We start from the raw sequence: 279,991 nt of genomic DNA, 5'->3' as shown, positions 1-279,991 counted from the left end.
GCTCGTCAAACTCACTGGATGATAATTGGACACAGCTTCTCTACTGCCCTTCTTAAATATCGGAACAACATTAGCAAGTTTCCAATCCCTTGGGACGATACCCTCAGTAACACTACTCTTGGGTATCTGTACGACTGGCCCCACAAATTCATTAGCCTGAGGACCCTGGGATGCATATCATCTGGTCCTGGTGCTTTGCATGCACATACATTTTTTAGAAGATTTAGGACATCCACGTCTTCCACTTGAATATCGTTGAGGATTTTATTACCCCATGCAACACTCGTACATTGAATATCATTATCTCCGTTAAAAACTGACGCGAAAAAGTCATTGAATGCACTACACATGCCTAAATTGCTCTCTACCCTAGACTCTCCTATCGAGAGGGGGGCCAACTGTCCCCCTACATCCATTATTGACGTATCTAAAAAATGACTTTGGGTCAGAGCCAATGTTATCTGCCAACCTAGATTCAACTTCCATTATGGTTTCACCATTCATCCACAAGTCCTGGCATCGATGCTGTTTCCATTGATGTTGATAGTGTGTGTTTCGAGTCCTGTTGTCACTACTAGGGTGAGACCGGTACGGTATATGTAATGAATATAATTATTTATTAAACATATTTACAAATAACGTGAAATGCGTCGACGGCACATATTGTTGCGAACTCAACGTTTGAAAACGCGAACTACACATCAACGGTTGTCGATGAAGGTTGTGTCGACAGATATAGGGTGTCCTGACAGCATAGGCGGATCCAGCATAGATTCGAAAGTCTGGGGGGGGGGCGCGATGATGATTGCTGGTGGGGGCATGATGATGATAATTGTCAATTCATATATACGCATATACATTAGGTCAGTCGGCGCCAGGGGCGTAGCCAGAAATTTCGTTCGGGTAGGGGGACCAAAGTGACAGAACAATGGATTTATCCATCTTTTTCCCTTTTTTCGGTCATTTTCTCACATTTCGTGGGGGGGGGGCAGACCCTCAAGTCCCCCCTCCCCCCACTATGCCCTTGGTCGGCGCCACCGTTGACGCTGGTTGGGGAGCAGGTGCCCATGCCTGACAGGGAGAAAAAACATTTTCTTTTTTCTCTTGTTATCATCGGCCAGCACCCGTTCTGCCATCTGTCGAGTTTTTACTTGACTGCAGAATCCACAATGTCTATGGAGCCGTTCCGAGATAATCTGGCGCGAATAGATGCTATCCCCAGAATAGAGGTAGCCGCCCATTCAAGTTTCACTGTATATACATAAAAAAAAACTTTTGCTGTAAATAAAAACAGGCACACAAATTTTTCACTGATTTATTCAGGGATATTTATTCACTTTAATAATATAACAATAATATTCAGGTGTTTTCAGAATAATCATAACAATTGTTTTCAATCGTCTTGGCTGCAGAAGGGATACGATGTGTTTTTATCGCACTCGGCTCGCTGGCCAGTAACCGTAGTCGTAATCGGCGTCTAGCTGCGACCGTTATCAAGGGTGGTTTGTGGCGTCCGTGCGCTATTTTGTGATTTTCTTCGCTCTAGTGAGATTTCTTTAGTGTGTTTATTTTATTTATGTTTTATTAAAACGGTGTTTTCTTTATTATTCTCTTTAGTTTGATTTCACCACCGGATTTTTAGCAGGATGGCCATATTTGGATTTGCGAGATAAGTGCTTTGCATCACCCTCCCTTTTTTTAATTTTAATTGCGTATTTTCGATCAATTTAAATTTTTTTCTCCCGCTTTCATTTTATTTTCATTGTACTTTCGTCAAGTTTTTTTCTGTTGTTTCTTTGTTGATAATCGAATTTTTTGCCCACGTGCTCGTATAGGAGAGAATATTTGGTTATTTGTTTTCCACCATTTTTGTGTTTTTCCCGCTTCTTTGATATACTTTCCGTGGGGGGGGGGGGTTTGGGCGTTAGTGTTAGCAAATAGTCTAAAACTTTTTCCGGATATTCTCAGTGTTTTTTTTATTTTGCTTTGGGCCTAATTGTTCTAGTGTTAGTAAATTAGATAGCTAATACTAATAAGTATAAATGGTATTTTGTATCTTAATAGTTTTAGGGGTGTGTTGTATTCTTTATATATATTTCCTCTTCGTGATTAAGTGTTGAGCATTCATTTCACTTTATTTTTTTTTGTAAAATCTTTTACGTATATTTTTCATTGTAATGTCTTTTAGGTTATTTTAATTTCCTGTTAACGCTTCTCATTCTTCTATTTTCTAAGTACAGTTATATTGCTTCGTATCTAGATTTAGCATTATATGACTCGACCTCGATAAGTTTTGTGTAGAGGTTGCGACGGAAGGTTTCCCTGATCTAGAGAGATAGTAGCTGACAGTTTGGAGTGTGAATTAGGTTGTTGAGAGAAGGGCTAGGTTGGAGCTCGAGGTCGAAGCATTACGGGAGAGAGAATTTTGGAGACCCCAGAATAACGGAGGCACCTGCCGACGAAGAAGTAATCTCCATGAACAACAGCAATTCAGAGGAGGAATGGGTGGTGGTTGTAGATGAAGTAGAGGGTGATAGCAATGTAATTATTGGGGATTCTATGGTTGGAGGACTGGGGGAACAGGTGTGTAAGGACTTCCGGAGTTTCGAGGGTTGCTTGCTTCAGGAGGTGGGAAAGATAAGCGTCGTTCGAAACTTTCTAATAGGCGAAAGGTCTCTGGGAGGAAAATCTTGTGGGTGGGAACAAATCAGAAGGGGCGAATATTAGTGAGTCTCTGTCAAAGTACTGGGACTTACTATTATCAGCTCGGAAGAGGAGTTCAGATGTGGCAGTTATTCCAGTACTGCCAAGGGGTAGTAGGGCATTTAGGAGTAGCATCTCCAGTATTTCAACTTAGAACTGAAGGGCATTTGCTTCTCTCTTAGGATCACATTTTTGGAACATACTGGTTTCACTAATAGGTGGCTTCGTTGGGATGGGATTCAACTGAATAGGAGGGGTCTAGGAGGTTTGCAATAGTCTTAGGTCAGCTTTTTCTACTCCCAGACTAGGTAGACGGGAATGTGGGCGAGTTAACCGACTGACGGTTTGAGGGTGTTGAGAAAATCGACTTGAAAAAGGTTCAGGTAATTGTCACAAAACCTCTTCGAAAAAAATCCAACAATTTTTCCTTCCCCCCGTACAAACAGCGGGATATCGGATTTAGTGTTGTATGGTTTAAAATTTTTGTTCCGCCCACTGTTGAATGCTTCTTTGTAGGAGAGGAAAAGAAAAGGTGTGTTCTCTCGTAAAAGGGTTCAAACTAAGTACAATACTTGGCTTGTCTTTTTTCCCATTCCTCTGCCAAAGTATTTTTTACTTTTCAAGTAAAGATCTGTTACCAAATTATTTTACTCAAAAATTTGAATAAATTCACCGTATTCCCACGCACTGGCCGGCATGCCGCAAAACACGAGGGGCACCAGCTTTTTGTATGTTGTGGTCTTGGCCGCTTTCGGCATGCCGGAAAAAGTGAGGTTATAATAGGACCACAGCATGCATTCAGCTGAATCAGTGGATTTTCCGAATAAAGTTTATATATATATGTATATATTTTTCTAAATCACACTTCCTCATTTTCAAAAAAATCAGTTTTCTTTAGATATTAATTTGTCTCGTTCTTCCTCAGGAATAAATTGAATCTATGCATTATCTTGTGTTCATAAAACTTTGAAAATAAAGTATTTTACTTACATAGTTCCTGAATTTTATAACTCTATGCCATCTGATATGAATTCAACTGTCAGCCTTCATTCATACACAGGGCCGCAACTGGGAGAGCAGATGGGTCTCGTACCCCGGGCGCTGAACCCGAGGGGGTGCAAATTTCATTCTGAAACCTCTCCTTTACCATTACAAGGGGGCGTAAAAATGCGCGCTTCCCCCGGGTGACCAAGCATCTAGTTGCGGCCCTGTTCATACACATGTATAGAAGACTAATCAAATTTTACCTTTCTTCAATTCCAGTACCGACATTGAACAATATTTCTGATATTCCAGGAGATGAACTGTTTTTGATCGTTAAATTTCTTCCTAAAAACATTATTGCGCAAATAAATGTTATGTTAGGTTGTTTGACCTCAAGACCTGTCAGACCTTTCTATTATGTGGACAATGGTGCTATTGGAAGAGCCGTAGCCAGAAATTTCTTGTGGGTCGGGGGAAGGGAACTGACAGTGCAGTACTTAGTCAAGATTTCACAATATATAAATAAAATTCTGGCATTTAGGGGGATGACTGGCAGTGGGGGTGGAGCCAGAGGGTGCAGTGAGTGCTCGAGTACCTACAGTATTCTGTACCACTGATCTGAGCACCCCCAAAATTCATTCAGGGATCAATAGTTTCCATGTAAAGCTCAAGTCAAACACCCACGGTTTAGTAACTCTTCCGACGTATCTAATGGCTGGGCCACCAGATCACTATCTTAGATGGAAAAAAAAGGTCAGTCAACCATTTGGATGTTTCGTTTGTACAATGAGCACACTTTTTATAAGTGTGATAAATGACCAAAAGATACAATAAAAAAAATTTATTTTATTTTTAAATTTAAATGTACTTTTTTTTTCGTTCAATGTTGAGGCATTGTGCTTGATGAGCACGTACAAGCTTATTCATGTCCTGTCACATAAGTGTGAGGAATTTATAGATGAGCTGAACATTTTTTTTTTGTATGGAATGCTTAATCATAAGCCGTGGCTCAGCTTTTACAGCACAATACTTTTTTACTGGATTTTCACCCGTGGCCGTGTATATTCTAGAGCTACTGTGTCGTCGCGTGGACATCACTCTGGGATCTCATCACGAGCATCCATGTTTGTACCTCACTGGCGGCAGAGTGCTGGGCTACCGAAGTTCGTTTTCTGTGGTTTTTCAACTTAATGAATGGCTACAGCAGCGGTTCTCATCCTTTTTGGACTCGCGGAGCCCTTTTCAGTATATAATTTCTTTGGCGGAGCCCTGTTTCACTCGAGGAGCACTTTTTGCATCTAATTTTTATGGTAGAATCTTGTAGGCCTCTTATTTTTTATTTATCTATCAAAGTTACTGATTTGTTTTATTTTCCTCGAGTCACCGCGGAGCCCCTGGGAAGTGTACACGGAGCACCGGTTGAGAATCGTTGGGTTACAGGTTTATCCTGCTTGAAAGTTCGAATTTACTCATGACCGGTCAACAATGTGATAACATACTTATATTTATTTCCACTTCCAACTGTTTTTTTTTTTTAAATTCTTACTATAACCGATAAAGTTTAAAAAAAAAAAGCCACATGGTGCCCTTGCCTTATTTATTTTTTAGAGCATTGCTCAACGAAGCGATGAACAATGATATAAAAATGTATATATTTGTATAAGTACCTGTACTAGCTGAAAATGATCAACTAAGCAATAAAATGTTGCAGAGATTGAATACATGCGTGGATTTAGGTATTGCAAATGAGCCGCATTCTCGATTTCACTGAACATTAGCACGGCATAGTTTGCAAAGCTAATAGAATTTCATACATGTTATGTACGCCTTACCACAAATGTGATGCGCATACGTTCCCATATGCTTTCTCTGTGTACGTTCGCCCAACTCTGGTTCACAAGTATGGGATGATCCAGGCATAGTCCGGGGGGTATAATGTCTTCATGGGGGCCTACATGATAAAATTCTGGCACACAATAATTTTCGAAAGTATGTAAATATGTAAGCTGTTACTTCCATCGAAATACTGAACCCCCCTTCCCGAATATCACTTTGCACGCGGGAGGGGGGTGGGTTGGCGCGATCTTTGCATCACTGCCCAGCGTATAACCTTCCCAAGTGGGAAGCTCGCTGGACTCTAGAGACAGGACAGTCTTGACAGACACTATGACCATGGCCCCCACATCCTGAAGCAGGGCCCCTAGGCTGGAATCTTTTACGGGCCCCCCGACCAGACTTTCACGGGGTCCCTTTATGATGAATTTATAGTGTGAAAAAACAAAAAAAAAGATTAAAATCACACCGGGCCCCAGGGCTGGAGCCTTGTCAGCCCACCCCTTGGGGGGGGGGCATGACTATGACAGTCTTTGTTTATAAAATTTTCGCTTTCACTATATAATTTTTCAAAAAGAAAATAGTTTGTATACTTAGAAATGGTTTAGTCTGCTGGGTGAGGTTAGGGCCCAGGCAAAGGCGGGGGCCAAGAAAGCAAGAAGTGAGAAGAAAACATGGTCCAAAGAGGGTTACAGGGGGTAGGGTAAAGGAGTTGAGAAACACTGGTATCAATTATGCTCTGCGTAAATAAACATGATCATGTATTTTTTTGGTTTTCTGATATAGGGCTTTCCAATCACATCGGATAATTGAGGTTCTGCCGTATCGTACTTGAGTAGTGATAAAGAGTTAAAGACAAACAAATGAAAAATAAAATTAAAAAATTTCGCCTATACTGTAAAAAATTAAAATCACTGGAAAGCCAGGATGTCACAATTCGGGGGGGGGGGGGGGAATCCTGTTTATCTCTATCTTGCATTCAGTGTTTCGCAGTCAATGAGTTTTAATACAATGTAATTTTCATGCCAAAATAAAAGTGAATGCCAGTACATATCCTACAATCAAGCGATAAGAATTTCTATAATAAGATAAAGACGTGCCTTTTAGGTGGGGCATTTCTTGCTGAAGAGCAGCCTTTTTTATACTTTCTGAAAATTCCTCTTCGTTTACAAAAGGATTAAGGCTTCTTTGAACCGACCATTCAAAAGAGGCTTGTCAAACCTCTGTATCTGCTAAGTTAATTGAAAACTGTCCCCTCCCGCCGAAGAGGCAGAAGCCATTTTGTCGTTTTCAACGCCCAGCGCTGTTGCGAGTACAATGGTCATTTTGTGGAGAAAGGAGAGGGGCGTATGCTAAGCCAGCTTAGTGATTTTTTATGGGGGGAAAGCAAGGCAGTATATTTACGGCCAGGACCATTTGGAAGTCGAAAAGTACACACGTGAAAATACGGCCTAGACCGTTTGGAAGGCATCAACTTCACACGTACATATACGTGCAGGACCGTCAGTCGGTTAATGATGCTAATAAGAATATTGACAAGGAAGTTGCCAGAGGGAACTACCCACCTCTGACTTGGATGGGTTCTCGATTGACACTAAATCACAAGGTAAATTAAAATGTGTGCTAATAAACGCCAGGAACTTGGTTAATAAGACAGATTTTTATTAGAAACTATGATAGCTTAGACCTTGTGACCATTACAGAATCTTGGGCAAACCATGGGGATGAATCATTCTTACACATCTCTGGAGACAATGATCTGTTTCAGAAACAGACCTGGAAGAAAGGGGGGATGGAGTCTTGTTTTACGTGAAATCATGTTTGCAGGCTCGAGAATGTCACATACAAATTAGTGATATTGAAACTACATGGAGTAAGATTGAAAATAAATAACGTCATAAACTTATGGTAGGATTTCATCATTTAATCCACCAAATAAGAATCCAAACTACATCGAAAACGTCATGAGGATTTTTCCTACATGTGTAATCATAAGAGGGTTGTCATATTAGGGGATTTCAATTGCTCGGGTATCGATTGGGAGAACCTATTGGCTAGAGATCAATATGAGAAAGGCTGTATTAAGTTCGTGCTCAATAATTTTTTCCATCAGCAGATATCAGAAGCCACTAGGGGTACTTGTATTTTAGATTTAGTTCTCACTACTTCCAAGGATCTTGTTGAAAATGTTCGGTGGAGGATGAGATTTATTCTAGTGATCATCGTGTTGTTAGTTGACTCTGCAACTTTTCTTCGGATAAAGCTGATAACAGAAGAATGGTTCCTTGTTTTCAAAGAACCAACTTAAATCCTTAAAGAGAAAGGTTAGTGGAAATTATCAGTGTGTGTGTGTGTCCGGTTTGTCAGTTGGTGTGGGAAGAATTTTTGGTAAAACTTTCCCCCGTCTTGCATGATGTCATACTCTTCGTTTCTAAAAATCGCGTTTGTTTGTCGTATCCCCTCTAATTCATGGAAAAAGTGTGTAATGTTTATCTTGAAAAGAAAAAGTCATTTTTACGAAGAATATTAGGGAAAGTAAAAAGGAGAAGGTGAATCTAGATTGGCAGATAACATTCTCGCTGACCCAAAATCATTTTCAAGTATGTCAACAATGGATGTAAGGGAACAGTTGCCCCCCACCCCCTCTCTATAGAACGATCTAGGGTAGGCAGCAATGTAGCAGATAGAGAGCAATGTAAGCATGTGTAGTGATTTCAATGACTTTTTCACGTTATTTTTTAATACAAAGGTGATAACCAAAGCCCGGGTGTGTCATGGGGCGATATGAACGATATCCCTCAACGATATTTAAGTGGAGGATGTGGAAGTTCTAAAATTGAAAAAATATATATATGTGCAAGCGAAGCACCTGGACCAGATGATATTTATCCTAAGGTGCTGAGGGAATGTGCTAATGAACTGTTGGAACCAGTTGCACAGGTTTTCAGTTGTAGTGTTACTGAGGGTATCTCCTTAGGGGATTGGAAGCTTGCTAATGTGGTTCTGATATTGAAAAAGGGTAGTAGAGAAACCGTGTGAAATTATTGTCCAGTGTTTCAGGAGCTCCCTCTCGAAAATTTTAATACAAATACAATGCCGCAACAGGCAAAATGCCCAACAAGGTGGCTGAGAACAGAAAAATATGAAGCCCTTAAAACAGATAAACAAAGCTGAAAATGTTTTGTTAATTGTTCAAGAGCACATCCGAATCCCAATGAATTTTGCTAGTTTTTTGGCAATATTCAAACATCAATATTCAAACTGTATTCCTGAGTTAATCATTTAAAAACCAGTGTCAAACACGTGAGTAACCAAAACAGTGTGCAAGCATGTGAATGACTAAAAGAGTTACTTTAACACAGGTGTACTTGCAGGTGTGGGGGGGGGGGGAAGCGCACTATATATGGGTGGAGGAAAGATTAGTCAAGAAAATTAGACTAGATCGGAAGAAAGGCGGCAAAATTCGTGTAGCCTACAGGTGGCAAAACCGTAAATGCACTTCTGAATGCACGTCAAAATTATTCTCAATCTTCAAACCTAAATTTCTCGTTCGGTTTCAAAAAAAAAAAAAAAACAACTCATGAAAGGATGAAAAACTTTAATTTGGAACCACCTTAGTACGAGTTTCGGAGAATTACTAATCAGAAAATATAAAATCTTGGAAACACAAATACGCAAAATGCTGAATGGTAAATCTTGCTTATTCGAGTAGGAAGTCAAGACAAAATATGTCTGTGTGTGTGTGTGAAAAAATGTTTTTTAAATATTAAAATATACAACATTGAAAAGTTATACTACCGCTGGCAGAAAGTGTTCGTTCATCTACGAAAACACTAGCAATGCTATGTTTGAAACGCAAAAAACAACATTAAAAAATAAAATTGTTTTTCGAGTGAAAATTTTTGTTAAAATCAATCATTCTGAATAAATGAAAAAAAAAACATAAATTTATTACAATTTGACCATGATAATCAATTTATAAAGTGGTAACACTCGAGAAAAAAATGTTCGATCACCTCAGTTTTAAGGAAAAAAGTGATCGCGATCACTGTTTCAAACAAATGTGTTGACTCGAATTATGCAAATTAAACTGTGCGCAAGCGCAAAGTAGCCAGACAGTGTATAAAAAGTACGTGAACCCAACGGGTTTTTATCATTAATTTTTTATGAAGTGTAAGAAATGGTTTCCAGAAGATGTTACTAATGATTTTAAAAAACGGATAGTTTCCATGTTCAAAAATGACGTTTCTTCAATGAGAGGTTGCAAGAATCTTCAGCTGTGCTGCCTTTGGATGAAACATCGTAGGACTGACGATGTAGATTTTGCCTCAATCTGGTCGCCCTCGTAGCATCACAAAGAGAGATGATAGAAAACTGATCGCAATTGCCAAGGAAAATCACCGTGCCACCTCGAAACAGCTGATTGCAGAGTAGGTGAAGTGCAACGTTCGTGTCTGCAACCGTACCGTACGCAATCGTTTGCGAGGAAATGGATTCAGGTACTGCAAATCAACACCTAAACCTCATTTAACTTGGCAGCAGGTCTCTGTTGCTATGGAGTAGAAACTACGTCCACTGCGGCATGAATGATTGGAATAAAGTCATTTTCAGTGATGAGTCAAGAATCAGCTTGGCACTGAGGATAGCTACAATGCAGAGATACGGGGGTGCCCCCCAGCATCAAAGGTAAAGCCGACTAATCTAATGTATTTGCGTATATATAAATTGACATCATGCCCCCAACCAGCAATCATCGTGCCCCCCCCCCCCCCTTCCAGACATTTAAAGTCTATCTCCGCCTATGAGAAGAACAGGAGAAAAGATTAAAGATGAGCGCATTGATAAAGAACTAAGTTTCGTCGTTCGTTTACCGTGTGGAGTTGTATGACAGTTGACGGATTAGGGGAACAGAGCATCGTGAAACGTACAATCAACTCAGAAGTCTACATGGACATTCTTAAACTTTTTGATTCTCAGTGTTGACAATTGGTTTGGGGATTCGACTGACTTTACATTTCAAGACGACAATGCCTCTTGCCACCGCAGTAAAAAAGTTTAGAGGTATCTAAGAAGTGCTAACATTTCAACGACGGACTGGCCTGCCAACGGATGCAACCCAATCGAGAATGTTTGGTACCAGTTGAAGAAGAGGGTAGACTCCAAGACCTAATAACGCCATGGAACTGAAACAAGCAATTAGACTGCTAAGAAGAAATTTCTCCGTCGTACAGCGAACAACTTATTGCTTCTATGCCCCAAAGGAAAGCTGTCATCCGGGCCAAAGATGGAATTACGAAGTATTAAATGTTATTTTAGATCCCATAATCGATCCCTTTTTCCCACAAAACTGAGGTGATCGAACATTTTTTTTTTTTTCTCGGGTGTTACAAGTTTATAAATTATTATAACGATTATCATGGTCAAATTGTAATAAATTTATAATTTTTGTCATTCATTCCGAATGATTGATTTTAACAAAAATTTTCACTCTGAAAAAAAAAATTGCTTTTTTTATTTTGTTTTTAGCATTGCTAGTGTTTTCGTGGGTGAACGAACACTTTCTGCCAGGGGTAGTAGAAACAAGTATAGACTGTTTTCGATAATAAGAAATAATTGACGCATAATTTTGATAAAATATGTGGATACTAACTTAAGAAACATTTATGTGTGAGTAAAGAACTTCTAATAAAAAGTCTAATTGCACGATTTAAAATAATAAATTTCAATTTTGCGCAGACTATGGTTGTCAAAAACATGTTTTTCCTCCACAGATACGTTAAATAACAAAAGATTACTTTCATGCAAAATGGAGTGATTTTCACTAATAATTTATTATGATTATCAAGTGCACAATATTAATTTTCAAATTTTTTGTCTGAAAAGATTCTTCTCGTGGTAAAATTTAATTCCCGCAGAACATCCGATACTACAAAATCAATTTTATATAGTGGATTCCGCTTGTTTCTCAGAGCCGAAACTGAGGAGGAGGTGGGTTTGGTGCCCCGTGCGCTGGACCGGGGGGGGGGGGAACGTGAATTTCAGAATTTCAACCTTTACCTGCCCTTTAACATTACAAGGGGCACCGGCACTGCTCTTAAAACCTTTTCCCGCTTAGTAAGATTCATTTTCGTGGTCCCATCTTTCGCTAATACTCGTTATTTCCCGTTTAAAGCGTTTTTCCACTTACAGCAACTTCATTCTCTGGGTGTGTTGTGCTACAAAAGTAATTAATACAAAATAATTAATTTTCTCTTAACACCCACCTATTTTAAAACTTTAAAATTTTCACTTACTGAAAATAGTTTTTTTTTTCGAAGATCCGGCCATTTTTTGGTACACCACAAGCTGGAATGTTTCAGGACTGAAGCAAAGGCTTGCGCTTTATTGTGCGTTACCAAGAAAACTGAAGGGTGTACAGTTTTTTTTTTTTTTGCTCTTCTCTCGCAAAAAATGACACATATGCCCTTAGGGGGGTATGTATGGGCAAGTACGAAACGGCCGAATCGCATGGAGTCCCTATAGAACCTTGGCGGGAATACAATTGACCCTCCTCCAGCTATGGCTTCTTTATTCTTTCGACCTTACCAGCAGAAGAAAGCTCAAGGTCGAACTTCTTCGAGTGCACAAATTTTAGAAAGGAAATTTAAGAAAAAAAAAAGACATTAATTAAAAAAATTAAAAAGATTAATTAAGAAAAAAGTGAGGTAACTGGAGTTTTCTTGAAGGCTCTTGTCCCTGGATCCACCATTGGCTTGAGCCTACCTGCCACCCGAGTGCTAAGCCTCATGTGCCGCCCCAAAAGAAGACTCTTGTGGAAGGCTGACAGGGCTTTACTATATGGGACCCTGGAAAGCACCCCAAAATTTTATTTACCAAGCAGAATGTGAGTGACCAAAAGTCCTGTTTTTAAAATATTGTATCTTTTTTTTCTTAGAATAATTTTACTGTTCTTAAATTATGCCAGGTAACTCAATTCACATAACAGCTCTTGTTCAGGTGTCATTATTACTGGCACTTATCCTGTAAAGAAAAAGTATAACGAGTCAACTTTTATTAATTATTTTTAAAGCCGTTTCTCGTGCGCCTGGCGTTGGACTGGGATGATTGTCATCATTTTTTTGTTTTTTCACGCTATAAATCAACTATAGAGGGGCCCCGTGAAAAAGATGGCATGAAGGCCCGCCAAAGGTCACAGCTTAGGGGCCATGTCGGCGAGTGACCTAGAGTTTGCAAGCATGTGAGCGGCGAAAAAAAGTGACCTACATACAGGGCCGGTTTCTTCAACCTAGTTACGGGCCTGCCTAAAGAACCAAAAGTAAAGCCTAAGCTGTCACTCCTTACAATCTACTGCACATCTTGCACCTTCGCTTAAGCAGCCCTTGGGTTTCATTCTTAAAAGGGTCTTTTCACGTTCTCCTTAAGTCATTGTTCTGCTTTTCCATAGCTTGTTTCATCCTTGACTGGAGCATGCCGTAAGGATTTTATGACCATACCTACAGAGAGACATAGACTTGGTTGAGGATGTGCAGACAAGAGCTATGTGCACTCTTGCTGCACATAAGGCCTAAGCTTCGAACAAAGACTACATTTCTTTAATAATTTTACATTGGAGAAGCACAGGTGTTGGGGGGGGGGGATATGATCAAAGTATTTAAATTTTTCAATGGGATGGATAGGATGGAGCATGAGTTATTAATACTGTCAAATAACTGCTTCGACAAGAGAACATCAGTATTGTTTAGTTGTTTAGTAAGGGACAATTCCAGGTTGTCGTGTTGCAGGGAGTTTTTCTCTAATAATTTACAAATAATAAGCATTGTTAATAAATGTAATAGCTTACCAAGGATCATGAATTGTAACACAATTGACATGCTTGAAAAGAAGTATGATAAACGTATTGGGATAAAACGAGAAGCTATCCATACATAGGTGAGACAACCATAATCTTTTTTATGTGCAGTGCATTATATTGTACTAATTATTAGTTAGTTTTTTTTTGTGATGTATGTTTTTATATTGGGTTGCTGTGTTTTGGTTTTATTTGACATTCATATTTTTTATAGGCATAATTATTTCAGCCACCTTTTTGGGCAATTTGCCTGTTGTGGATTTTGTATTTATAATAATAAGCAAAATATGACTGTATGGAAAAGTTTCTCATGTCTGAAATTTTTTATAAAGGCTTTGCCACATTCAATGCAGTAAGAACAACAGAAATTTCAGTTTTTATATTCACACAAGAGCTTAGAGCATTATCATCCACTAGTAATCCAATGTAGAAATAGAGATAGCAATTGGGATGGGGGGTTTAAAAAGTAGCTTTGTTTCTTTATAAAAATAACACTGTTCTAAAAGTTTTAATATTGCAACAGTAATGTTTCACTCACAAGGAAAGGGTCCAAATGTGTTATCCTCAAAAAGTTTTGGAAAAACTACCACTAATTCTACTCGTTAAAATATGCACAAAAATATCTAAATATCTGTCAAAATTATTATGGGTCACTCAGAAAAGAAAATTTAAATATTAATATTTTGCACCCCAATAGAGGCCAAGAATGAATTTTAAAATCCCCCAAACCCCTACAGTCTTAGAGTGATATCATTCAAACAACACATGATTAGGCAGAGCACAGACAGTAAAAGAAAGAAAAAAAAAAAGAGAACTAGAGAATATACTCAAAAAATCACCAACGACAAGGAAATATGAAAACTCCTAATGCATTTCGATATACAATGAGTGTTGTCTTCAGAGGATAAAAATATCATGCTGACCGAGAGTTTCCCACTTGGATTGATTACCAAATTTTCAATCTCGGTTGCTCAATGCAACAAAAAATATATACAGCTGTCCAAATCAAAAGTTCGTGACCAGATTGAACTGGAGTGCCTGCGTGTAAGTCTTTTGCAACACCTTGGTTGGCTGCTTGCGAAATGGAGCTACCCGATTGGTGTATTCAAATTTTCTTACAATTCCTCCTCATAATGGCTTAAATTGATTAAGAGCGGGAATTGTCCGAAAATTTGAATAGACCAATCGGATAGCTCCATTTCGCAAGCAGCCAATCAAGGTGTTTGTAAGCAAATGTGATATCTAGTTTTAATTGTGTTAAGGCAGTATGGCCTGGTATGTCACATGTTTTGAAAGACTTACACGCAGGCGTGCCGCTTCATTCTGGTCATGTCATGACGTTTGACTTGGACAGACTTATGCATTTTTTGTTCTGTTGAGTAACCGAGATTGAAGATTTCATAATTAATCCAAATGGGATACTACTCAGCGTGATATTTTTATCCTCTGAAAACGACACCTATAGCAGTCGAAATGCATTAGGAGTTTTTGTATTTGCCTTACTTGTTGGTGTTTTTTGAGTATTATTTGGCAAAGTTATTTACTCTTCCATAAAGAGAGAGAGAGTTTCTAGGGGAAAAAAGCTGGAGGAAAGAACAAGAGGATAGTCTTTAAGCGACTTTTTTGCAGTTTGTTGCGCATGTGTACTCTATATGGGTTATTATGACGAAATTGTACAGAACTGTATTTGAGGGTTTCCTGATATGGCAGCAATGCGATTTCACTTTTACTTTGTCATTTATCACTATTTTTCTATCGCGCAAAGGGGTGACGATGCTGTAATAATTTTTTTCTATGTAGAGCATAGGACGTGACCCTTTACACCACGTCCTATGCCCCCATCTTGTGGTTGGGGGATGATCCAATAACTGGGTAATAGCCAAGAAAAATAAATCAGAGATCATAAAAAAGAAAAAAAAATAGATGCAACCTTCGGAATGCCAATCTAACACTTTACAGACTGCACCAGAATGGGTTACCAGTTAGTGTTATTAGATATATCAACAGTGCAGATGGCTGATATGTGGGGAAATTTGTAGTGCACATGCACAACTCACTGCAAAAACGTAGCTTATTAAAGACTATCTGCTTTTGAGGAAAGAAGGAAAAGAAGTTTTTTTTATAGATATCACCAAGAAAAGCAAGAGGTGATGAGTATTTGCTTGTTGTCATCTTTGATAATTTTTTTGACTTTAATAATTACATTCTGCTGCTAAGTTTTTGATTTTATGTTTTTCCAGGTGAAATGAATGTACTTGAATTTTTTCATAATTTGTTGAGGGATGACACCTTCGAACACTTTCCTTGTCTGTTGAGATGAGGCTGACAAACAAAAATTTATAAAGAAACTTCAATTTTATTACTTCAAAATATTTCATCCTCGCACACACACAACATCTGATGACATTAATTCATATCACAATTCATAAATATATATATATATATATATATATATATATACACACACACACACACACACATATGTATAAATAAGTTGTCTTGAAGTAGAAGGAGGACACACATTCAACCTTCAATATTATTGAAAAAAAGAGACATATTCTTTGAGAGGAAATTTCTTTAAAGTTGCAGGACATTAATATCACAGTAATTGCATGAAAAATTTTATAATTAGGCAGAACTTCTTGATGAAGTTTGTGAGATCACATTACTAGTTTTTGGTCAGATTTTTTTCAGTTGACCATTTTTATGGTTTACAGCCAAAAGACTCTCTCAAGGGATCTATGGAATGTATTGTACATTAAAAAAGTACTAATATCAACATTGAACAAATCTAGTCTAACTCCTCACAATGACTAAGTTAAAAAAAAAGTGGGATTTCTGAGTTTGTGACTAGTAGATTTTTTTTATTTTTCTGATAATGCATAAGATTATAAAAATAACTGAACTGACTTTTAAAATGTATATTTATGCAAAAGATATATGAAAAAGCTTGAATATAAAATACATGGATACAATAATAAGGCTTAAAAAATATATTATTATTAATCTCAGCACTCACACACATTAAAAGTAAAAAAAAGCAAAAAACAAATTTGCATTAAAAAAAGTTTCACTAACGAAAAAACAAACATACCTTTTGGTAGATTGGTGATCTTAAAATATGAAAAAAAAAATTGTATAAAAATATTATACACACAATAAAATGTTAATTTTCCAAAGAATAAAGAAGCATCATATTTGAGCAGGAAGAGACATATACACAGAGTGTAATGTGAAAAAAAGGTCTTATGCATCCTTTTTAATTTTTTGACCACTGATCATAGAAACATTCATTCCATTAAAAAAAAGGATTTAATTAAAAGGTCCCCATTAAAAATAGGATTACAAACACAAAGACCACAGCAAGTAAACTGCCCAGCAAGGCGGCTGAAAAAAAAGATAAAAAGATGCCCATAAAAAAATATGCATGTCAAATATAACCAAAATACAGCAACCTAATGTAAAAGCATATCACAGAAAAAAAACTAATAATATGTATTAGTACTATATAAAATGCACTGCATGTAAAAAAGATTATGGTTGTCTTATCTAAGTATGGATAGCTTCTCGATTTATCCCTCTATGTTTATCATACCTCTTTTTAAATATGTCATTTGTGCTACAATTCACGACCCCTGGAGGTAAGCTATTTCATTTATTAACAACCCTATTAGAGAAAAACTCCCTGCGACACCCCAACCTAGAATTGTCCATTATTAAATGGTACTGGTGTCCCCTTGTTGAAGCAGTTGATTGACAATGCATTGATAACTCATGCTCCATCCTATCCATCCCGTTGAAAAATTTAAACACTTTGATCATATCCCTGCTTAACACCTGTGTTCCTCAAATGTAAACATATTAATGTAATAGAGTCTTTCTCCATAACTAAGGCCTTGCCTGCCAACAAGAGCATGCTTAGCTCTTCTCTACACACCGTCAACCAAGTGTATGTTTCTATGTAGGTATGGTCTCCAAAAGCAGAAGAACGACTTTAGGAGAAAACAAAGAGAGCTTTTTTTTTAAGAATGAAACCCCGAGCATTCTATTCAATTTTCTGACCATAGCAGAACAATGTTCAGAAAACCTACATCACTTATAAATGAGAATCAAATGCCCAAATCAGTGACCCTAGTTGCATTGGGGATAGTAATGCCATTCAACTCGTAAGTGAAAGGTGGGTTGTTTGAACCGAAATAAGCGACTATGCACTCATCAACACTCAAGGTCATGCTCTATTCATTAGCCCATGCTGCAGTCATATTCAAGTTTGTCTGGCATCTCTCCCCTATCGCTTGGATTCCCGGCTAACCCCATTAGCTTTATGTCATCAGTAAATTTGCTAACAATCCCATCCATAACCTGATTGAGTTTATTGTTAAAAAGTGAAAAAATACGGGCACAAGGACACTTCCTTGAGGGACTCCACTTCTCACACCTGTCCAATTGGAAGATTCCCCATTCACCATAACCCGTTGTGACCCATCTTCCAACCACAATTCTATCCAATTCAACAAGTTGTCCCCAATCTCATGTAAACGCTTCAAGAGTTTACCATGTTGGACCTGATCGAATGCCTTCTGGAAATAAATATAAACGACATCAACTGTTTTCCCTTTTCCAAAGCTTTATTCACATTATCATAGAAGCAAATGAGATTGGTTACATATGACTTCCCTTTCCCAAACCCACACTGGTTTTCTGACAGTACATTATTCTCGTCTATCAGGGTTGTTTGGTTTAAACCAAGTGGTTTTTTTCAAAAAATCAAATAAAAGTTGCCTAAATATCATTTTTTTCCATGAAAAATATCATATTGGTTCATTATTAGCCAAAATGCTTCATTTATACCACATTTTATATCCTTGGGGTACATTCTGATGGTATATCTTTAAATGACATAAGATTTTATAAGTGGTTTTTTTCAAAAAATCAAATAAAAGTTGCCTAAATATCATTTTTTTCCTTGAAAAATATCATATTGGTTCATTATTAGCCAAAATGCTTCATTTATACCACATTTTATATCCTTGGGGTACATTCTGATGGTATATCTTTAAATGACATAAGATTTTATAAGTGGTTTTTTTCAAAAAGTCTCATAAAAGAGGCCAGAATATATATATATATTTCATTTAAAGTATCTTAGTTATTTAAAGTTATATATAAAAGCCAAAATTTCTCATTCTTACAACATTTTCTAACCTTTGGCTACATTCTGATGCTCTATCTTTAGCAAATTCATCACACATCTAAATGTAGTGGTGTATTATCTCACAGGGTTTCTTTTTCCCTTCACAAAGAAGCAGCAACAGTAGTGACACCATCATGCTAGGGGCAGGTGGTCCTATAATCCAATAAAGACACCAGCTGTCCTTCAAGGACAAAGACTAGTGTACTAGTTGTTACATTACTTCTCATACATTTTCATTTTCTTTCCCATAAGAAGTAGCACATCTCCTACTGTATATCTCCCAGTCTTAATATTCAATAGTTGTTTTTTTTATACTTTCACACACACACACACTGTAAAGCCCAGTTAATCAAGGTTCTATTGTATAGTAGTAACAGATTTAAGAAAAATAATCAGCTATATACAGGGTGATTATAATTTAAGTTTTGATTCCAAAACTATACAATAAGTACTGATCAGAATGACTTGAAAATTTGCATGGATACTCCTGAAGCAATGGACGTTTCTTTCACAAAAGAAAAAAGTGCAAAATGTGCAAGTAAATGATGCTGTACTTGGCCAACAGTATAATCTATTTTGTGCAACCACATCATTTCGACACTTCCACAGCATCAGTGTGTGGATAGAACTTCTATCAAGATGCACATTGCAATACCAGCAAAGCAGCTGCTGAAGACCCATTTTGAAAGGATGCACCTTAACCCTTGCAATTTCTGGCTGTGGGGGTACCTCGAAATGTTATAAACAGTGGCTAGATTGCAAACTTTGGTGAATTGCAATCTCCAGCACATTCCCTATATGTTAGAAGTTCCTCAGGAATATTAACGGGGGGGGGGGGCGTACATTTGGTTTAATAAAGCTGAATTGCAAGCACATCCACATTATGACCATGGCATACTCCGATTCTGTTGTTGAACAAGAATTTTTGTGCTTTCAACCTCTCATAGCAAGAACACGCAGTGGACAACATATTTAACATTTCTTAAGTAAGTTGTAGTTATTTGTTCAATTACTTCGTTTTTTGTGATGTTTCCATGAATTATGAAATCGTGAAATGCTATAATTAAGGTATCATTCTGCCATGACTGGCTATCGTTTCCATTCTGCGAGCGAATTTCCCACATGTTGGATGATGTCATTAATTTTTAAGTATTTTTTCCCCTTTACCAAATAAAATTGCATTTTTTCAGGAATATTCATGTCAACTTTCAAGTCATTCTGACAATTGTTCTTTTTTTACAGTGTTTTGAAATCAGAACCTTAGTTATAATCACTCCGTATATCATAAATTATTGTTAATTAAAATGCATTATTTATGCTTCATTAAATACATTATATTCACCTAATTTTTATTACTTTTTGCAAAATAGCTTCCTAATTAAGTATACTGAAAGTAACTGGAGAAAAACCTTTATATATTATATGATTAATAATAACATTAAAAGAATTTTCAAACACACAAAGTAATCCATTGAGTTAAGCAAAAAATAATTAAATTGCAAAAGTTGGTTTTTGTTAAAATGTAATAAATATTTATTGATTAATTAGCATGGGAATAGTGTTACTTACATTAATAAACATTTTATTTTAGTTAATTATTGGAAGTTTGAATGATTTTTCAGAATTTTCATCGTTTTTAATGTTAATACTATTTAAAACAAAAAACCGGTGTAAACCAAAAAAACCTGGTTTAAACCAAAAAAACCGGTTTTTTTACCAACCCTGTCGTCTATCCACTTCACCAATTTTCTTTTGATAATAGTTTCCAAAATTTTCGGGAGGGAGCTCCTCAAACACTGGACAATAATTTGACATGGTTTCTCTCTACTACCCTTTTTAAATATCCGAACCACATTAGCAAGCTTCCAATCCCCTGAGGAGATACCCTCAGTAATACTACAGTCAGCCTCCCATATTTGTGGTTCCGGTGTTTGCAGTTTCCTTATTCGCTGTTTTTTTTTCCTTTATTGGACATTTTTTTAAACACTTAGCAAGTCATTCACCTGTTTTGTTTACATACTTTGAGTTGTGTGTGTTTAGGATGGCTCATTTGTCTAGTGCTACTGATAATGCTTCGAAAAGACAAAAAAAAAGTGAAAAATTTACAAGAAAAAATGGATATATTGACTATGCTTGGTGAAAGTAAGTCAATTACTGCTGTGGCCCGCCATTACGGAATCAACGAATCTACGGTAAGATTCATCAAGGAAAAAGGAATCTGATATTGGATCAGCCGTGGCTGTAGCTGCAACTTTGCATCGCCTACGGAATCCATGTGTTTCTTGTACAGAAAATGCTGTTATTTTGTGGGTACACGACTGCTACAAAAAAGGTATTTCAATTGATTGTAATATTATAACGAAAAAGGCGGAAAAATTCTATTCTTCTATAAAAGAAACGGCTGGTGAAACTTCTATTTCATCTGAATTTTATGCAAGTAAATGTTATTTTCATAGGTTTAAGAAACGATTTGTATTAGGCAATGTAAAACTCACTGGCAATCAAACCACTGCCGACCAGGAGGCAGCTAGAGAATTTAAAAAGACTGCTGAAAATTATTAAAGACAAAGGTTATGCACCTCAGCAGGTGTTTAAGGCTGACGAAACTGCACTATTTTGAAGAAAATGCCACAAAGAACATTTATCACCCAAGAAGAAAAGCGAGCCTCCGGTTTTAAGGCAAGTTAAAGTAGACTTACTGTGTTGTTTTGTGCAAATGCATATGGATACATGATAAAGCCCACCATCATTGTCAAATCTGCGAATCCAAGAGCATTGAAGGAAAAACACTAAGTCAAAGCTCCCACAGTATTTTGGATGAACAATAAAAAAAGCTTTGATTATGAAAACACTTTTTCTTTATTGGTTTAAATGGTGTTTTGTTCCAAAAGTCAGGAGATACCTTGAGAGTGAAGACATACCATTCAAAGTTCTTTTGATACTGTATAAAACTCCTGGGCACCCATATGTCAATGAGTTCAACACTGATGGTGTGGAGGTCCTTTATATGCCTCCTAATACAATATCTATCATTCAGCCCCTTAATCAGGGGGTAATGCGAGTATTCAAGGCTCATTATACACGTCACTCAATGAAGATAATTGTGCATGAAATAAAAGAAGATGCAAATGCAGAAAATGTCTTAAAGGTATAGAAGAATTACACTATCGCTAATGACATTACTGTCGCACAATGTGCACTCCAGGACACAACCATTTCCACAAAGCCAACTGAAGAGATTATAAAAGACATTGTCATGTTAGCGAAACAGGTAGGTAGAGAATGATATGGATGTAAAGGAAGCCGAACAGCTAATTAATAGCAATTCAGAGGCATTGGCTGTGAAGGAAATAATGAAACTGACTGCTCCTGAAACTGAAGCGGTACCAGATGAAGAAGATCAAGATAAAGAAGTGGAAGACAAGTTCACCATGTGTAACATAGCAGAAGGGCTTCGCAAGATCAGCAATAGATTATTTTCATGACATAGATCTCTTCATGTTACGTTCTTCACATGTTGAAAAATTGGTAGAGGAAGTCTTGTCAACACACTTCAACATACTTGATGATATGAAGAAGAGAAGAAATGGCAAACAGAAATCACAATGTTCTTGCAGAAAACATCAGCAACAATCGCTGCACCCTCTTACATTCCCTTATACTTCTGTGTCACCCTGCTCTTCTCATGATGTTCAATAAACAAGATAAACGAAAAACCTATGGTTTTGGTTATTCGCGGATTTCCTGTATTTGTGGCCACACCTGGAATGTAACCCCCGAGAATACGGGGGCAGACTGTATATGTTATTCTCTTCATATCCTTGGCATTACTATGTTACACCCTGTAGCATGTTTGCATTTAATTTTAGACCATGCATTCTTTGATAAAAATTGTTTGTTTTTGTGTGTACTACCACCTCTTTTTCCCATCTTTTCTGAATCACCCTGTATATATACAGTGAGACCTATCCAAGACAGACATTGGATGAGATGGTCACCTACCTTAAATGGAATCAAAAGATAGTCTCATTAATGGTTAACGCTTTAATGTGCATCTTTATAAAATAGAAACCTGCCCAAAAAATGGAATATTATTTCAGTCTATTGACGCTCCGCTTCATACAGGTTCCACTGTATTTTACAAATTAATTTCTCAAATATTTATTTCTATTTCGACTTCTCAGGGGGGAAAACAAGCTGCAGTTAATCTGCAGAGGCATGAAGTGCCCACAAAAAATTCTGATGTTGTTAATGCATAATCTGCAGATTAAACATAGGAAAATACTGTATTATTATTCTGGATAATGAGACCGAATTATTTTCATTTTACAAATAACGAACAGAAGATTTTCATATCAGTTGGTGTATATTGTAAGATCACTACATGTTAAACTGAAATTAAAGTTATCATTCACTACCATTACATTTATTGACAATGTATGTATTGCAGAAAGAAGAATGCAAAACACTTAACACAATAGTACAAGTCAGTGGTCTTCTACCTGTGTGGCATAAGTTCAGGAAGTGTGCCTCGTGAAAACAAAAATAAATAGCATATATATAATTGTATATATGTAACTGTATTGTAAATGCATAACACCCTGTGAAATGTTCCATATGTTCTTTGCAATTTAGTTTCACCATTGAAGACATAACTTCATGAATCATTCCCTTTAAATTGAAGCAGGTTCACTGCTGTGATATTATCTATTTTTCCTAGGCCCATCTTAATCAAGCACGCATGTCACAAATTTTTGAATAATAGCTGCATGGAAATTGAGAAAATCAATGGTGTTTCAGTATTAAGGGGAACTGGAAAATTTAGAAACAATCTCTGTAAATTGTTTTAATGAACAAATAAAAGGAACAACAATAAACCTACCCAATATACTCCTGAAAAAAATCTGGTCTCCCCATTTGTGAGGAACACCTCCTATATTTTCTAATTACCTCCTTCCCATTTATTAGCCAACACTTTATGAGACATTTATAATGAATTTGTAGCAAATCAGTGACTACAGTGTGGGTCAAGAAGACAAGGGAGCACAACCTTTTCAGTCTGTGGGCCAGATGACTATGGTTTGTAAGCTACAAACGGGTGTACTTATCATGTTGTGTGGATTGATAGTTTCAATCAAGAAATTTTTTTTAGCAGGACTGGTGGTGTCTATTTGCAGCTAGCAGGTTGCGCAATCCTGCTATAGTTCTATAGGAGGTGTTAGTAAAACTTGTGTAAAATTTTTTCACCTTAAAACCAACCCATATATAAGTCAACCTCCTCGATATAGAAATTAATTTTTAAATGAAGTCCCTTGCTTTTTACACCAGTATTTATGGTATAGACCAGTGATTCCCCCCAAACGGGGGCGTTAACACCCCCTGGGAGGGGCGATAGAATGTTCCAGGGGTGTAGAAGATAAGGGTATAACATAGGATCCTATGGGTTAGAATGCGTGGGGGCGATGGAAGAAAAAAATTTCTGAAGGGTGGGGGGGGCGATGGGACAAAAAAGGTTGGGAAACTATGGTATAGACATAACATTATGTACATTGTATAAATAACACATGGATGAATTTTACATTTATTTCTTGAACATATGCAGCAATGCAATTGCCATATTGCATTAAAAGCATTATCACATACCATGTATTGCAGTCACATGCATCGAGATATGATTTTAAAAGAATTGTGCTGTTCTTTATTCTGTCATTTCACTAAATATTGCCAAGGTCAATCTAAAATATGGCAATATTTCTGTTGGTAACTCGAAAGTTGGTTAGACAGATATTTTTAAATGGGAAAATGGTGGGGTGTATAAACACTTGTCTCCAAGAAACTAGAACATTCCAGAAACTTGCAAACTCAGTCCATGAAAAGGTGGAATGCCTCCAATTTTACAGTATGCCTGATAATTACATTTTAATTTATAATAATTAATTTTTTTAATTGAAGTTGTTTTTGTCAGTGATGAAAAATTTGCATAAAGTGGATTTGATGCTCCCATAATGTCAAAACATATTTCCTCTTTTGCTTCATGAAACATATAAAAACATATATATTGTTACATAAAATATTTTCATACAAAAGACAGCAACGTATTCAAAGAAGTCTTGCATTTTATCCCTTAGAAATATAATTCAAAATCAACCTTTCCAAGTTTGGAATTTTTGTTTTGTGAGTTTCAGTTTTTCCCTCTTCACAGAACTTTTCCCTGACTTTTCCCAAATACTTTACATTTTCTCTGCTCATTTTTCATTTCATTGACTTTCCAGCTGGGACCGCTGACTAGTTGCTGGGAACCCTGATAAAACACAATCCTCATAACAATTTTATGAGAAAATATTTAAATTGCACTAGCCCATGTTTGATAAATTAAGTTCTCATTGAAAATTAGAATTGAAATTTTAAGGGCTCCTAATAGGCAGCTGTAAAAATTAATTTAAAAACCATACAACAACATATAAACATGTAAAGCCAATGATAAATTAGTTAGACACTGAAAATACTTTTATATGCTTATATATATTCTCATTACTGTAACTAATTTTTTCAAAATAGACCTTATAATTTTTCATTTTTTAATCATGAAAACACATCCATCAAAGTCAAACCATAATAAAAACAAACTTTGAATTGTGAGAATATAATTATTTCAGAATCACAAAATTTCATTTTCAGTGACTATATAAACACATAAAGAGGATGAATAAACAATAAATCATCACAGCATAAAAGTGATTGCACAGTTTAAGTAAACCTATTTTAAAATTTATGTGGTCAGTGACATTCATGATAAATTTTTTAAATAAGAAATATATATATATATATATATATATATATATATATATATATATATATATATATATATATATGCTTTTATTTAGTCAAAAAAGAACATCTATTGACTGTTTTATTTCTTAAGCCTTATTGAAATATAATAAAAGAAAAATGAAATTTCAGTCATATATCAATTAGAAAATGAAAAGGCACTTGACTATACAATTCAATTCAAAGTCATTGGATTCATGAAGTCTTAAAATACATACATTCATGAAGTCTTAAAATACATACAATAATGGGATGCAAGTTGTCATTTCTCATTAAGGCACTAATTACAATTTCAGAGAATGATGTAAAGTAATTTTAATCAGTTCAATAATTTTAGTGATATAATACATGTATAATATATATATATTTTTTTTACTCATAAGCAAATTATGGAAATGAAGGAAAAATTTTATAAGATAATTTAGTTAGTAAGATTTTTTGAGTAATTGAAATACATACTGAGGAAGATAATGTATGAAATGGCATTAATGCAGCTACTATAATCACCATTAGCAGAGCAGTTGAACAACTTACCATATAAAAGGAAAATGAAGTTAAAAGTATTCATATACATTATTTTTCAACTTTAAGGCTTCACATAATGTTTTTTTACAATTATGTATAGTGAAATACAGAAACACTTCTGACAGATCTTTGACGAGTAAAAACTACTAGCACTTATGATGTGCTATTTATTAAAGTTTTTTACTTCATATATATTTCATATGTATCATTTTATAGCTTCAAATCAAAAAATTTGGTTTATTATTTTAAACATCCGAAAAATACTGTAATTAAAGATGAGAGTAATAATAGTTACAAAAAACATTTTACAAGCACACCAAAGTGCATAAGTATATTAACTATTAACAAATAAACATTGTAGTCCTAAATAAACTTGAGGGACAAATGAAAAATAATAGTTTTGAAGTTAATGTTAAAAACTCATGTCATTATTATTTTTAAGTTTTTTCTAGTAGCAGTCATTGAAGTTGAGGGGTTATAAGCCAACAAAAAAATTACCTACATATTACATCATGTATGTCGTACATATTCCATATAGATTCCATTTTTGTATCAGTACAATAGAATTTGCTTAATACAAGATCACATGGCTGGTACATAAATTTTTAATACCATCTTAGTTAATTTTCAAGCCTTCATATAGGTAAATGCTTTTATATGTCATTTCCTAAAAAATGGATAAACGCCACAGAACTTGACAGTCTCTTTCCAAAGTGAAGTCAAAAGTGCTGATGAAAGAATTACTATCCTGTTGAATAAACCCCTTTACCTACAGATTTTTTGACAACAAATTTAGATGATGTCCCAGTGAAAAGTCTTTAAAACTACTATTTTTGTTTACATGTAGGAAAAAAGGAAAATGGCTGAATGAATTCTTTTGTAATCAAAATCTTCTCTCTTCAAGAATCCACCATTGTTTCTTGATCTCTTTTTTTGTTATGAATTTCACAAACAACATTTTCTTATTTTCAATTAAGAAAAAGGAAAAACAATTACCCCCCCCCCCGGAGGTTAATGAAAAATTATTTATTGCCAACTTAACAAAAGCTAAACAAAGAAAGTTTATATGTGATTCTTCTTAATAGATAAGAATGAATTGAAGAAACAGTAAAGCATAATTTATGCACCATGTCTTGATTTTGGCCATCTCTCTTGTGAGGCAAATAAGAGTGCACTTCCTCTGACTGTTGGTCATTACTCATTCTCTATCACATTTAAACTTTAAAAGTATATGTTAGTAGTACAATAGGATTTTTTTCACATATTTCATGAATGATGTCTAATTTAAGTGAATGCCAGATTTTTTTGGCTTCTTTTATTGAGCTTCTTTAACTGAGTTCAATCGTATTTGTATCAAAAAAGCATTAGTCATAAAGCTTAGTCCCTTTGAAGTTTCCTAACCATGTTTCTGTGAACATGCACATCATATGCAACACGCCCTTTCGAATAGTATAACAGTCTCTGTAATTTTTCTTGCCTCAAACCAACCTTTTGTGAGTAAAATGGGTATTAAGTTAGCTTACACAATGGATCAAAATGGCATCTGACTCAGAAAAAGAAAGTACCCTCACTTTAAATGATACTGTGAAGCACTGTGATTAGCATACTCATTCCACACACCAGAGAGAAAGTTTGATTCCAGCAACCACAAAGCATTATCTTATCAGTGTGTTAAAACTGAGACATAAGTAGATCATAAACTAAAATCAGTCACACTGAACAATAAGACACCCTAAATTGTATTATAGTTAGAAACTTTCCTTCGATGAACTTGGAGGTGATCTGTCTGCTCATAACAAAGACAGCTTTAAAAAATAAAAAAAAAAAGTAAGTAAGTAATCTTTCTTTCAAACAAATACAGTCAAACCTCATTAACATAAAAACTACACAACATAAAATATGTTGTGTAGTTTTATGTTGTGTAGTGTCACACAAAACACGTGTTTGGTAAAAAAAGCAAAATGAACAATTTTGAAATTTTATTGAATAACATAAAATTTGCTTAATGTAGAATAATTGCTTTGGATCATTTGTCTTTATCTTCAGGTTCAACTGCATAATAATACAGTCGAATCCTGTTATAACGAACACCAAGAAACCGGAGGAATCACTTCGTTAAAATGAAATTTCATTATAAAGGGATTCCAGGTTATCTAGCATTGTTCCTATGTAAACTTATTTGGGGGATTAGAAAAGTGTTCGTTAAAATGAGATTTTCGCTATAAATTAAAAAAAATTTATAGCTATTCGTTAAAATGGGATTTGACTGTAATTAAAAACGAATTCTGTGCTAGAGCTTTTCCGCTATGAACCATATAAGATTAAAATAATACCAAAGTGAAAACTAAATATTGACTGAGAATTTTTACCTTTCGCAGCAAAAACATAACACATAACAACTGAATGTTCTTCTTTTATAAAGTACTTCATTGAATTTGCATGTCACATTCAGTTCTACGAAATTTTGATCAAATCTACATACCATATTTTTACATCAGTCAAAATTTTTACATTCACACATTATCTGTAATAAAACTGTTTCATAACAAATGATGTAAACAACTATATATAGGAAAACTGACAGTTATTACAATGATGTCGAAATGTACGTTTCAAATGCTTTAATTCTTTCACAATGATATGAGAAGTGTGTGAATTCTTAAAGCTCAGTAGTGTTTTGAGACAGGTTTTTCATAAACCGGTTTAAAAAAAAAATGTAACATTAAATGTAGAGATAATGTAAGAAAAACTGAATTGGAAAGAAAGTTTCTCTTAAATGTGATGAAACAAAACAATTCACATAATCATTTTTTTTCACTGATTAAGTTTTGCACAACACAGTGATCAAATGTCTATTTGATGTTTGGTAACTAAATATAGTGCATCTTATACATATAATGTTTACTTAATACAGCGGTAACTGAATATAGTGTATCTCTAGTTCAAATATATTATTTTTAAACTACAAAAGTGTATCAAAGTTGCATATTTTAGTACACTAAATTATCTATATTAATTTCACAAATCTGAAATTCATATACACTACTTATTATTAGTCACTTTTGCTTTGGAATTATTTTAATGCATTATGATGTTACACTGTCTGATCACTCACACAGCTGTTTATCTTTCATATCGCATTCTAACTTTTCTTCAAAATAAGCATTATTTCAACTGATGGACGAAGTATTTAGAGAGTGGAAAAGGAAGCTCCATATCACATATATTCGAAAACACTTAGGAGGAAAATAAAATTAAAAATCTAATGAGAGCTAAACTGTCTCATACATTATAAAAACAACATGAAAGAAAACAAAAGTTTCCTATCAGGAAACAATATATCATAAATACTATCAGAGAAAAAAAAAGACATACATAGATCACAAAAATTTAAAAATGTCAAAATGAACAAAAAATATACATAGTTGCCCTGATCTTCACTCAAGAACTATTGCTTTAGTCATCATCAATTTTTAATGTCTGAAAAAAAAATATATATATATTTTGTTAAAATATATATGTTACTAGACAAATAATATTCATTGTCATTCAGGGTTTTTTTGTAATGTACTCAGGTTTTGATATACAGGGTGATTATTAAAAAAACTGTCCCGACATATGGGCCCCTAACTATCATACCATTCACAGAAACTGAATGAAATTTTGGCATAAGGTATTTTGATGTATGCGCTCAAGAATGATATGGAAAACAACAGTGTCACTCTAACAGTTACGGTTTCAGTGAGAAAATTTCGAAAATATCAAATGGCAACACCAAGTTTTTTTGTATTGGAATGCGATCTCCATTGTGAAAAACCCTAAATAGCGTTCGAACGGCAACTGTAGCATGAAAATCACCGGCGGTAGATAGGCTAAAAGTGAGGACAACCAATAAGGACAGAGAAGCAGCATAAAATAAAGCATTTTATTGTGTTTCACAAATTTTCCACATGACCTTGTGCATGACTAATCAGGCTGGGATCTCAGCCGAAGAAACGGTGTGACGAATGAAACGAACATTAATGCTCTGGTGCACGGCAAAGTCCTTTTTACTTTTTCCTTGCCTAGCTCCTGGGATTTTCGTGCTACAGGTGCCATTCTAACGCTATTTAGTGTTTTTCAGTATGGAGATCGCATTCCAATACAAAAAAACTTGGTGTTGCCATTTGATATTTTCGAAATTTTCTCACTGTAACCGTAACTGTTAGAGTGACACTGTTGTTTTCCATATCATTCTTGAGCGCATACCTCAAAATACCTTATGCCAAAATTTCATTTAGTTTCTGTGAATGGTATGATAGTTAGGGGCCCATATGTCGGGATAGTTTTTTTATAATCACCCCATATTTTTGATTATGTACACAGTAGAATGTCTCTTAACTATCCCTCCTTTAACCATATCTTTCCTTACACTTGCTCTTTTTTACCCCATTCATTATTTCATGTCATAAAACTCTCATTCAATAGTTGATGTTGGAAGTAATCTTATCAAGTTACAAAAGTACATATGTATGTACAGCAATTCTTAGTATGCATGTTCTTATTGGCTCAATAAAATATGAATTTTTAATTGGAATTTATTACTCTAATCTTTGAATAGCAATAGTGTGATGCAATATTTCTCTATGAATTATCTAACAGATTCGATAACAACATATATGTAACTTGCAATGGTTTCAATTAACTTTAACCAGATTGTTTTTAAACTTATTAATCCCTCAATCTCAGTTACCCCAGTCATGAGAGGTTCTACTGTACTATTTTTCTACATTAAGAGTTATTAATCAAAGGTACATTAGAATGCTGCTTAATGGCCTTTATGTTCACCAAAGATCAATTCTGATGCATATAACACAAGCCCCAGTACATCATCACTAAATTCATCCACAAATTGCATTATTGAGTTTGTCTCAGATAAAATAAGCTTATGCAGCACATTGTTGAATTTTATATAGAATTGAATATAGTTTTTTTGGTTGATATCATCTGAGAAGTTTTGAAAATTTATTGAAGTACAGTACATAAGCTGCAGGATATATAGACCTAGCATAGGGATGGGACGAATAGTGATTTGGCAGAATAGCCTGATATCAATTTTCTTAAAATTCATCACAATTATAAATAAAATTGTTGTTTTTTAAAAAAATAAAATTATTGCTAATTTCCAATGATTGAAATCAAATTTTAATTATGCATTTTATTATTTAAATAAAAATTAAAAACTGGTAATTGAAAGATTTTTATTGCACAGATACTGACAATCAGGGACGCTGGAAGTCAAAAATGATTGGTGTTGCTCAAAGTATGTGAGTCATTTCTCTGTACAGGCCATGATCTTTACATATATTTTCCACTGACCATACGTCCTTTTTTGAAGTAGAGTGTCAAGTTTTTTTGTTCCGAATCTATTTGATTTCAGCGATGACCCGTTGTTCAACCTACTTTTGCAGTAGTGGTAAGATTTTTACCACAGTAAAATGTAACAAACCTATGTAGGAGGGGTATAGGGGTACCATGTCTCTGCCCCAAGACCATTGCCGTCTTAACGCATGGGCCCTCCTGAGAACGGCCAGGGGCCTCACAAAAATGAGAACCAGTCAAAATTTTCGAGAATTTGCCAGGTGGGATCTCAGAAAAATTACTTGGCCTGGAGGCTCATGATGCTCTAAAGACGGCCCTGCACAAGACAACAAAAAAATTAAAATTATTTTTTTCAATAAATTAAAATATTGAAAGAAAATACCTTTAGGGGTGCTATATTTTTCAATTTCTGTTAATTTGAAATGTCTCTGGGACAGATGCCCTCTGCCTAGAGCCGTCTTAAGAACATCGTGAGCCCCCCGAACCAAGTGATTTTCCTGAGGCCCTACCAAACAAATTTTTGAAAATTTCAATCATATCTCATTTTTGTGAGGCTCTTTTTCTCCTGAGGCGCCTGGGTGGGCCCATGCCTTAAGACTGCACTGCCTGTGCCCCCTCATAATATTCACATAAAACTGTGAAATTCTATTATAAACCGATAAAGTGGTGGAGAATGGGTTTAATCATCAATCAATGATGGTTTTGATCATCAATTCTTTAAAACCATGCTAATGCGTATTCTGAAATCGAATAGTTCTATCATATGTATTTTATAGTTTTTAATCAATGATTGGATTGGACTGTTTTGATAATTTAGTTGGATTCGTGTTTCAAGTTCTTCGATAATTTAAATTGACAACTATCACCACAGAGTAAAGTCGCGGAACATTTGAGTATAGTGTTTCAGAATATTGGGGAAGCTTACATTGAAAATAGAAAGTGATACAAATACATAATGCAGGGGTTCTTGAACTATGTGGTGCGGCTACCTGCAAAGGTTCTTCAAAGAGACTCTTTGTTACACTGCTATGGGGAGCTGCAGATAAGCGTTGATTAGAGAAAGAGGTGTCGGAGTGGGAAAAGTTTGAAAACCCCTGACATAATATATAAGTGTATATGATGCCCCACACATTCTCCAACGCTGCCTGTGCTTGGATCTTTGACGGGCCCTCAGGCCAAGTGATTTTTATTAGGCAAATATTATTAGGCCCTATTAGGCAAATTAATTGAAAGTTTCAACCAGATCTAATTTTTGTGAGACTCCTCTTCTCTTGGACCCCTGAGCCGTACCTGGGTGGGCCCATTATTTTTTACGACACTCCCACCATTACCTAAGGGGCTGATGCGTCTCAACAGTTTCAGACACGAAAAATATTTGCCCAATTTTATATATTTGGGGGCAGGGAGCAGGCAGGTCTTGTGCCCCGGGCGCTGGACCAGAGAAGGGCGCAAATTTTACTCTCAAACCTCTCCTTCAACATTACAAAGGGGGGGGGGGCAAAATGCACAGGAAGATTTCCATGCATCAAATGGGTGGCTGGAAAGATTTTGAAAACAACATTCGATAAAATTCAAGGAAGTTTGTGGTGAAGCTGCTGAAGTTGACCCTGAGACTGTGTGAATAACTGGAGGGAAAGACTTTTCAATTTAATTGAAAGCTATGATGTTAAAGACATAGAAAATGGAGATTAAACAGGCTGAGGGCCTTACCAAATAAAACTTTTCACAATGGGAGAAAGTTGTGCTGGAGACACACAAACAGTTGAAAAAGCAGCTTACTGTGTTTTTGTGTGCTTTTACGACTGGAGAAAAGGGAAACCTCTTGTTTATTCTCAAAATGTAAGTTTTTCATAACGATAGAAATAAACTACTAAATATATTTTGATGTGCACCTTTATAAAACCGAAACCTGTTTGGAACGGAAAATAATTTCAGTTTCTTGACATTCCGTTTTATACAGGTTTCACTGTTTATAGGGGTGGGAAGGGATGAAGTCCCTTTTGGAGCAATTTTCGTAGCAGCAAAATATAGGATTTAGAGCAGTTTTAGAGCAAGGATGTATAAATTGGAGCAACAAAATTATTGTTACAAGTAGGGATGAGAGGATTAGTGATTTGAACAAATAACTGAATATTTGGCTAATGCTTTGGAAAAATACCAAATATCAATTTTCTTAAAACCAAATTTTACTCTCAACTAGTAAGGCATTAAATTATGACTTAGTTTTTTATTTTTCTCTCTTTAGATGTTCTTTGCCTTTTTCAGTAGCTCAATACATATCTTGTCTAGGTCAGGCCCGTCATTTGGGGGGGTCAGGGGGGCCCCCCTGGCTTTTGAAAATACACTAAAAATGGTATATATATATATATATACAAATATATTGAGTACATGTTCTTTGTCCCCCCCCCCCCCCCGCAAAAAGTTGAAATGACGGCCCTGGTCTAGGTACATCCTTCGTGTAGTGAACTTGTGTGATTCATGCTCACTTTCACCTTTTATTGCAATAGGATTCTATTTTCAGTTTCACGTTTTCGCTGTCTTAGAAATTGCCCCTGACATAACCTTTTTCACAGGAAAGCATATACACCATACAAAATAAAATATAATCAGTAAATTTTAAATTTATGGGAAAAATTACAATTAACATATTTTTTTAAAATTAGTTTGATGCATACTTAGATTTACACAGATATTCGGCAAAAGGTCACAATACCGAATAGCAACTGAATATTCGTCCCATCTCTAGTTACAAGAAAAAAGCAGTGAATTAAAGCAGTGTTTCCCATGGTGGGCGATAGAAGCTACAAGTATAACATAGGATTCTATGGGTTCACTTGAGTTAAAGTGTTATGAGAGAAAAAAAAAAATTCTGAAGAAGGGGTGACAGAACAAAAAGTTTGGGAAACTATGAATTAAGTCAACAATATTTTGGATTGATAAAAAAAAGAGAGAAAAAAACCACAAAAATTTATTTTGAAAAAAAGCAACCATATTTTCTCGACAAATTTTTCACACCAGTCTATTTAATATGACACACTTTTGAGGACACTATTTGCTGCCTGGAACAGCAGCATTTTTTTTATGTTTTCAATTTTTTTATACTCAGAAGGAAATTGTTGCAAAATGGGAGGAAATTTTGGAAAAATCAACACAATTGGCGATTAAACACTCGTTATTTAGCGACATTGGCAATTTAACACTCGCTATTCTGCAAAGTTGCTAAATTAGCATTCGTAATTTGACAGACTTGCTCTTTTACTCCCGGAATGAAAAAAATTTTTAGACCAGATTAATTATTTAAATTCCGAGGATACTGAGGCAAAATTCACTATTTTGGCAATTTGGTGCAGAAAAATATGAAAATACACAATTGGAGCAGGATGGCACGCGATGTTAATTTTGGTGCAATTGGCACAGTGCGGCACAATTCGCACAGAGTTCCCACCCCCTGTGTATATCTAGTATTGTTGTAACATAGTTTCACTGTATATTGAACCATACAAATTTTCACTGACTATTTTTATCAAATTTTTCTGAACTATACTTTGGGTCTGCTAAGTTACAAGTGATCAATTTAGGTCAACAAATTAGGGATGGGATGAACAGGGCCGGCGCCAGGCATAAGGCGATGAGGTGGCATGATTACAGGGGCAGCATTTTTTGACAGATTTATTATGACGATGTTTTCACTCTTGGAAATTTTTACACATTGAAATAGTTTTGATGGGAAAGTGCAAGTGGATAAATAAGCGCAAATAAATACAATACCTTTCAGTGTTGAAATGCTCAATTCAACTCTTTGCTATTTAATGCTTAATTCATCTCAACACATATCCTTTCTTGCACTTCCAAAAAGTATCACCTATCTCTAGAGAAGCTGGTTTGTGAGAAAAAATCAGGTTCTTTCTCTTTTTTGTTAAAGATCTTTTCACTCTTTATCAACATATTTCCAAATGACTTTCCTTTCGTTAGTCGATTTCCCCAGCACAAATTTGGATTCCTTGTTCATCTCCCGACAAATGCCTTTTTCAGCCAACACCATAATAGAAGAACCTTTATTGTTGTGCTGTTTGGCTCTGAAATGTTCTGACTGCCCATTTCTGTACACCTATATCTGTTCTCTATACCAGGGTAAAGTTCCTCGCGGAACCCTTGATAGTTATAAGGCTGGTCCGTGAAACCCTTGATGATAATGAGGCTGTTTTACAGAACAAATTTTTATATATTTAATCCAAAAAAAAAAAAAAAAAAGCGTGTCCCTACTGCTGCCCCAACAAAATCAAAGCCCTGGGCAAAATTAAAGAGGGCCTAGGCAGCACCTCTTAATTTAAATATTTATTGCCATAAATCACTATGCAGGTCTTATTGTGGAATCTCCTATTCCATGCAGGACTGAGGTCCTTACATGGCCCTAAAGATACAACGTTTGGTTCAACGGAATGTCAAAAATCATACAAGAAGGTGAAATTAAGATTAAAGGACTCAAGAATGTGCTATAAATGTGGAGTCATCGCACATATAGCAAGAAACTGTAAAGAATGGAAATAGGTGATCAGCAAAACAAAATGAAGAAAACCGATCTTCAGTGTGTGGGCAATGGTGAAAATAGTACATTATACTCATCCACGATGATATCAACATCAAAGAGTGCGCAGTGGCTAATTGATACAGCTGCAACCGAACATTTTTGGAAAGACTGAACTTTTTCTTCAACCTTTCGAGAAATCTCGCACAGCGAAGCCATCATTTCAGAAGGGAGTACAAAGGTTTTTTGGGATCTGGTGACGTTAAAATTTTGATATGTGGGACAAAAAGTAATGTAGAACTTTTATAGCAAAATGTTTTGTATGCTCCCGGTATGTGTCGAAATTTGTTAGCAGGAAACTAATAGACATTGCGGGTTACAACGCTCACTTAGGTGACCGAAAAATTGATGTTTTCACAAATCAAATGGTAAATTATTTTTTAGTGCCCCTTTACCTGGAAAGTTTTAGGTCGTCAATGTAGAGGTATTTAGCATGAATACTAGGTATGAAGCTAATTTGCTTGATAGAAATTACATGATGTTATGGCACACCAGAGAGAGAGAGAGAGAGAGATTGGGACATTTAATAAAGTCAATTTTCAAAAAGTGGCTTAGTGTACAGGCTTAATAAGCTATACCCAAAAGTTGAAAACTGTGATGCATGTATGATGTCTAAAGCAAAAAAATCTAAGATTACAATCTCAATATTTGAATATTCAAATTCGAAATTCAGAAAGACACCCTGGTTGTCAAATATTAACACTAGCTGCAATCATCTTAAACATCAGATATAATTTTTTTAATAATAGGCAAACACATTGTCTTATCAGAGAATGAACTATCGGGGCTGCAAGCAATGTAGCCTACATCCTAAATTTTCGAGAAATGTCTTATTGAGAGAAACATTTATCTTACCTTTTAATTCGGAAGTGCCGTAGTAAAAACTGTCAAAATTTAGAATTTATACATTATCAGGGCTCCCACTCAAAAAATGAGAAAATGTAGGTAAACGCAGGACTAAAAAGTAGGATGGGGGAGGGTAACCTCCTTAGACAACATAATCACAGCTTAATGGAAAAAAATCCCTAAAGAAAATTTTTTTTCAAAAAAAAAATTTCAAATTAAAAAAAAAAAATTAATTTTGAATTAACTTTTTTTTTGATAGCACTATTTCAGTATAAGATTGACTCAAGCCAAAGCAAAATGATAAATGACTTTTTTACAAAATCAATTTTTGGGTAAAACAGTGTACTAGCAACCACAGATAATTCTTTGCTGTCTCTCCTCATATATACTACATTCTTTTTTTGGAGTCTTCCAAAGTGCAGAGCTTGTCAACTCTCTTCGACAAGGCACAGCAAATTTTGAAGACGTACGTTTTTTAAGAATGACGCTCCTTCGAGACCACTTTCAAAAGCACAGTGCAAAATGTGTAGATTACAAGATCCGATGTAAATAAGGCAATGTGAACCTGTTTTACTGCATTGTCCATCATTTTTTAAAGGGATTTGTTCACATTTTACTGTTCAAAAAATGCCAGTGTAATCATTTTTGACAAATGAAGCACTTCCATTTCTAGCTCTTTGTTGAGCATTGTAAATATTGCTTATGCATCTTCATGCCTTAAAAATACAGAAGACAACTGAATGCTATTGAATAGCATCAGAATCGCCAAACCTAGAATAGGCCTATGTATCCAACTGCTTTGAAATGCAAACTGTTGTTTCACCTATTTGCACCATAATTTTGAATGATGAATGTTAGTTACTGTCCAAGACCATGAAGTAATAAATACAAAATTATACAAATACAAAAACAACGGCACAACAGGCAAAACGCCCAACAAGGTGGCTGAGAATTTATTCTTTCTTTCTTATTTTTCCCATCCAGACAGAAGTTTTTAATGACTACTATACTTGTTGAACCCTCAAACTAAGCAAATGAAAAATTAATCAACCAAATGGTCAACATACCCCCCCCCCCAAATAACCTTAAAAATGATACAATTTCTGCTTTGGCAGAATCATTAATTGCATTCTCCAACATTTGTAATATTTGGCAATATATCAATGATTCCCTGCTCAATTAAAATTAATTACATAAATTTTGTCGATAGGATTTGATAAAATGTAGGAAAAGTAGGAAAAAAACCAGAAAGTAGGACAAAAGTAGGACATTTTACCAAAAAGTAGGAAAAGTAGGACTCCTGCATTATATATCTGTCTTGCAGACAGTGGCATAGCCAGGTTTTGGTCAGTGGGAGAGCAAAATTCGGAAAGGCACCATTTTTTGTTTCTGCTTTAGGCACAAACTTAAAATTATGCAGTACTCAAAAGAACTTGAAATATTTTTCAATTTAAAAATCAAATTAAATTTATTTTGTTTTCAGCTGATGTTGTTTTTCAAATTAAATTAATTACTTTTCAAATTATTAATTTATTTTAATCTTTTAATCCAAAAGGTGATTGGAAAAAAAATTTAGATCAAAATGTAAAAAATAATAGGAGAATAAAATAAAAAGAAAAATATATATTCTTTCTCTCCAAAGGTGATCCAACATATGAAAGTACAGAAAAATCTTCATGCTTCCATCATGTTACACTCTTATGGTGAGCACATATCACATATACGCTACTACTACTACTCAATCATGCAAGTACTTCCAAGACATTTCTCTTATAGCATTTCTAGCAAATTGGTGTATGCCAGAAAGTTCTTTCTTTTATTATGCGTGACCATAACGTTATCTATGTTGTCATAATTATGCATGGTTTGTGTTCGAGAAGTTTTGCCATCTGTTTTCCATTTTTTTTTTTCTTTTTTTGATCCGGTGATTTTTTATAGACATTAATTTTACTTATTTTGTATTGAATTGTGTTTTTTCTTGTATTTACATTTCTATGTCTTACCTTGCTGTAAGTGGATTGTTTTCTTTAGCTTGGTATATATTTACATAAATAAATAGTAGAAGTAAAACTAGCAGATGCCTGAAGTTTCTTGTTATGCAAATATCATGTTGAAAGCCTGACTGCTCTCTGTGGGAAAACTTTTCAAACGAAAGACTGGCTGGTATTCATACCTTAAAGTTGGAAAACCGAAAAAACTCAAGGAAACAGTTATTTTCCGGATATTATGCTGAGGTGAACTCGGAAAGAAAAGTCATCACGTCTCTGCTGGGACACGAACCCAGGCCCTCTTGCATACCGAGCAAGCCTGCTACCATCTACACTACTGGAGACATGACCCTGCCTTCCTCATTTCACGCACTGTAGCGTGAGGTGCTGAAGTAAAGGCATTAGTAGTCTCTCTTAACTTCAGGAAATGGCCCCCGGGTGGGATGGTTTAGAGATAGATGGCTTTTTTTCAGCCCGAGATATCAAGGGAACAGTTATTTTCCAGATATTATGCTGAAGTGAACTCGGAAAGAAAAGTCATCTCGGGCTGAAAAAAAAAGCCATCTATCTCTCTCTGAACCGTCCCACCTAGGGGCCATTTCCTGAAGTTAAGAGAGGCTACTAATGCCTCTACTTCAGCACCTCATGCCACAGTGCGTGAAATAAGGAAGGCAGGGTCATGTCTCCAGTGGTGTAGATGATAGCATGCTTGCCCGGTATGCAAGAGGGCCTGGGTTCGTGTCCCGGTGGAGACGTGATGACTTTTCTTTCCGAGTTCACCTCAGCATAATATCCGGAAAATAACTGTTTCCTTGATATCTCTGGCTGAAAAAAAGCCATCTATCTCTCCCGAAAAACTCACTCTAGTCAACCACCACGGTGCCACCAGAGGCGCCGACATGAAGAAAATATTGGGAGGGCTGAAAGTTGTTGGTCGTCCCATATATACGGGACTTGAGTGCATACGCAGATGAGAGAGTGTTCATTACATTGTTTTTTCAGAAATTATTAAAGGGGCTCAGCCCCCTGACAAAATTTATTGAGGTGCTCAAATGGTCTCAGCTCCTAGGTTCTGGCGCCTATGTGTACCACTGGTATGGCTCAAACCTGGATCATCGCGATATGAGTCCATCATGATGCCCACATGATTCCACAGTGCTATCACATGCTACTAGATTGCAGACGCACAAGCAAAGGGTGCCATGAATCCAAAAAGGTTTAGTAACCACTGCTTAGGAATTTCAAATTAATTCGTGTGTGCCGGAAATTATCGTATGGGTCCATAATATATTTAAGTATGTCTGAGGAGTATTATGTGTTTGAAATGCCACTGTCCATCTTCCAAATCAAAGTGTAAGTGGCAGGTGTATAAATCAATTGAAATAATTTTTATGTTTGCTGGTCAGTCAACCTTCTTTTGGAGAAATTTTTTAAAAAGGGAGTTTTGCTTGAAGTTGGAAAATTTAAGCAGGCATTGTGGACAGTTGCACATGTATATTTATTTTTAGTGAAATAAATTCATGGGGTGTGTTTTATAAAATCGGCAAAGAATGAAAATATATCGAGCGATGACTGGTACAAACTAGGACAGGGGTTCTCAAACTTTTCCCATCCGCGGCACCCCTTACCCTAATCAAAGCTTATCAGTGGGTCCCAGAGCAGTTTAACATAGAATCTCTTCGAAAAATCTTTGTCGGGCCACCGCTTCGTGGCACCCCCGACATAGGGAGTTCTGGTCTTACCCTCATTGATTGACCAGAGGGCCTTCAGGTAAGTGCTGGCAAACGTGGCATTTCTAGGTATTCTATAAATCTAGCAGTCTCCTACACATAAGGTGGTATTTCTAGGAGCTCAATCTCTACCTAAGGCACCCAAAGAAAATTCGAGACTTCTTGGAGCTTGAATTCTAGCCATTACTTCATAAGTTCAGTAATTCTTCCAAATTGGTTCCCACGCCTAATTTCTTCAGAAGGTGCCTTAATCAAAGCTCTCAGTGGCTCTTTATAACAGAACGAGCATTTGATGAATGCCATATTCTCAGAAATGAAGTAAAATATAAAAGGTATTTCTAGGACACCAATAGCGTAAGAAAAAAGTTACATCAAGAAGCGGGCAAGATTTCATCCTTTAATAAAGGCGGGAACACAGGCTGCTCTGAGCATGCTTTCAGATGAAGACCTTGAGAGCAATTTTCAAAAATGGTAATAAAAACCTTCACCCTTTCTCTTTCTTCTCTCAAATGAATTGTACAAACCTCCAATCACTGTGAAACTGCAAGAGGCACATATGTAAGTGAAGATTTTTTTTTTTTTTTTTAGTCATCATTTTATGAAGGCTAATGAAGGTAGAAAATGGAAAATTCAATTTTTTGGAGATCAAAAGTCATTTAAGAGAATAGGTGCCAATGTAGGCAAAATGTTTATTTGGGGAGCAATCGCTCTTCCTGCTCCCCCCCCACTAGCTACGCCACTGATTGCAGAATATATGGGAGAATGATTCAGATGGTGGTGTTCATGAATGAAAATTTCGAAGAAGTTCTTAACCCTCTCTAGGGAAACATCATAACAGTTCAGAGGTTCCCAGGAAGGCATATAGTGGAAGCACTGTGCGATAAGGCTACAAACATTCACCTTGTGTGCACTATTGGTACCTCTAGACCAGATGGTAACTCCAACCAGAGGGGGAAGTTTTCAAGGGAAAAAAATTACTAGATTTCTTATGGGGTGTCCCTTTTTGTTTGATGTCCTAAGCATGTTTTTTTTTCTTCATTAATACATAGCCCTGTTATTTTTTAATGACAAAGACTACTTTTTTCAAGGGTAAAGAATACAACCACCTGCATACACTCTTTTCCTTTTTGAAATAAGCTACTGCAATACCTAATAACACTAAAAATGATATTATAGGGGCTTCAAACTGAAGCTTCCTTTCACAAACAATAATAGTTTAATGGGAAAAAAATTAAATTTTAATCACAAATTTCCAAAACATCTGCTGAGAAAGAAAAGGGTTTCTTTTGGAAAAATTGCTGCCTCTGAAATTTTGTGACCCAGTGTGACCACGCCTTTTGCACTGAGTCTGAACAGTTAAGTCTGGCCCTGAGTAGGATTCTCTTTTCAGTTTCATGTTTTTCTTATTCTAGAAATTTACTCTAATAACCTCTTTGATAGAAGTGGGGAATATACAACATACAATAAAATATGATCAGTAAATTCTTAATATATGAGAAAAATTCCAATTAATATAATTTTTTAAAATTAGTTTGATGTACTTAGATTTACAGATATTCAGCCAAACTGAATATTTCCCAAAAGAGCCGAATACATATATATATTTTCCCATCTCTACAAAAAAATAACAACAAATACTTACAATTCTAATTTTAATCAGATACATTAAGGAGCCATTCAAGTGTTATGTCAACATCAGGGGACGGGGTTCAGATTCACTTATTTTTCATGAGAATGGGAAGTGGAGGGTTTGAATGAGATGATTATGCCACAAACCACCCTTTATGAAAATATTAAATATTCTTATAATGACTTCTTTACTATCCATTACCTATCTATACCACTACATTAATTAATGATCAAAATTGAAAACACAAGCTAAAAATATAGTGTGTTGAGTCTGTAATTATGTGAAAAATTAAAATGTACACACGTATATACATAGCTAAATTCATTACAGCAGTGTCAGATGGTGGGGGTCAGACTTACTATGTATATTCTCAAAGGGCAATCTCAATTAGGGACATACACAGGATCAACCTCTGGAGGGGACCCAAAAGGCTTGTGGGTGGGGCATAAGAAATTTCCCAAAGAGAAATTTGAGTTGCAATCCTTCAAATAGCATTGAAATTAACAGAAACTGATTAACCACTCCACGTACAAGCTTTCCGCAAGAAATTAGGTTTATCTCTATTTAACGAATCAATAAATCTGGTAACCTTGTTCTAACCTAACTGCATGTTAGAAAAAGGGAGAAGGGGGAAAGAAAACAATATATGAAAGGAAAAAGTATAATAGATAAGATGGATAAGAGAGTGTTTTTTGATTCCTCTTTTCATCCTCACCCTACATGTTCTTTCACTCTTACATGTATATAGTAAAAAGATACATTATATACATGGAAAAAAATCATTAACAGGAGTATAGAAAGAAAAAGCAATTTCTGTAGAGATAGGGTTACTAGAAAACTTTGTGATGGTGAAGATAGAAGAAAGAAAACGCATATATAGAGCTTCTTTGAATTTATTCCACTGATGTTTGGATGCAGTATTATGCCCATGATTGTGAAGAGGTTAATATTATGTATAGATATTTTCTTGCAATATTTTAATTTTTTTTACAAAAATATTTTTTGCATCAAAAATGAAATTTTGATCATCTTGGGGGGAAGACATAAGCCTCTTATGCCCCTTTATATATGCTTCTGATCCCAATATTCGGTAGGAGACGTGGGAGGGGCAGAGCTGACTTGACTTTGCTAAATGGGAGGGGGTTAAAAATAGCTATAACCTACTTACATAATACTTGAATGGCTCCTAAGCACCCTGTAAAAATATTGAAAAATACACAGATTTATGATGAAAACCAGATTTGGCATCTAGGCAGAGTTTCAACTTCATTGTGTCATCATAAAATGTCAAGTTAAATATGGCCTATATGTATATGTTTCAGGATGACCTAATGTTTCATGAATCCCCAATGTGTGCAATAAACCTATCAAAAAGTTTATATAACAATATACATATATACAGTGGAACCTTGATAACTCAACACATGAATAACTTGACTATCTCAGTAACTCGACATCTACTATTCCCATAGTTGGCACACTACTAAATTTAATGGAGAAAAACCCCTCTAACTCAACACATGATGACCAAATTCCACTCAACTCCAAGTTGACAATGAGTTTTACTGCAATATCACAAGTATTTTTCAGAAATTGCCCATTTGTTGATCAGTTTGAAAAATTTTACAACATAATTGTATTTCAATAAGTCTGTTTCATTATTTTTGTAATTTTTTTGTTGATTGATATGTGTAGAAGATTCTTCTCCACACGTTTAGGTAGGGTTACTTTTCATACTTCCTACTGTTCAGAGTTTGAAAACTCAACCCGTGGACTCACAAAGCCACAGACATAAAAGATTTCTGAAATTTTTGAGTGGGAGATGGTTTAGAAGGCTAGATCAACATGTTTTGAGTGAGAGGAGGAAAGCTGGACAAACACACAAATGCTTATTCACAAATAAAATATCTTCAAGCAAGCGAAATATGATTTTTCCACCTAATTTGGGATTAATCTTAATACAAAACTTTTCACAGAAAATTTGTAGATGCTGCAATATAGAATTTTTCAATTATATACAGGCACATATAAGTTACATACATAAAAGTGTTTTTTTTACCATCATTAAAGGTGAGATGAAATAAAATCTTGCATATAGAAATGTCCTCTCCACTTGTCAATACAAGATTCATCGAAAGACTGGTTATTTGTGGAGATGAAGATTACAAGGAAGAAAGGTGCCTTTCAACATATATATATATATATACGCTCCAAGGTTGAAATATTCTATCTGCTTCCACAGCTTAGATGGTAGAGCACTTGTCCGGCAAGCGAGAGACCGGGGTTCGAGTCCCCCGTGGGGACAGTGATGAATTTTCTTCCTTGTAATCTTCATCTCCACAAATAACCAGTCTTTCGATGAATCTTGTACATAAAATCTTGCTAACTGGACACCCACTCAAGTCAACATGTTTTTCAATCTCCTTGGGGTGTCGAGTTATCAAAATTCCACTGTATACATATCTGTACCTCAGAACCATACTATTGCATATCCATTTGAGTGATTTTACAGTATGAAGGGAAAACAATAGTTTATATAATTATTTTGTTAATTTCTTGGAAAGTATATTGAGACATACTATAGTCTGGTTTTTGCTACTTCATATAAAAATTATTTTAGCTAAAATACAATACTATGGCCCTAAACTACAGAATAAGAACTGCAAGAACTCAAAATTGACTAAATTGGACATACAATAGTATGGTTCTGAGGTGTATATATATATATATATATATATAAACAAATTTATAAATTCATACAAACCTCAAGCTCTTCAAAAACTTGATCAGCAAAATCAGCAGGATTTTTTTTGTATAAGACAGCTCTACTAACAGCATCGGTGAACATCTGAAATGTTGAATTTAAAAAACCTATTGCTAAATATAGTTTCTGTGCCTATATGATTTTCATTATAAAAAAGCAATCACCAATGCAAAAAAGAAAAAAGTGTGGAGCACATATTAACCACTTCCTGTAAAAGAAGCTGGCGATAAATTAGAATGATCTGTATTAGACGTATAGGCAATAAACATGGTGGCCTGGTTCACATGTTAAAAAAAAGGAAGAAAGGAAAATAAATTTAAAAAAAAGAAACAAGGGTGGGGAGGAACAGTACAGAGAGTAAATGATTAGATAAAAAAGTATTAGTGCAGTGCCTCTTGCTTTTTTGCCCTCAAGGTTTTTACTTGTTTTTTTCTTCTTGCTTTCATATACAGTATATAATAGAAGGATTGGTTCTGAGAAAGCCACATTATATGTGTGTGTGTGTGGGGGGGGGGGGGATCACTAAACACAGGAGTTATAGAAAGATGAAAAAAAACTTTTTGAAAGGAAAAAGTGCTATTCACTTGTTCTTTCATAAATCACTGATAGAGATAAATATACAGTATGCACATACAAACAATTTCTGTCTATATGTATATCACACTCGTCAAACCATACCCATTTACTTCTCATCCGATGAAAAAAGTTTCCTGTCAAAAACTGATTTGCATATCACTAATGCTGAAAAACAGAGAGAAAGCGAGAAAGGGTGTACAGTTTCTTTTTCATTGCTGTTGGTTAGTTCAAAAAATATATATGTATATATATTTGACTGCCTATTCCAAACGATTTTTATAACTCTTCATTTTTCATTATACGTTTAGTTTGCATGTTTAGCATTTTTTTTACAATACGTATACAAGCTGTGTATATATATATATTTATATATTTTTTACATGTTTTGAAATTTATTGGGGGGAGGGCTCAAATGCAGGGCCATCTTAAGAGCATCATGGGCCCCACCTGGTTAATTCTAGAAAATTTCAACCAGATCTCATTTTTATGGGGCCCTTCTTCTCTTGAGGCCCCCGGGCCATGCCTGGGTGGGCCCATGCATTAAGACGGCACTGCTCAAATGGACTCAGTCCCTAGGTTCCTGTGTCTATGTTGCCAATAGAGAATCACGGTTTGGGTTGGAAGATATGTCAAAGATGAAAAAAAAGTTGCAACTTTCCATGCTCTGCTGTATTTGCATTTTCTTCTTTGAAGTATTCTAACAGTGTGTAAATCAAAATTTATGCGTGGTAAATATTTTGACATCAGCATTGATGTCCATATTTTTATGAATAAATGATAAAAATTTGCAGTAGCACAACGATATCGTTAGGATATTGAACAGTTACGATGTCGGAACGTTGAATGAATATCGAATGTAGAAAAGAAGTTGGAAATTTTTATGTGTCCGGTATCGAATGATATAGTAAAAATATATTCACTCAATAAACTCCAAAATATCTTCTTTTTTTTCTCTAAAATAGTTTTATTCTCATTTTTACAGCATTTCGTTTTGAAGGAGAATATCTTTTATGATAATTTATCCTTTTTGAAATAATCCAAATTTCCCTATGCTGAACTATGTAGACAAATGTATGCCATTTCTACGTGGAACAATATCGGTAATGACTTCAAATGGTATCAAAATCTCTATCGGTGTGCTACTGGGGTATAGTTATACACTGGCGGAAAATAAAATCCCAACACCAAGAAGAAATTAGTTTAGAGGAATGAAATTTATGCAAAGGAATTATCTAAGTAATATTTATTTGATTAAAGTTTCAAGGTCACTGGTTAAAGTAAGCGCAAGAAGATTCATTTCAAATGTGAAATGGTGGTACATTAATAACCACTGTAGTCACCACGATTGTGCATGCAAACATCCATACATTGCACAATACAGGTGCCGTATGTCATTTTTTGGGATGGAGTTCCACGCCTGTTGCACTTGGTCAGTCAAATCAGCAACGGTTAATGCTGGTTGTGAATGGCGCTGGATTTGTCTTCCAATAATGTCCCATACGTGCTCGATGAGAGAAAGATCTGGTGATCTCTCAGGCCAAGGCAACATTTCGACACTCTGTAGAGCACGTTGGTTGACAGCAGCAGTATGAGGATGAGCGTTATTCTGCTGGAAAACACCCCCTTAAATACTGCTCATGAATGAGGAAGAGGGGAAAAGCTGAGGAGAACAGATATGGGGGAAACACACACACACACACACACAACTTTGTTCCATAGGGTTGCAATCAATTTTGCATTGAGGAAAAAAAGAGGTTGAAGAAATAGTCAGATTGAATGAATTCATTCCTTTGGTATTTGGATGCAATGTTACGTCCCTGACCGTAAAGAGGTTAAGGCAACCAATATTTTTTTTTTTTTTAATAACGTGATCCTCACGTATTCCCAAAGGATCAGTATGATCCGTCCAAGGAATTTGTTAATGTTAGTAAACATCCATGCCCGAACCGGGATTCGAACCCAGACCTGCACAGTGAGAAGCTAGTTCCCTAACCACTCGACTGCCAGGCGGCAATTTATTGAAACCTTTCCATTCATATCGAAAACACTTTCAGAAAAGTTGATTTCCTGGTTTCCTGATGTGGCCAGGGTTTCTCAAACTGTATGCCACCAACCTTTGTCAGGAGTGCCACGAAGAAGCCACCCTGACAAAGGTTTTTCGAAAAAATTCTTTGTTAGACTTGCTTTGGGAAGCCATAGATAAGCGTTGACTAGGGAAAGGGGCACCACTGGTGAAAAAAGTTAAAGAACCTCTAGCATATCAATAGCATGGGTGAAAAAAAAACTGAAATTATGGTAACCACATTGCAACAGAACAAAAAATTGTGACACACCAGCCATGCCTGAATTTTTCTTGACATTTCACCTGATCGAGTAGTAGCAGACATTTTTGGGAGTAATACAGGTGTCTTTATCTGAAGCCTCGTCTGTATTTTTTTACTCAAAATTTACTGTATTATATTTGTTGTTGGCCACTCCTCTCCCCCCCCCCCCACACACACACTTTTTTTATTGTCGACTATATTTTAGTTTGTATCAAATTTTCTCCCGCCATAATCAAAATGTGTTTTTTGTACTTTCAACTTTTATGTTTAATAGATGCTGTCAAAAAACCTAAAAGTATTTATTATAAAAGAAACCGATGTTTGTGAGAGTTAATTTTTTAAGATAAATATTTAATCAGAAGTGTTAGCATATGTGACATTTATGAATAAATTTGTTACGGCAAGGTGAAAATGTATAAATACGTATAATACATACCCTCACAACATTAGTGCCATCAGCTGCTGACACAAAATGGAAAGGTAGCCCATATTTCTTAGGCCACTGAAAATTCCTCTTTGCCATTTCATAATCAACTGTAGAAAATAAATATCATGCAATAGATCATTTATGCACTTCTTGAAACTTATGAATAATGAAGAAACATATAAACAATGCTATTGAAGACAAATAAATACAAAATAAACAACACCTAGTCATCTCCAGCTGGAGACCCATCGCTTCATTCAGGGGTACTCAGCAATAACTTGAACTTGTTATTTACCTTTGACAACAGCATTCATTAGGTAGCCGAAACATGCCAGGTGTGGTTTATTCAGTATTTGTCTTTGAAAACAATGTTGTGTTATTTCTTCATGCACTAAGCCAAAGTATTATTATTCTTCAGTTAATACATTGAATTATTTAATAATTATCATAATTCTATCCATCAACTGATGTTTAAGTGAATATTTCTTGTTCCTATTGAGCAAAGAAGGAAAAAAGTCAGTTCACACTTTTTAATTGATAGGCTTTTTGTAATTGATATTAATTATACTTTTATAATTGACATGCTTTTTGTAATTTATATCACTTTCAAAATTTATAGGCTACATCTCATATATTAATTAGTAATTGAATATTGGAGTCAATATATTGCATTTATAAGGATGAATCTTATGCTATGAACTGGTGAAGAAATGCACTAAAAGTCAGCTATGATGTCCTTGTTTGTTATGACTAGAGCCTAGGGCCGTGTTAAGAGCATCATGGGCCCCCGGGCCAAGTGATTTTTCTGAGGCCCTAAAAGGTAAATTATAGAAAATTTCAACCAAATCTCATTTTTGTGAGGCTCTTCTTCTGTTGAGGCCCCTGGGCCTTGCTCAGGTGGGCCCATGCATTAAGACGGCACTGCTAGAGCTTGAATTATATATTCAAATGCATAAGTGCATATGCGATTGCATATTTTACCACTTTTATAGTTAGTGCATATAAATGAACAAAGTGGCCAAAATTTTAGAATAAGTGAATATATTTTTAGCATTTTTTCTATTGAGGGCATTGTCCTAATGTTTGCAAGATTATTTTTTTATCTTTCCACTTTTCAAATTTAATCAATTTTTTTTACAAGAAAATATTTAGCCATTGGGTATTGTTCATTTCTGGGCATATTTTTAGGCATTTTTTTAAATGCATATTTTTGCATTTACATATATTTCATTTTTTGCATTTACATATATTTCATTTTTTGCATTTACATATATTTCATTTTTTGCACATATTTTTTACTTTTACTACGTATTTTCCTTTTCTCTTTGGTTAGACAGTACTTCAGTGCTTTTAATATACACATTTTTTTTCATTTTTTGCATATTATTTTTCTTTTTATGCATATTTATCATTTTTAGAGGAACTTCAGAATTTTTAAATACATATTTTTTCATTTCACACATTTTTTTTCAATGTATGCATAATGTATATTGAAGAATTTTTAAGGCAAATTTTTTTTACTTCACGCATATTTCAGTAGTTTTAAATGCATATTTTTATAATTTCTGTGTTTTTCGGCACTTTCAAAATGAATATTTTTTCATTTTTGCGTATATTTCTAATTTTTCGTGCCATATTTCCGCATTATCAGATGATTTTTTTTTTTTGTATATATTTTGTTTCATCTTAGTATATTTAAGTAAGATTTTTTTTATGTTTAGTCCATATTTTTCAGTATTTTTAGTGCATATTTTAGCATTTTCATTATTTCATACTGCATAGTTCACCACTTTTATAATGTATAATTCGGGCTCTAGTTATGACACCTCAGCTAACATCAATAAGTGGTAGTTTTGGCTGATTACCAGAGAAGTGTTAATAAATCATGCTTCTAACATAATTGAGAAAACATGGCCAGATATAATGACTGATACTTTTATCCCTTTTTGCTCCTTCTTTTTTTTACAGTTTCCAAAGATATTCCTAGAATTAAGCTTAGCTCGCATTCAGGAAATTTTCATATGTTGTTCTATTCATACCTAACAATGATAACATTTATTTGCTCATTGTTAAGTTTGAATCCATTGTACAATGGAAATTTAGCAGTCCTCTAAGAAGCAATGAATCCCTATTGATGTTTCTTCTTTCTTCAGTAGAAACTCTACAATCTGTCCATAAAGAAGTGGGTCCTTGTCTCAAGCTTTAAATATTGTTTTAAAGGATGGCAGAAAATAACTTCAAATACATCGGTTTTTTTTGCCCAGAGACCTCTGACAAATAACTTACATCTATCATCAATAGGCCTACATATACATATTCCGAAAAGGTGTTTTCATCTCTGTACCAAGACTCCAAAGATATCCTAGCGATTTTTATTTTTTTAGATTTGTTGCTTTTTTTTCCTTTATAATTAATTATAAATGCAGCAAGAACTTGAAACAATGATTCTCACACTCTTTTGGTTCGCAGTGCCTTCATGATTCAATTTTTTTTTCATGACACCCTTAGGCAAAACCTATCTAATATTTGCAGTGCAGTTAGATTGGTTTGGTGAAGAACAATAATTTTTGCATTCCCAAACAATTTAAATTTATGTATTGAAATAAACATCTAATATATATATATATATATATATATATATATATATATATATATATATATCATCTGGTTTGGTCATGTCATTGAATTAGTAAATTACTTGCTGGGGCATGGCATTGTGACTACTATAGTAGCAGATCAAGGCACTCCTGGGTATTGTGGCCAATCATTTGGGAACCACAACTACAAAACAATAACTTGCAAAACTTTTATGGTAACATTTTGTGATCCTGTGCACCTGTGTTCAATCTGTAGTGTGCAATGGGACTGCAAAATTTTGCAGTATTATAGACATATTTGTATTATTTTCAAATTAAGGATTACATGGAGTCAAGCAAATAATTTCTTCTAATTGCACATTAAACAAGCGTGGCTTTATCATTCTTTTTAAGCCAAGCTTCACTTAGATTTCTATTATTTAATTACCTAATGTGTGAAATAAAAACAACTTCGTGCATAATTAGTATATGATTGCATCTGATTATATTTTTCATACTTAAATGGTGTTAGACAACCTCAGTTGTAATGCAAAGTCAACTCAAGTAATAATGCATCAGAATACTAACATATGGTTATCATCATTACTTCAGAAAAACTTGTGAAAAAAAATAAAAGCTATAGAAAATTTTTGTGAAGATTATTCTTATGTTTTGGAAGTATGAAAACCTGGAAAAAATTTTAATGAAAACTTCATTATTCCAAGATGATTCTATGTACATGTTGCTATGTACATGTCGGTCAAACAATATACATCTCTAGGCAAAATTTTTGCCAAAGATGTTGTAGCTGAAATAGGTATCATATTAAGTAGCATATCAACTTCAATCAACTCTGCACCAAATTTGAAGAAAGAAGATTGCTGAGATTTTGAGTTTGTCTAATGCAGAAGTTTTTCTATATCTATAATTTAGAGGTTTCAATGCACACCCCTTCCCCCCCCCCATGTTTGCTTGATTGCCACAAAATGTTACAAGTGTGATCTAGCATTGTAGAGATTATTCATATATATATCAGCAGATAAGTTCTTTATTTGACACACTTTTTGCTTAGATTATAATGAGTTTTCCTTCCACGTGAAAGAATCGAGCATACAAGAAGTTATGCTGCATAGGTGATTTAAATCCCAGGCCTATGATGAAGTTGCTTCAATCATTCTATCACAAAATTTGCTAAAGAAAATAAATTTTCTTTAACAAATTTCTTTCCCAACTGCATTAGAAGAGTGAATAAACGAAAATGTGAGTGTTTCTCTAAAATCTTCATAGTACAGTCGACCCTGTATTCGCAGTTTCCATATTCTTGTTTTTTTTTCCTTTATTGGAAATAAGAGCCATGGCTGCTCCCAAGAGAGAAACAGTCACCTCGCGGTGGATTAACCTTTGGCCACCATGTGCACTAAAAGACAACAACCATTTCTACAGAGCCAACGGAAGAGACTATAAAAGGCAAAACAGGTAGGTGGAGAAAGGTTCAATGATATGGATATAGAAGTCGAACAGCTAATTAATAGCAATTCAGAGGTATTGACTGAGGAGGAATTAATGCAGTTGACTGCTCCTGAAACTGAAGTAGTACCAGGTGAAGATCAAGATAAAGAAGTAGAAGACTAGTTCACCGTGATTAACATAGCGGAAGGGCTTCGCACGTTCAAATTCACAATAGCTTGTTTTCATGACATCCCTCTATGGCAGCGATTCTCAACCTTTTTTGACTCGCGGAGCCCTTTCTGGTATATAATTTCTATGACGGAGCCCCAATGGCCTATTTTTAATTTATTCATCAAAGTTACTGATTTATATTTTTGTTAATTAAAAAATATTTATAATTATTTTTTCCTTGAAATTTACTTTTTTTTTGTTTTCCTCGAGTGGTTGAGGAGCCCAGAGCACCAGTTGAGAACTGCTGCTCTATGGTATGCTCTTCCCATGTATGAAAATTGGTAGAGGAAGCCTTGTCATCATATTCCAACATACTTGATGATATGAAGAAGAAATGCAAACAGAAATCACAATTTTTTTTCAGAAAACATCACCAACAATCGCTGCACTATCTTTTACACCTCTGTGTTACCCTGCTCTTCTCATGCTGTTCAATAAATAAGATATACAAGAAAAACTATGGTTCCGGTTATTCACAGATTTCCTGTATTCATGGTCATCCCCGGAATATGGGAGGGCCGACTGTATATAGAAAAATTCATTTAAGAAAAGTTTATTGCATAGAGATTTTATTACACTTATGCTTTTCATGCTATGGAAAACAACTGGCAGGGAGATGAACTAGATTTAGTATGATATCCAATTTAGTATGCCACCATTCATAGTTAGGTCTTTCTATTTGAAGGGAACTGTTGACAAATTGCATATTGTCTATTCTCAGAAAAAATGGTCAAATAATTTCAATAAGAATCAGTTATATAGATAAAAGAAGAGCACAAAAGCTTGAGTCAGCAAGATACTTGCCTGCTGTATCGAATAATGTTCAGACATGTCTCAGGTTCAATACATGATTAGCCCTTGTCAGAATCTTTTTGATGCAGAGGTACAACAGAAACAGCGAAAAAATTACTGCAGAACATGTTGCTAGTACACAAACTTTCTCACAGAGAAGTTAACACACCAATCTCTCAGCAAGACATGTGAAAAGGAAAGAGTCTTACGCTGCCATTCAGAATTGGCAATAAACTGCTAGTCCCAGTTTAATTAGCCCTTATGTGAAAAAAATGGCTACTACTACTACTACTACTAAACCAGACATGTACTTCGTCCATATTTCTCTGCAGAACTTCTAACAATATGGTACGTGTTGGAATGTGTGTGTACGTATAGTGAACCTTCTGTGAAGTTTGTTTCTGTGTGATGCTTGTTATGTGTAGTGTTGCCATCGGTAATCAATTTTTTTAAACTATGAGTTTTTTCTCAACTCATAGCGAGTGAAGTTTAATGAATGAACAATTATGCCATTGTAGGGGCCTGTTGCTGAAAAAAATGGCTGCGGTGCAACAAAAAAATTATCAATAAGATTAAAGATATAATCTACTATGACCCAAGCTTACCATCTATCTTGTTTGCAGCACATATACATGGAATTTCTGGCCTATAACTTCTCAATTCTTGGTACCACTTATCCAAATTTTTGTATGTAAGTTTTCTAGTTATATCAAACACCTACAAGGTAAGAAGAGCATACATAAGCTCCTAAGCTAATTTTATCAAAGAAAATATGATTGTATAAAATATATTCAGATTAACCTGTTCAATGTTTCTGACATAATATTACATTGGAAGTGCTATGAAAGCCTATATGCAAAGGCGTGAAGTTATTGAAAATATTTGGGGCCACAGGGGCTCAAGACCAATGTTTTGTTTAGGTGTTATTGAGATGGTAGCAAATATTGAGTGGGCTTGAGCTCATGGACCGAATACAATGCTGCTTACAACTAGGGTAATTTGTCATTATATAGTTCACTAGCAGTTTATTTGGCATATAGTTACTAATCCTATATCAATACTATTACATAGCAACCAACAACCAGCAGATTGCATTAGTCATCCACAATTGTCATTGAATGCAGGGAATATATATTTATATATGTATATTTGTATTATTGGCGAGCAGAGAGAGTCGAGACTTCTAAATGTTCGGATGTGTCCTTTCTCGACTGCAATGTATATAGTTAAGTTTAATTACGCTGATCATATTTGTTCGAACAAAATACGGGAAAATAAGCTTTGAAATACGGGACATTACCAATTATTACCAAAAGTAAGCAAAGTTCCCAACTCCAGCTAAAATCCCAGAAAAGTCACCACTTCAAATTGCACTGAATTTAAAAAAAATAGACAAGTATGTGAGACGAATATTCTTATTTGTAGTAATTATCATAATGTAATTTCTGAGTTGTAATTTTAATCGTTGATTTTGAGAATAAAAAGTCAAGTTGGTTCCGTTGGAAATACATGCAAAACTGGAACATTTTTGTAAAAAAAAAGTCGGGACAGCTAAAAAACAGCAAAAACTGGGACTGTCCCAGGAAAGACGGACGTATGGTCACCCTAAGTCTAATTAATAGTAATTTTAATAGTGGTGAATTTATATAATAAAGTCTTCTAAGTCTACATGCAAATATAGCGAATCTTTATGTTATATTTATGGTGACCTTTGTGTGAAAACGCAACAAGAAAATTTTCTTCATGGAGTCTTCCATTCCTAAGCAGCAGGAAACCTGATACTCATCCTCCACCCAAATGGATGTAGAAAAAAAAAAAGACATAAGGGACAAGCCACCCACATAGAGAAAAAGAACTTTCCCTGATTTCTTTCTCCTCTCTTATGGAACAGATCCTTCACAAGAAAAAGGAAAAGAAGAAAAAACATGGAAGCTACCAGCTGTAAAGATCCCAGCTTATGGCAGTAATGATTCCATCCTTTGGTTTCATATGGCGGAAGCTGGTTTCAAACTGGGTGTTCCAAAGCAAATTACAAATTCACCAACCAAGTATAATTAGGTTGTTTCAGTTCTGCCTCCAGAAATTGCATGCACTCTTTTGTGATGTGATTCTGAACCAGGGTTGTAAAAAACCCAGCCCAGGCGGGTTTTCTGAAAAACCTGTGTTTTTTGGCCAAAATCGAATTTCCTATTTCTATAACCTCAAAATATCTAATTTAAACATGTATGCACATCCTTTATATGTGCATCTTACATCATGTCTAAATAAACATTTTTGGTGCACATTAAGCTATGCATTTGATTAATAAAATTTACCATACAACAAGGGAATGATTACGAAGTATGAGGCTTTCATCCCCCCCCCCCAGTATGAAACCAGGCTTTCATACTGGGGGCTAACGTGGTAAGAGCTATTAGCTGAGCTAGGAGGATGTCCATGCACAGTCCTGTTCAGCATTCATACATATGTTATAAGTAAGGAAAATGTGTCTGTCCTCCGTAGTTCAAAGGTTAGAACACTTGCCCAGACAATGAAAGATTGGTGGTTCGATTCCCCACAGAGGAGTGTGAATTTTCTTTCCGAACTACATCTCCACTTGGTTATCCAAGCTTTCGTACTTTGTATGAACAATGGAGAGCGACATAGTTTCTCTCTATAAAGAGAATAATTGTTCACACGCAAATGCACCCACTGCTGCATAATTGTATCTGGACCTTGAGTTGTATGCAGAACCACATAAAGAAAATTGTTTGTGGTAAAATAAATGAATTCAGATAATGAAAATTCTGAGAAATCAAGATGGTGCCTGAATTTTTTTTTCTCCAAATTTTTCAAACCCTGCAGAAAATATATTCAAAAGTGTGCTGATCCGTCAAAAAAATAAAACCTTTAGCTATGTAACCAGAACCATAGTTTTGTTTTTAATCAAACCCAAACTTCCAGGAGCTAGTCCCATGCTTCTCTTTTCCTTGAATTCCTCACTGTTGAAGAATATCCTTGCTTCATTAAATTAAATTCAGAAATATTTTTAAAAGCACAGTAATAATTAAAAAATTATCTGGTTAAGAGGAGGAGGTAGCAGTCATTCTGAGAATTCATCTCTGAAGATGTTTCCACTTGTCCAAATTAGCCATTTTTGGGAACTTAAAACTACAGAATAACTTGAATTATCATTAAATACAAATGTCAATAATATTATTGTATATTACTATCACTTTATACAAGACAACCTGTAATGTATAGCAACAGACCTTGCAGAATGCCTTCATCTGGCTGACAATTTTAACAGGCCAATTTTCAGGGTCGGGCTTATATTATGAGCATCTTGAAAAATCAAGTTAAGGCTTATTTTCTGATTAGGTCTTATTTTAAAAACTATAGGTCTTATAGAAAAACTATACTTTTTGTTCTGTTTCACTTGAAGGTGTTCGTTGCCAATGTTCAATTCAAGAATCCCACAAAGTTTTTTTTTGTTATAAGTTAATTTTATTTTTGTCTCTCGATATTTCAGTTATGAAAGTCTGATGTACCTGTATAAAACTTAATGAAATCTCAGTTTACATACTCTGTGTGTGTGTGTGTGTGAAATCTCAGTTTACATGCTCTGTGTGCGTGTGTTCTAAGTTCATGGTTACATTTTGTTTACAGTTTCTTGTAAGATTTTAATATGTGAATCTCGTACCTAAATGCTTACATAAAAAAGTTAGTAGAATTATAAAAAAGTGTGTTTGTGATTCCAAGAAATTATTTATCATATTTTTGTTCCCAAAAAAATCTTTTAACAATAATTTAAAATATATATATTCTAAACACTGTCCTATGCAGCAGTTTTTGGAATAAATAAACTAGCCTTAAAATAAAATTTTAACCTAAAAGCAACACATTTTCTTCAAAAACAATTTTCCTTCAAAAAAACCCATTTTCCCCAAAAAACCCAGCCCAAGGGGGAAAATGGGTATCTACCCGGGGAGCAAATTTAACAACCCTGTTCTGACCCCAAACGAAGAAGATCCCTTTGAACATCTAAAAACAGAACTAATCAAAAGAAAGAGCAACAGTTCGACTGAAGAAATCAGGAAATTACTGGCAGTTGAAGAACTAGGTAACGGATGACCATCAGAGTTACTCCGTTCCATGAAACATCATGCGGAGCCACATAACATTGCAGATGAACTTTTGGAACTGTTGTTTGTGCAACGCCTTTCTTCACATGTACAATCCATTTTGGCTGCCATTGTGCCACTCTCCTTTGATGAACGAGCTGAAGTAGCCAATCATATGATAGAAGTAAACCAGTACAATGTTGAACCAATAGCCAGTAGCATTCCCTCTGCATCCTCTCAAACAGTAAGTTTCTCGGAAAACTTTTTAATTGCCAAAATTAGGAAATTATCCGATCGTATTGAAGCTCTAGACTGAAGGCCTAATTTTTGATACAGAGGCAGGAGTAATTTTAGGTATAGAAGTAGAAGCCGCAGTCAGAAAAACAATTAGTTTTGTTTCTATCACAGAAAATTTGGCCAAAATGCTTGAAAATGTGAACAACTGTGTACTTACAATAATTCAGGAAACTCCAAAAGCAAAGTGTAGAGGTGTCATTCCCTTTGCCCACAAAATCCTGTCGCCTTTTTGTCAAACATAAATTTTCTTATAGATACAAGATCGGACGTTTCGCTTATTCCGGCAAACTCTGTTGATCAAATGAAACCAGTGTTCTTCACTTTACGTGCGACAAATGTATCTAACATTAATGTATAGCGACAAAAACTTGTTACAATCTATTTGAATTTAAGAAAATTCCAATGGCCACTTTTGGTAGCAAATGTGTCCAAGCCAATAATAGGAGCAGATTTTTTTCTTTTCAATTTCGGTCTCACTCTTGATCTAAAATTAAGAACAATTTTTGATTTATTAACCAATTTATCGTCTACAGCAAAAATTCAATCAGTATCAATTCACTCAATCAAGCTGATTACAGGCGATACACAATATCATCAATTACTTAGAGAATTTCCTGAGATAACAAAACCACAACATGCAAATGTTGAAATAAAGCTTAATATTGTGCATCATATCGAAACTATCGGCTAACCAGTGTTTGCAAAACCACAGCAACTTGCACCAGATTGTTTACATGCAGCAAAAGATGAATTTCAGCAAATCATTAATTTAGGCCATATGCGCCATTAAAAAAGTCCTTACGCTTCTCCACTACATCTGGTACTGAAAAAAGATTGAACAGACTGCAGATCAGTTGGGGATTACCGTGCACCAAATGTGCAAACAGTGAAAGACAGGTATAGTGTCCCCAATATTATGGATTTCATTGCAGAACAGCATAGAAAAAAAATTATTTTCGTATGTTGACTTGATTAAAGCATATCATCAAATATCCATTTATTCAGATGATATTCATGAAACTGCCATAACTAATCCTTTTGGCCTGTATGAAAGTACAAGAATGCAATTTGGGCTATGCAATGCAGCCGCAACATTTCAACAATTCATTGATGACGTTATTTGTGATTTGCCTATGCATTTCTGGATGATATTCTGATTGCTTCAGAATCAGAGAGGAATAACATCTCAAACACCTGTGCAAACTTTTCGATAGGCTAAATCATAGTTTCCCAATCTTTTTTGTCCCATCGCCCCCATCTTCAGAAATTTTTTTCTCCCATCGCCCCCCAACGAAATTTAACCCATAGGATCCTATGTTATACCCGTAGCTTCTACCGCCCCCCTGGAACTTTCCATCGCCCCCAAGGGGGCGTTAATGCCCACATTGGGAATCACTGGGCTAAATCATTATGGTTCAAGTCTTAAAATATCGAAATGCATCTGTGTGTTTCTAACATTGATTTCTTAGGCTATAATGTTTCCGAGCAGGAAATTAAACCACTTTCAGATTGTGTTAAAGTAATGCAGGATTTTCCTCATCCAGAAACTGTAACACAATTATGCAAACTTTTAGATCTATTTAATTTCTATAGGAGATTCATGCCTAACGCAGCGAAAATATTACCTTCATTAGTTAAATTTCTTTAAGGTCAGCAAAATAAAAAAAAATCAAAACTAACCAAATCATGCAATCAAGCTGACAAACTACAGTGTAACCTTGAGGATGAAACTGCTTTTCACTATGCAAAACAAGCATTGGCTCAAGCCACTTTACTACAGCATCCAAAGCCAGGTGCACAACTTTGTATCACAGTTAATGCTGTTGGTGGCACATTAATGCAATATACTGACCATGCATGAGCACCGATAGCATTTCTTCCTCAAAACTATCAGACACCCAAAAGAAATGGTCAACTTATGATAGAGAGTTATTTGCAATCTATAACTACTATAAGAAAATTTTGATACATGTTAGAAAGCAGAAATGTTTCTATTTTTACTGATCAAAATCCATTAATTTTTGCTTTCAAACAAAAACCAGAAAAATGCTCCCCAAGACAATTCCGTCACCTTGATTTTATATCTCAGTTTTCAACTGATCCTGAAATTCAAACTTACTTAAAAGGGAATACTTCTCTAAAATTAGAATTGATACCATTTCCTCTAGCAGATACAAATATCTATTGTGACATGTCAACAGTAGTGTATATACGGGGGGATAAGCTGGGCTATAGCCCAGGGTGGAAAATTCGGAGGAGCAGCAAATTTTTGAGTATAGAAAGCGAGAAGAGAAATTTTTTTTAAAAATTCACGTTTCATAAACGTGTGGAAATGCCATGTGTCATTTCTATCATGAATAATATATAATTAATATACCATATTGCTTATTTTTATTTGTTTGTGTTCTTTCCACACAGAATGCTGTTGAAGCAAAAAATACATTATCATCTAACCTTCATATTTACAGCTATTCGCTACCTTCGCAAATAGTATTGTCACAAGTAAAGTTGGGAGGGTGAGTAAGCATCCAGCGAAGTAAGGCACTCATTTTAGATTACTGAAGGTGTTGGAAAAAAGACAGAGTTCAGCTGACGTCCCTTAAAGAAAAGGTGGGTGGTGTCTTCTTTGGAGGGCTATCTTTTAGATCAGGCATCTTCAGCCTGCTGCTTCCGAGTACCACGGTGCTCCATGAAGCACCCAGAGTGCTCAATGCTCATGTCAGATTTTGTGCCCGCGTGTACTTGATGAGCGTCTTCATTGAACGCCTTGAAAAAGTCCATTCAAGGATTAAGATCATCCTGATTTCAGACATACGTATGTCAAACTTGCTGTATAAAGGCCGCTTCTCAATATGAATGGGTCCAGACACAGGGTCAGATAATTAAGGTAAAAGATAATAGAAAGTCTGAAGACCGAAAGAAAAAGTCTGAAGAAAAATAGTTTTTAGCCTTCAAATAGTATTGCTAAAAGATATTATAATAACATACAAAGGTATTTTCTTTCAAAATTTTAATTTAAAAAAAACCAATATTTTTTTCATTAAAAAATAAATTGTTGATTGTCTGGAGGGGGGGGGGGGACAACAGCCCACATACGTCTCTGATCCCACCAATATGTGTTAGAAGGTAGGGGGCAGAGATGATGAAATTTTGCTGACAAGGGGGGAGGGGGTCAGAGTTTCGCTGATTTTTGCTGACAAGGGGGGCAAGAATGGCTAAACATTTGCTGGCATAATACTTGAACGGCCCCAAAGACAGAACATTTTCTACAACGCAGATTTTTTTAATACGAGGAGAAAAAAATAATGAGGGATTTGCTACGGTAAGATGAGTAGACAGGACAATAAAAGAATCTTCTGCAACAAAGATTCTCTTATTGGCATCAGTCGGGGCTTTGGTGGAAGTCTTTGGGCTATGGTTTACCATCTGAAGAAGCAGGCTAGAGGTAAACACAGATAGAAACAGTGTTAAGTGGCTATAAATCGAATGGATGAATTCGATTACAATACGATTTTTTTAAACTTGTTCGGGAACCGAAATGGGATGAATGTGGTCAATCCAGAACAACATCCATTTGCAGTCTCTAATTGGAATATAAAGAAATCCTGTTACAGAATGGTAAGCGGGGTCCCGAGAATTCCGTTTACTGGTCTTATAAGGACAGCTCTCTCATGTGACGTTTTCCTGAAAACAAAAAAAAGGAACAAATGTGGAGTGACACCCACATTTTTATGAATTGTTTACAGTATTACAAAACACTACATTCAGTTATAAATGCAGGATTACTAACAAGAAAAATGAAAAAAAAGCTCCTCTTCATTATACACTTTCCTGACGAAAACAAAATAAGCAAATATCAAATATAGCTATTCATTTCTGATAAGTTCACACATTTTGTATTTTGTGAGTTTTCTTTAATGATAATTTATGAACAATCACCACAATTCAATCTTAGATAATTTGTAATACTTGTATTCAATAAGGCGTAACACATACTTTTTTATACAATACATCGATAAATTGAAAAAGTTTGAGCTTGAGCTCATTTAAGAAATTAAAATAAAAAAAGGAATATTTTTATTGCATTTTAGTTTTATTTTGGGTGCAAAGCTACATGAAGTTGACTCACATCCTGGTATTAATACAGGGACAACAATTAAATCCAGTTTTTTCTGCAATCTACTATATTAGGGGGGAGGCTTCTGACCCATGGACCCTATATACGTTTTCGCCTATGGTAATTTGTAGTATAAATACCGTGAGTTATATTGGCTCTATAAAACACTTGATAATTTTTTGTCTCGTCTTAATCTTGAAAAAAAAAATGTATATAAGTTATATATATTTTGTGTAATTGGGACAAAGAAAGAGGCAAAGGGCGCTAACCTAGTGTTTCGGAAGGTACCAAACTCTTCAGTCAGCTACAGTAAACTCTTAATCGCACGACATTGCACCTTTCATAAATATTTTTGCGATTTTCGCTCACTAAACGTGGTTTGCGATAGCACATTCTATGGCAATTTTTATTCTTCCTGATGCCTAATATCCCCCTCTGAATTTTTTGCCACCTCAAGACAACATCCTGTAGATCTATTTCAGAATATGTAGCTTGCATTAAATCACTTAAAAGAATTACAATCAACAAATCTGAATAGTTTTCATTATTGTTTAAGTTTTATGCAAACACAAATTGAAACAACGAGGAAACTGGCATCATAAGTGTTCAATGCATTCATTTGTGGTGTGCCGGCACCCTCAGCAAACGTTCATGGTTCATTTTTCACTCTTTAGATGCCGTCATGCCACGATGTATTTCCATCCTCATAGTATATTTTTACTTTTTGGTACAAAGTATACAACTCGATGGCTACACATTATTGTCATTATCATCTCAACACACTGGAGCCAATGTGCGTCTGTCTCATGTTGTAGAAGCAATTCTAATGTTATAATTTAATTAAATGCCTTTAATGCAATTAAGATTAAATTTTCCTTCTGAACATCTTGGAGTCATCAACACTTCCTACAATGGTGACCTTTCCATGTGTGTGCATGTAGCAAGTTTTGACACTATACTGAGAGACTGCTAGGATGCCACAGCGTCGTCTCAACAGCAATCCTAATGCATCCATATACCATAAGCTTCAATTTTTTTCTTCATGGAACAACACTCAAACTGGACATTTACAAGAAAGCTACCTGTGATTATTCTATATTATTTTCATCATTTAGCATCATATCTTTGCTCTCAACCATGCTTCAGGCAGACGACCAAAATTTGCAAACACCACAAATCTCCCGTGCAGCAAGGGAGGGGGGGGGGAGAAGCGAATCCAACTCTGTGGTTCAGCCAAGTGAAGGCGCACAATTTGAACTCACAAACATAACTGTGGACACTACTAAATTCTATCACGTTGTTGGGGTTGCAGAGTCGGATGTTCTCGCATCGGCCAACGATCTTATTTATTAACCCACCGAGAACAAATATGAGGCTTTGAAAAAACAGCTTATTAACCTATACTCGCAAAGCGAAGTCTCATGAATTCATACGCTTTTACAAGTACTCGAATTGGATGACAAACGGTTGTTACAGCTCCTAACACACATACACTTATTAGCCGGACGTAGTGTGGGTGAACCCCTCTTTAAATCACTGTGGCTCACCAGGCTGCCAAATATAACCCAGAGTGTCTTTGCTGAGTTAAAAGATGACGTCAACCAGCTTGCAGCCATCACTGACAAAATTTGCAACCTGGCTCTTCCAGCAAATATCACTGCAATACAGGTGCCACCACAACAATTGGAACAACTTACCAAGCAAGTGAGAGAGCTAATGGTTGTCGTCCATGCTTCTCGGGGCTACGATCGCAGCCTTCTCCCTTCTGCTGAAGGAGCAGCTCAAGAAATCGATAATACAAAGAGCTGGAGAACAGTATGTGTTTTCATCATATCAACTTTGGTTCAAGAACTAAGAAATGCAACCTTCCATATACCAACCGCACCCAGCCGGAAAACTTTTTTTTTCAAACGAGAACAACTCAGGTTTATCGCCATGGGCAATTTATTACCTAGTGAGTTGTGCCAGAGTGTAAGTGTGTGTACCTAAGAGTCTGAGTGCATATCTAGTGTTGTGTCTGATTTTTCAGTGCTGCCAACAGCCGGAAAACTGGCCACAACAGTGATTGCTATATCCACAGAATTGTTTTGGCTGACCAGACTTAAAAAAAAAATACTTCATAGACACAGGTGCTGATATTTTGGAAGAACTTCATACCTCAGGCCAAAACACCAATGGACTTGCTTCTGTTTGGTGCAAACAGTACAAATATCCCAACTTTTGGTACCAAAAGACTTACCCTCGACCTGAAACTACACCATCCTTTTGCATGGACATTCATTGTTGCAGACATCCAACAACCTATTGTCAGGATCAACTTCCCTCAACACTTCAACTTACTGGTCGATGTCAAGAACATTGATGGTAATACTAACCTGTCTTCCTCTGGCAAACCATCTAGCTCACACCTGTCGTCAACCAGCATCAGTGTCCTCTTGGATGATTCTAGGTTTTATGAAGTTTTTGCACAGTATTCGGAGATAGCCAGTCTGTCTCAAGTATCCAACAAAACAGGACTTTTGACAGTATATCACCACATCAAAACCAAAGGACAACCTGTCTTTTGCAAACCTGGGCACCTGTCACCTGAGTTGCTAAAGATAGCTCAAAAATAATTCAAATTTCTAATGTCAGCAGAAATAATTTGACCATCAAAATCGCATTGGGCAAGTCTTCTGCATATAGTTTGCAAAACCAAACCTTTGCTTTGGCAAAATCATTAATTGCAATCTATTACATTTGTATTATTTGGAAATATTTTGATGTGTGTTATTCCCTTTTCATTTAAAAAAAGTTACATAAATTTGTCTGACAAGATTTGGTAAAAAAAGTAGGAAAAGTAAGATAAAACCTAGAAAGTAGGACAAAATCTGGAAAGAAAGATATTTTACCAAAAATCAGGACAAGTGGGAGCCCTGCGATATACCATCCTGACCATAAGCAGATAAAGGTTCCTTGTAGGGAGGGGCTTTTTAATCAATGGGGGCAGTCGTCCCCTCTATACCCACCTATGGTCAGGGTACGACTTAGGGGGAGTCTCAAAACTAAGATCAGTCAGTGAATATATGTTTAAATGTTGGGACCCCATAGACAAACACTGCAATTACCATAATGTTGTTTTTCCATGCTATATAAATTTACTATAGAAGGGCCCATGTAAAGTCTGGCTTGGGGGCCCACCTAGGGTTCCTAATCCAGTGACGGATTAATGCCAATTTGTGGGTGGGATTAGTTGGTTGGAAGACTCAACAAACTGGGGGCCTATTTTATTTTTTGACTCCAGAGAGCAGTCACCCTTATGGCCCCCCCATCCTGGGGCAGGGCTCCTTTGCTGGGATCTTTGGCGGGCCCCCAAGCCAGACTTTTCACAGGCCCTTCTATAGTGAATTTATAGCATGAAAAAATAAAAAGTGATGGTATTTGTCCCGGACCCAGGGCTGAAGCCCTGTCAGCCCCACCCTTGTGGGAGCCATGGTTAATGGCCCCCTAATCCATCAATGCTAGGTCCATAGGGGGCCTTCCCGGGGCAGACTTTTTTCTTGGGGCCCCCACTTGAAAGGGTTATTGTTATGCAGAATATGTGCACATTTTGTGGAGGTCCCCACTCGCAGGGTTCTAGGGCAGTGCCCCAGTTGCCCCAGCCTAGTTAAGAGACTGACAAAGATGTGGGAGCCATGCAACCAGTGACGTCTCAACACATGGGCCCACCCGGGGCCTCAAGGGAAGAGGGGCCTTACAGAAATTAGAACCTGTTGAAATTTTAAAAAATTTCTAAGGTGGGGCCTCAGAAAAATCACTTGGCCCGTGGGCCCATGATGTTCTTAAGACGGCCCTGCATGCAACAAGTATTGTGGGGCTGAGTTATGAAGAAAATGATTAAATCATAAATTTTTAAAATGAATTCATACCTGATGAACATGAAAAATTGAAAGGTTTATTCTTTCAATCCCCCCCCCCCCCCCACACAGCATAAAGTTTCTAATAATTCTGTTTTTGTTGATTTTCTGAGCGTGATTACTTCTCATTGATTCATTGATTTAACATTGCATGATTCCTCAAAGATTCCAAGAAGAATGACAAATGACCTATTCTTTGGACAGACTCTGCTGTCACAGCATTCGAGAAGTCTAAATCAGATTTGGTCAATGCTGCTGCGCTAACATATCACTCTTCCGATCATAAGCTGTCAGCCACAGTTGACACATCTGACGTTGCTCTTGGTGCTGTTCACCAATCTCACACAAATTCTGGTTTACAGCCCTTGGCCTTCTTCTCTCGCAAACTGAAGCCTGCAGAATATAACTACTCTACCTATGACAGAGCTCCTGGGTATCTATCTACTCAGCAATTCAACATTTTTGCCACTACCTGGAAGGCACAGCAACTTCATAATCTTCACAAACAACTGTCCCCTGGTGAATGAATTCCAATTCCTGCTCCCTTCGCCCATTTTGCCATTTGGACTACATTGGCCAGTTTAGCACTGACATCCAACACATTTCTGGATCCAGCAATGTAGTTGCTGACACATTGTCTTGCATCAATGAAATCAATCTCCAATGTCCTAACCACACGGAACTCGCTACAGCTCAGGCAGAAGATCAAGAGCTTCGAAACCTGATGAAGAAGACAGACTCTCAGCTGCAGTGGAAATCACTCAAACTGACACACTCTACTCCCGTTATCTGTGACACAAGCACCAGAAGTGTTCGCCCATATGTACCACATAATTTGTGCCATGATGTCTTCACATTCCTTCACAACCTGTCTCACCCAGGTATCTGTGCTTCCAAACAACTACTCCAGGAACGTTTCATCTGGCCTTCCATGCTGAAAGATGTTGCAGAGTGGACCAGGTCATGTGTTCAATGTCAAAAATGTAAAGTGAACAAACACATTCACAGTTCACTGCAGATGTTCAACCTACCCTTTGCAAGATTCGAACATGTGCACATAGACTTGGTAGGTCCACTTCCACTATCGGGCAGCTGCAGGTATCTTTTAACATGTGTTGACAGATACAACAGATGGCCAGAGGCCTACCCTATTGCAGATATATCTGATGAAACAGTTGCTCGAACATTTGTCTCGGGATGGGTTTCAAGATTCGCATCCCATCTAACATCACTACAGACCACAGCAGACCGTTTGAGTCCAACCTCTTCAGGGAACTTATAGCTCTTCTCAGTCCTCAGTGCATTAGAACAACTCTATACCATCTGGCATCCAACAGCTTAGTAGAACAGTTTTACTGTTCACTAAAACAGTCATTGATGTCCACTCCAACAAGCATTGGACCAAAACACTACCAATCGTGCTACTAGGTCTCTGATCCGCCTACATAACTTCTTCACACCACATGTGCTGAACTAGTGTATGGCACCATCCTAAGGCTACCCGGTAAACTGCTGTGCTCATTAACACCGTCCCAAACGAAGGATCCTAATAGTTGCTTCATTGAACAACTGTGCCAAACTATGGCTAATTTGCAGCCTGCAGCAACTGTAACTTGTTCTAAAGCTCAGGGTGTCTACCAAATACCAAAAGCAAAATTTCGTGACATTTTGGTGACTTTTCTGTGACCTTTTTTCATTCGCAGGGCTCCCACTCAATAAATTAGAAAAAGTAGGATGGGGGAGTTTACCCCCCCCCCCTGGACAACATAATCATGGCATAATAAAAAAAAATCCCTAGAATTTTTTTTTTTTAATTTTTTTAATTAATTTTTTCTTTCATAGCACACCATTTCAGTATCCTGTAAGATTGACTCAAGCCAAAGTAAAATGACAGAAATGACTTGGTTACAAAAAAAAGTTTTGGCCAAAACAGGGTCTTAGCAACCACAGATAATTCTTTTCTGTTCTCCTCACAATATATATATTACATTCTTTTTGGGGAGTCTTCCACAGTCCAGTCTGTCAACTCTCTTTGACAATACACAAGGAAAATTATGAAGATATGTAAGTTTTTTAAGAATGATGCTCTTTCGATACCACTTCCAAAAGCAAAATGTGTAAATTACAAGGTGTGATATAAATAAGTAGAGGTGGACCAGATGGTTTTACTGCGTTGTCCATCCCTTTTAAAAAGGATTTGTTTAAATTTTAGTGGTCAATGCCAGTGTAATCGTTTTTGAAAAATGAAGCACTTTCATTTCTAGCTCTTTACTTGAGCATTGTAAATATTGTTTGTGCCTCTGCATGCCCTAAAAATACAGAAGAAAATTGAATGCTATTAGGTATCATCGAAGTCACAAAACCTAGAATAAGTTTATGTACCCAACTGCTTTGTTATGCAAACTGTTGTTTCAGCTATACACAAAATGTGCACCATAATTTTGAACAATGAATGTTAGTTACTGTCCAAGACCATGAAGTAGTAAATACAAAAAAAAAAAATTTTTTCAACCAGGCAGACGTTTTTAATGACTACTCTCCCTCAAACTAAGCAAATGAAAAATTACTAAACCACCAAATGGTCCACATACACTCTGCCCCCCAAAAAATAACCTTAAAAACAATACAATTTCTGCTTTGGCAAAATCATTAATTGCAATCTACTACATTTGTATGTTTTGGCATTATGTTCATGATTCCTTTCTCAGTTAAAATCAATTATACAAATTTTGTTGGAAATGTAGGACAAAAGTGGGATATTTTACCAAAAAGTAGGAAAAGTAAGATGAGTGGGAGCCCTGCATTCGACAAAATGAGTCATGCTGGACTGTTTTCTTACATCAGCTGTTCCCAAACTGTGAGGAGCGACCACCTAGGGGGGTTTGGCTTAATAAAATAGAGGGTCTTAATGAAAGGGGGAACACAAGTAAATTAACAAAAAAAACCTTGAATTTTGGTTTCAAATTTTTAAAAACATTTAAATTTAAAGTTGATTACAACGCCCATAGAAACTGGACCCTAAGAGCTCAAGCCACATAAGCCTTCCCCCCCCTCAAAAGCATAAATGGATACAGGTTGTTTCCCTAACAAGATGAGGGACTAATGTCCACCTTTTGTTCTTCTGCCTATGTCAATCATTTTTTTTAATTGGGGAGGGGCAATGATGATGATCCCCTACCCATCGCTTCAACCAACTTTGAAAAATCACCTAAGTCCTCAGGTTATTATGAATATGCAATGCAATCCATTCCTTCATATGCCCTTGCGAATTGTATATACGGACGTCGGGCAACCCTATACCCCCACCCCTCATCAATGCTTTTGTCGTATCCGAGTTTCTTCACCACCTACAACAAAACTTCAAAAGCAAGCTCCATGGGTGCACCTGCGCTCATTGAAAGCGTGTCCTGCGAATGCAAAACTACTCAACACACTATTGATCGATATTAAACTGTGTGCACAATAGCAGCGTTGCGCTGCGATGCATAGCAATAGTGGGTTCAAAACAGAGCAAAAGACCTGAACGACGTTGAATGGAGCAAAGTTTGTTGAAGACAGAGCAGTTTGTTCAGTTGGTTCAATGATCTGTGCCGACTGTCGAAATCGACAGTTTGCCGTCGGAATTGACATACATCGCCAGGCAGGGATGTGCATCAGAAGAAAATGCTGTTTTAATAGAATGTGCACGAATGAGCCCATTTCTTTACTGATTGCATTAACACGTGCAGACAAAACATATTGCCGCAGGTACAATAAAAAAATTAGAAGAAAGGTTTCTTATATATGAGAGCCTGAATGAATTAATGAATGGATGTCAGAACTTTGCCACTGGACTTATCCCGTTGCCAAGATCTCTTCCAGCCCAGCTTTGTGGCAGAGTCCGGAACACTTCATTTTGTGTCAAAAAGAAAACAAATAAAAAAATAACATACAAAAATTTTTACAACATATTTTCCTGGACAATTGGGTACTGTCGCAATTACAAATTTTGTGGTGATTACAGACGAGATGGGGTTGGTAGTAGGAGAAAAGTTTCTGGGTTTCGTTAAGACTGATGAATGTATTCATATTAGGATGGAGGTATATTTTAAAAGCGATTGGGGGGGGGGCGGCATGCCATCTCATCTGTTATCTTACACTTGCCACATTATATACACAGGATAAAAAAAAAAAGAGAATCTTATTGTGAAATATAAAATATTCATTGGAGCATGTAATCTCGCTTAACACCTTATTGGTGAGCAAATGGGTTTGATAAGTTTCGGACTAGAAGCCAAGCATCAATTTTATTGAGTTGAGTTCACTTGCTCCGGTGGATTTGATTAAAATATACAAAATAGAAATATTGTGTGGGGGAATATATACAATTAGGGATCACCTGTCTCATCTTGTTTAGTCCACATACGAGAGCCGAAACCATCGTTCAAGTCCAGCCGATTTTCCAATTTGGAGGGAAGCACAGTAGAGGGCTGATCCAGCCCTGGGACTCTAAATGAGATAATTCTCATTTTTGTTTTTCACACTATAAATTCACTATACAGGGCCAGTGAAAAATTTGGCCTGAGCCCGCCAAAGATCTCAGCTTAGGGGGGGGGGGCACTACTGCTAGATGTGGGGCCACTAGACCAGTGTTTCTCAACCTTTGAAATCCCGCAGCGCAGTTGATTTCTTTTTTCTTGATTGGGAGACCTGGGTATATACAAGATTAATAGAAAATAAATGGGTAAAAATGAAGCAAATGAAGCAGTAAACCACTCACGCCCAGTTTGGCGGAGGCCAGGGTCCAGTGATTGAGGAACACTGCACTAGACCAACCAAGGACTCTTTCGAAGGATGGATTTCACATATTCCTTTTCCTATTCACATTTTTTGAAGTCCAATATTAGACGATTATTATTTGCTCTATCCTCATGTTTACATGTCCGTCTAGATCAGGCATCTTCAATCAGTTGCTCGTGAGCACCATGGTGTTCCCCAAAGAACCCAGAGTGCTCAATGTCATGTTCGATTTGGTGCTCACGAGCACTTGATCAATATTTCATTTACACCTTCTGCAAATTGCATTCAATTATTAAAATCATCCCAATCTATGCATTTGTACATCAAACATGACGTAAGAGTGCTCTTCTTTTGATGATGGGTACAGGCAGTGCTCGCGACTGGAAAAAGGTTAAAGACCCCTGGTCTAGATCGCAAGCTTGTTACCATATTCCGATGGTTCTCTTTTGTCAGCTGCCTCCCTTGAATAATTCATGGTTCATCGGCACAGCTTCCCAAGAAGTTTGACAGTGTTTTCACCATATAAAAGAACTACTTTAAAACATAGGTTTTGTGCGCACAAATCCATATTTTGAGCTCGCCACGACGCACACTTTTGGAAGCACTGTGGTACTCCTTTAAATTCGGCCTAAAAAGTTATGTCGCAACACAATTAATGGCGAACCAGTCCGAGTCGGTCTTCTCTTGAACTCTCTCGTTCTGTCGCATGCGTATACTGTACGATTTTGTCCTTCGCTATAGCTAGTCGGTAAAGATTGATGCAATCAAAATAAATAAATAAATAAAAAAAAAATTTTTTTTTTAATTTTCGCGGGGGAGGGGAGGGGGGAAATTAGTGCCCTTTCACCTGTCCCCGACAAGGATGGGGCTGACAGGGCTGCAGCCCTAAGGCCAGGGACAAAGGGACAATCACCATCATTGTTTTTTCATGCTATAAATTTATTACAGAGCCCCCCCCCAGTGAAAACTCTGGCTGGCGGACCTGCCAAAGATCCAACAGCCCTGCTCCACGATGTGGGAGGAAGATCATGTCCTTTCTACGGTAAACCAATATTGTTCCCAAGAGGACTCCCTACTACCGTGGTTTATTATAGTTCCCTCCTCCTTTTGGAAGTATCACGTGACCCTGAGAATACTGCTTTAGGGGGAATATTGCAAATGGTGAAAGGTTCAGACAAGCAAAGAAAGAAAAGTTCATTTTTGTTCATCCAGTCTAAATCTGCCCCAATGTAGGGTGGCTACATATTGGCATTGTTCTTTTCTGTTGCTACTCACCCATCCATCCCTCTGGGGCAAAAAAAAAAGAATAAATAAAACCTGAGAGAGAAGAAAGAGATATTGAATGCCACAGCTTCTCCAAAGCCTAAATTTTAGGGGGGGGGGGGAAGATCTTTAGAGAATCAAAAAAATCTGTGACCTTCACTCAAATTTTGTGACTTTTTCGGGACTTCCGTGACCTTTTTTCTTATTCTGGGACTTTGTGACTTTCCCCGTGTGTAGACACTCTGCAACTTCTACTTCACGTTTCATACATTCAGCACTATCAACCTGCACTCATGTTTTCCTCAGAGTTGACTGCCTCAAGCCTCCACTGACTCCACTCCATGATGGCCCGTATCCAGTTTTGTCTCGAACTGACTGATAAACTAATCATTCTGGATGTAAATGGCAAGAAATCAATTGTCAGCCTGAATAGAGTAAAACAATGTTTCATGGGCACTACAGAAACCAATTCCAACCATGAAAAATCCTTCGCACATTCCTGTGGAGAGCAAAAAGGACTGCAATAAAAAGTCTCAAGTCTCTACTCGCTCAGGACGAACTGTCCGATTCAACTTGAAATATCATGATTGTATTTAAGTATTGTAATTACCTTAACTTTTTTGTACCTCCAGTACACATTGGGGGAGGGTACCTGTGGTGTACGAACGCTCGATGTGCAAACGTTCACAGTTCAGTTTTCACTCCTTAGATAGCGTCGCCATACCATCCTCATATAGTATATTTTTCTTTTTTAATGGGAAGTATACAACTCAACAGCTACACATTATTATTATTATTATCTTCACAAACAGCAGTCGATGCATGTCTGTGTCTCGTGTCGCAGAGGCAATTCTATAATTATGTTACAATTTAATTAAATACCTTTAATCCAATTAAAATTAAATTTTCCTTCTGAACATTTTGGAGTCAATACTTCCTACACATTCATTCAATACATTTTTATAATTATTGAGAGTTTTTGATTTTTCGTTGAAAGTATAGTTATCCTATATTGATGATTTGAATAATTTGTAATGGTAAACTTTTTTTACCATTTCCTTGAGCTTTAATTTCTCAAATTCTACTGTAAATACATGAACTAAATTTTTTAATACTTGCCAGAATACATGCATGAGCTTGATGGTAATAGGAAGGATGTACACTACTAAACTGTTCTTGACCAGCTGTGTCCCATATATCTACCAAAAAAAAAAAAAATATATATATATATATATATATATATTAAAAAATCTTCCATTTAAATATTGCAAATGACACAAAGAAATATAAGGCAGTGAAACTCCGTTTTCAGATTTAAGCTATCGTTGCAATTCATTCTTATACATCTTGATGTTGAAATAATTCATTTGTACATTGCACAACTTTAATTACACAATGTTTTCATATCAACTTGAACTTCAAATTTTGTTTAAAATATATTCTTGTCAATCAAATTAAAATTCCTCTGTAGGTTGCATAAACACTTTACTGAGCTAATCTTTTATGAATATTGCTACTGCAAAAGCTCTAAATTTTATTGTGATTTCCAACAGTTAAGTTACATAAGTATTGAGCAGGCTGATGACCACTTTAAAGTGAGCATTAAAATTATTTGTTCATTGCTTCATTCAGATATGCAGCTAGGCAACAAATAGCTGTCCCTCTTGTCGCTCGAAATGTGCAGTAAAGCATCAGCAGACATTGGGGGTGATGATTTGCTGAACAATCTCTTCCTTCAGAGACTTCTGTCAGATGTCCAGCAAATTCTGGCGATTTCTTGTAATCTGCTAAATAAATTGGCAGAAATGGCTGATGTGACACTTGCCACAGTGTAAAACCCCACTTCAGTTCATGCGGTTTTGACTGAAACTTTACAGATGCAGACTGTTCTGAAGGACACAGTTCTTCTTACATGGAACCTCTAGAAACACGAGCTCAATCTCAATAAAGAAATCGCAGCAGATCTTGTCAACATTCAAAAAGTTGTGACAGAAACTATCGGAACTGTTGGTACCACTTTCGTTTCAAAGAAAGAGCAACCAAATAATGTGTCCAACCCTGTAGTTTCAATCAGGGAAACTAGTTGGGCGATCACTCGATGCTCTGAGTGACACCAAACTTGAGTGCTTCCATCTATAGCTGTCTGTCCAATCATCTTCTGTGAAGTTCCTCATTGATACAAATACACGTCCCTGTCATTCCTGCCATAACTGCATAATCAAGTCGTCACCCTGGAAAGTTGCAGCTTTTTACAGCAAACGAAAACTGTCATCAACATCTATGGCCAACACCTGTTTAAGTTGAGCCTGGGGTTATGAACGACATTTTACTGGCCATTCACCATTGCAGCAATTTCGCAAACTATCATTGGGGTAGATTTCTGACATCATTTTGGCCTGTTAGTTTATGTTCGCCATGGATGTCTGATTAATCCTGTAACACAACTTTGATCATTTTTGTCACACCATGGTCATTTCCTGCACATAAGGACTAATTACGCCAGGACCTACAATTTAGTGCCACTTGTGAATGGCAGACTTTTTCCTATACTCACTCAGTGGTTGGTGCGCTAACCCCCTCATTGTTAGACTCTCTGCAGTAGCAATCTTTTTCTGTGGTCATGCTGCCATTTCTGTTGTACCCCTGTGTCAGGAAAGTTTCTGACAAGGATGAACCAAGTATCGAACTCGCGACACCTCTAAACATCCTTTGGTACTTTAGGAGAGTATCTTATTGACCTGGGCTACCATGTCCCACAACTTTGATCCAAAGGTCAAATCTCAACTACACCACAAATTCAAATGAAGTTCATGGATGGAAACCTGATCTTTCACTGCCTGCTAGCAAAATATCCAACACTAACATAAACTTCCGTAGGTCCCAACACGTTCAACACAATGTGCAACACTTCACTGAGACAAAGGGGACACCAGTCTATGCAAAGCTAAGGTGATTATATAAGTATAAGGTTATAAGTATCATGGCAACAAAAATCTTTTGGTTACCAGTTTTTTAATACTTATTTAAATAAAAAGTTAAAATTAATATTGAATAAAATTAATTAAAATAATTAATTCAATATCAATCATTTGAAATTACCAATAATTTTATTGGTAATTTTATTGGTATCAAAAATGGAAATTTCATTTATAATTTTGATGAATTTTAAGAAAATTGATATTCAGCCACAGAATATTCAGTATTTGGCCAAGACATTAGCCAAATATTCGATATTCGGCCAAATCACCATTTGTCCCATCCCTATTCACCATTTTATTTAATATTTCAGAGATGGCGCTGAACTCTAATTTGCCTGGGTCCCGGGACCCAGGGTATTAAAAAACTCTGGGTCCCTTTTGAGTGAAAGAGGGTCTCTGTCAAAAAAAATTATTGTGAAAAAAAGTATGGTCCTTCCCCTTCCCCCATAATTCACTGGTATCTCTATGAATTTTTTCCAGCATGCCCCAGGTCTTTGATCACCTGCTTATATCTCTTCGTTGAGACAATGCGGCGGGTCATGTTCTGGGTAGGAGAAGGAGGTATCTCTGTGTGAATCAAATAAATAATTCATTTCTAAAAACATGTTCTAGCCAAAGGTTTATTTACTTTCGTTGTCTACTAGTAGGAAAAGCCTCTGAGAATTGAACATGTGGAATTTAGCACATGTAATAAATCTAAAACAAATATAGTCCCTCCCCCCCTTATAACGATTCCATTTAGAACTTTTTTCCACTTAGTACGACTTATTTTCGTCGTCCCAACTCTAAATAATTCTCATTAAGATTTCCTGTTTAAATTGTTTTCCTGCTTACAACGTTTTATGAGTTTTTTGAAAAACTTTATAAGCAGGATCCACTGTAATTACAAGTTAGAGGCACATATTTATATATTTCCTAATAGATTGGTTTTTTTTTAAATTCACTTTCTATTTCTTTAAAAAATCGTAGCTCTTTCAATAATATATTCTGATTTAAATTTTTAAAGCAAATGAGATTCTCTTTCTCAGTACACTCTCTCAGACACTTATCTTCAGATTCCCTATTCATATAAATCCTTGCAAAGCGATTTCCTGGTAGAATGACTATTTTTTTCCTCCCTGATGGTCCACCACTCTGATCTGTTGCCATTTAACTGCCACATATTTTCACACCTGAATATGGGAGCTATGTCAGATTTGTGTTGATGAAACTCAAGTGTGTTTGTGTGTGTGCCCAGCATTTAGCATATTTTGTGTTTAGTGGGGGGTGCCATCTATCTAGGGATGCAACTAGATACTTTCTCAAATGAGGCAAGCACACATTTTGGCACACCGTGTAATGCAGAAGAAGCAGTTATAAAGGGTAAATTCGGCACCTCCTCTAGTCCAGAGCCTGGGGGCACTATACCCACCCTAGTTGCAGTCCTGCATCTATCCTCCAAATTGGTAATGCATGGATTTGAAATTTAATGTATACATATTTGTGTTGTAGGTCTGTGTGACTTTCATGGCGACCAGAGCTTTTTTCAAAGGAATAGACAACTCAAAATTGGAAAACCTTAGAAAATCATACTTTTAGTTGATTACCACTGCGCAATCGTGGGTTCCAAACCCGGATTTTCATCAAAGGAAAAATTAGGGAGGAGGGGGTATGGGGGCTCGAGCGCCCCATCCCAAGAAAATAAAAAATATTTTTGTAGGAAATTAAAATATTTTCGAGAAATGCCGCCTGGCAGTAGAGTGGTTAGGGAACTAGCTTCTCACTGTGCAGGTCTGGGTTCGAATCCCTGTTTGGGCATGGATGTCTACTAACACTAACAAATTCCCTGGACGGATCACGCTGATCCCTTGGGAATATACTTAAAAAAAAAAAAGTCTTATACTATGTTAGTTTAAAATTCTTTTTGAGCGTTAATGATCCACAATTTCTGTGGAAGAAATCCTTCTTCCTCTCCACAAGCCGATTCTACATACACACCAGTGATTTTTATGATGCGAAATGGTGACCACCATCCTAGCAGCTGGGTGACAAAACTAGATATTCAAGGTAGACTTTTTACTGATTCATTTTTTTTTTCCTGAACAAACTCTGAAAATGTTTTACACTTTGAACAGGTGTTCCAAATACTTTAAGATTTTTCAAAAAATGTGCATTCGGAATCTTGTAAGAACAAGACGAATTTCTGCCGTATAGACGCTGTCTTTGAATGCCGACAGATAGCTGCGAAAGTACCGCAATTTCTGGTATGTAACCGGAGGGGAGAAACCCCCCCCCCCCCACGAGATGGGCAAAAGCTGCATTTCTTTTTAACAATAAAGCAATTCGATGCTGCTCTTCATCTCAGACAATGATTATCAAAATTAAAAGAGGCTACATTATACAATGAGATATCTCGCTAAAATAACCAGGGTTGTTTGGTTTAAACCACTGGTTTTAACCAAGTGGTTTTTTTCAAAAAATTAAATAAAAGTTGCCTAAATATCATTTTTTTTCCCTTGAAAAATATGATATTGGTTCATTATTAGCCAAAATGTTTCATTTTTACCACATTTTATATCCTTGGGGTACATTCTGATGGTATATCTTTAAATGACATAAGATTTTATAAGTGATTTTTTCAAAAAGTCTCATAAAAGTGGCTAGAATATGTATATATTTCTCATACGAAGTATCTTAGTCATTTAAAGTTATATATAAAAGCCAAAATTTCTCATTCTTACAACATTTTCTAACCTTTGGCTACATTCTGATGCTCTATCTTTAGCAAATTCATGAATAAGGATTGCATCACACATCTAAATGTAGTGGTGTATTATCTCACAGGGTCTCTTTTTTCCCTTCACAAAGAAGCAGCTACAGTAGTGACACCATCATGCTAGGGGCAGGTTGTCCTATAATCCAATAAAGACACCAGCTGTCCTTAAAGGACAAAGACTAGTGTACTAGTTGTTACATTATCTCACATACATTTTCATTTTCTTTCCCATAAGCAGTAGCACATCTCCTACTATATATCTCCCAGTCTTAATATTCAATAGTTGTTTTTTTTATACTTTCACACACACACACTGTTAAGCCCAGTTAATCAAGGTTCTACTGTATAGTAGTAACAGATTTAAGAAAAATAATCAGCTATATACAGGGTGATTATAATTTAAGTTTTGATTCCAAAACTATACAATAAGTACTGATCAGAATGACTTGAAAATTTGCATGGATACTCCTGAAGCAATGGAAGTTTCTTTCGCAAAAGAAAAAAGTGCAAAATGTGCAAGTAGATGATGCTGTACTTGGCCAGCAGTATAATCTATTTTGTGCAACCACATCATTTCGGCACTTCCACAGCATCAGTGTGTGGATAGAACTTCTATCAAGATGCACATTGCAAGAATTTTCAAACACACAGTAATCCATTGAGTTAAGCAAAAAATAATTAAATTGCAAAAGTTGGTTTTTGTTAAAATGTAATAAATATTTATTGATTAATTAGCATGGGAATAGTGTTAATTACATTAATAAACATTTTATTTTAGTTAATTATTGGAAGTTTGAATGATTTTTCAGAAATTTCATTGTTTTTAATGTTAATACTATTTAAACCAAAAAACCCCGGTTTTTTGTTTTTTTTCAAAAAAAACCGGTTATTTTACAAACCCTGAAAATAACCCCTCCCACCTTGGCACTGAAAACTTTTGTGCCCTTACAGTGTGAAATACTATGCATGAAAGCGCTATTCCATGGGCGTAAAAAAATGTCCGAAAACATGGACATGGTCGTCATGGGAAGTTTTACTGTATAAGAAATTTGAGAAAACTATTTGTATCATGAAAGGGGTCTCACATCTGGGAAGGGTGGCCCTGTTGCATCTGATCTATGCTGATATTCATTGCACAAGAATTTGGCAGCTCTTATCAAAACTAATTGATAAAATAAATCTACATACTTTTCAATAAAAATAATTGCACATAAATGGTGCATAAATATTCAACCTTTAAAGGTAAATACCAACACCAGGTCTTAATTACAAGTCCCTTTTGTACCGGGAGAGCATATTGTTCCGAGTAATGTCTCACACAAATCCTTGAAATGAGCAGAGGATGAAACAAAATGCAGGACATCACAGATGTATTCACAGATCAGTAATTTTTACTGTTATTCACAAACAGATATACGCTAACCAAAAAGAGCAAACAACAAATAAGATTCTCACATTGAGGCTAAAGTCCAACAACTGACTCCTCTCTTGTGATGACATCACTTTTTATAGGTATGGAAGAATTCACATTTCTCATTTGGCAACAGGACATCACCAAGTTTGTAAATTTTTAAAGGTTCGCAACAAAATGCACTATCGATTATTTACAGGTGAAATATTACGACTATTTACATAATCTTCGTAACAATATTATTTTTGTCTTTGATTTATGCGTACTTACAAAAAACTGATGTTTCATGCCAATTTCAAGAGCTCTGCAGAAAACTATAAATTCACCAAATATTTACTCATAGACATCCCCCAGTCTCCGAGTATTGTAGCTATACATTGTCTTTGTTGTGTTATCTTATACCTTTTATTGTTATATATTTATCTTTACACACAAATAGCATGATGAAAACCAGTTTGGCATCCACACACGGGAAAAAAATCTAACTGGACATCTCATTTCCATCCTTATTATCATGTATTAATGTAATCATACCTTCCTTTTTCGGCTAATTTCTGCTCAAAGAAACCTGAAATGCATTTCATTTAAAGAATTGAGAGGATTTGTAACATTCTATGGGGTCAATAAAATCATACTCAGAGATAGACATGAGATGAAACTGCATAAAGTGATTTGGATTTAATGTGGGTAAGATAGAGATGGGGGAGAGACTTCAGAAGAAAAAATAAATTCCACTTCTAGCAGCAAAATAATTTTTTCTGAAAAATTAATTCAATTATTCAATATTACACAAATTAATCTCACAGGTTAATTTATACAATACTCAATTTATTTATTTTGTGATTAATTCATAAAATCTTGATAAATCTTCATTCATCTTGATGAATGAATCTGATTAAATATTTTTTTACTTCCGAATGCCCTCAGCCAGATGATGAAGGAATTGGTGAGTGGATCTTTGCTTCTGTGTGTGAAGAGCTTGGGATGATGATAAGCTGATAACTTTTTAAATGAAACAGTCAAGATTTTCAGATGACAGAACAACATTTTCCGGTTTCTCTATAAAATTTGTTGCAGCAAGCCAAAGAAGTCTGTGTGAATATCTTCAACAAATACACCCAGTGGCCAAAAAATTAGTAACACCCTGCTACTCACCACTAATATCATGTGGGACCTCCTCTGGCTTTGATGACAGCAGATATTCTTCTAGACATGGACTCTACAAGTTGCTGAAACCATTGAGGAGGAATATAAGCCCATGCTAACGAAATGGCAGTTCTTAATTCCTTCAGATTAGAAGGTGGTGTTTCGAAGCTTTTAACAGACCTTTCAATCTTGTCCCACAAATGCTCAATTTTGTTGAGACTGTGTGACTGAGGAGGGCAATTGAAGCAATTGAAACTTTGAATTATGTTCCTCAAACCAATCTGAGGTAATTCCAGACCCGTGGGAGGGTGCATTGTCCTGCTGGAAATAGCCACCATCATCAGGAAACATTATGGGCATAAATGGGTGCATATGGTCAGCAACGATGTGGAGGTGGGTACTAGCGATGATGGATGTTTCCAATGCAAATAAGGGACCAAGAGTATACCAGGAAAATGCTCCCCAGACCATGAATCCGCCGCCACCCACTTGAACAGTTTTTTTTTTTTCTCAAACCGAGCACAACTCAGGTCTATCACCATTTATGGGCGATTTACTACCTAGTGAGTTGTGCCCGAGGTGTAACTGCGTGCGTACCTAACAGTCTGAGTGCATATGTAGTGTTGTGTTTGATTTTTCAGTGCTGCCATCTATATTTCAGAAGGGAAGTGAGTGATGTGTTATGATTGAATTACATTTGTGCTGTTTGTAGGTCTGTAGCTCTCTGTGGCAAGACTTTCTAACAGGAGATCGGCTCGCACTTGAACAGTTGTCATATGGCATGCTGGATCCATAGCTTTGTGCTGCTTGCGTCACACACGGATCCTGCCATCAATGTCATGGAAAAGAAATCTTGGCTCGTCAGACCAGACAACCTTCTTCCATTCATCAAGTGTCCAATTTCAGATTTTCTCTAGCCCACAACAGTAATTTTCTTTGGTTTTGATATGAAATCAAAGGGACTCTTGTTGGTCACTGGCTATTAAAACCAATTTGTTTTAAGATCTGTCTTGTAGAGCAAATGGATAGGCTTTGAGATGATCTTGTATTGCGCTACAATTTGTTGTATTGTAGCTCTTCTGTTGCTGCACACAATGTGTGTCAGTCGCAGGGGCAGCTTAAGTGAGGGTGCAAAGGGTATGGTGCACCCGAGTGGCAGGTTGTAAGGGGCAGCAGCCTAAGCTTTTGTTTAGATACACAAAGTTTTCAAAATTTGGAATAATGAAAATTAAAAGACACTACGTGTTCCCACTCTTTTGAGCCATACCTTGGCAACGGAAATGTTGAGAAAACTTATGGGAATAGACAGGGCTTGGGGCCGTAATACCAGAAACAGGAATGGACTCTATCACATATTGCAGGAAAGTCTGCATTTTGGTTCGGAAATGGCCTACAACATCCTGCAGCAGGGCCCCCTCCCAAGTCAGATTTTTCACAGGTTTCTTATAGTATAAAAAAAAACAAAATTGTCCCTGGCTGGAGCCCTGCCAGCCTTACCCAGTAATGTTTCAGGAACAGACGAATAAAGGCAAAGAAAAAATTTATGTTCTCACTTGTCTGGGGTCTGAAGCACCAGAAAACCCCTGTGCTTCTTTAATTTCTGCCTCGGGAAGCTTGGAGTAAATATTTTGCCATTAATAAGGTTCAACTCTATTTGAAAAAATTCAGAATAATCGAAAACTTCAATCCTAAAAGGAAAGAAAATATGAGGGTTCATAAACAAGAGCTGAATGTGGAAAAGTTGTCTGACATAATTAAGAATAGTAAAATAGTTCTGGACCAAAAAAACAGGACTGTTTCTTTAAAAGAAAGACTTATGGTCAAGAACATTTTTGATGTGAAATGTTACTGCTTTTACAGGGGGGGGGGGAGCATGGCCTGATTGTATAGGGGAATACCAACTACAACAAATACATTTAAATAACACAAGCTTGAACACATGGATGCCTATGCACGAAGAAATAACCTCGTCAGAGGGTTAAGATACGGACGAGATTGTGTTGAAACTTGCGGAGAAGATGGAAGTGACAGTAGACAAAAGCAACATCGAAGCAAGTCACCGTCTCGGAAGCAGAAAAGACAAAGGCAAAAGTCGACCAATTATAGTCCGTTTTGTCAACCGTCGGCACAAGGAGCAGATACTAACCAAGGCGAAAAAGAGGCAGTCTACAACAAAGGATCTTGGATTTCCAGGAGAAGCAACAAGGCTATATTTCGGTGAACACCTGACACCAAGGATGCAAGAGATCTACACCCTGGCAGCAAAGAACATTCACGATTGGCGCTTCCTATGGACGAAGAATGGAGCTATCTACACCCGAAAGGACGAGGAGAGCAGAGTGTTTCAGCTATGCTCTAAATACGATATAAAGGAGGTCTACGAAAGACAAGGTTTTTGAAAGATAAGTATTATTCCGAATTTTTTCTGATCTCATAGAATTTTTTTTTTCAGTTAAATTTAAAACGTAATAAAAAAATGAATAGTACAAACTCTTCGCGGTTAATTAATTGTAGAAATTTTAGCACTGAGGAAATTTATCCATTATACAACAACAAACGCTGCGAATTATCATTGTTTCATGCAAATATACGAAGCCTTTAAAAAGAACTTCGACTCATTATCTGAAATTTTTACGTGCTGCAAAACACCTTTTAAAATTGTCGCGTTAAGTGAAATCAGGGTCACTAATAAAGTAGAATGTAATTACTTGGGTATTAAAGATTTTGAACTATCAATTTCACTTAGAAAAAATAGCTCACATGGTGGCTCTGGAATGTACGTGCATAATAAGTTGAATTACAAATGCAAATCAGAAATAGTCATCGATGAATGTGAATCAATATGGATTGAAGTAAATTATAATAATTCAAAGGACAGCTTAATAATTGGATCAATTTATCGACCTCCTAGCTCTAATGTGAACAGATTTTTAGAGTCACTTGATTCTGTCTTAAACTTGCTGTCCACAAAGTCTACCGAAATATTAGTTTGTGGTGATATCAACATAAATTTATTAGCTAATAACAAAGTTTGTTCAGATTACAATAATATTTTATTGTCTTACGGACTAGAACATGTTATAACCAATGCCACTAGAAAATCATCAGCTTTGGATCATATTTTTATAAGAACAAAGAAACAAATATCTACAGTGGGCATTATAAACTCTGATATAACAGATCATCATCCGATCTTTATTTATCTTGATAATTTTAAAAATAATATTGATAGCCGTAAAGAAATCCACACTCGTTATGATCATAGCAAACTAAATTTATTATTATCTGATCCACCTTGGGTCTCCGATATATTTTCATGCAGTGATCCTAACGCTGCGTATCAAATCTTTTCTAAACATTTTGAGGATATACTGAAAGAAGCAGAAATAAAAAAAGTTAGAATTAAAAAGTACAGCATCCCCAAACAACCCTGGGTCTCTAGCTCACTTCTCAAGTCTATTAAAAACAAAGACAGGCTTTATAGTAGATTAAAATCCAATCCTTTCAACATTCAATTAAGAGAAAAATATAAAACCTATAGAAATATACTGACATCTACTTTACAAAATGCCAAAAGAAAGTATTTTGACGATCAATTTTTAAAATCTAATGGAAATATTTTAGAAACATGGAAAGTAATTAATCAAGTTTTAAATAAGAATACCAAACAATCTACTGTGATCCCGAGCCTAAAAATTTTAGGGTCTGTATCAGAATCAACTAATACTCTAGAGATTGCAGAAACACTGAATCATGCATTCTGTAATCATAACACTGATATGTCACCTGCTGTTAATAATGAAATTTTTGTAAATTATAATATAACATCTGTCGCGAATTCTTTGTTCCTGAACCCAGTTACTGCTGATGAACTAAACAGAATAATATCAAAACTTAGCTCTAAATCTTCTGTTGGTTTCGATAAGATAAGTATACGTATTGTGAGAGAAAATATAGAATTTTTTAAAATTTTTCTCTTATATCTAATAAATTTGATCTTTGAAAGCGGAATTTTTCCAGATAAGCTAAAAATTGCAAAAGTAATTCCATTATTTAAAAAGGGTGATCGAACTGATCCCCTAAACTATCGTCCCATTTCAATTTTGCCAACATTGAGTAAAATCATTGAAAAAGCGATGTACAATAGAATTTCGAATTTTCTAGAAAACAATTGCTCCATATATGAAAAACAATTTGGATTTCGTAAAAATATGTCAACTAAAACTGCACTTATATGGTTCATTGACACAGTGCGATGCGCTATAGATGATGGTAATTTCACGTACAGAATATTCTTAGACTTTAAGAAAGCATTTGATTTCGTAAACCACGAAATTTTACTAAAAAAACTCGCTCTCTATGGAATTCGTGGTGTAGCACTAAAGTTGTTTAAGAGTTACCTCTCAAACAGGAAACAATTTGTAAATATCGGAGCGTACAACTCTAGTGTCAACAACGTCACTTGCAGGGTGCCTCAGGGTTCTTGCCTCGGACCACTTTTATTTCTGATCTATGTCAATGACATCTATAAAATATTCAGAAATTGCAAAGTATTTATGTATGCAGATGACACTGCCCTTTTACATATAGGAAATCAAATTCCTCAAATCATAGATGAAATCAACTACGATATGAGCATATTAAGCACCTGGCTATCAGTGAATAAACTACAACTCAATACTTCTAAATCAGTTTGCATACTTTTCAGACCTTGGCAAAAGCCGATGGATACTGTGCCATTGCCAATAAAATTTAAACATGATGAGTTAAAGTTTGTCGATTCGGTTAAATACCTCGGAGTTTTAATTGATGAGCATCTTTCATGGACTAACCATATACTAGAAGTCAGCAAATCATTAAACTCCTATATATACATATTTTCGAAAGCAAGGCATTTCGTACCTTTTTATGTAATACACATGTTATATTTTTCACTTTTTTTCTCTAAATTAACTTATTGCTTGGAAGTATGGTCATCTGCCACTCAAACATCTCTACAACCCCTGATAATTGCTCAAAAGAAAATATTGAGGGTAATGAGCTTTGCCTCATTTAATGAGCACACGGCTCCTCTTTTTAAACTATGGCAAATTCTTCCGTTAGATAGCTTGGTAAAATATCGATTAGCTATAATAATGTATGAATCACTACATAAACTAACACATATTCCCTCTTTTCCTATCACTGCACACGGATATCCAAAAAGATTCTCCTCTAGAAACTGTATCCCGATCCCTACAGCGAGAACTAATTTCAAGAAAAATACGGTTTTCTTCCGGGGTATTCACATTTGGAATTCTCGGCCATTGAGTGTTCGAAATAAATCTTTAGCATTGTTCAAAATGACTGTATTTAACCATCTTCTGAATGAAAATCCCTTGGAATGAACAGTTCGCGCGTGCTCGTCTGTACATATGTACAAAAGCACTTGTTATCACTGATAAGAGGTTTTCTTTTCCTTCACCCCTCCCTCTCCTCTCGCCAAAAACTATTTTCTTTTTTAATCCCATCTTTGTAATGTGTTTGTAATCTTTGTAAATGTTTCTCCCTTTATACCTTCTGGTTTTTTTTTTCTTTCTTTTTTTCTAGCACCTGTTCTCCATAACCGAACTGTTGAAGGGACATTACCGGATTTTTTAATCGGCATGGGGTCTCCCATTCGTGTCCTTATCAGCACCTCTACTTTATCCATACTTTTTTTATCCCCCCCCCCCCTCCTATCAACGACCCTTGTAAAGTGACTTGCTTGGTCTTTCTTAAAAAATTAATTCTTTTTGCTGGCTCCTTCTTCTGAACTAATTATACAAACAATTATGAACTTTTCACAGAAACTCAGATAAACTCCTTTTGTTGGTGAAAGCAACTTTCCTTCTTTTTCATTAACTGTGGTTAGCAAAGTACTGCAATAGCAATGTCACATTAACAAATTAATGAATGGGAAGTCAATAAATGAAATTCAAACAAATATTACGCAATGAAAAATTAATTTATCCTGATATCAAATTTTCTATATCAAATAATAAATAATTTCGACAGGTAAATTTAAGTGAAACAATAATTCGATTTGGTTATATGGATCGTTAACATCAAGTGTAGATGCTATTTATTTTAATTGTTATTTTTGTCTAGCTTTTTCTCTGTATTATTAAAAATTTGCCATTGAATTAAAGTGAAAAAAAAACTGTGTAGAATGAAATTCTCTAATATCAGCTTTGGGTTGCCATAATTCATTTTTAATTTAATAAATAAATATATTTGCACCTATTTGGCCGATATACCTCGTTCTTTTTATCTTTCTTTCAGGTCAAAAGAAATAAGAAGATTTACGTGTATCGCAAGAGCAAAGATGTCATAGGGTCGAGAGCATTTTACTAGCTTTTAGCTACTGCTCTCTTCCCTGTCCCAGCTTTCTTCACCATATTATGAATTAACTATTTTCTACCGTGTCCATTCAAACATGTTTCTCTTTGCATTTTCTGTCAAATATTGTAAAATATGTAATTTAATTGTAAACTCTAATTTGTATAATATTATTGAAATTGACTGGGGACAAATAAATTATGTTATGTTATGTTAAACTCAATAATTACCCTAACACAGGTTCAGAGTAGGAAATACTTTTTTAATGCCCATTACTAGACAAAATGAATAATTTTCAATCAACATAAATTTTACTTCACATAATTTAGCTCGTATGAATGTGGGAAAACAGGGGAGGTGGCAAGAGTTCATATTGAGTTAATGCTTATATTTTTGGATGGACAGTGGAGAGACGGAGGGGTTGAAGGATATATATTTTAGCTTCTACTCACATACGATGGATAGGCATTGACAGACATCTTATGCCAATGATTTCTCTTCCACACAGGCAGCTTGGCGCTGTGTTGGTGAGCACCAGCAAGGTGCCAATGGCCCTTTGAAGGAAACACTCTACAACATTTTTGGTTAAACATTAATGTGCTGCTTCAGACGGGTAAAATTTGGGCTTATCCCAGAGTTCCATTGGCTAGTCCTTTCAGCCTCCCACCACGGATGTCTTTAGGTGCGGCACATGAGGTTTTGCAATTAGAGGTTTGCAATGAGGTTTTGAGTTAGAGCCATCCCTGGTCTATCGCCTGGCACCTCTTTCGTTCACAAGCAATTTCTGCCCACTATTTTACTTTCCGCTCAAAGTTTTTCGGCTTAGCTGCCATTCTTTGACAACTCAAGATACAGTTGTATGAGAAAAGCCAAGAAAGTTAGCGGCTTCAGAGATATTGGAACCGATCCCTTCTGGCACCCACAATCATGCCGCATCCCAAAGTTACTCACATCACTTGTTTTTCCCATGAACAATGCTAACTGGTGCTTCTGACCAAGAGAAAACTTTTTATCAGCAAACCTGGTTTATTACGTCAGCACATGTGCTGAATGGATAAGTTGACGTTTGAGTGAGGAGTGCTCCGGATTTTTTGGCCACTGAGTGTATAACGATTATAGTCTCATTAAGACCATTATCTCTCATTACAATTTTGATGGCATTGTTGATGTTATTTAAAGATGTTTATTAGTGTTCTTTGTTGAGTTTGATTTGAGTGTTTCATCCCCTTTTGTCTCATCCCAAAGCCGTGGGGGGGGGGGGGGACTTGGGGGTGTGGTCCCCTCATCTCTAAAATGTGAGAGAATGACTGAAAAAAGGGAAAAAGATGGGCAAATCTATTGTTCTATCACTTTGGCCCCCCCCCAAAATGAAAGTAGTCCCCCTCCGAACGAAAGTTTTGGCTACGGGCCTGTCTCATCCTAGCTTAAAATCTAACAGATTTTATCATTTTAACTGTCATGTCTTTAAATTGCAATCTCATTTTCAGATTTAAAATCATTAGAATCAAACTCCAGGTCAAATTTCACATGTTACGGTTTTCAAAATCATGTTATAGCGAAATCCTGTAAAGCAAGGGATGCATGTAAAATACTGTGCACACATACCAATCAATTGTTTTTATAGCCTTTTGAAAAATTTTAGAAACAATCATCATTGACATACCTACTATTGCAGAGTCCTCCTTCATCATCATCCAATGACGATACATTGTTACAGCATAAGTAGACGATTCCTTTTGATGACTAGATAGCTAAAGGCTAATAACACATAACAGATCAAAATCACACATGCATGTAACTGCTAAGAAGGCAGCAAAGACATTGTAATAAAATAATCTAGACAAATGTTTCTCAACCTATGGACTGTGGAGATGGCACAGGTGGCCTGCAAACAAACTCAATAATTTAATTCTAATTAAATGAAAAATTATTCAATTGTGAAACTGATATTAGTAATATTCTTTTGGATTCAAATAAAATATTTGACCTCTCATACTTTGGGCAACCATATTTCATCGAGAAAAAAGTGAGTAATTGTGATCCAAAATCCCAAAATACAGTATATCACCAAAACATAAAATTGCCAATTATTTTTGAAACTACTGAAATAAAGGACTATTGCAAATCATAGCTAGGAACAAAACTGTATTTCACAAAAAACCTCAAAACTGGATGATCACATTTCATTGAGAAAAATATATGGATAATTGCACAATTGCATTTGTGTGTGTGCAAGCCATTTCTTCTGTATAAATCTCTAATTCACATTTATTTCATAAGGTTTTTAATATTTCATTGGTCCTTGCAGTTTTATTTTCACTCTTTTTTTTACTTTGCTTGTCCAATCAATTGAATTCTATTTTTTAACTCGATGTTATGATATTTTGCACAATGTATGTTGTATGTTGAAAAATTGGTGGAACATATTGTCATTCTTTTTTGCATCTAATATAATGTTCTCCCTCCGATTCCTCAAATTTTCATTCCGCTTATTCCAATCTTGCATGCACGATATACTCAGTAGTTTTGACTATTTTTCTATTTAATTCATCAAATTTTGCAAGCAATTTTAATTTAAAAGCTATAGTACTGCTTCAGAATGAATATATGTGGGTTATCTCACGAAATTGGACAAAAAAATGGGGAAAAAATGATCAACATAAATGTCAATCAAAAAATAAAAAAAATTCTTAGAGAAAGTTCTTTTTTTTTTGCCTGCTGAGAATTAAAAGCAAAGTTTTTGTTCAAAATTAATAGTGGAAAAAAAACTCATTTAAGTTTGACCATGTTAAAAGACAGGCAAATCTGACGTGGCATTCTGCCTACTTCAGCACAAACTTGATATTTATACTCGGTACTCACATGTTCTATATTTCTATACATTTTTGTAGTTTATTTTCAGCCCAGACAAGAACTGATACTCTAAATAATTTTTCTGTCAGTTACATTTTTATTTTTTACTTATTTCTCTCTCTCTCTTTTTTGGTCAATTTTATTGGGACAACAGCTTTATAACTTATCTCTATTTTGCTACAAGCAGTCTTTAGATAAAACGTTACTGCAATTTAATGTTGCAACCAAGAAATTTGGATTTTTTTTTTACTTTTTTTTCCCCTCTTAACCAGGGCTGGCAGGTTTTTGACACATGGCAGTTTTTGACAGTTTAAACCGTGGTTTAAACTGTCACATCAAAAACCTCAAATATTGCTTTTCAATATAAAAACTCCCATTGGAAATGCACACGTTAATTGCATGTAATGTTTAAAGTGACTATGTTATACAATGAATAAATATTTAATATGATTCCAAAATAATTTTCTACTCTCTACAGAATTATTTTGGACAAAATATATGGTTTTTTCTAATAAAATATACAATTTGAATAAAGCATAGCATAAACACTGAAGGGAAAACTATGGAATGATTTGATATTCTCTGATTCAAGTTGATTCTTGACCTTCCAAAATTTCTTCAACTGCTTATACACTGGTGGAAAATAAAATCCCAACACCACGAAGAAATTACTTTTGAGGAATGAAATTTGGGCAAAGCAATTGTCTAGGTAACATATTTATTTGATTAAAGTTTCAAGGTCACAGGTTAAAGTAAGCGCGAGAAACTGCATTTCAAATGTGAAATGGTGGTACAATAATAACCACTGTAGTTGCCATGATTGTGAATGCAAGCGTGCATGCATTGAGTCATACAGGTGCTGCCGTATGTCATTAATAATGTCCCATACGTGCTCGATGGGAGGAAGATTTGGTGATCTCGCAGAGCAAGGCAACATGTCGACACTCTGTAGAGCACGTTGGGTGACAGCAGCGGTATGAGGATAAGCGTTATCCTGTTGGAAAACATCCCCTATAATACTGCTCATGAATGGCAGCACAACCGGTTCAATCACCAGTTTGACATACAAATTTTCTGTCAAGGTGATAGGAATAACGACGAGAGTGCTCCTGCTGTCATAGGAAATTGCTCCCCAGACCATGACTTGGTTCCGCACGCTCACCTCGCCTTCTTTTTACCAACATACGACCATCACTGCCACCAAGACAGAAATGACTCTCATCCGAGAACACAAGAGATCCCCACTCTGCCCTCCAATGAGCTCTAATTTGATACCACTGACATCGCAGATGGCAGTGATTTGGAGTTAGTGGAATGAACGCTACGGGCTGTCTGGCTCGGAGCTGTCCCTCAAGTAATCGATTTGTTACAGTTAGCTGTGTCACTCTGGGGACAGCAGAAGCTCTAATTTCTGTTGCAGATGCAGTAAGATGTGTCACAGCCCTGCAGCGAATACAGCAGTCTTCCCTCTCAGTAGTGGCCCATGTGTGGCTTGACCCCGGTCTTCTTGAGACAGTGCCTTCCCGTGACCACTGCTACCAATAATTATGCACAGTGCCCTGTCATAATTATTGGTAGATAATACATGCGTGTATAATGTCATAATTATTGGTAGGTTGATACATCCCTGCCAAGTCTTTCCGCAATATCACGGAAAGAAAATCCACCTTCTAGTAGCCCTATTACACGGCCTCGTTCAAACTCAGTAAGCTGATGATACTGCCTTTTTCGTCTCCTTAAAGACATTCTTGACTCAAACGTAGCTCACAAAGTCCAATCCAGACGATAAATAATGCTCACGAAGTTTACATTGCATATTTAAAGCAAACGTGGATTGCATGATCATAGTGGCGCAACTAGCGCCACTCTTATTTGTCTAGTGCGAAATCTGAATGAGCATCATCTTTTAGATGTGAAAACACGCCTTCCAAATTTCGTTTATCTAGCATAACTTCTTGGTGTTGGAATTTCATTTTTTGCCAGTGTATATGTGCTTTGATATAAACCATCTGCTGTACTCTTTTTACAACAGATAAATGTTTAAAAAAGTTTATTGCATCATATATGTAATATTGATTTCTGTTATTATTAAATTATCTAGATAATCAGTGAGATACTCTTATTGTGCATAACATTGAAATATATCTAGCGATCAAAATACTAAATTGTAGAATTAAAATGTCATTTAATTTGACAATGTAGCTTGTATATGAAGCTGAAGAAAAACTCCCGTAACTTATTCTTAGTCAAACTTATTCTTACTTCTACACTATGATATGGTATATTTACTAGCATTTATAATGCAATGGTTTTCCAATTGAAGCTGTATTTAATTTTAAATGTGCAAAACAAATGCTTTGGGTATCAAGTCTTATCAGCTCCGCTTTGGTTGAAAATACTCTTTAAAACTCTGTGAATTTATACACCCTGAGCTAAGAAATTTTTAGATGAAAATAAATGGTTAGTGTATTAACAGATTCTGTGTAAGAATTTTTACATGAAATAAAATTTTGGGCAGATCAGAAAATTTCAAATATCAAAATAGATTTTCAGTAATTATATAATTCAGAATATAAAAAAGTTTCTTTAATCTACATAAACGTGTTTTTTATTTAGCATATCTATCAGGTTAAAAAAACTATTTGACAGCATTGACAATAAGTTTTTTACTGTTTAATACTGATTTATAGTTTCTGAAGTCTAAAACCTAACTCTGTGATGCCCCTATCATGCATATTTTGAATAAGCAACTTAACAAATTGAACACAGGTAATCAGTAGCTTAGATAAAATGAACCACAAAACTATATTTTATATATTCTAGACTCTTATGTTGAAAAATTCAAAATTGGAAATTATAATTAATATTTTGTTTTAATTATTGTAATAAATTAATGTTAAAAAATAAAACATTGTACTATACAAAAAAGTAAATTTTTCATCATGTTATATACCTATTACATTCAAAGCATTATCAAAAAGCATTCATTTAGGTTTTTGACGGGATCGACAGTTTTTGACAATTTAAATCAGCTTTTGATGGCTGTCATGTCAAAAACCCAACCCTGTTTTAACCAGGGTTGGCAGGTTTTTGACACACGGCAGTTTTTGATGGTTTAAACTGTCACATCAAAAACCTCCGTCAAAAACTGTCAAAAACCTCAAATTTTGTTTTTCAATATAAAAATTCCCATTGGAAATACAAACGTTAATTGCATGTAATGTTTAAAGTGACTGTTATACAAAGAATAAATATTTAATATGATTGTAAAATAATTTTCTACTCTCTACAGAATTATTTTAAACAATATATATATTTATATATATATTTCTTATAAAATATACAATTTGAATATAGCATAAACACTGAAGGGAAAACTATGAAATGATTTGGCATGCTCTGATTCAAGATGATTCTTGACCTTCCAAAATTTCTTCATGTATGCATTGATGTGAACCATCTGCTGTACTCTTTTAACAACAGATAAGTGTTTAAAAAAGTTTATCACATCATATATGTAACGTTGATTTCTGTTATTATTCAATTATCTAGATAATCACTGATCCTTAAAACGATACTGTTATTGTGCATAACATTGAAATATATCTAGCGACCAAAATACTAAATTGTAGGACTAAAATGTCATTTAATTTGGCAATGCTAGCTTGTATATTATGTTTAAGAAACTCCTGTAACTTATCCTTAGTCAAACTTAATTATTCTTACTTTTGCACTATGATATTTACTACCATTCATAATGCAATGGTTTTCCGATTGAAGCTGTATTTATATTTAAATGTGCAAAACAAATGCTTTGGGTATCAAGTCCTGTCCGTTCTGCTTTGGTTGAAAAAACTCTTTAAAACTATGTAAATTTATACACCCTGAGCTAAGAAATTTTTAGGTAAAAATAAATGAGTTTAATTAGTGTATTAATAGATGCTGTGTGAGAATTTTTATATGGAATAAAATTTTTGGCAGATCAGAAAATTTAAAATTAGATTGTTTTTCTCAGTAATTATAATTCCAAATATAAAACCCTTTAATCTACATAAAAGTAAGTCTTTCATTATTTAACTTATCTATCAGGTTACAAAAAGTATTTGACACCATTGACAATAAGTTTTTGACAGTTTTAATACTGATTTAGTTTCTGAAGTCTAAAACCTAACTCTGATGCCCTATCATACATATTTTGAATAAGTAGCTCTATTCCACTTAGCAAATTGAACACAGGTAATCAGTAGCTTAGATAAAATGAACCACAAAATTATATTTTATATGTTCTAGACTCTTATGTTGAAAAACTCAAAATTGCAAATTATAATTAATATTTTGTTTTAATTATTGTAATAAATTAATGATTAAAAATAAAACATTGTAATATGCAAAAAAGTAAGTTTTTCATCATGTTATATACCTATTGTGTTCAAAACATCAAAAAGCATTCATTTAGGTTTTTGTGTGTGTGTATGTGAGAGAGATGGTTTTTGACAGTTTAAACCAGTTTTTGATGCTTGTCATGTCAAAAACCCAACCCTGCTCTTAACTCATGATCAAAACTTCCTTCTGGTTAGCTAATGCCAGGAGAAAGACATTTTTGCATGTTTTGCAACACTGATCAAAAACTAAGCATGTTGAAAACATGTGTTTTTCAAAAGTAATAGATATCTCTAAACTTAAATACATGGTAAAGTGAAAGTATAATTTTCAATATTATAAATTTCTCACAAAAAAAAAAAAAAAAAAAAATAGCCAGGAGAAGGACATTTAATGAAAACACTCACCTCTTTTTACTGAAAATAAGCCTAATTTATGAATTAATTTACAATCCTAATTGATTTAAACAGAGGTTCAAGTGATGGCTACATTCTCCTTAACCTTTTCAACACAATATTAGATAGGCGGCAACTGGTGCTGTAGGACTTGAACCAATGTTTTCCCAATGTCATAAATGGTGAAAAAAAAAAGCTAGCGAAAATTCTCATTCGACTATAAACAATTGATAAAAAATATTTAAAATTATAAAAAAGATGAAATATGAGAAAGTTTACCGATCCTCTCTCCAAAAATATATATTATTGAAAAACAATAATATATTTTTGTTTTAAGACAGAAAGTTATCATTTTAAAATTTGAAAAATTTGCTAGGGACAGCCAGGAGAAAGACATTTCCTTACAAAATAAAAATTTGTTCAAACAAATTTAAAAAATCTATTGATGATAAAATTATAAAGAGTGGCAACTTGTTAGAAACAGGAATATAAATAGAATGTGACAAAAAAAAATAATTCTGTGTCAAATATATTAAACGTAAACTGCTGGAGACACAATTTAGATCAATTTCATGAGAATCACCCACATACGCTTAGTGCAGAGTTTCCCAATCTTTTAACTTGAGCCCTTAAAAGAATAAATTTGTATAGTAAAGCCCCCCAGGCCCATCATTTAAGGGAGTTGCCCTCCCCCCCGGCTTTAGAAACTACACTAGAAATTCTATATATATACATTGAGTACATGTTCTTTGCCCCCCGGAAAAAGTTGAAATGACGCTCCCCAGGCCACTTTTTTTTTAATTATTCATTTTTACTAAATTTACTGTAAAATTTTATTTTCCTAAAATGATCATGGAGCCCCTGGGAAGTGCACATGCATCCCTATCCTCTGGAGCACAGGTCGGGAATAACAATGCTAATGGGTTCAGTGTATCTGGCACTTCTGATAAATCAAGATTACTATTGCAAAAGCAAACACAAAGCTTTAACTATCTGAACACAGTTAATAAAAACAGGAAGGACCCTGAGATACAGAAAACAAACAAGCAATAAAATCAACCAATTCAATTAATCCTTGTCTTAGTAGAATTAAAATTCCTAGGATTTTCATTCTACTAAGACATCAGATCTTAGTAGACATCTTCCTTGGATTTATTTGATTTATTAGATTTTATTAGATGATCTTATAGATTTTATTAGATGATCTTATAGATTTTATTAGATGATCTTATAGATTTTATTAGATGATCTTATAGATTTTATTAGATGATCTTATAGATTTTATTAGATGATCTTATAGATTTTATTAGATTTATTCTTATAGATTTTATTAGATTTATTCTTATAGATTTTATTAGATTTATTCAAGAATTACCGGGAATCTGTAACTCGCAGTTCCTAGCATGCAGCAAATATATAGAAGTTTTCCCGGCTGTTGGCCTTTTTTTATGACATGCCTACTAATGTAACAAATATGTTAACTGCAATTTTTAATTCGTAAGTCATAAAATTTGATGAAGTTATGATAATGAAAATAAATGCAGCGAAATCTCGCTACAATGACACTTGATATAATGATAAATCTCGCTACAATGACACTTGATATAATGATAAATCTCGCTACAATGACACTTGATATAATGATAAATCTCGCTACAATGACACTTGATATAATGATAAATCTCTCCACAATGATGCTTTTTCACCATGGCCCCCACATCCTGAAGCAGAGCCCCCAAACCAGATTTTCACGGGCCCCTTCATCATTAATTCATATCATGAAAAAACAAAAATGATGAGAATCGTCTCGGGCCCTGTCAGCCTCACCTTTGTGGGGGCCATGTTTTCCACATCTTGTTTGGAATTGCCTACAATGTTAAACTCCTCCCAATAAAACCATATCTTATATTACAGTCAAATTCTGTTATAATGAACTCCAAGAGACTGGAGAAATTACTTCGTTATAACGAAATTTCGTTATAAAGGAATTCTCTGTTTTTCCATTGTTCCTATGTAAACTTATCTGGGGGATTACAAAAGTGTTCATTAAAATGAGATTTTTGCTATAACGGTGTAACAGGTTAAAACAGGATTCGACTGTAATACAAATCTCTCTTTACAACAATATTTTCTTGAGAATTTTTGAAACTGCTACAACGATATTTTCAATGATTCAATCTAGCTCAAAATATACAATATATTTTTAAATTCCTCACTAGTTTTTGTTCTTTCGAGAATTTTTAATAACATCAGTATTTTACACCATCTACCCGCCAAAAATGATAATGAAGTTGCTGTGAAGCTATTTTCTGTGTAGAACATAAAAGTATAGTACGGTAAATTACTTTTCAGGATAAAACGGCTAACAAAATTTGATTCATCAACTAATTGGAATTTTTTTAATGGAAATGAATGGGTATAAATGCAGTTTATTGTGGTACTAACAAAGCCAATTCAGAGAAGATGCCAATAACAGCATGAATTTGGCAACACCTGATGATAATGAGACCTCTCAATATAAAAATATTTTTTCTTGGTCCACAGAGTATAGTGATATCAAAATCAAAGTACACTGTAGTTAAAATTTTTTTTGAGTAAATAATTAAAAGAAAAAGCATTATTCAGTGGAACTCATTTAATGAATGAGACAGAATCAAGAGTTTTATACTTAAATCAGGGTTCTACTGTCTAAGGTTTGATAAAAAATTTCACAGAATCTTACTACCAGTCAAAGTAAAGTAAAACTAATTAATGAGAATGCAGAAAAAGTGATCAAGAATCTTTTATGATTAGTATGCTTTCAATATATTGGCAAATCAAGGATGCACGCAACGACATGATCAGGTTTGAAAAAAAATATTTCAAATGTCAGCAGTGAGTAATGATAGAAAATTTTTATTGCTCACTCAGTCCTTTTCAAAATAAAAATTTTTTTTGAAAAACCATTTCAGAGAATCAATTACCTGCGGAGAGCCAAAATCAATTTTGTGTGGAGAATCTTGTTTACATTCACTAATATCAGAACAAAATTATCAAAAACCTGATTATAATGTAGGTATAAAAGGAATATTCTACAATTTATTTATCACGTGAAAGAGAGAAAAAAACTGAAATTTGTAAATTTGTTTTCTGTTATAATGAAAATATTTCCTGTGATTGTGAGCTGTTGTTGTCAGAAAGTTTTACTATATTTAAAAATTTATATGAACAGTTCAAAGAATTTAGATGACTAATCGACATGCATAAATAGGCAAGCAGAGATGACAGTAGGAATAATTTGAACTGTGGGATTTCTAAACACATCATTCAATTCTGATTTTAGTGAACAGAAAAAAAATGATATTTTCAATTTATTCTATTATTTATGCTTTGCTTGAGTAGTTTTCAAAATTCTGGGCAACTAGTAATTTAATAGGTTTAGAGATAATAAAGTTTTCCTACCTATAAGTCAATTTTATTTCAAAACACATAAATAAAAAGGATACAAGCTATTTACCAAAAATCTTTCCACCAACCTATAAAAAGATTGTACAACTATTTATTTTTTTATCTGATGATAACTGACATCTGTATACAGAGTGCATAGCTAACAACTAGCACTGCAATTTACTGGTGAACCATTGATTCTAGAAGCATACTTCCAATTAGAAAAAGTATTCAAATAAGGTGTGGACCACAGATATGTCATTCATATTACAAGGGGTTGTATAGTTATTGAAGTAAAAAATTAACTTTTTATACGGACACCCTGTGTTTTAAAAACCCAATTAGAAAGTTGTTGCCCTGTCTCTTTTGAGGACAACAAAAGAAACTCCTCGTTTCTAAGTGCAATATTCACTGAAATATTTGAATTCAAGGGGCGCGGTAACCCAGGTCGATAAGATACTCGCCTAAAGTACCAAAGGATGTTTAGAGGTGCGCGAGTTCGATACCCGGTTCGTCCTTGTCAGAAAACTTTCCTGACACAGGGGTACAACAGAAAACGGCGACATGACCACAGAAAAAATTGCTACCGCAGCAAGTCCCCCATCGAGGGGTTAGCGCACCAACCTCTTGATGAATATAAAAAACAAGCCTGTCATTCGGAGTCGGCAAAAAATTGTAAGTCCCGGTCTAATTAGCCCTCGCGTGCAGAAAATAACTGTGGTGCGACAAAAACGATCAATGATCAGTTTGAATTCAAAAATCAGATAAAAGTTGAAAAAAAAAAAACAGAATAAATGAGAGAAAAAAAATTTTCTGTTAGTTTATGCTGTTTTTTTCCCAACTTTTCTCCAATTTTTAAACTGAAATATTTCAGTGAATATTGCACTTAGAAACATGTATTTTTTGTTGTTGGCCTCAGCAGACAGCTCAAAACATTTGAACTGAGTTTTTGAGCACAGTGTTCATATAAAAAGTTAATATTTTTATTTTAGTAACTATACACCCCCCCCCCCCCCGCAATATTATGAATGGTGTATTTGAGGTCACATGTTATTTGGCTGCCTTTTTCAATTGAAAGTGTGCCTTCAGGATCAATGGTTCGCCAGTAAATTGTGGTGCAAAAGCTATTAGCTATGTACCCTGCATATACCAAAAAAAGAAAAAGCCTAGTAAAATCTCTGCTTAAGGAGAGGGTTGTGGCTACTGCCATTGACCCCTCTGAAAAGAATTTTAGAGGGGGGACAACTGCATTTCCGAAAAGGGGGTGATGAATCTTATGCATGCTATTAAAAAAAAGCCTATTAGTCATTTTTTAACATTTTGGAAGGGACCAGACCCCAACTCCTGGTTCTCTTCCCTCTCTCTATGGAGTTTTGGGGGGAATCTTGCATATGCCAGTGTGGGTAGACACCAGAATAACTATCCTATTCAAGTTTTAACATGGTTGTGGTATGAGTAAATAAATACGTAAAACAGCCAGTGGTAGATGAAAAATGCAACAACCAAGAATGATATTAATATAAACTATTAAAATAACAAAGAGATAAATTAATTGCACAAAGTCAATAAAGTAACAGTCAAATTATATCCTTTCTCAACTGTACCATCTAAATTTAAATCCCTCTCTTTTAAGAGCTGCAACCCTAAATACACATCTACTTAACCCCTTAATGATCATGAACAACATTCCAGCTCTCCCTGTTTTTTGCCTCTTTTCTCATCATCGATAAGCTTCATAGTAACCCGGTGAACAGAAGTTTTTTTTCACCCTTTCCATTATTTCTATATTCCTGTTTAGTGAGTGATTTTTACCCCATGTATATTTGGATACATATAATGTACCTTTCTACAATACATTTATAAAAGAGAAAGAGAACAAACAGGGGAGGGTGAGAAAGAGAGGGTTTTTTCCCTTTCTATTTCCAGCATGTGAACAAAGAAACTAGTTTTATTGCTAATACTTCAAATACAGAACATCCAAATTTGTTGCCAAAAGCCTATACATGAAGGGGTTAAAAGGAATTCAAAATAGTTGCATGAATGTTTTATTTGATTGAAAAATATATTCACAAGCATCTGTCAAGATTTTTTTGTAGAACTGTTTTTGTGAGAATTTTTGTTATTTTTGTAAAAATGGTCAATAGTTTTGTGAAAGTAATTTTGTTGAAAGTGAAACTAGTTAATTTATCATAAAAGAAATGAAATGTCAAATTCATGGTTTCATTGATTTGCATTTTGTTAAGGGTCCGGAAAATGTACTGAAATTTTGGCTGGACAGACTCCCAATTTACATAGGCATAAACTTGTATCCAGCTCATAAGTCTGAGCCTCCCCATAACACTTGCATTAATCTTCATACCTGTAGAACGGTGATTCCCACCCGGGGTGCGAGATGGAAAAAATTTGCATGTTGACTGATTATTCAGGAAAATCAAAAATGATGATAAAAATTTAATTTTTCATATCCTAAAAAAATATGAATCATAACAATATTTTGACGCCTCATCTTCTGACTTCTGCTTGCAGAAATGTGTCACACAAATTTTGCGTTGTAAAAGTTTCTTTTCCAATTAGCGATCGTACTTGTTTTCCTTTTCGGTTGAGAAAAAATGTCATAATTTACCCTAATTATTTTGTGGTTTGTTTACATTGAAGCCAGTGCCGTCTTAACGCATAAGGCCAACCGGGCACAGCCCGGGAGCCTCAGAAAAACGAGAGGTAGTTGAGTTTTTCGGGAGTTTTCCTGATAGGGGGCCTCAGAAAAATCATTTGGCCCGGGGGCCCATGATGCTCTTAAGATGGCTCTGATTGAAACCTCATGTTATTAGAATGTTGTGTTTAGATTTGATACTGTTGGAACACACATGACTCAGGAAAAATGCCAAAAAATTCAGTCAAGTGTCAAAGAAACATTAATTTTTAGTTGTTGCGGCTGGAATTGATAAGTGAAGAACTATTCAATGTGAATCTTTTTTTTTTTCAAATCTAAAAAAAAATGTTTAAAAATAGTAAGATTTTTTTCAATTAATTTTAAAGAAATGAAGCCAAAATTAAATATTAGCCATAGCCGAAAAGACATTAAACAATAAGTAAAAGAGAATTCATAGAAATTAATTATCGGATAATTAAAGTAATCAATTACAGGAAAAACAAACTTGAATTTTCTAACATATAAAAAACGTATTATCCAAGGGGGTGCGGGAAGGTAAGTTGCTTAAAACAACTTTGGGGGTGCGGGAAAAAAGGTTGGGAACCACTGCTGTAGAAATAATAGGTTTGATTCCCCTCCCCCCTTCACATTTTTGAGCCCTCCCAATATTTCCAATAACTTTCTGCATATGCCGATTAATATACATTTATTTATACCTCAAAATCCTCACCAAGAAAGTGAGTAAACTTTAAAGAACTTTCATTTCAGCTCAAAATAACAAAAGTCTGTCACTTATGTTTAGCATGCTATGTAAAGCAAGCTCACAGGACCTCATGGTACAGATAAAAATATAACAGTGGAATGACACTAATAGATTCTATTTTAGGTATTAGCGTGTTAAAACTGCATACTATAGCATTAAATATTCTTGTGGGTAACATCTAAATTTTTTAAGGTGCAATAAAATGGTAATTACTGCAAATACATACTTTGATTTTCCAACAGCACTGTCACCCAGACAGATAACTTTCACATGAATAGTTCCTTCTTTAGAGGGTTTATTATAATCTAGGGCAAGGAGATCAATCGGAGAAGTTTGATTATTTGCCATTTATTTTTAATTAAAAATGAATTTAAAAAAATGGACTAGATTAAAAGTTCCAGAAAAAAAAATGACTAGCTAAATTCTCCAATTATTGCTGCTTATATAAACCGTTAGATTAGCGCGGTTTCTTTGGTGCCGGCTTTTACCTAAGTTCGTTTTCATCGTAATGCGTCCTATATTATCATAAAGTTCAACTAATTTCTCAGAAAGTTACGAGGACTATCATTTCGCTTGTTTTTCAATCGCGGATCCTAAATACGGAAAATTACCAATATTATTGTCGCTAAAGATAAGCAAAACTGCTAATTATGACTATATCAGGGGCGTAGCCAGAAATTTGGTTCGGGGGGAACCAAAGTGATAGAACAATAGATTTGGCCATCTTTTTCGGCTCATTTTCTCACATTTCGGGGGCGACCAGACCCCCCAAGTGCCCCCCCCCCGCTACGTCCTTGCTGTATGTATATATAGGCTGACCATATTTCCTCCAGAGAAATACGGGAAATTTGAATTCCAAATACGGGAAAATACGGGACATTGCCAATTATCGCCAAGAATGACGTCAAAAGTGCACAAAGTTGCCAACTATAGCTGAAATTACAGAAAAATCGAAATGGCGGGAAACGAAGTGTTACTGCGAATTGCAGTGTATTAAAATGAATTCCACGAAGTAAAACGTTCAATAAGACAAATGCGGGAGATTAATGTTCTTATTTATAGTTGTAATTATCATAATATAATTTATGAGATGAAAAATAATTTCAATCGTTGACTTCAATGAAGAATAAAAATCCAAGTAGGCGTCATGTAAAAAACGAAAAAAACCGGGACACTTTTGCAAAAAAGTCGGGACGGCCAGAAAAAGGAAAAAAACCGGGACTGTCCCGGGAAATACGGGACGTATGGTCACCCTATGTATATATGGATGTTCTGTTAATGGACCGAAAAACTCAGAGGGTTGTTAGTAGACATCAAAAGGAACAAAAATTGCAATGGAACATGATGTCGCAAACCACGTTGAGCGAGTGAAAATTGCGAAAAACGCATGCAGGTTTCGACGTAACGCTAGAACGACAAAAAGTACAAACATATTTATTTGATTAATTATTACAAGAGTTGTTGGAAGTGGCGGTCGCTGACGTCATTGCACAGTCTACAACGACGTAAAAACTATTTCCGGACGCGCTCGAAGATACCAGGTAACCAGGTATGCTTTTGATATCTGCCGCAGCTCAGTGTCGTTTTAATGCATGGACCCAACCAGGCACGGCCCGGGGGCCCTCAAAAGAAAAAGGGCCTCACAAAAATGAGATCAGGTTGAAATTTTCCAGGTTGGGCCTCAGCAAAATCATTTGGTCCAGGGGCCCACGATGCTGTTAAGATGACCCTGCCGCAGCGACGACAATCCGGGCTATGGGATACTCCGGTGTGTCCACAGGCGTCGCATAAACGAGTGATTTAAGGTGACCCCATAGGAAAAAGTCTCACGGATTGAGATCTGGCGAACGTGGATGCCAAGCAACGGGTCTCGCACGTGCCGTCTTAACGCATGGGCCCACCCGCGCACTGCCCGGGGGCCTCAAGAGAAGAGGGGCCTCACAAACATGAGATTCGGTTGAAATTTTCTGGAATTTACCTGGTAGGGTCTCAGAAAAACAACTTGGTCCGGGGGCCCATGATGCTCTTAAGGACTCCAGGCTCTCCCTGGACACACCGGACGATCCCATAGCCCGGATTGTCGTCGCTGCGGCAGACATCAAAAGCATACCTGGTATCTTCGAGCGCGTCCGGGAATCGTTTTTACGTCGTTGTAGACTGTGCAATGACGTCAGCGGCCACCACTTCCAACAACTCTTGTAATAATTAATCAAATAAATATTTTTGTACTTTTTGTCGTTCTAGCGTTACGTCGAAACCTGCGTTTTTTGCGATTTTCACTAGCTCAACGTGGTTTGAGACACCATGTTCCAAGAACGCCCTGTATATATATATATATATATATATATATATATATATATATATAATCAGGCAGGACGCCAGGCATGAGACGACGAGGCAGCCGCCACGGCGGCCTTTCTTATGACGGTGTTTTCACTCTCGCGCGCGCGCGTGGATTTTTAGTCAGCGAAATCATTGCCGCTTAATTATGATTGCCATGACTGGAAAGCAACGTCAGATTTTGTCTGGCTTTGGTGGGCAAGATCTACATTGACAACACTCTTGTCTTTTTGCGGGCCAGTATACCAGAAAAAAGTTGCGGGTTTTTTACTTTTGTTAGTATGTTTTTCAGGGGCAAAACTAATGGCAAATAAATTAGGATCCATATTTGGAGTTTTTAAAAAAATTTTTAGTCCTATTTGGAAGAATACTTTAGATTAGAAATTATCTATTGGCTGAATTTTTGGTGTTGCTCAACAACACCGAGCAGATATGTTCCGGCATCCCTCGCCCCTAGGTTCTGGCGCCTATGCTTGGGCGCACTTCTTTGTCGGCAAGCACTATTGCGTTTATAATAACACCAATTACTCCATCATCAGACCTCATGTTTTCAAGAAACCTTTGGACATTTTTGCTGAGATTCATTGAGCTTTGTAGATCACAGGTACATTCTGTAACATTTTACTAACCGTGTCATTTCAAACAGTATCTCATGCCAGGTGAATAAATAGCAAAGGAACTTGAAACTCTGCAGTTCTCGGGCAGTTCCCAAAGCAGTGATTTTGCTAAAAGCATAATTTTTTTACTCATGGGAGGCTTCATACACAGCATCATAAATTTGCTCGCAGGATAGTGAGGCTTGACTGTCTTTCCCCAACTATATTTCTACGCTTCTTTATTATCAGAAATCTACAGAAGAATTTCTCATATTACCAGATGTTTTTCTCCACCCCGCTCTTTTTTCAATAGTGCATTTAGAGTAAGTGTTTAAGCCGTTCTATCTAAGGTGACCATCCATCCTGTATTTTCCGTGACAGTCCCGGTTTTTTTCTGGTTTTCCCGACTTTTTTGCATAAATGTTCCGGTTTTTCACGTATGAGTAGGGTGACCATATTTTTTTGAGAGAAATTGGTATTCATAATACGGGACATTGCCAATTATCGCCACAAATGGCGCCAAATCCGAACAAAGTTGCCAAATATTGTTGAAATTACGGAAACATCACAATGGCGGGAAATGAAGCATTACTGCCAATTGCAGTGGATTAAAATGAATTCCACGAAAAACAAAACATTCTCCAAGACAAATGTGGGAGAATAATATTCTTATTTATAGTTGTAATTATCACAATATAATTTATGAATTGAAAAATAATTTCAATCTTTGACTTCAATAAAGGATAAAAAATCAAGTAGACTTCGTGTCAAATACGGGAAAAACCGGGACACATTTGCCAAAAAGTCGGGATGGCCAAAAATACAGGAAATACCGGGAATGTCCCGGAAAATACGGGCTGTATGGTCACCCTACGTATGACGCTTTTTGATTTTGAATCACGTGATATTTTGAGGGACATACAAGATAAGATAACCAATATGGCGACTTCCTGTGCGATTCATGAAAGAAACAAATCTAAATTAAAGAAACAGAAATGAATCGTTTTTTTATTCATTTTAATGGGAGCTAAAAATTTCGAATTTTTTTTTAACTTCAAGTTATCTATCTGCCTGTTTTTTCTTCAAAAAATGCTTGATTAAAGCTGCGGTTGTTCGATGCAATTTGTATGGGCCTATAATTAATTTCAGAACATTCTAAACTATATGGATTAATGCAATTGGATAATATAAGACAACACGGAGACATTAATTCTCATTTTCCCGCTTGAGAAGATATAACTAAAAATTTGAAATCAATGTTATTGCATGAAATATTCACCTCAAAAAAAGGGTCTGACTCGTTAATTTATATTTAATTTTCTAGGCTTCGTATCTCAAAGCGAGCTCAATGTTTCGAAAACAAAAGATTCAATTCAATTTTTAAAATTATTGATGTGGCGGAAAACCCCACAAAATTTCCGCATTTCTACGCTAAAATCGGCAATTTTAACATTGATCTCTATGGGGATCATCCACTGTATGTCCCTCAGGCGTGATGCTGATGATTATTATGACGTCTATTCGAAAAGCCTCATTTTCAACGAAGCCAACTTGACTTTTATTCTTGAAATCAACGATCAAAATTATCTTCCCAAATCACAGAAATCACATTACGATAATTACGACTACAAAAAAGAAAATTTATTTCACATATTTGTATTTTTTTTTCATTTCACTGCAATGTGAAGTGGCTTTTAATTTTCCTCGATTGGCGACTTTTCTGCGATTTTAGCATGATTTTGAAACTTTGCTTACTTTCAGCATCATTTTGGCGATAATTGGCGATGTCCCGTATTTCGAAGTCCAATATCAAGTATTTTTCTCGAGAAAATATATGGGCAGCCTAGTTCTACTCATCTTTCTTTCTCTGATTCTTTCAGTCATTCATATAATTTTCTTCACTGTATACAGAGTATACTTTTCTAGAAAATACTTGACTAGGCGATATAGAAATGTAACCCTTCTGAAGTAACAATACACCCCAAGGATACAACAATAATTAACGAGTAACCTGCATATGTTCATGAAAATGCAGTATCAATAGCCTGAAAATGTACCTGGTACGCCTTTAAATAACATAAACATCCGAAAATTATTTTCGGTTAAAATCATTGTGTTCAGCTAGCAATAATCGGCTCGTTTGCTACGGGATCCCAGGAAAGGCGGAAGGAAAGATTCCGGAAAATACTCGGGTGCGTTTTAAGCGCGGGATCCCGGGAGAGAACCCCTAGCGGGAAGGGATTGTGGCCGTGGCGTTAGCGCCAGTCCGCCAGATGATGAACGAGTATTTTTTTGGGAAAGGGGTGTCCGTTCAATCACCACCTCCTAGAGATAAAAGGCCTCCGCACGCTGCTTGTGACGTCAGTAAGTAGTTCATTTTCCCTAAGAATATTCAGGGGAAAAAATTCCCTGCTCACACATAATGCCAGTATCATTGTTGTGCGGAAAAGAAATGATCGAGCTCAGAATTGGAGATTTCTATGCCCCACATATCCAATCACTATGCGATATTTGTGATCCAATAAGGAAGATTCTACGCCAAAATAAGAGGAAACGAAATAGGATGCTGTGTTTCAAAATGTGGCAAACTTTCTACGTAGTCTGAATGACGTTTATGGCAACCCGTGCGGATACCTTCTATCTCTAGGAGGTGCTGGTTCAATGTTCTACCGCTCTCTGCTCAGTTCACCATGTTTAGCGCAAAATGGACCGTTATATCTCCATCGGCAATATGCTAAGATTCGACCCTGTAGTCCTTATTGCAACAAACCTAAAAACCGCTCCTCCAGTTGGCGCTCCCTGCGACTGCGTAGTTCGCAGGATTCAAGATCCGGCCCTGTAGATCACAGATGACTTTCTGTAACATTTTACTAACCGTGTTCATTTTAAACAGTATCTCATGCCAGGTGACTAAACAGCAAAGGAACTTGAAACTCTGCAGTTTTCGAACAATTCCCGTGGTTTTGGCTAAAAGCGTCAATTTTTTGATCTTGGGAGGCTTCATACTCCCAGCATCATAAATTTGCTCAGGATAGTGGGGCTTATATAACAGTCTTTCCTCAACTATATTTCTACCTCTTTATTGTCGGAAATCTACAGAAGAATTTCTCATATATACCGGGTGTTTCAAAAAGAATCATCCGATTTGAAATGCGTATATTAGGTGTCATTCAAGTATTACGCCAGCATCGATGGGTGTGAGGGGTTTCCGATTTGCTGACTTTTGATGACAAGAGGGGAAGGGGGGTTTGGATGATGCTTACGTCATCAACCACCCTTTATGAAAATATGAAATATTCTAAATGACATCTTATTCGGTGCGCCAAAAACGTTAAAAAAACCTTTCGATAGCTATTGGGCACCCGAACTAACATTCTACCTATTGATAAGTCCCCAGAGCCACTTTAATGATCTATAAATGTTTCATGGATCCTTCTAGTGCTCTGGAAATGTTTCCGGGCCGCTCAAGTGCTCTAAAACTTGGCCACATGTCACTCAAGGGATCTCTAAATGTGCCACGGATCGTTTAAGCGTTCTGTAACTGTGTCGCGGGTTATTTAGGTGATCTCTGAATGTGAAAATGATCTTTGAGCCCTACTTCTGTGATCTGAAAATGTGCCACGGGTCATTTAAGCGATTCGTAAATGTGCCGCTTAGTTCATTTTTACAAAATTAGGTTTGGGGGGGAGGGGCAAGCCACATCAGATAATATTCAGAGCCACATTTGGTCTGTGGGTCAAGGGTTTACCATATATGGCTTAAAGGGTGGGTCGCAATGAATTTTTTAAAGAGAAATTTTGGGTTCTTACCCTTCAAATAGCATTGAAATTAACAGAAATCGATTATAACAACATATAAAGGTATTTTCTTTCAAAATTTTAATTTTTAAAAAAATATTTTTTTTCGTCTGGGGAGGGGGAGGTGCACGACTCCCCTATGCCCCTCCCTCCCACGTACGTTTTTGATCCCACCAACATTCGTTAGGAGGTAAGGGACAGTGATGACGAAATTTTGCTGACAAGGGGGAGGAGGAGGTCAAAAATGGCTAAAACTTTGCTTACGTAATACTTGAACGGCCCCTTACGAAAAATATTGACCATAGGCACTTAAGATTAATTTTATATTACATCGCTAATCATAAAGTTTTTTTACAAACCAAATTAAAGGTGCTCAATATGTCCACCTAGGGATGCACGGCATACGTCTATACGGTAGTCAAATTCGTCCCAAACTTTTACGAGCGTGTTTGCATCCACTGCGAGTGGATTTCTGTGGACTACGTGCGAAACTCTGTCGGATGCGCTCCACATTTTCATCTGACATGCGGGGACGGCCAGGGGATTTCCCTTTACACAGACAGCCCGTGTCGGAATTATTTATACCTCTGAGCGGTAGGAAGTTCAACACCAGGGTATTATCGACGAAAAGCACGATGAACAGTTGTTACGGACTCACACTTCGCGAAGCTTACAACACAAAACGATTTCTGTTGCGCAGTCGCCATCTTTACAAACACTGAAGTGGCGGCAGAAGGAAGAGCGTTAGCGCTACCTGTCGCAACTGCGTGAAACTAGAGATTTCTCTCTTTCTACTTATACATTATTCAGTCAAAACGGATTAATGCGAGCCGATCTCCCCGTTAAAAAATCTCGCCGCAGAGAGCAACAGGTCTACAACGATAAAATCATTAAGTCATTACACTTCGGTCATAGTGAGAAAAATTGGTGGCAGATGGCGGCACTACATATAACAAGCATTACACAGTAACAAACTTCTCGTCAGGTTCACAACAGATACACACACATTCCAACATGTACCAATTCGTTAGAAATTCCGCAGAGAAATATGGACGAGGTGCATGTGTAGTTTAGTAGTAGTAGTAGTCAAAACGGATTAAAAGCTGAACAGTTATGATTTTTTTTTAATTCGATGATTCTTTTTGAAATACCCTGTATATGAGTACAGATCTTTCTCCGCCCCACTCTTTTGTCAATAGTGGAGTTTGGTTCTAAACGCATATGATTTTTCGTTAATTCATAAGCCGGGAAAGAAAATTGGTAATGCGGATGCCCTAAGCAGATTACCGAATGCAAAAACTCTCGAATCCATGGTCACTTCTCCATTAGAAGTGCTATTCATAGAAGAATTGGAAAATCCACCACTTCATGCTGTGGTTATCTCAAAAATGACTATAAGAGATCCAATACTTTCTACAGTGTTGAATTGGGTACTAAAAGGTTGGCCTGTTGAGATGAAAAATTCGCGGTTCCGAACTTATTTCATAAAAAGGAATGAACTATCAGTGCATAAGAATTGCTTATTATGGGCAAATAGAGTAATTATACCAGTGCCAGGTCGATCTCGAGTTTTAAGTGAATTGCATGTCACGCATCCAGGCGTTGAACGCATGAAAGCTCTTGCAAGATCGTTCGTATGGTGGCCAGGCATGGATGCTGATATTGAGAACTACGTAAGAAGATGTACGAACTGTCAACAGACAAGGCATGCACCTCCCAGAATTCCGATCCATCCGTGGGAAATAACAACCAAGACTTGGTCCTAAATTCACATAGATTTCGCTGGACCATTTCACTCTCTAAAACGCATCGTTTCAGGTTCCTGGAGAAAGCGTCTTTCCAATTTTCTACTTCATCAACACATCACGCCATCTTCAGTAACAGGGGCCAGTCCAGCTGAGCTGCTGATGGGAAGGAGGCTGACTACCGTCTTGGACCGTCTTCATTCAGACTTGGTGGGCGATAGAAGGTGGAAACAGGAGCAAGATGCAGCTACAGAGCAAAAACAACGAAAAGCGAGACGATTCGATGCCAAAGATGCTGTCTACATCAGAAATTATAGCCAAGGTGCATTCTGAATTCCGGCTACTGTTGTGAAACCAACCGAACCAGTGTCATACAAAACAATCACCGAAAACGGAGATGTTGCCCGACGTCACACCGACCAAATGATGAACCGTTATCCTACAGATCCTACAAGTTCAGAGATTTCCGGATCGAGTCAAATTCCTGAACATGTGTCAACAGAGACTAGTGCAGAACCTTCAAGTTCAACGTTTGCAAACGAGCAGATACCAAACGATAACGGAACTGTGGCAACAGACTCCGAGACCGAAACGAACAATCATTCGCCCAAAACGTCTGTGAACCGACGACTTTCCTAACTAAGAAGGGAGGGGTGCTGTGATCTATTTCGTTAATGTAGATGGCAGCATCTATATAGACCTTATTATGTGCTTTGTTTATAATGTTCAAGTGATTTAAGATTGCTGCCTGTTCTGCTTCTGTGTCTCTCGCTCTCTCGAGCTTTCACAATCATGTAGCCAACTCGTTAACATCTATTTCTTTCGTGCTTCTTTCTTTATAACGTGTGTATGTGTATTAAATGTAATAATTCAAAGAATTCACTTCGTCTTTTATTGTCTTCCACTCGGACGAATTCCACGTTTCAGCGATGAACATTGAAACATGAAAATTAGCAACAGGAATACGGAGAGTGCAATTGACTGAATGTTATTTACTAGCGAATTAAAAATAGTTTAAGCCTAGTTTAATGATGAGTGCTTCCGGATTGTTGAGTGTTTACAAGATTTTAAAGACAAAACCTTGCATAACCAACCACTGATACGTCGTTTGTAACTAAAAACGTGATGCGCTTAAATGCAGTGATGCAGTTGGAGACTGCATAGGGAAGCGTCAATGAGGGAAGCAATGAGAGAAACGTCAATGAGTGAAGCAATGAGAGAAACGTCAATGAGGGAAGCAATGAGAGAAACGTCAATGAGGGAAGCAATGAGAGAAACGTCAATGAGGGAAGCAATGAGAGAAACGTCAAGGAGGGAAGAAATGAGAAAAGTGTCAATAGAGAGTCCCGTTTACATGGAAAATGGAAAAAGTGAGATTCAAGGATTTTCACTGAAATCTGTTTACATGGACTGCAACCACACTTTACAGATGTCATCATCGGTCACGTGGGTCGGCCGGTTCAATTCTCCACGCAAAGGATTATAGGGAAGGAGCTTATACGAAGGTTTTTAACAACTGGTTGTTGCGAACATGAATTTTTGGAAAGAGAGAAAATTCAGCTGCCTTTGCGGGGAATCGAGCCCATGCCCTAGACCACTAAACTACAAAGGCAACGAATCACTCAATCTTTCCTTGGAGCTCGTGTGCACTCAACGGGACCGTACATGGACTGTCAGGCCTAACTCAGGCCAAAACTCACAATTGCTGACAATGACACCAGATGGCGAATTATCCGAGGATTATGTCACTCTCCGCTATCCATACAAAGGTTTTTAACAGCTGGCTGTGCACACGAGCTCCAAGGAAAGAATGAGATATTCGTTGCCTTGCCTCTGTAGTCTAGTAGGCATTCACCCGGAAAGTGAAAGGACGTGGGTTCGATTCCTCGCAAAGGCAGTTGAAGTTTCTCTTTCCAAAAAAAAAAAAATCATCTTCGCAACAGCCAGTTGTTGAAAACTTTCATGTGGTAACGGAGAGTGACGTCATCCTTGTATAAGTGGCCATCTGGTGGCAGCATCAGCAGTTGTGAACTTGGCCTCAGTCAGGTTCAACCGTCCATGTACGGTCTCGTTCAGTGCACACGAGCCCCAAGGAAAGATTAAGAGATTCGTTGCCTTTTGTAGCCTAGTGAGTACACCCGGAAAGTGAAATGAAGTAGGTTCAATTCCACGCAAAGGCAGTTGAATTTTCTCTTTCCAAAAATTCATCTTCGCAACAGTCAGTTGTTAAAAACCTTCGTTTGGTAGCGGAGAGTGACGTCATCCTTGTAAAAGGAGCTTATACCCCAAAAAAAGAAGGGTGCAATTTCTGCTCCCCATTTCTTTGCCTACGAGGGAAAAGTCATCAAACGAGTGCCAATGCTACCGCAATATTGCACTTGTAAACGGGGCTGATGTGGGAAGCGTCAGAGTCAGTCGGTTCGATTCCACAAAATAGATCAACAGAAACTTTAAATCATTTCCTCTGGAACCTGTAACGACCACCGATAGATAGCACCCTCATCACAAGCTCCCACCATCCTCAAAAATGTGACCCAGAGAGACCAGGGTTGATTAGGATGAAAACACAACTTGCGACACATAGCAGGCGGGTGCGTTTTAAAAATGAAATGAACGTTGTGTGTGTGTGTGTGTGTGTCTGTGGTGTATTGGTTAAGTCACTTGCCCGGATTGCAAGAAGACTCGAGTTCGATCTCGGCATAGATAACTAATTTTTCTAGCCCCCCCCCCCCGGCATAATATTCAGAAAGTCTCTCTCCTGATAAAGATACTTTAGCATAAAGATACTTTAGCAATCACGAGGTGAATTTTTTCTCAAATGCCCGTGGGGAGGGGGGGGGGGTGGGAGTTTTCTCTAAAATAATCTACTTGTATATATATATATACGTAGCTTTTAAACAAATTATCCCTTCAATGATTAAAACTTCTCCTAACAAGTACCGTAACTTCCTTCCACAAATTTTCTTCCTTTTCCTGCCAAAAAAACAACAAAAAAAGAAAGCATCTCCGCATCGTATCCAGTTGTCTGCACTTTGTATGGATGGAGGAAAGTGACATCATCTCTGAAGTAAGTAACTTGTTCGTCATCCAAGTTCTATTTTGTTTTCCTTCCGGCAGCTTGGGAAATTACGTGGTCGAACGAACACTCAGGAGAAAACATTGTGAGTGCGGAGTAGTATTAGTAAAAAATAAGGATTCCGCCTACACTCTCTATACATCTTTTTCTTGTTCGCCGTATGATTCAATCGGTTACTGAAAGTAGGCATTCTTTTGATTTGGATTTGAAAGAAAAATTGCACCGAGGAATCGTACAATCTATTTGTGTAACAGTTGCGTCTGTTTTGCTACTACCCAGCAAAACCTGATAAAAGTAAAGCAACAAAATCAAAAATGCTTATAAAAGCAAATTTTTTCATTCTTTTTGTTGGAATTTACACAGATTATAGGGTGAAGCAAAGGACACTCCCTGGTGAAATTACAGAGAAAATAGAAGAACCAAAATCGAATAACGGACGTAGAAAAGAACAATCATGTATTGAGCCACAAAAAGTTCAATGGAGAAGGTCGGCCAATATTGAATATGACCGCCAACGCTGTATACACAGGCTCGACAACGTCGATCCATACCAATGATGATACTATCAATGGCATTTTGCGGTATCAGTGTCCTATTTAAGCGAAAGACTTATTCGCAGCCTCACCAAAGCTTTGGGAAAGGTCATGGAGAGCATGAGCGTTTAGTGTTTTCCATGGATATCCAATATATTCTTTCTCTATTGGGTTCAAGTCAAAAGAAATTTGTGGTTATTCCATACGAGTCAGGGTTTCAGACTGAACGTAATGCTCGACAAAACAAACTGGGTTAACTGTATCATTATTGTCCATACTCATGGCGTTAGGTCCAATGAAAGAAAGAAATGGTGCGGGCATATGGTGCAAGGATGTCATCTCGATAGTGCACTACCGTCTCTGAACCTGTAGTGAAGAAATAAAGGACGATGCGGGTGCTAATACCGTCCAGATCATCATACCGTTACAATGGGGAATTATCAGTTTGTTGCTTAATCTTTTAGCATGAGTGTATTTCAATAGATCTGTAAACTGTTGTGAAAATGATAGTAAGTGATGATTGTTATGATGATTCCGATGATAAACATACTTTTATAAAACATACATTATCATACATTTATCTACATAGTAGATTTATCTATTTAAAATCTAGATTTATCTATATAAAACATACATTTATCTACTGTACAACTTACTCACTTATACAGGGTGTTCTGTTAATGGATCGAAAAACTCAGAAGGTTGTTAGTAGACATCAAGAGGAACAAAAATTGCAATGGAACACGGTGTCACAAACCACGTTTAGAGAGTAAAAATCGCGAAAAAACCATGTAGTTTTCGGCGTCACGCTGGAACGACAATAAGTACAAAAAGATTTATTTGATTAATTATTACAAGAGTTGTTGGAAGTGGCAGCCGCTGACGTCATTGCACAGTCTACAACGACGTAAAAACGATTACCGGATGCGCTCGAAGATACCAGGTATGCTTTTGATGTGTGCTGCAGCGATGGCAATCGACTCTATGAGATGCTTCGGTGTGTTCATAGGCGTCGCATAAACGGCATTGCCATCTGCTCGACCGTAAATCAGATGCATACCAGCGTATTCCTCGTTCGTGTAGTCAGTCATCACGATACTCATTGAAACAGACAACTAACTGCTACACGTGCTTATTACCGCAATAGCGCTAATTTACGTCGTCCGCAGCGCGTGATCCTACTCCAGCGCATGCGTTTCGCGACGCTGCTTACGTCAGATATGATGAGTGAACCCATAAACGCATTGAGCGATCAACTGACATCCCACCTTTCGTCTTCTGAACACAGAGCCTGCATGCGTTTTTCACGATTTTCACCCTCTCAACGTGGTTTGTGACACCATGTTCCATTGTAATTTTTGTTCCTCTTGATGGCTACTAACAACCCTCTGAGTTTGTCGGTCCATCAACAGAACATCCTGTATTACTCAAATGAATAAACTGCCGCACAACTAGGCACAATCAGTTCTTTATCATCCGGCCACTCTGTCGTCCGTCCAATTTCGAGATGTTTTGTGATACCAAAAAGTTTTACGACACATCATTTAGAATTTATGTTTTAAAATCTTTGGTAACAGTTATTTCATATGAAGGTTTCAAAAAATGGCTGATGCGAAGATGAGTTTAGAAAAGAAAGAAAATGCAACTGCCCTGCGGAGAATCGAATCCACGGACTCTTAACTTCCCGGGTGAGCTCCCTAGACAACTACACTACAAAGGCAACGGACATCATTCTTTCTTTAGGGCTCGCGTGCGCTGAACGGGACCGTTCGTGGACGGTCAGATCTGACTCAAGCCAGACCTCACAATACTGTACGGTTCCGCACATGGTTCAGCGCACATGAGCTCTAAGGATAAATTGATGTTCGTTGCCTTTGTAGTCTAGTGGTCTAGGGTGCTCACCCGGCAAGTGAGAGGAAGTTTCCTCGATTCCCCGCAAGGGCAGTTGAATTTTCTTTCTTTCCTGAATTCATCTTCGCATCAGCCAGCTGTTGAAAACCTTCGTATGGCTAGCGGAGAGTGACATCATACTTGGAGTTATTTCATGTCCAAAACTTCTCCTTGTACCCTTAGGTGGCCGACCACCTCAAAATGACAAACCTTGTGACAAATGACAATTTCCAGTTATTTATTCTAACCTTGTGTGGAAGGCTCTTTTCATGGAATACAAATACTGCACAAATGCATATAAAATGATCGCCACAGGTTAATTGCCCAACAAGATGACTGAAAAAAGAGGAACCAAAAAAAAAAAATATATATTCCCATAGCCAAATAATGGACATCATTTATACCTATAACACATCAACCCTAAATTTAAGATAACAGTAACAAATAAAGGGAACAACTGTGAAAAAAATATATATATTGTCATCTAAGAATGGATAGCATCTTTATTTTTTCGTCAATAACTTTCTCTAAGTTTCTAGAAGTCCATTTTGGCAATCCTCAGTGCTTAGTGTAGCACAGTATTTCCCACAGTAGGCAATATCGCCCTCTGAGGGTGATGGAACGGTCCGGGGGGGGGGGCGATAGAAGCTACGGGTATATCATGGGACCCTATGGGCTCTCTTGAAATGGGCGATGAGAGAAAAAATTTTCTGAAGAAGAGGGCGATGGGACAAAAAAAACGTTTGGAAAACTATGGTGCAGCCAGTTATTTCTTTTAAGATATACTGTATACAGAATGTTTGAAACTCATGGCGGCGGCGTGTATTTGGCCATGGACAGACTTTGGCATGAAGCGGCACTGGGAAAAACAGGAATTTGTGGTGGGGGGGGGGGGGCTTAAAACTTCGGCCAACGATGTTTAGTTAGACAGTGGATATATATGTTGTTCGAATTTTGGACCAAAAAGATTATGAAGTCCTGGGCTCACAGCCTCACTTGTCCATGCAGGAATCATGATCTGTATTTAGCTGACTGTCGTTTTAACCAAATCGCATAGTGATAAAAGATGCAGTACATAAGTGATTTCCAACCTTTAGGTGTCCAAGGGTGAAAATAAATATTCGCAAGAGCGGACCGTAAATGTCCAAATTTATTGTCTAAGATCGCTACTTCTTTAACTGTGAAATAACGCAATTCGTCATTTAATCTACTTGAATGCCATCTATTCTCGGGCATCGGTTTGGGTACTTTTGCTGTAAATAGAGAGTAAAGGACATGGACACTAAGTGGCTGTCAAAGGTAGATTTCGTTTTATTTTAGAAAAAGATGAAAACTTCATGCATAAAATGAATATAAAAACTTCACTTTTATGCATAATAACAAAAAATACAGATATAAAATGCATCCAAGAACTAATATTGTAATAATAAATTTTTAAAAAACATTTTACAAAATTTATGCAACGCTACACGATTATTCTATTCATTTGAAGTCAGTAGTGGAGTATGCTGTATCATCTTTTAGCAACGATTCACTCCAATTAGATGGGACGCTATTTTTTCAAAGATGGCAGCCGGATTATATGGAATGCTACAAGTTTCATCTGAGTTGGGCTTTGTACCATCTACTGTACCACACAAAGACAACACGCACGGGTTATCTCTTGAGAACGGGAATATTTAGTAACATAGAAGAGGACAGGTCTGGGAATAATGAGTGTCCTGTTCACTGTGAGGCCCACATTGACTGTTCTGGGGCAGAGAAGGAAGATTGTATCGATGAACTTTGTAAATGGACTATGACAAACCGTCCATAGGACGATAGGCGTGCGGAATATTTTCTCAAGGTAAGGGGAAGAGTTCTTGTCATTTTTTTTCTTCCTAAGGGGTTTTTTGGCTTTTTGCTGCAAAAAAATACCAAAATAGCGACTGAAGGGGGAGGGGATCAAACTGAAATTCTCCCCTTTCTGTGTTACAATGACACCGTCATAATTCGGACAAATACGCAATTTCGGGGTAATTAATAGGCTACAGAAAAACTGGGATATGGAAAATTGTTACCAAAATAATGGCCAATGGTTCCTAAAACTGCCAAAACATGCATTATGCAATCGCCAATTAGTGCAAAAGAAGAACATGAACTCTATTTAAATTGAGACCATTTCAGACCCTGGTGCCACAAATGTGATGGTTGCTTCTTCTCACTGTAGAATATTTTTCTACCTCAGGGTGTAAAGCCCTGACTTAAAGGATTGTGTAGGTTTTGAGCTAGAAATATGGTGAATATGAACTTTGGGGCCATCAGAGTGCAGCATTTAAAGTTGAACTTTGAGGGGGTTTTGAAGATGGCTTCTAGGAGAAAGTGCCACTGGGAAAAGTGCGGTTTATTGCATAAAATTTAGAAATGAAATTCTAGAAAAAATTGTATGTGAAGATGAATATACCCTGTATTATTTTGGCTGAAAAAATTTGAACGAAATGAATTATTTCTTCACCAAAAAAAAAAATGAAAATTTGAAAAAATAAAGTTTTGCTGATACTTGAATCAAAAATGCAAAAACATTTCGGAAATTCCAAAGAAATGAATGCTCGGGTATAAAAGGGATATAGCAAAATCATAGAGATAATCTGGGGTGTACCACCCCCCCCTCCCTTCTGATTTGTAATAAAAATCTGCTTCTTAACTACGGATTTGATCTTTAGTTAAGAAGCGAGATGGAATTTTGTAACCACATTCTTAACTAAAAGAATCGTTTTCCCTCCGTAGTTAAGAATCGAATTAAGAATTGCAACGAATTTGTATTTCATAGAGAAAATAGAAATATATACAATAGAACCTGTCTAAACTAACCACCCAAAAACCCATCATGTGGCCACCCTACAGGGGAGAGTACAAACATATTATATATATTATTTCAATCTACAGCTGAAAAATGAGAGAAATAAGAAAAAGTTTTGTTGAATACGGATCACATGATCACACTAGTTATGCTACTATTGCAGTAATTGCAGCCTTAAGGCCGGTATTACACTATAAAAGTTTGATAAAATCCATTTTATAAAACTTGAAAAATCTAACCAATAAGGTTATTGGTTACATTCTAGAAAATGCAACCGTTGACCTTATTGGCTGCATTTTTCAAGTTTTATAATAGTACTATTATCAAACATTTATAGTGTAATACCAGCCTTAGAAGAGGTATAGGAGCCTCTATACCTCCTATAAAATTTCAGCCAATGAACAATTCACCTTCAAAACATTCGTTGATGAAGCAGTCCACTTAAACAATGTTTTTTGTGTACCGTGAGAACAAATGGAAAAGAGTTGTACCGATGCAATTCGAAAAGTCAGATATATTTGCAACATTTTTACATTTATATAAATTCTATACACTTGTATGCTCTTGGTATACGCAGAATTGAACATGCTAATTCGAAGGAATCTTTGTGAGGATGGTTATGTATGCTCCATGTTTTTAGATTATTCAGATCTTGTTTCATCAGATCATCCAGCTAGATTGCGACATACATCCTGAATGAATTGTAAACGAAATCCCATTGCATTTGCAACACCGTCCGAAACAAACTGTGCAACAAATGGCCCTCCAGAAAGATCTAGAAGATTAAGAAACATAGAAAATAATGTTTGAAAACGTGTAGTTCCAACTAAAAATGTAGGGTCAAGTAGGGTAAATATGTTACACTCAAAAAGGAGGGCAATTATGATACACCTTAAAAAACACTTTATTGTTGACTAAACCAAGCCTAAAGAATATATTTGAATTTGCTCGTTTCTTACTCTTTTCACGTTCTATTATCTCTTCAAAAATTTGATGCATTCAAGGCATTAAAAAAAATTACGACACCTACATTTTTGGAGTCAAAAACTTTTGTGAGGTACATCAACAACTTTACTGTCACTTGCTGTAGAATGAAGATATTTATTATTGATGCATATAAAAATGTTGGGGAACAAATTCCTTTCAAGCTATATTTACGTTTATATTAATATCATACTCTTTGTGGTGTTAATATGATACACTTTTTAATAATTATTTATATTACAGGTCGTTTGTTGATCAGCTGATTCTATATACACACTGTTTTTACTTGTGCTTTGGTTTATTTTATTCAAGTTAGGACTTTTAAGCGTTTTAAGACCTTTCAGGCTTACGTTTCTTGTTTCTTTTTTTCAGATTAGGCCTAATTGAAGATTTATCCTGGGTTAATTAAATGAACTTTTGGTGTTACTAAAAGGTGTTGTGTACACAGCACTTTTTAGTAACTTTGAAGTAATTTGGACTATAAAATGGTGAACAAATATGTCAAAAAGCTATAACATAAGCCAATTTTTGCAATAAGCAAAAATTTGCTTATGTGCCACTTCTGCAATTCTAAATGCTAATTATAACCACATTTAATTAAGACTTTTGTCAAATCAGTTAAAATATATCTAAATAAAATTTTCAAGACAAACATGTATCTAATCACTTAATTTGTGTAAAAAAAATGAAATTTTTTACCATACAAAAATTTGTTAATTTGACAGTGCTTTACATTTTATGCTCTAACTTGGGCATTTAATGTCAGATTTGCATGATTTTTGGACACATGATACAATGCAATATGTATGTGTCAAAAATGCCCTCACAGCTTCCCTATAAAATACAGGGGCTGAATAACGGAGGTGTAACACATTTGCCCTTCGCCTTGTATCACAATTGCCCTTTTGAGAGGGCAAATATGATACACCTGTTTTTTTGGTTTTTTTTCAAAAAGTACACAAGCTTGAAAATAATACTGTATAGGCATTCTTACTTCCTTTCTAAAGCTGAATCTAACACTATTTTTTTCTATTTTGTATCATTACTGGTTGCGGAGAAACATGCAAAAGTTTAGTTTTGTATCATACTGTATTTGCCCTACCTGACCCTTTAAAAGATAACAAGAAATATATTTATATTCTTGAAAATTCTTTTTTGCTTACGACGTACTATTGTGTTGGCAACCATGTTGAAAGAGAGAGAGAGAGAGAGATGGGTATCGATACCATTCTCACTGTCGAGATGTGTGTGATATCCAAAGTAATCTTTAATTAAAAATTTTTTTTTTTCAAAACAAAAATCATTTATTTTTCGTCTTGTTCTGTTACCGAAGCGCTTCACATCAAAATAATAGCGCAGATAAAACACTTAAAACGTCTTTTGTAACCGATGGCTTGATCTCCGATAGGATTGAAAATACACTTATCTGAGCTATAGGAACCTATATGAGCTTACTCATTTTTTGCCCTCCTGTTTTGTGAATGTAAACTAAGAGAGTATTTTTTTAGCAACTTCCTTGGAAGGAAAAAGATGAGATACATTTCACCAATTAAGAGAAACAAAAATGAAATAGGTAAAAGAAATTAAACTTAACGAATGCCAACTATGCCTACATTTTATTCTGCTGTTGCCTGAAATTTTATAATTACTTCAAACTTTCTTTGTTTTTTTCTTGGATTTTTATGAATTTTCCTTGGATTTTTATGAATTCTTTAAATATAGGTGTCGTTGTTTACAAATGAATGTACGCAACACGATGAAGAAAGTAAAATGTAAAACACTCATCACATTTGAATGCATTTTTACCCAGTCTCTGGATAGTATCACGACTTCAGCTTACTATTTATCATCGCCTGGGATACTTGCAATTTTTAGACATCTATTGCCTGCCATCTAAAATACAATACGAAGCCCAGCATGAAACACAATGGCTCTGAAATTTGCGTCACTAATAGGATGGATATAATGATTATGATAAATGCAAGATATGAAAATCACGTGTCCTAGTGACTCCTCCGGCAAGCAATATAAGTAGTTTTCAATCGGAACTCAGCCGTAGCAACGTATAATAAAAGCTCGTTCGAGTAGGTTTGACTTTTTTTTTTGATGGCTCACCCATTCATCAGATTTGTCAAGTGAATTATAATTATTGAACGCATCTATCTAATGATCACTCATTCCAATTGATCGGCATTGAAGACTAATGGACGACTGTCATCACATTCGGTCCCTTCTGTTCCTTAGAACTGTGAAACTGTCATACTGTTCTGTGGAATCATATATATATATATATATATATATTCGCTTTATCCTTCACCAAGTCTGTTTATAATATCGCAAATTTTTGTATGTATGAATGAATGCTTTTTTTGCTCTCGTTTCAGCTATCGAACTTCCAGCCAGAAGAGACAGCAGTGGAGTAGCGTGGATCCCCGGTGGGGGTGAATCCTGCGGCTTGAGTCGGGAATACCCGCTGAGCCCGGATACTCGAAGAGTTTTTCCAGCATGGCCCAGCCGCAAGGTGAACTGCTTATATCCCGTAAGGGACTGAGCGGGGACCATGTTTGGTGTTGGTGATGATCACTCAACGACTTGCACACCACAGATCTGCTGCGGCTACGGCAGGTGGACTTTGACAAAGTCTGGAATCAGCATGGGCAGACATACCCTAAAAAATCACATCCAGAGCTTATTTTTTTCAATCAAAGTCCAGCAACAGTTGGTGTCATCCATTATGAATACGCAAAACAATCAGTTTTTATTCGCGTTCTTCAATTCAAACGTCAGGGGGTTTTTTTCAGGGGGCATTTTAGTTCAAGTTTCTTATGTCATTTGTTCTACAATAAAAAAGGCTTTGGTAAATCTTATCTTTCGTGTTGTTGGATTTCTGATGGCCAGTAATGTGTATTGCCATTTATTATTGATGAATATTGTAATTGTATCCCTGAAAAATATTGTAATATTTTCAATTATATACCTGTTACAGGATGGTTAACTGTTGGATTGATGAAAGCCGGAGATGGGTTAATTCTCGCTCCACAATATCGATCACCGCCGAGACGTAGATAGTCTGTAGGGCATTCTGTGACCCCAAGACCAGCTGCACCACTTTCTACTGTAGGGGAACTATCTTGATTGAGATTCAGTAGGGCAAAAAAATCTGTTGTCGGCACTCTGTATGTTTGTGAGCACCGGCCAACCTCTTTTCTGAAGCAAATAGCGTAATTCAATCCATTCAGGTAACCACCACTTTGTACAGTAGGCTCACTAGTAACGTAATTGAAGCTGGATATAATGCCACTTTCCCCCGTATAGTATTGGAGGCAGTTATTTGGAGCTGCAAAAGAAAATTTTAATTTATAAAACATTAGTTTGAGATATTATTTTTTTCTTATTCGTATGTTGTTTACCGCGTATGTGTGAGTGTGTGTATATATACAGTAGAACTTGGGTAATTCAAACTTTTTTCGAATTGTTTGGATAATTCGACGTTGGTGGAAAAAAATCATGATTTTTGTATGAGTAAATTTAGTTTGGAAAAATTCTACAAGAAGCCAGATTTTGCTTTTCTCGATCAAGTTACTAAACAACAAATTTTTAAAGATAATAAAAGTAGAAAAAATTCAGTTTTTCTCTCTTCCTCTACTTTTTTTGATAATTTGAATTATCATTTACCCATTTTAACATTGTTCAGCTGAAATGAATCGAGAATGTGTACCACTTAATACCGATTAGACTTTTCAATCTATACCGACATATGGGCCCCTAACTATCATACCATTCACAGAAACTGAATGAAATTTTGGCATAAGGTATTTTGATGTATGCGCTCAGGAATGATATGGAAAACAACAGCGTCACTCTAACAGTTACGGTTACAGTGAGAAAATTTCGAAAATATCAAATGGCAACACCAAGTTTTTTGTATTGGAATGTGATCTCCATTGTGAAAAACCCTAAATAGCGTTCGAACGGCAACTGTAGCATGAAAATCACCGGCGGTAGATAGGCTAAAAGTGAGGACAACCAATAAGGACAGAGAAGCAGCATAAAATAAAGCATTTTATTGTGTTTCACAAATTTTCCACATGACCTTGTGGAGGACTAATCAGGCTGGGATCTCAGCCGAAGAAACGGTGCGACGAATGAAACGAACATTAATGCTCTGGTGCATGGCAAAGTCCTTTTTACTTTTTCCTTGCTTAGCTCCGGGGATTTTCGTGCTACAGGTGCCATTCCAACGCTATTTAGTGTTTTTCAGTATGGAGATCGCATTCCAATACAAAAAACTTGGTGTTGCCATTTGATATTTTCGAAATTTTCTCACTGTAACCGTAACTGTTAGAGTGACACTGTTGTTTTCCTTATGCCTTATGCCAAAATTTCATTCAGTTTCTGTGAATGGTACTGTAGTTAGGGACCCATATGTCGGGATAGTTTTTTTATAATCACCCCGTATATACATACGTATATATATAATATTCTCTCACAACTGACCATAACTGACGATTAAAAAAATTAATTGAAATTAAGGTCGGGAATCGATTAAAATTTTTAACTGATTAATCAAAAAATTTTAATCGATTAATAGAATATTTTTTGGGATGATATAATATTAAGATGATATAAAATATATTTTATTGATATCACTCACATATTCTGTACATGTAAACAAATATAGGAATAGAGGTTAAGAAATTAAAGGGCTGCCCGCTTCAAGCATTTTAATATGCTGAACATAATTGCCAAAACTTGTAATTGCTTCACTTGGATCTTGTCCGATGATTCGGACAAGATCCAAGATCCAATTTCTTTTTAAAAAGAAATCGGTTATTTTTGATTATTATTTACTGATTTCAAAACTGCTTTCGACTATACTGTTGCCTGCTTGCCTAGAAACTCCTCTCGAATGGTACTTGTGAGGAGATGAGCTGATGCTTCCAAGAATACGGAAAATATCTGCTCTTAGTGGAAACAATAAATTTTGGTGTTTGTCTTCTAAAATTCCCATCAAACTCAATTTGAAACTGAAATCATCAAGTTCCGTTGAATCTAATTTCATGAAAATATTGATTCAAATATTTAAAATGTGGTCACTTATCCAAGGTGTTCTGCATAAAACATGATTTATGACATCTAATCGTTTTTTTCAAAAAAATCAAGTCAATTCACAAACGTTTAATAAAAATTTTAATCGAATTTTAATCGAATTGATCGAATCGATTAACTCAACTAAATTTTTTAACTGCGATTAACAATTGATCGATTAACCGACCCGATTAATCGATTAATCGGACCACCCCTAATTAAAATTAATTAATTTGGGTCGATATCTCTACTAGAACAATTCGAGTTTTAGGTACATGTGTTTGTGCGGGTGTAACTCGGTTCTAAACTTGAAAAAAGTTATTAAAAACAACTTAAAACCGTTAAAAATGAGTAACACGTGTACTTCTGAAAAGCGAAGAGGTTACAAACAAATATTAAATGGAAACATAACAGCATATCTATACGCTATTATATGTTTCCAAAAAATGTTTCCAGATAGGTTACGATAAATTTGATAAATCCGGTGATTACGCATAATCACCGACCATTTTGATAAGTTTGATAAATACTGTTCATATATTGCGAATTCAGTACATTTACTGATGATTATGCATAATCTCACAGCTCGTATTGATAAATATGATGAATCATCAATGAATTTCTCAAATTTACCTGACATTAGACTCAAACTTCAGTCTAGGATGATTAATGCGATCGGTGTGATGTTGGTTATATACAGTATTTACGCACTCTGATAAGTATGTAGAAAGTCAACATTTACAAAACTGATAAAAAGATTTTTGTTTCCATCTTCTTCACACTTATTTTAATTTCATTTAAAAAAGTGATGGAATTTAAGTACTATTTCCGTATGATTTTCCCGCATTTATCAAATTTACTAACTTTATTTGGGAATTATGCATAATGTCTGGTATAAGAGATAAATTTTGTGAAATTCATCAAGCTTATCGAGACGATTGGTGATTATGGATACACAACCGGTGAGATTATGCATGCTTATCGATTTATCACATTTACCGTAACAGATGCATTTGAATTGACAAGGAATAATGCGGTTACCCGTACCGACTACAATTACGAAGTAAATAAGAATTTTTGTGAAATCATTCGTACATACAAACATGTGAGTATGAAAAAAAGAAAAATAATATGTAGAAACAAATATCTTGTGAATAGTTAATTGAAAGAAAATTCATATATAGGATCGTCATTGAATTCATCATCAGAGGAGACGCAATGAAGAAAACAATGAAGGGGCTGAAAGTCGCCAATCGGGACTCAGGCCATTGTACAGGAGGGTGAGTATATATTGTATATTCATTAATTATTCGGGGTGGGGAGCTCAGCCATCTCCTAAAATTTATTGAGGGCTAACCACCTTAGGCCCCCCCCCCCCGGTTCCAGTCCCTATGTTCATCATTAGGTTATACTCCTGTACTTGCTTAGTAAAGCACACTCAATATCTACCACTGCCTCTTGGATGTTTTGGAGATGTTCTCCCTAACCTCAACACTTGCCTGCAAACAATTTCCAACAGAACAATGAGCAACTGCAAGTGGCGAAAAACTCTCCATTGCCCACCAGGTTGACCTGCTGCCCTGGGTCTCCTATTCCACAGATATGTCACCCATTGAGCACGTCTGGTCCATGATTGTGAAAACGAATGGCCCAGCAGTCGCTACCTGTGTGCCAGCGTGTACAAGCAACATGAACTGACATACCCCAAGCACATATTCAAAGTCTTTTTCTTTCAGTACCGAGACGTATAGCAGCAATTACTGCCAGCCATGGGGCCCACATGAAATATCGATTTATAAGTGTTCCGCAGGTCGAACGGGACTGTAATTGCAATCACTTCGCCCTTGCACATTATGTTATTTGTCCAATAAATATGGCTCTTGCCCTTCATAGTATATGAATTTTGGATTTCCAGCAGTGTATTTCCACGAGGAGACTTCATTTAGACATTGGTAACAGGGCTGTCTTAAGAGCATCATGGGCCACGGGCCAAGTGATTTTTCTGAAGCTCTACCAGGCAAATTCAAGAAAATTTCAACCAGATATAATTTTTTGATGGACTCCCTCTTCTCTTGAGGCCTCAGGCCATGCTCGGGTGGGCCCATGCCTTAAGACGACACTGATTGGTAATTACAAGCATGTCGTGAGCAGTCTGCTCCATGGAATTTGAGATCAAGATCAGATCTATGACTTCTCCTGAGAAATATGTAGTTTCAATGATATAAATATGAATTTTCAAACTATGAATCCATAATCGCTTCTCCAGCAGATAGCTTATTAGCAGATGAACTTATGAGACATGTTTCACGCTTTTAAAAAAAAGTCTAATTGTAATATTATACTCGTGAAGATGTGGAAATCCACCACGAATGTTTCACGAATATTCAGTTAAGATATAAAATTACAGCGTGATGTTATAAATCTACAGTTTTCGGACTGGACCAGTTTGTTCAAAAGTGGGCAAGAAACGAACCAGCGGAATGGTAGAAGCTTTAGATGGCTTAACGGGGGAGGGGGTGGGGATGAGAAGAAAATTCTAAGAAGAAGGTGGTGAGATAAATATGAGTTTGAGAAACTTTGGACTCTCTCTCTCTCTATAGATGCGAATGTCACTATAGGGATGCCCTATCCCTATATAGTGGAGCCCTATCCATAATACACTGAGACTGAAGTCGTGGTGAAACACCTTTACACGAACAAATGAATTGCATCCTCACATTTTGGGATGATTCTGATTGATTTAACATCTGGACAAGGCAGTGCTTCATTATCTAACAAGATTTTTTGCGTAAATGTATCATAAACTACGGAAATGGAAAGCACGTTTCCACAGCATTAAAGAAGTGGCCAAAACCATCTCGAAGTGCAATAATTAAGTTGATATAGGAGATTTAAGAAATTGGTTCTTTCATTGATGCGTAGAAGGCGAATGTTGATCTAGACATTACAGAATGTAAGTGCCATTACATCTGTTCACTTTGAAAACCTCATCAGTGAATTACTTTGTTTCTCATAGACATTGGGTGTAGTTGTATATCATATTTTTTTTTTCATTCTCTTGGAACAACTTCTATTTCTTTGTTTATTTAAACAATAGCTGTCAACTTATAGACGGGGTTGATCGGATTCAGAGAAGAAAATATTAAAATAAGAGAATTTTAAAGATCTCGAAAAAGGGATGGACAGGACACAGGATTAATCATGAGTTACTTCTTCACCGTCAATCGACTGCTTTGACATTGGCTTACCACTTTTGTTAGATTATGTAAGGATAAGCTCACAAGGCTGGGGTTGTCGTACGGAATTTTTCACTATCAGAGTTGTGAATACTGTACATTTAATCGACTACCTTCCGTAGTAGTAAATTCTACCATCATTGAAATGTTAAAAAAAATAAACGATGTTCACTGCAATATGAATTTAAAAGCCATCCATCTTTTTAATGACCAATCATGTTTATTATGGCAAAATGTTTTCTTTAATTATGGCAAATGAATAGTTTTTTCTGCATAATCTAAGGTTTTCCTTTAGAGGGATTCGGGGATTCTACTGTATACGTGTATATTGTTTAAGGATGAATAACAACCATTTTTAATGTGCGCATTTTGTTCAAGGCACCTCGATGGACTATATTCCCTGTTGTAGCTTTTGTATATTTGTATCGTTATTTATTAACACCGACATTTTTTCGCAGTCATTTACCTTTTGAAGGATTTGAGCATTCAAGATATGTTATTCGAATATTCCATTTTCTTCTTCCTTCTCCTCTGGTAACGATCGTCAGTACAATGGGATTCACAGTATTTTCCACGTTTAAATACACTAATAAGAATAAAAGATATATATATATATATATATATATATATATATATATATATATATATATATATATATATATATATAAATTATAAACGATGAGTGCGAATATATATATACATATGTTCTCATAAAGCTTTAAAATACAGTAAAATATCTCTGGAAGGCCATTTTCTATTAGTACCATTTTTTTTGGTCCATAATATTTCTTTAAAGAGTTAACATTAATTTGCTCTCCTCATTAAAGAGCCTTCCGCATTCGGCCTTTCTTCCAAAATCTAATAATGTAACCCTTTCGTGACTATTCACAATCAATGTGAGTGATCTATAGTGGTTATAAAAACTGTTTACAATGGTTCCAATTGTAAACCATTGAAACCAAGAAACTTGATTAAGAATTTATATAATGGGATTTTGAAAGCATCCATCTTGATGAAAGTTCGTTTTAGATTAGGTTTTTATGAAAAATATTTTGTTTCCTGAATAAATTACTCAAATTCTTCATTTAAAGAAACTTCATTAGAGAAACACAGAAAGAAGGAGAAATATAAAATGATAACACTCTGTCAAGCATCAATTCATTTTAGTTATGATTCACTTTACCGTGCTGTCCAGTGTTGAGGCCACAGAGTATTGGTATTAGATTGTTCCCATTTTGACCCATGACGTAGAAGCGGTCAGCAAAGCAGTCACCGTCCACTGGTCTGACCAGGTCGAATTCAAGGAAGTCTAGCCTAACCTGGCAAAGAGGCGCTCGTTTTGGTCTCAACAAGGTCAATGAGCAAGACATTTCGGCCGTGTCAGAGAAGTCCTGGGGGAAGCCTGGGTTTATGAAGTGGGTCAAATTCTGATTCGTCGCTGTGCTACATGTTCTGTAAACTAGGAAATAATATTATAAACATATAATCTTTTTATATTATGCTAAATAATATAATAGAAGTGAACGGGAATTTTGGAAGAAATTAATAGTTTAGAAATATTTTATCCCAATGAAAAATATATAATTTTAAGTAAAAGCAATAAAATTTTAAGTTTTATGAAATTTTTGAGGTCCGAAAAGATAAATGTTACTGGCAACGAGGAAAGGGGTAAATCAAACAGTCTAATGTTTGAATTTAAAAAAACTTGATGCATTCAATGTTAATTACAGTGAGACAGGCCATTGTTGCTTTATCTGTGAAATGTTTGAATAACAAAAATTACTGCATCGTGGTCTTATTAAACCATTAGTAATCACGCAGTAATATACTTGGATCAATTGATGGTAAACAAAAAATACTAATACGTAATAATAATAATAAAATATTTTTACACATGTAAATGCAGAAGATATCACCCTTGTAGGATTCCAGGAAGGACCAATGTCCATTTTAGCCGCATAGGTACCATTTTTTCGTCTGTGTGCTAAATTTGTACTGTATTATCTACGTTTCTCTTCGTGTTGTCTTTGTCTTAATATGTTTTCTGTTTGTATACTTTCATGTGTGTGTGTAATAAAAAAATTTCAGGCACTTTGTTTTTAATAATTTAGTTGAGCGACTATACGAGAAGCCATCTCAAAGAATACAGAAGTGTACCTAATTCTGTACGGATTTCCATCGTAAGCAAACAAATATCCAGTAAATGAACAATGGAACGACTCTTTCATTGTCAATTGTCATATATATTATACATATAAAATCCGATTTCATCATTGTAAGTGTACGCAAACAAAATCTGTGACGAGTGCTTTTGAATAGCAAATTTAAAAATTTGATATTTACTCTCTAATACCGAGTAAATTTTGCTTGAGTAAAAATGGTATTTTGCGTATACGATTTATGTCTTTATCATTATATAAAATCATTGGAAATTGCAGGAAAACAATCTTACAGACACAGCAGACTCCAAAACCGAAAGCACAAGTACCTATCTGCAAGCCTTGTAGTTTCAAACACTCATGAAAAGAGTAGCATATACCATTCAACTGACGAGTCGGAGAAGTGCAGGGTACATTTTCAAATTTAATCACTGTGATAACGGTTCTACCTGTAACAGGTGAGAATATTTACACATTATAAATGAAAGCCGTCACACAGCATAGGAAACATCAAAGCTATGACATCAAAACTTCAAAAACTTAACAATTGTCAATGTTTAATGAATCGTTGATTAATAAGTTAACTCATTAACATTATTCAACACGAAATGAAACTATCGTAATATTAAGAATATAAGCTTCTGTAGCATACTGGATAATATAAAAAAACGTTTGAATTTTAAGACGCACATATGTATATGTGTAATATTATATGTATTATATGTGTAATTATATGTATAAGGCCCTACTGATAGTATCACTAATCTCCGGAAAAAGTGATGCTGAAGGGCCTGACTCTCCACCGACCAGATGCGGATCCGGGGGAGGGGGGAGCGATCACCCTTTCCTCAGGAGCCGAATAATACATTTGTACAGGAAAAATTGGTCTCTCGTAAAATACGAAACGATCAACCTACACAATAAATCGCTCTCCCGACTAATCATTCTGCATCCGCACCTGTCATCTCAACGTGGATTAAATTACAAAAACTTCAGCGAAGAAAACGTTCTGAAACAACTTTTATTGTGAAAGTATCTTTCATGTTATGTCAAACAACATTCTTTCTGATTATTTTCTAATATAAGAAAAAACAGTTGATGTGTTATACATGCAGGCCATTTTATAAGAAATTTAAACTAGTGGGGCACTAGAAAAAAAGGGCACTCGAAGCGGAATAAGCTCCAGTGTGTTCCGTACAAATGACATAGCATGCAACAATTTCAAATTTTAATAAAATTATTAATTAATAAAAGTATTATTAAAAAAGTAATTATTAATTAATAAATTATTAATTAATAAATTATTAATTAATAAAAGTATTAACTAATAAAATTATTAATTATTAAACTCATTAACTAATTATAACTCTCTCTCTGTGTTAATGCATAACATATGCAAAACAGGAAAGGCGGAGATTTATAAACTTGAAAAAAACATAGCAAGAAATTTATGAGAATTTTACAGAGAGAGCTGCAATCAAAAATTATGTACAATGGAGATAATGACACATTGTGTTGGAATTGATTCAAAACAGTATAAGAAACATATGCGAGATAGGAAATTATTGCATGTACAAAAGGATGCAAGGTGAAATTGTATAGCACATACAGAACAGGAGTGTATAACATTTGCAAAAATAGGTACATGAAGGTACGCAAAAAATGAACTAAATAGGCAAAAACAAGAGTGTGTGGCCATAATCGGGAAGGGTTGCGTGGTGCTGGCATTAATTAAAAACAATATAAAAAACATATGCGAGGTAGAAAATTATTGCAAGTACAAAAGGAAGCAAGATGACATTGTACAGCAGATGCAGAAAAATTATAACGTTTTTCAAAAAAGAGATTCATCTCTTTATCGAAAACAACTAGAAACCGGACTTAAAACAACCAGAATTAATGTAAATCATTATTTGGATGACCAAACGTCTCGTATTTCCCGGAACATTTCTGTATTTTCACGTGATTTAATAGTAGACTACTAGTACACAGGAAATGTTTTTGAAAAAGACAAACAACTCGCAACTAGATGGGTATTTTTCCCCATCCGAATGGCCAAGAAAAAGGCCTGATCTAGTTGGAAAATAACTAACTTGTCAACACTGTTCTAGTTTGAGCAGGCACTAAAGAAACACATGCAAACACTCAAACTTTAGAATGGAAAATTCTACCTTTCTCCGATGTTAAAATATAGATGTTGATTTCTATCTTTTTTCAATTATAACAAGAAAACAATCGAAAAAGAACACAACAAGAGATGAAAAACAAATATTCAATTTAAAAAAAATCTGAACAAAAAGTAATTTTACACAAGTCCGCATTTGCTAATAAAAAATTCTCAACATTAAATTCCCGGTTATAATCATCTCAAATCTCACATTACGTAACACAGCTCCTGCTAAAAAGGCGTTGGCATATGATACCCCTGGTCTTGATTGGTATTTTTTTATGGTTTGTTATTACTGTATAGCCCCGCTTGACCATTGGCTAGCTTCCTCACAAAGAGATACTATTACTAACACATCTCCCAAAGACAGACGCCATGTCATTCTTTCCATCTCTCTAATTTTTACAAACATTTGAGATTCAATAGTAACGGAATCAGTCTTCAAGTATTGTATACTCACATAGTATACACAGAAACACTCATAAAACTACAATACAGTGGAACACTCCTTAATACGACTCTCATTTATACGACTTTTACTCATTTACTCATTCATTATACACGTTTGGCTTCGGTCGCAGTTTATTCCTATGCATATATTAATGTTAAAATATTTAATTTATCAGACTCACAACATCAATTACACGGCGTTTTCATTTCAATTGGAACCCCGGAACTCTCAGTAAAAATTTCATTTCTGTCAATAGGATTTCAATTTTATTTTGTAGGTAGCAAAAGACGTCACTGAAATTAATATTTTTACGAATATTATGGCCAGAAAAGCCTTAATTTTTAGTATGATTGTAAACGGATACATAAGCATTGACCCCTTTAAAATGCGCTCTAAAATGGGTTGTTTATTGTAAGTTTTTGAGAACTACGGAAACGCGGCGAGCCATAAACGAAATAATTTACATTTGTCGAAAGGCAACTATACTAGATGTACAGACCATACTTCTTCTTCACATACTACATGTTCCTTCAGAGTTTTTTCCATTGTGTTAGTGCTTCGTTTCTCAGTGTTATTCCTGAAGCATTTGCAACTGGTCTACTGGTGAGAAACAAGTACAATATATATGAGTTCGTTCTTTCATTTCCAGTAGAGTTTCCTTTGGTTGTGGTATCTTGCTTGCTGGCTGGCTGTGTGAAATCAGCTTTTCTCAATTTCTGAAAAAAAGAAAAGCCCCCTTTCCCTTCTCTCTTTTGAACTTAAAATGAAAATTTCGACAAAAAAATCTGGATCTATGAAATAGTGAAACTTGTGAAGAAATTAAATATGCCGAGTTACTTTTGGATTGGATTGGATTTTGTGTTTAATGGCGCAAGGACATGGACGGAGATACGGGGGGCGTGGGGGGGCACCCCCCCTAGCGTCAAAGGTGGAGTCGACTGATCTAATGTATATATGTATATATGAATTGACATCATCATCATCTTGTCCCCCCCCCCAGCAATAATGATCGTGCTTCCCCACATTTCCAAGTCTATCTCCGCCTATGCGCAAGGACCAATAAGGTCAAAATGCGCCAAAACAAGTAATTAGATGAAAATAATTCTTGTCATGTCCAGAAAGTAAAACCATGCATGATAAAAAACGTTGCGTGAAACGTAAAACAATGACATCGATTGTAAATAACTATAATTCGTGATTAAAAACCAATCGCTTTGATGAATTTAAAAATACGAGATGCATCGCAAAATGTCACGAAGCGAAAGATGATTCTGGCCAAAAGCGGTCGTAAAATGATGGCGATCATGCGAACAAGTAAAAGCATGAGCAACGATCAATGGACTTTGACAATGTGGGCACTCTGGTTGACTTCTGTAATAACAAATATGATTGCGTGAGGCGACTGTGTCCTATGCGTATATATAACCGGACAAACAGAACTTCCTCCTTTCTGTTAGTCCTGCAGCTCGAACGCCAATGGCCAAGTGTAGGTTTGATAGCATGTAGTTTATTATTAATTTGATTGTTCCAATGATCCTGCCAGCGGCGATGCATTACTTCTCGGAGGGAGTTACTTTTGGAGACGGTTGCAAAAAAAAAAAATAATAATGAAACTAAATCTGTGTAAATATAAACAGTATTGTTCGCAGAAAATCATACAAATTTGTTTTTAATTTTCTTCTTTTTTTGTCATTTGTAAAATAATCGTAAGAATCCTGAAGAGATTCAGGACTCATTCTAAGAGATATACACTATAAAAGTTTTATTAAAGTTCTTTTATAAAACTTGAAAAATACAGCAATAAGGTGATCGATTGCATTTGCTAGAATGTTACCAATGCTCTTATTGGTTGCATTTTCAACTTTTATAAAAACTTTTAACTAACTTTTATAGTGTAATTCCAGCCTTAATCACCAGGTTCAGACGAACAACGCCCCATCAAAATGTAGAACAAACTGAATTTTCACTACCCAAAAACATTTGATGAAACACCACGAGTTTCCTGATGTTCAATTATACGCTTGAAACTGCATGTTAACCACTTGCCTGATTTGCTCGTGTCAGACACGGGCATCCGCTTCTTCCAAAAATGGATTTGCCTGTGTCTCGCACTGGCACCGTAATCCTTGCTAAGGGGAGCTAAGGAGGGGGCTAACTTTTAACGAAAAGTAAAAATTTAACAGAACACTGCATCACTTATCTGCGCCTGCAGATAAGTGACACTAGATGAAGGGAGTATGGACTGCTGTTATAGCGGTATTTGGGATCTCGATAGACCAATTGGTTCTGGTTAATCTTTTACGCTTCTGTTCTGATTTGCCAGTGTTTTTCTGTTTTCGTAATCTTGCCCCTAGAGGGAGCTAATAAAAAGTAAACATTTAACAAAATCTGCACGAACGATATGGCTTCATGCAGCAGCAATATAATGACATCTACAGGGGTTGGACAAAATAATATGACCACCTGTGAAATGAGACAAAATCTTTATTAATAGGCTGTTGGCCCTTCTTTTGCATTAGTTACAGCTTGTATCCGTCATCCGTCGTGGGATGGACGAATACAAATCGTGCACCAAGTCACGGGGATACGTAGACACTCCTCCTGCAAAAAGGTCACTAATTCAGAACGTGCCTTTGGAGGTGGAAACATACTGCGCAGTTTGACCTCCAAAACACCCCACAAAGGTTCAATTATATTAAGATAACGATGATACAGTTATCCCCGAGGATAACTGTATCATCGGCGTAGAAAAGGCTATGAATTGCAGTGTTCGAGTCCAGATAAAAAGCTGGGATATCTGAAGAATTACGTCTATGAATCAATGGGGGCCACATAGAGAGTAAATAGTGTCGGACTAAGGGTTTTTCCCTGCAAAACACCTTTCGTTACTGGGATGCTAGGCGTTAAACTATTAAATGCCTTGACCCTGATATTAGCTCCCGTATACATGCATTTCAATAAACTAATGAATTTTCTGCTGAGACCTAGGTCTTGCAATACTCTCCATAGTATTTGGTGGTTAATAGAATCAAATGCAGCCTTAAAATCAATATATGCGATGTACAATCTACCACCGGGTTTTGATAATTTGCGTTGGATAATGTTATGTGAAATGAAAATTTGATCCGTGCAGGAATATCCTTTACGGAAACCTGCCTGTTCTTCAGGAATTATATTTCGGGTATTTTATATCTACAAAAGAAATTTACATTTTACATCAATTCTGCCTTGATTTCGATCTTCAATAAAACTTGGAAAAAACTAGAATTACATATGGTCTGCAGAAGAGGTGGACGCCTGAAAAAATGTGAACATTGGTATTTTGCTGATAGAGAAATTTCGACAGTGTCACAGTACACTTATTTAGGCCTACCCTTCCAATATACAGGCATGTTTCACTCCGCAAAGCTCCACTTTGTTGCAAAAGCAACATCGGCCAGTAAAGCTGTATGGCCAGTTCTGACCTAGCTGTCAAACTTCCTCTTTGAAAGCAGCTATACAAATACAACACCACAACAGGCAAATTGCCCAACGAGGTGGCTGACTTAAGAACATCATGGATCCCCGAGCCCTTTTTTACCCTACCTACGAGCCCTACCTACTACTGCTGCTATACCACACAACCCCCCGCGGAACCCCCAACGAATCGGTACATGCGGGAATGTGCGTGTACGTGTAGTGAAACCTGGCATGGAGTTTTTTGTTTCTCTGTAATGCTTGTTATGTGTAGTGCTGCCATCTGCCACCAGTTTTTCAAACTATGAGTGAAGTGTTATGATTGAATGATTTTTCGTTGTAGGACTGTTGCTCTCTGTGGCGAGACTTTTTAACGGGGAGATCGGCTCGCATTTGCGCCTTGAAGTTGGGAACCACAGAAAACCAACTTCAGCCGACCACCACTGTGGGGTTCGAACCCGGATCCTCGCATCGCGAGTCCGTCACTATAACCACTCGACCACCACAGCGGCAAAACGCTATTTCAACGCTATTTCAATCATTAATAAGTTCAACAGCATTGTATAGCGCTGAAATTCGGGCTGTTAAATACCAGAGTGACATTGACACTTTGTTTAGTTCTTTTGTCCGTAGATTCTTCACTCTCTCAAAACTGATACCACCTTACATGATTCGCGCTGAACTGGGTTAATCGAGCCTGAGTATCATTATCAAAAAGCACATTTTAAATTTTTGGCTTCGCATTTTGAAAATGAATGAGAAGAGACTCCCAAAGATAAGTTTTCTCAGCCTTTGCGAGAGGGCTAAGCACAACTCAGATTCTAAGTATAATGGGGTTTGCTCTCTCTGGGATATCCTTGATAATGCTGGTTTCTCCTTCCTCAAACTTGAAACTAACTATCTAATTGGTAAATTCCACCTACCATTTATAATATTAAATCTGAAGGATCAAGATGCTCAACATGTTTTATCTCAAATTACTAATTCCGTTCGTTTCCCTCTCTATAAAAATTTAAAAACAAATACAGCTTTGGAGGAATATTTAAATTTTAACCTTGATCTACGCATAAAAAGAGTTCTTATTCAGTTGAGATTCCAGTGCGATGTACTACTTTTGGAGGGAGTGAGGCACCATATTTCATATGAGCGAACTTCCATACATTGCACTTCTGGAGAGTATGAATCCTGGAGACACATCATTATAACCTGCGATAAATATACTGCAATACGAAGTACTGTCTTTGGTAATTCTACTCCTCTCAACCTTGAAAATATTTTGCTTTTCAACGACTACACTACGTGCTTTAATATATACAAATTTATTATACCTGCAATGAAATTAAGAACTTTGTGAATAACTCCTAACTGTAATCGATTTCTCATATGTTTATATTTTTATCCCCATGTCATGTGTCATGTTTAAACTATTTTTCAGTTCTTTTGCCTTTTTCCCCCATCCTTTTCTTCCCCTTAGTTATTTTTTGTGTTTCATATATAATTTTGTGTTATGTAATATCCTTTTTTTGCCACCAATTGTTAAAGGCCAGCGGCCAAAACAATAAGATTGATTGATTGATTGATTGATTAAGATCAGGGAACTGAGCGGGCCACGCGAGGTGTTGCAGTTCATCATCGTGTTCATCAAGCCAGTCTCCAACAATTCCAGCAGTGTGAACGGGTGAATTACATCTTGGAACACAGTTCGAGAATCAAGGAACTAATATTGCATCATTGAATGAAGATGGTCGGCCAGAATACTGACATAAACCGATGCTTTAACCCGCCTATTCAGGACAACAAGTGGGTCGATACCATGGTGAAACATGACGCCCCACAGCATCACTGATCCCCCTCCATGCTTAATAGTAGAAAGGAGACAGTCAACATCATAAGCTTGTGCTGGCGTTCTCCAAACGTAAACACGTCCGTTAATCTGGAATAATGTGAACGACGATTCGTCTGACCAGATGACATTCTACCATTGTTGTTGCGTCCAATTCTTATGTTCGTGACACCATGTTTGTCGTTTCAAGGTATTGCATGGTGGTAATTTTGGAATAGTTGCTCTACCTTGTATATTTGCTGCATGCAGTTCACGGCAGATCGGATAGTTTTTGTCGATACACCTTCCTGTAGATGTGTGTTGATCTCAGATGTTATCTGGGATGCTGTTATCTTGTGCTTTCTGGCCACAATCCGCTTAAAAACCCTTCTGGGTCTATCAGCCATCTTCGACTTTCGGCCACTGTTATGCTTGGTAGATGATGTCTTTCCCTATTTGCTATAGGCTGTTATTACCACCGACACAGTACTTCTCCCGACACCAACAAGGGTGGCCGTTTTCATTACTGTGGTCCCGGCAAGACGAGTTCCAACAATCATGCCTCTTTCGAAATCTGTGAGGTCATCCATAACGAAATTTTAACGCCCCAATATACATCGCAACCGAACGCTATCACTGCTACGACTAGACTGATGTGTGCACATTATCGCCCACTAAGTGGAACTCTTCCACACTAGAGGGCGGGCGTATACGACAGGCTCCCTCGAGTGTTGTTTTTTGCACAGGTGTTCACATTATTTTGTCCAACCCCTGTAGATGCATAATCTTGTAATGTAATTACATAGATACATAATCTCTAGTTCAGTTACATAATCTAAAAACTAGATTATCTATATTTTATGCAAAAAGTTTCAAATAAGAGCTTTTGAAAAAACTAATAATTTCAACTAAAGGTAATAAGAGAACCAAAATTTTTAGATTTTTAAATTAAAAAATCAAGTATGATTTTCTGTAATTGTATTTCTAGTCATAGACATATGAATATAAAATTTAAAAAAAAAATCTGGCAGTTTTTCTGTGCAGAAAAAAATTAAAAACTCGTCAGGCAAGTCTTTAAACCAGAACAAAATAACGAGAATGACATGGTTTTTCTCATCCCAATATATGAGGCAAAAGAACTTTTCCTGGATATGCGGGGTGGAATTCGGAAAGAAAAGTTTACTGGACACCACTTTTGAGACACGACCCTGACTTCCTTATTTCACGCACTGTGGCGTGGGGCTCTGAAGTAGAGGCCTTAGTAGCCTCCCTTAACTTCAGCAAATGCCCCTCCCCAGGTGGGACGGTAGAGAGAGTGACACTGCTTTTTTTCTCAGCCCAATACATAAAATAAATAGACTTTTCCTAGGTATTAAATGGATGTGAACTCGGAAAGAAAAGTCGTCTGGTCTCCGCTGGGAATTAAACCCAGGTTCTCTTGCAATCCGGGCAAGTGCACTACCCATATACACCACGAGAGACACGACTTTGCTTTCCTTATCTATGCACTGTGGTATAATAAGCAGCTAAGCCTCTACTTTACGCCACGTGAAAAAACAAAATAATTATTGCCGTATTTCATTGTTAGCACCCTCTATATCGTACAGCATGTATTGATTCCCATCGGTACTGACAGGGGCGTAGCCAGAAATTTCGTTCGGGGGCGGCCACTTTCATTTTGGGGGGGGGGACCAAAGTGACAGAACAATGGATTTGGCCATCTTTTTCCCTTTTTTCGGTCATTTTCTCACATTTCGGGTGGGGACCAGACCCCCAAGTCCCCCCCCCCTCGCTACGCCCTCGTGTACTGATTAGTATAGCTTATAAGTGGGGGGATAAATCCCTTGCAGCAGGCTCGTGATAAATCTCTGGCACGGATCTAGATTGGTTCTCATCCATGGATCCCACATTGTCATTGTTATCATGCGGTAATAGCTGACTTACATTTGGAAGGCTTCGTTTTCTAGTACGGCTCCACAATCCCTCTCTAGCATCAGGTGCCATCATCAGATATCACTAAAGCATCAAAGTATCGATTAAGTTTGATGATCATGGCTGAATTCTTGATCGAAACTGCATTTTTCCCCTTCAAAAAAATCTTCAGCTGGTGGAACCAGAAAATAGATACCAATGCATCAAAATACTTCTCTGGATGGAAGTGCACAATTAGGCTCTCCAACTTTTGATTCCAGAAGCTGAAGACTTGTGCTTAGAGAGAAATTTCATTTGCCATCAAGAGATTTTGCTTATGTGAATCGCAGCAGCATTGATACAGCTTCTTGAATATAGGCGAAATCTTGATGGCAAATGAAAGGGTCATCTCCATACAATTGCAGCATTGATACAACTTCTTAGCAGCTGAAGACTGTTTGGAGATAGAAAATGAAGTTTCCGGCAAGGACGAATAAATTTACGCGACTTGTCTTCTGTTTATTCAATTGAAGTCCTAAATAGATGAATCACGAATGATGTTGCTCTTAAATTGTAACGCGTTTGTCGTATATGTTTTAAAACATTGAAAACTCTAACATGGACACCATCCAGATAAAAAAAAAAGTAATTCAATGAGTTCATGTACGAAGTACTTTTAATAGTTGCCATGGTTGTATTAGAATAAAATCATTCGAAAGACCCAAAAATGTTGGATTTTGTATAATTTTCGTGGTTACAATATATTGGAGGAGATAATAACCATGATTTTAGCTATTAGAAAAATTACTACAAGGTGCAGAACCTGAAAACAATTTCAAAGTTTTCGAGATCAGATTTCGAAGCAAAGGGAGCAGGGAACGATTTTGGTGTAACTGATGTTGAACGATGGGTATGTACCAAGGCACCCAAACGGTGTGCCGCAGCATCTTATGGTACCATGAGATATTTTGGGGATAAAATTCGAGTGAACACAGTTGTGACACTCTAAGACTTCACAAAGACTCCCAAAGTGACACCCAAAAAGTGCAACATGGTAAATTTAAGTGGCACTGAAGTGTCAAGAAGTTGGCCAACTCCTTTCTGCTCGAGGACCAACATAATCGGCAGCTGCAGCGTCACGGGCCGCACCAGTAAAATAACTCAGAAAACTCACAGATTTGTATACGCCATAAATAATATGGTGAAACACGGTCAATTTAGCCGCTAAAATTCTATTCGGGCTTTGTACGTATTCCCCTCTCCCTTCTCCATAAACTGACTTATATTCATTGTTTATTCGGTTGCGTTCCCAGCAAGCAATGCGTCAAAAATTACAGTTTCTCCTGTAAATTCTTATCACGTGAATCATATTCTTTATCAGTATTTTAGTTTGAAGAAGTGCGAGTCTGTGCAACATTGGCAGGGCTGGTTCTGGACATTTCTCAAGTGTAAGCTAATAATATTTTGGTAATAAAAAATCGCCCCTCCACTTCAGTTGACGCCATAAAAAATCGGCCCTCTTCAGTTGGTGCCTCCTGCGGTCACGTAGTTCGCAGGATTCAAGATCCCGCCCTGGACATTGAATGCCAACAGCCAGTCATGTCAAGATTCAGAAATGAAGGCTTCTCTGTTTTCGCACAAACAATCATCGTGTCCTGGTGTGGAACTCCCTTGATCAATAGCAGAATATGAATCCGACATTGGACGCCAATCTAAGTTGGAATCCACTTCCATAAAAAGGTTCCTTTCAGTCTCACACTGAGCAGCACTTCAAATATTCATTCAGATACAAATACAAAGACTACAACACACAACTTGCCCAACAAGGCGTGAAGAATGCCAATATCAAACTTTGAAAGCAGTTTGCGTGTTCGAAAAGGAAGTATGGTGTGTGTGTGTGTGCGAGCACATAGTAAATTATTTTCGTCACTTGAAATATATGAATGTAAATATGGTATAAGTAGTTAATCAGGAATTCTGCAGGGAACTTATGTTTCAAATAATGATCAGAAATTCAATTTAATTCACAATATTTTTACCTAGTTGCGCCTCCGGCCAGCTATTGCTCATTGAAGGGCGCTAGAAAATATGCATTTAGAATGCTATTATTTTTAATAGTACAGTGAACGTATAAACCTTCTTCAGTTAGAAAAATTAAGTTATTTTTTGACTTTATTTTGGATTCGGGGGGGGGGGAGATTGTGACAAAATAAATACTTTTTTTCAATTTCTCACTGTCTGATCGTAATAAACGCGACAGCATTATTAGTCCGTTAAATCGGAGATGAACGGTAATTTTTCCCTGAGATACTTCAGACACGTTGGGCGCTGTAAATCACTTCTTGTTGCACCCGTCCTTTAACTTATCCATCCTTTGCCCCCGTGGATTTGGTCGGGAATGTCCCGGTCGCGAATAAGTCAGCTTTCCGCAGCAGGATGTCATAGAGAGCATGATTTAAAGTATGTTTCCTCATTGTTAGTATTGTATAACCTTATGAGGTCAACCCATCAATTATTATGATTTTTCTAGGTGCAATGGTTTTTTCTTTTTTTTTTTGCTATATGTCATAGGACAAACACACCTTCTATGAACAAATTTTGCATGTTTGCTGTATATGTGTCAGAATTTACTGCGGACATCATTTTACAATTTTACTTATGTAATTTTCCTGTCGATATTTTTCTTTTTTTTGGCCCAAAAAAAATAATGTTCAGACTTTAGTTTTGGACATGTGTAACTACGTTACATTTACAAATTTTCTTTTAGATCGTTTTTGACGGTACTCTAACGGAATGAATGAAAACCAAACTTTTTTGGTATTATAAACCCTTAAATAACTTTATTTGTTATTCGAAGCACCCAAGACACAAGCAAAATGTTTCAAACGGATAACACGTTATTGAAAATGAGGAAAAATATATATGTATATAATATGACACACACACACACACATCCACACACACAATCAAATAAAAATGTTTTTAACAGTTGAACAGAAATAACAGATCCACTTCACAAAATAATAAATATTCATAATCAATCGAAAAATTTTGTTCCAATATTTGAGAACAATGTTTAATTCGATTGCCCCTCCCGATCTTATTATAAATCGTATTCTGCCATACTTACAATCAAGTGGGATAGGTAAACAAAAATGACCAACAGTATTCCGAAATATTTCGAATATATTCTAATCCCTTTCAATGAAATGACTTATATCACAACTAACGACAGATCACCATACCTAATACAGCATGACAAAAAAAATCGTTCAAAAATTACTTTTTGTTGTGTATAAGAAAAATACAAATACTAAAAAAAAAGTGTAGACAAAAGTTAAAATTATTTATACTTACTTCTTGAATTTTGTATGTTTGTTACATTCATGTTTGGGATGATAGTTTGAATAGCTCTTGATTTCAGACTACACTTAATCAGGAAAATTAGACCAACTTCCATCAAAATAGCAATCATTCGCATTCTGAAATTTTTACATGTTCACGTTTTAGGAAATGAAATATCCAACGAGAGATGCACCGAAAGCAGACTAACCATGAGATATCCAAAGATTATAAGCTATTAGCAGATGTTGATCAAATAACTGAGGAATCACCATTACGAATAAATATGATGCAAAAGTCTTTTCAAAAAGAAAATCTTTCGATACAAAAATCCTAAATGAAGAGTTCTGTATATGAGAGTGCACACGAGTATTTTTCGGGTTACGTGATGTCAGAGCCAATTTGCCGCTCTACGAAAAGTATAAAAACGCATCCCAGCCGAGTTTGAAAGCTTAATGGAAAAGGAAATTCATTCGAAGAAACTTTTGAGACTAATGCATTGAATTTCAGTCAAGTGAACAGTAAATTTGTTTGCTGCATTTTTTTCTCAAAAGAAAAACAAATTTTATTTGAAATCTATCAAGCAATAAAATAGCGGTTGATGTACCTACTTCAAATGGTTTATATTTTCAGAAACGCTCGAGATGAGTTAGTCTAGCTATTCAACGAATCGTGAAAAGTCTTCACGCTTCGTGATGGCACACGTTTTGGGAAAAAGAAAACAAAGGACACGGAACAATGCCGAAGAAGAATATTTAATAATGACAGAAATCCTCACCGATACCTGAAAAACATGAGAAAAAGTTGAAAGAAAAAAGCACTGAAAAAAAATGAACATTGAATTTATTCAGAAGTGATAAAATTATTTTTAAAATACATGAAATGATACAAAAGCTCAACGACTTCCGTAGAATTCCTCACCTTGAATAGTTTGGAATAGTATTTCTTGATATTGTTTTGCCCCGGCTTTCACACGTATTTTTTTCTTGTAGCGAGGGATCCCACATGAAAAGGAGTGGGATCCTTTCTACTTACCAAATTTATTTCTGACTAAATTTATAGTGCACCAAATTTTACAAACAAGGATGGATTTTCGAATTCGTAGATTCCCCTCCCCTCCTGAGGATCCAGGTTCGAACCCCGTTGACGGCACAGTGGTGGTCGGCTGAAGTTGGTTTTCTGCGGTTTTCCAGCTTCGAGGTGCGATGCACAAGCCGGCCTCCCATTTGAAAGTCTTTCCGAAGAGAGCAGGCAGACCAACAACATGGTACTGACATAACATGAAAATTCAAGCATTTCCATCTTTACTTCAGAAAATGGAAGACAGGTGGCAGCACGAACGCAAAACAAGCGCAACTCGACAACATAAATACGTTAGGGCCACACATACACTCACTCAGAACACACATTCCGGCATGTACCGATTCGTTAGAAATTCCGTAGAGCAATGTGTACGAGGTGCATGTACGGTTAAGTAGTAGTAGTAGGTTTCCCCGTAGAGATTTAACGGAATAAAAAAGAAGAGTCACAAACTTTTCCCCACTATATTTCCCATAAACGCTCTCACATATTTTTATTTTTCACAGGTCTCTGCGGTGCTCTCAGTTATCTGCTATGGTTCCCCTTTCACTTAATTTTCAAACCATGGTCCTCTTAGAATACCCCAGGGCCAAAAGAGAATCATATGAATACCGGTTGAGCATCACTGGTTCAGAGCACTGACGCACATCCATCATCAAAATGATCATCTTGGGCAATGATACCCATTTGAAAGCGTTCGTAGAGCTCTGGATGCAATGCTGTAAATCAGTATTTATCAACCTCCGGTCCCTGATATCATTCATACCGGGCCGCGAGTTATTGGCAGTTTTCTTTTTTTCCATTCGTTCGCCGTTAGTCGTGTGTTTGACCGGGCCTTCCACTTAGAAAAATAAATGAACCCGGACCGTGGGCTTCCGAAGGTTGAGAACCACTGCTGTAAATCATCTTTTACTACCACCCTGCTTTTACATTTCATCTGAGGACACAAACCGATGTCCTTGCCTACATCCCTGCTTCCCCAACTAAATCATCTGCAATTGCCAACATAATTGTGAATGGTGTTCTTTACTGAAAAGCATGTTTTGCTGCATTAACTAAATAGCATTTTTTCCCTTAAAGTCAAGGAGAAGTGTGGGTGTTGAAATCTATAAAACAAATTCAAGTATTATTTGTTTGTTATTCTACAGGGTGTTCTGTTAATGGACCGACAAACTCAGAGGGTTGTTAGTAGACATCAAGAGAAACAAAAATTGCAACGGACATGGTGTCGCAAACCACGTTGATCGAGTGAAAATCGCGAAAAAACACGTGCAGGTTTCGATGTCACGCTGGAACGACAAAAAGTACAATAATTTTTTTTTTATTTATTTATTTAATACCACGCTACAGAAAACAATCCAATTAATAACTACAAATAATAACTACAAAAAGATTTATTTGATTAATTATTACAACAGTTGTTGGAAGTGGCGGCCACTGCTGTCATTGCACAGTCTACAGCGACGTAGAAACGATTCCCGGACGCGCTCGAAGATACCAGGTATGCTTTTGATGTCTGCCGCAGCGACGACGATCCGGGCCATGAGATTCTCCGGTGTGTCCACAGGCATCACATAAAAGAGTGATTTAAGGTGACCGCATAGGCTGCTTACGTCAGATATGGTGATCGAACTCACGAACGCATTCAGGGATCAACTGACATCCACCTTTCGTATTCTCTGGACTCAGAGCCTGCATGCGTTTTTCGCGATTTTCACCCTCTCAACGTGGTTTGCGACACCATGTTCCATTGCAATTTTTGTTCCTCTTGATGCCTACTAACGACCCTCTGTATAGACATAACACATAACACCCTGTTTAAACAAATTCAGTACTCAGCAGATGCTATTACTCGCAAAAGAAGACATCTATTGTTAGGCTGGGATTACGCTATAAAAGTTTCATCAAAGCTCATTTATAAAACTTGAAAAATTGAATCAATAAGGTTATTGCTTACATTTACATTACATTGCTTACAGTAAATTCAGCCGATGCTCTCATTGGTTGTATTTTTGAAGTCTTATAAATGAACTTTTATGAAAGTTTTATAGTGTAATCCTGGCCTCAGTGAAATCAACTTTTTCTTCTCAAATACACCAAGGCTGAGATTACACTATACAAGTTTTCTAAAAGTTCTTTTATTAAATTTGAGAAATTAAGCCAATAAGATTATCGGTTGCATTTGCTTGAATGTAACCTATGAGCTTTATTGATTGGATTTTTCAAGTTTTATAAAAGGAATTTTATCAAACCTGACAAATGTAACCAATAAGCACATCTGTTACATTCGAGCGAACTTAACTGATCCGCCTATTGGTTAAATTTTTCAAGTTTTATAAACGAACTTTTATCAAACTTTTATAGTGTAATGCCGGCCTTAGGCCAGTATTACATTATGAAAGTTTTACAAAAGTTCTTCTATAAAACTTGATAATTTTCTTTACCTCTCAAGTTTGATATAGTCTGGAAAAATTCTCATTTCCCAAATATAATGTCAGTTAATATTTACGGGGAGGGGATTATTACATTGTGAGTTTTGTACTTGCCAAAGTTATCAATTTACATTGTGTGTTTTCTGCATACTAAGGTTGTTAATTAGCTTTTTTTTCTGTTATTCATGAATCATTCGTAACCATTATTTTCTGAATGATTTCAAAGCACAATTAGTCATATAGGTCCCACTTGTTCAATTCATTGAGGTAAGTAGCCCTTGGCCAACTAAAAATAAAATTATTCTTTAAAAAGAAACACTGAAGAAAATAAGTTTAAAATATTAGCTCTCTTAAAAGTGAATGATTTGAAAAATGTATTCCCATATTTTCAAGAAGTTTCGTTGCCTTCTCCAACATAGCTGCTAGGTTGAATTTGCACTAATGAAAAAAAAAAAGTGGTTTCACTTACTCAGTGCACTTCATATAGTACGATACTATGCATTATCATCTTCAGGCGCGCTACACTTACACTAGTGTAAATTTTATGCACCATAATACCGGTTAATATGTGTTTATTTTGCCGCTGAATTTCACGAATTTCTTTTTTATTGTTGAATCTCAATTTTTTGGGTATCCGCTGTTTCTTTGTTAAAAAATTAATATATATATCTCTGTATGTCGGAGGTAAAAAGGGTAGCATGTGCCAAAAGGGAAATTTTAAATAATAGCCGTTTAAAGTTTTTTTAGTACGTCTTTCTATGGATTCGCTTGTTTAATAAAGTCAATATCTCTGTTATTTATTGAAATGAGACTTATACACTCATGTCCATAAATTAAGGATAATGCCAGCTCCGGCAAATAAAGGTTCAGAAACAAAACAAACGTTACTTATTCATAAAGCCCATTTATTAAACAAAAGATAAAGCACAAAAACGATGGTGTATGTATGATACCATTCATAAAAACTACGATTTTCGCTCCCTGGAGCAATTGTGAAAAATATCTCCTTTACAAAAACTTACTATTACATGGTTGGTATGATGGTTAATACATTGTATGTCTCCCATGCGATGAAATACAGTCCGTACAACGCCTAGGCATGCTGAGTATCAAATTATCGATCTGATCTTGGGGAAGATCACTCCACTCAGCAAGCAATGCTCTCCGAAGTTCCGGTACACATGTAGGAGGTGGTTGACGGGCTGCAACTCGTCGCATGTCCAAGCATGTCCCACACATGCTCTATCGGATTCAAGTCAGGTGAGAATGCTGGCCATTCCATACGGGTTATATCCTCAGATTCAAGGCATTCGTTTACGATGTTTGCTCGGTGAGGACGGGCGTTGTCATCCATAAACACAAATTCTGCGCCCATGGCACCCCTAAACAAACGTACATGTTGTTCCAGAATGATGTCCCGATAAATTTGGGCTTTCATGGTTCCGGTTTGAACATGCAGATCTGTTCTGGAACCCAATATAATTCCACCCCAAACGAGCAATGCTGCACCACCGTAACGGTGTCGTTCAATGATGTTGTCTTGGTGGTAACGGGTACCTGGCGTTCTCCATATGAAAGTCCGACGTGAATCAGACTGCAAGCTAAACCTGGACTCGTCGGAAAACATCACACAAGCCCACTGTGACGATGTCCACATTGCATGTTCTCTACTCCAGGCTAATCGCTGCCGACAGTGAGTTGCCGTGAGCGGAACACATCTGACAGGCCTTCGAGCATATAGACCAATATCTCCCAAACGTCTGTACACGGTTTGCTTTGAAACTGTGGTACCCGTGGCTGCAGATAGCTGACGAGACAGGTCGGATGCTGTGCTCCGTCTGCTTCTTTTGGCAGTTACTGCCAATTACCGGTCTTTATTCGGCGTTGTAACTCGGGGGCGACCTGTACTGTAACGTCTACTGACATTTCCGTTATCTTGGAATCGTTGCCAAAGCCTAGAGATGACACTTTGGGCAATTCCAAGTTCCTCGGATACTTCCATCTGAGTACGCCCACATTCCAGGCGGCCGATAATTCTACCACGTAAAAAATGATCCATATGCGTCCCCTGTGTCATAACTATTCGCTTATGGCACTGAGCGCCTTACAGAACTCTTGTGAACAATTTTACTTCTTTGCCACCATTCCTTATAGTATACCCCCATCATCTGGTGGCTTCCTGAAATTTGCAAATCATTCTTGCAGATGTGTGTGATAATTCTACAGGTGAAATTTTTACTTTAGATTTCGATATCTGTGTGATTCTGAATTATCCATAATTTATGGACACGAGTGTAGATCTATACCAGTGGTTCCCAACCTTTTTCAGTCCGCGTACCCCCAGCTGGCTCGGTTCCTTTCCGCGTACCCCCAATCTGTTTCACCCATTACAGTTTTCGGAAAACTTAAAAAAAAACGTACATGTTCAATTAAATTAAATGGTCTATTTTTCATTATTCGGATTTTTATTTTTCAAGTAAGCAAACAAATTAACACAAAGATTGGGAAAGAAATTAATGTGATGTTTGGGACTGTATTGAATTACAAAGTTTTGAAAAATTAAGCTCAAAAGAGGATAAATACAGACTCAAGTCCGGAGCGCGTCCAATTTGCTTCTATATTTATTTTTTATGTAAGTATACCAAGAAAACGCCCGTTCAACAAGCTCCGTGCTAACAAACGGCAACAAAGACAATATGGTTTTTCTAGAATTGTCAACGTATTCGTCACCGCGGCAAGCGCAAAAACTGACTAATCTTCAGAGGGGTATCTGATGCGAGCTCTAGCAATTTCTCCTTTTCTGGAATCGCCAATATATATATATATATATATATATAAAGCCTGTTCAAAATACTCTTCTTTGAAAGGATTAGATGTCCAACGATCACCCATTTCCGGCTCTGAAAATTTTCTTTCAGAGTATTTATCTATATATATATATATTTTCAAACGGGGATTTTAATCCTTTCAAGTGGCCGACTGTTAAATTTAGCTCAGCTTGTGACGAGAAATCGTGAAGTGTTTCAAACACTTCCCAAAAAAAGGCCTACTTAGTGCTGAAGTTCAAACAGCAACGTCAGGACTTAACCCTGGGACAATCACCTAGCTTCGGTGTGCAAAAGCAAAGCGTTGTGAAGGATGTCCATGTCTTCACAATTTAAACAACCCGTAGTTGGTAGCATTCACCTTGACAAAGTTGACACCCTTTACCGCTTCATCAAGAACGTTTCGCAAATTTGGAGACAACGGTTTTGATGCAGGGATCTGTCTGAATATAGTAGCGAGTCCATTTCATTTTGTGAGCGACTTCTGCCACGACGGCCTGAGTAGCAGCCTTCCGGGGATTTTCCTCCATTTGTTGTGAGCCCAATGCATTTTGACCATTAAATTCTTTTTCCAAGGAAATAATGATTAATTGCTTCAAATAAGTCTTTAACAGTAGTACGACCCCTTCAATGGGTGACAAATAAAAATATTTACTTCGAATTCTCTTTCAAGTATTTAGCAATTACAAGTAGCACAGAATATTGCTCAAGCAACGTCGGTACTTTCGTCGACTTGGATAGAAAAAAAATTCACAACCTTTGACGTAACTTATGACTGTGCTCCCGTCGTCCACATCGTCTGACATGTCCTGTATTCTTTGAGACATCGTATTACTTGTGTGTGTGTGTGTGTGTGTGTGTGAGTGACAGGTATTAAACTCATTATAAGAGCACTTTCCTCTGCAAACATGCATCTGACAGCATCTTTTCACCAATAGTGTGATTTTTTCCTCGTCTCGCATTACGATATCTAATGTAGTTGGAGGTTTCGGTAGCTTTTGCAGAATCACTTTTGGAAGATTCAAAATATGTTTTCACGTTTACAAGTGCACGGTATTTCATTTTGGTGTTTCAGCCCGCTTCCACACAGATCTAGTTTTTAGCCACTGATCCATAGCGCAAATCACGTGAGTAGTAGGTGCTTGGTAGAAAAGTTGACGTAAAGAATTGCGGGAATAACACGCACACGCCTCAATACAAACGCCCACAACAAAAGTTAAACACAACACGAATTAATTCTTCGCTTTTATGCACAGCCCGGCATGTGTAAACAATCAAATCTAACACGCCGAAGAAAAGTGAGCCGAGAGGAAGGAGTGCGTGAATCCGGATCATAGGTTGGGCACGGGCGGGACAAGGGAAGGCTGAACCTTCCAGTGGACGCAACCCCTCTGTTATAGAAGATTTTATTGATAGGGAAGGCCAATATATTACAACTGACAATATTAGTAAAAACCTCTACCTGCCTTTTTAAAATTATTTTTAATCTTTTTTAATCATTTTGTTCTTTTTTTAGATGGATGGCAGCCAGTACCATTTTCTTTTCGCGTACCCCCGGTTGGGAACCGCTGATCTACACCATATGTATCATAATGAATGTACGGAAAATTAATAGCGTTGTCCCAATATTGACGAAAACGGACATAATGTCCTTTACCTCCAGCATATGTGTCATTATTACCTTATTACAGGGTGTATGGAATTTTACTGGTGAATTCTTGTAATCCTAGACTTATACTTCCAATTAGAAAAAGTATTAAAATAACGTGTAGTACTCAGATACAGGGTGGGCAAAAAGTCCATAGAAACTTTAAAAATAAATAAAAACAGGAAAAATAACCGAAATAAAAAATGGTTTGCAGGGTTAGCATGGCTATGTCACGGGAAATTTTTTAAAACCGAAAAAAACCCAAAAACCGCCGATAGGTAGCGCTGGTACGAGCGACTTTGGTGGAAATATACAAATGAGACGGTTATATAAGAACTTGCGCTACTAATCCAAAACCAGTTCACTGTTGTAAACCGTATATGTGGAACTGCTGCACTCTGCTGTTGCTGGATTTGTGAATCGCGTGCAATGTATTATCCCCTGTGGTGGGCAGGTGGAACACATACTGCTGTAATAAACGATTTGGAGGCATGCTGTTCGTTACTTGCGTATATTTTCTTTGACTTGCGTACGTCAGCGCCACCTATCGGCGGTTTTTGAGTTCTTTTTTCCTGTCTTAAAAAAATTCCCGTGACCTAGCGATGCTAACCCTGCAAACCGTTTTTTATTTTGGTTATTTTTCCGGTTTATATGAATTTTTACAGTTTCTATGGACTTTTTGCCCACCCTGTATGTCATTCATGTTGCAAATACAAATACAAATACAACGCCACAACAGGCAAATTGCCCAACGAGGTGGCCGACCTAAGAACATCATGGATCCCCGAGCCAGTTTTTGGAGGCCCTACCTACTACTGCTACACCACACATGCACCCCATCCACACACCCCCCGCGGGACCCCCAACGAATCTGTACATGCGGGAATGTGCGTGTACGTGTAGTGAAACCTGACGTGAAGTTTTTTGTTTCTCTGTAATGCTTGTTATGTGTAGTGCTGCCATCTGCCACCAGTTTTTCTAACTATGAGTGAAGTGTTATGATTGAATGATTTATCGTTGTAGGACTGTTGCTCTCTGTGGCGAGACTTTTTAACGGGGAGATCGGCTCGCATTTGCGCCTTGAAGTTGGGAACCACAGAAAACCAACTTCAGCCGACCACCACTGTGGGGTTCGAACCCGGATCCTCGCATCGCGAGTCCGTCACTATAATCACTCGACCACCACAGGGGTTGTATAGTTATCAAAATAAGAAAATTAACTTTTTAAACAGTCCCCGTGTACCAAAACCCAATTATAAAGTTGTTGCCCTTTGTCTCCTGATGACAACTACAAGAAATTCCACGTTTCTAAGTATAATTCAATATTCACTGAGATATTCGAATTCAAAAATCGAAGAAAAATGCGGAAAACTCGTTTTACCAGCTGTACAACAGCTGACAGCAGATGATGCAATAAATGCTGTGGGTGAGTCACCTACAGCTCCTTAATCGGCATGAAAATTTTTGAAATCGATTGTTCATCCATACGCTCCCAGGAAGCGCTTGCGTCTTAAAATCCGTGAATGCCACATAGTTGGAACCTTGGCAAAAAGTCACCCCAGTTTACGGTATGTAACCCCATAGTGTAGAGAGATACACAGGGTCTCAAGATATTTGAATGAGTGATGTTTGAAATAATGTTCCTTATCTAACAAAAAACTTAGTTTTGAGAAAAAAGCATTTCAGTGAAAAACATTAGCATGTGCATAATGTCTGCCAGAAATTTATAGTAAAATATTTTAAGAATATTTTTAGTACAGGTAGAACCTTCCTTTTGTTTCATACTTCACAAAATTTTATTTTTAAATAATAAATTACCCTGCGTCGCGTACCAAGTAATCATGGGATTGGGGCTTAAGACGCCTTCACATACCCCTGTGTATATAGTGGTTCTAAGTTGCACTTCTCATAAAACTGTCAATCAAATCCGAGGATCAATTGTACTGAACTCCCCTCTTATCATATGGGTTAGTTGCACGGGAGGGGGGGCTAGCTAAGATTCACTGAAACCTATCTCATTATCTTATGTGCTTGTGTGAAAAGGCATGCGGATCTGGACACGCGTCCGCGTCCGCTTCCAATCCGTGTGTAAAAGGGGCCTTTGGCCGGGACCTGACTACGGCGCGGTTGCGGTTGGGGGGAAGGCATCATCTATAGTTTTATTCTGTCAACGCACAGATACAACTGCAACCGCTGAGGGCGGTTTTTTCAACCGAGAAAATCCACATTTTTTTGGACGGTTGGGGTAACCGGAAAGCTGCCATCATGTATTGAAAAGGCTTGAACACCCTGATGACGGTTCGGCTGGACTCACGGTTGCTGTCTTCCATTGTCTATTAAGTGGTTTGACAAGGAGGGTGATGGGATTTCGGATGCACTGCACAAAGGAATTGCTCTTCTTCTCAAGTTACCATACAGAATGAGGGAAAAAGACAAATTTGAGGAACTGAATGGTGAAGTTCTATTCGACAGAAACTAATTCTTTGTTTGGCGCGCTTTGTTTGGTGGAAAAAATTAAAATTTTCTAACTAATAAAATTTTTTTGCTTTCCCACATGAGCATACATCAAAACTCGGTTATAATGACATTCATAAAATAACGTGATTACGCCAAACCGAGATATATATTTTAAAGTACTTGAATGAAATGCATTGGATCCCGATTATAACGTTTTAGCAAAAAAACAAATCAGTACCTCATCCAAAAAAGTACAAATTGCCAGGAGGCCCAACCACTTCTAATAAATTCATAAAACAATTATCAGAAGTAAAAACTAAATAGACATCTGAAGGAACAAATTTTTATATTTGCAAATACCATATATCAAACTTTTGAAACATTTATTAAAAGCATAAGTATGAACCGGAGAGGAAATATGTCCCTAAGAGCTGCATTGTGAGTGTTTTGCTTTCATTATTCTGTCTTTTTGGTATTTATTTTTGTATCGTATATGAATGTGGCTGTCTATCTGTTGTTTTTACAATGAAAAAAAAAAATCTAAACGAAACGTTGTATGCGGGTAATATCGAAAAGTGCACTAAGACAATTTTCACACCTACCGTTCTTTTCAAGCAGTTTTTGATTTACATACACACACAAAGTCGCAACTAGGGAGAGTGGGTCCATTGTACAGGGTGCTAAACTAGAGAGGGCGCCGAATTACTCCTTCAACCACTCCTTCTAACCTTTCCTTACACGGGGACGCCAAAAGCTTGCCAGCTCCAGTTAAAAAGTATCCAACTGCGGCCCTGTATGTACCTGAAACCTTGCAACATACATATTGATGTACTGGGCCACAACGACATGCGTGGTCAGCCGGGGCAAGCATGCATTTTGGGGCCCCCTTTTAATATTGAAGGAGAGATGAAAGAAAAAAAAAGAAAAAAAAAACCCCCTCTGGCTCGGAGTTCGGGGCATCAATCAGTGTCGTCTTAACGCATGGGCCCACCCGGGCACGGCCTGGGGGCCTCAAGAGAAGTGAGGCCTCACAAAAATGAGATCCAGTTGAAATTTTCTAGGATTTACCAGGTTGGGACTCCGGAAAACCACTTCGCCCGGGGGCCCATGATACTCTTAAGACGGCCCTGGCATCAGTTCCGCCTGCTTCTCCCTAGTTGCGGCCCTAGTGCCGTATGTACATGATGTTAAGCGGGCCGGGATAGCAAGTTCGGTGGGGCGGCAAAATTTTTTTCCTGACCATCAACAGAAATAATTTTTTTTGGCACATCGGGTTCCCAAAATTATAATTATTATGATTAATTTTTTTTCCATAAATTAGAAACTTAGTTAATTGGAAATTTACTTTAATTACAAAGAAAAACGTGCTAAATTCATGTCCAATTTTTTGAAACTTCAAAAATATGTTATTCGAATAGCCAGTCATTATACATAAAAAAAATTGTGCGATTTGGCCACGAATTGTAAGAGCGGTCAGAAATGGGTCAACTTTTGGGTTGTCTTTCTTCAACTCCGAATTAATTCCAAACGGCAATATTGTTACAGAAAATTAAATAATTTAATTACCTGAAATTTTTTTTAGTATATACAGTAAAACCTCTCTTTTGCGGACACCGACAGGACTAAAAAATTCGTCCGTGAAAGAGGGGTGACCGTTAATCAGGGGTTTGGAATACATACTTTTATATATTATTGTTTGGCAGTAAAAGAGGGAGCGACCACATCTGAGGGGTGTCCGTTAAGAGGGGGTTTTACTGCAATGCAACTTATGAGCACGAATTTGCATGATAATCGTAGCCAACTTCAGCTTGGCGAAAATAATTTAGCCAATCTCGAGATGTCACGTGACATTAAAAAATAAAAAACCCCGGTTGTTAACAGCAGTGTGTGTTTCACGCGAAATTCCACGGTTGCTGTTAAGATCAAATCAACCGCACCAGCCGAACCGTAGTGTGCAGTTAGCCTTACATTTGCATGCATGGTGTTCTTTTTCTCCCGATAAATTTCAACAGGAATGCCGTTTTAACGTTTGTGGGGCGCCCGTTTCGAAATGTACTAGCGTGTTTACGTTTCACGTTAGACCATAAATTTTTTGATGACAATTGTTTGTATTGGTGTGTACTATCACCTCTTATAGTTTTTCCAATCTTTTCTGAATCACCCTGTATAAAGAGGCTCTACCTCAATCTATAGCCTCTTCAATAGGACCTTATCAAGGCATCTTACCTCAATCAAGTGTTATTTGAATGACGTCACTGGGCGAGGGTCAGTTGCACTAAAGCCCCAATCCCACGATTACTTGGTACGCGACGCAGGGTAAGATAATTAAAGTAAAAGATAATAAAAAGTCTTTGTTGGATATAAACCGCAAAAGCCACAGCCGGCGTGAAAGAAATCCCGTACTTGACCGGACAAGTCCAGATTATTATTCGACCGGCGATTCCAGATCCAGCCGCAAGAGTGAGCCTCATGATTAAAAATTGTACCCAAATCTATCATAATTATCCCGTCTTTTTTTTCTGCTTACTTTTATCATAACTTGTATTTTAAGGTTTTATAAAACCATTGCAAAACTTTGTTTACAGAGCTTCGTGGTTACATGTTACAGTATTGACAGAAGTTTGCTTTGGTAGGTATACTATTGTTTCAATTTTGGATGATAAATTATCTAATTAAATCAATTTGTTAATTAATGGTTGTATGATTAATGAAATGTTTAAGAATTACTACGGGGTGCTTGGGAACAGCATTTTATATTGGTTTCTCCAGGAAAAGAAATAACCATTGATAACCTGGATCGTCTAAACTCTCTCTGAGGAGGCTTAAACCAGTATTACTAATCAAGTAGAACCAAAAATAAATAAATAAACCACATCAGAGACAGAAAAGTGAAGATTTTTGTTGCCCTTTTCATGCCAGAGAATATTCTGAAATCGACGCTCTTGCGCCACAAGAGATGAAATATAAACGTGTGTTTTTAAGAGATGGTTGATGCGTAGATGTATTTAGGAAAGAGAATTTTTTTTTTTTCAATTTCCCTTGTGGGGAATCGAACCCACGTCCTCTCACTTGCCGGGTGAGCGCCCTAGACTACAAAGGCAACGAATATTTCAATCTTTCCTTAGAGCTCGTGTGCACTGAACGGGACGGCACATGGACGGTCTGATTTAATTCAGGCCAAAGCTCACAATTTCTGACACTGCCACCAGATGGCGACATATCCGAGGATGATGTAAAAACCTTCGTATGGATAGCGGAGAGTGCTTTCATCCTCTGATAAACATGTTGCTGTAACTCCTACTCCCAAATAGTTTGATGAAGGACAAAGTAGACCCGACATTAGAGTTGTGGATTTTATTTTAGTCAAATATGAGGGAAGAAAATACCCAGATCAGATTACTGAAATTTTTTGGATGTGAATATCATATAAACATCATGGGGAAAAAATGTAAATAATGGATTCAGAGCTGAAAGATATGAGATTTGGTATTAATCTGATTCCTCCCTCTCCGTATTGAGAAAAATAAACCCTCCAAAAAAACGCATATTGGACTAGCTTTACTACTAGATTTATATTGTAGACACAAAATAATCATTTCCAGTAATTTAAATATATGTAATAAAAACTACATTTATGTATTTATACTTTTTTTTTATCTGTCCTGAATTATTTCCAGTGGATGAGATGGAAACATACGCTTCGAGTGCATTCAAGTCATTCCACCTGACGGGGTGACATTGGTACGATATTCATTTCTCTCCATTGTAATGAGTTGCAAAACAATAATCCTAGCATAAAAACATAGATAAAAACTTTTTCTCTTTCTCTCTCTCTCTAGTGGTGCAACACACACACACACTTTTAGTAAAAAATGTTAATTCATAAGGGAGATAACGCAAAATATGGCCAAAATCTGCACCCAAGTCATCCCACTTTACGATATTATATTATTAGTATGACCGAGAGAAATAAAAAGGTCTCAATAAAGATCAATGAAGAAGAATAAAACTTGAATGGTGTTTGAATAGCGAAGACAAAAGTAATTGACATCCTGGAAGAGGAAGCGATCCTCACGCACTCCCAAGAAATTCGTACGATCCGCTCAGAGAATTTGTTAGTGTTGGTAAACATCCATGCCGGAACCCAGACCTACACAGTCAGAGGCTAGTTCCCTAACCACTCAACTGCCAGATGGCAGCCTGGCCTTGGTCAGTTTTTCTGAGTAACTGAGTTGTTTGCAATTGATTACGTGTTATTTCCTAGCTAACTGAAAACAGTTAACGTACAGTGTTACGTCAAGTGCTTCCGAATTTTAACAAGTTTTTTAAGGACAAAAACCTTACATATAATCCACCACTAATATATCTACTTTGAACTAAAATAATGTCCTGCTCTGAAAGCCAAAACTTTTATAATGACAAAACACACTCTCGGTATTTTCGTCTCGTCTAAAATATTTTTCAACCAATGGGCAGTGAGCGGAAAATAAGTCCACAAAAAATTGATCTCCGGTTAATAAATAAAAAAAACCGCAGTATATGTTCCGATGAATTTTTTCCGTCCATTCATAAAAGTTTTGAAACGACATGCGGTTTCTTAAAATGTCATCATCACGTATGAATAAAAAATAATATAGTTTCACACATTAACGAAAATTTTAACAATAAAGCCTTTCCAGTCAAGTTGTTTCACAACGAAATTGCCTTTTCTCATTTTCGTTTCTCACGTGTGATCAGTAGTTTGCAGATGGTACCACCAACGTTTCTTGCATCTTCTGAAGATACATTTACAACACGTTTGTGTTTTTATTTTTTTCCATTTGACTTCTGGGTCCTCAAAAATTTGAATTATTACTTTTTTTCAGCAGTGGTTAAAAAAGCGCATAGAATGCTCAGTTTCATTTTCAAAAAGGTCTCTTTAGCCCCGTTTACATGTGAAATATTGCGGTAGCATTGGGAGTTCTAGCTCGCTTGCGACTTTTTTTCCTTCGCAAGGAAAGAAATAAAGAGCAGTAATTGGTGAAAATTCTTGAAGTGGGTTTTAAATCCGCTTTTCTATTTCCCATGGCAATGGGACTTTTGCCGTTCTCCTAAAGTCATTCGAGGCTTAGTTAGTCCCGCACCGCAAGGTTTTGGAGACCATACCTACAGAGGGACATAGACCTGGTTGAGGGGATGCAGAGAAGAACTACGCATGCTCTTGTTGACACATAATGCTTGAGCAATGAAGGAAGATTCAATTTCTTGAATATGTTTACACTGGAAGAACGCAGGTATCGGGGGGGGGGGGGAATGATCGAAGTCTTCAAAATTTCCAACGGTATGGATAGGATGGACCATGAGTTACTAATACACCGTCAATCACTTCCAGGTTGTGGTGTCGCAGGAAGTTTTTCTCTAGTAGGGGTGTCAATAAATGGAATAGCTTACCTCCGGGGGTTGTGAATTCTAACACAATTGATACGTTTAAAAAGAAATACGATAAACATGTTGAGGTAAATCGAGAAGCTAATCCATACATAGTTAAGACAACCATAATCTTTTTTATGGGCAGTGTATTATATATTATTAGTTTTTTTCTTTCGTGTTGTAGGCTTTTTATACTGGGTATTTTGGTTATATTTGACCTTCTTATTTTTTAAGGGCAAATTTTTTCAGCCCCTCCCTCGTTGGGCAATTCGCCTGTTCTGGCTTTTGTACTTGTATTTATAATTTTGTCCAGAGGGATGAGATTTATCTGTCACAGTGAGTGCCTCTATCTTCTGAATACACAATAAAATAATCTAAATAAATTGATCAATAGTGGAGATGATTCGATTTTTTTATAGTCTCTAGAGAAATGGAGATGTTCACAAACAAAAATACTACCTCACTAAAACATAGTAATTTTTCATCTTTAATATTTCGTTAAATATGCTATTTTTTGCAAATCACTAGTTGGATGTTCTGGCACACGGAAAAAAAAAATTCATAAAAAGTTAATTGCTTTATTTTTTATGTGTACATTCGCTCAAAAGGAAATAGGACTTTCCTAAGAACAGCGTGTCATTAAAAGCTTTTTGTAACTGGAAGTATACTTTGAAGTCAATGGTGTAAAGTTATTCCTATGGACAAACAATTTGAATCACCCTATAGATTAGATATAAATAAGTAATATACAGTCGATTCCGCTTATAACGTTCCCACTCAGAACATTTTTCCCGCTTAGTACGACTTATTTTCGTGATCCCAACTCTAACTAATACTCATTGAGATTTCCCGTTGCATTTTACCACTTACAATGTTTTTCATGATTGAATTTTTGAAAAACGTTATAAGCGGGATCCGCTGTATATGTTACGGTAAATGTGATAAATGCGGTTATTTATTATTATTATTTTTAATTAAATAACGTGATCTTCACGTATTCCCAAGGGATCAGCATGATCCGTCCAGGGAATTTCTTAGTAGACATCCATGCCCGAACCGGGATTCGAACCCAGACCCGCACAGTGAAAAGCTAGTTCCCTAACCACTCGACTGCCAGGCAGCAAGTCGCCTAATAATAAGTTATTATTATACATAATAACCAGTTATTACGCATACTTAACAAGCATTTTGGTGAGTTTGATAAATTTCCTTAAATTTATCACTTTTACCGGCGATTATGTAAAGACCCAAGCGTCTTTGTTAAATTTAATAAATACTAAAAAAATTCCCTTTTACCGGAGATTATACATGATGCCCAAGCGTCGTTAGTAAACATGATAAATCGTACTAAATTTACCACTTTGCCGGTTATTGTACGTAACCACCATTTCGTATTGGTGAATATGATAAATCGGTCCCATTGTCGTGATAAGATTTAGATGACCGTACTAATCAGCCAAAGTTTGAACCGGATATAATGAACTTTGATTTAACGAATTTTTCCGAACGTCCCCGAAGTAACTCCTATTGACGATAATAGTGATCTCTCATCAATTTTACGACCTTACTCCAATATAATGAACTGTCATTCGACAACTTTTATGATCATACCCCAATATAACAAGCCCTCATTTAACAAATTATTTGATTTGACGATTTTTTGCAAGTTCATGTGCGTTTTCAATTTGGCGAATTCTGTAATCGGACCTCGATATAACGGATATCAAATTCACCAATTACACTAGTGTAATATGCATGATAACCGGTAAAAGTGATAAATTTCAAGTATTTATCAAAGGTACGTTTGGGTTAATATATAATCACCGGTATAAAAGTGATAAGTTTATGAAACTTACCAAGACGATTGGCAAGTATGTATAATAAGCGGTTATTATGTATAATAACCAATTTATCACATTTACCGTAACATATACAAATTATTTCTTAAATATAATAATATTGTAAAGCTTTTATCACGTGATTTGAATAAATTTGAACACGTCATGAAATATATTGCCAGAAAAAAAAATCATAAATTCCTCGTACAAATCACAACATTGTCAGTGTCTCGGAAGTTTGGTAGTATTTCTACCATTTTAATTCATAGCTTTTTCTTCAATTTTTTCACTGTTGTCTTCATCAAAAACAAGAAAAACTGGTGCTGCAGATGGAATTACGAACGATTATTTCTTTTCGGGGCACAACTAGCAGTAGATGGCCATTACGTGGAATCCATATTCGGGTTAGATGTTTCCGACGCAATAAAAAAGAGGGGTAAAGAAGATTAAAAACCAGTAGATAATAAACTCTATATTCGGAACATCGAAACCGTGACCGTTCTTCACGTCTTGTAAAGGTCAAGGTCTGTAGCTCTGCGTTATTGATCAACAGAGTCGGTTGAAGATCCCTTCCTGGTTAGAACCTGTTCCAAACCGGAACATGACAAGAATTCTAATCATTATCAGATCTCAGGGTTTGTTGCCTAGCACGATGCAGTTGGTGTTATTCGTTTGTTCAAGCTATCAGTCGAACTTGGTGCAAATGCCGTTTCGTCTGCGGGCCACCAAATGCGATAAAAATCAAAGGGGCATTCTCCTTCTAGGAAACAAAGGAACGGACTAATTACCCCTTTTCTAACAACTAGATTGAAGAAAAAATATTTCTCTGTCTTGTTTCTTCGTAAAAAAAGCGCGATGAAAACTTAGTTATAGAAATCTTCTAGAATTTCGAGAACTATACGCGGGATGAAACATTTTTCAAGAAGCACAGGGATATTTCTCAACGGAATAGTCGATACGATTCATTCATTCATTATGAAACAAAACTTCGTGTAACAATATAAAGTTTTGTTAAAATATGATTCTCCTGAATTGATGCTGATACAAATTTCGGTGAATGAACGATAATGAACACTTTAAAAAACGCAAAACAAGATAGCATGGCATAACAAAACTGGATGAAGTTTTCAATCTTTTCAACATAGATAGTTTCGTTTTTATTTCTACAAAAAAATAAAATATTTTAATTTTCGAGTTGATCTGAATAAAAATCACATATTTTTGAATTGCTATGAAAAATGAAGTAATACGTTAGAAAAACATGTGAAAATAACTTCATGGCGGAAATCTTCCGAAAAACATGATCCTATTTGTTTTGAATGTATGGTTTAAAAAGGTGTAACCGAAACACACTGATTAAGATATAACTAAAAAGTGACTGATTAAGAAAAAACTGAAAAGTAAATAAACAACTGGAAATGACTTAGGTTTCCAAAGATCACTTGCGGAAAGAGCACGATCAAATTAAGTTTAAACGCAATACAAGTATTTAGGTGTTGAACAATAAAAACGAATAGAAATGGAAAATAAATAAAATTAAAAATCATAGCATATTTTGGCATGCAATGGGTGCTGTTTTCAAAGAAATACAGGGTCTTTATAATTAAAGTTCCACTTTGAAATGGCCATAAAAGGAAAACTACTGGAAAAAAATGTTATCAAACTTGGTAATAGTTTACAGGAGGTCATGGGATTCAATTTTCTGCAAAAAAGTTCAAAAACTCACCACCAGCGGGGAATGGCACTGTATGCAATATTGTTAAACGAAATAAAACATGAAGACATCGGTTTAAAATGTTTTTAATCGTTTCTAAAACGAAACTGTTTGTGGGGTTATGCAAAATCGCAATGGCTATGTGGCTTATTTCTTCAGTGCCATTTCACGGATGACCGGATTATAAGCCGACACTTCCCCATTTCTTGATCACCCTGGTCACCAGACCTTAAATCCTGTAACTTCTGGCTATGGGGTTACCTCAAAGCAACTGTTTATGGTGATAACAAACAATTTGGAGGAATTGAAAAATGCGATACACCGACACGTCCGTAACATTCCTCCTGATATGCTAAGAGCTACTGTTGAGAACGCAGTAATGCGATTTAACTTGCTTTCAGAAAATGGTGGTCACCACATTGAGCATGCTTCGTAACACGTTTTAGAAACGATTAAAAACATTCTAAACCGATGCCTTTATGTCTTATTTCGTTTAACAATATTGCATACAGCGCCATTCCCCGATGGTGGTGAGTTTTTAACTTTTTTGTTTACGGAAAATTGAATCTCATGACCTCCTGTAAACTATTACCAAGTTTGATCAGTAGTTTTCCTTTTATGGTCATTTCAAAGTGGAACTTTAATTGTTATAAAGACCCTGTAGATTTAATTGTTATAAAGACCCTTTAATTATTATAAAGACCTCCGTTTATGCAAGCTTTCAGTCTCTTTTTAAAAGTTATTCAAATGTTTGTGAAGTTGAGATTATATATCTTCATATTTTATACCTAAGCATTTTTCAAAACACCTACGTATCAATAACTTTGAAAATAATTTTTTATTATTACGGTTATAAGAAATCTTTCATTATCTTTCGGAAAATAGCTAAAAGAAATGACTAATTTTATAAAGAGGCCATAGTTCCCTATATTTTTTATCTATTTAGAAATGCCCTGTCATTACCAGATTTTAAAATTATCAAAAAGTAAAAAATACGAAATGTTTGAAGCAGTTTTATAAAAATAGCTTACACATACTGTATTTAACTCTTTTTTTTTTGTCTTAAACCGGCATTACACAATAAAGTTTGATAGAAGTTTTGTAAATCAATTTTTATCAAACTTTATAGTGTAATCCTGTCCTTAGAGACTTGAAGAAGGAGATGGTCACTTGTTCAACGATGATGTATACAATCCCCCAGTTGAAACCGGACTATTGGAAAGATCTCGTTTTTAATATCCCTCTTCGTTGCGTTTAATTGGAGGTGAGCCGAGGGATTCAAAGTCTCCAAGAAAACTACCCCACTGAGTGCGATGACCGCCATGTCATCAACAGACCAGCTTCAACACGTATATATTTATATTCTGACTTATTACGGGAAGGGGAATGACTGCAAATTTAGATTTATTTTTGTCGCTCATCCTATTAGACTGCGAAACGAATACGAAAACGAATCTACTAAATGAACCCTTCCTTTTGCAGCTTAAACTAGTCCTTTTTGACGTGGCATTTATGTTAGAAACATCTACCAAAACATGATTTCTGTTCTTGTTTGATTTTGTTTATTATATTAATAAAAAGGTTAGAGAATGGTTATTTTGCCAAAAAAAACTAATTAATTAATAAAATAATTACTATTTATTGAGTTAAATAACCACTTCATAATTACATTTTGACATAATGTGAAAAATTAATGCATCACTAATTTTTGGTATCATGAAAAGAAACACAATTTTTTCTAGTACCCAAATATTGTATATTTGTGTTGCTCAAGTTCGGACGACACAGGCAAGGGGCTAGAAACTGACATTCTTTCACTTAACGAATGCAGTGATACTTCGGCTAACGAAGATAATAAGTACCGAAATCGCATTCGCTAGCTGAAACGCGATTTTCTGTAAGTTTATATCGAAAATCGACAGTTACTCATTAGATTCATTTTGATTTGCACGAAAATTTAGCTCACTGCACGGCTGTTTTGTTATTAGCACATGGATCCATATCAACTAAAATGTTCGTTAGCTGAATCGGTATTTGTTAGCCGAGACCGAAAAACATCGAAAAAAATCATCGTTAGCAGAAAGACTTAAACTGAGGTGCTCGTTAGCTGAGGTATCACTGTATGACTTTAAGTAACATCAAATAAAGTTACTTCTCTCTAATTTCAAAACTTTTGTGATGGAGTTTTTATTATTTTTCTATCTACCAATTGAAGCATATTGGTTAGAAGTGATGAAGAGAGTTGATGTGTATCTGTTTCTAAATGTATATATATTTTTAGTAGCTTAGTACTGCACTACACATTACATCCAGCATTCCTTCTTATTACTTTCAGTTTTTAATCATCTAAATAAATTTTGAATTTTGCTACTTTCACATTATCTTTACCTATAGACATTAAGAACTGTCATTTTTTGAAGCATAGTCCAAATTTAAGAGCTTATAAACTTGATAGTTAAAGTAAATTTGAAACTTTTGCCTTAAGATACATTTATTTCATAAGAACCCACTCGCACTTTTTAGACAAAATACATGGTTGCAAAATTGATGATAACTCATGAAACCGCAACTAATTATCAATCATCGGTATTGTCCGTATGGCACTGTTATGATAAAGTAGCTCTCTCATCTCAAGTTTTGTTTTTACTGTAAATAAAATTATGTTTCTAGAATGAAACAATTCAACTTTGAATAACTTAAGTTCTTATATTCTGTGAGAAAGGAAATTTACATTTCAAAACTTTCAACTTGTTGAGTGTCAAATGTCGTAGTACTCATTTCAATTGCTCGTCTTAATCTCTACGAGGATCGTATGAGTCAAAAAAACTACTCACTGATGGTATAAAGGAAAACGAAAAAAAAAAAACATTTTCACAAACACAGTATTACGAAAACCAACATTATAAAATTAATCTATCATAGTTAGCAATCTTTTCCTTCCTCTGAGACTGAATTTTACTTGAGAAATGCAATTCCATCATGAAAACCTTTGAAATGTAAACCTATTTCAATTGATTTTTTGAGAGCGAACAGAATCATTGGAAACAAGAGTTGTAGGTAACTGAATTGATATATTAACTCTTTTAATTGCGTTCCCCTTTGTATAGAAATGAAAGTCGTTATTTCAAATTGAGACATAGAAAATTCCTCTATTTAACATTATTTTCTTTCCCATTTTTTTGTTGTTGAAAATTCAAGGTGATATTTTACTCATGTAGAAACAGATAGCGCTTCTGCTACACTTATGTTTGTGATAATCATGTGGTGTGACTTTTTGAATATTTAAATATGAGTATTCATTTTCTTTATTGCACACAAATTTTGTAGTATTTGTTTTCTTGTGATTGATTCGCGACAAAAAAGTCCACTTCTTATCGGTTATTGAACAGTTAGGGAAAAAAATCATGAAACATTACACACACAAATAGTTGAAAATGAAAAATAATAATCTTTTTTAATCTAATTTTTTTATTGATTTTTTTTAGGAAAGCATGATGTTATGATCATGACTATTTTTCACCATCTATAGCAAAAACTAACCCAAACAAAAAAGTATCAGCTTTTATAAATTAAAATGAAAAATTATCAATATGGCATTGGGAAATGAATAATTTTTACAAAACTTGACCTTGAAATTAGAATATGTTTTCATAAACTTCTTTAAATATTGATGTACTTGGCGTTTTGAATAATTATCTATCCCATTATTGAAGGTGAAAACATTGGAACGACCGAGTCATAAAAATGCCCGAACCAGAAAAATTTCATTCTTCAAAAAGAATTTTTAATAAATATTGAAATAACATTTTTTGACAATTTTTCTAAAATTTTCTAACAACATTTAAAATTATTAACTTCATAGAAAATAAAATTGTCAGGCAAACAAAAGTAATGCTCGGTTTTATTTTATTTTTCTGTTTAAAGAATTGTTTTTTCACAACCGCATTCTGTTCGAAGGTGGAAACCAGGTCATTTTGCGGATGTTCCCCGAAGTCAAGAAAGAGGCTGCGTCACGAGTTCGAGGAGGAGCAAAACTAACATGAAGGAAGCTGCGGAATCAGAAAATTATCTTTGGAAGTTGAATCGGGCCAAGATCTTCCCGAATGTATATAAGTGTTAGAGCTACCTGCAGCTTGGGCGAATTCTCGTCGTTTGTCTTCGAAGAATCAGTTGCAGCTCAGTGCGAAGGTCAGCTGGACTAATTGTGATCATCAAAGAGTGAGTATATTCCTTTCAACACTGATTTGCATTGCTGTTATTACTGGAAAACTTTTTAGCATTAAATAAACTCTATTCTAAGCATGAAAATTAATTGATCAAATAAATCAGGTTATTGTAATATTTGTACGTTTGTTTTATGTAGGCTATTTACTTGTCACTATATCAGTTAACCGAATGTACTCTCTCAATTTCCTTCAATTAATTCTTTATTTACATAACATACCTTAAGTTGAAAAAAAAATTATTTGATCTGAATGGTTAAATGAAAAGTATTTCTCTCAGAATATATATAGATAAGACCTCTAAAAAATTCATAGCTTTCAACTTCATCATAAAATACATAAACTCTCACTGACATTCACTTTGTCTCTACCTGATGATTATTATATTGATACAAATAATGCTTGAGGAATTTAAACTCAATCGAGACATATGAAAAATTTAATTTTAAATATACCAAACTTATTTTTAATTGAAGGAAAGAAATTTTTCTCATAAATTTCTTTGGTAACTTAACAGTATTGCATGTCTATGACATGCAATATTTGCTGTCTATAGTTGCAACTGATGTCGTGTTATATATATAGTTGAAAGCATTTACACATTTTTTTTTTAATTTAAGCTGAAAGGTTTGTCGAACATTAAAACCCTAAAACAGTGTGGTTATGTGTTTAATTTACTTAAAGTAACTGTGAATAGTGAGATTGCTCAATTTATAGAGAAACTATGTATGATGATGAAGATGAGAGCTGAAATGTCGGTACTTCACACTTCAACTATAAACAGAAAAGGGAATAATTCACTTATGTACGTAAATAAATATTCCATATTTGTAAGTCTCACCACCCACCCCCCCAGCAGAAAAAAGTTTACATCCCCTTCCCTACACTGTTTAGCCAACCTATAGGATTCCATATTGTATCTGTAGCTTTTACCAAACCATCCCCTGGTCCATTCCCCTTTGGGAAACACTGACGCAAACAATTTTTTTCGCTTTCATTACAGTACACTTGAAACAAAATCATACAATATCAACATACTTAATTGGGCGTAAATTCATAAACATAAGTTTTTGATTAACCAGCTACATGGGAAATAGTTCCTTGTGGTCACACAGTGCGTGTTTCCGTTGTATACGTATGTGTATATATCGTGCGGTGTTATTGCGTGTACTTTTTGATTGTATGTGTATATGTTGCTTTAAATGTGATATATCGGTGATTACGCATAATCGCCGGTTATTGTACATAATCACCAATCGTCTCGGTAAGTTTGATAAATTTCACTACATTTTTCACTTTTATCGGCAATTATGAATAATTCCCAAATGAGGTTGGTAAGTTTGATAAATATGGAAAAATCATGGAGAAATATTATTTAAATTCGACCATTAAATGGTTGAAAACTGACAAACTGATAAATTTTATCAGTTTGTCCCGTACGTGATGGGTGCACTACACGTAATTTGCCATATAAATTAAATTGAATTTAAATAAGTGTAAAGTTACAAGCAAAAAGAAATTATCAATCTTGTAATGCTGACTTTCTTCACATGTACCAACATGTGCAAACAAATCCGATATATCACCGTTAAAATTTATCGTACTAGACTGAAGTTTGAACACATAATATCTGGTAAATGTAAGTTTTTCCATCATGGCCCAGGTCTTCTTCGTCCACCTGCTTATATCTCTTCCTTGAGACAAAGTGGCGGGTCATGATATGGTAAGAAGGAGGAGGTAAATGTAAGTAATTAATTAACGATTTATCATATTTATTAATGCGAGCTGTAGACTTTGCTTAATCTCAGGTAAATGTGATAAATTCACAAAATGTATCAAACTTACCAAAAGGGTCGGTGATTATGCATAATTACCGGATTTAAGATATTTACTGTAACATATATAATTGTTATTTTGATGTATGTGTTATGCGTATATGTGTGTCAATGAAAATATCCACAATTATCAAAAACATTTTTTCTTTAACGTAAAAAACCAACAAACACACACAAATGACAATACAACTGATTTCCAACTAAGAATCAATGAAATACGGTACTTTGATCTAGCTGGCTTCCATTACACAAGCTGGCGTTACTTTAGAGCGAAACTAGAGATAATTTCGAAGTATATATGTAACCCCTCTTCTGCGGTTGTTAAAAAAAAACCTTTTTTTTTCTTTTATTCGTTGGATGATCAAGGATGTTCACCCTGTTACGCATAATAAAAATTATAAAAACAAAAACAAAGAGCATCATACAGAGCGATGATGAAATGACACGAACTTAATTGAATTACTTTGTCGTTTTTTCTACGTGTGTAATCAATTGATAACCCCTCCCCCACAAAAAAATAATCTAAAACTCACATCACCTAGTTATTTAAACATAGGATCAGAAATAGAAGTTGCTTTTGAATGGTCGGCATTGTAGTACTATCATTTGACTACAAAAAAAGTCAATATTTCATGTAGGAGAGACTACCTTGGAACAATATTTTTCAAACTTTTTTTAGTCAGTTTTACCGTTAAATTTCACTAAATTCATTTTCAGTATATGTATATTATATGAAACCTTATATGCAGCTTAGATTACTTTTCTTTCTTACTGTAATCATGAAATATGAATTTATAGAAGATGCTAAAATATTCCAAGGTACAATTGGTTTTGTACCTTAAAACAGGGCAAAATTACAAAGAAAAAGTGCAAATATTACTAAAAACATATATAATTCGTATATTTTTATGTAATACATTATTTTAAAATATAACACATACATCTTATATTGAAATTTAAAATATTTAAATAAAGACGCAAATTATTATTATTATAGTACATTCGGGTAATATGTAATACCACTTTTATTTTTTTTCGATTTTTCCAACTGGAAACATGGTCGAAACCTGAAATCTGTATTTATATAAAATTTGGTTTCTTGTCTTTGCACTGACAAGTCTATCGTATTTAAAAACAAATATTATAACTAAGAGAAAAGCATAAAAAAAATCATTTCGGTGAAGTAACATGGAATGGTTGGGTAACATGGAATAGGGGGTTCCAAATTAAGAAAACTAATTCGAATTGATTAAAAATAAGATTTAAATCTTATTGATTTAATCTTATCTATGACAATGAAAAATATAAATTTCATCGTTTGTTTTTGTAGTTGATGATGCGATGGTTCCATAGTCTATTTACAAGAGTCCCAAATGCAATCTTCCTATTCTGACCCAAAACTGTCAAGGTAGACCCACAGAGAACAGGACACACATTATTTCTCTAGACCTTTCCTCTTCCATCTTATACACTATCTGTGAACAAATAGCGTCCCATCTAACTGGAGAGAAAATGAGCAAAATACAAAAAAATGCAACACTTGGGATGCACATTGTGCTTAGTTTCAAATTATTGTAGCACATCTCCAATAATTAATTAACACTTATGAAAACTTGCCTAAGTAAATTTCTGGAAGCGTGAAAACAAATATTCTCCTATAGCAACCGTGATAATGATGGCAACCCAGCGACGCTGACTCTATAGCAGAGGTCTTCAACCTTTTTCTAGTCACGAGCACTGCCTGCACTCATCATAAAAAGAAGAGCACCCATACTGCAAGTTTGATCTTACCCTTACTACCCATCTGATTTCAATTTTTCAATGCAATTTGTACAAGGTGTTTACTTGGGGCGTTGATCACGTGCTCGCGAACATGAAATCGGACACGAACATCGAGTATTCTGGGTGCTCGCATGCAACAGGTTGAAGATGCCTGCTCTATAGCATCATGGGGAATTTTGAAGTTGTTTATTTTTATCAATGTTCTACTTGGGGGCAATACCTGAAGGCAGAGGAAACTTGGTATTCCAAATTACCCGACACTATTCCATATTTTACCGGAATGTACTATATATATATAGGCCTATACACATACACATACAAACTGAAGAGCCAAAAAAACTGGTACAGGCATGCGTATGCAAATAAAGAGATATGCAACCAATCAGAGTACGGCGCTGCGGTCGGCAACGCCTATATAACACAACAAGTGTCTGGCATAGTTGTTAGATCGGTTACTGCTGCTACAATGGCAGGTTATCGAGATTTAAGTGAGTTTGAACGTGGTGTTATAGTCGGCGCACGAGAGATGGGACATCGCATCTCCGAGGTAGCGATGAAATTTGGATTTTCACGTACGACCATTTCACGAGTGTACCGTGAATATCGGGAATCCGGTAAAAAATTAAATCTACGACATCGCTGCGGCCGGAAAAAGATCATGCAAGAACGGGACCAACGACGACTGACGAGAATCATTAAACGTGACAGACGTGCAACCCTTCCGCAAATTGCTGCAGATTTCAATGCTGGGCCATCAACAAGTGTCAGCGTACGAACCATTCAACGAAACATCATCGATATAGGCTTTCGGAGTGTGGCTGAACGACACAAAGCTTTACGCCTCGCCTGGGCCCGACAACACCGACATTGGACTGTTGAGGACTGGAAACACGTTGCCTGGTCTGACGAGTCTCGGTTCCAATTGCTTCGAGCTGATGGACGTGTACGGGTATGGAGACAACCTCATGAATCCATGGACCCTACATGTCAACAGGGGACTGTTCAAGCTGGTGGACGCTCTGTGATGGTATGGGGCGTATGCAGTTGGCGTGATATGGGACCCCTGATACGTCTAGATACGACTCTGACAGGTGACAGGTACGTAAGCATCCTGTCTGATCACCTGCACCCATTCATGTCCATTCTGCATTCCGACGGACTTGGACAATTTCAGCCGGACAATGCGATACCCCACACGTCCAGAATTGCTACAAAGTGGCTCCAGGAACACTCTTCTGACTTTACACACTTCCGCTGGCCGCCGAAATCCCCAGACATGAACATTATTGAACATATCTGGGATGCCTTGCAACGTGCTGTTCAGAAGAGATCTCCACCCCCTCTTACTCCTACGGATTTATGGACAGCCCTGCAGGATTCATGGTGTCAATTACCTCCTGCACTACTTCAGACATTAGTCGAGTCCATGCCACGTCGTGTTGCGGCACTTCTGCGTGCTCGCGGGGGCCCTACACGATATTAGGTAGGTGTACCAGTTTTTTTGGCTCTTCAGTGTATATATATTTATTAATAAATCAATTCATAAATTCCCTTGTGATTGATTCTCCCTTTCGTTATAAAAAACCTTAGCTATTTCAACAATATTTTGTGACTGAATTTAAAGCAAATGAGATTCTGACGCTTATCTTCTGATTCCTTTATTCATATAAATCCTTGCGAAGTGATTTCCTGGTGGAACGATTTTCTTTTCCCTCCCCGATGGTTCACCACTCTGTTCTGCCACCATTTAATTGCCACATATTTTCACACCTGAATATGGGAACTATGTCAGATTTGTATTGGTGATACTTAATAGTGTGCTTGTGTGTGTGCCCAACAAGTTTTATGTTCAGTAGATGGTGCCATCTATCCCGGGCTGCAACTAGATACTTTCTCAAATGGGGCAAGCATGCATTTTGGCTCCCCTTGTAATGTAGAAGAAGCAGTTATAAAAGGTGAATTCGGCTCCCCCTCTAGTCCAGAGCCCAAGGCACCAAACCCACCTGCCCCCCCCCCCCCCACAGTTATGGCCCTGCATCTATCCTCCAAATTGGTTATGCGTGGATTTGTAGTAGGTAGGTGTTGTAGGTCTGTGTAATCATCGTGGCAACTACAGCTTTTTTCAAAAGAAAAGCCAACTCAAAGTTGGAAAACCTTAGAAAATCATATTTTTAGCCAATTATCACTGTGCAATTGTGGGTTCCTGGCCTGAATTTTTACAAAAGGCAAAATCTGGTAGGTATGGGCCCATGCTCTCTTCCCAAGAAGATCAAAAGTTAAAAATATTTTTGTAGAAAATTAAAATATTGAGAGAAAAATTACATTCTTATATAGGGCGGGGCCCTACACGATATTAGGTAGGTGTACCAGTTTTTTTGGCTCTTCAGTGTATATATATACATGAAAGTAACTATAATGGAGGTAGGAACGTATTTAAACATAAAATGAAATCCATAATTATTCTACATTATAATCGTAAAAAGGATAATAGAATGTTTTTACGTTTTTTAGTTGTGACAGCTCCTCTGATCCTGGGTGATTGCATAAGAGATGCAACATCCATGATTTATATGACTTGCCATATTTGGCACTGATGAATAATAAAATATATTCTCATTTATATTTCTTAGAAATTAATTTCAAATTTTATTGGCAAAAGTTTTTGTTGGACGCAGCCCACATTGTGAACTTTTCCAACAAATTCCACGAAGAAATAACTAAATGTAGATAGAAGAGAAGAAATGGATATAGCTGAAGTTCTCATAAGAGAGGAAGATAGAATGAAAATATAAAATATTTATTCATTTATTTACATTACCTATATATGAAGGCCTGCACTTACATCACAAAGAGGGGAAGAAAGACACGCACAAAAAAAAAATCCAAATAAACAGACAAACGAATAAGATCAACAAACAAGTAAAATAAAATATAAAAAAATAAGCAAGCAGTAAAAAAATAAAATAAAAAATATTCTACAACTATTAAAAGAGGTGTATACAGGGGGATTCAGAAAAGATGAGAAAACTTTAAGATAGTACATACCAATGTAAACGATTGTCATCAAAGAATGCATGGTCTAACATCTATCGCATTTCAAACGGCCACTCTGCAAACGTTAAAACGGTATTCCTGTCGAAATTTATTGGGAGAAAAAGAACACCATGCAATCAAATATAACCTGGTGAAGAAGAAGAAACCTATGCAAATCTGCTTCACAGTGAATAAAAGGCACGGATTCAGTATTGCTAAAGTGTGCCATTATCCCGTACGTTACAACTGTTAGAACAGTTGCACGCTGGAATAACTTCACAGGGCTGGCATCCGCGCCTTTTATTGACTGTGACGCAGATTTGCATAAGTTTTCTTCTTCTTCCCCAGGTTACATTTGCATGCATAGTGTTCTTTTTCCTGCCGATAAATTTCAACAGGAATGCCGATTTAACGTTTGCGGGGTGGCCGTTTCGAAATGTGCTAGCGCGTTTGCGTTTCATGTTAGACCATGCATTTTTTGATGACAATTGTTTGCATTGGTATGTACTATCAACTCTTCAAGTTTTTCCATCTTTTCTGAATCACCCTGTATAAAATTACATAAAGGACTGCAATTGATAAGTTAAAACCACAACGACATAACTGTAGCTGGCTCAGGAATGATAAAAACAATGAAAAAATTCTTCACAAAAAAAATAAAATTAATTAAAAAGCAAAGCATAGCATCGAAGGTATGGAGACAGATCATGGTTTTTTAAGGCAGCCTTGAACTGATGGATTGTAGGCTTCGTTATAATCTCACCGGGTAATGTGTTCCATATGCGGGCTGTGCCAATGAAAAAATTATGGTACCATGTGTTACTTCGGCAGAATGGGATTCTGATAGTAAATTCGTGGGCTCAATGCTAGATCAAGGAAGAGTCGGTGCTGTTCGAGTGAGTGTTGATTCACGTGTGCTCCAGTCTCTCTCTATAGGACACATTTTTAAAAAGCGAGAGAAGAATTAGTTAATTAGTAAAAGTTAAAATCCCTAGGTACACTTGGGCAATTTCAAAATTTAGAGCAATTTGTATGATTTATTAGGTGACAGCATAGATTATAATTACTAAGTATAGTTCACTAAAGCTTGCAATGTTGAGAAGAAACACGGCAAAAACAAGCGCATAATTTTGTTTCTAAAATGTGCCTACTTGAGAGGTCTTTGCCAAGGTCAAAAGCAAAGATCTGAAACAACGTTCAGTTGTAACACTACGTATATATCTAACCTCTTGTACTCCTAAAACATCAGATAAAATGCAATACTATTAAAAATATTTCGAGTGTTTCAAAGAGTTTATTTACTATGTTCAAGGTACAACAGTTTCCCCCACGTACTTATTTTTATTCAAAATAGAAAACTATGAAGTTATTTTAATAACACAACGTCACTTCCACATTAAAATAATACACATTTATTATGGCTGCTTTTGAAGAAATTAAAAATCTTTTATGCATGCTGTGGTGTGTGTGTGTGTGTGTGCAAAGAATGTAATTTGATATTAAGGTATTTCATATTTAAAGATTTAAGATATTATATTTTAAGAAGCACGTATGCAGTAATTACATTGCTTTGGATATGATTACTCAAATTGTCATTTTTTTAGCTGATTCATGGGAAATTAAAATAATTTTAAATCGCAAAATCAATCCATGCTAGTGTTTCCCAAAGTGGGCAATATGGCCCCCTGTGGGCGATGGAATGGTCCAGGGGGACGATAGAAACTACCATTTAACATAGAATCCTATGGGTTCACTTGAGTTGGGGAAGGATGAGAGAAAAAAATTTCTGAACAAGGGGGCGACGGAATAAAAAGTTTGGGAAACTATGATCTATGCAATTTGCATTCAAAATATTACATTGTGATCACTCAAAAAAATTTCTACGTTATTGCCAACATGAATTTATATATATATGCAATGGACCACTAGACAAAAGTAATATGTGAGGATCGCATAATTTTTTTGGAGCATGAGAATGGTACCAGAACATGATTTTAAAAAAATCATTCCTAAATTATGTCCTTAAAGCGTTCCTTTTTCTTGCACTATGCTTGGTAATTTCAAATATTGAATGTATCATGAATGGAAATGCCAGTGATGGAAACATCCAAATTTAATAGGGGAGGGGAAGGGAATGGAACTATATAGCTGAAAATGGTCGAGAAATAATGCCTGAAGCATACAACAAATACTTGAAAGGTAACGCATTAAGTGGATTGCGATGACTGCGCTAATGCCCATTTGATGAACTCGGGAAGTATATATAAATACATATAGTTGTGTGTATATTATATACATTTCATTTCCACTCACGTACATCTAGTATAAAAATGGCAAGAGTATCATCAACTTTCGAGAATTTAGAATCTAATTGAGGAAATGATTGGTGATAAAAAATTCGCGGAATGATCGTGGTGTAGGGTAAAGAACCTATAAGGTGATCTAAAGCATGTTTTTTTTTCGAATGAGGTACGTGGATAGATAATTGATAAAAGGAAGTACATATGATAAACTCCAGTTGATAGAAAAAAGATTCTATATATGTATATATTTATTTATTTAGAAATGCGGAATATACTGTTTATACAGTATCTCCAAGAAACCGAATACTTCATTGTTTTCATTCACGATTAAATTTTAAATGATTTATTCATGAATTATTATCATTAGTGAATGAAATAGTTTAAATGATTTGAAAATTCATATTCCTAATTCTAAAAGTGATGTTAAATGTTATTATTCACTTTTATATTTCAATGAGTTCTGTAAAATTTAAATTTACTGTAACTTTCACTTAAGACTGAGTAAATTATTCTTTATGAAAAGAAGGGGTTTTTTTTAAAAATCGGATTGAATATGCGCTTACTAATGACTTTTCTCGGGTATCATCATAAAACTCTATAACACTGTAAACGAGTTTATTCTCGAGGTGAATAGTCGAAGAGGTCAATAGTCAACAAGGTCAATAGTAACTTGTTTCTTTCAATGCACATCTCAATTGTTCATCGTTGTGATGTGTAATAATTGACATAACACTGTGTGGCCACGTCTCGTCATATGAATATTCTTTATATTTTTCTCAGACGGGATGAAAAGTGGAAAGAACCTTTTCACGCCAAATTTACGCAATATTTCTTACTGTAACTTTGATTGGATTTCTACAAGCCTTGCTTGTTTAACATTTCTCATGGTCAGCGCGTAATGAATAAAATGTTTAGCTCTCATATTTTGGTGAATCACTTTTAAATCGGTCGTAATTCGTACAGAGGATGAATGAATGAACGCCAGAACTTTGCCACTGGACTTATCCCGTTGCCGAGATCTCTTCCAGTCCAGCTTCGTGGCAGAGTTCGGAACACTTCATTTTGTATCAAAAAAAACATACAAAATTTTTACAACATATTTTTCCCGGACGACCGGACGATTGGGTACTGTCACGATTTACTAATTTTGTGGTGATTTCAGACGAGATGGGGTTGGGAGTTGGAGAAAAGTTTCAGGGTTTCGTTAGGATGAATGTACACATATTAAGATGAAGGTATATTTTAAAAGCAATTGGAGGGGGGGGCATGCCATCTCATCTGTTATCTTACACTTGTCATATTATATACACAGGATACAAAAAAAAAACATACGAAATGAGAATTTTATTGTGAAATATAAAATATCCATCGGAGCGAGTCATCTCGCTTAACACCTTATTGGTGATCAAATGGGTTTGCTAACTTGTGGACTAGAAGCCAGCATTAGTTCTATTGGGTAGAGTTCACTCGCTCCGGTGGATTTGATGAAAATATACAAAATAGAAATATTGTGTGTGTGGGGGAATATATACAATTAGGGATCACCCGTGCCATCTCGCTTAGCACCTTATTTGGTGAGCAACGTGAATATGAATACTCACGTGTGTTGTGGACATGAAAAGCATGAAGAACTTGAATAGAGGAAAGAGAAATACACATATACATATACGGGGTGATTATAAAAAAACTATCCCGACATATGGGCCCCTAACTATCATACCATTCACAGAAACTGAATGAAATTTTGGCATAAGGTATTTTGAGGTATGCGCTCAAGAATGATATGGAAAACAACAGTGTCACTCTAACAGTTACGGTTACAGTGAGAAAATTTCGAAAATATCAAATGGCAATACCAAGTTTTTTGTATTAGAATGTGATCTCCATTGTGAAAAACCCTAAATAGCGTTCGAACGGCAACTGTAGCATGAAAATCACCGGCGGTAGATAGGCTAAAAGTGAGGACAACCAATAAGGACAGAGAAACATCATAAAATAAAGCATTTTATTGTGTTTCACAAATTTTCCACATGACCTCCTTCACACACAATGACACTTTGCATGCGGCAGATGGTGGATAGCACTGCAATGCGATCTCCATACTGCAAAACACTAAATAGCGTTGGAATGGCACCTGTAGCACGAAAATCCCCGGAGCTAGGCAAGGAAGAAGTAAAAAGGACTTTGCCGTGCACCAGAGCATTAATGTTCGTTTCATTCGTCACACCGTTTCTTCGGCTGAGATCCCAGCCTGATTAGTCCTCCACAAGGAAAATTTGTGAAACACAATAAAATGCTTTATTTTATGCTGCTTCTCTGTCCTTATTGGTTGTCCTCACTTTTAGCCTATCTACCGCCGGTGATTTTCATGCTACAGTTGCCGTTCGAACGCTATTTAGGGTTTTTCACAATGGAGATGACATTCCAATACAAAAAACTTGGTGTTGCCACTTGATGTTTTCGAAATTTTCTCACTGTAACCGTAACTGTTAGAGTGACACTGTTGTTTTCCATATCATTCTTGAGCGCATACATCAAAATACCTTATGCCAAAATTTCATTCAGTTTTTGTGAATGGTATGATAGTTAGGGGCCCATATGTCGGGATAGTTTTTTTATAATCACCCTGTATATAACTACCAGGCCGAGTCGTCTTGCTGTGAACCTATTTTGGTGAGCAATGTGAGATTAGTTTAAATGCGAGATTGTCTGGACAGAGCCTTAACTAAGGATTAGCTTCGGTCTTGTTGTTTAGGTTGACTCCCTCTGGCTTGTTATATTTAATAAAGAAAAAATGAATATATATATAAAATATAAACTACATGAATGGTTATTATGAAACCATTCGTGTCCTCCCGCCTAGCACCCCCGCTAGAAGAGCTGAATGGAGGACACTTGTGTTATCACATTTACATTATTGTTACGGGAATGTCGTAAAAATTCTTTTTCGGGTCCCGTTAGTACATGCTATATCTTGTACATGTAATGGTTATGTATTAGTAGTGGCAGTCATGTGGATATGTTTTGTGTTTGTTGTTTTTATCTATTTCTGTTTTTCCCTTATTTTTGCAAAACTTAAAAAATTATTTTATAAATCTGGTGGACAGATTTTTTTTTTTCGTTGGCGTGTATATATTTGACAAAGCTTGCAATCCTTGTTGCTGATTTTTGTTTTTGATTATTTGAGTGAACCAGTGTTTTCTATTGTTTTCGGAATCGTACAGAGGCTTGGCAAACGCAAATATAAATATGTAATGATGGCATTAGCATATGTGAATAATTTAAATTAGCATATGTGTAACAAATAAAAATTTGTAATGTCTTTGAAAAACAGTTATGGAATGAATTTTGTTAAATAAAAAAAGAGAATTACAAAAATATTTATTTATTTAAAATACCACCGTTAAACATGCGTTACGAGGAAAAAATTAGTTCAGAAAATTAAACGTGACTCAAAAAAGCTACATGAAAATGCTAGCAAAATACATTTCAGAATACACTGCATTTTATTTTTAAAATACAATGTTTTAACCTTATATTCATTTATAACTTGAACGCATGAACGAAGTTTAGTTCAAGATGAGTTTAAATGAAAAAATAACACGAAAATATGAAACTGTGGCTCTGCGGTCACAAACGGTTCCGCGTGATAGTGCATTTAAACCTCCATCTAACACATTATAGAAAGTAGAATAAGAAGAAAGAATTTTTTTGTTTTGTTCTTGTGGTTCTTGTGAAAATGAGTGATAAACAAATATGAGTTATTGTACAATTGCGAAATGCAAGAATTATACTCGGAGGACAACGTATCATACTTTCCTAAAGATCCAGAGACTCGCAAAATATGGGTGTCGAAATGTAAGAGTCTCGATCAAGTAAACTGTAGGTGCGCTGATATTAGACTCATGGATAAATACTTTATCCTTTGGTGGATTAAGAGTGCCGTCGGAGAAAATGGAGAAGAACGGTTGATAGCTCCGAAAGTAACTTTGAGCATGAGACATTCAACCAACAAAAAAGAGTTGAAAGAAAGGAGTTCCCTTATGTATGCTCAAAAGCTAAACACAGTTGTTCAAGGATAAGGACTTTTATCAGAATTAAAAGTTTGAATAGGGATAAAAAGTGCATTAGAGGAGAAAGAGATTAAAAAAACTAGGAAATGGATTAAATCCAAGAAATAGTTGGTAAGTAACAATGTCTTTTGATGTAAGTATTCAAAATAGTAATAACTTTTCAAACATTTTATATTAGGATTTCTTTTTTTATATTTGCTTCTAGTGTTTTTACGTTGCAGTTGCATTGGTGATAACGAAGTTAACACTTCTGAAACTTACACCTGATTCAAATGAAATTAAAAAGAGATGATTAAAAATTATTGAAAGTTCGAAAGATAATTGAAATTGTCTCCAGATGGCTTTCAATCAACCCTATGAAAATTAACCAACGTACGTGATTTAACTAAAATGAATCAGAGAAAAATATTCTTAGTGGAAGTTCCCTCATAAGCAAATGAAAAATTTCTTATTGTAAATGTTTAAATGGTGGGACAAAGCAAGCCAATAGGTATGCAAATACTAATGACAATAATCAAAAAGATAATTTTGCAAAGAATTCAATAAAATAGGCAGCACAGCGATTGCAAACTATTATAATTAACAAGATAGCAAACCGGGTGCACTCTCAGTTTTGCTGGAGCAATGACGTCGCGCATAACGTTAGCTGGCCAGCCCCTCATGAGACAGCCCTTATTACACAGCCCTGGATGCAACTATCCGCCGGACTCCTTTGTCCCGGCAGTTACAAGATGACTTTTCTTTTCGAGTTCACCTCAACATAATATCCCGAAAATATCTGTTTCCTTGATATTTTGGTCTGAGAGAAAGCCGTCTATATATCTTTCTCGACCGTCCCACCTGGGGACCATTTCCTGAAGTAAAGAGAGGCTACTACTGCCTCTACTTCAGCGCCTCACGCCATACCGCTTGAAATAAGGAAGGCAAGTTCGTGTCTCTAAACGATAGCATGCTTGCCTGGTATGCAAAAGGGCCTGGGTTCGTGTCCCGGTGGAGACAAGATGATTTTTCTTTCCGAGTTCACCTCAGCATAATATCAAAAAAATATGTTTACTTAAAAAAATGTTTTTCAAATGAAAAATAATGTACGGGGTTTGAAAGCACCAGTAACAGTACAGTTAGAAATGTGAAGTAATAGAGATAATAATTTCATTTTTGTGTCATTTGTGAGAATTAATTTTGAGTTTTAATTTATTTTTTTGTTCTGTTCGAAATAACAATTAAGAGCATTTGTTTATTTTTGAAGGAATTATATTGTTTCATTTGATTGCTGGAAAAACTGAAATCAAAAATGAAACTCTTATGCTGTTTGTTATGTAAGCACGAAATTTAAAATTTTAATACTGATTGTGTTATCATCATTGACTATCATGTTACAATTTTATGGCATTAAAACTACAAAAAACTCAATGTGAAAAACTATTCCACGCAATCTATATACTATACCTATATGTAACTGTTTCAATGTTCATGTATCTTGTGCTCCTCGTTACAGAAAAATGGGTGCGATCAGCCTACGGATTCTTCTAACTGTTGTGATTTTGGCGTTCCTAGGATCACACTGTCACGGCCAACGACCAGGTATTGGTAAGACACTTTCTTTCTCGTTGAGGAGAACGATTTTACATTGAGGTTTTACCGTTCCCAAACTAACAACAGAGCTGCAGCTTACGTGTGAAGTAAACAGAAAAGAATAAATATAAACTATTAAATTCATAGAAAAAAAGCTCCTATTCTCCTGTGCAAAATATAATTCTACCGTTATGATTGCTATAAGTTTGAATTTGCCACAAAGAGTATGCTTAAGCTCATCACACACACATCTATATCTATCTACATATATATATATATATATATATATATATATATATATATATATATATATATATATGCAGTTATGGATATGAAATTCGGTCAATACTTTTATTTTATAAAGTAAAGACCCACTAAGAAAGGGTTTTTTGAAATTCGACCCCTAAGGGGGTCATTAGGGGGTTCAAAGGTTCAGAGAAATCATGCCGAGTGAAAACAGCTGAAACTATAAATTGGAAATTCGGTCGGTATCTTCATTTTATGATGCAGACTCGCTAAGAAGGGATTTCTCAAAATTCACTCCCTAAAGGGGTTTCAAGGAAGAATTTTCGGATTACCGAATTCACGCGAGCGAAGCTGCGGGTAGCAGCTAGTATTTGAATAAGGGAAAATAAAGTTCACGATCACTTCGAACAGGCGTTTAATGTCATGCCTGCAGAAAACTGATTTCTCAACAGCTTTTCTATGTTCTATGTTCTTAGTAGTTATCAACTACTGAATTTTTGGATGGACAAACATGACATACAATATAAAGCTTGCATTGATTTTGCAGCATAGGACTTGGGAAATCTATCATAATCAAAGAATACACGCAGAATTAAAAAGTAGTTATTATTTTTTTCTAAAATTATTAAAAGCAAGTACACACACAATAAACAATAAGCAAATTACACTTACTTGGTGAAGTTATAGAACTAATCAAACCACAGCATTTCATCATGAAAAACGGGAAATAATACTACAATATTTTAATTATTCTCAAATAATGATGTATGATATAATTTTTTAATATGATTTTAGTTTTTAAATTTCAGAACGTCTATGTATACATATTAAATCTACTTTTTTCTTTATAGGCAGCATATTTGATTTGGTTCGACCCACAAATTCGGCTTGTGTTGGAGATAGCGGAGACAAAGGAAGCTGTTTGACAAGTCGGGACTGCGCTGATCGAGGTGGCCACAGTATAGGAGTATGTGCTAACGGACTTGCACAGTGCTGCTATTGTGAGTTAAGCATTTTTTTTTTTGTCTTACCTTGAAAAAATCTATTGAAATTCGAACCTATATTTTTCCTCGTATTTCTTTATATTTATTGGCACTCATCTTTTAATGTGAATGTAAAAGTTATTCAGTCAATTCAGGAAACAGATTTGAAAAGTAACTTTTTGTTTAAAGCTGTAAAATGCTAGGTTTATTAATAGAATAAATACGGTAAATATTATGCACGCAGCACACACACACAACATGAAATCAAAGTGAATAGCTCACTGATGATCAATGGAGGAGTTCAAAAAATTTAACTATAAACACAAAATCTGAGGGAAATCATTAATTTTAATTCTTTTTAATAACACCGTGAACCTGCACTGATTAATTTGAACTTCAGATAACCTAAAACTAAAACCAGATGCAGTTTTCTTTAAAAAATTTTTTTTTACAAATAATAACATATTTCTAATACTATTCAAGTGCTCATAATTTTAACCACTTTTCTTACAAGAGATTGGCAAGAAAATTCGGGTGATCTATGTTTGACGAATCGGCTATAAATATTGCAACCTTGTCATAACCTAAGTAAGAAAAAGGTAGGAAACAAAAAGTATAAAAGTAAGAAAAAGAAATGAAATGAAAACAGTATAATACATAAGTACAAATGTCTTATAATGTATAAGATATATATATATACGGGGTGATTATAAAAAAACTATCCCGACATATGGGCCCCTAACTATCATACCATTCACAGAAACTGAATGAAATTTTGGCATAAGATATTTTGATGTATGCGCTCAAGAATGATATAGAAAACAACAGTGTCACTCTAACAGTTACGGTTACAGCGAGAAAATTTCGAAAATATCAAATGGCAACAACAAGTTTTTTGTATTGGAATGTGATCTCCATTGTGAAAAACCCTAAATAGCGTTCGAACGGCAACTGTAGCATGAAAATCACCGGCGGTAGATAGGCTAAAAGTGAGGACAACCAATAATAAATACCAATAATATCACCAATACAAATCTGACATAGTTCCCATATTCAGGTGTGAAAATATGTGGCAATTAAATGGTGGCAGAACAGAGTGGTGAACCATCGGGGAGGGAAAAGAAAATCGTTCCACCAGGAAATCACTTCGCAAGGATTTATATGAATAAAGGAATCAGAAGATAAGCGTCAGAATCTCATTTGCTTTAAATTCAGTCACAAAATATTGTTGAAATAGCTAAGGTTTTTTATAACGAAAGGGAGAATCAATCACAAGGGAATTTATGAATTGATTTATTAATAAATATATATACACTGAAGAGCCAAAAAAACTGGTACACCTACCTAATATCGTGTAGGGCCCCCGCGAGCACGCAGAAGTGCCGCAACACGACGTGGCATGGACTCGACTAATGTCTGAAGTAGTGCAGGAGGTAATTGACACCATGAATCCTGCAGGGCTGTCCATAAATCCGTAGGAGTAAGAGGGGGTGGAGATCTCTTCTGAACAGCACGTTGCAAGGCATCCCAGATATGTTCAATAATGTTCATGTCTGGGGATTTCGGCGGCCAGCGGAAGTGTGTAAAGTCAGAAGAGTGTTCCTGGAGCCACTTTGTAGCAATTCTGGACGTGTGGGGTATCGCATTGTCCGGCTGAAATTGTCCAAGTCCGTCGGAATGCAGAATGGACATGAATGGGTGCAGGTGATCAGACAGGATGCTTACGTACCTGTCACCTGTCAGAGTCGTATCTAGACGTATCAGGGGTCCCATATCACGCCAACTGCATACGCCCCATACCATCACAGAGCCTCCACCAGCTTGAACAGTCCCCTGTTGACATGTAGGGTCCATGGATTCATGAGGTTGTCTCCATACCCGTACACGTCCATCAGCTCGAAGCAATTGGAACCGAGACTCGTCAGACCAGGCAACGTGTTTCCAGTCCTCAACAGTCCAATGTCGGTGTTGTCGGGCCCAGGCGAGGCGTAAAGCTTTGTGTCGTTCAGCCACACTCCGAAAGCCTATATCGATGATGTTTCGTTGAATGGTTCGTACGCTGACACTTGTTGATGGCCCAGCATTGAAATCTGCAGCAATTTGCGGAAGGGTTGCACGTCTGTCACGTTTAATGATTCTCGTCAGTCGTCGTTGGTCCCGTTCTTGCATGATCTTTTTCCGGCCGCAGCGATGTCGTAGATTTAATTTTTTACCGGATTCCCGATATTCACGGTACACTCGTGAAATGGTCGTACGTGAAAATCCAAATTTCATCGCTACCTCGGAGATGCGATGTCCCATCTCTCGTGCGCCGACTATAACACCACGTTCAAACTCACTTAAATCTCGATAACCTGCCATTGTAGCAGCAGTAACCGATCTAACAACTATGCCAGACACTTGTTGTGTTATATAGGCGTTGCCGACCGCAGCGCCGTACTCTGATTGGTTGCATATCTCTTTATTTGCATACGCATGCCTGTACCAGTTTTTTTTGGCTCTTCAGTTTAGTAGAAGGAAGGTAAAAAGAACTACTTTTTTTCGTAGGTTTGCAATAAAGTTTCGCAGTGATGAGGAGAGAGTGAAGAAAACAGAGAGAACTTTTTGAATTTATTTCACTGGCGTCTGGACGCACTGTTACGTCTTTGATCGTAAAGTGGTCAAGGAAGAATTCTTTTTATGAATACGTACTGTATTTCAGCATTTCATAAACTGTTATTTCATCTTTTACGACTGAATATACAAGCTTAGGATTTTAGATGATAAAATCATCTTTAAATTGAACATATAAACATTATTCTCAACAAAAAATCTAACGGAAACTAAAATATGAAGTTTTTTATAAGTAATTATCAACACACACGCGCGCGCGAACTTTATTATCCAAACTACTCTATTATGTTTAGCCTCTTATGTTTCCTCTCGAACGTAAGATTATTGCGATTGAAATTACAGTGTTGGCAATGGTATTATTACAGCATTTCTAATGCTTCCTTTTATAAAATTTTCAGTTAAATTCACCTGTGGTGGAGTTACGAGCAGAAATGAAACAGTATTCGTCAATCCAAATTATCCCCAGGGGGAAAATGGTACTGACACATGCCAAGTTACTGTTGAGAAGCAACCTAATGTTTGCCAGCTGAGGCTCGATTTTGAGGAATTCAGTTTAGCTCAACCAGACATCTTGGGACTTTGCACAAAGGATTCTTTCATGGTACGCACGACAGTAGGCGAAAGGCTACCAATTTTATGTGGTGAAAATAGAGGACAGCATTGTAAGTATAAATATAATAATGCATGAAAATCTAATTAGTTACTAATCTTTTTTTCCCCTGCTGCTTCTTTTCTCTTCCGAAGCTGTTCATAAATAGCGCTCGTGGTTCGAATGAAGGTGTGAAGAACCCCTGTCTAAAGTACTGATGGTGAGGAAAGAATGGTTCAATGTCTGAAGAATATTTGCAATCGTTTCGATGCGAATGCCATGAAAGTGGTTCCTTCATCATTGGTTACACCTTTATTGCAAATGCCCTGCAACTTGGTGACATTGTCGTGATGTGAAACTTCTTCATTGCCAGTGCCACTGCCACCGAAACATTCTGATCGCACTAAGTTGAACCACTCGCTCACAATCGTCTCTGTTATTGTCGTTATTGAGCATGCACATGGAGTAGGGAGGAAAGGTCCTGTAAGGGTTTAGACAACTGTCTTATACGAAGATAAATTCAGAAAAGAAAATTCAACTACCTCTGCGGTGAATCGAAACACCGCCCCCCTCGCGATCAGGGAGAGTGCACTAAACCACTACGGTAAGACAATGGATATTTTTCTTTTCTTTGACTTGGCTAAGAGTATACATGCGCTGGGCGGGACCTTATAATAGGCAGTCGCACCTAACTTCGCGGATAGCTCGTATATACTGACATTGGCCACCAGATTGTGACGTACATGAAGATGATATAAATCTCTTCTATTGATACAAGGGTTTAGACGACTGGCTTATGCGAAAATGAATTTAGGAAAGGAGCTAAGGACCTGATTTAGACCCGACTGTCTATTGTAAGACTGTATACTAACGCTAAACGAGAACGTACAAACTCGTTTAGCGTTTTCATATTCTAAGGAAAGAATGTATTTGTTGCTTCTGTAGCATAGTGATTTAGCGCACTCGAGTGGAGAACGAGGGAATCGTGGTTTGATTCGCCACGGAGGAAGTACAATTTTGTTTCCTGAATTCTTCTTCGCGTAAGACAGTTTTCTAAACCAGTGGCGCGTAAACTTCTTGAAGCACGACACCTCCCCCCTTGACAAAAAATTTTATAGATGGAAGTGTAGCGAGGTGTATAGTCCTTGATTTTCGTATACAGGGTGATTAAGAAAGAATCATCCGATTTCAAAATGATTCTACACTTGAAATCGACCATTAAAAAAAATTGTTCATAAAACGTAGACACATTTTCCCCCACATATTCACATATTACTTATCATTCTATATTCTGTGATTTTAATTTTTAAGAAATATGCAATTTTGAAATCGGGTGATTCTCTCCAAGTCACCCTGTAAAAGTACTAACTTGATATCGTCCGCCGCATGTCAGAAGCACCAATGTACAGATTTTTTTTTTTTTATCAGCTGTTTGTATATTTTGTTTTGCTATCTAAGTTGTGCCTGAAACGCGAATGTGTATCCCTATTGAAACACATCTTACAAAACATTTTAGGAAAATAACTTCCATAGAGTACATGGGTAGAGTAAACATCATTTCCCTCACGTTCTTTTTTTGCAAGGACATTGCACGTTCGTGATTTTGGCTTGACGGAGCCGATATATTGATTATTGTACAAGTAGAATTTGATAAAATTACATTGTATGTATGATACATGGTATTTAATTAGTTCAGCTGAATAAAGATTCTTTAGTTTTGACATATTTTTAAATAAAAATGAATTTCTTATTTGGAAGTTTTTATTTTGAAGAATCTCTCGGGACACCCCTAGTTCATTGACATGGTTTGCGCACCACTGGTTTAAACCCTGGTATCAATAGCGGAGAGTGAACATCTTCAAAGTAAGTTTGTTCCGAGACAGGGTAGGTATGAAACAGTAACGAGGCGTGACGCACTGTTGTACGCACTGTAGTCATCGCTAGGACTCTTCGAAACCCCAGGCTAACTCATCCACCACCTTTGAGCGAAGTATGACGTCAGTACAAGTGGTATAGCCAATTGCTGTTCCCTATTCTGCTTTTCTACTTTTTCAACGATTAGACGTCACTTTGAACAAAAAACTGATTGGACGAATGTCCGTCCGCCTTTCCAGGTGCCTTAGTCATTGCCACTTTACCACGAGGATTAACGTTTTCTCTATCGCATTATGAAAAGTGGGATGAAAATAAAATTATATAAAAAATTTAAATATAATGATAATGTCTGATAAATAATTATAAAGTAAGTTATATTTGGTGGGTCATTTTAGTTCTGATTAAGGACAAAAAATGCATGTTTTCAAACAATTAGTTAATGTATAGAGTAAGATGTCACTTTCCACTTGTTTATACAGTACAAGATATACAGGAAACTGAATGTTATGTAGAGATGATGATTTCTGGAAATAAATCACTTGCCTCTACAGGAAATCAAACTACCGTCTACTCGCAGTTCGGACGAGTGCACTACCAATACGCTATAGAAGCAGTTTGTTTCTATGGATAAGCTAGTGGGGTTTCTCCCCGTTGTAGCTCTAGATTCACTAGATTTTCTCTTATAGAAGAAGTGTAGAGAGCCTTTATATATTAGTATTTTTTATTATTATAACAGTTTTTTGACAGATTCACATAGAACAAATCATATCATGCTATTTACTCATATCATTTACTGTCATATACAGTGAATGAAACTAATCACACACGCACGTTTTTGATTTTGTTAAGTAGTAAAAAAAACGAATGAAAAATAAGCGAAATTCGAACATTTGTTTTATACAAATACAAATACAAATACAACGCCACAACAGGCAAAATGCCCAACGAGGTGGCTGATAAAAAGATGCCCATAAAAATATGGATGTCATATGTTTCAAAAATACAGCAACCCAATTAAAAATGCAATTAACATAACTATAAACACATAATAACATACATAACATACATAATAACTATAATTAAAAATGATTATTACAATTGACTGGACGCATCGCCGCTGATATGCAGCTCACCTATGTCATTAACCAGGAGGTTTAAATACTTCCCACTGCATGAGCCATATTTGATATTTTAATGATGCTCACGGGTCACCAAGTTTTACAAAATATATTATCAAAGATCTCGGTGGGCAGTGCGTTGAAGACCCCTTGACATAAATAATAATAAACGGGATTGCTTGGTTCCGTTGTATGGCGTCACTACAGCAATGTTGCAATTATTGACAAACCAATCGTGGCAGATGCACTGTAATTTCATTTTAAGAAAAATTATTTCCATTGAAATGCATATAACAATCTTTGGTGAAATAATAACATTGTATACGAGGTGATATATAAAAAAAATATTTCACGAATTGATGACACGATCCAATTGAAATTACTTGAGCTACCGAGATATTGTTCAAGCATCAAGCATGTTTAATTGCCTAAATCTTTCAATTTAATAAAATCATACTCTATTTTGATTATACGATTAATATTTTTCTTTCAGTGTACATTGACATGGGACGAGGATCTGGAAATCCCGTAGTTCTCAGTGTTGTAAGCAATGGAGACCGAATGACCAGGAAATGGAAGATTAAAATTTCAATGGTTGAGTGCAATAGTATGGATATGGGTGAGAAAATTTTTGAATAATATTTCTTTATGAAAGCACATAGCTCAGTTATAGTGAAGCTATGTTCTGTGTAGTACACAAAAGTGTTGTGAAGGAAACTACTTTACAGGGTGAAACAACTAACTTAATTTTGTATGAAGAGCTGGTATTTTTTCGGCCTGAAATATATATACACTGCTGGCCACCGTAAATGCAACACCCTGAAGGAAGCATGCAAATAATATGAAATTTACAACATGCATTAGCGGAGGTGAGATATGCAAATGATTAGAATTTCAGCGCAGACGCACATCACGCGCGCCTGTGGCGCCACTTCAAAGCGCTATTTAAGGCTTGGAGATTTCGACGATTTGAAGTACGGCAATTGTGTTTTTCTTGTGGTTTTTTCAAAAAAACGATCAATTATGCCTCGTAGAAAACAGCGATCATCTTTTGATCAAGTATCCGAGTTCGACAGAGGAAGGATAGTGGCCTACCGAGATTGTGGATTATCTTTCAGGGAAATCGGTAGTCGTGTTGGACGAAACCAAACAACTGTAATGCGGATATGTGATCGTTGGATGCAGGAGGGTACGACGGACCGACGTGTTCGATCGCATCCACCTCGGTGCACCACTTCACGTGATGACAGGCGTATTGTGCGTATGGCAGTGACGGATCGCTCAGCCACATCACGAACCATAGCACAGCACATTCAGTCTGTACCGCATCATCCAGTGTCTGCGCGTACCATTCGACGCCGTTTACAGCAGAGTGGTCTGTCCGCAAGACGTCCATTGCTTCGTCTACCCTTGACGCAGAACCACAGACGTCTCCGCCGCCAATGGTGCGATGAAAGAAGGATGTGGACGGCACAATGGAATGAAATTGTCTTTACTGACGAGTCACGCTTCTGTCTGCAACACCACGATGGTCGGATTCGAGTCTGGAGACACCGTGGAGAGAGGATGCTGAACAGCTGCGTTATGCACCGCCACACTGGTCCTGCACCGGGTATTATGGTATGGGGCGGTATTGGATATCACTCTCGCACTCCTCTAGTACACATTGCCGGTACTTTAAAAAGCCAGCGCTACATCTCCGAGGTGTTGGAGCCAGTTGTCCTTCCTTACCTTCAGGGCTTGCCCACAGCCATATTTCAACAGGATAATGCGCGACCACACGTGGCACGCATTGTCCAAAGGTTCTTCGTCAATCGCCAGATTGAATTGCTTCCCTGGCCAGCTCGCTCTCCGGATCTTTCGCCGATAGAAAACATGTGGTCCATGGTTGCTCAACGATTGACCCAGATTACATCCCCAGCTGCCACACCAGATAAACTTTGGCAACGCGTGGAAGCTGCTTGGTCTGCTGTACCCCAAGAACACATCCAAAGTCTCTTTGAATCAATGCCGAGGCGTGTGGCAGCGGTGATCTCCAACAATGGCGGCTACTCTGGCTACTGATTTTGGCAGGAACCACACTTCACAGAAGTGTATAAATTTAATCATTTGATGCTTGGTCAACATGTTATCTACAAAATAAATATTGTTGCGATATCTCTTGTCTTTCTTGGTGTTGCAATTTGGGTGGCCAGCAGTGTATATACTGAGAAATTGAATTTTCAGGAGATGTTATGCCGAAACTGATACTTGGAAAGAAAAGTGATTTGTCTCCTCCGGGGAATCGAACCTGGGTCACCTTGCATACCGGGCAAGTGCGCCAATCAATACAGCAGAACACACTTTACAATTCCTCACAACACGCATTAGTAGCGTGAAACGCTGAGTGGAGTTATAGCAGCCTCCCTTAACTACAGCAATTTTCGCACCAGTTGGGTGTTAACGCCAACTGGGGCGAACTCAATTTTGTTCATCAGCTACTCAATTTTTTGCTCGAATAAATACTCATAAATGCATTTCACGTTGTATCAACAACGCCAGAACAGAAGAGATGTCAACAACAGTATGAATTTGATGGTGCCTGAAAAATTACTTGCTTCACTGAGACAGCGGCGGGCCATGTTCTGTTTAGGAGGAGGAGGAGGTGGTGCCTGATGATGATGCTACCTCTCGATATAACAATAACCTCTCTACAACGATATTTATTCCTGGTCCGCAGATTATTGTTATATCGACGTTTCACTGCACTGATTTAGCTCAGTAAGCCTACTCTTGAATCCACACCATACTGCATAGACATGATCCAAGGCCGTAGAAAGAAATTCATTTCGGGGCAAGACCAAACTGATAGAACAATAGATTCAACCATGTAATTCCATAGAAATCAGTCATTGCCCAACATTTCTAGAGGGTACGAACCCCTTCCACCTTCTCGCTATGACCTTGCCATGATTATACTATTCTATGTGTTCATAACGTAATGTGGGATACAATTATTCAAGTTATTAGGCATATAAAAATAGCATGCATAACCATGACATTGAAAGGATCTTCCGTTTCAGCTCCACCAGGATGCTTACAGTACTATCGAAGTCCAAGCGAAACGGTAAGAAGTTTCAACTTCGGCACACCTATTGAAGGAAGAGTTCGATATTTGAGCAATCTGCGCTACACAGTATGTCTGAGAGTGGAAGAAAACTTCTGTTCTATTAAATGGGAAACTGAAAAACCAGACTCATTTAGTTGGGGACTTCCAGAAAATGCTGGTGCTAGTGGTAGCACGTGTAATGATGATGATTTCGTTACTATTGATCAAGGATCTCTTGATGGTTATGGAGCTGGAGAAGACCGTTTCTGTGGAACTAGCCTCTTAGACAGGAATACTGTTATTTGTAAGTCAGAAAGTTTTCCCGTTATCATTATTGAAAATAAATTTGAAGTTGAATTTCCTATTATAATATATGATAAATGTCCTATTTAAAAATTTTGAAAATATTTCTGAACGTTTCTCACTTTTTTTTTTTTAAAACTACTTCGAAATATTGTACTTGGATAATGTGTGATAAACATAAACACTTTAAAAAAAACGAAGCACGCATAAAAAGTAATCCGATCATCTTCAAATTTTGCATGCACATTTTTATACCTAGTATGCCAATGATTGAATTTTCACTCCCAACGAATGTTAACTTCAGTCATTCTACTTCGGTTTCTACTGCGCAATTAAAATCGCATATAACAGGCCACTATTGCGGACGGTTTATCTTTTTTAATTTTTTTGCATAGCATTTTCTTGGAGACACAACAGTAATGCTGTTACGACATTGTTGAGGACGTTATCGGACGCCTTCGAACGTGGTCGCATAGTTGGGATGCAGGAAGCTGGTTGGTAGTACCGCTGGTTGGTTAGACCGCCACTTACACCATACTGACCCTGCTATACATAGAAGCTGGCAACATAGGTTGATGCAAGGCACATGAAAACAAGGAAAGATCGGATGGATTTTGCAACAGGCACAAACTGTCTCATTGGCATCTGTGACCGCTATTTAATGTGCTACAGCCTCTTTTATAGCCGCTGTGGTGATCGAGTGGTCATAGTGACGGACTCGCATCGCGAGGATCCGGGTTCGAACCCAACCGTCGCCACAGTGGTGGTCGGCTGAAGTTGGTTTCCTGTAGTTCCCAACTTCGAGGCGCAAATGCGAGCCGATCTCCCCATTAAAGTCTCGCCACAGAGAACACCTACAACGATAAATTATTCAATCATTGCACTTCACTCATAGTTAGAAAAGCTGATGGCAGTACACATAACAAGCATTACACAGAAACAAATTTCACGTCAGGTTTCACTACACGTACACGCACGTTCCAACATGTACCAATTCGTTAGAGGTTCCGCAAAGGATTATGTACGAGGTGCATGGGTGGTTTCGTAGCCTATTGTATACCACCAGCTTACGGCGCGTGGCAGAGTCGTTTGGAGTGGTGCTGTAGCCGATCATCGTGGCTGCCAACAGACTGGCATTTCATAGTGTTCAGTGATGAATACCGCTACAACCTGTCTTGGAGCAAATGACCATTGAATTCGTATGTGTAGTTGTCGGATCCAGTGGTCCCAATCAGTCATTACCCCTGGTGTGTGGGGTATTATTTCTTACGAAAACAGGCCACAGCCAGTCATCCTGCATACAACTTTAACCATACAAATACAAGGGCCACAACAATTGCCCAACGAGGTGGCAGAAAAAATTTACCCAAAAAAAAATATGGATGTCAAATACAACCAAAAGATGCCCAATAATAAAAGCATATTTCAACGATATGTTGACAACATCCTCTGGCCATTTGCGTTACCCTTCATAGCACGTCATCCTGAAGCATCATGGACTCCAACAGGATAATGCCTTTCTTCATACAGCTTTCCACAACCCCCGTGCTGATGATACTCCTCTTTTACCAGTATAACCAACAGACCTTCCACCAATAGAACATATATGGGGCATGAAAGGTCATCAGATTACGGCCACAAAAATCAAAATCCAACCCAATCAGATTAGGACACCCCCAAATGTGGCAGATCTGGAGCAACAATTGAGAAATGCGAGAATATGATGTCCCTCTCCACTATCCATACGAATTCTATTCTACTGCCCTGCAGTAGAATTTTTTCTCTCTCTTTCCTAAATATATCTTCGCATCAGCCAATTGTTAAAAACCTTCGTAATTGAGGATGCCTGACAGAATGTATCGCAGGATGAGATTAGGAACCTTCACCACTCCTTACATCAGGGATAGACAAATTTCAGGCACCAGGTCGTCATAGCGACTAAAAAATTGCCACCTAAAACTTTCTTTGTGTTGTTACTAAATTGCAGGCTGAGTTTGGAAATTTATAGCAGAATATCTGGCAACATGACAGAGTGTCACTATGCCCCGAAAAAGTCAAAATAAGGATAATTTAGGACTTTTTTCTCTCCTCCGGGTAAAAATTTTTTAGCGCCTAGATTTTTTGCGATTTGTCCAGCCTTGCATTTCACATACAAGCATGCATCGCCACCATGGAGGTTTCACAAATTACTGATTTGAACATTCAATGTGCAATTGCTAGCCATTGATGAATCCTATGGCCTTGAAATTACAATCATTTCAATATCTATGAGTGCTTTAAGCATATTTAATTTCAATTAAGAACAGTAAATTTCTTTTCATTGAGTGCTTCGTTTTTTTTTTTTTTTTTTTTTTTTTTTTTTTTGTAAAAGAGTGTATAAATCATATAATTTAACTATGATTAATATAAAACGAAAAAACATGAAGAAAATAATCTGCAGATAGAGTATTATAATTTTACGGTCATTAGATATATGCAGGAATGCATGTTTTATCCATGCTCACATGTTATTCGCCGAGCGTCATTCATGCTTGCAACGTGAGAATATGCAAATGTTGGGCAATGCCGTAGATATACAGTGCCCTGTAAGTGCTGGTACGACCTTTATCTCATCAACCGTCCGTCGTAGAGGTATGATTCCTGTTTAAAAAATGCTCAACAGTCGTTCAAAAATTACCAGTTTTATCTGCCCTGTACCAGTTTTGGGAATGGAAATACAGTGTGTAACAAAATAAAAAATCTAAATTTTTATGCGGTCCCCTTGTGCTCTAACTTCCAATTAGAAAGTTGTTGCCGTCTCACCTGATACCAACAAAAAAATTCCATGTTTCTAAGTGCGATATCCACTTACAGGACACTCTGTATACAAAGAATGAGTGCAGTTAGTAGACGAATAAACCTGATATAGTATCTTAAGCGGCTTGACCATTTGACTCAGTTTTTCACACATTTGTGTGACAGACACAATGACCACTTTAGAAAAAGATGTAGTTATGGTTGGAAGACAGTGCATCTGGACGTTTACCGAGGGAACAAATATTTAATTCGGTTAGGATGATTCAACTATGTTTTTTACACAACAGAAACATTGAGCGTTTTGTTTGTTGCGATTTTCATTATTTCATTTGCCTATTATACAAGTGTACTATTTCTCCGTTAATTCTGACTAGGCTTCCCGATAGCGTAATTCCATACCGTACATAGGATTTTTAACATGGGATGCGCCTCATTGGCTAAGATCACTATTACGTCACTAAATCGTCACACCCGATCGTGACTTCGGAACTCGATGTAATGCGCATGCGCGACATATTTATTGGCGCGCGTTTTTCCGGCGACTGTTGGTTGGCGCCAATATACTTCCTGGCAACGTTTAATAATACATATACCTAATTTTAGCGCCAATCGGCGTGTGTCAGTCGGTGTAATGGTTAGAGTACAGGGTTAATGTATCGAAGGTAGTGGAAATACAATGTAAACCCACTCGAATTCTTTTTTTAATAGTGTTACCCGCGGTCTGTTTTTGGAATATCTTGTTTCAACTTACAAGTTTTGCCATATTTCCGGTTGTGGTGACAACATAGTTGATAGTTTCAGTCCGGGGGCAGGGGCCCCCTGTAACGGCCGGAGGAGCGAAGCGACGTCCGAGCCGTTTGCGGGCCGCAGGCCCGAGCCGAACGAAGTTCGGCTTACATTTATTAATAAAGTAGTCGGAAGCATGTTTTTTTGAGTTGTGATATTATACTGTATATCATTATTATGATAATCATATTATGTTGCTATAAAATTTTATATCTTTGCAATATTTCGTGATCTTTAATGAATCCTGGTGTTTGGCGATAAGTTGCCAAACGTAACAGCCATAGCTCCGAATCGGTAATGTTCGGCTCTTCGGCTAGTACGTCACGAGAAAGTTTCGGAGGTAGAATTTCCCTCGATCTTAAATGACGTCATTGTGATCTTCGCCAATGAGCGTATCCTAGGTTAAAACCTGTGTACATAATGGAATTGTGCTTCCCGATATATCTATACAAACTGCAGTTATGTTTAACTTTTGGTCATAGGTGTATTCATGAATTTCCGTGTGTATAGATATATATATAGTCGACGCACTTATTATAATCATGGATAATATTATGATTCGGGTATTTTTATTACTTTTGCAAAGAACGGACAGATCAATATCATAAAATGGGAAAAATCGTTTATAGTTATCAGGACTTCAGATGTTATCTTTTCTTTCCGTCGAGTAATTTTAGCACATTCTGAAGCTAAGGTTCAAACAAACTTATTTCCCCCCCCCCCCACACATCCCGTAAATTATCGTTATCATGCTGCAAGACTATGTCGGAAGCTAGAAGTTGTTCTCCTTCACTCCCTTGTTGACAAACATTTCCGTACTTAATGTCCTATAGCGAAAGCAAATGTGTGACAAAAAAGTCTTTCCTGTTTAGTTCTTGATTAGTTTCCTTCAGTTGACCAGATTCAATTTTCATTTTCCGAGAGAGAGAGAGAGAGAGAGGGACTCTCTCAATAGAATGTATGGAACGTACCGTACATTATAAACAGTATCGTGATTCGTAATACACACAGACGACAGTTTCATTCTAACGCCTCACAATGTCTGAATAAAAAAATGCAGCACTTTAGCTTATAAACGCAAAAAGAAGTCCTGTTTTAAAATTAAAAAAAAATGGAACGATTGAACATTTTGTAACTAATTAGGTGGAAAGAAAAACATTTGTGTGTGTGTCCCGTTTTACCAATACTCGTTTACCATACATCCCATTCAATCAAACGGGATGCATGGTCACCGTACTTGCAAACGGGACTTTTGCGAATGTAGTTATCATTCGGTTATTATTATCATAAACCTTGAGTCCAGACATGATCGCATTAAGCGGTGTGGACTGTATATTTTTTTTACCCTCAGTTAATCAAGTTAAAATAAAAGTGTATGGTATTATGTTGTACTGCTAACAGTTTTTCATGGCTTTAATGATTTGACTATTTAATGATGAATATAGCTCGAAGCAAACCATTCTTGTTGAAAGTTAGAAGCAACAGCAACGCTAGAGAGAACGCCAACGCTTCTCAGCATGGATTCTCGTTACGCTACATCCAACTGCCATGTATGATTTGAGACTTATGAGTAAGTGCAGCATTATACTGTACTGTATATATATATATTTAAAAAATTAATTCATTATATCAGCGGTTCTTAACCGGTGCTCCGTATGAACTTCCCAGGGGCTCCGCGGCCACTCGAGGATAATAAATTAAATCAGTAAATTTGATAAACAAACAAAAAAAGAGGCCTAAAGAGGGTACTGCCATATAAATAATATACTAAAAAGGGTTCCTCTAGTTGAACAGGGCTCCGCCATACAAATTATGCACTGAAAAGGGCGAGTCAGAAAAGGTTGAGAACCGCTGCATTATATTATTCATTATAAAACTTTAATAGAGTTGACGAATTCCAAAAGTTCACATATACTGTATAACCATACGAGAAGTACGGCAATTTTTTTATTGGAACAGATTGATGTCTATTTGCATAAGAATATTCATGTATATAATAATTCATATTTATTCAAATGTTCTAATTCTATAAAACAGAAGGGCAAAATTATTTTGACATTTTGAGGGGGGCATTCAGTTCACTTCACAAAAATTTTTACCAATGAGAATCCCTAAAAAGATAGAAATGCAAATTACAACTATACTGTAAAAAAACAAACTAGTACAGTGTATTTCTAATTTCAACATTTCACGAACTGTGCTTGCAAGTTTCCGTGATGCTCTAATATTTTTAAGAGAAAAAAGCGTGCACAGTTTCATTTCCAAATCTTGAAATGAATTTTTTATAGATTTTCAGCACATTTCTGTTGATATTACGCATTTACAATTTTAAACATCTCTGATGAATATTGAAGTTTATTAAAATGAAAAGCCAAATATTCAGCACGTGGAATAAATTGCAAACGATGTGATATTTACAATTGTAACGGTGGATTAATATATTTACAAATGCCCACCGTGGGAGACACGAAGGCTATGTATTCACATTCACACATAGGACGGCAGTCACAAACAAACTTTGGTGAAACGTGCACGCAATTGACACAGATACGCAGTGTAGAAAAAATATTGTCAGCTCGAATGTCGAATCCTGGTACGTGTTTTTCATTTCTGCGTGGCCACGTTAAGGTGCGTCTACATCCGCTTGCTATGCTTTGTCCTAGAGAGGTTTGCTGAAATTTTTCATCAATGTGTACGGATGTCGCGAAATATTTCATTGCGAGCCTAGCAACTCGCACTAGATGAACGTCAAATTTGGGAGGACCCATGTCGGTACATCAAAGAGACTTGAGTTGTGCCTTTTGAATTTTGTATAGCGAAAGCTGGGGAGATCACAACCGGGTTGCGCTTGAAGGGGAAAAATAAGGAAAAAAGGAAAATTTTCAGCAGTATTTATTTATTAATTATCCCAGGGTCAAAGCGAGTGAGCATATGTAGACGACTAGATGTACCTTTAGGATAGGCATGTATGCTCTTGTAGATGATATAATGACGAATGTTTTTGTTGTGTTAGACTAGAAGGCCTCTACACTGTTTGCCATAAACATTATTCAGACTACCTAGCAAGTTTGCCACAATTTGAAACACAGCATCCTATTTCGTTTCTTCTTATTTTGGCATAGAATCTTCCTGATTCGCTCACAAATACCGCACAGTGATTGGATGTGGGGCATAGAAATCGCCAATTCTAAGCCTGATAATTTCTTTTCCTCACAGCGATGATACCGGCACGAGCAGGGAATTTTTTCCCCTTGAATATTCTGAGGGAAAATGGACTACATACTGACGCCACAAGCAGACTGCGGAGGTCTATCTGTAGGAGGTGCTAGTTAGACACGATTCCATTCCACTATTCGTTACAGGTTCCTCAGGGAATGTTAACAAAGTGCCCGTGTGATCACAGGGTGATACCTCAGCTAACAAATGTAATTAATTTCGGAATCGTGTTCGTAAGCCGAAATCTTCGTTAGCTGAAACGCGATTTCATGTAGGTTTTTATGGTAAATTGTTTGATTCGTTCCAGGCACTGACGAAAATTTAAAGATAAGTTTTTAAAACACTAAAGAGCTCTATAAAAAATACAAAAACTGATCGAACGCTAAAATAAGCAGCTTCAAAATGAGATAAATGAGAATTTATAGGAAGACGAGATACTGAAAATCTCTTTATTTTACACTGTGTGTACAACCAACAACCAGTCTGCTAAAAACTGTTGTTGACACAACCCAGTCGAGTTCGTAGGTGCCCCCATCCATTTGTGATTTGGTCACGCTCATTTCTCTGTCTGATACAATAAAACCTGTCAGTTTGGACACCGCCGTATGCTGTACTCCTCCCTATATTGGACGGTTTTGAATGGAACCGACCATTATCGGTTCCATTAATCCTACAACATAATACAGTAGCTTAATATCTCAGACAACTCTCCAACTTGGGCATATTTTAATGGGACCATAGAAGTCTAACTTGGACAGGTTTTATTATACATGCAGATAGAAATATTAAGCTCCTAGACTCTCCAGACTGCTCAGTTTCGTGCTAAGAGTCTTGCGCTGAAAAATCACGTGCTCTGAAAACATGAACTCTTTTTTTAAAGCATTTTTTATTAGTTGAATCTTTCATATCTTTTTACTACTACTAAACCACACATGTACCTCGTCCGCAATCCTCTAGGGAACTTCTAACGAATTGGTAAATGTTGGAATGTACAGGGTGATTATAAAAAAACTATCCCGACATATGGGCCCCTAACTACAGTACCATTCACAGAAACTGAATGAAATTTTGGCATAAGGTATTTTGATGTATGCGCTCAAGAATGATATGGAAAACAACAGTGTCACTCTAACAGTTACGGTTACAGTGAGAAAATTTCGAAAATATCAAATGGCAACACCAAGTTTTTTGTATTGGAATGTGATCTCCATTGCGAAAAACCCTAAATAGCGTTCGAACGGCAACTGTAGCATGAAAATCACCGGCGGTAGATAGGCTAAAAGTGAGGACAACCAATAAAGACAGAGAAGCAGCATAAAATAATGCATTTTATTGTGTTTCACAAATTTTCCACATGACCTTGTGGAGGACTAATCAAGCTGGGATCTCAGCCGAAGAAACGGTGTGACGAATGAAACGAACATTAATTAGTCCTTTTTACTTTTTCCTTGCCTAGCTCCGGGGATTTTCGTGCTACAGGTGCCATTCCAACGCTATTTAGTGTTTTTCAGTATGGAGATCGCATTCCAATACAAAAAACTTGGTGTTGCCATTTGATATTTTCGAAATTTTCTCACTGTAACCGTAACTGTTAGAGTGACACTGTTGTTTTCCATATCATTCGTGAGCGCATACCTCAAAATACCTTATGCCAAAATTTCATTCAGTTTCTGTGAATGGTATGATAGTTAGGAGCCCATATGTCGGGATAGTTTTTTTATAATCACCCCGTACTTGTACGTGTAGTGAACCTGACGTGAAGTTTGTTTCTGCGTAATGCTTGTTATGTGTAGTACCAATAAGCGTATCGGTTACATTCGAGCAAATGCAACCGATGAACTCATTGGTTTCATTTGTCAAGTTTTTCAAAAGAACGTTTCTAAAACCTTTATATAAGATTTCGGGGGACCCTCCCCCCCCCGGTCCACCCCTCGCATCAACAAACTATTTTAATAAATATTGAATAAGGAGGCTAACCTTTCTGCAATATTTTAAGAGTATTGCCACCCAGGTTCGAATGGGACTGAAAAGGAAAGAGTTAAATGACAAAAAAAAAGACTCAAACATATTGAATGGCCGTCAAACAGATTGAAATTTGAAATAAGGTATTTAATTTGGTTCCACCTTAACCGAGTTGCTATTGAAAACTAAATTACATCTTTTTAACTTCAAAAAAAAAAAAATTTACATGAATCACATTGTTAATAAATTTTTTTTTGTTTATAATTATTATGAGAGCTCAATATTATACGGGCAGGTGCACCTGACTAAAAAACCGCAATTAAGTTACGATTGACTGCGGGGGGGGGGGCCCAACCCAGTGTTTCCCAACCTTTTGGAGTTCGCGGCACCCTCGAGAATAACATTAGAAACTTGGGGCGCCCTTCCTTGAATACACACAAAGTACAGTTTACTACAACAAATATCGCCGAGTAAAAATATATCAATAAAGTTTTGTTCGATTAATCGTTTAACATGAAACTTGTGATTGATGCTCAGATACTTGAAATCAAGCCTTACAGATGGCAACAAAACACGTAAATTGGCAGCACTACACATGACAAGCATTACACAGAAACAAAGTTCAAGTTAGATTCACAACAAATACACGCACATTCCGGCATGTACCAATTCGTTAGAAATTCCGTAGAGGAATTTGTGCGAGCTGCATGTACGCTTGAGTAGTAGTAGTAGTCTATTTCTTGCTTTGTAGTTTATTGTCGCCATAACAAATAAATCTTGCTGGCACAGATATGATGTTACTTTCTCCATTAGATTAGGATACTCCTCTCTCAGTCCAAACCAAAAAGCAGCCACCAACGCCTCACTCTTGGTGAACGTACCATTGAGTGTGGAATAGGAGCAAAGATCAATAAATTAAATCTCGTTCGTAAGCAGTGAAATTTATTTCCTCCGCTTTGTCTGCGAAATCAAATGCTGAGACAACCCAGTTGAGATTCTCAGTGGAAAGAGATGGAAAGTACCTATTGCATCTCTTGATAAATGTTGAAAAATGAGGTCTTTCAGATTATCCGAAGGTGATATCACTCTCCGCAATTACTATGAAAGTTTTGACAGCTGGATGATGCGAAGATAAATCCAAGAAAGAAAACTCAACTGGCCTCGCTGGGAATCGAACTCAAGTCCTTTCACTTGCCGGGTGAACGCCCTAGACCAATAAACTATAAAGCCAACGAATCCTCTCTTCTTAGAGCTTGTGTGCGCTGACCCAACACCTTCTTCTATAGCAAAAAGCCTCTGCGCGAAGCTCGTGACGTCACTGAAGAAGTCCATTTCACCTGTAGCCATTAGATATAGCAGGCCGACACATGCGATATCTTTACCTTTCTTTGCAGTGTATCCAATGATTATAGGTGAAATGTACTTCTTCAGTGACGTCACGAGCTTCGCGCGAATCTCCGGTTATGTCGTCGCTTTAGTTCGGTCTAAGACGCCTTCATATACTAATTATGTATTAAGGAGTTCTAGTTCGGTCTCGTCTGGCTTCCATAGATAACAATGTTATTAAACCCTCGGTTACTCGTCACTAATTTCGGTTAACTCGTCACTATGGAAAAGTTTGAGAGAGAGGAATGGATAATTTCTATGGTTTCCTCTTTGAAGAGAAAACTTGGTACAACACTATTTATATGTTCGAAAGTGACCATAAAATCCTTATATACCAAAACGGAACAGCTCAAACAAAGATAGTGGCGCCGAGGAAGTTCATTTTTCAACTAAAAAGACATAAGTTCTTGAAACGTTTAGGGGACTGTTCGAGCTAGACATAATGGGCCCCCATTAATATAGAGCTTCAATTTAAACAAAATATCTTTGTTGATAAACCAGACATTTTTTTTCAGTTGAGAAGGCTCTTTAATGCCCTGCCCAGAGACCCCTCAAGTTAAAATTTGGCCATGTTCGAAATTAATTCATATTTGTACCATGAACTACTTATAAAAAATTAAATCACTGAAATTAAATGTGTCATGCACATATAAAACTAATGTGCATTGAACTGTGTTGTCTGTGTTCTGTCTAGTCGTCACTCCACTTAAACCGTCATAATTTCTGGATAACTTGAGTGACGACTTATCGAGGTTTTACTGTATTTTGTTTTTTTTATCTCCATAATATCTCGCGGCACCCCTTAGGCGATATCGCGGCACCCTAGGGTGCTGGGGCACACCGGTTGGGAAACACTACTCCAACCAAAAGGAACATAAAAAAAATTTGAACTTATCTAGGTACTGCCACACTTATCTCCTGACTCCGCTAGCGCGCACAACATCGCTGGAACATCACGATGGAGGAAACTGTTGGTTGGACGATCATCGCTGACAGACTTTCGCTGGCGTAAGCGGTCATCATCACTGGAAGCCTTTCGAGGGCGTATGAGGTTGACCGGTGATCAGCACTACTACTACTAAACCAGACATGCACCTCGTCCATATTCCTTAGCGGAACCTCTAACGAATTGGTACATGTTGGAATGTGCGTGTAGTGAAACCTTGCGTGAAGTTTGTTTCTGTGTAGTGCTGCCAGCTGCCAACAGTTTTTCTAACTATGAGTGAAGTGTAATGATGAAATGATTTATCGTTGTAGGCCTGTTGCTCTCTGTGGCGAGACTTTTTAATGGGGAGATCGGCTCGCATCTGCTCCTCAAAGTTGGGATCCACAGGAAACCAACTTCAGCCGACCACCACTGTGTTCGAACCCGGATCCTCGCGATGCGAGTCCGTCGCTAGAACCACTCGACCACCATAGCGGCGGCGGTGGTCAGCACTGGAAGCCTTTCGATGACGTATGCGGTTGTTCGTTCAGTGGTGTATGCGGTTGATCGGTCATCATTACTGTGAGCCTTTCGATGGCGTATGAGGTTGTGACTTTTAAGTCTAGTTCATTGGAGAAATGTCTAGTTAGTTTTTTTTTTGTTTGTTTTTTTTTTCTTTCGCTGCCGTATTATATTGAAGGAGTGATCACCACAGTAATTTTATGACGGACCACCATGAATTGCTCGAGTCCCTCCCGGAACAGCAACCAGAAATCTGTTGCGTCCGTTGATGATGGTGACTCATACTTTTCCCGCTCGACGAATTTCATGATTCTACACGTCGAAAAATCTGCACATACCGGGTGCTCTATGGCATGTTACCATTCATTATCATATACTTTTTCTATTTCGTCAATACATTTCGATTTTTTAATTTCAGCTAATATTATTGATATTTTAACACTCTTCAACAAAAATATTATTATTATTTTATAATTAGCACACATTATATTATTCTTCAAACATATCCGTATCAATTTTAAGAAATTTTCATATATAAAAATACAACGCCACAACAGGCAAAAAGCCCAACGAGGTGGCTGAGAATATCTACTCTATAATATAAAATCACAAACTCGAAAAGGGCCTGTTGCTAAGCAACCGAGTGACGGAAGTGGGTGAAGTTTTTGAGTGAAGGAAATCTGTTACGTTTTTGTGTTACGGAAGTCGGTTACGATTTTGGGTCAAGTATTCATTTAACTCTAGCACATATTGGGACCCATTTGACCCATCGGGACCATGTTATGTGCATGTACCGAGAGGCACCCATATCCTACAGCAGGGCCCTTAGGCTGGAATTTAGATGGCGAGCCCCCAAACCAGCTTTTCAGGGCCCCTCTGTAGTTAATTTATAGTGTGAAAAATCAAAAAGTGATAAGAATCGTTCTGGTCCTGTCAGCCCTGCCCTTGAGGGGGGGGGGGTCATGCCGAGAGGTATGTATATGTATAATATACATATGACAACAGTGCTCCCAACACACAGGGTCGGGGTACCCGGGGGGATTGTACGTATACCTTCATGGGAAAGTTAAAAGTTATCATTTCCAGGGGCCCTTGATGGATCTCATTGTTTTCTTGCTGCTTTAACGTTGAAAAATTTGCGATAGCGGAAGCACAAGATATATCCAGTCTGGGGGCTCCAAAAAATTTGCGAATTCGGTCACGGGTAGTTGCGTGGATGGTCCTGGATTTTATTCGTTGGTAAAACGAATACAAATGAAAATTTTTCATGGCATTCGCACCGGGGGATAACCGACAAGCTTCCAAGTCGGGGCCCCATGTTTACAGGTTTCATTTTGGGGGCCCTGGATGAATCTCATTCTTTTCTGTTGTAGAATTTGCAACAGCGGAAGCCCGAGATAAAGCCAGTCTGGGACCCCACTAAAAGTATGAGAATTGGTGTCCCGGGTAATTGGTTGAGGCCCTCGATTTTATTCGTTGGTAAAACGAATACAAATGAAAATGTTTCATGGCCCTCGCAGCGGGATATGACTGACAAGCTTCCAAGTCGGAGGCCCCATGTTTACAGGTTTCATTTTGGGGGCCCTGGATGAATCTCATTATTTCCTGTTGTAGAATTTGCAACAGCGGATGCCCGAGATAAAGACAGTCTGGGGCCTACTAACAGTATGCGAATTGGTGTCCCGGGTAATTGGTAGGGGGCCCTGGATTTTATTCGTTGGTAAAACGAATACAAATGAAAATTTTTCATGGCATTCTCACCGGGGGATAACCGACAAGCTTCCAAGTCGGGGCCCCATGTGTACAGGTTTCATTTTGGGGGCCCTGGATGAATCTCATTCTTTTCTGTTGTAGAATTTGCAACAGCGGATGCCCGAGATAAAGCCAGTCTGGGGCCCCACTAAAAGTATGCGAATACAACGGGCAACTGATTGGGGGCCCTAGCTTTTATTCATTGGTAAAACGAATACAAATGAAAATTTTTCATGGCACTCGCACCGGGGAATGACCGACACGCTTCCAAGTCGGGGGCCCTATGTTTACAGGTTTCATTTTGGGGCTCTGGATGAATCTGATTCTTTTTGTTTTTTAACATTATACAATTTGCAACAGTGGAAGACCGAGATAAATCCAGTCTGGATTCCCCACTAAAAATCTGCGTATTGTGTTCCCGCTACTGGATGTGGGGCCCTGGATTTTATTCGTTGCAAAATTGAAAAAAATTAAAAATTTTCGTGGCCCCTTACAGGGGTGTGTCCGACAAGCTTCCAGGTCAGTGCTCCATGGGAATGTTGATAGGTTCTAATTCGGGGCCCCTGGATGTATCTCATTGATTTTTGTTGTTTAACATTGTAAAATTTGTAACACATCGGTAGCCCGAGATATATCCAGTGTGGGCCCCACTAAAATTCAGCGAATTGAATCTGGGGCCCCAGCCAGTTTCTGGGAGTGCTTGATGAATCTCATTTGTTTTTTGTTGCTTTATCATTATTTTTATTAAAATTCGCTTCTTCAGTAAGCTGGTGCTTTCACACGTCTCTTTCCATAGCACGCTGATGAAGTGGGACGAAATAAACAAGATATGTTGTGAAGAGAAAAGGGGGTATATATATATATATATATATATATATTAACAATTTTTAATCTTTTTAATTTTTTTTTGACCTGTTGTGAGCCGTCCCACGGTACTGCACGCCTTGATAAAAGAAAAATTTGAAAAAGTACGTCTCTTATCAACGTTGCCTATTAGGCCGGCATTACACTATCAAAGTTTGATAAAAGTTATTTTATAAAACTTAAAAAATGCAACCAATGAGCGCATCGGTTACATTTGAGTGAATGTAACCAATAAGCTTATTGGGTGTTTTTAAAGTTTTGTAAAAGATCTTTTATCAAACTTTTATAGTTTAATCCCGACTTAAACTGAAGTTTCAATATATAAGATTTCCATTTGTGTACTTTTTAATTCGGAACTTTTTTTTCTGATTTCTTTACAGGTGTCTACATTCCTTATTTAAGAAAATTTTTCAACGAGATACGTACATATATACGTGCTGGCACGTTCTCATTATGAAGCTATTCATATTTATTTATTTAAAACATTCTCAAAGTTTTGCTGTTTTGACATCCGTCATATGTAGTGTCATGGAAATTTTTAATAAAAAGTGAGTATTTGCTGCAAAACTGTCGTAAATATTTTATTAACGCTTGATATAGTCACAGCAAGCAACACGACGCGTGTTGGCTCATAAGGCTATGGTAATGACTTTGAGCCAAACATAACCTTAGTAATTCCGAAAAAATTGCGTAAAGTAATATAGAACTCTTTTTATTGTTCTATATTAGTGCTATAGCCCAGGAACCCGAGACGACTCTTTTTTTTTTTTTCACACAAAAAAGTCACTATAGAAGGACCCATGGAAAATCTGGGTAGGGGTAGGGTGGTTGCCAGATTCACAAACTGAGGAAAGGGGACGCCTGCTAGAGCATCCTTGTTACAACACTTTTCCCCATTTTCACAACAGGTGGCGCCGCTGTACTCACCAAAAAACCGGTCACTACAATAATTTTTCCCAACTAAAACGAAACTGTTAAAAAAAAAAGTAAAAAAAACTGATTCGTCTCTCTTCGCTTATAGAAAACTGTTCACACCGTCTGATCAGTTTTATTGCTTAGCGGCTTTTGCCTGTAGCATGACGATATTTTCTTTGACTGAGAATCTTGTTTTTATCATACGCATTGGCATTTCTGAAACCTTTTATAGTCTTATTAAGGAGGTTGTTCCACGAAGCACGGGCCGCCTACTACTGTGATGCTGACCGCCGAAGCTCAGCAGTAGGTACTTCCAGCGGGCTTGTGGTGCACTTCTTGTAGTGTGTGTCGAACAGGCATTTTTTTCAACCTTTCTCTGAGTCTTGTCAGTCCAATCCAAATCGTGGAACAACTCCTTAACCCCATCCAGGGACGGGCTTAAGTATTTTGCGGCCCGGTGCAAAACAAATTTGCGGCCTCCTCTGAACAGGGGTTTTCCAATACCCCAGGGTGTCCATGGGTACTCTGGTGCCCGAGAACGACTGTACAACTCCTTCATAGTCATATATAAAAAATGCCATTTGGCAATAAATATGGACAAAAGTTTCCGCTTCCCAGTGAAAAAATTGCAAGTGCGCCCCCAGGCACTCGAAGATTTGGGGCTCTCAGGGCTAGAAGACCGATTATCTACCCAGGCCCTCAACCTTAAAGTTTGCTAAGAAGTTGAAGTCAAAATGTAATCAAAACATTTTTATACCCTTTTGCGGCCAAAAAGTTTAGCGGCCCGGTGCGGCCGCACCCTTCGCCCCTGCCTAAATCCGGCCCTGACCCCATCTCTACCTTCATAAGGGGTTCAGAAGGATTTTTTTAAATTTTATTTCGGGAGCATTGCTTTGTAGCGAGAGATGATTTACCATAGGAATCAACATTGATTGTTGTTTGGATCCTATTTGGTTTATTTTTGATTGGAAGAAATAACACCCTCTTTCTCCCTACTTCAGTACACGGCATTTGCTGTTGGTGGGCAAGCAAAATGGTATTCTCAAAATGGATGTTGCGGTTTTCTTCTTCCAGAGCTGTTTTTCGGACTGTCTATTTCATATTCTGGCAAGATAGGCCACGCTTAGAATAGCATCTGCCCTACTTGGGGGCAACATGGATTCTTTTATTCAGGGAATTTCGACGGAGATTGGTCAAAGCGTGTAAACGTGTGGGCAAAAACACCACATAAAATCTCTCACATCAATTAAGAGATATACTCAGAATGAAAAAAAAAATTCCCCAGGGGGAAAAGAGAATGATTCCGGAAACCTGAAAAGGAGGACAACGGGGCGAATTTTCCGAAACGTAGGAGGACTCTTGAAACGACATTAAAAAAGAGGACATCTGGTAACCCTAGCTAGGGGCCAGCCAAAGATCTCAGTCTAAAGGCCCTGCTGCAGGATGCAGGGCCGTCTTAAGAGCATCATGGGGCCCGAGCCTAGTGATTTTCCTGATTCCCTATCTCATAACACCAAACATGGCCCCCGCTCTGTCCCTCGAGGGATATAAGCGGATTACCTTGCGGCTGGGCCATGCTGGAAAAATTCTGGAAGAATTCTCCTGACATCCGGGCCCGGCGAACATCCCCCGACTCGCAAGCCACCGGGTCCGTCCCGCAGGGACCCCACTCCATCCCAAGCAGCCACACTCTGGGAAGCTCCCGGAAACCTCCGATGGTCAAGAAGGTCAAGCGCAGGTGGACCGCCCGCCAGATCCAATCCATCCGCAGATGGACCCGTGGGATCTCGGTTGCCAATCACTCGCTTCAGCTCCTTTGCCACCTGAAAGAAAACATACATACATGTGATTCCCTAGCTGGCAAATTCTCGAAAAATTCAACTACTTTTAATTTTTCTGAGGCTCCCGCTTCTCTTAAGGCTCCCGGGCAGTGCCCGGGTGGACCCGTTAAGACAGCACTGGCAGGATGTGGGAGCCATGGGTAGCGGATTTGAGCAGAGTGTCGCAGAACGCCCACGTTTTGCGCAATGGTCGGCCATTTCCTTGTGACAGCTGCTCCTTATTCAAACATATCCTTCTACCTGTTGATCAAATCGAAGCGATCGTGGTCGTTAGATGGCGACACCGGCGTCTGCCTGTGTTTCCGTTTTCTCTACCCTAATGATTAGGTTTCAACAGCAGCTGTTTTTTGGATTTGCAACGTCGTTGCAATGTCATGAAATACTTTTCCATTGCTATATTTTTCGTTAAATTTTAAAAGATTTGAAAGAATGGTGAATCTTTCATATGAAAATCTTACCGACGTCCTCATCTTATAGTCACTGACCACTAGAGCACGCGTAGATATCAGTAAGTGCGTTTTTTTTATAATTGTTTGAATTCGTATTATCTTATTCTTCGTCGTATGTTGTACCAACACCCGATTTTCAGATTCTGATTTACGGTTTTGCTGCCCTTCTTTCATTCTATTGTAATTTTCCGCCCTGGGTTATAGCCCACTTTCTTCTCCCCCCCCCCCTTCACCCCCGTAAATCCCTATGCAAACATCTCATCGTTTCCTTCTCTAAGTCACTATTTTTGTCAATTACTTGGTCACACCCCTTGCTCTCACTCTCTAGGTCACTTTTGATTACACACATTTTATTCATATGCTTACACACTGTTTGGGTCGCTCACATGTCACATACTGTTTGGGTCACTCACAGGTCATATGTTTACACAGTGTTTTGGTGTATCCGGGACCGCAACTAGGCGGGAGCAGGCGGGCTTCGGGCGCTAGACCCGAGGGGGCGCAAATTCCATTCTGAAACGTCTCCTTCAACATTACAAGGGGGCGTCAAAATGCGCACTTGCCCCGGGCGACCAAGCATCTAGTTGCGGCCCTGGGTGTCTCACATGCTTGCATACGATCCAAGTCACTCTCTTTTGATCACTCACTGATCTGATACCTTGCTGTAGATCAGTGGTGGTCAACATTTGGAAGCCCGCGGCCCGGTTGATTTCTTTTTTTTCATTGGAAGGCCCGGTCATGCACACGACTAATGGAAAATAAATGAAGAAAAATGAAACAGTGAATCAGCGGCCCGATTTGACCGATGGCAGGCCCCGGCGGTTGAGAAACACTGCTCTAGATCACTCCCATTGGTCACTCCCATTCACACAGAATCTCTAGGTCACTATTTTGGTCACTCACTGACCTGTTCCTTCGCTCTCCAGGTTACTATTTTGGTCACTCGTGCTTGCTTAATATTTTTGTCACTTATGTATTTGCAAATTCTTTAGGTTACTCTTTTTGATCGCTCACGGGCCTAATCGCTTGCTCTCCAGGACACTGTTTTGGTCATTCTCATGCGTGCACACGATACGGAGTCAGTTTTTTGGTCACTCACATGCTTGCAAATTATTCGGATCACTCTTTTGCATGGGCGGAGATACGAGGTGGGCATTAGGGGGGAAAAGCTGACCTTCCCCCCAGCGTCAATGACGGAGCCAGCTAATCTGATATCTATGCACATGTATGAATTGGCATCATCATCTTCATCCCCCCCCCCAACTTCTATTGTCATGCCCTACTTCCAGCAGAGGATGGTTTTGCTGCCTGCTGGCTACACGAATTTGGCCACCCTTCTTCCATTCTAGTCAAATTTTCTTGACTCTCCTCGAATTCGCCACCATGTGCTATAACTCGCTTGGCTTCCCTCCCTCTCCTAAAAGTACACCATATTTCTAGGTCACTCTTTTGGTTGCTCACTAACATGGTTACTTGCTGTATCACTCTTTTGATCATTTACACATGCTGTAGGTCAATCCTCGGCAACCTATGACCTGAGGGTCACCGAATGATCCATTTCATAATTTCAAGTGATTATATATCAATAACTTATACATCAATATATATATAATATTAATTATATTCGGTTATATAACCAGAACGTTTTCTCAATACAAGCATTTTGGTTGATTTTGACCCGCAGCCAAAAAAGATAACCGACCCCTGCTCTAGGTCTTTTTTTTTATCATCACACGCTTGCCCACACTCAAGGTTACTCTCTTAGTCATTGACATGCTCTTATACTCTCTAGGTCACTCTTTTGGCAATTCACATGCTTGCACACGCTCTGGGTCACTCTTTTGGTCATTCACATGCTTGCAAACTCTCTAGGTCACTCTTTTGGCAATTCACATGCTTGCACACGCTCTAGGTCACTCTTTTGGTCATGGTCTCTTTTTGATCTGGTTTATGAGCGCGGGGGGGGGGGGTCCTCTCGGGAGAATCTCCGGATTTCTGTAACGTCTGATGATGCTTTACAGACAGACAGACAGACATGACCGCTGACCGCCCAGAGAGACCATCTTGGGATGGTTTGCGCTCTTTCCCAAGATGATGCTTTACAGCAGGCATCTTCAACCCGTTGCTCGCGAGTCTAGTCTGCGCAACCATAATTTTGTCTAAATCCAGCCTGCTCGTGTGGTATGATATTTCTTAACGATAGTCATTCTGTTAGTCGTTTATTCAATATTGCCGTAAAACATTTGAACAAACAAGAGGTTAAGGCTATAGGGCGATAGTTTCATAGGTGTATTCAGAATTTTCTCTCTCTCTCTCTCATGGGGGGGGGGGGGTTGTTTTTTCCTGTAAAATAACACTATAATCTCGGCTTGAAGGGGGCCCCCTTGTGTATGCCAATGGGTAGGTTATTGGAAGGGACCGGTCACCTTTTTTGAATATAGATAAAATCAAAACCTCAGGCCATCCCGGTGGATCAAATGCTTCTTTTAGTATTTTATTAAAAGTTGACAGCAAAGCATTTTTACCAAGCAATGAAATGTTAATTAAAAATTCATTTATTATAGGTCTGTCTCGTGCGCTTTATTTGTCTTCTGTTCATTCAATATTATATTTAATTCTAACATAGAAATCTCTGTGTCAAGCAGAGGATCAAACTCTTTATCAAGTATTGCGTAAATGAATAACTGCCGTTCTTCTCTTGAGAACAAAGAGCCAAAATGACTAAACCATTCATGAGTAGTTATATCATTTTTTTAAATTCATGTCACTCCTGGATAACAGGGACCAAAAGGTTCTTGAATCTCTGGCATTCACTAATGCGTTATTCAAATTTATAAAATGAGATTTTTCTTTTTCTGTTCGCAGATTTTTTTTATAAGTATTACGTGTAACTATCTGTAGCGACAAGCTAGGTCAATAGAAAACTTTTCTCTTACCTTTCGATGAATTATACGCATATCACGTCTGGTTGAATAACAATCCGCATCGAACAACATCTCGGGTACCCCACTCTTTTTCCTCCAAGGGATGCCCTTGGTCGAGATTTTATCATACCGTTTTGTTTAGCCGCTTACGTCAAGATTAAGGCGAAAATCTGTGGTTCAATAAAATCACTTGGAAAGTTAAACATTGGTAATTTTTCATCCATTTTATCGTTATAATTTAATTTTGCAGCATCGCTTCATCGTGCTATATTTGGCGTATCCAGGCATAGAGGGGGAAATGTCTCTCTTGTGAAAGAAATTTGAATTTGCGATAAAAGTTGTCCAAATAGGCATATGATCGGAAGATTGATCGATACCAACATCGAAATCAGATACAAAATCTGAAAAAAGGGTTTTGGTATTAAAAAAAGCAATAACACTTGCTCCTGAATTTCCAATTGCTGGCTGAATCAGGGCAAGTCTCCATTTAACAAGATCAGATCATTGAGGGCAGCGAAATCGTTTAATGCACTACCTCTATTACTGGTCATTTTATCCAGGGAGTTACGACTGATAAAATCATCTGATTGTAATATAGGAAACTAGAGCACACTGCCAACGCGAGCGTTCATATCCACTAATAACATTACATGGTCATAATCCACCGTAAAATTAGAAAAAAAACCAACAAATATATAGAATTCCTCATCGGTTTCTTGGTTTGGGGGGATAACAAGCACATACAATGCATTTAAAATAAGCCAACGTCAACTTAATCACTAAGGAAAATCGTGTTTTGAGCAATATTTTATAATCACTAAATTTCTCTAAAAAAATGATGAAAATTTAAACTCTTTTATCCATTATCAACTGTTTAAACAGCCAATAACTTAAAATTTCTGTACTTTAAATGAAAAATAATTAGATTCAGAAACCATTTTAAAATTATAATAAAATTGGAATTGGCTTGTGATTAGATTGATTGTGAAAACCATGTTTAGGCTATACACTCTGCTTTATATGTGGCATTTGTCACTTTTACCTGTGATAATTCATAATTCCTAAATGAAATTGGTAAGTTAGATAAATATGGAAAAATATTATAGACATTTCTTCTCTTCTTTGAACCAGTTTATCCGTTTTGGCCGTTCTTGGTAAGTATACTACACGTATTTTGTATATATTCACACCTTAAAAATTAAATATAATGAAAATATGTTTGAAAAAGATAGAAAAATCAAAATTATTATTCCTGTAATGTTGGCTTTGGTCACTCATATCAACATGTGCGAACATATTAAAAATTACCGATCGAATTCATCATCTTACCTAGACTAAAGTTTGAGCATAATAGCTGGTAAATTTAAGGACATAATTCATTGACGATCTATCATATTTACTAATTTATATATAATTAATTACCTGTAAATATGATAAATTCGCAATACATACGAACAAAATTTATCAAACTTACTAAAATGGTCGGCGATTATGCATAATCACCGGATTTATCCCTTTTACAGTAACACACACATGCATATACAGTGGAAACTCTCGACACCCTCGGGACCGACAATTTTGTCCCCTAAAGGGGAGTGTTCGTTAATAGTGTACGTAAAAGAGATTGAAGTAATTTATAGTAAAATAGATTGAAGCCCGTTGACGTTGTTCAAAAGTGTTCGTTAGCAGAAGGTGTCCATTATGGGAGGGTCTGCTGTGTATATTAAGTGTTTATATCGCTTGATTCTCCCCCCCCCCCACATTTATTGTTTTTACTATATACATGGTGATTTTGTTGACCTCAGAAGAAAGAGGGCAGCAAAATTTTCTAGTTGGGTTCTTGAGTACAGGGTGGACATATAAAAATTTATTTTTTCATTTTAATTACTATACAACATCTTGCTACTGTGAATGACTTATCTGAGTTCTACACTCTTGGATAATTTTTCTAATTAGAAGTATATCTCTCTCTCTCTCTGAAGAAAAGTACAGAATGTTTAGAAAAGTCCAATATGGGCTAAATAATCAATAAACTGAAGTATAGAAACAATAGAAAAAGAAAATTTTTTTGAATATTAAAAGCGCTAATGTTGTTTACTTGTCCCTTCGAAAAAATATACAGTGATGAAAATTAGAGATTTCAAGAAAACAAAAAGAATGTATGGGCAATATGTCTAACCAATGCAAAGATCGTTATTGGGGGAACCCTCTGCATTGTTCCAAAATTCATTTCAATTTTTCTTTACATATTTGAAAACGCAACCTCCAGAGGTGAATGTAAAAAAATTGAGCTATAGAGTTAATAGCTCATTTAGCATAGATTTTCTCCTTTCTACCGACAGAGTAGTAGTAACAGCACCATATAGTCTCCTGGTAAAAGGGATTTTGTTGCCCCCCTCCACCGGCTGGAAGTACCTGCCTGCCAAATACAGTCAAACCTCGTTAGTGCGTCACCCGGTTAACACGTCACTCCGCTTACCGGATCACTTTTTCGGAAGTCCCGATTGTCCTCAGACAGGAATTGGCAAGCTACGGCTTACTCCGTTTAACGAGTCACTCCGCTTACTAAGTCATATTTTTGCTCTCCCAAGAGTGACTCATTAGCGAGGTTTGACTGTACATACGTACATGTATTTCGCAGGTATGTATTTATTTTATATAAAGTATATGATTATGACAGAGTATGTATTTATTTTATATAAATACATACTCTCTAAAATTGTGACCAGATCTCAGTGCCATGCCCACGAAGATCCCAGAATGAACACGGCATTGTCTACCGAACATGTGTGAGAGAAGTCAGGTCCAGGAGAAAAATTAAACCAAACTACTTTCTACCATAAAGTGATCCGGAAAGGAGGAAGCCGGATAGAGGTGTAATGAAGGGAAAACTAGAATTAGATCTGAACTCAGTTGTAACGACACCTCGACTATAACTGGTGGTTTGGACTAATTCCCTCTAGAAAATGATGTTAATAAACCTTGCTTTTAACGTCGATGACAAGCAACCACCTCGGATATGACGACAAATTTTTCGTCACTTTTGTTTCTGTTTCAATGACGTTTTCCCAAGAAATTCCTAAGGCCGGGATTACACAAAAAAGTTTGATGGAAGATCTTTTTAAAACTTGAAAAAAACAACCAATGAAAATATTGGTTACATTCGTTCAAATGTAACTGATTATCTTATTGGTTGCATTTTTCAAGTTTTATAGATGAACTTTTATGAAACTTTTATAGCGTAATCCCGGCTTTAGATTAGAGCTGATCATATCCAGGGAATGTTCGTGTTGTTCTATTTATACCTAATGTTGAAAAAAAAAAATTGTTGCATGTTTTACGTTCCAACTTGATCATTGGCATGACCAATATAAGAAACATTTACGTATTTTGCCCTTTCCGGGTATTTTTGAAGTGAAACTTTTAAAGCAACATAACAGTGAAACCGACATGAGAGTGAATTTCTGTGAGAGAGAAAATAATCATCACAAAAAGAAGCGTTTTCTTTTCCTCAAAACCCATTCCATTGAATAACTGATTGTGTGATGAAGTAGATGGGTTGTCGTGGTGGTGGGGAGGACGTCAATACACAAACACACATTCGGCCGTGTAAGAAAATAAAGTTGGTTGGGTGGGGGGGGGGGGTAGTAGCGGCTATGGATCGGGACACCGATCAATGAATATCCTGAAGCGCATGCTCGGAGCATGCTACTCTCTCTCGTAACCTATTCGCGCTATTAATATATTAGTATATTTCGCATGCGAGTGCGAGTTTTGTGACGTCACAGTGATAGCTCGTACTTGGCTGCGCTGTCATAACGCTGTACATCCAGAGCACTTCACTTTTTCTTGCTCTTCATTCCTGTACAGACTTCAGTCCCGATAAAAAAAGCCCCTCCCCCCTCTCTGATTTACAGCGAACCATGCTTATCTCCAGAAATTTTTAGTGAACAAATTTGCCACACATGGGATTTACAGCGGGTTCAATTACGATTCCATATAACGCCGAACTCGTTAGAACTCTAAGGGGCACCGGATGGTGTCTTGGGGTTTAAGGAGTCAATTAGGTCAAGTTTAAAAGGGAAAGGGGTGATTTTAAGGAAAATAAGTAGTCAAAAAGATAAATCTTATGGGCATTGGGATCCATATAGAATTGTTATGGGCATCTTTTTTCAGCCACCTTGTTGGACATTTTGCCTGTTGTGGCCTTGTATTTATTTAAAATTAAATTTAAAATTTCTACATTCAATTTTAAATAATTAAATTTAATTGAGGTGAATAATTGAATTCATGTTAACATAGAAGTTTCACTTCTATCACGTGAGATTCTCACGCAGATTTTTTTTTATAAAAACGTCCCGTTTCTTTCAACGCAGCTTGCTTTAATTCCCCATCTTTATTGGAACCGGAATGAAGATAATTTTCATAATTTAGAAAATTATGTTATAATGAATATGATTTTGAATATATTCATCGCACATATATTTGTTAAATTCATTTTTTTCCGGGAAATACATTTTAGCAGGCCTGCTATAGCATTTTATTTCTCACCAAGCAGTGGCGTCGGAGGTTCGAAAGAAATACCAAAATCATTCTCATTTTGTCAATTGCAGTAGATATAGGCAGACGTAAAATCGAACGCAAAGCTGAATGATAAATAGTATTAATCTTAGAAAGAGATGGAAAGGGGATGGGTGCGAAAGGGGAATTGAACCAAGCAGGTGCATAACATAGAAAACCAGACACCATATATTCAGGATAATAGGTTTCATATACTTGCAAGGAACATTTATAGAGCCAAGTACGACGGAACGACAAACATTTAAGGCCCCTCTCACGCGGATGCGGGTCCGCATACCCTTTCACACGAGCACTAAAGATGCGGGTGTTTCGCCCGCATCTTTAGGTTGAAATTTGTGCATAAAAACTATTTTTTCGCAATTTTTGTAATTATTTTTCTCCTTCACCCCTGATTCAGGGCCCATAGGCTGCCTAGAGGCATTCTTTGGTGGTTTAGCCTAGAGCCCCATAGAATATGGGTCTAAAGATATCTTCATTCCAATCCTCACAAGTAGTCGATGGGAGAAAATGTCTTAAAATATGTTCAAAAGGTTTTGAAAAAAAAATCTGTCTTTTCGGAGAAATATGAAAGAAAAATTCCAAAAACATCCAAAACATTCGATGTTCCAAAAAAAAAAAAAAAAAAAATTCAGGAGATATCAAAGAATTTGCAAGTAAAAAAAAAGGGGGAGGGGTGGAGAATTTCAAAATGTCTGTGCTTAGAAATATTCCCATCACAATTCTGTCTTAGGCCGGGATTAAACTATAAAAGTTTTATAAAAATTCGTTTATAAAACTTAAAAAATGCAACTAATAGGCGGATCAGTTAAGTTCGCTCGAATGTAACATATGTTTAATGGTTACATTTTTCAAGTTTTATAAAAGAATTTTTATCAAAGTTTTATAGTGTAATACCAGCCTTAGGCCGGGATTACACTATAAAAGTTTTGTAAAAGCTCTTTGATAAAACGTGAAAAATTCAATCAATAAGATCACCGATTGCATTTGCTTGAATGCAACCGATGCGCCTATTGGTTGAATTTTCCAACTTATTTTATAAAACTTTATAGCATAATCCTGGCCTCAAGTCCGGATTACACTATAAAGATTTTATAATAATTATTTTAAAAAAAGCAACTAATAAATTTATCGGTTGCATTTGCTCGAATGCAACCCATAAATTTATTAGTTGCTTTTTTCAAGTTTTATAAAATAACTTTCATAAACCTTTTAGAGTGAAGTCCCATCCTTAGATTAGTCACTTCTGAAATATAAAATTTCACTTTTTTCTTAGTTTATAGACTCAATATCGTGTAAAATAGACTTGTAGGTATCGGGGGAACCACCAAAAATATTCAAGTGCTTATGGCCTTCAAACGTCTTGATCCGGTCCTGAGTGAGCACCGTACGTGGATAACATTGTTTAACAAAAGTATTTTTGTTAAACAATTGGAATATACTGCGCCTTTCAGACGAGCCGAAAAATCTCCGCACCTAGGAAATGTTCATGCGGGTCCGCATGTGTCAAAACCTAAGTGCGGGCTCCGCATCCGCACTTAGAAGTTTTGACAATAGGTTTATTCGGAGCTATTCAGACGATGCGGATGCGGAGCGAATTCGTCCGCATCTTTGGCTACTTTTTGAAGGTGATTTTTCACGGAATTTTTTTAATTATTTGCCATAAATACCCTTAAAAATACCATATGATGGTCTCTGCTCATTAATATAATGTGCCTACATACGTCTATCCCTCCGTTTTCTTCTGAGATGGAGATATAGCAACTTTTACTGCCTTTTGTCCATATTTCACAATTTTATACAATAAAACCTGTCAACAACGGACACTGACGGGACCAAAATTATAAGCCGTTCTGTTCATTACGAATATTTAATTGACTACATACTTTAATAACTTTTAAATTTAATTTAAAAATTTCAATTTTTTTCTTTTTAAATTTTTAAAATTATTTAAAAATATAAATATCTGAAATATTATTTTAAATATTTGTTATTTTTTTAAATTTTTAATCTGTTAATTTTTTTAAACTTTAAAAAAAAAATACTTTTATTAAACAACGTTATCCGTACGGTGTTCACTCAGGGCCGGATTAAGTCGTTTGAAGACCCTAGCACTTGAATATTTTTGGTGGTTCCCCGATACCTACAAGTTTATTTTACTCGATATTCAGTCTATAAACTGAAAAAATGAAATTTTATACTTCAGAAGTGAGACTAATCTAAGGATGGGATTTCACTCTAAAAGATTTATGAAAGTTATTTTATAAAACTTGAAAAATGTAACCAATAAACACATCTGTTACATTCGAGAGAACTTAACTGATCCGCCTATTGGTTGAATTTTTCAAGTTTTATAAACGAACTTTTATAGTGTAATCCCGACCTAAGACAGAATTGTGATGTGAATATTTCTAAGCACAGGCATTTTGAAAGTCTCTACCCCTTCCCTTTTGTACTACTTGCAAATTCTTTGATATCTCCTGAAATTTTTTTTCTTTTTTTTGGAACATCGAAAGTTTTGGATGTTTTTGGAATTTTTCTTCCATATTTTTCCGAAAAGACGGATTTTTTGTTTCAAAATATTTTGAAAATATTTGAAGACATTTTCTCCCATCGACTACTTGTGAGGATCGGAATGAAGACATCTTTATTCCCATATTCTATGTGGCTCTAGATTAAACCACCAAAGAATGCCTCTAGGCTGCCTATGGCCACTGAATCAGGGGTGAAGGAGAAAAATAATTACAAAAATTGCGAAAAAACAGTTTATATGCACGAATTTCGAACTAAAGATGCGGGCGATTCGTCCGCATCTTCAGCGCTCGTTTGAAAGGGTATGCGGACCCGCGTCCGCATCCGCTCCGTGTGAAAGGCCTCTTATGGGGTTGGTGCACGCAAATTTTCCTACACTTTCTAATTTTTCAATTTTTAAATACTATGAAATTTTCTGTGTCTAACCGGCCGTATTCACCGACACAGTTTAAACTACAATCGCAAGTGAAAGGAGGCGAGATCGAAACGGATTGGGGGTGGGTTAAATTCAGGATTTTAAACAATCGATCTAATCCTTTAACCTACGATTGTAGTTTAAATTGTGTCGATGAATACGGCCGTGACTGTGTTTAAGTTTTTGTTCTACCTGTACTAAAAATATTCTTAAAATATTTTAATATAAATGGCTGGCAGGCATTGAGCATCCTAATGTTTTTCACTAAAATGTTTTTTTCTCAAAACTAAGTTTTTTGTTAGTTAAGAAGCATTTTTTCGAACACCACTCATCGGGGGCGTAGCCAAAAATTTCGTTCGGGGGGGGGGGGGGGACCAAAGTGACAGAACAATGGATTTGGCCAACTTTTTCCCTTTTTTCGGTCATTTTCTCACATTTCGGGGTGGGGGGGAACAGACCCCCAAGTCCCCCCCCCCCTCGCTACGCCCTTGCCACTCATTCAAATGTCTTGAAACTTCGTGTGTATCTCAACACTATGGTGTTATGTATTTCAACACGAGCTTTTGGGATTTGAATTGTTGGTTATTTTTTTCTTGAACTTTAATAACATGCAACTTTTTCAAAAATCACCAAAATTGACAAATTTTGTGCCATAAATTTTTTTTAAAATAACTTTAATAAAAAATCCTGGCGTTAAAGTATGTAACACCATAGTGTTGAGAGACGCACAAACTTGTTCCTTATTTAACAAAAAACTTAGTTCTGGGAAAAAAGCATTTTATTGAAAAACATTAGCATGTGTAATACCTGCCAGCAATTTATATTAAAATATTTTAAGAATATTTTTAGTACAGGTAGAGAACCTTCCTTTTGTTCATACTTCACAATTTTATTCTTAAATAATCGCCATGTCCGATGACGTTAAAATATTGGCACGACCAGCATACAACGTATTACTTGATTTACACCTGGCTCGCGCAATGTTTACGGGGACGTAGTTCTCAGCTTTGTATTTGAGAACTTTCGTTCCAAAAATTAATGACGGGCAATTCCGGTCGATGGCAAGATGTGAAACTTCGCAATTTCTACAAGAAATTGAATTCTGACATTGCTTCATAGTCATGGTTATTACCGCCACACTTTTTATAAAACTGATTAGAAGCCCTACAAAAAATTTTTTCTATGCGAGTAGCTAAAACATCTTTGACATTGATTTGGTTGATCAACTAATCGACGGGGATGGAAAAGCAAGAACCACAATTTTACTTTGGTATACTTTTACCAAGAATTGTGTCTAGTACCGTGCACAAGGGATTATTGTCTTTGATGAATCTACGGACACTGATAACCGTTTATCAGTGAGGTTTTTACCTCATCAGCGATCTCGCTAACTGGAATATCAGTAAGAACATTATTAAGCATAAACTTAGATAAGATGAATTCCGTAAGAAGGAAAGGTTTAAGAGGGAAAATCAAAAATGTTATCTTTAAGATCTCCTTAACCGTTTTTGGATTAACCGTAGTGATAAGAAGTTCACCAGCACGAGTGAAACGGATATCATGAATATCTTTGGCGTTAGACATTCGCTCACACGTATAGTATATTTCTTCAATTCAATCGGTCTCATTTTCGGAATAGCTTCCCAGACCCGCGAACTTGACAGCAAACATGCATGGTTTTTCAATATGATCGACGATTTCTGCGTCGCAAATTGAGGATGACCAAATATTAAAAAGGTTAGGCACCTTACCTTTGCTGGCCGAAGAGATGGTATCCGCTTCGGCAGAGCACATGGTTTTTGGAACACTTTAGCACTTTTAACCAAAGATTGTATTACCCCAGTAGCGCAACGATATCGTTAAAATATCGTACCAATACCGGTCCGACATCGAAGCGTTGAAGGAATATCGAACATCGGAAGGAAGTCGGAAATGTTTAAGGGTCCGATATCGAACGATATAGTAAAAATGTATTCACTCAATAAACTCCAAAATATCTTCTTTTTTTCTCTAAAATAGTTTTACTCTCATTTTTACAGCATTTCGCTTCGAAAGAGAATATCTTGTATGATAATTAGTCTCTTTTGAAATAATCCAAATTTCTCTCTATATATCGAAGTACGTCGTCAAATGCATGCCATTTCTATGTCGAACGATATCGATAATGACGTCGGACGGTATCGAAATCACTACGTCGTTCTACACTCATGTCCATAAAATAAGGATAATGCCAGCTCCGGCAAATAAAGGTTCAGAAACAAAACAAACGTTACTTATTCATAAAGCCCATTTATTAAACAAAAGATAAAGAACAAAAACGATGATGTATGTATGATACCATTCATAAAAACTACGATTTTTGCTCCCTGGAGCAATTGTAAAAAATATCTCCTTTACAAAAACTTATTATTACATGGTTGGTATGATGGTTAATACATTGTATGTCTCCCATGCGATGAAATACAGTCCGTACAACGCCTGGGCATGCTGAGTATCAAATTATCGATCTGATCTTGGGGAAAATCACTCCACTCAGCAAGCAATGCTCTTCGAAGTTGCGGTACACATGTAAGAGGTGGTTGACGGGCTGCAACTTGTCGGCCAAGCATGTCCCACCCATGCTCTATCGGATTCAAGTCAGGTGAGAATGCTGTTGTTCCAGAATGATGTCCCGATAAATTTGGGCTTTCATGGTTCCGGTTTGAACTTGCAGATCTGTTCTGGAACCCAGTATAATTCCACCCCAAACGAGCAATGCTGCACCACCGTAACGGTGTCGTTCAATGATGTTGTCTTGGTGGTAACGGGTACCTGGTGTTCTCCATATGAAAGTCCGACGTGAATCAGACTGCAAGCTAAACCTGGACTCGTCGGAAAACATCACACAAGCCCACTGTGACGATGTCCACATTGCATGTTCTCTACTCCAGGCTAATAGCTGCCGACAGGGAGTTGCCGTGAGCGGAACACATCTGACAGGCCTGCGAGCATATAGACCAATATCTCCCAAACGTCTGTACACGGTTTGCTTTGAAACTGTGGTACCCGTGGCTGCAGATAGCTGACGAGACAGGTCGGATGCTGTGCTTCGTCTGCTTCTTTTGGCACTTACTGCCAATTACCGGTCTTCATTCGGCATTGTAACTCGGGGGCGACCTGTACTGTAACGTCTACTGACATTTCCGTTATCTTGGAATCGTTGCCAAAGCCTAGAGATGACACTTTGGGCAATTCCAAGTTCCTCGGATACTTCCATCTGAGTACGCCCACATTCCAGGCGGCTGATAATTCTACCACGTAAAAATCATCCACATGCGTCCTCTGTGTCATAACTATTCGCTTATGGCACTGAGCGCCTTACAGAACTCTTGTGAACAATTTTACTTCTTTGCCACCATTCCTTATATACCCCCCCCTCTTACACTCTCGCCATTGTGACGTACTATCGGCATCATCTGGTGGCTTTCTGAAATTTGCATATCATTCTTGCAGATGTGTGTGATAATTCTACAGGTGAAATTTTTACTTTAGATTTCGATTTCCGTGTGATTCTGAATTATCCTTAATTTATGGACATGAGTTTATATCGGTGTGCTACTGGGGTGACTTTTCCTTGTGTCTTAAAATGGCATGAGGACCAACATGACCACGAGGGGAGACGAAGCCTTTACCTTAAGCCCTTACTTTGTAAGATTTCACTTTGAAGCGAATTAATTTACGAAATAAAATAACAATTTAACACAGAACCATTTGAAGAATATAGTTATCTTAACGCGTTGAAAAAAAAAAATGAAAAAACACAAATTCACACAAAGACGGAGAAACTAACAGCACACGTGCCTCCAACCATCTCCATCTTGTCAAAAGCGTCTCCCGACAGTAAATCATCATCTGTCTGAATACTCATGCGCGTGAGGTTGAGGTTGCTTAGAATGTTGGTTGTTGACTATTGATTGACGTCAACATTTCTACTAGCCACCAGCAAATATTTCACACTTGATATGCTGTATTCATTCAAGGTGTCTAGAATATACAGGGTGTTCTGTTAATGAACCGACAAACTCAGAGGGTTGTTAGTATAGGCATCAAAAGAAACAAAAATTGGGAACATGGTGTCGCAAATCATGTTGAGAAGGTGAAAATCGCATGCAGGCTCTGAGTCCAGAAGAGACGAAAGGTGGATGTCAGTTGATCGCTGAATGCGTTCATGGGTTCGCTCACCATATCTGACGTAAGCAGCGTCGCGAAACTCATGCGTTGGGGTAGGGCCACATGCTGCGGATGCGGAGACGACGTAAATCAGCGCTATTGCGGTAGTAAGCACTTGTTAGTTGTCTGTTTCAATGAATATCATGATGGCTGACTACACGAACGTGGAATACGCTGATATGCATCTGATTTACGGTCGAGCAGATGGCAATGAGCGCTTAGCACAGCGGATGTACCATCGGCAATATCTTGTGGACACAAGTTGAGGATCTCATAGCGCGAATTGTCGTCACTGCGGCAGACATCAAAAGCATACGGCCCCTTTCACACGCCCCGATTTCCTGCCAGACGGTTTTTTTTTTGTTTTTTGTTGTTTTTTTTGCGCGCAGAAAAAATTTGTTCTCTTTTTCATTAGTTTTTGATTCTATCATGGTTCTATAAATCTTTTGTGATTTATGAATATTAATTTTTATGAATGCAATTTTTTTAAGTTCGATTTGATGACTCGGGAGTATATTCCAATTGGTATTTTTTTATGTAAAGGAATATTCAGTACAATGCATTTAAAATTGGAAATTAATCACCAATTTTATTTTGAAATTTAACTATGCCAGTGGTTTCCAACCTTTCAGACACGGCGGGCAAAATTGAAATTTCCCACGGGCCACCAACTGATGTAATTTAGTGAAATCTTAACACAGTGTTTCCCAAAGTGGGCAATATCGCCCCGGTGGGCGATAGAATGGTTCAGGAGGGTGATAGAAACTACGGATTTAACATAGGATCCTATGGGTTCACATGAATTGGGGGGGGGCGAAATTTCTGAAGAAGGGGGCGAAAAAAAATGGAATGAAAAGTTTGGAAAATACTGTCTTAACAGCAGGGAAGTCTATGGAGCCCCCCGAGTCTAATAGGGAGAAAAGTAATTGAAGCCTTTTATTTATTCTGAAATTATTTCTTTTATTAATTGTCAATTTTGATTAGTTCTGAAACATTTTTTTCAGTACTTCTGAAAAGGTTTTTTGATTAGTTACTGATCAAATTAATTCTGAGATTAATTTTAATCTGAAATCACTTTGAATGATTCTTTAATTACTTCTTTCGATAATTTCGAAATTATTTTCTTTTTCAATACAGTAAAACCTCATTAAGTCATCACCCTAATAAGTCGTCACTCCAGTTGAGTCGTCATTTTTCTTCAGGCCCTTCCACCTCTCATAGACTACAATGTTATTAAACCCTCGTTTACTCGTCGCTAATTTTGGTTAACTATGAAAAAATTTGAGAAAGTGGAACAGACTATTTTTATGGCTCCCATTAAAAAAAGATCTTGTTAACAGCATTGCTATATGCTTAAAAGTCACCATAAAATCCTATATACCCAAACGGAACAGTTTAAGTAACGAAAGTTATGCTGGGGAAGTTCATTTGCCGACTAAGGTTTTTGGAACGTTGGGGACTGTTCAAGCTAGATCTCATTTCTGCATGGGCTCAACTGGAGAAACCGCGAGACACCCAGGTTCTGTCGCAAGAAGCAACGTAAGCACTTTGCCCCCCCCCCCCCCAGGGCATCTCCGGCAAAACCAAAATTTATCGATACGTCAAAGATTACACATAGTGCAAGGAAATCAAAAATTACGTAAATCGAAGAATCAAATTAATCAACTCAAAGTGCAATGCGCGGGCACGGATAATAAATAATCATAGAAAGCATGGGCTCTACTAATTTAGGCCTTGAAATTTAAACAAAATAAATTTGTAGAAAAAACTTAGACATTCTTTCCCAAGTTGAGGTCTTCTGTTTACTTTTCCCTACCCAGGGCCCCTCCACCAAGTCAAAAGTGTTAGAGATTACTTTATAGTTGCATCATGAACTACTGATGAAGAATTAAAATACTAAAATTTTAAATTTGATGTCTATGTAAAATTAATGTGCAATAGAGAGTTCTATTATGAAGAAAAGCTACTTATAGCTTTAGACCAACAGTTGCTCTGTTAGTCTAAATTAAAAATTACTGATATAAATCAAAGTGTACAGTACATTTTACCACAATAATTTAAATAATAAGAGATAAAAAAAGTAAAAAATTGCTATTTTATTTGCTCTTTCGCGATCTATAAATTTTATTAATATTGTTATTTTGATTCATACTTTAATAAATTTCATATTACTTTAAATTTATACAATTTTCACAACATTCCACATTGAAACTGACGGCACTCCGCTTAAGTCTTCACTCTGCTTAAGCCGTCATAATTTTTCGATAACTTGAGGTGACTACTTATCGAGGTTTTACTGTATATCTTGAAATCATTTCTTTCAATAATTATTCAATCACTCTTTTATTGATTGTGAAATAATTTCTATGAGAAATTACGAAATTATTTCTCTCATGGATTTGTAAGTTATTTTCCTCACTATTTCTGAAATCATTTGTTTCAAAATTTCTGAAATTATTTTTTTCAGTAATTCTAAATATTTTCATCAATTCTGGAATTATTTCTTCTATAATTCTGAGCTTTCATCAATTTGTTCCAGAATTATTTCTTTCATTTATTCTAGAATTATTTCTTGCATCAATTCGGAAATTATTTCTTGCATCAATTCGGAAATTATTTCTTTCATTAATTGTAAAATTAACAATTTTTCAATGTTTTCAACCATTTTCTTAAAATGATCGGTGGGCCATGCGTCGAAGACCCCTGTTCTATGGTATTAAAATCCTCTTTTAGTTCGCGCAAACTTCTTTCCATGCCTTTCTTGTGGCATTGCGATCCTTATAAATACCTTGGGATTTATCCCATAGCACTGTATTCCCATCTACATGGTCTGGGAGTAAACAACCTGACTTGCTGTATTATAAGCCTCCCAGACCTCCTATTCAAGTGAATCCCATCACAATGAAGCCACCTATGAGTGAAACAAAATGGTTTTTACCTAATGTAGCAAACTAATGTAATGATGTTTGTTCCAGAAATGTTACTATTCAGTGCAAAAATATTTCATTTCTTTTCAACTTTTTAATTAAAATTTATATCAGCCCATAACTTTTTTTAATTTTTGATCTGAGTTTATAGAAATACCACATTGATGGCTATGCTATAAATACTCCACTTTTCTATTTCAATATTTTTAAGTCAATATCAACGTGCATGATTCATGAGATAATGAACTAGAATTGTCGGTTTTGTAACCATTCATTTTGCCTTTTATTTTTTTTCAGCAAAAAAGCATGTAATCAACTACAGAAAATTGTGTAACATGTTTCAACTTACAGAAGCTGAAAGAATATTTGTTTTAGTGGTATGTTTGAGTCTGGTGGTATTGACCATTGTTCTGACTTCATGCACAGTCATTCCTTCCTGCTGGTTACATGGCTTATTCCATAGATGGGCGAGTGAGTATATATAACATCTATTTTTATTATCAAATATAAATATTTTATTACTTTTGTGGAAGAGAAACAAAAACACAATTTTATATTGTAATTATTCCCTAATTCTCCAAATTCTCCCAGTCTTTCACACAATGTGGTACATTTTCTCTCAATGAATTTACTACTTTTATATGCTGTATATACATAGCGACAGATTAAGATAGGTTAAGGCCTGGGCGCAGAAGAGAGAAAATATTTTTATCCTTAAATTAGACAAAAGTGCAAAGATGGGGTTTTGCTAGGCCCTTCAGAAGTCAGAGCTCAGGGTGCGCGCCCAGTGCACCCATCATTAAATCTGCCTCTGTATAAACTACTTATAATAATAATCTATTCATGCCCCCCACAAGGGAGGATCTGACACGGCTACAGCCTGGGGGCCCAAAAGGATTATTTTTTTTCATGCTATAAACTTACTGTAAAGGGAGCCTGTGAAAAATCTGGCTGGGGGACCACCAAAGATGCCAGGCTAGAAGCCCTATCATAGGATGTGGGGGGGGGGGGCATGAACCTATTTAATATTTATATAATTACACATTTCATATACACTAATTCATTAGAAATTCCCCAAAGGAATGTGTAGCTTAGTAGTAGTATTATCAGTAGGGAGTATGGTCTTCTCTAACTGAAATACATGCCAACAGAATCCAAAACCAATAACACATATAGAAATAGGCAGAAATCGACTTTAAAATCTGGGAGCACGATGATGATGATGTCAATTCATATACATTAGATCAATCGACTACACCTTTGATGCTGGGGGATACCCATAAACCCCTCCCCGTACCTCCACCCATGTATATAGATAAAGTTATCTGTATAGATATTCCAATATATACTTATACCCTCCTATAGATACTTCCAAAATATACCAATGCCTCTTATGGCCGTATTCACAGACAGGGTTTAACTGCAATCGCAGGTTAGAGATTGACACAGATTGGTTAAATCTCTAATCCTTTAGCCTGCAACTGCAGTTAAACACTGTTGGTGAATATGGCCGTTATAGGTATAGTACAGTATCTATTGCCAGGAACCCACCAAATTGCAGCCCTATATACAGGATGAAAACTTAAGTTTGTTTCACCTCAAAGAACTTATAAACTGCTAGCTATAGAAACATACTTTCAATTTAAAAAAGTATTTAAATTATGTGCCCATTATAGATGTGGTATTTATTTTACAAAAGGGCCGTTTTTGTAATGAGGTGTAAATTTTAATTATTTATGCTATCCCCCTGTCCTCTAACTTCCAATTAAAAAATTGTTGTCCTGCCTTTCTTGGGCCCCACAAATTTTTTTTCTTTTAAGTGCAATATTCACTGAGATATTCACTTTCAAAAAATGCTGGAAATGAGGAAAAGAACATATGAAGTATATGAGCATATGAAGTATAGAATGAGCTTGTCCATTATTTTATGTGGTTCCATTTTTGGCAATTTCTGAATTCAAATATCTCAGCGAATATTGCACTTGGAAATATCAATTTTTTTTGGCTCAGGAGAGACGGCAACAACTTTTTAATTGGAACTTAGAGGACAGGGGGACCCCATAAAAATAAAATTTTGTATCTGAGTACATATATGGCCATAGGTAAAATAAATGACACATCTAAGATGAGCATATTATTTAAATACTTTTTCTAATTGAAAGTGTGTATGTTTCTACAGCAAACAGTTTATGTGTTATTTAAGGTGAATTGATTTTTTGTCTGTGTGTATGTTCTCTAAGCAAAGCTACAATTTCAGACTGATCTTTGCCAAATTTTGTGTAAGCCTATATACCAATTAGGACCCGACTTGAATGATAGGCTACATTAAGGCCGAACACATACTGGGGAGTTAACAAACAGAGCAATTTCAAAAGAGAAAATACATCGAGATCAGCATCGATGTCCCCCTAACATACTGAGGGGGCAGAGGAGAGCGAAAATGACCGCAGGCGTTCTGAAGGGTAAAGAAGAAAAGCCTTTGAGTGGGAAACGTGACATCTCGCCAACTAGTAACCCTACCAGCCTGTTCATGCCAAATCAATCAGTTTGGCAATATTGGAGGATTCCGATAAACCAGCGGTTCTCAACCAGTGCCCCGCAGATCCCTTAGGGCTCCGTGCAAACTCCCAGGGGTTCCGTGGCCACTCGAGGAAAATAAATAAAAAAAAACAGTAAATTTGAAAAAAATAATTAATATTTTTGAATAATAAAAATAAGTCAGAAACTTTGATGAATAAATAAAAAAAATAGGCGTCTGGGCTCCGCCATAGAAATTACACACCGGAAAAGGGCTCCGTGGGTCAAAAAAGGTTGAGAAGCGCTGCAATAAACGCGTTAATCCTCAAAAGACTACAAGTCTGTTTATATATGTGTTTAATGACTTCTTGTATCAAACCGTTGTTTCGAATATTATTGCACAATATGTATAAAGATTGAAATAATTATACTTCAATCAAGATAGAGAGACAATACAATTAGTTAGACACTGAATAAAAATACATGCCTACAATCCGCAGAAGCTAATTTCGATACTTTCAAAAGAAAATATCACCATTATTGATATGAAGTGAGAAGTTATCCATACACCTCGATGATGAAACCGTAACTTTTTTATGGCCAGCGTATCATTATGAAAATGATTGTTATTAGCGATAAATGTATATGTGGTGGTTAAGCACAAATTATCAGTGTGGATCCATTATTTATGAAATCCCAGAATTACAGATTCCTCCTATATGCAGGGCCATCTTAAAAGCATCATGGGCCCAAGGGCCAAATGATTTTTCTGAGGCCCTACCAGGCAAATTCCCGAAAATCTCAACCACATCTCACTTTTGTGAAGCCTTTTTTATCTTGAGGTCCCACGGTCTTTGCCCTGGTGGGCCCATGCCTTATGACGGCACTGTTTATAACCGGCATATTCTGTGCATAACCAATTTCAATGAACGCACAGATGCTACAATCCACTGGTTTCGATTTTTTAAGAAATACAGAAATATGTATTGTGTGTGAGATGTTCATTATTTGCATCAGAAAAAAATCTTGTGCCTCTTTCATAACACACGACATTCCAATTCAAATCCACGGAAATAATAGATATTCAGTACAATAAAATAAAAGAGAAAAAACAGAAACCATGTTTCGACAATGTTAGTAAGCGATGAGCAATCATCACAGTGTTTATTCGTTTTCCTAAAAAACGGGATCTCAAACATTTTCCACTCGCGCCACCCATTTCCCTTATGAAGAGCCATTGGCCTACGCAAAGGGGGGATTTGGGGTTCTAACCCCCCCCCCCCCCCTAAGCCAAGATTATAGTGTTATTTTGCCGGAAAAAACGTAAAACCCCCAGAAGGAAAAACAAATTTGAACCCCCCTCCCCGAGAAAATTCTGCCGTACGCCTATGTGAAGAGCAGTTGTAAGCAAAGCATTTCTTTGAAAAACCTTTGTCAGGACCACTGCGAAGCTGCACCCCTGGCGAAGGTTGGCGCGCACAGTTTGAGAACCCCTGCTAATCCATCAACGTATTGACAAATCCAGGGCCGCCATTCGAGGGAGGGGAGCTTTTGAAAATACAATAAAAATGGTATATATACATACAACTATATATATATACAAAAATATATATATACTAGGGGCTCTGCGCCCCTGCAGCCTTTGGCGGCCAACCCCCCCCCCCCTTCTCATCACAACATGTCTTGTTTATTTCGTCCCACTTCATCAGCGTTATGGAAAGGGACATGTGAAAGCACCAGCTTACTGAAGAAGCGAATTTTACAATAATAAAACAACATAAAACAAATGTGATTCATCAAGTACCCCAAGAAAACTTGCCCATGGGGTCCCCAGACTCCAATTCGCTGAATTTTAGCGGGGCCCAGACAGGATTTATCTCGGGCTATCGATGTATTGCAAATTTCACAATGTTAAATGACAGAAAAGAATGAGATTCATCCAGGGCCCCCAAAATGAAACCTGTAAACATGGGGCCCCGACTTGGAAGCTTGTTGGTCATTCCCCGCTGCAAGTGCCATGAAAAATTTTCATTTGTATTCATTTTACCAACGAATAAAGTCCAAGGCCCCCAACCAATTACCTGGGACACCAGTTCGCATACTTTTAGTGGGGCCCCCAGATTGGCTTTATCTCGGGCTTTCGCTGTTGCAAATTCTAAAATGTTAAATAACAGAAAAAAATGAGATTCATCCAAGCCCCCAAAATGAAACGGTCCTCTGACTCGGAGCTTGTCATACATCCCCCCTGTGAGTGCTACGGCAAATGTTCATTTGTATTCATTTTACCAACGAATAAATTCCAGCCCCCCCCCCCCCTTCTCAGTTACCCGTGACCGAATTCGCAAATTTTATGGGGTCCCCAGACTGGATATATCTTGGGCTTCCCCTATCGCAAACTTTTCAATGTTAAAGCAGCAAGAAAACAACGAGATCCATCAAGGGCCCTGGAAATCAAACCTTTTAACTTCTCCATTAAGGTATACGTGCAATCCCACGGGTACCCCGACCCTGTGTGTTGGGAGCACTGGTGTTATATGTATATTATACCTCTCGACATGCCCCCCACAAGGGCAAGGCTGACAGGGGCCGGAACGATTCTTATCACTTTTTGATTTTTCACACTATAAATTAACCATAGAGGGCCCCTGAAAAGCTGGTTTGGGGGCTCGCCATCTATTCCAGTCTAGGCGCCCTGCTGTAGGATGTGGCAGCCTCTCCGTAAATGCACGTAACTTGGTCCCGATGGGTCAAATGGGTCCCGAATATGCTCGAGTTAAATGAATACTTGACCCAAAATCGTAACCGATTTCTGTAACAGAAAAACGTAACAGATTTCCGCCACTCAAAAAACGTCACCCACTTCCGTAACATAAAATCGTCACTAATTTCGGTTGCTTAGAAACAGGCACTTTTCGAGTTTGTGTTTTATATTATAGAGTAGATATACATACATTGAGTTCATGTGTGTTTTCTTTCTTTGCCTTCCCCCTACCCTGGAAAATGTTGAAATGACGTTCCTGGAAAAATCTCTACAAATTTTTTTGTTGAAATTCTAAGAACATGTTCAGTATTGAGTAGAAAATTAGTGTCGACCAGCAATTCTCAACCTTTTTTCTGAGTCACGGAACCCTTTTTAGTATATAATTTCTACGACGGAGCCCTGTACGCTACGTTTTTTTTTTTTTTTCATTTGGTCATAAAATTTACTGGTTCATTTTACTTTCATCGAGTGAACGCGGAGCCCCCTCAACCAGTGCACGTGGAGCACTGGTTGAGAACTGCTGGTATAGACAGTACATAGATAGTTTTCTTTGTAAAAGATTTTTGATGTCTTTGTGGGGGAAGAAATTATTTTTCCACCCCAGCGACTGCATAATGATTTATAGTGGTATATAACTTATGATCTTTTAGTGGTTTTCCAGTTTCCGACAAAAATTTGCCACCCTTTACATTTTGCAGCCCAGGACAAAGGCGTGGGCATGAAAAACATTGAGAGGGCTGGAAGTTGCCAGTCGTTCCGTGGTGAGCCTCGAGCCCGTATGTAGAAGGGTGCAGTGCCCCGCATTATTTATTCATTAATTGGGGAAGGGGGTTCTCAGCCCCCTAACACAAAAATTTATTGGGGGGTTGAAATAGCCCCCCCCCCCGCCATGTTCTGGTGCCTATGTCCCATGGCAGTACGTTTGTTATTAAAAACTATTCAGGGACAATTGAAAAGATGAAATTTAAGGGATGGAATTTGCGCCCCTTCTGATACTACGCCCGGGAAACCATACCCCCCCCCCCTGCCCCCTTCCTAGTTGCAGAACTGTTCGTTCGTCAGAAGGAAGTTCTCTTGCACATAGTGTAGTTTTCCATGCAAAAAGCGCAATGGGATGGGCGGAAATTTGCGAAATATCTATTTCGTAGTCCCAGTAAGATTTTGAAAAATATTCACGTCTAAAAAAATGACGGGGTAATTAATCCGTAAAATGCTACCACAACAATCGTCAAACTTTTAAATTAGGATAGATTGGGTTAAGCACAATGGGAATCGAAAGAAGAGAGAGCGCCAAAAGTGGAAAAACATCCGAAACACCCCCTCCAAACCAAATGGGTGATGATGATGATGATCCCCCCTCAGAAGTTCTCTTTTTTTTCCAAGAGAGTGAGGAGCAAAAAAAAAGGGGAGAAAACTGACCAATCCCCAAATAGCGTCTGATTTTACCTCGCGATGAAAACAAACCGGCTTGAAAGAGTCGCGTATCTCTTGAGCTGCCTCTTTCTCCTCCTCGTCTCGCTGCCCGAGTATGTGAGGCGCAGAACAAAACAGTGCATTTGTTTTCGCCGCTATTTCGTACTTCTCTGCTCACATCCCCAGTATGTGTTTGGCCTAAAAGTTCTTCAGAGTTGGGAAAATGCCCAAAATGGTCAAAAAACTGTCAAGCAACAATGACTTTCGAAATGTTTACTTTGGATGCCGTGGTTCCCAAACAATGCATTTCAGATGTGTTTATCTCTTTACAATGGTTTTTCACTTTAATGGTCCCATTATATGGAGCAAACCCAGTAGACTCAGGTGTTTCTGCTAGTGTTCAATATAAGTCAGCCCCAAAATATCTTGTGGTACTTCTGGCTGATTTTGCATTGCACCCTGGGATGAGAAGAACATCGTTTGAAAACCACTATTTTCCTGTATACCATCATTGATAACAAGGACTCCAGAAGCTGGGGGTCTCCCCCTCCAGTTAATTTTGAGAGGGGCTTAGTTCTCAAATTATTCATGAATATACAATGCGACCCCCCCCCCCATTTCTTGTGGTGATGTTTTATATCCCCTCAACATAAATTAGTTATGACACTGATGTGAATGTAGTTTTCAGTTTTTTCCATGAGCGGAAATATGGGATCATGAGTAGCATTTTCCCCTCCCAGTGTCAAAGTTGGAGTCGACTAATCTAATGTATATGTATATATATATATATATATATGAATTGACATCATCATGCCCCCCCCCCCAGACTTTCAAGTTTATCTCCGCCTGTTTTTCTAACATAGATGTCAACCCATCTCATTAGTATGAATGCAGAAAAAAAAAATTTTAATATGTTTATTGATTTTTCAGAGCGTCGTAAAATGAAGTATGGGGATTTAGATGGCTTAAGTGAAGGCACATTTATCAAACTGAATGGCACACCACAGTATACTGTGGATTGTTTCTCACAACCACAGATGATGGATAGCACAATGACAGAAAATTTTGATCATGTCACGAAAAATTCAAGAAAAAGAGAGGACTCAACTTACAGCAGCATGTCATCCAGCAGTCAAGGAAATGCTTCAGTTTCAAATTATGTAAGTACAATCAGTACATATTGACTCCCTTTGTGTGTGATTAATTCATATTTCATTTCAATATAGCAGCAAGAGATGCACTCCCCAAATTTCCTAATACTTCTACACATATGTGTTAATATATCTTTTTAAAAAAATGTCTTTATGTAATTTACATATTTATAAAATCATTTACAGATGGTGTAGCTATGTCAGCTATCAGAAACCCATCAATAAACACTTTTCTTTGAAAATGCTTGCAATAAAAATTTGCAAAAGATATTTGCATTTGCACATCCAAAATTTTGGATCCTTTCAAACTAAGCACAACTCAGGTCTATTTCCATGGGCAATTTACTACCTACTGAGTTGTACTGGAAGTGTAAGTGTGTGTACCTAACAGAGATGCTGCTGTACTCTAATTTACCAGGGTCGAGACCCAGGTTGTTGGCAAAATCTGGGGTTTTTTTGAGTGACAGTGGATCCTTCTCTAAACAAATTATAGTCCCCCCATCATTCACTGGTATCTCTGAATTTTTTCCAGCATGGCCCGGGTCTTAAATCACCTGCTCATACCTCTCCATTGAGACAGAGCGGCGGGCCATGTTCTGGGCAGGAGGAGGAGGTATCTCTGCGAATCAAATATATAATTCATTTCTAAAAGCATGTTGTATCCAAAGGTTCATTGAAAAAAAATATTAATTTACCAGCTTATAACTAGGTTCTTTTACTTTCATTGCCTACTCTATTAAAAATGCTTGCAAAGAAGCCTATTAACACTGAGAATTCAACAAATAGAATAAATCTAAAACAAATATACAGCCGATCCCACTTACAATGTTCCCATTTAGAACATTTTAGTATGACATTGTAGTGGTCCCAACTCTAAGTAATTCTCATTAAGATTCCCCCTCATTAAGATTTAAAGCGTTTTCTCGCTTACAATGTTTTTATGATGGTTTTTTGAAAAATGTTAAAAGTGGGATCCACCATAATTAAAAGTCAAGCACATACATGTAAACTGAAGAGCCAAAAAAAACTGGTACAGGCATGCGTATGCATAAAAAGAGATATGGAACCAATCAGAGTACGGTGCTGCAGTCGGCAACGCCTATATAACACAACAAGTGTCTGGCATAATTGTTAGATCGGTTACTGCTGCTACAATGGCAGGTTATCGAGATTTAAGTGAGTTTGAACGTGGTGTTATAGTCGGCGCACGAGAGATGGGACATAGCATCTCCGAGGTAGCGATGAAATTTGGATTTTCACGTACGACCATTTCACGAGTGTACCGTGAATATCGGGAATCCGGTAAAAAATTAAATCTACGACATCGCTGCGGCCGGAAGAAGATCACGCAAGAACGGGACCAACGAGGACTGACGAGAATCATTAAACGTGACAGACGTGCAACCCTTCCGCAAATTGCTGCAGATTTCAATGCTGGGCCATCAACAAGTGTCAGCGTGCGAACCATTCAACGAAACATCATCGATATGGGCTTTCGGAGCCGAAGGCCCACTCGTGTACCCTTGATGACTGCACGACACAAAGCTTTATGCCTCGCCTGGGCCCGACAACACGGACATTGGACTGTTGAGGACTGGAAACATGTTGCCTGGTCTGACGAGTCTCGGTTCCAATTGCTTTGAGCTGATGGACGTGTACGGGTATGGAGACAACCTCATGAATCCATGAATCCTATATGTCAACAGGGGACTGTTCAAGCTGGTGGAGGCTCTGTGATGGTATGGGGCGTGTGCAGTTGTCGTGATATGGGACCTCTGATACGACTCTGACAGGTCACAGGTACGTAAGCATCCTGTCTGATCACCTGCACCAATTCATGTCCATTTTGTATTCCGACGGACTTGGACAATTTCAGCAGGACAATGCGACACCCCACACGTTCAGAATTGCTACAAAGTGGCTCCAGGAACACTCTTCTGACTTTAGATACTTCCGCTGGCCACCAAAATCCCCAGACATGAACATTATTGAACATATCTGGGATGCCTTGCAACGTGCTGTTCAGAAGAGTTCTCCACCCCCTCTTACTCCTACGGATTTATGGACAGCCCTGCAGGATTCATGGTGTCAATTACCTCCAGCACTACTTCAGACATTAGTCGAGTCCATGCCACGTCGTGTTGCGGCACTTCTGCGTGCTCGCGGGGGCCCTACACGATATTAGGTAGGTGTACCAGTTTTTTTGGCTCTTCAGTGTATATATATTTATTAATAAATCAATTCATAAATTCCCTTGTGATTGATTCTCCCTTTCGTTATAAAAAACCTTAGCTATTTCAACAATATTTTGTGACTGAATTTAAAGCAAATGAGATTCTGACACTTATCTTCTGATTCCTTTATTCATATAAATCCTTGCGAAGTGATTTCCTGGTGGAACGATTTTCTTTTCCCTCCCCGATGGTTCACCACTCTGTTCTGCCACCATTTAATTGCCACATATTTTCACACCTGAATATGGGAACTATGTCAGATTTGTATTGGTGATACTTAATAGTGTGCTTGTGTGTGTGCCCAACAAGTTTTATGTCCAGTAGATGGTGCCATCTATCCAGGGCTGCAACTAGATACTTTCTCAAATGGGGCAAGCATGCATTTTGGCTCCCCTTGTAATGTAGAAGAAGCAGTTATAAAAGGTGAATTCGGCTCCCCCTCTAGTCCAGAGCCCAAGGCACCAAACCCACCTGCCCCCCCCCCCACAGTTATGGCCCTGCATCTATCCTCCAAATTGGTTATGCGTGGATTTGAAATTTAATGTATACATGTTTGTGTTGTAGGTCTGTGTAATCATCGTGGCAACTACAGCTTTTTTCAAAAGAAAAGCCAACTCAAAGTTGGAAAACCTTAGAAAATCATATTTTTAGCCAATTATCACTGTGCAATTGTGGGTTCCTGGCCTGAATTTTTACAAAAGGCAAAATCTGGTAGGTATGGGCCCATGCTCTCTTCCCAAGAAGATCAAAAGTTAAAAATATTTTTGTAGAAAATTAAAATATTGAGAGAAAAATTACATTCTTATACTATCTGTTAATTTAAAATTGTTTTTGAGTGTTAGCAACCCAAACTTTCTGTGAAGAATTAGATCCTTGTGCCCCCTCTAAAAGCCAATTCTGCATACACACCCGTGATTTTTGCGATGAGAAATGGTGACTACAGCATAGCAGCTAGATAACAAAACTATGGATATTCAAGGTAGAGTTTTACAGATTCAATTTTTTTCCTCAATGATCTCAGAATATTTCTTACAATTTGAACGGGCATTCCGAAAAATTCTTTATGATTTTTCAAAAAATGCACATTTGCAATCTTGTAGGCACAAGGTAAGTTTACACCGCATAGACGCTGTCTTTGAATGCTAGTAGATAACCATGAAAGTGCCATAATTTCCAGTATGCAACCACAGAGGAGTAGAAACCAAAATTTTAAAATTTGGTACATGGCCCCTCATTCAAGGACGCAACCAGATATCCTTCATCTTATTCTTCAACAACTGCCGTGTATATCAATACAATACAGTATAGTAAAATGCTTCATTTGTAGTTCAAAGTAGTAAAACTATTTTTTCAAGGTCGAAAGATCACGACAGACGGTAGAAAGTAGAAAAAGTTGGAGAGAGTTTTTCTTTCTACATTTTTTTTCTTGAAACTACTAGGAAAGATGCGTCCCAGGGGACACATAGACCAAATTTTTATGCATCCTCTTCCGAAATTCTGGATATTTGGTGTGCTATAGCATGTCATTGGCATTTCTGCCTAATAGTCTGAGTGTGTATCTAGTGTTGTGTCTGATTTTCAGTGCTGCCATCTATGTTTCAGAAGTGAAGTGAGTGAAGTGTAATGATTGAATATTTGTACTGTTTGTAGGCTTGTTGCTCTCTGTAGCGAGACTTTTTAACGGGAGATCAGCTCACATTTGCACCTCAAAGTTGGGAACCACAGAAAACCAACTTCAGCCGACCACGGCTGTAGTGACGGTGGAGCTCGAACTCTGATCCCCGTGATGTGAGTCCATCACTATGACCACCCAACCACCACAGCGGCGGATATATTACACTGCTCAACACTGATTTTTTTCTTCAAGATATTTCAAGGATTTTTGGTCACTGATTCCAAATCTGACATTGGTTTTGCCAGACTGGCTCCAGTTTTTGAGAAAGAGTGAAAATTAAATTTCATTGGTAATATCATAAGCAGCATACAAATCACATTGAAACTGTGCATTATAAATAAATGCAGTAAATCATTGGCAAAGATATTTCAGTGATTTTAGAGTCATTTTGAGGCACTGATTTCGAATCTAGAATTGGTTTTGCCTAGTTTGGCTCTAGTTTTCTGATATAATGCATACTCTCAACAATGTGATTTGTATGCTGCTTATGGTATTACAACTGAAATTTGATTTTCACATAATCTCAAAAACAAGAGCCAATCTGCCAAAACCAATGCCAGATTCAGAATCAACACTCTAAAATCATTTAAAAATCACAAATATATTTGAGAACATGATTTTTTTTATCAGTGTTATGCCCTGATGGGATTTTTGGGTAGGTTTGGTGATAAAATAAAAATGAAGATGTATGATCCCCTTACTATTCAATATTTGCACAGGGTGTTTGGTATTTTACTGGTGAACCATTGATCCTAGAGGCATATTTCTAATTAGAAAAAGTATCCAACTAATGTGTAGTACTCAAATATTTCATTCATGTTGCAAGGGGTTCAGGGCCTTAGCGTGCCTTCTTGGGGCCCCAGGGCAGACATTTTCTTGGGGCCCCAGGGCAGACATTTTCTTGGGGCCCCCTGAAAGGGTTATTCTCGAGAAAAGGAGGGGTTGCCCCCTCTCATTTTTCCAATGATTAAAGTATGGAATATACACACACTTTGGAAAATGAAAAATGTATTCTGAAATTTGATCCGAATAGGCCAAGTGACGGTTCCTCGGAAGCGGGGAGAGGGGTATGGGGGGTAATTACCCCTCAGACCAAAAATGAATTAATATCTATCTTACTAACTGGCTTAAGAAATAAAAAAGTTGAAATAAAAACAACTACACAACACTGGATTTTTTTACATTTTCTCATCCCCCGTTTTTCTCTCTGCTCTTGTTCTTCATGTTTGTGTTTGAGCTGATTATTATTTGAATATTGTTTGCTGAAATTTTACTTGTAAACATTATTTATTAATATTGGGGCTGGTTTGATTAATTGTGATCAAATGTTAATCCCAGTTAAAAATTTTAGTTTCGTTTATCGGCTCGATAAATCTGATTAAAATTTTTGTGAAACTTTTACTAAAAAGTTCATAAATTAATTTTATTTATACGACAAAACCAATTAAATCTCATATATAAATTATGTTTCTATATATACAGGGTGATTCAAAACTCAACGAACAAACTTTTAGGAGAGGTAGAAAACACAAAAACGAAACAGAATCACATAGGAATGTATGACCATAAACCCCAACTTGATTGACTGAAGGATAAACGAAGATGCAGAAATGACAAGCCAATAATGGGTGGAAAAACTCTTTATTTAGTGATACTTTGCATGAGGACAGTACGTGTACACGTTAAGTTTCACAACAAGTGCTCAAAGTTCTTATCATTCACAGTTATGCATGCTTCAAAATGGTGATGCATTGATTGTCGAACCCTTTCAAAAATACCCGGCATTTTGCAGACGTTTGCAGCTACGACTGAAATTCTTGAGACGAGGTCAGTGTCAGAGTGAATGGGCATCTCATAGACCATGGCTTTCAGGGTCCTCCACAAAATAAATCCAGGCTAGATAAATCGGGTGATCGTGGTAGCCATGGGACGGGTTCACCATGCCCAATCCATCGAGGCGTAAACGTACTCTTCAAGTAATCATGTATGACATGGAAAAAATGTGCTGGAACCACATTGCACGCCAAACAAACACAAGAACAATGCAGAGTAATTCCAGCAGTACCTCCTCCACTTTTTGCACCCATTATTGGCTTGTCATTTCTACATCTTCATTTATCCTCCAGCTGATCGGGTTGGGGTTTCCGGTCTGTGATTCTGTTTTGTTTTTGTTTTCTTTCTATCTCCCCTATAAGTTTGTACGCTGAGTTTTGAATCAGCCTGTGTAAAATTTCAGATAAGTGACCATGTTTAAATATATTTGAATCAATATTTTGATCAAATTTTTAGGCATGTGGATTCATTGAAAATTGGTGATGATTTCAGTTTCAAATTGAGTTTGATGGAAATTTAAGAAAGCAAGAGACCAAAATTTATTTTCCCCATTGTAGATGTTGCCCCCACAAGGGCGGGGCTGACAGAGCTCCAGCCCTGGGATCCTAGGCAATTCTCATTATTTTTTGTTTCTTCACGCTATGAATTCAGTATAGAAGGGCCCATGAAATGTCTGATCTGGGGCCCTGATCTAATATATGGGGGGGCATGACTGTAAATAGCTGTTTTCATATTTGAGAAGAATCAGTCCCCCAGTATCATTTGAAAGCAGTTTCTAGGAAAACAAGTACAGTAGTCACTCAATAATCTGGAAATGCATTAGTCCGGCCGTCCAGTAATCCGGCTTTTTTAGGCGAGTTTTCTTCGAGCATTTGAGAAAAAACATGTCATTGCACAGAAGTTTATATTATTTAAAAATAGGCTTTTTCAATTAACTTCCACTAATCAGGTGTTTTCTGTAATCTGGCACATTCCCTGGTCGGATATGTGCCAGATTAGGGATAGTCTGCTGCGTAATAGGATGAAGATTGACAATAGTTTCGAAATCAGTGACTAACCTAAAACAATTGATTTTCTAAAGCAACAACGATATTCAAGTGAAGAAATTCAAAGATTTAACAAATATACTCAGCATATTTAATTGTTGCTTCCATTGGCAGCCTTAATTTCTTAATCCATTCCTATATTTATTTACATTTAGCAAATAGGTGGGCAAAATGAGTAAAATATATTTTTATAGCGATGAGATATTTTATCGCTTGTGGTAAATCATATTTACCTGGGCGTGGTAAATAACTGATATTTTCATAGCATCAATTAACATTACATATATGGTTACTAATACACTTGTTATACTGTATATCGTCCTTTGTTCAAGCAACAGTCACTAAGTCTATAAATCTTTTTTGACAGACTACTGCAGCAATGGATTAGAATTTCAAATAAATAATTATTTCATCATATGAACAGTTACAAAGCATGAGCCAATTATCTAAACATCAGTAAATGTACTGTAAGAGTTATAAATCTTTAAAATAATTTCTTCTATTTTCCATAACGACTCAAAAATTTAAATTGATGTAAATCTCAAAACTGGACTTGGTGATTTCTGCTTGAACGCAGATGATATGGTTTGCATTTGAAAATATTTGATTAATCAGTTGATTAATCAATTGAAATTTCTTATATACCAGTTAAACATTTTTGGTTAACCAGTTAAAAATTTAATCAATTCCCAGGACATGCGAGTTCTGATTATAAAAATTTCAAATATAATTTTCTTGCTTCCATTCATGAGCAGTCTTAGGGATGGTAGAAAATCCCTGCCTAAAATTTCAAAATTAATCTGATTTTCAAAAATGTTAAGAAAAATTGAGACAAGTATGAAAGAAAAAGGAACAATTATTATTATTTATAATGTTATAAACAAAATATCAGAATTTTGAATTGATTGGACTAGATTTATTATATGAAACATAGAATCCAAAATAAATATATTTTTTTTAGAATTTTTTGACACACAAACATACAAAATGGGGGGAATAAAACATTAATAGGGAAAAACAAACACAGAGGGGGAGAAAATCAATGCAAATATCCAGAATAGACACAAGAGATCTATATGTGATCTGTCCAGGGTCGAACTACAAATAATTTCAACGTTGGCAAACACATGCTAGTAAAACACAATATTCAACATTATAAATATACATAAATGATACAAGCAGGGTTGGCAAGGTTTTGGACAGTACAGTAAAAACCACGGTATTTACCATGGTTTTTACCGTACTGTCCACAACTGTCCTAATCTGTCCAAAACCTCATATTTATAACTATAAGTGAAAAACTTTGCAATTCGATGAAGAGGTAACTTCTATAATCAAATAATAAACTTTATATTATATAAATTGTATATTATTAAAATTACATTAAATATAATAAAATTTTGAAATTCAAAACAGTATGTGCAAAGGGTTATATGACCGATACCAGGTTATCAAACAATTGAGAACTGAACTGTCTTGAGGTTAAATATTAGATTTATGGACACATGAAAGATACAAGAATGGGATAGAAATTTGTCACATGAAAATTAGAAAAAAGTAAAAGATATGACTTCAGAATGTGTGTGTGTGAAATTAAACTTACATAATAATCGAACATTAATAATCAAGTGCAGCTGCACCTTTTAACATTTGATAACACATAACTAATTTAACTGCCTTATCTGTGCCAAGATGATTTCTAAGATAACAAAATTTGAAAATATTCTTTCAATTGATGCATAACTTGGGGGACACGAAAATAAAAAAACGTGTTAAAAACAGTCTTTTGATAAGCCTTCTTCCAGTGTTTTTCTTATTGCTGTCCCCCATGTGATAGAATTGTAAATATAGCTTGATTTGTGAAATTGTATTCTGTTAGTCATGTGTAAGTGCTACATAGTGGCCTCATTTTCTTCTGATATTTTCCTTTATTTATATAATTAGTTTTTGAAAATTGAGAATGTAAAATAGAAAGTTCACTCTCTCTTGAAAATTTAAAGAAAAAGTTTGAAAAGTCAAAATAGAACAATTTGCATTAAATAAACACTACACCATTGATATATATTCACATCATTATATGGGTATCTAATAAAACATAATACAGTATTTATGTTTAGTTTCACAATAATGCAATGACTGTGACGATGCATATTTGGTACCTTCAATACAATACATTTTTTAAAGATAAATGTTTGGACAGATTCGGCAGGGGTTTGGACAAGCACTGTCCTAAATACAGTACCTGCTTCATAATCATACATGAAAAATAAGATGTGAAGTAGAAATAACATGTTCAACAAGCTAAAAAATTAAAAACAGTGTTTATTTAAACAGTAATATGAGTGATATTAATTTACTATCAGATTTCCAGCTTAAAACCATAAATTTGGTGAAACAATTAACTTAGAAAAGAAACCAAATGACACCTTTTTGAAAAACTAACTAAATCAAATTATTTTTGATTTAGTTATTTTTATTTTCTGCTAGTATTTTTTTTAAATATGTTAGTATCGTGGAAAAAAACCAAAGGTTTCCACATAACATTTTGAAACTTGGAGGTTTTGGACAGTTTCAGACAGTTTTTCCCACATGTCCTGTCCAAAACTACAAGGTATGGTCATTTTTATCCAATGGTGTTTCTTTCTCTTTTTTTTACATAGAATTGAAGCATAGAAGCATAAGAGAGACAAAATAAACTTGGTTAAACACTGGCATGTATTGGTGTTTCTTTAGGTGGTTTCTTATTTCTGTATTTGGAGCTTTAGTAAAAATTTTAGCAACTGTATTATAAGGAGTTATATCTATCTATAAGCAATTTTTTGAAGTGGTCTTTCGAATTTTATATTTTGCTTGGTTTTTTTATGCTAGGGATCATGACACCCCTTAACTTCAACTGCTGAAATACACGAGTGTTTCTGAACCTTTCTGGAAACAAGGACCAGTAAAATGTCTCTGAAACAATTTGACGGACCCCGCTTGTGTCCTGTATTATGGGACATACCTGTAATTTTCATTCTGATTTTTTTATACAATTGCTCCATTTTTTCAACAACACTTATATGAATTTGTAATAATCGCTAGTCGTAATACACACACACACACAGCGTTTTCATAATATAATATATATTATGATAATTATGGCAAAAATGATATTCATCTCTCATGTTTGTCAGGTTTAACGTTTTTTCACAATTTTTCAGCAATTTTAATTGTGATCGGTGATTTTTCCTACTTTTGGCAATGCTTTTTGATGAAAATTGGCAATGTCCCATATTTTATGAATTGTTATTTAAGATCCCAGTTTGCCGTATTTCTCTTATTGAAATATGGTCATCAGATCATTTTAATATTTTTTCGTGAAATACTGTAAATTTTTGTTCATATGTAGAAGCCCTTTATTTCCACACCCTTCAGCAATTATAGCAATAATTGACAAATTGCATTTAAAGCAAAAAAAAAAAGGCATTTTTTGCAAAATTTAGTGATAACCCATATTTAAGATGACAATTCCCTGCATTCTCCTCGATGATGTATGGTGAACCTAAGTATGAAGGTATAATTTTATTTGAACCCATATTACTAATATCAATTGCAGTGGGTGAATGATTTTATCAAGTCTGCCTGTAGACCACCTACACCATCATTGCAGAATACCTCTGGTCCGCAGACCATAGGTTGAGAAACGCTAAAATATGTCAATGAGTTTTGATAAGATGAACCAGCATCTCCCTCAAGTCAATTTTTCATCGCTGAATGAAACAAAACAAAAATTTAAATTTTGGTCTGTTTTTGAAAAAAATAAAATAAATTTGCAGCATGAAATAATTCATTTTTACCAAGTTAAGAGTTCACTATATCATTTTAAATATATTTTTTTTTTATTGTTTTTTTTGAATGACACAATTATATTATACAGTGTAGGCCTATTTGCTTTAGTGGTTCAGCTCATGAATGCTAGCTTACCAGTAAAAATAGTTTCAACACATGATTTTATCATGTGTCATTTTTATTCCACACACAGCATGAATATATCCTGCATATATATATATATATATATTTTTTTTTTTTTTTTTTGAGAAATTTTTCTGCGTACTTTATAGGGCCTTAATGACTATAATACAGTGAAATCTTGATATAATGATGTTCTGCAGAATAAGAAAAATATTGTTGTTGAGGGATTATTGTTATATCAGGTATCGTTGTAGCGAGGTTTCACTGTAAATTTATAATTATGATTTATAACTATAATAAATAATATCCATGAAAAAATATAAAATATTTTTTTTCTTACCGGATTTTTTGTTGTTATTTTTACCTATGAATTTTGTAGTTTCGACTGCTGGCTGAAATAACCATGCTGTTAAGGGTACTGAACTAATTGTTTCAGAATCTTTTTTCTCTTCTCACTGCACTTTTGCGCACCACTTTTGTGTGTTCTGTTCATGAATATCAAGTAGAAATAACAAAGATTTGTCAGCTTCACTGGTGTATACATATTGCTTTCTAATTTTGACTCTGTTCATCACGATTGGGAAAATGAAAGCGAATGTATAAAAGTGGGAAAAAAAAGTTGATTGGCTCAAAAAAAAAGAGGGCGACTAACCAAATGATGGTATATGCTGTTGTGTTTCAAGAAAGAAAAAAATTGCTCCATTCCATCATTTTGTATGCTTCAACCCCCAAGGCTGAGGTCTCCAGAAATTACTTCTTTCTAACACATACACAACAGGTACAGCAGCGGTGACTCCTTAAACTGCATTCACGTGAAGAGAACCTATTTTTCAGTCTCAATTCCCACTCTATAATAAAATCTCAAAGATGCAGCAAGTTCAAAGCGGAAGTTCAAAGATGTAGCATAAAGCATAAAAAAAGGGATATTGAGTAGAAACTGTCTGGTTGTGACTGATGTGTCCCTCGGGTTATGAAATCTGTTAGGCAGTATGTAAGCCATTGATGACTATCTTTATGCTACAATGTCTTGAACGCCACCCCAGTGGCCTGTCCAGTGTAAAAGAATGTTTAAAACCGATTAGTATGCAATGCCCAGGTGGTTTCCAAACAGGCAAAAAAAAAAGTCTGAAGAACCGAAAGCTATAACTTCCTCTGTTGGGGTGTGAATTGACTTTGTGTTAATTGTTGTTTTTTTTTAACAGAAAAAAGCTAAACACACAATCGTGAATGAAAGTCTTCCTTGCAGATTATTTCACACAACAAACTATCAAAATTTCCAAAAAAATATGCGAAAGAAGTACATTTTATTTTGGGGGCCCCCATTTGGCTCGGGGCCCAAAGGCATTGCCCCAGTTGCCCAGCCTAGTTACGGCCCTGAAGGGGTTGTATAGTTATTAAAATAAAAATGCTAACTTATTATGCAGACACTCTGCATTCAAGAACCCAATTAGAGGAAGTTGTTGACCTGTCTGTCCTGATGCCAACTAAAAAAAAATCTAAATTTCTGAGAGGGTTGTAGTGATTTAAATCACATGATTTTTTTAAAAAAATCTGATTTAAACTGCATGATTTCTTTCAAAAACATGATTTAAACAGCATGTTTTTTTAAAAAACCTGATTTAAACTGCATGATTTTTTTAATATTAATCACGTTTTTTTAAAAACCTGATTTAAACTGCATGATTTTTTTTTATATTAATCACGTTTTTTTAAAAACCTGATTTAAACTGCATGATTTTTTTTATATTAATCACGTTTTTTAAAAAAGACTATTTAAACTGTGATTTTTAAAAAATCTGATTTAAACACTACATGATTTAAGCAAAAAAATCACTGATTCAAATCATGGATTTTAATGTTCCTGAAGCACATTTAAATATACATCTTTGTAGTACAAAGGTGAAAGTGGAAAAAAAGAGATGCTACTTAGGTGGAGAGTCAGACCTGGTAGGTGCAATAAATTTGAATTGTTTTCAAAATGGAGGATTATATATAGAAAGGCACTCGTACAAATTTTTACAGTTGCCTCATCAGCTTCAGTAGAAAGAGTATTTTCTACATATGGCTTGTGTGGTACAATCAGCTTTAAGAAACAGATTGGGGAATGAAAAAGCAGCTAAGCGTGTTTCTTTTCAAAAGACTCGATAAAGCGGAAATTTTATACTATTTTTCCTTCTATGCATATGAATAAATGTTTATTTAATGTATGACTATGTACAAGGCATCCATAATTAAAAGACCCTATTTTAAAGTAGTCTACAGGCAAAACCAGTCATCAGAAAATTGTGAAATTTTGTTTAGGACTTCATGTAGTGATGGGAATTTGTTTTGGGGGAAAAATTAGTTACATGTATTGCCACCAGAGGGCATTTTATTAAGAAATGACAATTTTGGCAAACGTTTACAATTTTAACAATTGTTAAACACTTGTACAATTGTTACTGCAACAAAACTGTTCCACATGATGTCCATCATTTTCAGATACCATGTGAAATCCAAGATGGTATGTTCCTCAACTGACCAAAGTGTGTGCAGAGAAGTGTTCAGCACGTGGCGTGAAATACTGCCTTTAAGGTCAGGTAAAGTTCTCGGATTGTCATGACTTACCATATGTTTCAAATGCCCCCAAAGTAAAAAATTGCATGTATCAAGGATCGCACGCGGGGAGGCCATAGATTACGAAAGTGCTGGCTAATGACATGTTCTTCTGTAGAATGTATTTTAAGAAAATTCTTAACGTACACTGCAATGTGTGGAGGAGCTTTGCTTTGCATAAAGATTGGGTCTGCAAGACAGTGACATGCTTGCAGAGCTGGAAAAATTTCGTTCTGTTACAGCAATGCATATCGCTTCCCGGTGATCGAACATGTCACAGGAAATGTAGAATGTAACTCCTCATGAAAGTAGGGACCAAGAATAAATGATGCAGTAAATCCACACCATACCATCACTTTTGGTGAATGCAACGGAACCTCTAAGACAGCATGCAGATTTTCTGGTTTCCAAATTCAGCAGTTGTGAGTACTGACTGCACCATCCAAGTGAAAATGAGCTTCATCTGTCCAGACGATATTCCAAGGTCATTCTAAATTGACTTCAATGCGAGCTAGAAACTGCAGTGAGAACCGGAGGCGAGCATCATAATCCTGTGGAAACAACCGCTGCATGAGTGAAAGTTTTACGGATAATATCGGAGGATATTCTGCATGATCTTATGAACAGTTGAACGTGGCCTATACAATGCCTGTGTTACACGCCTGACACTACCACAAGAATTCGAAGCTCTGTCCTCTTCCACCTGAAGCAAAACCTACTGTACTGCGTTTATAGAAATGGGTTTTCTTCCTCTTCCAGGACGAACAATCAACAATCCTGTGGTTTCGTTATCATACTCCGAAGGTTTTAACATTCATTAGACCTCATTGTGAGCAGCAAACACATTGAGAAACAAGATCTCAGTGAATGTTTCTAGGTTTTATAACAGCTGCTGCATGAAATCACATAAATTTACATGTTTCTACAGGTATTCAAAGTGAAACACCTTCTGGTGGCGACATGTGGAACTAATTTTTTCCCCTTAAACAAATTCCCATCACTTCATGAAGTCGTCCACAAAATTTCACACTTTTCTGATGACTGGTTTCGCTGGTAGGCTACTTTAAAATAGGGTCTTTTAATTATGGATGCCCTGTACTTATTTTAGTATTTATGAGTTAAATATTGGCAAAATATTGAATTAATGTTAGTCTTATTTCTATATTTGGAAAAGACACGCTATAATTTGATATTGTTCAGCCATATTTTCAGACAATATTTAAACATTTAACTGTGTGTTAATATAACAAAAATTAGATAATGTTTTATTTCTCACAACTTAATATTTTAAGCTGAAAATTAAAAAAATCAATTTTTTCAACCCTGTTTCTAAAAGCAATGTTTGCTGAGATATTCAAATTCAGAAAACAAAGGAAAGTTGAGAAAAATAGCATCAAAAGCGGTTAAAATGGTTTACCCATATTTAATGCTGTTTTTCCCCAATTTTCAAATTAAAATATCCCAACAAATAATGCACTTAGAAACATGAATTTTTTTTGTTTGCAACAGGAAAGTTATGGCAACAACTTCCTAATTGGTTTTCTGAGCACACAGGGACTGTATAAAAAGTATTTTTTTTATTTTAATAACTACACAACCCCTTGAAACATGAATGACACATCCGAGTAAGAGTACTACACGTTATTTGGATACTTTTTCTAGTTGGAAGTGTGCCTCTGGGATTAACGGTTCACCAGTAAAATGCCATACACCCTGTTACCTATGTACCCTGTACATCTACATATGAGTTGATCTTTAGTAAGCAATAAAATATTTGAGCATGCAGAATAGTTAGAGATAATAATGATGACACAACCTCTGTTGTGTGTTTTTATTCTTGGTTGTAAAGAAATGAGACATCAGATCTAGAACATGCTATGAATATAGCTGCTGTTCTTATTTTTCTAGGTATATCTATGTTTTTTTCCTTCTATTTTAATAAAACCTATTTACTCAATGATAAGAGGCCTGAAAAGTTTTAGACTAATTTCATTTCTCACAAGATGTATCATCAAATGAAACAGTATTATAAACAGTAGTATTCTATGCCAGAGACAATTAGTCCATGGCTAGTATTACATTGTAAAAGTTTTATATAAGAACTTTTAAGAACCTGCCTAAGTACTTTTTGATATGCCTATGTATATATGTAATGTTTTAAATGTTAATTCTAGTTTATTTTCACTTCAGACTGAGCCATCTGTTGATAACTCAGTTGTTGACTGTGGTCAAGAAGCTTGCTATGGGCAAGTTAGTTTTACAGTTTGGTGCAAATCAACTGAGAATGGGCCTTCTTGGCAACTTATGATAGTACTGAAAGTAAGTATATTTCATTTCAAGTTCTGTGTACTAATATAAAGGTGTTTCAAAATCCATGGTACAAACATCAGGGCAGATAGAACCAGAGGTGCCGACATGAAGAAAAAAAAACATTGAGGGGGCTGAAAGTTGCCAGTCGTCCCATGTATACGGGATGCAAGCACGTATGTAGGAGGGGTACATTGCATTGTATATTCATTGATTATTGAGGAGCTCAGCACCCAGGTTCCAGTGCCTATAGATAGAACCATGGTCCCTGCACAAGGGGACAGTGCTCAAGACTGGGCCCAATGGCCCTCACATCCTGCAGCAGCACCCTAGGCTGGGATCTTTGGTGGGCCTCCTAGCCAGACTTTTTACAGGGGCCCTTTGTAGTCGATTTGTATTCAACAAAAAATTATAAGAATGGTCTAGGAGCCCCTATGCTGGAGTCCTGTCAGCCCCACCCTTGTTGGGGATGTTCACCCTCCAGGATGAATCCCATTATTTTTTGGTTTTTGTACTATAAATTTACTGTCAAAGGATCCATGAGAAATCACAACCTATGGGGCCGAGCTTCAGGATGTGGAAACCCATGGCCCCCACATGCTTGTGCAGGACCCCTAGGTTGGGATCTTTTGCTGGCCTCCCGCCCAGACTTTTCACGGGGCCTTTTCTGTAGTTAATTTACACAGTAAAAAAGCAAAAAATGATGAGAATTATCCCGGGCCCCAGGGCTAGAGTCCTGTCAGCCCCGCCTTTGTGGGGGCCATGTGGAAACCATACATAGAACATAAATGGACAAGCACAAATTACCCAACAATTCATGATTGGAACTTGATTTTTTTGGATTGTATGATATTTTCCTCCTTCAATAGCAGTTTTGAGGAAGATTCATTGTGTATCTAAGGTAACCACATAGCAACTTCCTTTGAAAATCATGAAGGAAAAAAATCTAGATTAAAGAAACGTAAACGTGGATGGATTTCTTTCCTCCCCGGCCTGTGCTAAATATGGGGGGGATTTTTGAATTTAAATGATAAATTGACCTGTCTGTTTTATTTTGTAGTCTTAAAAAATTCTTAAATAAAAAGTACCAACTTTCTTTGATGTGCTTTATGGACTATTGGAATATGAATAATGATATTTTATACATATCTCAAATAGGTTCAGCTTATTATTTTCTATTTAATTTTGTGTCTTCTCACCCCTCAGCAAACTTAAGATTGCAAAAATTATGAATTTAATTTCAATTTAAAAATTATTATTGTGCAGAAAACTCTATTAAATTGCAACATTTTGCAGTAAATTGGCGCTTTTAACATTGATTTCTATGAGCACAATCCTGAGCTTGTCCCTCAGTTTGATGATGATGACTATTTGAAAATACTCATGAAAGTGCTATTCATGATAGCCGTCATTATTTGCACTGCAGGTTACCAAGGAGACTGATGGATAAACAAATCAGGAGAACGGTACTTGTTACACTGTTGTATAAGAAACATAGTTGGCTTAGGACATTTCCTGCATGCTACATCATGGGCAATCTCAGTGCAAAATATGTTTTGTAACATAGTATCAACACATCTTGCATCCTGCACATGGGTGGAGATATGGGGTTGGGCCCAGTGTGAATTAGAGCGCCCGAGTGGCACAGTGGTAATATACTTGTCTTCCACTATGAAGGTTGCCATCAAGGTCCATGGGTTTGAATCCAGACAAAAGAACATCAGAAAAAGTTCTTTACCTATCAAACCTAGAGTGACCACAGATAGATAATGCCTTCATTTCCCACCCAACTCCACTAGTTGGAAATTACCATATGGCGATATATGACTGGAGTTGGTGTGCAGTAAAGTAGCGTGAATTACAGAGCCGTTATATGCATAGTATATATATGAATTGGTGACATCATGATCCCCCCAGCCTTTTGTGTCCATCTCTGCCTATGGTCCTGCATACCACTTGCAAAAGAGACCTTTTTTGCAGAGTTGCAGATGCACTCACTGGAAGATTTTAGGATCTAGTACATCTTGCCAGAAAGCGTTCTTGGTATAATTGTTGGGTTTTCCAAAGAATTTTGTATTTACATCTACAGCCCTGCCCGTGTGGTGCATATCCATCTTCTCCTGATTTGTGTACACATTTATAATTTGTCAGTAATTCACAGCAAAAATAACAATGGCTAATGTGAAAAGCATTTTTGTTGCATTCGCTTTGAAGGACTGTTTAGTGCTTCACCGCTTGAGTTTTGAGCATTGATTCTATGCTTATCTAGTTGGGTTCCTGTAATCTTTGTACCATGAATTTCAAAACACCCTATATAGGAAGTGATCACAGTGGTTTGAAAGTTTAGAGAAGTGGGACTAGAATGGTTTTTTTAATGAAAGGTTGTTTCCTGAACAGCCTGCTAAACTTTTGTTCAGGAAATTACCATATCTCTTTTACAGCATGTCAGTTGTATTAGATTATAGCATTTCAAAAGTTAGCATTGAAAAATCTCCTTCCAATAACTTTTATATTCTCAAAGCAAATAATTGATTGCAAATATATCAATGTGCGTTAAATTCTCCTAAAATATTTTAAACTTAGATCATGCTAGGCAAACCCCTTTCATTTATCAATTATCTTCTGATGGAAACATGCTCAAATATTTTATGCTATAATCTGATTCAACATCTGCTAAATCCAAGCCTTCCATGCCATGAAGTACCAACTTTACATTCCTGAATAGCATAACATAGATTGTAATCATTAAAGCAGCAAAAAAAAAAACTACAGCTGGTAAAAATTGAAAAAATCCCAAACAATTAAATTTGTCTTTAACATAGTAGAACAATATTTCAGAGGCTTTGTTCACTCATCAATTAGAATTCCAGAATTTATAAAAATAAAATATGAAAATAAATTAGAACTCAAAAAAACTAATAATTATATTAATCTTTTACTACAATAAGAAAGTACTTCCCGGCCCCCAGTATACAGTGTTGTCACTCTAAAGCCTCCATAATATTTATGTCTATTTGTATATTTTGTTTAGTACTTGATATTATGAAAGTGTTTTCCACCACGGAAAAATTTATGTTGCATACTCTGGACGGGTCAAGTGATTCTTGAGTATTGTGTGTGTATATATATTGAATTTTTTTCCTTTTCTCAGTTTTTTTTCAATAAGCTATTATTATTAAAATAATATGTAAAACTATGCTCACATTATTTCAGGAATCTGTAATGATCCCTATCATCTTTATCACATTATGCCATGAATCTATAGGACTCTTTGTCTCAGTTACCTACTTACTCAGTTAAATCCAGATGAGTTATTGTTAAGGGGCCAGTATTACGTCATCATCAATGGGGGAAGTGTTTCCGATTTGCTGCCTTTTGATGACAAGGGGAAGGGGGGGTTTGGGTAAAGCTTACGTCATCAACCACCCTTTATGAAAATATGAAATATTTTTAGTAGCATCTAACTTGCATAGTTACTTGGTGCGCCAAAAATGAGAAAAACCTTTTGATAGTTTGTGGGCACTTGAAGTAACATCCCCCTATTGATAAGTGCCCTACAGAGCCACTTTAGTGATCTCTAAATGTTTCGCGGATCCAAGTGATCTGGAAATGTGTCTGGGCCGCTTAAGTGCTCTGGAACTGTGCCAAGCATCACTTAAATAATCTGAGAATGTGCTGGGGGTAATTTGAGTGATGTAGAACCGCACTGGGGACCAATTAAGTGCTCTAAAACTACATCACATGTCACTCAAGGGATCTCTAAATGTGTCATGGATCTCTTAAGTGTTCTGGAACTGTGTCCCAGGTCATTTAAGTGATCTGAAAATATGCCACAGGCCGCTTAAATGTTCTGGAATTGTACCACGGGACACAAGCGATCTGTAAATGTGCCGCTTAGTTCATTTTTACAAAATTAGGTTTGAAGAGGGCAGGCCGCATCAGTTAACTCCCAGGGCCATATTTGGTCTGCGGGCCAAGGAACTTTATGTGATTTATCATTATATGGCTAAGAGGGTGGGTCACAATGAATTTATTAAGAATAAATTATGAGTTCATAGCCTTCAAATAGCATTGAAATGGACAGAATTGATTGAATTGAAATTTCAATATAAAAAAAAATATTTTTTTTTGCATTAAAAAAATAAATTTTTGATCATGGGAAGGGAGCACGAGAGCCCCCTATGCCCCCCCCCCCCCCCCCGTGTACATCTCTGATCCCACCAATATGCGTTAGGTTTCAGAGGGGCAGAGCTGATGACAAAATTTTGCTGACAAGGGGGGAGGGGGTCAAAAATGGCTAAAAATTTGCTTACGTAATACTTAAACGGCCCCTAATTCACAAGTCTCATTTTTTATTTTACACCTATGAAATCAACTTCACATCACCTGCTGATAACTTATCAAAAAACTAGTAAAGATATGGGAAAAGTAAAAAGTGTTAAAAGCTTAAAGGTGGGTCTATACTTCTCATACTATGGCTTTGCCTATAAATGTGTCAAACCATGTAAATTGCATGATAAATTTATGGACACAAAATCAATCAATACAGCCTAAATTTCGCATGAGTATTGAAGAGTGAGGTTTACCAGGGTAGAATCATGAAAAACTGAGTTTCTTCTATAATGTTTTATAAAACTCTGTGTAGTACATACAAAACTTTCTCTATCTCTGGTGATTTTTCTAGGTGTGTTTTATACATCCTAGTGGCTTATTAGATTTTAAGGTACTGCACATAAAATGTCAATTGCTTAGCATATATATTGATTTTTATTCTGCAATAAAAGTGTACTTGGAACAACACATATTTATTGTGTATATATATATATATACAGTAGACTCTAGCTAATTCAGCACATATCAGACCAGGGTGTGCTGGATTATCAAAATCACCAGAAAGTCAATTGAAAAAAAAAAGCCCATTTAAATACTATCAACTTCTGTGTAAAGACATGTAGTGCCATGTTTTCCTCTTTTATGCTAGATGAAAACCCACCTAAAAACGCAGGATTACTGGACAGGCTGGATTAATGCAAGTTGGATTATTGAGTGTCTACTGTATATATATATTTCATTTACATACTGAAAATGAGTTTTCTTTCGATTTGTCTGCAGGAAGCAGCATATTTACCCCCAAGACTGTATGGAGGTGTTTGTGATCCTTATATTGTACTTCATTTATTTAAAGAGAAGGGTCGGAAAAGATGGTCAAAGTCCCATTCATCACCTCTGTATGAATTCCGGACAACCACTATTCGAAAAAGTCAGCACCCATTTTATAAAGAAACATTTGTAATGGATGTTACTAAAGCAGATTTGAAAGAGGATGCTTTGAAAATAGCTGTTTTTGATGATGAAAAGTATGCAAATGATTCTGAATTGGGAGAACTGACTGTTTCTTTGAAAGACATTCCATTTTCTAGGCATGGTGATGAAGTTCTAATAACACGCTGTTTCAGTGAGCCTAAGCAGGTAAAACATGTATTTTTTACAATTTCACTTTAAGAATAAAAAAACTATTTCTTGTATAATCAGGTTTGTGTCTAGGTTTCTCAAACCCTTTATCTACTGAAGGTTCTTTAACCTCTTGGTGATAAATTTGAATGATCTGTATTAGTAAGTACATATAGGCGATAAATATGGTAGCCTTGTTTGCACATTAAAGAAAGGAGGAAGGAAAGAAAGAGAAAAGAATAAGGGTGGGGAAGAACAGTACAAATAGTAGATAATTAGATAAGAGAGTTACAGAGAGATAAGAGATGTACAGTACCTTGCTTTTTCGCCCTCACCTACATGTTCTCTTTCTTGCTTCTGTGTACAGTATATAATAGAAGGATTGGTTCTGTGAAAGATACATTATGTGTGGGGGGGGGGGAGAATGCCATGGAGAATGAGGACGGGAAAGCTGAGGAGAACAGAGATGGGGGAAAACATAAACACAACTTTGTTTCATAGGGTTATAATAAAGCTTCATGATGAGGTAAAAAGAAGTTGAAGAAACAGTCAGCTGGATCAAATTTATTCCACTGGCATTTGGATGCAATATTATGTCATTGATCATAAAGGGATTAAAGTACCAGGTTAGATAATTCATTATGTGCTAGCGTAATTGCTTAAAAAACTTTTTTTTGTCTTCAATCAGAACTAAAATGACCTACCCAAAATAATTTACATGATCACCATTTATTATTATAATTATATACATATTTTTACTTACATTCATTATTATTTTCTTATTCTACTTTTCATAACGTGATAGATAAAGGATCAATGATGGTCAAATATTGTATTTAATTATTTGATGGTCATGTACAGGGTTAAGTTTTTGACGTCAAAAACTGGACATGGCTGGTTTAAACTGTCAAGAACTTAAATGAATGCTTTTGGATAATGTTTTGAACACAATAGGTATATAACATTATTAAGAATTTACCTTTTTGCATATTACAATACAGTGTGTTTCAAAAAGAATCATCAGATTTAAAAAAAATCATAACTATTCAGCTTTTAATCTGTTGTGGTCGAATAATGTATAGATAGAAAAAGGGAAATCTAGAGTTTCACACAGTTGTCAACAAGTAGCGCTAACGCTCTCCCTTTGGCCACCACTTCAGTGTTTGTCGAGATTGGCTTTTCGCACAGTTAGAAACCGATTCGGATGACTTCATTTTCCAGCAGGACGAGACACCACCACACTGGAGCTTGGACGTTCGAGAATTTTTGAACAATTGCATTCCTAAATGATGAATCGGCTGTATGGGACTTGATGATTCATTCAAACATCACTGGCCTCAAAGATCGCCGGACCTCACATCGGTATATGATTTCGCCTTGTGGGGGTTTATAAAAGACTACGTTTATGTGCCTCCCCTTTCAGCTACATTAGCCGAACTGAAGATACGCATATCAGCAGCCGTGGAAGCAGTGGATGCAAACATGTTTGCAAAAGTTTGGGACGAATTTGACTACCATATAGACATATGCCGTGCATCCCAAGGTGGACATATTGAGCACCTTTAATTTGGTTTGTAAGAAACTTTGATTAGCCATGTAATATAAAATTAATCTTAAGTGTTTGTGTGTGTTCAATATTTTTCATAATATAAGCATTTCAAATCGGGTGATTCTTTGTGAAACACCCTGTATTTTATTTTTAAACATCAATTTATTGCAATAATTAAAACAAAATACCAATTATAATTGGGAATTTTGAATTTTTCGAGACACAAAGAACACAAAGACACACAGAATAATATATAATTCTATGGTTTATTTTATCTAAATTATTTATTATCTGTGTTTAATTCATTAAGTGAAATAGAGCTATTTATGCAAAATATATGTGATAGGAGATCACAGGGTTAGGTTTTGACCCAAGAAACACAGTACCAAAACAGTGAAAACCTATTGTGTCAGTGTTATCAAATAGTTTTTTAAACTGATATAGATATTGTTAAATACAAAAAAACTTGCTTTCAGGTAGATTAAAGTGTATTATATTTTGAACAGTGGCGGCTCTTGTATAGCAACTGTAGCACACCCTATTTCCACTTGATATCATCGATAACATTTAATATAATGAGTCCTTTTTTCTTTAATTCTTTCTTTATACTTGTACAATATATAAAATCCTTAAGAGCTTAATGTTAGTAGCCATCCCCCAGTTTATGAAAAAGATACAAAAATCTTTTTATTGAACTGTGTGCTTCGCAGTTCCAGTGGTGTGGTGTTTGACGGTTGTGCGCATGTGCACATAGGAAGCTGCACATGAGGCTGCGAATACTAATATAAATGAAGACTTATTAAGAATACGTAACTGGTTTTTGGCAAATGATATGAATATTAATGTTAACAAAACTAAATATATGCATTTCAAATTAAAAGAGACTGACAATATTATAACTCCAGAGTTCTCTCTAACATATCATAATTCCTGTCAAGTACTAACAAATTTAACAAATTTTAACTGCTAACACTTAGAAGAAGTCCCATCCATTAAATATCTTGCAATTTACATAGACTCTAACCTAAAATGAAAAACCCATATAAAAAATGTTTCAAATAAATTAAGATTTTTTCTAAGCAAATTTTACCTAAAATTCAAAGTGAATAATAATTTTTTACTAACACTGTACAATGCCTGGATTCAATCTCAAATAAATTATGGTCTCATAGCATGGGGAGGAAACTATATCACTAACATTAACGAAGCTTTTGAAAAAAAAAATGCAAAATAAATTTATCAAAATTTTATCTAATTTTAATGGATTATAACTTTCACTAACTACATAAACCTTAACATCTTATCCATCAGACATTTGTATTTCTGTAAAATTTGCATTGCTGTGTTCACAAAAATCGAATTGAGTGCAATAAATGCAATGTTATTAATCCCAGAAGACCAAATTTTATTTTATTCTTAAACCGAATAAAAATATTTTATGTAAAATCTTCATTTACTTAGCTCTGAAATAATACAACAGACTACCCATCGATATCCAAAATGAAAAAAAAATGAATACTCTTTCAAAAAATTGTTTAAAAAATTCATACTTTCCATTACTAATAATGAACAATATTTTTAAAATATCATATCTGACATTTCGGTGCTTATTTGTCACTATGTTTTTTTCACTCTAATTCTGATATAACACTATAACAACTGATATTATATTTTATTAAAACTGACACACACTTCTATTTGCCACATAATGGTAATGATATTAATATTTTATGGCAAATTTATTTATTAATTTGTATATTTCTTTTCAAAAAAATTGTCATCTTCATAAATCTAATAAATTATAACAGTATTAATGAAAACCGTTTCACTCATAAATGATCACCAGTATGGATCGTATAATCCCTTGGTGATTTTATTTGTTCTCCAACATGTATACAATGTATGAATAAATAAATATATAAAAAAGCATATATTTTGATATTTTAATTTCTGATCTGCCTAAAATTGTATTCCATATTAAAAATTCTCACACAGCATCTATTAGCACACTATTGAACTCATTTATTCCCACCTAAAAATTTCTTAGCTTAGGTTGTATAAACTCATTCTTATAAAGAGTGTTTTCAATCAAAGCAAATCTGGCAGGAAATACCCAAAGCATTGTTTTGTACGTTTAGATAACAGCTTCAATTGGAAAACAATTGCATTATAAATGCTAATAAATTTACCATATCATAGTGAAACTTAGTCATTCTTACTTTTGCACTAAGAATATGGTAGGCCTATGGGAGTTTACAATTAAAGGACATTTTAGTTCTACAATTTAGTATTTTGATTGCTAGATATATATTCTAATGCTGTGCACAAAAAGGGTATTGTTTTAAGTATAAGTGATTATCTAGATAGTTTAATAACAACAGAAATCAACATCACATATATGGCATTTTTAAACAACTGTTACAAAAAGAATACAGCAGATGATGAGTATAAGCAGTCAAAGAAATTTTGGAAGGTCAAGAATGATCTTGAATTGAAGAATATCAAATTCTTCTATAGTTTTTTTGTTCAGCATTTATGTTATGATCCATTCAAATTGTATATTTTACAAGAAAAAGAACCATTTATGTAATTGTCCAAAATAATTCTGTAGAGAGTAGAAAATTATTTTACAATCATATTAAGTATTTATTCTTTGTATAACATAGTCATTTTAAACATTTTAAACATACATGAAATTTACGTGTATTTCCAAATCTAATTTTTATATTAAAAGCAATATTTGAGGTTTTTGACAGTTTTTGAAGTAACAGTCTAAACCAATGGTTCTCAACCTTTTTTTGTCCATGGCCCCCTTTCAACCATTTCTCATTCCTGTGGCCCCCTTGCGAACATGAATAATTTTCAACTCCCTCTTCCTTTCTCCCCCCCCCCCCGTTTTCCCATTAGAAGATAATTATTCAAAAATTGTCTGAAGTGTAAATATTTTTGAATTTAATTTGATTAATTTTTCATTTATGAAAATAACGAAAAAGCAAAATAAACATAATAGAATACAGTAAAAATAGAATAAATCCCTTGGGCTCACAAAGGGTCTGTATCATAGTAATGTTACTTTTTGTGAAGTTTATTGTTTTGTGTTTTTCTCAGTTTGATTTGTATGTTTTATGTGTTGTGTCAGTCCAATTAAAAAAAAAATATTTTTAATCAATGTAAACTCTGCACTTGAAGATGCCACAATGTCATCAAGTTACTGTACTTGATGACATTTTTATTCCAAATTAGTTTTTTTTGTGTAAAAGATTATGGTTTCATTGAGAAATGTCAGTTGTAGCTTCTAAGATACGCATTCTTATAATGATAAAAATCCGCAAAAAGTGGTAGCAAGCATTTGTTAATTTTATTCTCTTCGTGCGGATAAAAGTAGTAATGAGGGAGTAGCCACACAAATGAATCACAATTGAAAACTTCAACCTTCCACATTGTTTTCAACAATAATATATGTATCAAGGATATAGGTTCATGTTGTAGCCCTACTATGAATTTAAAAAAATGAACTAAAATACGTGTGAAAATTTTTTAAATATTTGTTTGAACCATTCATTCCAGAGAAATCATGTACGCAGTGACAAAACTGTCAGTGTGAACATAATAATGATTCATTATCAAGCCCATCGGAAAATATAAATAATCAGATTTTCAAATAAGAAAATTATCAGTTTGTTGACTTCGATTTCGATACGGTGAAAATTTGATATTTCATTATATGACAAGCTACCTTCAAGTGGCTTTTTGGTTCATAATGTGACCGCTCACTCGCAGGTGAACGAAGCAACTTGCGTGTTGGCTTAAACACAACACAATATTTCACATAACAGTCCGAAATATATTTAATATACAGGGCGCATAGGTAACTGGGCATATGGCATTTTTTACTGGCGAACCATTGGTCCTAGAGGCATACTTCCAGTTGGAAAAAGTACCCGAATAATGTGTAGTACTCAGATATTTGATTCATGTTGTCGGGGTTACATAGTTATTAAAATAAAAATGTTAACTTTTTATGCGGACACCCTATGCCCCGGGAAACAACTTTCCAATTGGGTTTTGGTCTCCCACAAAAAAATTCAATGTGTACTACGGGCACGAGATTAATCTCTATATATGTAGCTTTCAATATTAAAATATTTCATTTATACGAAGCACAATTTCAATTATTTGGCATTTTCATTTTGATTCGAACTCCAAATCTTAGCCATTTAGGCATTTCCAACTATCAAATCCAAGCAGTTTTTGCAGATTGTGAAAACACGTCGCTGAATTGGTTTTGCATGCGTATTATCAACACTAAAAACCATAAATTTTAGGTTGACAGTTACAAAGAGACGCATTGAGCCGGTTATGGACATTTCAAAGTGAGAATTTGTTGCACTTTTTTTTAGAAATCAGCAGATGCAGCGAGTCTCTAATAAACTGATTTAAATTGCTTTAAATGTAGTCATACGCCTTTTTAGAGTTTTCTTTCTAATGTCCACAACATTGTTCTTGCAGGATAGGAAAATTGCATTGAAATTATTTAGGATGCTGCAGGCCAGTAGTAGGGCAGTTAAAAGGAAGCATTACAGTATCGATTAAAAAAACTTTAAAGATGTGGTGTCAATCTTAGAGGAAGTCCCAATACAGGGGCGGCTCGAGCTTACCTGCCGCCCGGGTGCAAAGCCTCATGTGCCGCCCCTACTTGCGACCCTGCCAGGAGGCTGATAGGGCTTCGGTGAAGGGCACCTGGAGATAAACCTGATTTTTTTTTTTTTTCAGAAGAAAGCCGCACATCGTTTACAGTGCAAAATTTGCGTGACCATATGTCCCGCTTTTGAAGTAGAAATTTTTTTTTGTCTTTGGTAAAATAATTCTAGAACAAAAAACATTCTTAATAAATGCCAGATAACTTAATCCGTGAAAGAGCACTTATTTTTGTGAGCCATCATCACTTATCCTGTAAAGATGATATTTAATGGGGTAATTTTTATTAAGAAAATTTTTTCAAAGGTGTTTCTGGTATTCCAGGGGCCGACAAGTGAAAAACCAAATTTTTCCTTTGCCTTCATTTGACTATTGTGGATCAAATTCTGAGTGAGGGTATGGGCCCCTAGACTGGGATTTTTTACAGGCCCCCTCCCAGTCAGATTTCTCACGGCCCCTTCTATAGTTAATTTATAGCCTGAAAAAGGCCAAAAAATTATGAGAATTATTCTCTTGTGGGGGGCCATGGGTGAGGGAACCAAAATGCACACATGGTCCTTGTAATAGAGTACAGGGGTGGCGCTTGGCCATGCGACCCGTTGTGGCCACATGAGGCACCGTTTAAGAGGATGCTAAATCCGGGGTGAATGGGTAAAAAAAACCAAACTGTCGGCTCTGGAGGGGCGCAAAATCCGAAATGAAGGGCCGAAAAAAAATGTTTTGTTACGAATGGTTTGGGTAAATTGTGTGGGAGGGGCATGACCTTCTAAGGGTAGGGCTGACAGGGCTCCAGCTTTTGGCCCGGGACAAAATCCTTAACTTAAAACTTTTCTTTTTTCACTCTATAAATTAACTGAAGAAGGGGCCCCGTGGAATATCGGGCATGGGCCCCATGAAAGATTCCCTGACGCAGGAGGTAGGGGGCTATGAAGGGAGCAATAGGTGGGAGGCGCAAAAAATAAGTCCCACACGAGTACAGATTTTGTCTCGAGCCGCCCAGATAGCTTACATTCTTGTTCCTGGTATTACGATCAGATGCCTTGTCTATTTTCTGAACGTTTCCATTGTCTAGGTATAGTATGACTCAAAAGCGTGATGTCGTGAATTTTTACTGTGTTAAATTTTGTTGTCTTAAGTAAAGTCTACGCTGCCGCCCCTTACAACCTGCTGCCCGGGTGCGTCGCACCCTTGCTTAAACTGCCCCTGTACCAATGCATTATCACAGCAATGTAGTTTTAAAAAATTAAATTTCGCGGATATTTTTCCTCATGTATGATTTGGTCTCTTGGAGTTTGTTATAACTGAATTCGACTTTATTTCTTTTCAGCAGAGGCAATCGATTGGCACCCCCTTTCAAAATTCATAAAAAATACCCCAGAGCAATCATTCTCTATTCGATTTTTATAAATATATTCCCCATCAGACCACTCAGTGCTGGCTGAAGATAGCTTTGTGCTAAACTAGATGGCTATCCATCTGTAATTACATGAAAACGATGGGTTTTTTACAAGATATCATTTTTCACCCATCTACTTCTTGGATTACATTTACTACCAGCACTCAAAAGAATGTCAATGAATGGTCAACAAATCTTTGTCTGTTTTCTTTATGGCAGCCCTCTTTGAATGAAAAGTCTGAACACACAATTTTCTGTCTTTACAGTTATTCCATTTTGCTTAAACCTCTTCTATAGTTTGTGTCAGGGCCTACTATCACCACCAAGTCATAAAACCACCGAGATTACATGAACCACTTTTTTTATTTCCTTCCTCATGTTAATGTTACTTGAATGGGGAAAAATTATGAAAAAGATATTCTATGCATTTTGTTTGAAATTAAATTTTTTTAGTCAGAGTGACTAAAAAAATTTAATGTCACAAATTTCTTCGTGGCCCCCGTATCAGTAGCTGTGGCTCCCCTTTTGCAAGATTTTCATCCGTGGCCCCCCTGGAATATCCTAGGGCTCCCCCCTGGGGCCATATGGCCCCCGGTTGAGAACCACTGGTCTAAACCATCAAAAACCTGCCAAACCTTGGTCATGTATATGCTCATGGTAGACAGTTATTTTTCCTTTAGTAGCTAGAAATTGATATTGAATATTGTTTTTGTAGAAACTAGTTGTCATTGAAAGAGAAAAATAATCTAGTTTGACTTTTTGATATTTCCAAACCTATAAAAATTCATAATGAAAGCAAAATTCCTCACCATACTTTAGGCCTATATCAGGGTGGCTGGCCTGCATCACACCATGGTATCAGGAGTGGCACATTAAGTCTTTCTTGAAAAATTAAAGAAATTTTCTATCTAACTTTTCCATTGAAAAAATTCTTTCCAATTTATAAACATCCTTTTTCGTATCAATAAGACTTGTGAGGGTTACCAGACATAGGTTTGTTTAAGTATATCTGAATAATAATTTAGTGATAACATTTTGTTCAATATGTTTTTGTTTTTATCTTAAAAACACCCAACCACATAGGAAACATTGACGGGGTGGGGGGGGGCATAATGTTGTTGCACATAGAGATGTAAAATTCTCGAGAATAATCTTTCACAGAATATTCTCTGGTAGGACTAATATTATAAATAACTTATAAATTCTTGATGAGAATATTTTCCTGTTATTTATAATATAGTTGCATATAATATCCTTGAGAATATTCTCTGGAAGGACTACTTTCATAAATTACTGAGAATATTCTTATAGAAAATAATAAGAATTATTCTGAAGTTATTAATAATAGTACTTCCAGAGAATATTCTCAAGAATATTCTTCAGTTACCGAAATCTTTCCAGAGAGTATTATCAAGAATATATGTAATAGCATGTATTATAATAAATAATCTCAATAAATAACTTGAGAATAATTATTATTTTTTATAAGAATATTCTCTAGTAATTTATAATAGTCCTATGAGAGAATATTCTCAAGGATATTCTCTGTCCCCATCTCTCTTCCCGTCAAGAAGATGGGAATATTGAAGTTTGTAGACACCACAATATTAAAGTTTGAAAACAAGAAAATTAAACCAACAGGGTTGAATTGCACAACTTTTAAAGAAATGTGAGTGATACAGAATTTAAGTGTATGTGCATTAAAGAAAACAACAGTTCTGTATCTTAAAATGAAGGTGATTATATAAGAATAGCTTCCTTTATCAATCAACTTTGGTTTAATTTCTTTTATTTTGAACTTATTTCTGAAAATTTATCTAATTTTAAAATAACTTTTTAAGGTTTTAATCTAAAGGTTTCTAAAATCTTTATAACCAAACTTTTGAAACCTCTCATCATGATCTGGAGAATATTCACGAACTAAAAGTTTTCATTGGGGGAGATTATATTGAAACTTGTTTTTTGGCAATGAAAACTGATTTATGTTTAACATTATAAACAAAATTATTTAAAAAATTTAAATTATTTAAAAGAAAAATTAATATTCTTGATTATTCTCCAATTTTTCCATCCTGCAGAATATTCTCATTCTCCGAGAATATTCTCACCTCACATCTCTAGTTGCTCATTCTATAGGCCTATATACAGGATTAAAAGGCATAAGCAAGGTGGACTGCATTGTTTTATTCATGAGCTATTGGGTGAGGGAAGCTCAGCCCCCCCCCCATGAAGTTTATTGGAGGTTCAAATACAGTCGAATCTCACTATAGTGCGCTTTAAGAGACTGAAGGTATCGCTTTATTATAACAAAATTTCGTTATAAAGGAATTTCCGATTTTACAAATCTTGTGGATAGTAGATGCCTGTCAAGCAACCAGCAACATAAAAAATGCTATGTAATTAAAGAAATGAAAAATTAGTAAGTTTTATAGAAACAAGCATTACATTGTTTATTACTGAGTCAAACTAGTTTTGCCAAGTTCTAAAACAAAGAAAATGTTGCAATTCTCAAAAATGCAAAAAGAAAAATCATTCATCACAGTTCAGTAGACATCCTGCAATTTCATATTTATTGTAATTATTATTTTATTTTTTTTGCTTCATTCAAACTTGTTGCTCATGAGTTTCACTGAATCTGGGATATTGATAATTACAGGAGCTTGGAGAAATCCTTTTCAGTTTAAGCTTCCTCCCAACAGCAGAGAGACTGACATTTAATGTAGTGAAAGCAAGCAATTTGAAAGTTATCACAGATGATTTAAATTCCTTTGGTAAGCTCTCTTTTTCTTTATGAATACAAGGTATTCAAAATTAAATAATTTGAAAAGTAACATAATGCATACTGCATAAATTTGCATTTTTTTCCTTCATTTCAAAATTGACTGTAGAAAATTGCTAAAAATAAAGGAAGCCAGCAGGTTTTAAAATATCAGATGTGCTGATGACAGTTAAACACTTGAACTGTTCCTGTTGTCTGTGTGTGATGGGCATAACAGATTGTTTACATTATCAAGAAGCAACTTGAATCACCTTGGATGCTTTTTAAGTCCTTAAGGCATGTATACATTAGCGCGCCGATCTTGCAACGTATGACCCCCTGCAGCAGTTTTAATCTGTTGGTGGGTACACAAACTTCCTTTGTGTGCCTTTCTTTCCTTGGTGTTCATTGAAAAAACCGAATCCAGGTGGACCCAGTTCAAACAGCTCAAGGATTGTTCACAATACTGTACAAATTACTGAACAACCAATTGCGAATGCTATCATTGCATGATCCACGCGCTAATATATACCTTTACAATGATGTACAGATGGTATATACTTTATGTAGTACTTATGTAGTACAGTGATATATCGTCTGAATGAATATTTTGCCAAAGGAATGTTTTTGTGGTATTTCTACCCTGGCTAACAAATGTGGACTCTGCTATTGAAGGTTTTAGTTGACATGTGGCCTTGTGAGCTGAATTTTCAGCATGATTATCACATCAAAACCACTGTCACTTGAGGCCGATTAATGTACGGCCCTTTTCTCAGAACCACTTTCCAGACTACTCTTTCAGAAAGCTTCTGAACTATTTCAGTTGAAATGAATGATTATGACTAGAACAAAATGTATTTTTGAAAAAAGAGCCTAGACTTGAGAATGTTTTTGGTATACTAGTTGCTTCAGTGCAAGACTCTTAGTATCAAACTGAGAGGTCTGCTTATTCATTATGAGCAAACAGAAATGAGCTGACCAAACTATATAGATGAATACTTAGGAACCTGAAAGGGTTGTGTACATAGTCTTTTATACAATTATGAAGCTGTTCATTTCAACCTTTGGACAGTTTTTGTCTTTTTGAAAGTGCTTCTTATTGTTTTATAAAACTTATCTTCAAATTTTGGACTGCACCTGGAACAAATTGAATGATTTTTCCATAGGAACTTATGAGGAATCCTATTTTAGCTAACCAATATGATTGCAGAATGAATTATCTTTGTTAGCTGATGTATGACACTACTTGAATACATTTTATAAATCAGCAACTTGAAAATGGGTGAAATCATATCAAAAATGATGAAACATTTTTTGGCATTTAGAAATTTGTAGGCGTACTGATATGGATAAATTGCAACCTTATCAGCAAGAAATTTTAATAAAAAATAACCAGTAACCTTTTACAACCACTGAACCGATTTTCATAACTACTGCTCAAATCTGATCATCTGTTCTTCAAATTAGTTTATTTAAGTAGTTTTAGTTATTGGAAAAAATTTTCTGGAGCAGTGTAATTTTTCTTACAAATATTGGGTTGTTCGGAAAGTAATTTCGTTTTTTCCCAACAGAGGACGTAATTGTATTTTTCCACAGCCAACTTCACACTTAAACTGCATAATCATTATATATTTTGACAGCTGATATAGCAAGGCTTGCTTGTGATTGATTCTACGCAGTAGTTTTTGGTTGGTGCCCTTTCAAATATGGAAAGTGAAAAGCAGCATTTTCGGCATATTTTACTTTTTTACTATCGAAAAGGTAAAAATGCTGTTCAAGCAAGAAAAAGGTTATTCGATGTGCATGGAGAAGATGCATTGACAGAACGCCAGTGCCAAAACTGGTTTGCAAAATTTTGATCCGGCCATTTTGATGTTGAAGATGCACCACGTTCTGGAAGGCCAGTTGAAGCTGATGAAGACACAATAAAGACATTAATTGATGCAAACCGGCAAATAACAACTCGTGAAATTGCTGAGAGATTAAATTTATTGAATCCGACTGTTCATGATCATTTGAAACGCCTAGGTGTAGTGTTCCACCAAGATAATGTGAGACCACATACAAGTTTGGTAACTCGCCAAAAGCTTTTACAGCTTGGATAGGATAATACTGCCACACCCACCATATTCTCCAGATCTGGCACCTTCTGATTATTATTTGTTCCGGTCTCTACAAAATTTCTAGATGATAAAACCTTTACTTCAAATGAGGAGGTCAAAAATCACCTGGATCAGTTTTTTGCCAGCAAACAACAAAAATTTTATGAGCATGGAATCATGCTATTGCCAGAAAGTTGGCAGAAGGTATTGGACCGGAATGGAGAATATGTAATTCAATAAAATATTTATTAACTATAAGAAAACCGTCTTTCATTTTCATTAAAAAAAAACGAAATTTCTTTCCGAACAACCCAATATGTTTAACATTTGATAAGTTTGAGAAGTGATATTGATTCATTTGAACTTTTCAGCTCCTTTTATTAGAGTGTTGCTGTTGCACAATGAAAAAGTAGTACGTAAGAAAAAGACATCATCCAAGCCTAGAACTTCTAATCCAGTTTTCAATGAATCACTAACATTTGATCTTCCCCCAAACCAGCTAGACAGAGTGGTTTTCTTGATTGTAGCTAGTCATCGTGATATATCCGATGGTTCTATTTCTTCACCTGATAGTCCAACCACTCCCTCAAACAATTCTTCAAGAAAGAAGCGCTACATAGGTAAGGTGGTGATTGGTTCTCATTCTAAAGGAACAGCTCTCAACCACTGGAATGCTATGAGGCACTCACCCAGGAAGCAAGTAACCCAGTGGCATGCTTTAAGATAAGAAAGACAGTTAGGAGAAGAAAATTCATGCTGGATGTATATTTTGTACTTTGGTGGTGCATTTATAAATGTTTTTTTAAGCATTTAATTATTGTTACTGTGATTTAACTTACCTGGTATTTTACTTTTTATGTAAATGAGAATTTTGTAACCTGGGTCATCTTAACAGCACCATGGGCCTCAGGGAAAAGTGATATGCTGCAAAAAATAGAGAAAATATAGAGTCAGTAGCACACACAGGTTTTTCTCATTGGGACGAGAGGGATTTACTGAAAAAATTCACCATAATCTTGGAGGGAAGGTTAACCCCGAAATCTCTCCTTTGCATACGTCAATACCTACAGTAGAAGAAATCTGCACTGAGGAATTATGATTTTTTGTAACATATCTAACTTACATATGAACTATAAAACCTATTGATAATATTATTATACCTAATGAGCTAATACACAGATTATATGCAGGAAAATAAAATACTCTCAAAAATCTTTGTCTTATCACAAGGCACCCTATGCACATAAGGCCATGGGTAGGCCCATGCATTAAGAGTGCCAGTCTGATAGCATGAGTTTAATGCAAGCACATGATAATTAATCAAATATTAGGTCCCAAAAGTTTCTCTTCATTGGCAAATCAAATGTGCACAATACAGTGGAACCCTATATATATATACATATATATCATTCAAGGGGCCATGTCAAAATCTTGTATAAATGCAAAAGTTCCAATTTCATTGAAAACGACTGTAGTGTATGTTTTATTTACTAATAAAATGAAAGGAACTTTTAGAAAATCCTTAAGCCGGTCATCCACTAAAAGCAACAACATGCTGTAAGCAACGCGAGCATATTTATTAAGTACACACCTACTACTAATCATCACAACCCATGAACGACAATTATAAAATTTTTCAGCTTCCATGTTCATGGGAGGGATGGGGGGGGGGAAGTAAACAACCTTATCTGCACAGGTGCAAATAAGGTAACACGCCTATGATCCTATTTAATTCAGATTTGGTTGGTGGTACTGCTGCTGTTACAAGAAATAATTGTTGCTAGTGGACGACGATCTCCTTCTTTCCTCCCAAGAGGATCAGTCTTGCGAATACAGACAACTGCACGTGACTTGTTTATGGCTTCAAGTTGCTGATGCCTCATACTTGTATCATGATACACTAAATCTGGAGAAAGCATAGCTACGAGAAAACATCATATCAACAAGTGTATGTATTGAATTCGCTATGTTTTGTTTTCTTTTGTCTGTAAGAGAAGAAATGCTGCCATGTTTTGAAGTTTTGCTCTTAGAAAAAAAATGAATATTTTTCTAAATTATTTTAATTTTAAAGTTAAATTAAATTTTGATTTTAATGTTGTAGTCCGATGCAATTTTGGCGGAAGGTATCTATGAAACCTTATGCCATAAAGACAACTAACAAGACTTTAGGATAGGTTTTTTATCAGTATGAGGAGCTGGAGCAAATATACACAAGTCTGCTATATATTCTTATGTATATGTGTGTGTGTGCATAAGGTAAACACATCTTGTCCATGGAAAATTATAAATTTTTGTTATTTCACATGATTTCTGTTTAGATCTGCACATGATTTTATGTGGTGGATGTGACTGGAATTTATTATTTTGAGCATTCAGTATATTTCATATTTATTTGGTGCAAAAAACCTTTATTTCATATGCTCTGCATATCTGATTCGAGTGCCAAATTTGAAATTTTCTGAAATGTTTTCAGATTTTCAAAATTTTTTAATTTTGCATTAACCTTAAACTAATTTTGAGAAAAAAACATAAAACATTTATCTTTCAAAGATAAAGAAACGTTCAATATTACTTAAATGTTGCTCCCAATCTCGATGTTCAGCAGCCCATTTTCTTCGGGCCGCACGGTGGCGTGGGGTCAACGGAATGCAGACCATTGGCCTACGTGCATAGAGCCCTCCCTCATGAAGCCGATTACGTACTGTTTGGCTGGACACCCTTCGTCCTGTTGCCAAGAGCAACCGTCTTCGCAGCTGCGTAGCATTCTCTGTTCTGTTTCGACGGGCTGTTAACCGTACATACCGGTCATCAGTTGCCGTAGTGGCGCGTGGCCGACCTTGCCCTGGTCGACGTCTAACATTTCCTGTTTCTTGGAATCGATTCCACAGCCTTGTAACAACACTTCTGGCGACTCCTACAGCGTCCGCGACACTACGTTGTGTTTGCCCGGATTCCAGTCTGCCTATAACACGCCATGCCATGGATTCCGGTAAATCACGTTGTTGAGACATCCTCAAGTCACCTTGTCTCAAAAAAAAAATACTGCGCAATCGAATTTCACAGTTACGGCAGTAAAACAGACGTTTCTGCAACATCCCGATTTTTGCCCTTATCTCCTTTTTCTGGTTTTTGACGTCATGAACTTTGATTTGCATATGAAGTTTTCTTCTTCCGTTTCCTGCTAGGCTTTAAATTATGGATGATTCATTTTATGTTACTTATCGGTATACATCTTTGCATAATTTTGTTAAAACCATGTGCTCCCCTAATTGTTTTCAGCAGTGTAGTTTCAGATTTTATCATGAAATCTTTCACAAGTGTGGTGTTTACATATAATATAACATTTTTCATCAGAATCAGGTTTTATTTAACAATTTTTTACAAGTGCGTCATTTACAGTAATTCAGAGTTTCTTCTAGAAATTATATATACAATAAGGAATTACTGGTAAATTTTTTATTGAATACATTTCTTGTTTTATTTTATTTATTTTAAAAATAGAAACTATATATAATAATACAGTCAAACAATGGCTATAGTGAGAATCTGGCTTATAACAAAATTTTTAGTCCCATCCCACAGGATTTTTTCTGGGATATGATGAACCAAATTTTCAGTCCCCTAAAATTGGTTATCTCAGAGTTTGACAGAATATACAATCATGCCCACTTAAAACTAATATGAGTATAACACATTTTTCCCATCTATCCACTTTAGAGATTTCATATTGTCTATCTATATTATGTTGATTGCTTATAACAAATAACTAATTTGAGAATATGCACATAAAAAAGTAAGTTTTCAATCAAACATCGTTGTTATTTTCTCAATTGATTTGTCCACTTTTTTTTCCAGATGACATCAACTTAGATTTGTCTTTGCAAAATTGGTCATAAGTATCTTGGGTCATTTTCGAGTTATTATAAAATCATCTTTGCTTCATGCTTTTTATTGTTTAACTCAAATTTCGCTAGCTAGGATTCTTGCTACAAAGAATATATATATATATATATATATATATATAAATAAGGGTTCTTCTTTCCTTAACTTCCTTAGTACCAAAATCTCAATTTTACATTTTGTACATTTATTTTTATTTGGGAAACTAATTAGTTTCTGCTGACAGATGAGTATGAGTAGGTCAATACCCCAAATGTTTACAACATCTAAAACTAATTTTGAGGTCTCTGTGATCATTTCATTTAGCTAGGTGGAATTTTCATAAAGTGAAGTTTCGTAAACACTTTAAAAAAATTCCACCTAGCTAAATAAAATTCTCACAGGCACCTCAAAATCAGTTTTAGGTTAAGAATCTGACCACCAAAACATTTGCTACTGGTTGGTTAGACTCAAATGGTGGTGCATAGATGCTGTTATCATGCATGCAATAACTTTTGGATATCCAAGTACAAAATGTTCTGTTCAGCTCATTACCCACAATTTTGGAAATAAAAGAAAATATGTTAAGAAATGTTTGCAATGGCAAATCAAATATAAGGTATGCAAAAAACATATTTTCAATGATACAGTTATTAATTACATGAGATTTTTGGATTAAATTTTTCCCCCATCATTTTTATATTATTTTATTATTTAGTTCAGTTTACATTTGTTAAAGAAAATGGTAATATTAATACAAATTATGCATGATCATGGGCAGAGATATGGTGAGGGGCACCCTGTGGCATGAATGATGAAGCAGGTATATGCATATACAGTCGAATCCCGTTTTAACGAATACCATTATAACGAAAATCTCGTTTTAACTAACACTTTTCTAATCCCCTAGATAAGTTAACATAGGAACAATGCAAAAACCTGGAATTCCTTTATAACAAAATTTTGTTATAACGAAGTGGTTCATCCGGTCTCTTGGAGTTCGTTATAATGGGATTTGACTATATGAATTGGCATCATCATCATTATGCTCCCCCAGCCTCTCATGTCTATCTCAGTCTATGTGCACGATGCATGTAAAATGTATATAATTTTGGCTAAATGCATCATCAAAAGATATAACAAAATTTATGTATAACAAATACTCCCCCTGCTTTCTTTGACTTTGTTATAAAAGGGTCTTAGTGTATGTATGTACATTGTCTTCAGATACAATCAGTTGGTGCTTGTTCCACAGAAAATTTGTAACTTTTCATTGGTATTATGATAAAATAGTTCTTGTTTAATGTGTTTTGTACAAGAATTACAATCCAACGTTAACAGATGACTTCTTTCTTTGTATTGTTCCATGTATCAATTCACTTTTTCTTTTTGAAATACTCTCAAAGTATAGTAATCCAAGTTAACACTATAAAATTTTGTACAAATACATGTATTCGTATACACTGTTCAAAACAATCAGAGAAAATGTTTTTACTTGTAATTTTTTTAAACATTTTAATTGATAAAATGTTGACAAAAAACATTGTTAGATATTGACAGAGTTGTCACAAGAGTTAATTTCATTGACTAAATTTTAATGAATTTAAATAATATGTATCCCCTAATTGTTTTGAGTGGTGTATAATCTAAACATATTTAGATTAAAAACTATGATTAATCGTTGTTGATGTGTAAGAAGAAATACTGGTGAATCGTTAGAACTGTGTGGTCTCAGTTGATTATTTTGAGACAATCATTTGAGTATGCCTTCAGAGAGCTTTTACTTAATGGAACTTTTCATTATGTGGAAATGACCACTGAAAAAGTATTCAAGCATGAAAAGATATTTTGATTCAGGATGAAAGTAGAAAAAGTTTATATGTTTGATATTATGTGAAAAAAATCTCTTTTTGTTTTCAAATATTCCTTAGTTAGTTGTAACGTCTTCCATAAACACTGTGAACTTCCAGTAAAAGATTTAATGAAATTATAGTTTCTTTTGAGGTTTTAATGAAAAAGGTGAGAGATAGTTTCAGAGCTGTGTTAGTGTGAGCTAACATTACTTTTATTAAACATGGCTGGTTGCTTTATTTTATTTTATTTTCCCTTCATCACTTTGTGTTAGAGTGAAATCAGTATTGTAGAAATATTTTGAGTTATGTAAATTTATTGGAATATTCTACTGAAATTTTGGTTTGAGTTTGTTGTATGATGGAGCCAGCTCAAATATTTTAACACTGGATGCAGCAATTGAAAAAACAATTTACAATGGCATATTTCTTTATTATGGGAAATATAAGTTTCTGCTTTTTTCTGGCAAGTTAATTGGCTCATTAAAAGAATTATGTTCAGTTGGCATTATATCTAGGGTGACCATACGTCCCGTATTTCCCGGGACAGTCCCGGTATTTTCTGTTTTTTTGGTTGTCCCGACTTTTTAGCAAAAGTGTCCCGGTTTTTCCCGTATTTTGCACGAAGCCTACTTGAATTTTTATTCTTTATTGAAGTCGAAGATTGAAATTATTATCAACTTATAAATTATATTATGATAACTGCAACTATAAATGAGTATATGAATCTCCCACATTTGTCTTAGTGAAAATTTTTTTTCGTGGAATTCATTTTAACCCATTGCAATTAGCAGTAATGCTGCATTTCACGCCATTGTGATTTCTCCGTTATTTCAATAATATTTGGCGACTTTTTTCGGTTTTGGCGTCATTTTCGGCAATAATTGGCAATGTCCCGTATTTTCCCGTATTTGGAATCCCAATGTCCCGTATTTCTCTCGAGGAAATATGGTCAGCCTAATTATATCAGTTAAATGCACTTTTTTTTTTCTAAATTCCATACTGATATTCCTTTGTTCCACATTATGTTTTTAATTTTGCATCCTTCATAATTGAAAGCATTCGAAAATGATAAAACACTGCACACTCAATGCATCACATGATATTTTCTGAATTTTGAGATCCTTGCTCGAGATATCTTTTTCTTTTTTTTGGTGATATATCTTGGTTGTTCTATCAAAAAATTTTAATGGGGGGTCTGTGCCCTAGCCAATTTGATCGAAAATTAAAAAATAGTTTTTGAAAGAAATACATAATACAAAAGGAAATAAAAAGGGTGGACAAGGACATATTTTAAAAATCCTGTGGACGCATTTTAAAAATTAATAACAAATCAACCAATTGACACAAAAAAAGTGTAGTTTGCTCTAAAATACTAATCATGGCCTAAAGTTGTTGTTTTTTTATTAAAAAAAATTCAAATTTCACTCACAGTTGGTGCTGTAAAACAAAGAACATGACATAACACATAAAATACAACACAAACAGTGCATAATTAGTGTAGTTTACAGCTTGCTTTACAAAAAGCTACCACATTTCAATATGAGCGCCCTTTCTAGCTCAAGCTACATCTATATGGGTGAAAGTACATCTAAATGGCTCATGTTGAAATATGGTAGTTTCATGTAAGGCAAATTGTTATAAACATTAATTATGCACTTTTGGGTTGCATTTTGTGTTATATCAAGTTTTTTGTTTTACAGCATCGCCTGTTAGTGAAATTTTAACATTTTTTTTAAATATTTTCGAAAAACTCTAGGTCCTGATAAATATGTTAGTGCAAACTGCACCATTTTATGTCAATTGGTTGATTTGTTATACATTTTTAAAATATGTCCAGGACTTCTCATCCACCCTGCCAAATTTATATGCTATGTGTTAGCATTAAAAAGAAACAAAACATGTATATATTATTTTTAAGGTAAACTACTCAAAATATCTCTGGAAGAAAATCCATATATAATCTCCCTCTCCCCAATCTAACCCTATGCCCTCACCCAAAAGCAGAGCTTGCATACATATGGAGGGAGTTGACTTATATATAAAAAATATTGTCAACTTGTTTAAGGTTTTTTCATCTTTTTTTTTTTTTTTTGTTTAACAAAAAACATGACAAGTAATTTAGGGAGAGAAAGTATCTCATTTAGGAATTTTTTATATTTAAATGGTAAATTAGTAAATTATACTGATTTTTCAAGAGAAAATTTGTTTTGTTATTTTCTATGAATAGTTTCTTTGTTCTACGATTGCTGTTTTGGAAGAAAAGAATCAATAGTGATAAAAAATATCAGCACATTGTTTGAAAAAGGCTTTAGAACAAAATTTTCATAATATGTACAAAGGTATAGGTAGATTGGATGATATACCAGTTTACACAAGTTATTTTAGATCACTATGGTGAGTAATTCGTGTATTATTTTTGCATATGTAAAGAGATCACACTCACTTCTTTCGTCTTTACATGTTTGATGTTTGTACTGTACATAACACTATCTTTTTAAGCAAGTGAACTTGTTATATTGTGTTATATTCTAATATAAAGACTAACAAATTTATTTTAATTTTTTGATAAGATGAAACAAAAGGCTGTGTACAAACAAGTGTAGTACTTGTTATATAGGGTCTAACACACTTTAACAATTTTTTCATTTGAATTTTGCTTTATATCTGCAGATGAACAGTTGGCTCCCTCACGTACATAACACATATAATATTGATTTACACTTTTGTAAAATTTCAAAGTTATGTTATATTGAGAACTTAAATTCAAGGTTGTTCATAGAATAAAATGAATAGCCAAGAGGAGAATGAATAACAGAGAATGACTGAAAAGCATTGGACAAATGCAAAAAGTTTAAGAATTTCAAAAGAGGGTTATATCTAAATATTTCAGCTATTCTAAATCCAATCAACAAATATTTCTTAAATGCTCAGTAAATAAAATTATAAAACAAATTAAAATAAATATCTTTGAATCGTTTTAAAGTTTCACGTTTGTTTACTATCTTCATCAGACAAAATAAATGAAATATTTGATTCCTTTGTGATGTTAGCTGGTCATATTTAGCTAGTCATTTATGTTATTATGAAATTATGTTTTCTTAAATATATCTTTAATGAAAAATAATAAATTTGTAAAAAAAAATATATCAAGTGGTCAGTTGTGTATGCTTGTGAGGTTTCTTTTTTGAGTTATAATATGAAATGTGGATGTTGCACTTCAGGGGAATACACTGTATTTATATGATTTACATAGATTTAAATACTCTAAAAAAATGTGTTTATTGTGTGTGTTTGCCAACTTACTTTTCTATTATTGGTGAAAAATGCACAGCAATATGCCTCCTCCACACGGTATTTCCCTAAAAAATGCAATCGTTCAAAATCTTTCTTGCTTGGCTTGTCAAGGAGTACAAAGTGTGTACCTTTGAGCCATTCTGCTGGTAATTATAGAAACTTCATGAACAGCTCAAAAGTAAAAATCAAGTATTTAGGAGAGGGATGTCTCTCATTCAAACGTTTTCAATTCCCATTCAAACAAAAAATTGTACCGACTTTAAATTTTTCCAAATTTTTATTTGAAGGCAATATTATTATTTAAATGCACACGATATGTTGATATATCAGCATATTGTGTATGTGATATATATCTTTGTCAGGTTCACGATATAGATATATGTCATGTTCAGGATATAGAGCTATGTCTTCTTTGATAGATCTATATCAGGTCTATATCGAGAATCTGATATAGATCTTTGTCAGGTTCACGATATAGATCTATGTTTTTCAAACTATATTAAAATAACTTATTGTCCCAAGTTGTTGTCCTTCAAAGTAGAGATTATTCACATGGAATCAAATACATATTCGACTGAAAAATTAAAGACTTGATCAATTAATATCATAAATAATTTGCACCATATAGGACAAGATCGTTCTATATCATAGTTATGACATCTGATATTCCTCTGGCATTTCGATATATAACAATATGGTCCAGATATTGTACTATATCGTTGTGCTACTGGGGCAGTAAAGCCATACGGTTCACCTTGATTTACTTACATTGGACCTTGTTATTTACAAACTGTGCTTTTGGAAGTGGTCTAGAAGGAACGTCATTCTTAAAAACTTACATATCTTCATAATTTGCTGTGTGTTATGTCAAGAGTTGACAGAGTGGATTGTAGAGGACTCGGGGCCATCATTTCAATTTTTTCCAGGGGGGCAAAGAACATGTACTCAATATGTATATATATATATATATATATATATATATATATATATACACCATTTTCAGTGTATTTTCAAAAGCCTCCCCCCAAATGACAGGCCTGAGAAGACTCCAAAAAAAGAATGCAATATATATTGTGAGGAGAGACAAAAGAATTATCTGGTTGCTAGTACGCAGTTTTGGCCAAAAATTGTTATTGCAACCAAGTCATTTCCATCATTTTGCTTTGGCTTGAGTCAATCTTATAGGATACTGAAATAGTGCTATGAGAAAAAAAAAATGTAATGGATTTTTTTCATTATGCTATGATTATATTGTCTAAGGTGGGTACCTTCCCCATCCTATTTTTTTTAGTCCTAATTTTTCGAGTGGGATCCCTGGAAAAAGTAATGAAAATTAAGATGTCGTGAGAAATTGAGAATATATCAGAAGTTCAGATTATGTGATTAAAAATCAATTCCAACATTTCCAACATTGCTGAACATTTTGAATAAATGAAGGAAATAATTGACAGAGTTAATGAAAAATGATGGTTATAGAAATCCCAAATTTACAAAAAAGTAAACTGAAAATTAGTAAAAGCTTTAAATGAGTTGGGGGGGGGGGATTCTGTGGCACGCCCCTGTTTAAACTAGTGTTTCCCAAAGTGGCCAATACCACTGGAATGGTCTGGGGGGGGAAGGGGGGGTTGGTACAGAAGTTACATGTATTTGACAATCTATGAGTTGGCTTGAAAGGGGGGGAAATGATGGATCATTTTCATTTTATACTAGGCGCTATCCATAATTGTCAATTTTAGCTATTGCCCCGGATGAGGGACTGAGCAGTGTTGTGGGTGCTTTATTATGTGTATATATACATATATATATGTATTACATGATGTGTGACAATGAAACATTAAACAAACATAACAGTGAAAAAATTTTAAGTGTTAAAAATAGAAAAGAACTAACAATATTCACATAGCATTTCGTGTCACTGTGGCTAGTCCATTTGCTGGGCCACATTTCCCCTCCCGATCTGGTGGGCAGTGCCGGCTTAACGCATGAGCCTACCCTCGAGAACGGACGGGGGCAGTGACGTTTTAGGGCATGGGCCCAACCGGGGGGCCTCAGAAAAATCAGATCTGGTTAAAATTTTCGAGAATTGGCTGGTAGGGTTGCAGAAAAATCACCTGGCCCGGGTGGCCCATGATGCTCTTAAGACGACCCGGGATGCAGAATGCTTCGTGATTTTTAGATCTCATAAGGATTTTTCAAAATTAAGCATGCAAATTGGTAAACAATCATTTGAGGTAACGGAGCCTCAAAAAAAATTTAATGTTACCCAGGGGCTCATGATACAATTACAACGGCCCTGGGCCTAGAGTGTTCCCATCTGCATATATGTTTCTACATCGTCATATATTTGAGTATGCTATTAGCAGAGGCCGATTTAACGGCTGTGGCACGCCCGGGGCCCGACTTAAGAGAACCGCAAAATACTCACACTTTTTCTGATTAAAGGAGCCCAACATTTCCTTCTGCGCTCGAGACCTCAAACCGCTTCTGGTTATAACGACATATTTTTCCATACGGCATTTCTATAAATCGATAAAACTATGATGTAAAAATCTTTGCCAAGTATTTGAACTCATAATGGAACAAATTTTTTTTTCATTTATTAGATCTTAATTTCATTTAATCGCCCGTTTTACGACCCCTGATATATGTGCGACCACTGACTTTTGTAAGTTCGGTGCTGATTCAGGTTCGTAACTAGACTGGGGCAACCGGAGAACTGCCCTAAGGGCCCAAGCCAAATGAGGGCCCCCCCCGCAGAAAATGTACACATATTTTGCATAACAATAGCTCTTTTTAAGGGGGTCATAAGAAAAGTCTGCATGGGGGCCCCGATAAAGCACGCTACGGATCTGTAGTGATGTAATGCAACCATATTTCCCAAAACAAGGCAGTGAATAATTTTTGAGGTGAAAAATTTCTAATTAAAAAAATATTTTAACATTTCTTTAAGGCCGGCATTACACTATAAAAGTTTGATAAAATCCCTTTTATAAAAAACTTGAAAAATCTAACCAATAAGGTTATTAGCTACATTCTAGAAAATGCAACCGGTGACCTTATTGGCTGCTTTTTTTTCAAGTTTTATAAAAGGACTTTTATCAAACTTTATAGTGTAATACCGGCCTAAAACAAATTCCACCTAAGGCCGGGATTACACTACAAAATTTTAATAAAAGTACTCTTATGAAACTTGAAAAATGCCAATAATAAGATTATTGGTTACATTCTAGAAAATGCAACCAATTGGTAGCATTTTTCAAGTTTTATAAAAGGACTTTTATCAAACTTTTA

The 279,991-nt window shown here is 36.3% G+C and overlaps 4 protein-coding genes across 10 annotated transcripts; 2 read left to right on the top strand and 2 right to left on the bottom strand.

The window, feature by feature from the left end:
- Positions 1-15,671: 15,671 nt before the first annotated feature.
- LOC149080274 (rab-like protein 2A) lies at positions 15,672-101,460 on the bottom strand. 4 transcript variants are annotated; one of them, XM_089239401.1, is made up of 9 exons: positions 100,994-101,460; positions 97,414-97,443; positions 87,964-88,043; positions 72,770-72,849; positions 53,801-53,912; positions 48,157-48,254; positions 44,821-44,904; positions 29,338-29,396; positions 15,672-16,756 (listed from the first exon to the last, which is right to left on the bottom strand). In XM_089239401.1, exons 1-8 carry the CDS (start codon positions 101,113-101,115, stop codon positions 29,373-29,375), a joined length of 630 nt encoding a protein of 209 aa, XP_089095527.1. In that variant the 5' UTR covers positions 101,116-101,460; the 3' UTR covers positions 15,672-16,756; positions 29,338-29,372. The 4 variants fall into 4 exon arrangements, with proteins under 4 accessions (XP_089095527.1, XP_089095526.1, XP_089095529.1 ...); XM_089239400.1 differs by lacking the exon at positions 15,672-16,756 and having other exon boundaries at positions 25,443-29,396; XM_089239403.1 differs by lacking the exon at positions 15,672-16,756 and having other exon boundaries at positions 25,443-29,396; positions 87,964-88,058; positions 97,425-97,443; positions 100,994-101,052.
- A 16,473-nt stretch (positions 101,461-117,933) lies between these two features.
- LOC149080273 (uncharacterized) lies at positions 117,934-175,055 on the bottom strand. 3 transcript variants are annotated; one of them, XM_089239396.1, is made up of 6 exons: positions 172,488-175,055; positions 129,344-129,499; positions 128,075-128,350; positions 127,358-127,477; positions 121,545-121,904; positions 117,934-118,358 (listed from the first exon to the last, which is right to left on the bottom strand). In XM_089239396.1, exons 1-6 carry the CDS (start codon positions 172,516-172,518, stop codon positions 118,249-118,251), a joined length of 1,053 nt encoding a protein of 350 aa, XP_089095522.1. In that variant the 5' UTR covers positions 172,519-175,055; the 3' UTR covers positions 117,934-118,248. The 3 variants fall into 3 exon arrangements, with proteins under 3 accessions (XP_089095522.1, XP_089095520.1, XP_089095523.1); XM_089239394.1 differs by lacking the exon at positions 172,488-175,055 and adding an exon at positions 142,215-142,784; XM_089239397.1 differs by lacking the exons at positions 127,358-127,477; positions 172,488-175,055 and adding an exon at positions 142,215-142,784.
- On the top strand, positions 165,624-206,014 carry LOC149080272 (uncharacterized). Of its 2 annotated transcripts, none has more exons than XM_089239398.1 (8): positions 165,624-165,820; positions 180,347-180,438; positions 181,521-181,670; positions 184,664-184,927; positions 188,341-188,466; positions 190,910-191,239; positions 196,266-196,390; positions 205,828-206,014. In XM_089239398.1, exons 2-7 carry the CDS (start codon positions 180,351-180,353, stop codon positions 196,379-196,381), a joined length of 1,074 nt encoding a protein of 357 aa, XP_089095524.1. In that variant the 5' UTR covers positions 165,624-165,820; positions 180,347-180,350; the 3' UTR covers positions 196,382-196,390; positions 205,828-206,014. The 2 variants fall into 2 exon arrangements, with proteins under 2 accessions (XP_089095524.1, XP_089095525.1); XM_089239399.1 differs by having other exon boundaries at positions 165,668-165,820; positions 180,347-180,432.
- A 2,510-nt stretch (positions 206,015-208,524) lies between these two features.
- LOC149080271 (synaptotagmin-5-like) lies at positions 208,525-268,488 on the top strand. The gene is made up of 7 exons (XM_089239393.1): positions 208,525-208,711; positions 226,535-226,708; positions 233,859-234,088; positions 249,604-249,732; positions 254,833-255,189; positions 265,471-265,585; positions 268,046-268,488. The coding sequence occupies exons 2-7, from the start codon at positions 226,573-226,575 to the stop codon at positions 268,399-268,401; spliced, it is 1,323 nt and encodes a 440-aa protein (XP_089095519.1). The 5' UTR covers positions 208,525-208,711; positions 226,535-226,572; the 3' UTR covers positions 268,402-268,488.
- The last annotated feature ends 11,503 nt before the right edge of the window (positions 268,489-279,991 follow it).

This window comes from Pholcus phalangioides, unplaced genomic scaffold (assembly GCF_987345545.1).
Source record: "Pholcus phalangioides strain wild (caught in Gottingen) unplaced genomic scaffold, Ppha-v1.0 ptg000011l_1, whole genome shotgun sequence".
In the NCBI taxonomy this organism is placed as follows: Eukaryota; Metazoa; Arthropoda; class Arachnida; order Araneae; family Pholcidae; genus Pholcus; species Pholcus phalangioides.
This window is presented reverse-complemented; position numbering and strand designations above follow the sequence as displayed.

Coding starts and splice junctions, on each gene's coding strand:
- LOC149080273 (XM_089239394.1), bottom strand. CDS start 142,338: ATGCGAATGATTGCTATTTTGATGGAAGTTGGTCTAATTTTCCTGATT. Junction 128,351..129,343: donor TTTTGGAGTCTGCTGTGTCT/GTAAGATTGTTT, acceptor ATTATTTCCTAG/TTTACAGAACATGTAGCACA. Junction 118,359..121,544: donor AGTTAACCATCCTGTAACAG/GTATATAATTGA, acceptor TTAATCTTCTAG/ATCTTTCTGGAGGGCCATTT.
- LOC149080274 (XM_089239401.1), bottom strand. CDS start 101,115: ATGGCAAATAATCAAACTTCTCCGATTGATCTCCTTGCCCTAGATTAT. Junction 72,850..87,963: donor GGAGGACTCTGCAATAGTAG/GTATGTCAATGA, acceptor TTTTTTTGGTAG/ATATATGGGACACAGCTGGT. Junction 29,397..44,820: donor AAGTTTTTGAAGAGCTTGAG/GTTTGTATGAAT, acceptor TTTTTTTTTCAG/ACATTAAAAATTGATGATGA.
- LOC149080272 (XM_089239398.1), top strand. CDS start 180,351: ATGGGTGCGATCAGCCTACGGATTCTTCTAACTGTTGTGATTTTGGCG. Junction 181,671..184,663: donor ACTTGCACAGTGCTGCTATT/GTGAGTTAAGCA, acceptor TAAAATTTTCAG/TTAAATTCACCTGTGGTGGA. Junction 184,928..188,340: donor TGAAAATAGAGGACAGCATT/GTAAGTATAAAT, acceptor TTTTTCTTTCAG/TGTACATTGACATGGGACGA.
- LOC149080271 (XM_089239393.1), top strand. CDS start 226,573: ATGTTTCAACTTACAGAAGCTGAAAGAATATTTGTTTTAGTGGTATGT. Junction 226,709..233,858: donor CTTATTCCATAGATGGGCGA/GTGAGTATATAT, acceptor TTGATTTTTCAG/AGCGTCGTAAAATGAAGTAT. Junction 234,089..249,603: donor ATGCTTCAGTTTCAAATTAT/GTAAGTACAATC, acceptor TTTTCACTTCAG/ACTGAGCCATCTGTTGATAA.